At 38.9% G+C, this 288358-nt stretch overlaps 8 protein-coding genes across 18 annotated transcripts; 5 read left to right on the forward strand and 3 right to left on the reverse strand.

The window, feature by feature from the left end:
• Positions 1–11159: 11159 nt before the first annotated feature.
• cep76 (centrosomal protein 76) lies at positions 11160–22761 on the reverse strand. Its single transcript, XM_066690997.1, has 12 exons — positions 22460–22761; positions 21327–21482; positions 20720–20801; positions 20004–20228; positions 19628–19813; positions 19004–19101; positions 18458–18586; positions 17962–18150; positions 16538–16704; positions 15327–15660; positions 14463–14680; positions 11160–12766 (listed from the first exon to the last, which is right to left on the reverse strand). The coding sequence occupies exons 1-12, from the start codon at positions 22520–22522 to the stop codon at positions 12628–12630; spliced, it is 1986 nt and encodes a 661-aa protein (XP_066547094.1). The 5' UTR covers positions 22523–22761; the 3' UTR covers positions 11160–12627.
• A 177-nt stretch (positions 22762–22938) lies between these two features.
• On the forward strand, positions 22939–26666 carry psmg2 (proteasome (prosome, macropain) assembly chaperone 2). The gene is made up of 7 exons (XM_066691159.1): positions 22939–23156; positions 23293–23464; positions 23953–24011; positions 24512–24630; positions 24929–25102; positions 25594–25714; positions 26246–26666. The coding sequence occupies exons 1-7, from the start codon at positions 23100–23102 to the stop codon at positions 26324–26326; spliced, it is 783 nt and encodes a 260-aa protein (XP_066547256.1). The 5' UTR covers positions 22939–23099; the 3' UTR covers positions 26327–26666.
• Positions 26667–28337: 1671 nt separating this feature from the next.
• Positions 28338–56002, reverse strand: LOC136713909 (tyrosine-protein phosphatase non-receptor type 2). Of its 2 annotated transcripts, XM_066691158.1 has the most exons (10): positions 55704–55998; positions 52689–52779; positions 48048–48148; positions 45442–45540; positions 44149–44286; positions 43602–43811; positions 42916–43077; positions 42438–42634; positions 41823–41921; positions 28338–31584 (listed from the first exon to the last, which is right to left on the reverse strand). In XM_066691158.1, exons 1-10 carry the CDS (start codon positions 55758–55760, stop codon positions 31563–31565), a joined length of 1176 nt encoding a protein of 391 aa, XP_066547255.1. In that variant the 5' UTR covers positions 55761–55998; the 3' UTR covers positions 28338–31562. The 2 variants fall into 2 exon arrangements, with proteins under 2 accessions (XP_066547255.1, XP_066547254.1); XM_066691157.1 differs by lacking the exon at positions 28338–31584 and having other exon boundaries at positions 41155–41921; positions 55704–56002.
• Positions 56003–57879: 1877 nt separating this feature from the next.
• seh1l (SEH1-like (S. cerevisiae)) lies at positions 57880–70506 on the forward strand. Of its 3 annotated transcripts, none has more exons than XM_066690707.1 (9): positions 57880–58143; positions 59072–59122; positions 59782–59928; positions 60210–60421; positions 61864–61962; positions 62531–62671; positions 63043–63200; positions 63812–63965; positions 69753–70506. In XM_066690707.1, the coding sequence occupies exons 1-9, from the start codon at positions 58033–58035 to the stop codon at positions 69940–69942; spliced, it is 1263 nt and encodes a 420-aa protein (XP_066546804.1). In that variant the 5' UTR covers positions 57880–58032; the 3' UTR covers positions 69943–70506. The 3 variants fall into 3 exon arrangements, with proteins under 3 accessions (XP_066546804.1, XP_066546805.1, XP_066546806.1); XM_066690708.1 differs by lacking the exon at positions 69753–70506 and adding an exon at positions 64980–68692 and having other exon boundaries at positions 57881–58143; XM_066690709.1 differs by lacking the exon at positions 69753–70506 and adding an exon at positions 67405–68692 and having other exon boundaries at positions 57881–58143.
• A 4603-nt stretch (positions 70507–75109) lies between these two features.
• cep192 (centrosomal protein 192) lies at positions 75110–109305 on the forward strand. 3 transcript variants are annotated; one of them, XM_066690704.1, is made up of 48 exons: positions 75112–75551; positions 76693–76887; positions 77102–77212; positions 77871–78034; positions 78635–78693; positions 79052–79196; positions 79451–79566; positions 79853–79942; positions 80779–80934; positions 82346–82499; positions 82589–82806; positions 85513–85632; positions 85877–86267; positions 86424–86576; positions 87157–87221; positions 87396–87614; positions 87796–87937; positions 88083–88168; positions 88596–89715; positions 89828–89957; positions 90494–90656; positions 90828–91686; positions 92061–92197; positions 92528–92758; positions 93074–93199; positions 93626–93766; positions 94383–94446; positions 94841–94980; positions 95285–95377; positions 95520–95638; positions 95839–96039; positions 96222–96312; positions 96680–96859; positions 97000–97260; positions 97348–97469; positions 97808–97917; positions 98189–98351; positions 98560–98741; positions 98968–99091; positions 99377–99482; positions 99578–99782; positions 100053–100132; positions 100446–100541; positions 101811–101930; positions 102157–102272; positions 102627–102753; positions 104149–104207; positions 105201–109305. In XM_066690704.1, exons 2-48 carry the CDS (start codon positions 76721–76723, stop codon positions 105331–105333), a joined length of 8355 nt encoding a protein of 2784 aa, XP_066546801.1. In that variant the 5' UTR covers positions 75112–75551; positions 76693–76720; the 3' UTR covers positions 105334–109305. The 3 variants fall into 3 exon arrangements, with proteins under 3 accessions (XP_066546802.1, XP_066546803.1, XP_066546801.1); XM_066690705.1 differs by lacking the exon at positions 104149–104207 and having other exon boundaries at positions 75110–75551; XM_066690706.1 differs by lacking the exon at positions 86424–86576 and having other exon boundaries at positions 75111–75551.
• Positions 109306–112500: 3195 nt separating this feature from the next.
• Positions 112501–215898, forward strand: ldlrad4a (low density lipoprotein receptor class A domain containing 4a). 4 transcript variants are annotated; one of them, XM_066690876.1, is made up of 6 exons: positions 112503–112882; positions 155267–155805; positions 171797–171937; positions 209793–209947; positions 211527–211580; positions 214759–215898. In XM_066690876.1, the coding sequence occupies exons 2-6, from the start codon at positions 155766–155768 to the stop codon at positions 215305–215307; spliced, it is 939 nt and encodes a 312-aa protein (XP_066546973.1). In that variant the 5' UTR covers positions 112503–112882; positions 155267–155765; the 3' UTR covers positions 215308–215898. The 4 variants fall into 4 exon arrangements, with proteins under 4 accessions (XP_066546974.1, XP_066546973.1, XP_066546975.1 ...); XM_066690877.1 differs by lacking the exon at positions 211527–211580 and having other exon boundaries at positions 112501–112882; XM_066690878.1 differs by lacking the exons at positions 112503–112882; positions 155267–155805; positions 171797–171937 and adding an exon at positions 192373–192853.
• Positions 215899–225305: 9407 nt separating this feature from the next.
• fam210aa (family with sequence similarity 210 member Aa) lies at positions 225306–230291 on the reverse strand. Of its 2 annotated transcripts, none has more exons than XM_066690880.1 (5): positions 230152–230291; positions 229634–229672; positions 228421–228900; positions 226732–226843; positions 225306–226466 (listed from the first exon to the last, which is right to left on the reverse strand). In XM_066690880.1, exons 3-5 carry the CDS (start codon positions 228873–228875, stop codon positions 226179–226181), a joined length of 855 nt encoding a protein of 284 aa, XP_066546977.1. In that variant the 5' UTR covers positions 228876–228900; positions 229634–229672; positions 230152–230291; the 3' UTR covers positions 225306–226178. The 2 variants fall into 2 exon arrangements, with proteins under 2 accessions (XP_066546977.1, XP_066546978.1); XM_066690881.1 differs by lacking the exon at positions 230152–230291 and adding an exon at positions 229906–230098.
• Positions 230292–231081: 790 nt separating this feature from the next.
• rnmt (RNA (guanine-7-) methyltransferase) lies at positions 231082–240874 on the forward strand. Of its 2 annotated transcripts, none has more exons than XM_066690874.1 (11): positions 231082–231218; positions 231595–231910; positions 232459–232594; positions 234361–234483; positions 235160–235275; positions 235711–235892; positions 236211–236375; positions 237077–237194; positions 238580–238681; positions 239418–239451; positions 240581–240874. In XM_066690874.1, exons 2-11 carry the CDS (start codon positions 231695–231697, stop codon positions 240616–240618), a joined length of 1230 nt encoding a protein of 409 aa, XP_066546971.1. In that variant the 5' UTR covers positions 231082–231218; positions 231595–231694; the 3' UTR covers positions 240619–240874. The 2 variants fall into 2 exon arrangements, with proteins under 2 accessions (XP_066546971.1, XP_066546972.1); XM_066690875.1 differs by lacking the exon at positions 231082–231218 and adding an exon at positions 231284–231300.
• The last annotated feature ends 47484 nt before the right edge of the window (positions 240875–288358 follow it).

The raw sequence follows: 288358 nt of genomic DNA on the forward strand, positions 1-288358 counted from the left end.
CACAGGGGGTACTATTTCTTCCCCCTCTCCCTGGGCATCCCCTGCCCCCGGCAGCGGGGGCCACGCCACCCTGGGAGCCACCCTCATGAGAACCGGGTACCATGCCCACTTGCTGGTTGGAGTCAGAGCCTCCACTGCTGGAGCCTGGGGAACTGGAGCATGACATGTTTGAAGATGCCTGCGGTGCACGGTGCATTCCGGCCATCCCTCGAGTCTTACCCGATAAGCAGGACTCCCTTCCCCCGAGGGGCCCACCACCACATGGGGATCAGGGACCCAGTGAGGAGGTAGTTTTCCTCAGGTCTGCCTCCTAAAATTCCTCACCCACAACCGTTCACCTGGCAACATGGGGGCCTCTCTAGCCCGGGAGGACTGCCACAACTTGCTGCGCTGCTTGTTGGTGGTGGGCTTTAGCTGCTGCCTATATATAGGCCTCCCGCAGGAGTTGGTTATGACCGGCCACCAACACTTCCACGAACTGTGGAGTTGTTTTACTCTTTCTAATCCGATACATATATTACTAAGGTCTGCCATTAGCTGGGATTCAAAACTGGGTCCCCGATCACTATGGATATGCTCGGGGTACCCAAAGGGCTGTCTCCCACAAGACCCACACGGTGGTTACTGCTGTCTGATCCCGCACCAGCACCGCCCACGCATACCGTGTAAACAAATCAAGAATGACCAGAATGTATGGGTGATAATCCCCTGGCCTTCCCAGAGACAGGTGACCAATGGCAAACAACCTCTAGGGGGTAGGAAGTGACAGTTGGTTCTAAGGAGCCACTCACCTCCTGCCTTGCTTTTGCCTAGAAGCACCGGGTGCACTCGAGTATCCAGGAGTCCACCCCCATCCCATACCAGAAGTAGCTCCTCTGCAACACCGACAGGGTCCGAGAGCTACCAACGTGACCGGCTGCCTAGTGGTATTTAATCCAGAGCTCTTTCCCATGCTGCCGCAGGACCACAATCTGTACACGCCCTTCCCTCTCAGCTGCAGGCCAACGAACAAGGAGACCCTGTTGTTCCTCTAGGTCATCCCACTCTTGGAGGATGCACCGTGTCTCCAGGGGCAGGGCCTTCCTTGCCACCTCACAAGGGGGTCGCTGTGCTGCCAACCACTCGCCCACTTGGTTATTGCCTACTGTAGGTCCTCCTGTTGCCATCTCTGCCAGGGAAAATCCTCTCCTGGCTCCACCTCCTCAGGCTCCTCCGTCCTGGATGCTGCCACAGTCTGCATCCCACGTTCTTCACTGGGGACCACCTCCCCGGGCAACCTGGACAGAATGTCAGCGTTCTGATTTACATGACGGGGTGGTTCTTAATTATTAAACTCAAAGTTAGCAAGTTAGGCTGCCCATCGTTGTTCCACAGCCCCAAGTCACGCTGTACTCCGGTGCAGCAGGGGGTTATTATCAGTATAGACAATACATCAGACCCCCCACAGAAAGGCCTTAAAATGTTTCCGTCATAGCCCACTTCAATGCGAGCAGTTCAAGGATGTGGATGTTATAATGGGGGACTTCAATTTCCCAAACATAGACTGGAAAAGCCAGGTTGGGACTACAGAAGCAGAAATAGAAATGGTTGAGTTGGTAAATGACTGCTTTCTAACTCCATTTGTCAGGGAACCAACCAGGGAGAGTGCATGCATTGACTTGATCTTTTCAAATGACCAAGACAGAGTCAGAGGGACACTAGTTAGAGAACCAATGGCAAACTGTGATCACAACATGGTTAGCTTTGAGGCATTCTTTCAAAAAACAAGGTCCAAGTCTAAAACAATGTTCTACAATTTTAGAAAAGCAAACCTTGACGGTATGAGGTGGCATTTAGAAGAGGTAGACTGGAGCACACTGGATACAGTGTCAGTTGAAAATGGATGGTTATATTTTAAGAATATACTACTTGAGGGTCAGGAGCAATTTGTACCAAAACTTAGCAAATTGATGACCAAAAAACACTGGCCAAAATGGTTTAATAGAGGTATGCAAAAAAATAAAGAGAAAGAAAATGTTGTATAGCGCATACAAAAGGGATGGAGACGAAAGAAAATACAAAGAATATGTTGAGCTGCAAAGAGATCTTAAGAAAGGGATCAGGAAAGCAAAGAGGGAAATGGAAAGAAACATAGCTCTTGGAGCTGAAACTAATGCAAAGAGCTTTTTTCAATACTATAACTGCAAGAGGTCAATAAAGGAAGAAGTGAAACAGCTAAAGGGCAAAAATTGAAGTATCCTGGAAAATGAACAAGATGTGGCAAATGTTCTAAATGAGTATTTCACAGAGGTTTTTACAAAAGAAAAAACGGATAACATGCCACATGTTAACAATCAGTTCAGTCAAATCCTAAGAGAGATCAGGATAAATGAGGAGGACTAAAGGGACTAGCAGAATTAAAAACAAACAAATCACCTGGGCCAGATGGTATATTTCCAACAGTACTTAAAGAAATGAGGGAAATTATTTATAGGCCGCTAACTCAAATATTCCAAATGACACTTAGAACAGGGGATGTGCCAACTGACTGGAAGACAGCAAATATCATACCAATCCACACGAAAGGGGATAAAACTGAGCCAGGAAATTACAGACCAATCAGTCTCACCTGCATCACCTGTAAAATGTTGGAAAAAATGATTAGACAGAAAATAGAGGAACATCTTAATGAAAACCATATTCTTGGAGATAATCAACATGGGTTTAGACGAGGCAGATTATGTCTTACTAATTTATTATAATGTTTTGAACATGCAACTGCAGCTGTAGATCGCGTGAAAGCATATGATATGATATACTTAGATTTTCAAAAAGCTTTTGATAAGGTTCCACACCAAAGACTGATCCTCAAATTGGAAGCTGTATGCATTCAGGGTAATGTAAGCAGATGGATTATGAACTGGTTGATGTATAGGAAACAGAGGGTGTTGATTAGAGGAGTCGCTTCTAACTGGAGTTGAGGTTGTACAGGGATCAGTATTAGGGCCTTTGCTTTTTTCTAATTTATATTAATGATCTGGACTCTGGGATAGTTAGCAACCTTGTCAAATTTGCAGCGATACTAAAATAGGTGGCTCAGTAGATACAATCTTGGCAGCACAGGCTATTCAGAGGAACTTAGATAATATTCAGTTGTGGGCCGACACCCAACAGATGAAATTCAATGTGGACAAGTGCAAGGTATTACATGCAGGTAACAAAAACGTCCACTATAATTACACTATGGGAGGTACAGATCTAGATGAAGTATCGCATGAGAAAGACCTAGAAGTCTACGTGGACTCTTCACTTTCTCCATCCAAACAATGTGGAGAAGCAATAAAAAAGGCAAACAGAATGTTTGGGTATATTGTCAAAAGTGTAGAATTTAAAACAAGGGCAGTAATGTTAAGACTGTACAATGCACTAGTTAGAGCTCATCTGGATACTGTGTACAGTTCTGGGCTCCACACTTCAAGAAAGATATCGCTGCTCTAGAGGCAGTTCAGGAGAGCAACCAGACTTATTCCACGTCTGAAGGGAATGTACTACTGAGAGACTGAGGAACTGAACCTTTTCACCCTGGAACAGAGGAGACTACGTGGGGACTTGATCCAAGTCTTCAAAATCATGAAGGGCATCAACCACATCAAACCAGAGGAGCTTTTCCAGATCAGCAGGGACACACGCACCCGGGGACACAAATGGAAATTGAGCTTCAAGGCATTCAAAATGGAAAACAGGAGACACTTCTTTACACAGAGAGTCGTCACAATCTGGAACAAACAAATGATTTTGGTAGATGCTGAAAGTTTGGGAACATTTAAAAATAGACTTGATAGGATCCTTGGATCACTTGGATCCTTGGATAAAGTTATTAATGGACACCAAATGAGAACGATTGGTCGAATGGCCTCCTTATGTTCTTATGTTCTAATTTGAAGGATGTATAATTCTGGTGATTTCTTTCAAGGGGGTGTAGGCTGCAGCTAGCATACGCAATTATGAGCTCCTTCCCCTCTTGGACCTGGGACAATATGGCCCACAATCCATCCAGGCTGGCATCGGTATAGAGCAAAAAAACTGAATGTGGGCACTCACCAGTTGACCCTTTAAGGTCCTCAAAGGCCCGTTGTCAATCTGCTGTCCAGTGTATAGGGGCATTTGTTCTCATCTGCTGGGCTCCGATGAAGGCCGGGATGAACCTTCGATAATAGCCCACGAACCCAAGAAAAGACCTAACCTGTTTCACAGTGGCCAGCACCATCCAGTCCCTCGCAGCCACTACCTTCTCGGTGACGGGGGCTACCCCATCCCGGCTTACACATTGCCCAAAATAGCTGACCCCTTTCCACACAAGTAGGCATTTCTTTGGCTGCAATTTCAATCCGTATTTGGTCAGGGTACGGAAGACCTCCTCCAGATGGTGCAGGTGTGCCTGGAAAGATGAATAAACAATATCGTCCAGATAGATTAATAAGGAGTGGCTCACCTATTCTCCAAGGCAACGCTGCATCAACCTCTGGAAGGTTGCTGGAGCATTGCACAGCCCAAAGGGCATCCGTTCAAACTCGAACAATCCTAGGGGGGTGGTGAATGCAGTCTTCTCGTGGTCCACTGGCCAGGTCCAAAGTGGGCTACCACTGAGCACCAGTCAAGGTGGTCAGTGATTCTTTGATATGGGGGAGGGGGTAGGCGTCTTTATGGGTGACAGAGTTCAGACGCCGATAGTCTGCACAGAACCTCCACATGCCGTCCTTTTTCATCACCAGGACGACCGGTTCAGCCATGGACTACTGCTCCCCTGGATCACCCCCTGTTCATCCATCTGTTTCAGGAGCACCCGCAGTACTTGATACAAGGAGGGGGGAACCGTATGATAGCATTCCCGTGAGGGTGGGGCCGTGCCTGTAGGGATGTTTTGATAGACTGCGTTGGTGCAACCAAAGTCCTCCTTGTGTTCAGCAAATGCGTATCACCACCTATGCAACAGGGCTTCCAGCTGGTTCTTCTGGTCCGGCTCCAACTCCTCATTCTCGGGCATCCACCCTCCTTTCAGCTCCGCCGGCTGTGCCTGTACTGGACCCACACACACTTCGATAACTCCGGGTTGGAGTAGAGCGAAACCTCCTGTTCGGTCCATATGTCTCCATCTTTAACCCGCGTCACCATTGCAATGGGTTATCTCTGTGGGACCTCTATCGGTTAAAGATGAAGATTAATCAGGTTTACCGGGACCTTACCCTGCCTGACACGAGCAATTTGCCAATCAGTCTGTTGTTCCTTGGGCTCAATCAGGACATAGTGGTTGCACCGCTGTAGAAACTCCATCACTTGTATCCACAACACCATCTCACTCTGTGGGGGAGTCAAGATTGGCAGCTGTTGTGCCAGGTGAGCCATCCCTTTCTCCAAAATCCAGTTGGCCTTATGCTCCAGCTTCCTGCAGACAGCAAAGACCTGTTCCCATGCGTTGGGCCCCCCGGCCGCCCCGGAATTTTGCCCAGTCCGTGTCCTGACCTTCAAACAATGGTTTCCAGATCAGTCCCATGATATTCATCCCCAAAATCCACGATTTGTCACTCATTTTTAACCACACCCTTCTGGGGAATCCTCACCCTACTTATTTTGAAATCTAAAAGGGCATACCCGATGTAGGGCAACTGCAACCCATTTGCTGCTCTGAGTTTTAACCACAGGGTCTCCTCCCTCCCTGCTATGGTATGGGCACCCAGATATTTACAAAACAGGGATTCACTCAATAATGTGACCTGTGAGCCTGTATCTAGGACACAGGGGATTTTAACACCTCAATGCCAGGGCATTCCCCCACTAAATTGGGCTTCGTTGCTACCGTGGCGACCTCCTCTCTGCCCCTGCCCACGAGCCCTACCGTGGTCAGAGGTAGGAGTTTAAAGCCAGCTCCCCATCAGGCTTCTGTGGACAGAACCTCTGCACATGTCCCCCTCGCCCGCACAGGGCACAGATTGGACTCCCTTGCTCATCCCACCGCAGATGGAGGGAGGGACTCACTAAACCCCTCTCAGTCCCCCCCCCCCCCAGATACACAAAGCACGAACATCAGTAACAGTTTAGTAAAACAGTTTATTACACACTGTCAACATTCCAAGAGGGATGGGGCACGCATACACCCCCCCCACGTAGTTACAGGTTTAAACCCCCCTTTAAAACTGCTTTTAATACTTGGGCAATCTGTACACAAATTTAAAAAAGGGGAAAAGAAAAACTGTAGGTTTACCCAACCTCTAATCTGAAACTAATAAAACCTAATTAAAGCCGAACTTACTAAAACCTAAATTGATAATATCCCCACAGGTGGTTTCTTATCTAAATACAGGGGTCTAATATACACCAAGTCCAGGAAGAGAATAAAACTTATACTGTCTGGTCTCCCGTGCTCAGGCCGACAAAAATTCTGCGGGTTCTGCTGTCTGTGTCCAAGAGTCCAGAGTCCCTCCACTGGTGGAGGTCTCCAAAATACTAACTCTCCTGTGGTGAAGTTATTTTTGCAGGTGAACATTGCAAGACTCTGACCCAGCAGCCTACAGAAGCCACTCAATGCGTTCCTACTAAGTTTGAGATCAGTCCAAATACTTATATACACTCCATCCATGTCAGTCCAATCCTGCGGATCACTTCAGTCACGCACTGATCCTACACGCTCAGGTTTTGCTGCCGGGCCTCATCATCCTGCTTGCTCCCTTTGATAATGAGGACTGGCTGCTTTTAAAGCCAAGTTCATGATCCGGAGTAGGGAGATGATTGGTTGAAGTGTGTTTGTCTGATTGCTCAGGAGGATATCGTGCAATGAGGAGAGGTGTGCTGGAATGTGTGAATACCACAGTGTGGACTGTGCACAGTGAATACAAACACGCTCAATAAAAGTAGAAGTAGTAACATACAAAAAATATAAAGTTACAATCAAAGTGAAAACAAGACAACTAGTAAGTGAAGAAAAAACAAACCAATAAATTAATCAATATAAAAGGAAACCCACACACACACCTCATATTACACACACCCACATTGCCCCGCACTCCCTGCAACATTATTATCCTTATACATATTTTAAAGCCCAGTGGAGGAGCGTGAGGACCATAAAATAATAATATACTGGAATAGAGTGAGCAGGAAATTAAGGATTCTTCATAGCTCAATTAAAAAGCGCAGCCCCTGCTAACAAACTATTTACCATTTCATTTGCATTATGTCATGCCCTGGAGGGTGTTTTATTGTTTAGCATGATGTGGAATTCAATGAGTTCACTGCTGTTTAAAGGTCAGACATGGAGTTTCACATTGTGCAGTTCACTCGACTTATGTTATTTCACAGTTCGTTTTTCACAACTGGTAAGTTGTTTTTTGTATTGTTTGTTTTCTTTTATTGTTTTTCTTTTTTTTGGTCACAACTTGAAAAATGTCCCATGGCGGCCGTTCCCCGACACTGCTTTCCTTTCAACGTTTCAGATATTTTAGAATACAGACTCCCCCATTTCATGAATTCCATAAATGCAGAATTTAAATAGCAATGTGGAATGATGCAATAACCCCTACAATATGTAATGTTGCAATCCTGAAATCCAGCTGAAACAGCTCATCTCATTCAGTTGTGATCTGATTATCATATTGTGCTTGGTTTACTATCATTAAAGGTACCAAAAAAGGGAGAATAAGTGATAGGCTTTGGTGCAAAACAGCAAAACAGTACATTTGATTGAATCTCTGTGTAGGGGGTCCCATGGGCAATGGCAGTAGAAAAATGAAACAAAGGTTCTTGTAATCTGATCTTCAAAACTGGGCATTGTATTGGCGATAACATTGAATGAATTGAATACACAATACACTTAATTCACGACATCATTAAAAGAACGCTGCTTCAGAACATTTGGGTTGTCAGTAGATAGTCCTTCAGTGTTTTCAATGTGCTGGTAAAGAATTCTAACATTGGGGCATTTGGTGAGCAAAAACCTTTTTACCTTAGCCTGGAAATCACAAATATGCCATTCGATCGAGATCTTGTGTATGAGCTTGTGTATCCTAGCATTAACCCAGTTGCAGGTTTGGACAGAACATAAGCCAGTGAGATTCAGGACCAATCAAGAGGCAATCTGACCTGCAGAGGGAGTGAACTCCTCCCAGTTGTTCAAACGAGCCTCCACAGCTTTCTGCAGAGCTGAGTGGATTTCAGATGACACACAAAGTATTTGGTGCAGATTGTGAGGAGGATAAAAGGGAAGCAGGAGATTGAATCAGCCCTCCTGCCAGACATTGACAGTGACTAGAGTTGGAAATCATATATAGGGAGGATTCATTTTAAGCAGTAAAATATAAGTGAATAAAGGTGGATTTTAAATTACATAAGGGCACTTACTGCATACACACTAATGGAGATTTTTGTCTTTAACGGTATCAGTAATGTTGCGTGTCCACCTCCACAATGTAAGGTTGACAGTCAATGTCTTGATAGGGGACTGAGGAACAGGCAGATCAAAGATTCATTATTTGCTAATTGCAAATAAAGCATTTCAGTTTCACCTTATAATCTCCTCTGACATGCTCTTCCTTTGCATGTAAACATAGGGGTTGAGATTTCAACTGGAACATTTTTGTTTTTGACTTTCAAAACGCAGTTCGACATTTTTATTATGTCAGAGGGTCTTTCCACTTTTAGATTATTAAATAAGTATTATTTGGTTTGCTCTTTTGTGCAAGTCAAATCACATTGAAAGAAAGAACTTTAAAACCTGACATAGTACAAAGGTTACATATTGTAAAGTACCAAAATAAGAATACAACACAATGCTAACATAATTCAGATGTTAGTCTCAGAATCCTACAACAAAGCAAATAAGGACTGTAGTGTGCTTAAATTCCGAGCATGTATAATAAAAAAAAATTACAATTATAAAAGTTACCTTTTTTGTTGTTATTTCACTTCAACACATGAATGATTTATGTGAAGGATCCATTGCTTATCTGCTTAGACTTGTTTGCTAGGTTGGTCTTCCAGGAAAATAATATTTTGCTAGACTAGTATTATGAACAGTAACTATCCAAGAAAAACAAACTACCAAAAAACCCCCCCAAAAAATAAATACCATTTAAACATAAACCCTTTACATTGTAAAATGTAAATCATAATAATGTTATTTAATTTAGCTATTTTATTTATTTTCCATTGATTCTTGATCAAAGGAGGCATAAAAGGAAAATAAAACACTGAGGTAGTGAAAACACCTAGTAAATTGAAGTTGGGCTTCTTACTAAGCATTTAACAAACATGAATATATACACCGATCAGCCATAACATTATGACCACCTGCCTAATATTGTGTAGGTCACCCTTTTGCTGCCAAAACAGTCCTGACCCATCATGGCATGGACTCCACTAGAACTCTGAAGGTGTGCTGTGGTAACTGGCACCAAGACGTTAGCAGCAGATCCTTTAAGTCCTGTAAGTTGCGAGGTGGGGCCTCCATGGATCGGACTTGTTTGTCCAGCACATCCCACAGATGCTTGATTGGATTGAGATCTGGGGAATTTGGAGGCCAAGTCAACACCTTGAACTCGTGATTCATCAGATCAGGCCACCTTCTTCCATTGCTCCGTGGTCCAGTTCTGATGCTCACGTACCGATTGTAGGCGCTTTCGGCAGTGGACAGGGGTCAGCATGGGCACCCTGACTGGTCTGCGGCTACGCAGCTCCATACGCAACAAATTGCAATGCACTGTGTGTTCTGACACCTTTTTCAGCAATTTGAGCTACAGTAGCTCATCTGTTGGATCGGACCACATGGGTCAGCCTTCGCTCCCCACGTGCATCAATGAGCCTTGGCTGCCCATGACCCTGTTGCTGGTTCACCGCTTTTCATTCCTTGGAACACTTTTGATAGGTACTGACCACTGCAGACCAGGAACACCCCACAAGAGCTGACAATTTGTCCCTTGTCAAAGTCGCTCAGATCCTTACGCTTGCCCATTTTTTATATATATACATATATTCGGCTTGTGTGGCTATTGTGTGAAATTGTAATTTCAATTGGTATCACATCATTGATTCTCATTAATGTAAGTTTTTGCCCATAATGGCTTGCAATTGGGGATGTTGTTTTGCTAAAGCATATTGCATGTACTTATCTGCCACCTAGTGTAAACTAAGGGAATTGCATGCTTTTTAAAAATGTGGGATCAATACTGAGAAAAGTGTCGTAACATATAATCAATACTTAGGTGAATACAGCAGCCTGCTTTGAAACTCAACTGGGTTTCCTTTTTTCCTGTGTCCAGAAATCTGTATAATAGAATCGACATCTTTTATGTCAAATTAAACCATTTTAACATTTACTAAATCTGGGTGGGGAAATCCTCCTGTCCTACTCTTTCCCCACCTCATCTTTCAGGCCACTGCATAATTGCAATAGCTCCACACGGCACATGTGTACCTCAGAGCATTCTGGGATATGTATTCACATCAGTAAAGAATTGGACACAACTCTTAAGGTGATGTATACATTTATGCTACAATAATGAGTAGTTCATCTGGATTATATTCTAGTCAATTGGGTTATGACACCTAGTTGAATTTAGATATGGGCAATTACATAATCAGGCTCACTTACACGCTTCAAGTTTTCCTCTTATACCAGGTCTTCACATGCGCTGCAGAAACGTATTCTTACTCCCCACTTATCTAAGTACTGTATGATCAACCCATTTTAAAGCACATTTTCGATGTCTGACTGTGTTCAACTCAGATTGTGTTCTTTGAGTTTATGATTGTTAATGATTGAGGTTCTCTCAATAGGTCATTCACATGGCTCACACTCTCTGTAGTAATAGTTATAGGAAGTTAAATGCAGAGCACTGATTGCTGAGCAGCCGTCACACACATAAGCAGAACCGAGCTTTAAAAAGGACAAACCTGGAAACATTCCCCACATCAAAAATGGCATTAACTCACATCACATGTAACACAAGACCAGCCATTTTTTTGTGAATTGTGTTTTATTGAGATACCATATAAAAATATAAAAAATAATAATCTGCTGTAACCAAATGTACAATTTAAAAAACACTTTACAAGGTAGTGACAGTAGTGTGTAAAATCTATTCTAATGGATGAAAGGAATAAGAGAAAATGAGTGAAAACAGAAAATCAAATTGACAGTAAAATAATATGCATTTAATCTGGGCCAGGGGGAAATGAGGAGAACGGACAGGTCAATAAACTGAAATAAAAGATTACAAGGAAATAACCTTTGGCCCACCAGGGCAGCGCAACACAGCCAGATCTACCGCTGAAACAACTGTTCTACAGCAGCAGGTTACCAGACTGAAAACATATGCCATTAGTATATATACCCCCACGACTCCCCACACAAAACAATAACAGAAACCATGGGAGCTGATTTTCCATGCCATTAGCATAATCCTCTGCAATAATCATATGTTACTGTAACTGTTTCTAATGTACTGATGAAAATGCTACTGATAGACCATGAACAATGAGAAAAACAAAAACTCGGTGCAGCAAACGCTGGAGTCACCTTCCATAAAATGCAAAATGCAAATCTAAGGCATGAAATCTGAACAGTTGGGGACATGTACCCAAAAGATTTCAGGTTTCTTGTTTCCATTCCATTTCTTATTTATTTATGCGCTGCATGAAAATGGCAATAAAACATGAATAAATAGTTTTGTCTGAATACATTTACACTTAATTTGTCTTGTTATTGAGATTCAATTTTAGTTCATTTATTATCAAATGACGTTTCCCCTTCTGTCCAACCATCCAAATTCAATCACAGCATACCAGAAATATATCTCTGATAAGTCTCCACCCTCCTGTGCTATGCTTTTCTAAAATCCCCAAACAAATTTGGTTAAAGAGGTAGTTAAAATGAAACACTTTCTCAGTTGAAACACTGACATTATGGACTTGTGCGTTCAAAGGAAGCTCATCTGTTTACTGTTTCAATGGTCACCAGCTCTTCTGCTGTATTCTTGTCGAATCCTTTTTTTCAGCCAAATGCTTTAATGCCTCCGTTTTCACATAAAACACATTTTGTTGTGAAAATGCTGCGGTACCAATAAAGATGTTATAGATCAAGTAAAATCAAGTAAATTTTGAGCGAAACTCATTTTGCTTAATGTCTGTAATTCAGGCTATCTGAGTAATCAACATTTGGACTTGAAACTACAACACACACAAAATACTGGCATAAATATACTTAACTTGAATGGACCAGTAATTTACAGAAGCCCTGGAAACCAAAACAATGACTCATTTCTTTAATCGTGTAAACATGATTTATGAACCTCGCTGTGAAGCTGTCAGGGTAATAAAGCTCTGGCTGTGTTAACTGCTTTAGTAAACACTTTACCGAATGATCAAACGCAATCCTATCTAATCCTATGTATTGTAGCTCATCTGGCAAACCACTCTCAGAATCATATATTAACCAAAAAATATATATATTTTACAATAGATATACACATACTAGTAAATTACAATCTATCATACAAAGGGGTTGTAAAAAGAGCCAACTGGAAGACTGGCTATGATTTATTTCCCCAGGTCTGTAATTTTCAATTCGCAGCAGACTGAAGTGGAATCCTTCCAGCAGTATTACAGTACCGAGCGATACTTGCAGGCGAACATGACCCAGACGGCACACGCAGACTCTGGGTACGAAAAGACCCGCACTCGGACAGCGATCCTCACGTGATCGCCACGACAGCACACGATCTCATCACAGAATGGAGACCTAGAATGAAAATTACAACAGCAACATCAGAGCCTCGAGCCACAGGGTTCATAGGACACATGGGGTGTTCATGTCTAGCAGGTATCATTAACACAGCATCTGTTGAAGATATCACAAACATTGACATTTCACAAATAGCCTGAGATCTGTCTGCGTGATTTTCAAAAGGAGTAGGTCCCTACGTAAGGATCTGGACCAGCTCTAGGCCCTGTCTTTCTTTCATTTCCAGCTGTCACTTATACCCTGTTTCCACTAGCCACGTTCAGGTGTACTTCCGCGTGGCCGTGCTGTAACTGTACACCTAAACTTTGCTGGCAGCATTTCCACTACATTGTTTTGAGGTACAGCAGCCCTAGGAAGTAAATGTGAGACACGATAGGTCAAAATGCATCCTGGGACACTCGGCATTCTGGGATTTAGTGTTTAAAACTGGAGGCTGAAATACCTCTAACATAAGTGCAATAAACTTTGGGCTGAAATGTTTTTACGATATCTAACACAGTCTTATAGTGTAAGTTATACCAGATATTCAAAAGTAGAAACTGGGACACATTGAAACAATATATAAAACAAATTACATCACTTAAAATGTCATCTAGTTTATTTTGTTTACCAGCGCATCGTCAATAACCGTGTTACTTCTCCCCGTATCATGATCCGATTAACATTGACAATATAGCTTAATTTCACTATGCTAGATTTTCTCCTTTATTATTTATCTGTGGGAGACTGAACTGCGTTGCATTATTAAATACTGTGCGCCTGGATTTAAATCTCTCCCATGTAGCCACTACACATCTACATCATGAAATATACAGTATGAAAGTCACAGCCAGTTTCTTAAGCAAAACAAATACGTCTATATAAATACGACTACGACACTCTGGGATCCATAACTTACTCAAACAGTTTTTCAACAAATTCAGTGTTAGCATGTTTTCTCTGTATAACTACAGCTTTATCAACGTGCAAAATAAAAGAATCACACATCAATAACATCCCAGGTGGCATCAGCTTTTATTGTGAATGGGATTCCTTTAAAAAATACCTTTGACACCGTAATGAATGGATCAGTTGTATTAATCGCTAAGTTTTGTATGGTTTGTATTTCTGCAGTTGGAAAAGCGTCTATACTTGGATTACTATTAACATATAGTTATAGTGATAATGAGGGATTACAAATATAATTAAAATTAATTAATTAATTAAAATCCAGGACGAATATTTCATATTTGCGTCTATTGATAACCAAAAAAAGCAATGTATTTCGTCACGGCACATTGTATTGCAGCCCGATGCAGTCCTTTCTCCAGCAAGATTTTCGTGATCTTTTCAAACACTTTTAAATGTCTTTCTGCTCCAAGCAATTAATCCTGTGTGGCACTTTTCCACCGTACATTAATAAGTGCTACAGAGGAATCGTTTTCCCAAGGTAAACACACATATTCTCTCTCTACCACATCTCTCGCATCGAGAGCGGCTGCCATTACTGTAGTTGCAATTTCCAAATGCAGAGGCGTTGCGTCAGGGACTCAAACTGTGCCTCCTGAAACTAGTTCGGGCACAGGCGGAGGTGCAGCTGAGCCCTATTGGAAACGCCCTGGACCGGCACGGCAACGCTGAGGTGCAGCTAAATGTGGCTAGTAGAAACGGGGTATTATACTTGAAAGACTGCTTGAACTTGTGCACAACTTACCTTAGACAGGTAGCGAATGCTCTTCTTGCATTCCTGTGCAGGAAGTGGATAGGAAAGCCCTTAAAAGTGTGCCCATCAGGAACGGCCCTCCTCACTGCGTCCTGGAACTCTTCGTTGCCACAGGACACCCCTGTAGAACGTTCCAGCTCGTAAGCGGACAACGCCGGCGACAGCAAGTAAGAGAGGTGGTCGTCCCAAACTGTCGCGAGACCCAGGTCCTGCAGAGCAAGGAACACAGGACATCGATTCTCAGTCTGCTCTCGGACTATCTCTGCCTCGTTGCAATTTTGATCCTTTTTGTGTTACAGGATTAGACACATATTTAATTCCCTCTGAAGTATTGGAAGAACTAATTTGTATTCCAGCAAAAAAGATAGCTTTACCAGATGTAAAATATTCTTAAGCAAGTTTTAAAATGCTGTAAGTCCTGTAAGTCAGTTTAACCAAAAATGATGGTTTTATGTGTCTTTACCACTCTTCCAGCTCGAGTCTATCATATAAGCAACTTTTAAAATTGTAAAATCTAAAACTTATAGTGCTAGAACAGTGATTAGCTTAAATCACCCTTGTTATTGCAAAGGACAAAACTAAATAATTTGTCTAGACTGTACTGTAATGGGAGTCACTATTTCTCTTGCTAACACATGCACTGGGTTGACTATATAATAGTTGCCATGGAGAAGACAAATCTGGTGATTCTATAGGTTCTATATAGTGTACATGCTGAAAAAACAGCAGCCTAGGTATAGTAAACCAATCTGTGGGCAATCTAAAAAGGAGCTTGTAACTGGCACCCAAAAGGAAAAAAACTACACTCCTGTCAGTGACAGAAACAGAGGCAGCCCAGCGCTCATTCGCAGTTACCTTCCTGTGCTCAGACACCAGGTATCTCATCTCCAGCTCCAGAGCGTTGCTCGACGATGCCGCGTCAACGATGGGCGCACAGAGGGGAGGGAATGGTGGGAGGGAGGTGGTGGAGCCAGGGGCGCACACGGAACGCACTGCCTCCTCACTCATGGCCTTCCATCTGGACTGGTCTCTCAGGTCAAAGACGCACAGCTCCACTGCGTCCGAGGGCTGGCAGTTGGCCAGGAAAGCCTTGTCATTGAACAGGCACCCAATGGTTCGGTAGGGGTAGGAGGGCTTCGGCTGCGGCACAAGGGGAGGGTCATCCGGATTGATGGGCTGGTGAATGTACCTGGGGATGAGACACAGACTCTCAATTTAATTTTTTCACTTACTGTTCCCAAATATATACATTAAAGGAAAAGCATTAATTATCATGTACTGTATCAGATTAACAGAGGGAGAAAAAAATATTCATTCGAGGAGAGTAGAGGTGAATTGCACTTGTCCTGGCAGATGCTGAAATATGAAGACAAACACGCCTTGCTTGTTTAACAAACCCTGGAGAAGAGGTTTCAACTTCTTAGCTTTACCAAGTGCCCACACTGATTGGTTTGCTATTGTAGTAAGTGGCCAATAACTTCTGATTGCAGGAAGGTCACAGCTCTGCATTAGCCCTGTCAAAAGTGCGGCAGCAATGCACACTCAGATGTCAAGATATCCCAATAATACAACTGGCTATTTCTGGAAGATGGTCTTAATTTTGATCTGACTCAGATTGCAGCCTTATACTTAGAATACCCCTACATTAAAGATGTTGCTCTCCTCTTAAGAAAACATATTTTGACACAGATTTCAAAATAAATGTTGTACATATTGTAACATAGTGCCGGCAGGCCAGCAATACATCTCCAAGAAGCCCTGAAAGGATGAATCATGAGATGAAAGCACCTGACCTGCAGGACTTCCCTGATTGGCCGGCTTCCAACATAAAAGCAGGAAATCAGCATCCTTTGTTGTGGAGTGTAAGAAAGAACAGAGCTAAATAACTTTTTGACTTTGACTATTCTTTAGGTTTTTGATTTGGACTGTTTGCCTATCAATCCTGTTTAATTGCAATGGCTTGGTAATGCTGAAAGATGCTCTTTTATTGGTGGAAAACCTGGAACAGAAGATTAGTGCAGACCGGATATTCCTCTTTAATATTTGTGTGAAGCTTGTTTCCCTACCTGTGTCCAGTTAGACTCTCCCAGAAGGTAATAGTTCCATCAGTGCCAGTGGTCATGACCCAGGTGTGGGGCACCCCTTTGGCCTTGGTACCCACACACACATAGGCATCCAGGCCAAAGCCCAGAAGCAGACCACACAAGAGATTGGCATGATCTTCACAGTCCCCCTTGACACAGAGAAGAGAGGAAAAAATAAACTAGATTTTGGCTTTCCAAGGTTAATTATGCAGTCTGTTCTGGGCTCAACTGCAGATACTGAGTTTCACTAACTACTACCATCCTTTGAATGCTAACATCTTAAATGGAAATATTGCATTTCTCAGAGTTGATCATTCCTAATCCTGGGAGTCCATCCAAGAATCCACTCCGGTCCAAGAACATCGGAGTGTTTTCAATTTAATGTAAATGCAAAGAAAGTATTTTAATTTTCAGGGTGAATCTGAGTTTGGGGATTTTAAAAATACGTATTTTTGACTAGCAGTGTTATGATCTCTAATCGTGGATGAGTTGATTTGACAAAAGACTAAAAGACAAGGCTAAATCTTGGCTGTGAGCCTTTATACAAAGCAGGATTTATTTCTCGGCTGTGTAAAGCAGGGTTATATTGACTAAGTGGATAAAAGCACATTGGAAGGCGTATTTGTTTTGTGTGCCAAATTAAACAAATTCCAGACATGTAATCTCTTCCACTTTCTCTGAAGTGGAAATAGCTAATTTAAAGTAAATGGGAGTGGCTGATCCAGTCACAATGACAGATTGTTCCCAGAAGCATTAATACAGACTAGTAATTAGTAATTAGGGCTCTGGACTTATGACTGGAAGGTTGTGGGTTCAAATCCAGGGTGGGGCAGTGCTGTTGTACCCTTGAGCAAGGTACTTCACTTCAGTAAAATGCCCAGCTGTATAAATGGGTACAAATGTAAGTCGCCCTGGAAAAGAGTGTCAGCTAAATGACAAAAAAAAAAATAATAATAATAATATGAAAACAAATCTACATTTCTATGCTGCATGTGATTTATGTTCGACAAATGAAAAGAGGCCAGTGTTTTTTGAAAAGGAAGTGTGAGAAACAGACACATGTAAGAGATAGTTGTGTACAAAAAAATAAACAACAGCAATTATTAACAGTGCTGTAGTTATCTTGAGTTCAATAGATTAAATGTCCTTTTTTGGAAAATGCTGGCAAAGCTTTATTTCTCACGGTCAGGCCAATGAGAGAATGCGGATCTGGCAAAGAGGGCTTGAAGCTCTGGGACAGTGTAAATACAGTTAACCCTAAACCAAACAATGCCCATAGAAACCTACACACTACTTGAGTGCTCTCTTCAAATCCAGTCCAGCATAGAAGCTGCAACCAGTTAATCAAGCAACCAGATAGAAACTCAGGTAAAAGACAGAGACCCCATCAAAGAGAGAGCCAGTACCTTGTTCCGGCAGAGGAAAGCCAACAGAGTGCACCACTGCTCCTGCCTGGGCCCTCCTCCGATGACAGGGGCCCTCTCTTGGGCCAGCAGGCTGACAAAACGTGCTGCCTGCCGCGGGGAGTCCAGGAGACGCCCAGCTCGCAGTGCTCGGACGTAGGAGCACACAGGCCGGTTCACCCCATTCTCATCCTGCACACAGCAACACAACCCAACGGGCACAAGAAAATATTCATGTTATATAAACCGGCTGCCATAGAGATGTGATTCAAGAGTTACAACTTCTGAAGATAGGTAACGAGCGTCCTGTAGCATAGAACATTTTTTCCTAACTATTTTAAAAGAGCCAATTTCACCCCTCGATCAAATTCTGAAATTCTCACTTCAAGCAATTTACAAGAGTTGTGAGATTCTTTATTTTTGCCTAGATGTTTGCCTAGACCCTTGAGGACTGGCTTCTGGATATGGACTGGTATAGTCCTACCAGCATCCGACCAACCTGTGCAAAGATCTTGACCAGCTTTGTGTTGTGTGAAGGCCGGATCTGGAGAAACTCTCTCCACCACTGCTTGGCATAGACAAGGAACAAGCGCTCTTTCTCTGCAGTTTTCTGTCGCTCCAGTGCTTGCTGGGAAAAGAAAGCCAAGTTCAGTAACGTGTTTTAATCCATTGACCTGCTTTCCCACCCTGTTGCTGGTATTCACAATCCAATCACATATTTCCTACCTTCAAAACAATACATACTGGGAACAAAATTATATTTAATTGTAAAGAAATCTCTATAGCAGACAAGAGTTCAAATACAATTATACTTACAGTACTATTAAGATTAACTATTATTGCTCAATCTCTGTATCTCAAGACTACCAAGACACTATATATTTATAATCTGACTCTGTGCTGGCTACACACAAATGATAAGAAAGCACTTCTAAGTCTACAAACTAAAATTAAGTTGATACATGACTAAATACAAAATAATCTCAAATATAACAAAAGGGGATGATCTAGAATGCAGTGAAAGGAATGATGCTGAGAGTCTGACCTGAGTGTTGATAATGTCCTGGGTCAGTGTCTCAGTAAGCTGAGGATAGAGCTGGAGCTGAATGTTCAGCACACCAACAGGAACCTTGGACTCACTACCTGGTGTGAATAATAGAAAAGCTTCCCAATTTGGCCAACAGCCACTAGAATCGACATATCACCCAAAAGAGACCACTGTGAGTGAGAGTGAGACTAAATTGGGCCATTGCACAGCATCAGCCACACCTGACTTCATTATGACTGCAATAGAGTTTAAGATAATGGTCATTTAGATGCCCATAATTGCTTTATTGAACAAGAGACTTATACAGCGGGCTTCACAGACCTTGATTAGTACTAGTCTAGGACTACTCCACCTAAAATAACATTAGATATCGCAATGGGCAACGTATATGCATTACAACCTCTAGTTTCTAATCAGGCGGCAATCCTAAACCCCAAATTATACTCAGTGATATGCAATGTCTATCACTGCCTTCTCTTGAACAAATGGAGAAACCTACAGACGAAAACTGATATATACATTAAATGCTACAATACTGTGAGTTAGCCATAAAAACAACATGAAGCTTCTGGATATTATTAAAATAATTGTCTATGATATAACAACAATTCACTGTCTTACCCACGCCTAGGAGCTCCGCAGCTAAACTAGTTTTCCCGCTGGGGGAGCTCAGGACTGATCGCCAGTCCAGGAAATGGGAAGAAACCAGGACTGTTTCACTGGATGTGTCTGTCTTGATCAGAACCATGTGAACCCGATCACTTATGGACAACATTGTGGTGGCATCTGCCATCTTACTGCCGTCACCTAGACACAATCATAAAACAGGTTGAGACTACTGAAAAGCACCATGATTTTCCTGGACACCATCATTGAGTCCTTATATATCCCAATAATAAAAACAATCAAAACCCTGGAAGGTGTTAAAAAAATTATAAAATGATTCTGAGTGCAGAGTACAGCCTGTCAGTGCAGAAAGCAATATGGCAGGGTTTACCTAGGCTGTCTCTATGGACCTCCAGAAGGAAGCCCTCTCGCAAGTCGGGATCACAGGCACAGGGAACAGGTTTGGACCGGAAACGCTGGTTCCTGAAGTGCAGGTACAGGGTGAAGGTGGAGCACACTTGGCCAGGCAGGGGCTCGGGTTCTTGCAGATGCTCCAGGAAAGCTTTCCCACACAAAACTTGCAAGTAAAGGTACCGCCTTGTGGGGTCAATATTTGCTGTGAAGGAAATCAGAAAACAGGTCTACTTTTCATGGCTTAATGAGATATTCCACACTATTCCAGGAATGCAAGTAATTTTTCTGCACCACATACTAAAACATTGTAGCAGATTGTATATTAAGTGTCTGTGTATCCATGTAAGTTGCTTGTATATAGGTATTTGATAAATAATAATAACAATAATGGAAAAACAGCAGCACATTAGTTAACCGCTAACACTCTTAGGGTCAGTGTAAAATGTCAGAGAGTCAAAAATGCAATCGTCCTGCTTGTATGTAAGGAATGGAAAATTCATATCGATTAATGTCTAGGAACTAGTGAATATTCAGATGGTCTTTTAAAAGAACCTTGTGACATAACATAACATTATAATAAAGTTTTTTTTTTTTTATGTAACCATTTTCCTGCTGCATGTCTGCATATTTTATGGAAAACGCAAAGAGTGTGTCACTGTGTCATGTGTCAATGTGATAAATCGTCCTTCTCACTTTTCTTCATTTCAGTCGGCTCCTTGTCAACGAAATGAGTCGAGGGTTTTGGAGTCGATGCATGTTCTCTGTTGGGCAGCTCCTGAGAATGGAGACATAGAGAGAGACAAGAACAAACCCATATCATTTCACTACTGAAATATATCTTAAACTGCAGCCTTTCACTACTCCAGCAATAGAAATGCAATCATAACTACTTTATTATATGTAAATGGACAAATTGGGAGAGCAAAATATGATGTAGGTTAGGGTAGTAGTACCAATCATATCCCTGGGCAGCCCCAGTTACTTTTATCACCCTAAAATAGCAATTTCTAAAAACTAGGAACACTTGTTAGTTATTGATTAATTAAGCATGTCACGTTTTCCAATGAAGGTTCTTAAAGTGTCTGATACTCATTTTAACTACTTCCTAGATCTAACAAACCTCAGCCTATTAAGAATATTGTCATCCCTGAATAAATCAAGTGTATAAAGGGAAGACATTCAAGTATTGTCTGAACATAATGGGGATGGTGTTCTACTCAGCATACAGAATGCATTAACCTAATGTACACAGAGTAATTTTGCATTGTATTGCTATACAAATACTGACTGAGGCTCTCACCTGCACAAAGCTTAGTTCTCTCATGACATCGTCAACGATCCCCCTGCGTTGTAAAGCCCGTATGAAGTGCTCCTCAGAGAGATCGTGGTGACCAGGGCCCAGCTCCTCTCGCACGGTCTCTGCCAATACATCCCTGATCCTCCCGTGGATATCCATCTGTCCAGTATTGATTATTATTATTATATTACTTATTTATTTCTTAGCAGATTTCCACATCCAGGGCGACGTATAGTGGAATAGAAGAGCAAGTTAAAGTACTATATTACCAAAGAGCTGGTGGGCACAGGTATAAGTATAGTCTGAACAAGTGTGTCATGAGCAGATGCCTAGACAATCATAGTCCAATTTCACAATTTCTGTTCACAAGTGATAGTTCTTTATCTGCCTTATTCCAGTCGTTGACAAAAAATTCCAATATCAAATATATCAGCTCCCCGAGATGAGTGTCAGAAATAAGAAACACATGGAATGGTAAAGACAAGTTTACACATCTCGCGTCTTCTCATTCCAGTCAACTGGAATCTGTAAAGCTTTCTCTAATTATCAAACTGACTCAATCGACAAATAAGTACTACACATTAAGGGTGTGAAAAATATACCAAGTGTTGCGTTTCAATCAGAGTATAACATTTCATACTGAAAGTATATCCGGCTATGACAATGCTGTCCATTACTACGGTACAGTATATAATACCAATTCCACAAGACAAAACATTTAAGAACCCTGGACAGCGCACGACTGGACCAGCGGAAAATGTTAAACTGGTTTAACTCCAGTATGACGCTAATTTCTTCAAATAGTGGTCATGCTTAATATTATCTAGAAATGTACTGAACAACCTGGAAAAACCATGTTTTAAGAGAGAAAAACAATACATTTCATTTAAATATCGCCCTAGCAGTTTATTTGGATTTGTTTGTTTGATTCGTGTCTTTTGTAGAACCTTTTGTCAAATTATGGATGCAAGCATTGCAGACGTGTCTTATATACACCAGTATAATTCTTAAATCCGCATTATGTCTAGTGTTTGACTGATATGGTTGTCATGAATGTAAGTGTAAATATTGTTATTACACATTTTTACAAAATTTCAGCACACAACTACCTTGTATCTGGACAGTTTACTACTCACCTTTGTCAGGTGATTGTGAATAATCTGCTTCAATTCAGAAGCCTTCTCAGGGGGAAGGGACATGTTGACAGCAGACGTGCACTATCGTTATGTCTCAACGTAATCTTAATTTAAATGTAATTTACCCCTTTACCTTTTCTGATTATATAAAAACCTGTGAATGTTACCAGGTCTGTGAAAACTATTACAATTCAACGAGCTAAACTGCTCCCACCAACAACCAACGAGCAGCAGTTTCAAACTGTGGCGGAAAAGACCGCGGGAAGCCTTCTTGTGTCTGGCCTGATTTAATGTCATATTTACTGATGAGATTACAGGCTACACTATTCGGTATATTATTAATTAAATCCATAGATTGAAACGGAACTTAGAATTTGAGTAGGTCTGTAAGGTATTTTAAATGTGTATTACATTGTATTTGCTTTTTCATCAGGCAATATGCAGGTGCTGCCTAAAAGATTATCAAAGACGCTTTGAAAGCGACGATGTGGAGAAAGGACCCAAAAACTAAGCATGAAGTTGTACTGAAACTGAAAGCTGTCATTGTACTGGAATAAGATACGCACACACAAAAGAGTTTATTAGACTTTTAAAGTATTTTTTCACGGTTTGTGTTTGTCTTTCTTTATAACTTCCCAACATGTTTGTTCCAGTTGAATGCTCGCCGCCGTCATTCAAAGACTTTACTCTTATTATGGTAAGACTCAAAGTTCAGTTTATTTATTGTCTCTGTCATTTCTTCTTTAACGTTTTTTGATAAAGATAGATTTCTGATTTATCTTTAAACCTTGCTCTTTCACATTGTCTAATTTCATATTATTGTTTTATTTTAGCCCGCAATATCTGTGGGAAATGTGGGACAGCTTGCGACAGACCTGATTATTTCTACGCTCAACATGCCTGCAGTGGGCTATATCCACACTGACTGTCTGATACCCATGGTAGGAAATAATCCGTATGCATCATCACCAGAGAATTCAGATGAACTGAGCACAAATGCAGAAGGTTGGTTTTTAAGAGGATTTATTTTTTATGAGATGCCTGAAAGTTTTACCATCAGCACAGAAAACCGCTGCCCTGAATTATACAATGGGGTTTGTGAGTGGAGTATATTCTCATTAGAACTTTTTTTTTTAATAGTGTTAATCGCACTTATCGAGCCTCTGAAAATAGCATTAAAGAGCCACAATTATAATCTGACGATTTTAACGTGAAACAAACAAAAATACACGAAAGGTTAGTTTTTTTAAGCACCCATTCCACACTTGTTATTATTTAATTGTTTTATATTCTAGTTTCCTAAATGCTGTGGGATAAAGGCTCGATGCATACATAGTACATACCTCTAAGCATGTATATTGAACACTAAAGGTATTACACTATGTAATATTAAAAAAAAAAACACTTTAATACTTTATGAGGAAACCTTTAGTTGTATAGATAAAATAACATTACCAATATTATTCTAATTATTTGTATTTCTGTTTCCACAGTGTATTCTTTAGCTGACATGAAGCTGGCTGTTCTCCAGATCAGGGCACCCATCATACAGGTAAGTGTGTGCAGAACGCTCTGCAGATTGAAGGCATTCATGTTTATGGGTATGTAGCAGGAAAACCACTTATTTTCCACCCAATAGTTACACAGTTAGACAACCTATTCACAATGCAGCACCTTTTCGTCCCATTAGGATGGCAAATGGGAGAGGATGAGATGAGTGTAGTTGCAGTTTTATGATTATATGTAATGGTGTGAAAAGGTGTGTGATGACTTATGGCTGTGATAAAAAAGAAAATGTCCTTGTGTTCCAGTAATTTGAATAGTTTGGTATTACTGGTATTTAGAGAAGATAATGCATCACCAACCAGGGATGGGGCACTTGGTGCTCTATTGAAATCTTGCATTGGCTAAGTGGTCTGTGGGCAAAAAAAGTTTGAGAAACACTGCATTAGGCAATGTTACCTTTAAAAACCCTGGAATTTAAAGCAATCGCACACCACCCTACCTACAATTATCTTTTAGTCATATAACGTACATTTAATCCCTCTTTAGACAAAATACAAGCAGTTTCGTAAACTTATCTTCTCATGGATCAAGGCGAGTGAATTCTCCAGAGTCGTTCTCCTGTCCAGCAGTTATGCTTACCAGAGAGATGACCGTCAGATTCATGGGTAAGAGAGAACGCTCAGGCTTCACCCACCTTCCAAAAGCAATTTGCAATTCAAGTTTTGTTTTAAGATGGGCCTACTTCAGTATCAGTGTGTTTTCTTTTCCCTTTAGTTTTTTTCTTGCTGTCAAATATGTTTTTTATATCAGATGCCTAATTGGTGAGCTGATACTGCTGAATATCGGAGGAGAGAGAGATGCACAGAGAGAGACTCAGACACCTCATCGGTTTGAGGAGAATGAAGAACCCAGTTGGGCATTTTCAGATGGGCATAATTCATGTATTCTCTCCTGCCTCCCCAGCACTCCTCTGCGTTATTTATTCACACCTGCCATGCAGACCATTATCGGGGACAGACTTCAGGATCTGCAGTGGAAAGAGATGGAGAGGATAGCTGCCTTCCCAGGGATCAGTAACTCTGAACAGCGGCTATATATCCCTGGAGGGGGAGTTACTAAAGCCTTGTACACTGACAGGTACACTTGGGGGCACTGCTGTCTCTTTCCTTACAATACATTACTGTTTATTCACGTAAGAACATTTACAAACGAGAGGAGGCCATTCGCCCCATCATGCTTGTTTGGTGTCCATTATTAACTAAGTGATCCAAGGATCCTATCCAGTCTATTTTTGAATGTTCCCAAATTGTCTCCTGTTTTCTGTCTTGCATTGTTTTTTATAAACAATCTTTTGTAAATGAACTGCCCAACAAATTGTTAACATGAGAACCAAGTGATCATATAATACCTGTGTTTGAAGAGATGTTCTCCTCTTTATGTAAAATGTACAGTATTCAGTTTCATGTCCGTGTGTTTGTATCAAGCTGTGGGTCCTATAAGAATCTAATACTAAATATCATTTATATATAAGAAAATCAGCAAATTCATACAAATATCAATTTCCTTTACATTATTGTTTCATAATGGTGTGCAATGTGAGTGATCTTTATTTTTCTCCCTGTCCCCAGCTGTTCTGAAGGGATCCCTTTGGCAGTCTTGCTGACATTCTGCTCTGAAGGTGACAACATCCCAGATGCATTTGCACTCGTCAACTACCTGAACGAATGGCTCCATCTAGTGGAGAAGCCAGTAAGTGTTTTCAAAAGGGTGGGCAGGGTGTGCTTGCTTCAGATTCATGGAGCAGAAAGTGTAATTGATGATGGATATACTCTCTAAAATGGAAGTCTTTTACTTCATAGTGATACTTGGTAACTTCCGTACAGCTTAGGTATCAAGTTGAAGTCATTAATATAATTGTGAAAGTACTTGAATGAGATGTTGCCTTAAAATGTTCCTGGGTGTGACACATTTGTAAACGTCAATAAATGAGGTTACTGTAGGCCAGATTTGTTGTCTATAGGTACCATATGAGCTTATTAGCCCAATATGAAACCTGAAACCACATTCACTGTCATTTTAGACCATTCTACATCCATGGTGAATGATAGTCACATTTTGAAATGTCTGACACAATGTTTATTCATCTAGATGTTCATGATTTAAATGTCTCTGAGGTTATATCTAACATGGGATCTGAAAATGAAGTTGAAATGACTTGCCAATGACTCGGTGTGTTATCTAAAGTAGAGAGGTAACAAATATTATAATTTTTCCCCCCAGTGCAATGTGGCTTTGCTGTGGAAGATTCCTTGTTCATGGAAACTTCTGTTTGGCAGTGGCATCCCCCCAGCTCTCTTCTAATTTGCGCAGCTACTCGACCACTGTGACCTTTAAAACAGTCAACACATCTTCTGCAGTACTGAGATATGCTTTGACAAATCCCACAGAGACATTTATGGTCGAAGCAGCCTCGATACAGTGTGTCATTGGACAACACACTGTAACCAATGAAAGTGGGAAATCTTGATGCACCCACAAAACAACCAGCTTAACTGTCAACTGTCCCGACTTCCCTGCAAATATTGATACTCTTCACCAGCTCTATTTTCCCTCTTTTTCCGATTTCAAATTGAGGTTGGTTTGTGCTCTGCAAAATCAGCCATTGATTTATGTGTCCCACAATAAAGATGCTGGAAATGGATGTGGTTCTTGTTTGTATCTGAGAAAACCTTTATTAATGGAGGGCAGCAACCATCACTACTCTATTTTATTTTGTATTGTTTACCTGTACATAGGGACATTAGTCAGCTAGAGAATAAGTAAATATTCAAAGCTTTTTTTATTTTATGTATCAATTGGAATAGATTTGAATCCTGCAACCTTAGTATCCTATCAGTTTTTCCAAAATATTTATAAAAATATGTAATGTCTTTTATTCCCCCACATACATTTCACCAGAGCAGACTACTAGTCTCTTCAAATTAATTTACATTACAAAATAATAAAGGAATTAAGGAGAAATATGGCTTATTGAAAAAGACAATGTATGCAGTTTATTTGAACAGAAGTCACGAGACATTTTAATCTTTAACAGTACAATAAAATGTTTGTCTTGTCTTGATCAACAGGAAGGATAAACTCCATCACTCATTACTGGTATACAATTTCTTGAAAAGATGAATGACTAAAAATATTGTCCTGATCGAGGCTAGGTTTAATCTGGCCTGGCACTTTATTACAAAAAAGATAAAACCCACAAAAAAAAACATATATACAATGTACTGTACATAAAATATTGCTTTTTAAAAATAAGAAAACATTGTTTGGTCTTATTGATTACTTACAAAATTAAAAAAGTAATATATTTTAAGCTGTATTTAATTACATTCTACATAAGAGGTTGAAACATTTTTGATGTTATACATTATACATTTCTTCATTTATACTCAAACTACAGAACAGCTGCTGTTTAACTTTATCTGTTCCTTTTTTTTTTTGTCAAGTATATTGTCACTCCTTAGCAACCTCAAAGTGTTGCTGGAAAACATTACATGAATGTGCCTGAACATCCTGAAAGACAACATGCACTGTTCATCTCAGACACAAATGCTCACAATTTTGCATAGTATCTCTGGAAAATGGTACAACAGACCCCAATACTGAGGGTGTGTCTCACAGTGAGATTAAACCTTTAACATGGCCTCTGGGAGGGTTAGGATCCCAATCAGATGTAGGGAAAAGTATTAAAGACATCCCTTTAATTACTTGGTCCTGTTCACACAAATTCATAGGCTCTGTGAAAATACATGACAATCACTTTGCTTTCCCTGATAACAACGCCAACTGAAAGAGCTGCTCTCAACGTGCCTTTCTGAGGAATGAGGTATTCTAAGTGGTGCACAGTGATACACAGAAATGTCAAGTTAGGACAGCATTAAATGTGTTTGCCCCTTTACAAATGAGCCTTCGTGGAAAGTATTAATATAGAATTATACAGCAATTAATTGCAGCTGATTATGTAGTTCAGAAGCAAACAAGTATAAGTGGCACATGATTTTTTGGAGAATACAAGAATGGCTCAATTAATGACACTAGTGATTCCTGGAAAACAATGCATTTAGTCATGCCCAGAATAATATATATTAAAAGAAAAAAGCCCCCACTCCAGCATAGCCTAATTTAGTATATTCCGATGAATGAAGCTGAAAAGTTACTGCACAAAAGAATAAACAATTCTAATAATTCAATAAACAAAGACAAAATTGGATATATCTGGTGTGATTTGGAAAAGGGTTTAACGTTGGTAAAAAATAAATAAACACAGGAATTTAGATCCATCAGTCCTTGCTAAATGATGTACTGAATTTCCCCCTTCATTTTCACAATTTTATTTTCATATATATAAAAAAAGATCGACCATATTTCAAAAATCAGCCAAGATAACATGAAATCACCCCGAGTTATTTCTAAAACCGTTTTTTCATAACATAATGGAACATTTACTGAGAAAAAAAAAGGTCTGTCAGAAGTGTAGTTTTAAGTTTTTAAAATACATGGTGAGTAATTTATATCTAACCCATTTTCTTTTGAGTTTCAAGAACAGCCGCATTTAAAATAGACCTCCATGGTTTTAACATGCGTCAGCACAGTGGATTGTTACATCATTCAAATTTCCAAGGATTCACCTGGAACAGAAAAAAAAATGTGCAGCTTTTTCTCAGAAATTTATAAAAATATATCAGATATAGATGTCTCACCCTGTATCAACCCTTGAATTCAAAAAGCATTGGCACACTGGATCATTTAAACACATATACATGTTTCCATTATTGCTGGAGTGCAAAAACATTTTTTTTTTCCAGAAATACAGCCATCAAAACATTTATTACTTACAGTACATATTTACAAAATATGTCTGCTTGCCTAGAACTGGTTTTGTCGACTTCAGAAATCTATATTCACTAAAGCACCAGCCAATTACAGAAGTTCCTGGAGACAATCAGATAGTCTAGGAAGAAGGGGTGGCTTTTGAATACTAGTACTGTTTGGTTAATGTTATTGGGCTGATAGCATTACCACACATCTGCCTTTTTGTCTGGAAACATGAAAACAATTCCTGGAAGGCAATAGAAAAAGAGTTTGATCTAATTTTACCTGAAATAATTCTTCCAGTTACAAGGATGATTAAATCACAAGTCGCCGCAATCAGCAGAAAGCACCGAGCGTTGCATGTCATTTTACATAAAAGGGTTGGGAGGGAATGTGAAGAAAGGACTGTTGGACTTTTTATATCTCAATTCTAAATTACATCCTGATTCGGAAGCTAAGAAACCAGCATCTCTCTTGATTTTTACAGGAAAGGAATACCCCTTTGTAAGCAAACCCATTTCAAAAGAACAGTTACCGTATTCAATAAGCACCCTTTCTTTGTGCTCCGTGGAATTATTTTGAACTTTCTTAAAAGCACTGCAATCGTGGCCTACTGAACCAAAGGCACGCTAATGTACGGAAAACTCAATAGTGCTTTTAATCGGCGTTGATGTTGTGCACGCAGAAGCTGGTTCTATTGTGGCGTTTGTTTATACGTCTGCAGATAAACGGGCTGCTTCAGGGCTGGAGTCAGGACAACGTGCTTAAGAATAATAATTGGGCCCTGTGAGACTGTGAGATTATGGATACAATTTGACAGAGCTGTTTGGCCGCAGCCTGACTTTTTACACTATTGAAGATCACATTTGAAAACGCTTATATTGTGCCATTATATTATGAGTGCATGTCTATTTTCTTATAGAACCATTTTAGTTTTAGGAGAAACCTTTACATTTGCAGTATGGGCTCAATTCTTCACAATGGAGCCTGAATCTGTACCCTATATGGAAAATGGTTCCTTTCTCCATTTACTTTATCTCAAAACCCTTTGCTTGTCATATCATGGTGTCCTTTTACTTATATAAGCATATTCTATGTGTATTATTGAACACCTAACAGCTTTTACCAGTATTTCCAAATCTCCCCACAGACTCTTACTGGCAGTTTTTCAGTGGGTTTGTTTTTGCCTCTTGGGGCTACAGAAACCCACTTCTGATTTTGATCTGTAGATAATACGTGACAATTTCAAATACAATACATCTTTTGTGGAAATGTGTTTTTATTGTAATATATAAGCACAGTACATACTTTAGACAAGAGGCAATCATTCAAGCATCAGTTGAATGGGTTTATGTAGCCCCCAAAAGTGCTTGAGAGGTTAACGACAGCTCACACCCAGCGTGTCAACATTGTAACACTGGTAAAAGGGGAGATGTAGAAATAACTATGTAGCCAAGCTTTGTCAGAGAGCTACTCAGATGCTTCATCTCATGAAGACCTCAAATGGCAGAACTGGTACAACGGATCGATCATGTAATTCAAGTATCAGACAGCGACACACGGCTTTTAAATCTGAAGTATGTCACGTGGGGTTCTGATCATCTCTCCTGCAAGTCAAGATGCCCAACTGCAGACATTGTTTTGAATGCAAACCCAGCCAGGGTTTGATTATGACATTTTGAATACAATGTCATGCACCTGCTTCACTGTGTTCACAATTGCATGGGTGGAGACATGGCTGAACAGTGAAGCATCGGTAGGGTAGAAAATGGATTTCAGTACCAATTTGTTTAATCAAAGATAATCATCAAGCATGTTATAAAAGCTTTTTTCTTAGAAATGCCCATGTCATAATGTGCCTAGTCTTTAAGCTTGCCAATACTAGACTAATTCCTGTTTAGAACAAAACAGCACTGCTTATGTAAAGCAAAGCATTACTTAAAAGAAAAGGCCAACGGGATTTCTATAGTTTCATTCATTTCATAGAAAGTAGTCAAGTGTTTCGCGCAACAGACAAATGAGATTTGCCAAGGGTGATCTCTCGCTTTGAAGTTTCCGAAATTTGATCTAAAATTTAATTAAGTTGCCTTCTTATTGTGGATTTTAATTTCCAAATTAGATAACTTTGCTTTTTTACTTCTTACACAAATAAGAATATTCTCACACTTCAGAAAGAGCTGACTGTATTATGTAATATTGCTTTTTATACATTAAAGGTTTCTCAATTTTTTTTCTTTTTTCTTTAACATTTTATAAGTACAGTCTGGCTGGCAGGCATGCCAAATAAATGTCATGTAATTCCTTAAAAAAATAGATAACATTTAATGCTGCCTCAAACAAACAAAAACAAACACAAAAGGGATACAAAAACTAAACAAAAAATAAAAAATCGCATTACAAATTGGTGATGCTAACAGCCACATATCAATTACCATGTTTTAAATCATTGCAAGCCAAAAAAAGAGAAAAGAAAACGTGACAATACATGAAAACTACTCCGTAAGTGGAAAGTCCCATGCTGGTGTTTTGTAAAGTTTTTCTTTTTGTTTTCATTTGCTTTCGTTCATTTTTCTTCATCCAAAGAATGTAGAAGTTTACGTTGTAAACAGTTAAAGGATGCGAGGCTTTTCTAAGCAGTATGGCCTCTCTCTCGTGTTGATGAAGATCCCTGCAGGTTGTTGCTTTTGCAGCCCAGTCGGAGCTACAGTGACTCACAGGGGCTGCCGTGTTAGGCGTCACTCACTCTCGGCCTGCGACATACAACGCAAAACATAAAAGAACACTGTTTCAGTACACGCCCCCTTCTTCCTGGAAAGAAAAAGCTAACAACACCCCAGACAATTGTTCCAACACTCCCTCACTGCTGTCAGACACATTCCTGCTTGAAGGTCCCACCCGAGACCACCCAGTCAGCTTCACTCCCCCACTTCCCCCTGCCCCACACACGTCAAGCTCCAATTCTGTTCTTTCAGAATAATGCACAATACAGCCACAACAACAAATAGAGAACAGCATATATATCATTTCTCCATTTCCTTTCCAGCTTTCCAGTTACTTCCTTCAGCACAGGTGTAGCCAAGCATTTTGCACTTTTAATTGCGGGAACTCGGCAAGAAAGACAACAGGCAAAACAGTTCTTTCTAAGACATTTATTAAATACAAATAAAAAATAATACTAATAATAAAAGGAGCTTACAAAACTGAAAATTAAGGAGTTACAGCTATAAGGTATAAACACAGTTAAGACTAGCAACTTCACTAGTTCATGCTTTTTGTCCTGTACAAATCCAGATAAGAGAACAAGCCTCTGTTATAGGCTGTATCTGGGCAGTCATACAGGAGCCAATCGAAGCACCAAACAGTTTATTGCAGTCACCGCTGAACCTTTGCTGTAAAACCATTTTGGCAAACAAAAAACAAATGAATTCCAATTGCTATAATTCTTTCGTTTCTTTTTGGTGCACAAATTCCCAGCAATTGGGGTTACCACACAGCACAGTCATGTGAATAAAGACATTGGTAAGCTTGTTTAGGGGTACTAACAACAAGGAAATAACCAAGAATGTGGCCTTAAGGAAATCCTTGATTTTTGTGGCCCACTTGTTACATATCAGATCCTTAGCCTTTGGCTCCTTTTAAAATTCACCAGGAAACAAAAAGGACCATCAAAATATGGGTTTGCTACCGTTGCCAAACCGGTTTCACAGCAATGTAAAGCAGATCCAGTAAGAGATTTATAGCACAGCCTCAGACACCTACAAATTGCTGCACGCATTATGCATAAGTATATTGAAAGCAAAAACTCTTGTCGTCATCTTCGCTTTAGTGAGGCTCACCCACTTTGTTGTTATGCATTCAAAAACATTAGCAGAGAACTCAAATGGTAAAAAGATGCATGAATCCACTTCAACAGCCAACCATTACAAGTGTGTCAATGCAGGCCTTCAACTTCCAGGTAGCACTCAGTGAAAAGTATTTTTCTATGGCGTCTACATTAGAATCAAACGCAGTATTGTAAGGCAGCTGTTTTCATACTACAGCAGTTAAAGAAAAGGCTCTTGCACGCACAGTTACTTTTATCGATTACAGCAACATTTCCATAACATGATAATTTGTCAAAGGCGTATGTGTGGGAGCCTTCTCTATCTGCTGAACTGTGGGCTGCAGCCTAGACACGTGTGTTGAGATCTCGGCTCCTCTGGTCTACATGAGAACCATGAAACAGTTAGAAGGGCAACTGCATAACAAAGCACGAAGATAAAAATGAAAGGATTATACAGTGTTAAAAACCAAAAAGAGCAATTTGTAGACCTGTAAAACAGAGGAGAGGGAGTGCAACATTTCTAAAAATGTATGAAAATGGACTGTGGAGAAACAGTCTTTAATATCTGCAAAGCAACATCTTTCTCTGTGGTTTGTTTGCTGATGCAGGCTGGATTGGTGGTCTGTTTCTGCCCTATGTATTAATATTGTTTTGCTGTTTGCTGTAATATAACGAATAATTTGGTGATAACTTGTGGAGCCACCCTGATTTATTGCATATCTTTGATATAGAGTGGCTATAATGAAAACTTCTTAGCTTGAACTGCATAACTTTCATGGTAATTTTGGTATAGAGGGTCTGTAAACTTATAAACACAAGCGAGAGAAATCCATGTGTTTACGGAGGCCACTGGCACAATATTTCCTCTGGAGACTGAAGAAAGATATAATGTCAGTTTATTTTGAGCATCACATTTGCTATATTCACCCTGTGGCAACACCAGGAGCCCTTGTATTTAGTCACCAATTTCAGCAGGACTTTTATTTGCAATCCAGCTCTACAGTACAATGGGTGTAAATGCACTAAACATATTCTGCTGTTGTTAAATAAGCCTGTCTCAAAGTTCAAATTTTCTCTGAACTACATTTCACAACCTCTCTAAATGTACAACCAAAATTATTAAAGTCAGTTAACATGGGAGTACCAAATGATCACAAACCAGTTTGAAATCTGCAACTTCACAGAGTTGTTGATCGCATAACTAAAAGGCAGGCATACACATGCACCCAAATATTAATATACTGAGAAGTGTTGCCTAACATTGTAATCTATTGTATAAAACGTGGATTTTTGTTAACAGTGCTTGCATGAATGAAAAATCCTCTCCCTCAGAGAATATCCCAAAGATGGAATTTAATTCCCACAGTTTATAATCCCTATAATGCCAAGGCAATCACTCTAGACCCTATTTGTCACATTCTCAGAATTAATTTCACAGTAACCACAAACACATGCTTAGTGGATTCCAGGAAGATGCCTGAGCACAGATCAAATTCATCTCAAGTGTATTCCTGCCCTTGTAGGCTAATCAAATCTATGCTTGTTCCTGTAACCAAAGGGGACACCAAAATAGAAACGGTTTGTTTTTGTGCCGCTTGTGATTTGTACCCTGTGATTTGCTGTGCATCAGTCTCAGATGAAAACCATAAATCACAATAAAAATATATAGATCTGCAGAACCTTCCATCTTTTTGAAAAGGTCTGTATACATCTAAAAAGTATCCTCTGCTGTGACACTGGCATGGGCTTTGGCCACATTAATCTTGGCTGGTATCAAACCTGGGATTAAAGGCTGGTGATTTTAGGCAGCAAATCCCTGAAGTACCAGTTCCACAGGGTATTTCATTCTGAAACAATCTGCACTGCAAAACAACCCCTAAAACTGTTGGTTCAGTTTTTCCACATTCTATGCAAAACATGAGACAAAGTAATTTTTATAATGGCAGGATCTGATGTAGGCGGTTTTCAGATTGTGAGTGTCTACAAACGTTGCTTACCAGCTTAAAATGCATAAATACAACAGAATGATGATTCAGCCGGGCTTTGTACATATTACAATCAAATAAGCAATCAAACAACATAAAAAGGATAATCTGAAAAACATGGGACAGTCTCATTCATTTTATTGCATGCATCACTCATCAGGCTAAAGATGTTGTGCGCACTATGAACAAATCTGAGGGTAACTGGCAGCTATAAAATGTGTACATGTTCACAGTATGCCTCCTAAAGTTCTACTAAAGAGCTAGCCTAACTATTATATACAACCTGAGGTAGATAAATGTAACATTTACATCCGATGCATCGTTAACCTCAGACACCATGCCAGTCTTAATACACAAAGTTACAAATTACCTATTCACATCATCCAGACCTTTGCAGGGTTTATCCAAGGCATTTGCCCAAGAGCAGGAAAAGCTACAAAAATGGCAGATTCATGATAAACAAGAGCACAAAACAGACAATTGCATACAGTAACACTGCTGAAGGGTCAGCCAACTGATTTGCTAGTGCCAAGAATGATCTAAAATAAAGCACCAAAAGCTAAAATGAATGTAAACTTCCCCAGTAGTAGTAGTAGGTCCATTGTCAGCTTACATGAAAGCCTGTCAAGTTTTAGTAAAATGAGTGAAAAAGATAGATACAATGTTTAATTCTTTATTAATCTTTTTTTGCTATATAGTTTAGTTTTGTGTGTGTAAATTAAGTGTAAAAGGAATAAGCAAGTGAATTATCCAGTAAACCTCCAGCCACGGTTCAAGATTACAAACAAAAATGGGAGGAGTGTTGCTTCAATTCCACACAGAAAACAGAAGACAACGACGTAAGCAAGATAACCAACTAACAGCTCACTTTGATCATTTGAGGTAAAACCAGGGGAGTGGTTTCTAGCCAGTTTCAGTTTCAATTCAGTGAACAGGACTACAGGCTAATCACTAGACCTTCCTACATGGAAAGTAGATTTAAAACCTTGTCACACATCTTAACATTCATAATGAAATTTGAGATCTTAAATGTGAGATTTCCTAGGCGGGTTTTCAATGTTATTTAAATGTCATTGTTTGTAATGGAATATTACTCAATTAAAAAAACACTACATTGGAATAAAAGATGCCTGCAGAGTTTATGCTTTATGGAACTTTTCCATGTGACAAAAGCAACATGGAATAATGGCAGTATGATAGAATGTAGTGTAGGCTAAACTGACACTAATAGAAGTAAAATGCAAAATTGTGCCTGGTCCCTGCTTTATGTCAGTCAATTATCTTACTATGAATGCTGTTGTAATTGGCCTAATGGTTATTCCAATTATTTATTTGAAAAGATTAAAATAAATCAGAAGTTTTCAACCTTTTTTTTGGCACTAAAGGTAAAACTCATTTTATTATTTAAATTGAGGTTGGGATTAAAATCAAATGTGTGACCCACCTGCTATTTTAAAAAGCAAGAATGTGGGACAAGCTTGTGCCTTGATCCAAAGTGTGAGGCTCAGATACAAAGTGTAACAGAACAGATTGCTAAGACTTGTCGAACAATTAATTAATTTCCTTCAGCACAAAAAAGGTGTGCATGGCAACTATAATTATATTGTAAGATAGTAAGTGCTGATCAATGTAGGGCTAATACATAGAGCCAATTTTCATGTCATAGTTCACACGCGGGCCGGGCATCGGGCCTGTTTTAGGCTCCTCCTCCTTTTTATATTTTAGACATTAATTAATTAAAAGAAACTATGAGAAGTTGATGATGGTAAAACAAACATAGAAAGACGTTTTATAACCTATCACACTGACACGCATGACGCGAGAGCATGCTACCGCGCCTGTGCAGACTGGCTCGCACGGTGTTAGTGTCCCCGCCGACGGCGGCAGCAGCAGCAGCAGCAGCGTGTCTTCAGCGCAGCTGGAAGATACAGAAGAAGCAGGACTGACTGAAACCTCCACTGTGGATGCTGTGCTTGTTCTCCACGATGCTCTGTAAGAGACTGTTCTTCTGGCTGTAGCCATGTTAAGACTAGGAGGCTGTCTTGTTTTTCGTTTGATTGGACTTTATTTTCATTAGTCTAACTGTTGAAAACTATTGGAAATCAGAATGGCCATGTTCTGTGTGACGCCTTGTTTTTGAGGTAAGATAACCTGCGTGTTTTTATTTTTTATTTTATTTATGTTTAGATCGTACAGCCCATTCGTTCATTTTCCCACACGCCGTTGCGAGCAGCAGAGCAGCCTGGTCAGCTTGTCAAAAATGCCTTTTTACTGTGGTGGTGATAATAAACATTTAAACTAACATTGTGTGATATGCTTGAAGTGTTTTATATCTATGGATTTTATTGTAGGCAAATCAAGTGTTGATTTGAGAGGCTAAATTGATCAAACGTGATCAACTCACTGTCGGCCGCTGGCCGCTTGGTCGTCACTTTAAAAAACAAAAACTTTAATTTAACAAACAAAAAATGCTCCAAACATTTTTCTAAATTAACTTAATAAAGAAACTAAAATAAATAACTACATTGCCATTAAAAACAAAACTGAATTATTTTAATGGCTGCAACAGTAGTATAGGCTGTGTAATGGGAAAAAAAAACTCCAGCCGAGATTGTGATCAGCTGTTGGTCAAGGGCTGGGCTGGGGCCTGAGCGTCTCGGGCCAGGGCCGGGCTAGGGCCTAGATTTGAGGCCCATGCAGGGCTTTACTAATACACATGTATAACTGCAGAAAACATTGCACAGTCTTTACAGGAGATCTGGGATGAACATTTTATTAAAAGGAAGTAATTAAGTGGAATTCTCTGAGTCATTTAATTTGTTTTGTGTTTGATCCTGACAAATGGCCAGAAATATTTTATATTAAAGCATTATGTGCAAAGATTGTGCAAACATTCCTCCTTATTTTAACAAATGTACTACACTAGCACCAGGATAAGGGCACGGTCATCCCAAAACAATATATTTTAAAGCTATACTGAGTAAAAATGAATGTCATAACAGCCATTGCAAAACTAACACATTGACACTGCACAGCACACAACAAAGCCTGTGTCAATATCCACTGATAAACTGACTGCAATCTCTGTGGTCTGCTGTTGCTATCTCCCCAATCCAAACTCTCCAAATGCATTTTAACCATTAAGTTTGCAAATACACATGCAGAGAATACAGTAAAAACAGAAACATCCTTCTCTCGACTAAGTTAACTGGAATGTTGGAACTGGAACAAGAACAGCTTCAAACCTTTGTTCGATTCAAATGCAGAACACGCACTTCTCATTTAAAAAGAGTTAATTCAGGAAATAAGTATAAGCATTTCTGTATGCACGTACCTAGTGAAAATGTAACTATAAGGAATCAGTATGCATACAAAAAATGAATTATTTCAAAAAGCTTATAAAAGTATGCTGAAATGATATCAGACACAAACATGAAACATTTACTGTGTATATACACTCACCTAAAGGATTATTAGGAACACCATACTAATACTGTGTTTGACCCCCTTTTGCCTTCAGAACTGCCTTAATTCTACGTGGCATTGATTCAACAAGGTGCTGAAAGCATTCTTTAGAAATGTTGGCCCATATTGATAGCATAGCATCTTGCAGTTGATGGAGATTTGTGGGATGCACATCCAGGGCACAAAGCTCCCGTTCCACCACATCCCAAAGATGCTCTATTGGGTTGAGATCTGGTGACTGTGGGGGCCAGTTTAGTACAGTGAACTCATTGTCATGTTCAAGAAACCAATTTGAAATGATTCGACCTTTGTGACATGGTGCATTATCCTGCTGGAAGTAGCCATCAGAGGATGGGTACATGGTGGTCATAAAGGGATGGACATGGTCAGAAACAATGCTCAGGTAGGCCGTGGCATTTAAACGATGCCCAATTGGCACTAAGGGGCCTAAAGTGTGCCAAGAAAACATCCCCCACACCATTACACCACCACCACCAGCCTGCACAGTGGTAACAAGCCATGATGGATCCATGTTCTCATTCTGTTTACGCCAAATTCTGACTCTACCATCTGAATGTCTCAACAGAAATCGAGACTCATCAGACCAGGCAACATTTTTCCAGTCTTCAACTGTCCAATTTTGGTGAGCTTGTGCAAATTGTAGCCTCTTTTTCCTATTTGTAGTGGAGATGAGTGGTACCCGGTGGGGTCTTCTGCTGTTGTAGCCCATCCGCCTCAAGGTTGTACGTGTTGTGGCTTCACAAATGCTTTGCTGCATACCTCGGTTGTAATGAGTGGTTATTTCAGTCAAAGTTGCTCTTCTATCAGCTTGAATCAGTCGGCCCATTCTCCTCTGACCTCTAGAATCAACAAGGCATTTTCGCCCACAGGACTGCCGCATACTGGATGTTTTTCCCTTTTCACACCATTCTTTGTAAACCCTAGAAATGGTTGTGCGTGAAAATCCCAGTAACTGAGCAGATTGTGAAATACTCAGACCGGCCCGTCTGGCACCAACAACCATGCCACGCTCAAAATTGCTTAAATCACCTTTCTTTCCCATTCAGACATTCAGTTTGGAGTTCAGGAGATTGTCCTGACCAGGACCACACCCCTAAATGCAATGAAGCAACTGCCATGTGATTGGTTGGTTAGATAATTGCATTAATGAGAAATTGAACAGGTGTTCCTAATAATCCTTTAGGTGAGTGTATATACAGTGAGGGAAAAAAGTATTTGATCCCCTGCTGATTTTGTACGTTTGCCCACTGACAAAGAAATGATCAGTCTATAATTTTAATGGTAGGTGTATTTTAACAGTGAGAGACAGAATAACAACAAAAAAATCCAGAAAAAAACACATTTCAAAAAAGTTATAAATTGATTTGCATGTTAATGAGGGAAATAAGTATTTGATCCCCTATCAATCAGCAAGATTTCTGGCTCCCAGGTGTCTTTTATACAGGTAACGAGCTGAGATTAGGAGCACTCTCTTAAAGGGAGTGCTCCTAATCTCAACTCGTTGTCTGTATAAAAGACACCTGTCCACAGAAGCAATCAATCAATCAGATTCCAAACTCTCCACCATGGCCAAGACCAAAGAGCTGTCCAAGGATGTCAGGGACAAGATTGTAGACCTACACAAGGCTGGAATGGGCTACAAGACCATCGCCAAGCAGCTTGGTGAGAAGGTGACAACAGTTGGTGCGATTATTCGCAAATTGAAGAAACACAAAATAACTGTCAGTCTCCCTCGCTCTGGGGCTCCATGCAAGATCTCACCTCGTGGAGTTTCAATGATCATGAGAACGGTGAGGAATCAGCCCAGAACTACACGGGAGGATCTTGTTAATGATCTCAAGGCAGCTGGGACCATAGTCACCAAGAAAACAATTGGTAACACACTATGCCGTGAAGGACTGAAATCCTGCAGTGCCCGCAAGGTCCCCCTGCTCAAGAAAGCACATGTACAGGCCCGTCTGAAGTTTGCCAATAAACATCTGAATGATTCAGAGGAGAACTGGGTGAAAGTGTTGTGGTCAGATGAGACCAAAATCGAGCTCTTTGGCATCAACTCAACTCGCCGTGTTTGGAGGAGGAGGAATGCTGTCTATGACCCCAAGAACACCATCAAATGGGAGGTGGAAACATTATGCTTTGGGGGTGTTTTTCTGCTAAGGGGACAGGACAACTGCACCGCATCAAAGGGACGATGGACGGGGCCCATGTACCATCAAATCTTGGGTGAGAACCTCCTTCCCTCAGCTAGGGCATTGAAAATGGGTCGTGGATAGGTATTCCAGCATGACAATGACCCAAAACACACAGCCAAGGCAACAAAGGAGTGGCTCAAGAAGAAGCACATTAAGGTCCTGGAGTGACCTAGCCAGTCTCCAGACCTTAATCCCATAGAAAATCTGTGGAGGTAGCTGAAGGTTCGAGTTGCCAAACGTCAGCCTCGAAACCTTAATGACTTGGAGAGGATCTGCAAAGAGGAGTGGGACAAAATCCCTCCTGAGATGTGTGCAAACCTGGTGGCCAACTACAAGAAACGTCTGACCTCTGTGATTGCCAACAAGGGTTTTGCCACCAAGTACTAAGTCGAAGGGGTCAAATACTTATTTCCATCATTAACATGCAAATCAATATATAACTTTTTTGAAATGCGTTTTTCTGGATTTTTTTGTTGTTATTCTGTCTCTCACTGTTAAAATACACCTACCATTAAAATTATAGACTGATAATTTATTTGTGAGTGGGCAAACATACAAAATCAGCAGGGGATCAAATACTTTTTTCCCCTCACTGTATGCGTGTGTGTATCTACACATACATACACACACTGTATATATGCATATACACAGACACACATATCAGAGAGAAAGAGAGAGAGAGAGAGACACACACACACACACACACACACACACACACATATATATATATATATACATATATACATATACATATATATATATACATATACATATATATACACACACACACATACATACATATACATACATACATATATTATACATACAGACGTGTGTGTATGTATGTAAAACACTTGTTTTGTTTCCTGAAAAAACTTTCTTGATCTTGGTTAAACACATTTAAATAAAAACTAGAATAAAAGTCTCACACCTGGGTTTTAAACTTAAATTGGTAGAAATTCAATATAAGGAACACCAAAATTTGAAAAAAAACAAGACTGAATGGAAATGACTGAAGATGAGGAAAAAGATAAGGAAATAAAAGGAATATTTTAAAAGGGACAAGAACAAACAAGTTAACAGAATGTACAGGCTTGAGCTTTTTACCTTTGTACAATCATTCCAAAGTGTATAATACAATTGCTATATTTGGTACTTATTGTGCCTGCAGCCAAAAAGACCCTGAGATGTTACACTGTGATCTTATATGATCTCACTCTGAATTTTACACAGATGTTATTTAGTGCACTGTTTGTTCTCAAGAAATGTGCCACAATTCAGATTACGCAAGTACAATCAGCACCAAATAAAAATTTACCTTTTCTATCGGGTACTGGTGTAGTAAAACATATCTTGCTGTGCAATCTAAGTGCAAGCTTTACCCCCCCCCCCCCCACCCCGCCGTCAGTTACTGGAAAAAGATTCTCCAACATATATACAGTCCAACAGAAATTGCAGCCCCAGCCCCAGCATTAATGAGAATAGGTTTCCAATATAACCACCTTTTTCTTTTTCTTTCTGTTTCACTTAACTTCTGTTTCATCTTTTGCACCTTCTGAGTAGTGCCTGCTCTCCTTTCTTCTCTATGTCTTTTGCGGACACTGTGAAATACAAAGAATGTCTGCTGTCAGTATACACACCCTTACAAAGGCTAGATTTTAAAATATACCTAGTTTTAGATGTAGATAAACATTTTGTGTAGCATGTAGATAAAACAATTATATACATGGCCATTTTCATCAAACCATTTCACTTGCCCCTGCAGTCTTAGTACACATTTTTGGGAACATATGTGGAATTTAGGTTGGCAAAATTAGATTGTTATTGACAATACCGCACATGCTCAGGAGTTAGTGTGGCGTGCCCTTCCCAACATTGGCATAGCGGCACCTGTTCTTACTGAAGTCAATTCTGAAGTTTACCTTCAAGTTTTGCAGAATCATTTCACTGATTTTCTCATGGGCTATAGTGTGGATATTGCTGAAATTGAGGTGTGCTTAATCTTGACAGAAACGTGAATACTATACAACGTTTATACTGAGCTGTACTCTCTGATTACATAAAGACCATCTTCTTCGGCCTTCACTTCAATAAGGAAACCATTCCAGTCTACCCACCTGACTATGTTCCCATCAATACCATCTTTCTCCTTGCTGGACAAGTCTGTGACTGTGATTCTCTCAACCTCTGGCTCGTCCAAGCGAGATATCTTGTTCCCATTAAAGTTCTCCGTGGTGCGTTTGGGAGGCTGGGGTGGAGGAGAATATTCTGTGGCTGGTTCTTGGTCTTCTTTGGATAGCTCCTTCCACTGTTTCTACAAAGAAACAGACAGATACAGGAGCATCAAATGCCATAATATAATTTGTCCGCTTATAAAAAAAGGAATCCAGTACTTTGTAATTATGTTACACAGTCTAAAGAACATGTAACACCGAATTCCTGGTATTCTATTCAAAGTGATGTTAACCAAGAACAGTCCTATTTTTAAATGCAGAATGACTGGAGGCTTACCACATAATTATTTCATTAGCAACACACTTTCTTAAACCCACCTCGTCATCATATGAACTGTACCAGTGTCTCAGTGTCTCGTACCTGAACAGAAGAGTCTCCCATGATGTACTTGGCACCCTCTATTACTGCCATATAGGAGAACCTCAGCTGGTCGGGAGTCTGGATGAGACCCATTCTGTACTTTCTCATGTCAAGTAAAATCTTCTTGATGTCCACAGAGGTCGGGTCTTTCCTCTTATCCATCTGCAAAATGGCAAGAGTCGAAATGTTTTCACCGTGGCTTTTCTCCCAAAATACTTGTAAACAAATTCTATAGCATTATTCACAAGAATACAATCAATAGCTCACATAAACATTGCATGATTCACACTTCCCAACATCTGTCAGAGGCAAGAATATGCATGTGCAAATTGTGCAAATGAATGAAACTACATGCATGCCTCTGTATAAATGTCTTAGTCAGTTTAAGATTAATGGATGTTTTTCCATGGTGATGATGGAGTTGATGGTGTACAGAATATACACCTATGCCTCTATTTTAGATAATTATGAATGATGATGTTTAAAATACGAGGTATTAAGGAGCCTTTACAACCTATTACATCTCTGGAGAGAACATTTCTTATCATAGAGCAAATATTTATACAACAAATCGAAAGCAACTCAATTTCCAGGAATTATTTTAAATTAATCATGAAAACGATTTTACCGGACTTGATGCAAAAAGTCTACTTCACGTAACTGTAACAGCATGAGTCAGTTCTTACCAAGAGAAGACATGTGTCCACCAGGGAAAATGTCCCAGACCTTCCAATCCCAGCACTGCAGTGGACCACCGCCGGCCCGTGCTCTGCATTGAGAGAGCCAGACTCACGGACTTTCAACAGGAAATTGAGAAAGGACGCCGGTGACTCTGGTACCCCAAAATCTGGCCATGTGGTGTAATGAAAGTGATATATCTCTCTGGTCTCGCCTGTCTGGAAGCCAAAATGACAGCAGATAGGGAATAGCATTAGGGAACATTCACATTTACTTGTAAAAAAGATCCATAGACATGGTAGCATGACACTCAATGAAAAATCTGTACACTGTGCTCAATGTTATACTTTATCAGTTGAAAATAAGAAAAAATCGATTTGGCACTGCCTGAAGGAATACTTCCTGTTTAACATTTAGGTATGAAACACTCTCATTTCAGTAAACATACATTTTCTGAAATTTTATATACAATATACATACACATATCACTGTTATCTCTATACAAGGGATTACACACTGTATTGTAAGTAAAGAAAATAACATTATACAACATACATTTGTGTTTTCAAGCCCCAGAACTCGTACTGTATAGTAAGATTTTATGTCTTCAGAAATTAGCGTTAAATGAAATCCTGCATCTGTAAAGTACATTTCTTGTTCATCATTTGTCGGCCAGTATTGTGCACATTTTTCCTGTGACAGGACAAGAAAGAAAAATGAAATTACAGTATGGAACACAAACATTTTAAAACATAAAAAAAAAAACTGCTCATTACTATAAATATACAACACTAATCAACCAGGCATTATAATACATCCAATACTTGAGTCACAGCAATAACTATTTTGTAAGGGATCTTGTATGACTGCACCCATTAGACATATTCAACTGCATTTGTGCTTCACCGTGAGACAGCCCGAGTGTTTTGTTGACATTCCTTTTTGGTGTATTTTCATAGTTTGTAAATCTTTGTTTTCCTGTTATAAGTATTTCTTACTTAATCCATGGCCTACTTTATATATATATATAAAAAACAGATTAACCATTCCAAATATATTAAATGATATCAAGTGTGCACTGTTACTCATCAAAACCCTATTCATTGTGAAACCAGTTACCTTTTTCTCTCCAAATGATTTTTTCCTGTGTTTTTATCTCTGTATATAATTCCTACATTAAACCATTTAAATCTCCCTCTCATATTACAAAAAAAAATTATACACTGAACTGTACCAGCATGTAAACCCCTCCAAAAAACTGAGAAAAGTACTTTGAGAGACAAAGAGGGGGAAAAGAAAGTATAATTTAGAACATGTTTGGATATGTCTTTCTGTTTCTCTTTAGACTATTATAATCCATGCTAATTTACTTTTCAGAATGTAAAAAGATGTCTCAAAACTATTTGAGAGGGAGTGTTGTGGGACAAAAGTTAGTGTCACACAATGCTGTGAGCACAAACAATCATTCCAATGACCAATATATTCTGAAGAAATCTGCATCCCTTTAAACTTTAGAAAATTATGTTTGGTAGTTTGCATTAATATTGAAATCCATGTGGACACAACAAAGTACAATAATTAGAGTTCATATTCGGCTTTGTATTTGTTGAGGTTTGTGTTCTTCTGACTAAAACTGCCAGAAAAAACAAATTTTCAACTGATTAATGTAAACATTCAAAGCAGATGTTGGGCCCAGAAAAGGTTTTCAACATAAGGAAAAAATAAAATAAGTGAAAGTCTAATGACAGAAAACACAATGTCTCTGGGTTCACCGACAGGACATGGATATACGGTAGCAAGTCTCCTTGTATTTCAACCTGAAGAAAAGGAAAGAGAAGTATGACTTACTGATCCTTTCTCAATGACTCTGTTAAGCATTATGACAGCTCTGCTCTTCTGATCCCATATCATCAACCAGAAGTGACCGCAAGTGTTACGAAGTGGTCCCTGTGGAAACATAAGTGGAGTCAGCATTTTATAGAAAATGGAAATTGAAAAGAAAAAAAAAAAAAGGTTTAGGAAACTATAGAAGTGTGTTCAGATATTAGTTAGTATTAAACGGTATGAAAATTAGAAGAGACCAGCTTTACTAGTCATATCATCATATGCTTTTTACTAGTCATATCATCATATGCTTTAATCAGTCAATTCTATACCGGAGAGAAAAAACTATTAACCATAACATTTAATTCTGTCCTTCAGATATTAGGAATGGTAGCATTTGGATGAGTGTGGAATTTTTTTTTTTTTAAACTAAATATGTACGTTTATTATTCTGTGTTCTGCAGAGTTGTGACAGAAAAAAAAGGACTTCAGGAAATGAAACAGAAATGTTGCCTAGATTTAAAATCATGAAAAAAAGAAATTAAAAAAAAAAAAAAAAAAAAAAAAAAAAAACCACAGACCATTTTAAAATTGTAAATGGGCTACAGAAGAAAAACAAAAACATTGGGGTTGAGAATAGATAAGTCATCTGCAAACAAATATTAAATGCCACAGATACAAATAATATGGCCTAAAATATGTATAAAAAACACTTTTTGATGCTCTGTCAGGCTACTTGCAAAACAATGTGGTTTTCTATTCCCCATCCCCCCCCCCCCCCCAACACACACACACACACACACACACAAAAGAACTCCTCTCAAATTAACTTTCTTCCTGTAAAAAGGTCGTCTTTCAAGTCAAGTTGAGCACTGAGGCTGCTGACTGCATGGCACGATAATTCAAGCAATACATACAGAAACAAACAGGGGCCTTTTCAGGGAACGAGCAAATAACTTATTTCCAATTCATTTTAACTCAATTAAGAATGCTAAAAAGTGTTGACCAGTATAATGAACATTATCAACAAGCATTTTTACAATCACCATTTTAGAGAGATGTACAAGTAATCTAATAACTTGGGGACAAATTCACTAGAAAAATCTAGTTCAGAACATAGTAACCTACATTACCAAAGCAGAAAATAGGAGCTGAAATATGGCTATATTCGCAGGTCTTCCAGGCCTGGTCAAATAAAAGCACTTTTCTCCACCTATCAATTTTTAGATAGTATGACCCAAAGGGGATTGGTAGTATTTAGAACAAATGGAATTGCTATAGAATATTAAACTGAAAAAGAAATCCCTACACATATTTCCACAAATTTTACATATTAATTAATGCTACGCAAGGAGTCTTCTGCCCCAGGCTACATACATACATAAATATTATGTATACCAGATTCTGCTGAGTCAACGCCCACAGGTCTGAGCAATCGCCCATCCCCAACTTTGATCTGAAATTCAAATTTGTTTTCTGTTAATGCTCTGAGGAAAATAACCTTGGTCAAATAATGCCTGGGGAGAAGGCACAGTCAGAGTGTGGCTTATTATTAAGCAAAAAAATAACCAAACTTTTAACAGTACCTACAAAATTCTAAATATATTATGGAGCTTATATTTAAATCATAAAGATTTGGTCAATGGTTGCACACATCCTTTCACTCTGTTAATTTCCTATTTTTAATATTCACAAAATAATAACCATGTATTGTAAGGTGTTGCAATTACTTTGATCCATAGAATCCTGCACTGGTTATTCATGAAGATGAATGAAGTAAAATGTTTTGACAAATTCAACCATTTCATATCCAATTAAATCACTATGGCAAGTCTTATTTTATCATGCCTTAAAATAAGTTAACCATTTGGATTGCTTTACTGATTGACTGTACTCTGATATACCTTTGAATTATAAGCATGCAAAACATTTACATCATTCATCTATCTCCTGTTAAAATGGGACAGTATTCACCCCTAGGAAATCAAATGGCTCAGCAGAATCTGGGATCTATAGCCATCTAACTATCTATGTGTCTCAATGCACAAACAAACAAAATCCACACAGACTAGAGAGTAGTGAACAGATACCCTAGCCCAAATTTGACAACATCTTTTAGGTATGGGCCCACACTGCGATGGCAAAATTAGACAATGCTTATTCATTGTGTCGACGAGATCAGCAATCAAGGGGAAAACGATTCTTCCAAGAACTGTCCATTTACCACAGATTACCTGAACTGCACTGTTCCCATGTAGGATATTCCCAACCACATCCTCAGAGGCCATCCTAGAAAAAACACTTGCAAGGACTCTATGCCAAAAATGGACTGCAATCCCACAGGACATGATTGCTAATCTTGTCCTCACGTGATTTTAAGAATTGATTTAAAAAATAAAAAATAAATTATTCATAAGTATTAAAATTTGTTTTGATTGTTTTTATTATTGAAATGTAAAATACTTACACCAATAAAACAGTATTCACTATGAGCATGTCATCACCTTCCATTAAGTCTGATGTGGACAACAAAGAATAAACTCCATTGCATTCTGAGATACTACCAAGTACCAGAACCCAGAGTGAATTTAATTTAGAACATATTCATGCTCGTGCATTGAGGAACCTACCTGTGTTAATATGTAGTTTCTTTGGGCTTCTTCCATTACCACCAAGCTTGCATTGATGTAATCATTATCAGAATTTTCTAGTTTAACACGACTGTGGTCAACTGAAACAATAAACAGAGAAGTATGTTACAGAGAGAAGAGTAATATACTCTGTAAGCAAAACAAAATTGCAGCAGCGAAACAGGAATACTGTTAATGAAATTAAAACCAAACACATTATGACGGTAAGCCTTTGTGCCAACACCTATCACAGAACAGAAGTACATTTTGAAATTAAATGTATTCATAGTGTTACATATGATATGAATAGACACTTCGCTTTCTCACACACTCATAGTAAATGTAAACTGTAATAAGCTAAATCAATCACACACTGAATGTATTCTAACCTTTGTTGTGCATTTTCATTCAGAATTCATACATTTATTAAATTAATTATTCACAAAAACTCTCCTTTCTGTGCTTCCCAAACATATTTGTAACATAATTCTGCAGGGCTACAGATTGCCTTGAAAAGCCTTTGCTGTAAATCAGTCTCTGCTGACAGAAACAATAAGGGCCCGTTTTATGGTAACCCACAGCAGCATTATTCTCGGAAAGCATTACATCACCCTTCAGCGAGGGCAAGCGAGAAAGATCTTTGATACAACAGAGACCTTAACAGCACAGACCTCAGCAAAATGAGGCTCCAGAACCACCGTGTAATATGTGGGGGGGAGCTTTCTTCTAATCTGGGTTCATTTTGGGTTCACACGCATTAATCTCCACTCTAAAAGGCATGTGAATTTAGGCAATGTTCCATGATTCTTATATAAACTATAGCCTAATGTGTGAAGGTTTGACGTAGAAAGATTAACCTTAAATGTGGCATTAACTACTGTAAGTGTGACATTAGCCAATAAAAAGCTGTATAATCAATTATGCTTAAATAATCATCATCATCATAATCATAGTTATTTTAAATTGAACATTTCATGACAAGAAATCCCTAAGAAATGCAAGGAGAATGGAAAGAGGAAAAAATAAAGATGAAATCTAAGATTAGAACAAACGCATGAGAAATAATACATTCAGGCTACCTTATCACAGTAAATTAATGTATAAATAATAAGTCAAATTAAGCACAGAACGACAGAAATATATCCTAGGAGAAAAAAGCCTGATCACCCATACCTCATAAATAGGGCACTTTCATACCTTGACCTAGTTCACTTGCATGCAATTCGGTTAACGGTTATGCGGACCAGAATTCTATTGGTTTCATGTTGCACTTTTCCAATTATGCTCGGTTCTCATTCAATATATTTGAGAAGACGTTGTGTACAGATTTTACTTTTTAATTAATTGAATTTAATTGATTTAATGAATTGGGTGTTTTTATTGTATAACTGCAGAAAAAAAAAACTGAACATTAAGAAGTAACTTCAACTGAAAACACTTTCTTTTGAGAAGATTTGTCAGTGACATCTAAAGAATATTACAAGGATCGAACTATGGCATCTACTACAGAGGCCTGCCTTTTACCATACCTTAAGCTAGCATTTCAACCACATTTCAACCACAGATAGTCAATCAGGTGATTATGAAGATATTAATTTCTGTAATAGTTCACACAACAAAGTGACACAACTGTGCAGTTTATATGCGCTTGAATATGTCACTTCCACAGTTTGGTTCTCTGTTTGGAGTGGTTAGTTTGCAAGGGCCTGTCTACACTACATAATCGATCTTCAGAACCATACTGATGATCTAATTGTCCAGTTCAAAGTGCCCACACAGAAGAACGATTGCAATGCTTCATGATACAGTATCCCAGCATGCACTGATGTTTACAAAAAACATGGGTGCAGGATAATAAACAACAACAGAGAAAAACAGAGACAGCGGCACATGCAGGTTTTGCTCCACAAATTTGCAATGAACATCACTTGGATGCTTTCCTGTTGTGCAGCATTGCAGTGCCGATGCGCCAAACATAACCAAACATTTTGGGAGTGTGGAGGACACACACCAAAATTAGATCGGTTATACGCCATCTACACTCCCTAATAACTGTACTACCTTATACGATCTAATTTAGAACCAGACTGTAGACCCCTGAGGTAGTCTGGAGTACAGTATTAAATTCTCTGTAATGTAGATGCAACCGTATTTAGCACATTTAATAGGTTAAAAGCCAACTAATACTGTTGAAATGCATAGTGTAGACTGGGTCTAACTGAATCAGAATGGGGTTGCTTTCACATTGCTAAAACATTGGCGCTGCAATGTTGCTCACAAACATACTGTGCTCGCTTTCAGAAGAAACAAGACTAAACCGTTATGTTTAGTATGATCTGCATCCTGGTGCCATCTGTCACTCACAGATTTCACATATCTCTCAAAACAAACTGAACCACACTTCAATCCGCATCAAACCGTAGATGTGAAAGGCATGGAGGCATGGAGAACAGATCATTAGCACTTGAGCACGGATTGCCTTGGGAAGTGTAGTAACAAACAAAGGTAAAATGGACCTAGGACATTCAAGGGTCTGGTTCAGTAGGGTCTTGAAGTCAAGAGGAGTGGAGAGAAGCTAAAACATTCAAGAGGTGTGGAGAGAAGCTAAAACATTGTTATTTAAAAAGAAGCAGAATTTTGGATGTACTGGACTCTGAAATGTGTGCTATGAAATAGATTTTAACATCCATTTCTAACAAAGATTGTGACTGGCTCAGCACGTTCACACTAACAGCCTGGACAAATAGTAATATTATTATAATACTAATATTCAGGAGGAATAAATAAACACACACATAAACTGCATAAACAAATTGCCCTATATACAGCATGTAATTCAACTTTACATAGACTGATTAACACAACCACATAGGGTTATGTTTGGGGACCTTACTGACAATGACTATTAACTGACAAAAAAAAGAAAAGGAAGCTTTAATTCTAGCTTTACAATTAATATACAGTGAGGGAAAAAAGTATTTGATCCCCTGCTGATTTTGTATGTTTGCCCACTGACAAAAAAATGATCAGTCTATAATTTTAATGGTAGGTGTATTTTAACAGTGAGAGACAGAATAACAACAAAAAAATCCAGAAAAACGCATTTCAAAAAAGTTATATATTGATTTGCATGTTAATGAGGGAAATAAGTATTTGACCCCTTCGACTTAGTACTTGGTGGCAAAACCCTTGTTGGCAATCACAGAGGTCAGACATTTCTTGTAGTTGGCCACCAGGTTTGCACACATCTCAGGAGGGATTTTGTCCCACTCCTCTTTGCAGATCCTCTCCAAGTCATTAAGGTTTCGAGGCTGACGTTTGGCAACTCAAACCTTCAGCTCTCTCCACAGATTTTCTATGGGATTAAGGTCTGGAGACTGGCTAGGTCACTCCAGGACCTTAATGTGCTTCTTCTTGAGCCACTCCTTTGTTGCCTTGGCTGTGTGTTTTGGGTCATTGTCATGCTGGAATACCTATCCACGACCCATTTTCAATGCCCTAGCTGAGGGAAGGAGGTTCTCACCCAAGATTTGACGGTACATGGCCCCGTCCATCGTCCCTTTGATGCGGTGCAGTTGTCCTGTCCCCTTAGCAGAAAAACACCCCCAAACCATAATGTTTCCACCTCCATGTTTGACAGTGGGGATGGTGTTCTTGGGGTCATAGGCAGCATTCCTCCTCCTCCAAACACGGCGAGTTGTGTTGATGCCAAAGAGCTCGATTTTGGTCTCATCTGACCACAACACTTTCACCCAGTTCTCCTCTGAATCATTCAGATGTTCATTGGCAAACTTCAGACGGGCCTGTACATGTGCTTGCTTGAGTAGGGGGACCTTGTGGGCGGTGCAGGATTTCAGTCCTTCACGGCGTAGTGTGTTACCAATTGTTTTCTTGGTGACTATGGTCCCAGCTGCCTTGAGATCATTAACAAGATCCTCCCGTGTAGTTCTGGGCTGATTCCTCACCGTTCTCATGATCATTGAAACTCCATGAGGTGAGATCTTGCATGGAGCCCCAGACCGAGGGAGACTGACAGTTATTTTGTGTTTCTTCCATTTGTGAATAATCGCACCAACTGTTGTCACCTTCTTACCAAGCTGCTTGGCGATGGTCTTGTAGCCCATTCCAGCCTTATGTAGGTCTACAATCTTGTCCCTGACATCCTTGGACAGCTCTTTGGTCTTGGCCATGGTGGAGTTTGTAATCTGATTGATTGATTGCTTCTGTGGACAGGTGTCTTTTAACGAGCTCAGCTCGTTACCTGTATAAAAGACACCTGGGAGCCAGAAATCTTGCTGATTGATAGGGGATCAAATACTTATTTCCCTCATTAACATGCAAATCAATTTATAACTTTTCTGAAATGTATTTTTCTGGATTTTGTTGTTGTTATTCTGTCTCTCACTGTTAAAATACACCTACCATTAAAATTATAGACTGATCATTTCGTTGTCAGTGGGCAAACATACAAAATCAGTAGGGGATCAAATATTTTTTTCCCCTCACTGTATATATATATTTATTTCTGTATTTAAGCACATTTAATTCATTCAACCTTGTTTCCTAGTGTAATTCTCCAGTGGTTTGGTCTGACAAATTAGCATTTGCATACTTTTCAAGGTTCTGTTATGCAATACTTACATGGGCTGACATCTCTGTATCTATTTCGATTTCTGTTCTCTGGATACTTTGCCACTCTGTATGGATATTCATGTGACTGGTTACGAATTTCCTGAAAACAAAAACAGAAAAAAAAAATCAATATAAATTACAGATTGCATTACTTTTCTTCATTTTCTTTTTTTATAAAAAACATTTTGCTAAAAAAAAAAAAGTTCTTAAGATTTCACTGTGCATTGGAATCCACTGGTTCCAATTTAAAGTACTGATAGTAGGTAATTTTGTCTTTCCATTTATTCCAATGTGAATATGAATATGAACTAGAATCACATTCCTTATTTGCAGGAAAAACAACTAAAAAAAACACTCTTCAAAAGGTGCAAAACCCATTTCTGATGAAGGTCAATAACAGATTGATGTCACAATATACTTGTTCGTGCAAAAATATCTTCTCTCAGTGCTGCTTCTTTAATAATTTACAGTAAAAGTGTGTTTTAGAGTAACAGATAGCTAAAAAAAAACAAGGAAATAATTAAAAAAAACATTAGAGTAACCCTTGTCCTTCCCAGACATGTGTTGTTAGCTAACATCAAATCCTTCAAGCAAGTCACCTAGCTGCAGCTTCAACTTCTCAAACAGTAGAAATACAGGTCCCTATAATTGAATTTGTGTAATGACCAAGAACACACATAAAACATGACTGAAGTATAAGCAAAATTCCACTTCATCCCAAATAATTCATCCAGTCTCTTACTGAAAAATCAAAAGTCATATCTAGGTTTCTGATCAGCAGGCTATATTGACAACATCGCTTATCAAATTACCACAATACTTTAAAACAGGAACTCCGATACAAGATTAAATACACACAACACACAAGTTTTATTAATGAGTTTTCCACATGAAAAAAGCATTCATCTTCCATAACAAACAAAACAAACTGTAAACTCATCTTAGAACAAAGCAAAACTTGTTACTGACTTCCTGGAAAACATTTTTTTTATCCCGTCAGCTTCATCAAAATGGAACAGCATGACTAAAACCTGAGTTACTGAGGCTGATCCATGAGCCCACCTATTTTGTGAAGATAACCAAGACCAAGATATAAGTACCTATAACATATAATCATTGCATTATTGTTATATATCTTACCACACAAGAAACACCAGTATAAAAGAGTAGGCCTAAGTGTATGTAAAAATAATGTTATATATTGTATTCATTTAGATCGCCCGGAATAAGGGTGTATTTTTTAATTGAAGCATTCTAGATAAAGTACCTAGAGCCCTAACCACTATTCCACACAGCTGCCCTATATATTTGTTTGTACAAAAATAGCCTCTCTCAGTGATTCTGCATATATGGCATCTTAAAATAGTCATACAAATGTATTTTCAATTGTTGCTGACCCCAAAGCACTTAATGACAGATAGTTTGAATAAAACACCAGTTAATATTAAGTGATAACCAATAAGGTAGTTGTTATCCTCAAGCTTAACTGTATTGTAAGATTATGTATGGCTAAATACCCTATTACTTAAGACTATTGTTGTGGTAGTCTCAACACAAAGGTACGAAATATATTAACCCTAAAGAAACAATTATGTCCTGCCCTTTGTAATACTATTTAAAGGATGTGTTTTTCTTTGATGAACTGAAACTTATGCCATTGATTTTCTCAATAAAAATACTCCTTTTCCCCAATGTATTTATTTAAACAAAGGCATCAGCTTAACTATATATTAAAATCCTTCGGAAAGTAATCTAAAACCTCCAGGAAAACATTTAGTGAAGCACATTATTACAAATGTAAAATCGTTTTCATTAAAATGTGTAATTTGTATTATCATTCCTCAAATATGAGATACTAGAAACGACTGAGCCTGATTAAGGGCCTGCATCAAAATTGAAATGCCTACATGTGTTGCAAGACTTGACACAGGTGGGAATGATCATAGATAACAAATGCAGGGTTATAATAATAAAAAAAAGGTTAAAATGACTCTAAAATTTATCATGATCCAATTACATATCTCTAATACACAAACAGTTACCAAGGGCTACCCAGGAGCTCATTGTACATCTACCAATGGAAGAATAAAAAAAAAACTAAAAAAAAAAAAACTTTGTGAGTTAGTTGAATTGACACTAGCATTGTTGAATCAGAAATATATAGATTGTTTACAGGATTCTTGTATCGTTCCTTTCTTTTAAGAACAGGAGCAAGTTCCAACAGCACTGCCGAAGACAGACGCATTTGTTTTTAGAAACTAGTTTTGCAGCTGTTATCTCCATACAATGATTTCCTCCATCCCTAGATGCCTACACCATATTTCGTCAAAAGATGCAGGCGAGATTATCCCGTCGCTGCGCATTCACAGCACTGAAGTAATGACTTAATTGATGGCATCCTAATGAAGTGCGGCACTCGAGGCTGCTCTTCCGAAGCCCCACTTCTCAGAAACGGATCAGCGCACGTTTCCGGAAGCGATCTTTGTAGTTTAAGTTAGTTCATCAAACTAATGGTGATACAACTACTGTTGGCGAATGGTTATATGTAATATATTATATATATATATATATATATATATATATATATATATATATATATACACACACACACTAATTATATACATTATGTTGTGCTTTTTCTTACACATGGTAAACATCAGGGAGTTGGAGACAGTCTTACAAGTTACCAGCAGTAACATTACACATTTTAGAAGTTGCCAATACTTAGGAAGACATTACTATGTATTTTATTCGTCTTGTTTTTGCATAATTGACGCTTTAAACAAATGACTGCATTTCTCTTAAACCGAGGCGCGCGCCCGCAATTCCTGGTAAAGCCGAGACTGTGCGCATGCGTTCGGCTTTACCAGGCATCGCCAGGGTAGCAAGCGCGCAGGCGCTCTCCGCTCACGGCTTCAGTGCGCGCCGCCGAGCTAGGCTGCGGCCCAGGAACTTCCTAGAGGAAAGTCGCGACACATTCAAACGTAACAGAAACACGCAAGAGAGAAACCACTCGACACTTACAAGGTACAGATTGTGCCATCGGTCCGCTGAATCCATGTCTCGAAACTCCCGGTCCATTGTTAGGCCTCGATATCCTGAAATATACGTTAGGTTTTAATTCGTGTTATGTACGTCTTCAATCACTACACATCCTCCAATGCAGCCATTCGTCGGAGCAGAGCGAAACAAACTGCGTATCCGTGTAACTGACATCAACACGTCTCCCTTGCGCCTGCGCGGTGCGAGGGTCCTTCTCGGCTCAACCTCTACTGTACCGGTGGAGACGTGTTTGAATGGGGATTGTTCCGACGAAATGAATATTATTAGCAAGACAGGTGTATTTTTAGCTGGACGTGTAAGGCTTTCGGTTAATCATTCCCGCCCACAGTTACTCCCTTTGTTCCGACTTGCCAAGAATTTGTAACCGCATGCAAGAAACATATTCAAATTGTGGATCGTGTTCGCTCAATTTAAATGATATCACATTAAATACATATATAGATGAGCGAGAAGTCGAGCCGGATCCGGATTTAAATGTCAAAGCGTCTCTTCGGTCTTCCTTTTTGGAGTCACTCATGATGAAAACATCCGCATTATCTATGAAGGCAGCTTTATTAAACATATGAATGGCTGTGTGTGTGTATCTGTAAACGTATTTTTCCAGTTCTCAATCCTGGTCCTGGAGGAACACCAACCCTGCTGGTTAATTGGTTAATTAAACCCTTAATTGAAGTAATAATTTCCTAAATCGGAGCCTTTTTATTATTTTAAACAGTAGGGCGTTTAAATTAAGTATGGAATTGTATAAATAACTTGTTAAATAGCCAACTCTTTTATTGCACAATTTAAAAAGTAAACTCTAAGCAGATTTTTACTGCAATTAAGGGTTCAATTAAGTAACTGAAAGCTCAGTTGGAATAAAAACCAGCAGGTTAGGTGTTCCTCTAGGACCAGGATTGAGAAGCACCGTATTATACAAACTGTTTATCAGAGTTGAGAGTTGAATGAATCCTGACGTTTACAGGGGGTGTGTGTAATTTTGGATTGCCTCCTATAATAAAATAGTGTAAACTTAACCTAACCTATGTGGAGTGGATATTTATCCTGCCAAGACTCCTGAAAACATTTCTAATAAATCTGATGTAATATTGGCTGTTGTTATCATTACTGGTTTTGGCCTTATAAACTGCATGTGAACCAAGGATCCTTGCCCCTTATATAACATTATTTATTATTTTAAATTCTATCAAATTGACCATTATGACACTTCAGTATTCTCTGAAGTGAAAAGAAAACCATCTGTTCAAGGATGGAGCGTGTTCTGTCACTCGTGTATAATTCAATTAACCATGGAGATTGGACAGATGTCTTAGCTGTCTTATAATCTTAAACACATAATATCTTCAGATATGTAACGCCATAAGGTAGCACGTGTTATGAAATCCATTTAACATGGAAGAAAACTGGAGGGATTTAAATCTTACATTCAGAAAATCTCTTTATTATTTATATATTTATTTATTTTATTTCTTAGCAGACACCCTTGTCCAGGGCGATTTACAAACCACAAGAGCAATACAAAGTGCAATATGTCTTATGTCATGGTATTCTTTTTCAGGCCATTTCCCTGACCTATATAACACTGATGGTGTGCCAGGAAAGGGCCGAAATCCCATAAACCAGAAATGCTGATTTATTTATTGATTAACTGATTGATTGATTTACATTGTGCAAGTGTGTTGCTGCTGTTTGAACTGTAAAAGTAAGCCTGGAACCAAAATGTATGAATCCCACTGCTATTTTGTAAATGCTGTGAACATTTTTGCATTTAATACGTTTTCTTTCAGACTTGGGTATCCATGTGCTTTTATTGCATCTCTCATACTCTCTGTCATATATACATATATACATACATGCACAGTTGATTTTAAAAGTGTTGTAGATTTGTTATACGTTCAAAGCAGAGCATTATTAAAGGAAATAGTTAATAATTTAATAATCACCTACATTAATGACATGTGTTTATGTGTACAATTCCTCTTTATTTCTCTCTACGATTAGCTGCATTAAAAAAACAAAAAAACGAATACTAACCGTGCCAGTGTGAAAGTTTTAAAACGATTCAGATTCAAATAAAACAGCCTCACTGTAAAGTAATGCGTTTCTGGTGCCCTCTTGCGGCGAACTGCTGCAATAACCTGTGCAAACCGGGCGCCAAAGGAAGGATGCAGCGGTGAAAGCAGACACGCCGCTCCAACACGTAATGAAAGTTGGTTGTAAGCAACACATCGGCAGGTTATTTAAACCACCTAAAATACATCTTATGCAATTTTAAGGAATTGGATTGAAGATGTTTGTAGCACGGAGCATCGCGGCGGATCACAAAGATCTCATTCATGATGTTTCATACGACTTCCACGGCAGGAGAATGGCGACTTGCTCCAGTGATCAGAGTGTCAAGGTAATAAAGTGGACATTAATGTGTGTATACTGAGTAATACGCCACGGCATCCTGAGGTGCTACTTAGTTCGAAACCTCCATTTTACCCAGACATTACCTTGATGTCTGCATAGAGAGTAGAAGTCTGTGTCCTACCTTGTCAACAGAAAGGCTGCATGGGCCTAGAGAAGTGGCTTGACCTGGAAATTCGTGTAGCGCAGATTTCTGCAGGTCTGCGCGGCTCCACCAATGGGATCGCCGGGATTCTGCAAACTTGCGCATAATTGCGGAAATCTGCGCTGCACGAGCACGGCCATGCACAATGCAGGACCTAAGAGAATGCCTTTTGTGACCTAGACGACTGAATATTTGTAGGTATGCTTTTGCAGAATAGTGAAGAATTTCGTATGCATTTGTTAATATTTCCAGATTTCATCGCCTACTTTATTGTTCAAGACTTGCGTGTGTTTGACGTATTTTCTATACATTGTTGTTGAATGTTTCTAAATCAAAACCAACCAGTAATCTGTATATGCCATGCTGGGATCTGTAATGAATGAGCTACATCGATTAAATACCCCTTTCGTATTGAAGTCAGTGTCACACACTGTTCCAATGCTAATACTTGTGATTTTTTTTTATCAGATCTCTGAGATTTAAATGGGAATTGGATTAACAATGCTATTTGAAGCTTTAAAGGCAGGTGGGAACAGCAAAAATAACTTTAGTGTAAATAAAGTGTAACTTTTATGCGTTACATCAAATACAAACAAATAATATACCTATACCATACTACTACACACTGAAGTGATGGACATGCAAGCCATTGAATTAGTATGGTCCCTGCCAAGATGTTTTGAGAACCTGGGTATACATTTAATTTGTCTAACAAATAGGGTGTGGGCGGTGTATCTAACTGCTATAAACTGTGTTGTGTTGTTATTTTCAGGTGTGGGACAAAAGTGAAAATGGAGAATGGAACTGCACAGCTAGCTGGAAGGTACATTTTATTTTCTGCCCCAAAAGAGTTGAAAAGAGAGTTTTTATGCAGTCACCTGTTTATTAATGATTCATGGCATGCTCAATAGACATTTCCTCACATTGCTTTAATATTTAGGGTGGTTGAAATACATTATTTGTCTGTTTGGTTACCATTAAAAGATGACTGCCACCAATATGGGCCACTATTGTTGATGAAAGCCCATCATATCAATGAAAGCATATCTTATTTGTGATCTGTTAAAGCTTGTCTGTTTGTGATAGGAGTGTATTCAGCACAAGAGTTACTGGGAAAACTATCGTAATTTCATAAATAGGTTTTCATTGTCTATTCCCATTAATCATTTATATCTGTTTATTGATCACTGACTCATCTTTGCTGGTAATAGGCTATATTCTAGTTGACTGAACTTGAGTTAATGCAGGACCTGCCAAGAGTTAGATTTGCATCTCCACCTACTGTATGTGATTAGCAATTTTCACTTCTGCCCACTAGGGTCAGATGGCATTCAATAAACTTCAAAAATACATCTTTCATGAATAGACCCTATTTAAGTAAATTAATGAGTAAATCGTATTGATTCCAATGAAGGATGCCAATGCTTTGATCTACAACAATAAACAGGTAATCTGTATAGTTACTGTGTTGCCTCCTTTAAGACTCACAGTGGTTCGGTGTGGCGAGTGACATGGGCCCACCCAGAGTTTGGCCAAGTGTTGGCCTCCTGCTCCTTTGACAGAACAGCTGCTGTGTGGGAGGAAATTGTGGGCGAGTCCAACGACAAGCAGCGCGGACAGAGTCACTGGGTGAGTCATGGGACATGGGATCAACATTATTCTGTTCAGCGAATTATCAGATTTTAACATCATTTTGGTGTGGGAAACCTTCAGCATTTGTTCTTCATTAAAAAAGAAAAAAAAAAGAGAAAAGGTGGTGGTAAACTTTTTAGTGAAAACAGTTATTGCAGATTTAAGGTGACCTGTATAACCTACGGGGCTATAGCCAACCAGGACTAGATTTGGGCAAGTCTGGTGCAGAAACCTTGGCCTAGCCTGCTGGTCCCTGACTCTGGGCTCTTCCTTTCTAGATTAAGAGGACAACGCTCGTGGACAGCAGGACGTCAGTGACAGATGTCAAGTTTGCCCCGAAACACATGGGCCTGATGCTGACCACGTGCTCGGCGGACGGTGTTGTACGGATCTACGAAGCCCCAGATGTGATGAACCTCAGTCAGTGGTCGCTTCAGCACGAGATCTCCTGCAAACTGAGCTGCAGCTGTATTTCCTGGAACCCCTCCAGGTGAGAGTCAGACACACTGATGTTTCTCCTCCTCGGGCACCCGTCCCCCCTTCTGTTTTTATGAGAGCTTGATCAGACTAGAGCTCCAACCTAATAGGATAGATCTCATTCCAAAGAAAAACTGAAAAGTACCACACTAAAGGTCTGATAAGGACCAAATCACTCATCTTCCTGGCACTGAAGTAGGCTATGGACTAGTACTGAGACCCCCCAAAGCAGAGTCCTGTGCCCACTATTATTGTCCGTGTGGAATCTGTACAGTTTCTGGATTTCCCAAGGCCTTCTCCATTATTACAGTGGTGTATGCGTCTAAATTGGATGATTCATTACTGCAATTAAAGTAAAGTGAAAAGTACTTAGTATTTCCATTTGTGGTTTTGGCAACCCAGTTCAAATGGTCATGTTTGTTATAATTTATGTAGCTAAAACTGGATAACACAAAGGAGGTATAGCACATAAAAACATAAATGAGTTTAACATTCAAAAAGAGGTTTGTATTTCTTCATGTATAAATATATATATTTAATGCTGACAGCAATGATAACGGCTCTTATTATATATGTATATGCAACATAACTGAAGATACACTAACGCTTTGCCAACCAATTGTTCCTGATGGGAAATCTATACTCTCACAATAAATAAATAAATAAATAAATAAATATTGACATTATTAACTGCACTTTTAAAATGTAAACTCCAGCACTGTGAGGAGTGGATAGTGAAGTGAACTTCTTCACTTGGAAAAATGGACATGGAAAAATGTTCCCTGTGGTTCCCATTTGTAGCTACTGTTCTTGAACAAATCTGTACATAAATACATCCACTTACATTCATGTATTATGGTTATTTATGATATTACTATGTTTTAAATGTAGTACTAAAATGACATATGCTCCGTGTTCAACGAGACACTTTGATTCAGGAGGGGATTTTAAAGTTGACTTTAAACGGAAAGACATGAACATCTTAATCGTAAATAATATTATTTACATCACTGTTAAATTGAGTGCTGTTGCACTGCAATAAATGCAACAAATAAAGACTCTTTAACACATTTGTATCACTAAGTATGTGTTGTCTTGTTTTTTGCCTGCAATTACTTACAATTATTAAAGCTAATAGGAGAGTTATGGTAGCGTTGCTCAGCTGTTTGATCTGCAGCAGGGTAGCGGCCACATGCATTAACAGCTTATAGGCATATACTTTGTTTATGCATGAGGTATGTGATGTGAAGTTTATTACTGTAAGACAATAAAAGCTGTGTCTGATTGTTAGTCTCCCAGTGACCCTGCCGCCCCCACACCGCCCAGGTCAGCTGTACCTTGGCAAGGAGGAGTGGAGGGTGATTATTTGATATTAAGCTGAACTGGCAGTGGTTAATGGAGTCATATGCAGCCTTCTAAAACTAACCCTTTTCTGCTTTCTGGGATTTTTACCAGCTCCCGGGCTCATTCTCCTATGATTGCAGTGGGAAGCGATGACAGTAATGTTGGCTATGGTGGCAAAGTCCAGATATACGAGTACAATGAAAACACAAGGTTGGTACTGTTTTTTTTTTTCCTCAAGCTTCTTACCTTCCATTTACACATTTTTGTTTTGTTTATTCTGACATTCCTGTTTTCTGAAGGTTGTTAATTTAGCACATGCCTTTGAGTAAGATCAGGAAATGCTTTGTTTTTTCCCCCCTTAATTCCCCTAGTGCCTGCGGTTAAATTATGAAAAAGGCAGCATCAGCAATGCCCTATTGAGATACGTCTGCTGAATAAGCATACAGACTGGTGTGACAGTGTCAGACTGGATTGTCTTTCATTCGAGAAGTATTTACTTCTGCATGTCTGTGTTCAATTCTGTTAAAATCTTCTTTTATGGGAAGTCTAAGGGCTAGGTTTTCTCTGCTGGATTTGTAAAAGTGGCCTTACTGGGTCTGTCAGTGTGTCTGTGCTAAGAGTTGCACTGGTCCTGCCTACATTGCCATTGGTCTACCATGTCTGTGAGTGGGAGGAAAAATATTGCTGCATTTTTCAGAGGACACTACACCCAGTGTAAGATAGGAGAGAGAATCTTCCCATTCCCCAAATCAAAGCCTGTGTTCAAACCCATCTGCAGGAAGTACGCCAAGGCGGAGACGTTGATGACCGTCACGGATCCAGTCCACGACATCGCCTTCGCGCCGAACCTGGGGAGGTCATTCCACGTGCTGGCAATTGCGACCAAAGATGTCCGCATTTTCAAGTTAATACCTCTCCGGTGAGTGGATTGAGGAGTTTGTCCACTGCCAACAGTAATTTAAGACTCTGCTGAAATGCATCTCAAATGTGTGGTTGTCAGAGGTGGGGAAGAGAACTGCATGAGAGGAGGGAACAGATAATATTTCAGTTCCCCCATGACATTAATGGGAACCGATGACACAGCTGGTCAACATCAGAACTCCGTAGAAGTTCATGAGGCGTTCGTATGTTATTCCGGTGAGATTTATCCATGCATTAAGAATTGGTGCCCATTTTTTGTCAAGTGTTACCATATAACAGAGATCTGTTGTGCTAAATGTAATTCATTTAAATTACGATTAATCTTACTACCTAATAATGTTTCTTTATGAAAATGATTGTTTTGCACAGGAGGGAAACCAGCACTCCGACGGGACCAACTAAGTTTGAGGTGCAGATTGTGGCCCAGTTTGAGAACCACAACTCCCAGGTGTGGCGAGTGAGCTGGAACATCACCAGTACCTTGCTGGCCTCCTCGGGCGATGATGGCTGCGTGAGGCTGTGGAAAGGTGAGGCCTTTACTCCAGCGGTCGACGACCTGCTCCACACGAAGAGAGAATGGCATGAGTGGCCATTTTCTTCAGTTGAACTAGCAGTGTTTGTAATGGGTAGACGAACTCTGCTGAAATTGAAGCTTTTTAAAGTCTGTGTGTGGGCTAAAGTTGAGAATACAGGCACAGCTTTGCTTGTGTGTATAACACCATAAGTCTTCAGCAACTGATCGCATAATCATTTTCTTAATGTGACATTCTCTTATTATAGACCGATGTGGATATCGGCCAATGCTATTTCACCAAAATGGCTGTTGTATTTTAGCACTAATTTTGGGGAATCGATTGACAATAAGCTGGAAAAGAATCAGTGGCTTTTAACTGCTAATTAAGGGAAGCAACTCCAACTCACAGGATCTTCTGTGTGAGCTGGCCGTGGGAATGTCATGTGACTCTTAATCAACATTTCCACTGTATCTAGGCAGCACACCATTTTGTTTTATTCCCACCAAACATGCACTTCTGCCTGAACCCAATGAGTGCAACATTTTCCTTGGTATTACTCTTGGCCTGTTTGTTTATGTTGTTTTTCTTCCCACTCCTAATCTGTATATATTATGCCTTTCCAGCGAACTACATGGATAACTGGAAGTGCACCGGGATCCTGAAGGGGGATGGCAGTCCTGTGAATGGCTCCTCCAGTCAGCAAGGCATCTTGAACTCGGCAGTGGGCTCTGCTGGCCAGACCTCCCAGAATTCCCTGAACGGCTCGTCAGCAGGAAGGTAGGTCTGCAGAGCTGCGGTGAGGAGACTGCTTCACTTGGGGATCTCCGCTCGGCACTCTGGGGCCACCCTTCACTGACAGCTTGAGAAACTTGCAAAGAGCTTGGCATCCTTTGATAAGAGGGGTGCCAGGGTACGGTCTACTTGCTATACAGGTGTTTTAATGTTGGTTTTACTTGAAGACTATAAAGACAATGCATGATTCAAAGGAAAACCAGAACCTTTTTGTAAAAAAATCAATACATTAAATGCATTGTTACATTTATAGTGTACGTGATATGTAGGATTTTGTAGGATGTGCATTCACTCTCTAACTCTTAAGGGCTTCGTCGTGTTCACTTTTAGTTTTATCTTCTGAACATGTCATATAGCACATGTGAGAGCTAATAAGTCTGCTGTTTAGATACGTTTTGTCAACATCCATCTCCAGAAACACTTTAGGCCAATGTCAGGATCCATTAGAAGAACTGAATTCTGGAAGTGAAGGGATTTCTTGAGCTGGGAAAGACAAAAGCTCTCTGTTTAGTGAAGCTTTTTTTCCTTTTCTTTTTTTTAAATAAGCTTGCCAAACTCTTTGTACAGTTTCAACAGTTGTTCACCTGTGTCCACACAATGTGTTTTTGGCTTCAGTGCTGTAACAGGACTGTGCAGTCGCAACTTACGAGTTGGAAGTCAGTGGCTAGTATTTCTGATGCATGAAGTGGATGCTATTGTACTCTAATCCTTACCTGGTGAAACTGATGTGTGGGCAGTGTATGAATCTGAGGGGCCTTTGACAATGCTGGTGACTGCTAGATCCCTTTGTTTTAAAAAAGTGGGGGAGATGACTGTCCTCTCTGTCCTAACCTCTGACAAACTGTTTTTCATTTATCTTTACTTGGTAGTAACCCTGTTTAAAAACGAAAGTAGCAGATCATATTATCTTTAGCTTCCTCACCTTCACGTTCCAGGAAGGTAAAGGGTTGTTTTTAAACCTATCAATGGAATAATGAATTCCTTTTGCTTACTTTTCAGGATCCACAAACTTTCCCCAACTTTGCTTCCACGAGGGCAGTTTTAAAAGGCATTTTATTTAAATGCTAGCCTGTCATTTTTTAGGCTGTCTGAATTTGCTCTTCCTGAGAGTATGAAGAATATGACCTTGGCATCTCGAGTGCAGGCGCTACCAGTCTAATTATACAGCCCTTCAGCAAGATCTACATTCCTCTGTTGTTGTCGTTGTTGTTGTTATTACTATTACTACTACTACTACTACTATCTTTGTTAAAGTTGAAATAAATATGAATGACCAGCACACTTTACACTTTAGTTTTATCAATATTTTAAAATTGCCCTGCCAAACGTTTGAGGAAAAACTATTATATATATTTCACTCCGCTAAGGATCCTGATAAGCAAAGGTATAATTTATTATATTGATGGCTTCATATGCACCCTTCAAGCATACAGAAATTGAGTAGGTGGAATTAAGTCACATGTACAGCTCTGGAAAAAATTAAGAGACCACTTAACATTGATTTCTGAACTTGGAGTGGTCTCTTAATTTTTTCCAGAGCTGTAAGTGGCCTTAAGAGCAGTACTGAACATCAGGTCTCTGCTAATTTTGCAGAACACACACTGTAGTTGACAAGTTTGAAATTCAATAGCCAGAAGTTGAGATAATATGAAATGCTCCTTTTAAGAAACACGGTGTTGTATAATTAGCATCCCACAACATTCCACCGATATATATCAGAGGGGTCAAAACTTTTTGTCTGAAGGGTCTTGATGTCTTCTGGTTTTTTGTTCTACCCAAAGTTTCAGTTGCTGATTAATTTGAACTTAACATTTAAGATGTTTTGACCTGACATCTTTTAAACCACCAGCATTAGAGGTCAATTTGCATTACATTGTTTACGAACCGAACAACACTACCAATTTAGTGAAAATCAAGAATTTGCTCGTTCATGTCGTCAACGTCATAACAATTTTCCCCCTTGGACTTGCAACAAAGGAGATGCTACAGCAGGACGTACAACTGCAGAAATCTTAGCCCTGTACAAAGAAAGTGTTTCCTGAAAAGTGCAGTAGATGGCAGCAGAACGGTTTATACTGTTTGTACAAGACCATGGAAACCAGGATAACTGACCTGTAGAGCCTGCCATAAATATTGACATTAAGAGAAACATTATTAGATATGATTGATGTTATTGAATGACAGTGGAGAAAGTTAATTGACAATAGTTAATTGTAATTTTACAGTTTTTAAACAAACTTTTTTTTTTATATATGTAATTGATGTAAAAACGCCTAATTTAAGACTTACTATAATTGAAGTGGACTATGCATTATTTGAACAATCTGAAACGTCACACCACACGGTTACTTTCATGGCTCACATGAAACAACCTTTCACATTCTCATTTTGAATGCAGTGATAATTTCTAAAATAAATGGGTTATCATTGCCTGTGTGATATGATATATAAGCCAAATTACATACACCCAGTAGTTTGTAAATAAAATAACTTCTGAACTGTTTGTTTCGGTGTGGATTAGCATAGTAAACACACTTGCAAATGCACGGTACACGATTCCATAGATATCAGTACATAGTGGTTCCCTGTATTTTGTAATTTGTATCTTTCTGATTTGCTGAGGATTTCACATTAAACTTGAAGCATGGAATGGACATGTATCACTTATTTCTAAGAAGGCAATTTAATTAGACCTTTGAATCTCCATTCCAATTGAGCATCTCGTTTCCAATTGAGCTGTTCATTAGATCAGCTGAGTTTTGACCTGTTGTTGGAACGTAAAGCCAGAAGACCCATGGCCCCATGGGATGGGAGTTTGACCCCTCTCCCCCAAACAAAATCTAACAATCTTGAATACATACAGCCTTTCCTTCAGTTGGCTATGGTGAACAATTTGAACACATCATGTTTGATAGGTGGTCTTTGTTTGGGGGTCGGTTGTAAAGATAGTGTACATAACTGTTGAATATTGAGCAACACTGAGCATTGAACGTCTCTGATGAATATACAATATATAAGTATACAAAATATTATTGTACTTGAATTCCTTTAAATTATCATATTTGATCTGCCCGCCCCCTCTAATAACTCTTAAAACTAATAATAACTCTTCTGTGAGTGTCTGAGCTCTTCTAAAATGTAACCTCTGTCAAACACTGAAAGATTCTCTTACATTTGAAGGCATCACAATGGGGCTATTTCTGTTAAGCTTTATAGTTCTGGTAAGTCTTGTTCCTTTTCTGTTTGTACTTGGGTGAGAAATCCTTGAAATTATATTACTGTTCTTTTGTTATTCTCAATATTATTATTCCTCAGTGTGTAAATGTTTGTCTAAATTAAAATGCTTAAATGTAAGAAACAACTTTTTGTTTTCAGAACTGTGATACAAACTGTTTTCTCCACTTGTATTATATCCTTTTAACAGAAAGAAAGCTCAACTGATACCAGGCTAATTGGAGTATTTTGCTGTTTTGCTGCTTGTTGCATGCACACAGGAATGGAAAGAGAACTCCTTTTTCCCCTCCTCTGCGCCGACTGACTTCTCCCAAGACACACCTGCAGCCTGCATACTACTAATCGCAACCCCCAAAAAGGCTGTTTACTTATTTATGTCCCCACTTCTGTAGATCCTGGAATCCTCACATGGTCAATTTGTAAAGGCAGTATATCATGTGTGGCATTTACCTCAAAACATAATCTGAATCTTTGGATATTTTTTTAATTTTATCTTCAGGTGATTTCCATGAGGTATGGGACAATTAGCTCAGTTATTTTGCTGTTTTGTTTTTGTCTCAGGGCAACAACTTCCAGAAAGTTTCCTCTGGACCCCTTCCTGATTTCTGTTCAAAGCTTAGTTTGCCATGTTATTTTTAGCACCACACCAGTAATGTCACATCAGGTCATATGAATACAAATATATATTTTCTTTCATTGGTTTGACTCAATTACGGTTAGTCAGTCCTTTTTAAAGGCTTGTACTAATACCACAAATGTCATATGATCCTGAGTGTTTGCAGAAAGGCTAGCTTATTCTTTTGTTTTTTTTCTTTGATGTTAAAAGAATGCTAGACTTCTGCTCCACAGTATATTAAATGTCTTACATTCCAAATATTGCTTGTGAGAACAAAAGAAAAATGCATCTTTTTTAAGTTTTAGGCTTTTTGTGGACAATCAAGAAGGTACATTTAAAAAATCTACAGTATGTACCATCATAATAATCTGAAAAAACTGATACTGTACAACCCAAAGCCCCACATGTGGTTTCCTTTGGGCTTTTGTTAGTTTTATTTTTTCATTTTACAAATTTAGTTCTACATGCCATTATTCCTTCCAGTTTTATTGTTTTCAGTTACTTTTCTGCACCCTTGTTATTTGGCAGTAATAGGGGAAGTTCTGTAGAGGAAATCTTTTGGGAACCACTGGTTGTGCTGTGCTATCTGAGGCAAGATGTGCCATATCCTCTGCACCCTCCCTGTCTGTTGAAAATAGTTTTGTAGTTTTCAAAAATAAAATGCAAACTTCACAAGTAAATAAATTCTATTTATACAAGAGTTTTTTTTTTTTTTTTTTTTTTTTTGTCCCCCCCCCCCCCCCCCATTACTTGCCACATTTGGTTTGGATCTGGTGTTTGTGTATCGACTGTTATCTCACTTTCCATCATAAAGTTTTATCTAGAGCAGAATGTTAAATAAACTTTTTACAATGTTTTCGTACTTCCGTAATTTTGTCCCTTTCTTTACATACTTCCATGTATTTTTGATATTTCAAGCTAACCTGACCGGTTTGATTTATTCCATTCTTTCAACGTATTTGTTTTTACTGACTTTGTGTCAATATTGCAGGTGTATTACATTTTTTAATACATAGTGACTTACATGCATCATGTAGGTTTTGCTAGTTTGACATTTTGGATACAGGGGTATATTAACATGTATTATATGATGAAGCCTATATATTTATTTTGGCTTTTTATCTGGCTGTGTGTCAACCAACCAAAAAACTGTCAACCCATCACCAGTAATGAATGTGTTACAGTGACGCAATTGAAAAATAATCGGGTGTTTTTGAAATAAAGAAATCCTCCAAAACAGGTCAACCTTCTTCACTGACAAAAGACCCAAGGAAAAATTAAAGAAGAAATTTATTAATTTCATGAATGTCAATTAATCCATTTCATGCATCTAAAATTTATATGTGGTTGGACAGGTATTCTGCCAAGAAAACACTGAATTATGCAACTTGATATAGATTATGTGAGATTTGGGTTATAAACATAAATCTTTATTTTTTTCAGAATTAATAGTGAGGTTTTTTTATTTTATTTCCTATAATAATTAGATATAACCTAGGGCCCTGTATCTAATATGTAATATGTTTAAGGTGATTTAACTCAAAATATACTTTGTTGATTACAAATAAAAAACATTAATTCATGCTAATTCCAGCTGATGGGCTAACAATTATACAAATTTATAGTTGATTTTTGGTTTAAGTACAAAACCTGGACAAATAATTTTCCTTCCTGGTGTCGAGGTGTGCGATTGTGCCGTTTGTTCCGTTTCTGTTTTTCAGCATGGCACTACTTCTTGACTTTTTTTTCTTTCCTCGTTTGGTTTTGGTTTTGGTTTATTTTTTTAAAGCATGGAGTCTATTCTCCCCTTTATTTCTCCTCATATTTACTACCTTTCTCTTCTTTCTGTTTTTTTCTTTGTTTTTTTCTTTTTGTTTTTTGTGTGTGTGGCTTTTGTTTCGTTTCTGTCTCCATTGTTTCAGGTATTTCTTTCCCCCTCTGGACCCCCCATGGGCTGGTTCGAGATGGTCCAGTTATGCCCAACTACTGCCTCCTCCTACACTGATAGAGCAAACTTGTGATGCTGATTCTGCCAACCTGCAGCTTCCTCATCCTCGCAGACGATATACCACACGACCCCTAAACCCCTTGCCAGAAAACGAAGGGGTCTAAAAGGGTTTAATAAAAATAAACTAAAAAGTAACAAAAAAAACACTCTAGGCCTTGCTTACTCAAACATGTTATTTTGTTTCTGCTTTCCTTTCAGTCCCTTTACTTATCTTTTTTTATTTTATTTTTCCTCCCTGCTTTTTCCTGGAAGGCTTTGTGGATTTGTTTTTGATGTTCCTTTGTTTAGTGTTCCTTTCTCACACCCCCTACCTGAATGCCTGCAGATAAATCGCTGCATTCTTTGCAACGATTTCTTTGGATTCTTTTACGAAAGGAAAAAAATCGAAACACAAAACTGTGGAAGGAAACCAACTCTGAAATATTGTATATTTAAGGTTGCTTCCCAAGTGCCTGTACTTCCAGTATGCATTGTTTCTTTGCACTGATAAGTTTAATATCATAAACTGCTGTTTTGCTAATGTTGGAAATGTCTGTTCTTTCAAACTTGTCCGAAGTGCCATTCCTGCTACACCATATCTAAATCCCGATTTAAATAAAAAGGTGGGTAATTGTCAGAATCGTTGTTGATGTCAATGATACACTTTGAAATCAAACAATAAAATTTTTGGTGAAAGATTGAAAAAATTGTTTTAATTTGCTTTGGTATGTTTGTCTCCTGTGGAAGTATTGACCATAATTGAGGAAGTGAAGAAGTGTCATGTGTTTTTCATTGTGGCTGCCTGTAAAAACACCTTAAATCAGGGTCAGGGTCTATGTATTTACCTTGAGTCAACTAATATTATATATATACACTCACCTAAAGGATTATTAGGAACACCTGTTCAATTTCTCATTAATGCAATTATCTAACCAACCAATCACATGGCAGTTGCTTCAATGCATTTAGGGGTGTGGTCCTGGTCAAGACAATCTCCTGAACTCCAAACTGAATGTCTGAATGGGAAAGAAAGGTGATTTAAGCAATTTTGAGCGTGGCATGGTTGTTGGTGCCAGACGGGCCGGTCTGAGTATTTCACAATCTGCTCAGTTACTGGGATTTTCACGCACAACCATTTCTAGGGTTTACAAAGAATGGTGTGAAAAGGGAAAAACATCCAGTATGCGGCAGTCCTGTGGGCGAAAATGCCTTGTTGATGCTAGAGGTCAGAGGAGAATGGGCCGACTGATTCAAGCTGATAGAAGAGCAACTTTGACTGAAATAACCACTCGTTACAACCGAGGTATGCAGCAAAGCATTTGTGAAGCCACAACACGTACAACCTTGAGGCGGATGGGCTACAACAGCAGAAGACCCCACCGGGTCATCTCACCTCCACTACAAATAGGAAAAAGAGGCTACAATTTGCACAAGCTCACCAAAATTGGACAGTTGAAGACTGGAAAAATGTTGCCTGGTCTGATGAGTCTCGATTTCTGTTGAGACATTCAGATGGTAGAGTCAGAATTTGGCGTAAACAGAATGAGAACATGGATCCATCATGCCTTGTTACCACTGTGCAGGCTGGTGGTGGTGGTGTAATGGTGTGGGGGATGTTTTCTTGGCACACTTTAGGCCCCTTAGTGCCAATTGGGCATCGTTTAAATGCCACGGCCTACCTGAGCATTGTTTCTGACCATGTCCATCCCTTTATGACCACCATGTACCCATTCTCTGATGGCTACTTCCAGCAGGATAATGCACCATGTCACAAAGGTCGAATTATTTCAAATTGGTTTCTTGAACATGACAATGAGTTCACTGTACTAAACTGGCCCCCACAGTCACCAGATCTCAACCCAATAGAGCATCTTTGGGATGTGGTGGAACGGGAGCTTCGTGCCCTGGATGTGCATCCCACAAATCTCCATCAACTGCAAGATGCTATCCTATCAATATGGGCCAACATTTCTAAAGAATGCTTTCAGCACCTTGTTGAATCAATGCCACGTAGAATTAAGGCAGTTCTGAAGGCGAAAGGGGGTCAAACACAGTATTAGTATGGTGTTCCTAATAATCCTTTAGGTGAGTGTATATATATAATATATCTGCTGTACGTGATGTGTGAATACAGTTGATTTAATCCCTCTGCTGAATTCTTGGACAGAAGCGCAGTAAAATAAAATTGATGGTTAGAGTTTATACTTGTAGGAAGAAAAAGGCAAGTAATGGTTGGTGTTTTGCCTTCAGCATGTGATGTAAAACTATTTTCCCTGCTTTTGTTCTTAGAAACTCAGGTATTTGAAACTCATTTGAAATAGCACTGAGGAGGAGTTTCCCATGATGTATCTGAACTGACCCCGTTCACACTTATTAGGCCGGCCCTGGGCCGCCTCAAATTTAGGCCATATTTGCGGTTTTAGGAGGCCTAAGTGCCTCACATATGCGGGCGAAAAGCCGGCCTAAACTAAATGCATGCCGGGAATAAACACATCAGCTCAAACAAACCAGTGACGCAGGACATTAGCTCTGCTTACAGGTGTGTGCGATGTATTTATAATCACAACTTATTAATATCGATTGGCTATTGTTCGGTTCTATATTTTATTTGAAAGTAATCTTACCCTTTGCAGCCGAAGCTTTCTAAAATAATTAAAAATGTGCTGGTTCAATGGGGAATCTAATTCATATATTTCCCTTTTCAAATGTCTATCTTCGGTTCTGCAAGTTTAAAAGTGCTGTTATACAATTCACCCGAAAGCGAAGCACATTTATTAGGACATCCACATTAAATCACAAGAAATCGTGTGCATTAGTATGCAATCGTCTGCATGGAAAGCAGCCTCTGTGATGCGTCTATAGTTATAATATCCTCAGACAGCAGCGCTGTGCACTTCCTGCGGTTTCTATTTTAACTGTATCTTCATCCACATTGTAAACAGCGCTTTCATTTCTGCATCGTCCCAGTTGTCACCTCTAACGCTGGCATTTGTGATTGTACTGCTCAGCTCAATATAACTGCATTTCGGATTGGATATTAAATAGCTGGTCTCGTATTAAAATGCACTGATTTGAATGGAAACCTGCTTCGGTTAAATTTATATCGTTTTAATGCAAAAATGCGGATAATTAATAAAGTTACGGTCCCGTTCACAATTTCATAATGCAATTTCCACGTGTAAAATGCATACTGTTAAATTTCCCGGCGCGTTTACAGTTACATTTAGGCCGGCATAAAGCGGGACTAGTTTTGACCCCGCCCAGGGCCGGCCTAAATCTTGACCCCGTTCACATATGAGTTAGGCCGAGTGTGAACAGTTTGCTAACAAAGTAGGCTGTAGCAGTAGGTATTAATCCCACAAGAACATTAAGCACTCCTGAACTATTTTTAACTGTAAAAAAATGGCCACCAGTTAGTAGAGCACAATTTTCTTTAACTAGGACTTCAATGTAAATATATTACTTAAAACATTAAGATGTTTGGGGATTTATCATGATGATTTCAGCAAACTCATCTTACATGGAGATAAGGTATTTTGGTGTTAAAGGTGTTGCATCTCAAATCAGTTTTAGAAATCTCTAACTAAGAACTATGATTTTAAGATTTTATAGCCATACCATTACTACTTAGTTTACCCTCTGTTGTCACATGCCTGCTATTTCTGCATGTATTGGTATTAAGGTTCAGTTTTAAATGATTTATAAAAGCACACATATCTGTGTTTCATTCTCTACATTTTGTGTATTGCATCACTATTGAGACAAGTCAGTATGACTCTTAAGGTCTTAAGTTGGCAGCTTTAGGCCATCAGATAAAACTTTCTGTTCTGAAATTGCAATTCAGGGTATTTAGATTTTTCTGATTCTGCAAGCGTAGCTTTCTTGTATTGCAATTATGTGAGATCAAACTAAAACAAAATTATGTGTAGGATGATCTTAATGATTTTAAGCAATGATTTCATATCATGTTGTATGTGTTCTTTGTGATTTTTGTCTACTTAGGCTCCAGTAAAAACAGATGCATCAAGCCTGAAGACTATTTGAGTCTTCAGTGCACAATTCTTAATCAATGGTGTCAGAAATGTCCATTCTTCATTAAACTAAATTCATTTGTCATGCTTAAAATGTGCTGTTTTTTTACTAGTATAGATAACATGGGAGGTATAAATATAAGATGATAAAAAACAAATACCTATAATCAGTCAGAAAACACACAATTGGGTGTACAACTGGAAACAAATCTAACAAAGTGCAAATGATAAAAAGACTACTTCATGTAGTTTCCATTTGTTTTGTCCCAATTCTTCCTCCCTCCCAAATTAGCAGACTCATGATTACAGCACTGGTTGGGTATGAGTCCTCAAATCCATGTGGTGTCAGTGAGGATTCAAGAGCTGCAGACAAGCCCATACTTTTGAGTGGGTTGGCAATTGGTATATTCTGTTTTCTTGGCTGAAGTAAAAACATCCTGGCCACCAGAGCGATACTGGTTTTAGGTGGAATGGTCCAAGGAGCAGCTGCAAGAGTGGTGACTGAGGAGGAGGGAGGAATGCTGGGAAGAGGAGGTTGATCACAGTATTTATTAGGTGGGTATGCAGATGGGTATGCAGTTCAGAGTAAAATGTTATGTTTTCCTCTATCTCAAACTTCCTCTGAAAATGGTGAACTCTTCTGTCTTCCGCAAAGCCAGTGGTAGTGGTTGTCTGTTGAGCAAGTGAAGGTGCACAAGGATGGATGCAACACGTGCTCTGCTGGTGTTCCTGAACTGCACAGAGGGTAATGTGTTTTAATAGTAGGACTCAGTCAGATCATCAATGCTCAGCAGACTTGGCAATGCTATACTCAACATATAGAACAGAACATTTCAGACAACTATACATACCATATAAGGTTTTTTGATTGATTGCTACAATATTACTCAATATCTATGAGTTCTACTCACCTGTGAGTGTGCTTGTTTATGTTCATTCTTAAAAGTCATCTATTCACACTGCAAAAACTTTACTAGCAGTGCTTTTTGTCACTGCCCACTACAGAACAGATAAGTCATTTTTTGCTTGATTATTGGATATTTGTAATTTGTTTGCAGTTACTGTAATGCATAATGTTTTTATGTTCCACCGTGTAGTTGTGTCTTTGAATGTTAGCCATATAAACATGTTTAGTCTTGACACATGATATGCATAAGCACAATTATAACTAGTGTATGTACGTATGACTCAACGCAGTTACTGCCGTTGTCTCCGTTGTAAAGCAGAGCGTACAATTTGTGATTGACAGCAAAGGTGTCCACTCAGGTCTCGAAGTTTCTCGCAGTTGAAACTCTACTCCAATGAAATTGCGACTCTTGGGCTGCGTCCGCCCACAAGAGGTGGCGTCAGCGCGCGGTTTCCTGTGTATAAATCCTACCGGATGGTAGACGTACTTGCGTGGACAGTAGTTTGTTTAGGTCTAACTCTGAGCCGAAAAAAAAAAAAAAAAAACCCGCTACAGTTTAAAGTTTTGGCGGCTGCAGTCGCGACCTACCCGTCAATGCACCTTCAATCGGACGCGCTTGGGACCCGCTCGCGCCTCGCGCATGTGTGATTGTGATGTGCCAGCCCGAGTCCGGAGCGAGGTCTTCTGTGAGGCGGACGCCAGTGTCGGGGGGTTGAGATTGTTTTCAGCTGTTGCAGAGGAGTAGGTGCTCGGGGGGATCTGCAGTCCCTTCTGGTGTAAAGGGCGAGGTTTCAAAGTAAGTAGCGACTGCTGTATTACGGGTGCACATTGTAGATGCTTTCTTGGCAAGTCCCTAAACAACTTTTTCCGGGAGCGGTATCTCGTGTTTTCTCTGCCGAGTGCGATCGGACTCGGCTCTGGCCTGGGGGGCTGCAGGATCCTGTCGTCTGTATTGTTTACGTCCTAGGGAAATCCGTTTTATTCAGAACTGCATGCACTACTGTGTCAAATACTGTTTGTTTTGCCCTGCTATACTGGCAGAAACTTAGTATCTTACAATGCAACTTAATTTTAGACAATGTAAACTTAAGTTACTTTAAATTGTGTGTGTGCCATGGCATCTGTTTTCAACTGGTTCTGTAATACTGTGCGGTTAACGTATTTATTACGTGAATTCAGTCAGTCTTCTCGGATAGATTTAATTTGATTTTAGCTTTTCAAAGCATTTGTTTTTGATGCTTTTGCAAAACTCAAAACTTGCTGTCACCTTCTGGTCACAGTTGTCACCAATGAGTTTGTTGCCCCTTTTATTTGTATTCAGCAACTGCGTGTATTTATGATCGGGCACAAGTCTCTTAAAAATAATAATAATAATAAAATAAATGTAACTTATTTTAAAATTTGAATCCATCCTTTTCCCCTCTGATGAGAGGTTTTAACCACACTTTCATGATGTCACCTTGCACATACACTTGATATTAGCTGTCAGTGTATTTTGACCAATAGATTTCCACTTTATCCAGCCATATGCTTTTGTTTTAATCCTAAAAGCATAAGTTTATACTTCAAGTCACATTACGTTATTGTGGTTGTCATGGTGTGACAAAATACAAAAGTGTTAATGTATTTAAAAAGGTGTAGGCCCCTGATTGAATTATTTAATGACTGCTGCAGTGCAATTGATCGTTTTCTAAGGGTTTCTATTGTGATCTGTGTTCTGTGTGATTTCCCATTCCAGTTCATCCCACACCAAAAATGTATGTGTGGCAATACGCTTTGGGCAAAAGTATCCCAGTCCGTAGTGGTAGTCCTAGTGCTCTTTACTAAAACCAACCTAGTGATCCATTACTAGCTCTTTTTTTTATAACTACTTTTTACCAAATATTGTGTTGTCTGTGTGTATGTATGCACCTGCATAATTTTGCCTTTCCTTCCAGCAGGTGAACTGGGGCCTGTTTGCACAATATGACCGAGAGCTTCGGCAACATCGAAGATGAGCCATTTCCCAGTTTCCTGTCCAACTCCCTGGGCAGCAGCTCAGCTGCTTTGGGGAATGTGACGCTGGGCTCCACTCTGGGGCTGCCTGTGGCTGCTTCCACTGTGGCTAAAATTAGATCAGGAGCTGACAACAGGTGGGGCTGCATTGCCTGTGAGCTTCACTTATATCCAGGCCCACGTTACAAAATATGTTTCCCGTCTAGGTATATTTACACAACTTCAAAAAGATTCCTGTTATGCGTTTTAGTTTTCCCCCCCCCATTAATTTGTGATGAAAGCAGCTATAGAGCTATTCTTGCATCATGCATTTTCGTTTCTGATCTCGAATGCCTGGCCTTCTTTTTGCAGAGTTCCTGATACCCAGGCGTCCTACTTGGAAGATGGACAGCTTTCTCTTGCGAACTCCCAGTCTTTAAACGGGGAGAATGGAAAATTTGCCCTCAGTTTTAAAGATGATTTGTAAGTCTTGTGAAAGGGGCTTTCATCAATGTCTTGGAAGTTTATGTAAATTTTTACATAAACTTTAAATCAGTTGTATTTTAGGTTAGCTTTATTATTTGCATCATCATATATGGAACAAGTAATTTAAATATAAGAATAATAAATTGTTTCATGGGTTGAAACATTAGTGTTTTTCCCCTAAACACCCATTCATGGGCCTGTGTGCAGATGTTGTACTTGTTTTGATGTTAGCATAGTCCAAATAAATGCATTCACCAATGCTGTAACAAGTGAAGGACTCAACCTTTCATGACTGTGGTTTGTGAATCCATTTCCCATACAGTGATATATGTGTAGTAAGGACACTGATAAGCTTGTGAGACAATTTTAAGTTGAGTAGTTTTAAATAACCAATTATTCTGATGCTTCTTCTTTAATTCGTTGTGAAAAGAGAGGTATATGGTTTATTTATTTAAATGGACTTATCTTAGAACATTGTATCCAATTATCTTAAGTTTTTGCTATATATCTCAATGATTTCCTAGTTTTCTGTTTTCGAAGGGGCTTGATTCACTTCCATGAGGGGGTGGTTAACTCTTTATACTCCAGTAGGAAAATGGCAAATTTAGTTTTATGATGCCATGTGATTTTTATATATTCTCTCCTTTCCTTACAGAGAAGATGCAGATCAGTTCATTGCTGCCCATCGAATCTCAGATCTCCTAGTTAAAGTCCAGCTTGATGACACTGGGCCTAGCTGTAAACGTGACCCCTTTTCACGGGGGTCTCTACAGAGGCCGTCTGCCCACTTTGCAGGACGGCCCTCTGGATACGGGGATGGTAAGCATACTTCTCTAATTTTCTTTGAGCCGAAGTCTCACAGTAGACAAGTGCAGTACTGCCGCTGCTGTGTTTCATTCCTGTCCTTTTGCAGTCTTGTGGGGTGCCTGCTTCGTTTGGTTTTTATCATACATAGCAATGGTTCTGCAATTCTTCCATTAATATTCCAACTATTCCATTAAAAATTAGTGCTACAGAATTGATGCCCTAAGCATAAACTCAGATCTGTTGTGGTATTTTTTGACAGGAAATGTTTAAATTTCTGAAGAAGGAAATAATTGCAAAAAACAGCCTAATTATGTACACAACTGTTATCATGACATTACTGCCCTAGAATTTGAGAGGATAAACTGGCCCACCGTGTCAGGGGACTGGTCTTTTGGTGGAACAGATTGTTGTAATCGTTTAGCATCTGTGCAGATCAGGTGCTCTGAGGAGAAAGCAGTTCAAATCCAAGGATTAACTATGTACACCAAGAGATTTATATTTACTTTTATATTCTATATAAAGATTTGTTATAAGAAAGTACTATGAGTGTACTTGTGTTGAATATCATAATCGACACCCATACCTAACGAGTAATTTTGTTCTTGTCTGCAGATCTTTCGACAGGGCTGATTACATTGTCTCACTTGGGAACCAAAGTGGCAGCACCAAAGGTAATCAAATTCGTTTAAACCCTTCCAGGAACTGTATTTTATTTCTTTAATGGAATGAAACATCTCCCCACAGGTGTATAGCATATGTTATGGGTCTTTGTTCTCTTGTAATTATATCTCCATTGCTATATATTGCATAATTTAGCAAATTAAGCGTTCAGATTTGTTTTTCATGCTACTTTTGTTATCCAAGTATATTTTGGTCTGTTAACCACAACAGAAGACGGTATTGCCCACTTCTATTTTTGGATATGATAACTAAAGTACAGCTTGTTCAAACAGTTGGAGAATGGCCAAGGCCATTTACAGATCCTGGTGATGGTACCATTTATTATATCTATTTTTTGTTTGTCCTCAGCACACATCGTTACTCCCAGAGACCATAGAGGAAGAAAACGCAGCCAGTGAGGGAGTGGACAGTGACAATTTCAGCGCCAGCATCTCCAGCTTTTTAGCAAATGAGAAACTTGTATCTCTGGACAGTATGAACAGTGACAGTACAGGTAATGTATGGAGTGTTTCTGTTATACATTTTTAAAGAATGCATGTCATCCTAACTGTCTTTGTGTAAGTGCTTTATTTATTAGCAATGTTGAAAGCTCACACTTAAAACTTCCCATGTATGAACAGAATGAGGAATAAAGAGGAAGGGAGGGCGGACTTGGCTCACGGCCTTTTAGTTTCTTTAGCTATTGGGTTTGGGGAGTCTGTGATGTTGGATGTGCATCTGAGGTTTATTGCGGCACTTGTGTGGCAGATGATGACTTTGATGTGGATGAACTGCATGATGATGAATTGGAGCTGTACTTCAAGAAGATGGTTCCTCCAGCCATGCAGAGGGGAAGAGTGGAAGGCCAGGAGCTCCCAGCAGCAGTGAGTAAAGTTCAGCTCCCGCTAGCTGTCCCTCTGTCCCTTACACACCGAGAAAAGGAATTTCATTGGTCTGATTCATGCTCTGGTATGGTTCCAAATTTAATATTTCTTATAACAGCATGAGACTCCTTTCTAGACTTCTGCCCTATTTCTCCTGTTCCATTGATCCTCATTGTATTCATACTTTTAGAAAATGGGAGAAATATATATATATCTTTTTTTTCGGTTTGTTTTTTCAGTTAATATTGACTCTTAATTGCCAACATATTGTCTCATTCTATATTAGGAGCACAATAGAAATCAGGAAAATGCAGCTGTCCCGAGTTCAGCGGATCAAGAAAATGATCGTTTTCAGTTCCTGGATGATTGTGACCTGGTATGTGCGCTGAAGATATAGGGCTGGGCGATATGGCCAAAATACAATATCGTGGTATTTTTCACATTCTTGACGGTATTTTTAAATGAATGTAAATCTGTGATGCACAATAATTAAGTAGTTACTTAAATGATTGGCAATTCTATTTATAAAAATAATACATCATCCAATTACATTGATTTCTGCAGGGTTTGTGAAGAAATGTGGTTGCGTTCTTGTAGCACAGATTTGCGCAGATCTGCACGATCCAACCTATACCATTGGTGGAGCTATGCAGATCTGTGCAGATCTGTGGAAATTTGCGTTACACGAACACTATCGGCGTTTTTTGATCAGATGTGTCTCGTGTCAGACAGCGCAGTCTCAAGCAGCCGCGCAGCGAGTTGTGGGATACGTGAACAGGATCCAGTTTATTGGTAGCTGAATTCTATGACTCAATGACACAGTAAATAGTAAATTATTCAAAACTTTAAAATACCGATATTGAAGGTATAGTAAAATTCCAAACCGGTCCGTAAATTAATATATATCGTATATCGTTTTTTTACGGTATACCGCCCAGCCCTATGAAGATATGATGTTATTCAGGCAAAAAAAAAAAAAAAAAAGAATTTATTCGATGGATTATCTCTTCGTAGATGTCCTTGTAAGGTCCTCTTAGCAAATTAAATGAAAATGCTGAATTCAGAAAGTTGCCACCTCAGTTTCTACAGTTATTTGACCGTATTTGAGAAAAGAGTTTATCACTTTAAAACTGTAAACTATTAACATCCCTACTGACTTGTATTTTACCTCTTGACATAGTGAATTTAGTTACTGATTGTTTGGTGTCACAGGATGACTTCCAAATGCCACATATCCGTCTGGCGGCCACAGGGATGGACTCGTGCCCTGCCAGTGATGAGGAGGACACAGAGGATGAGCTGGAGGCAGCCAGGCGCCACAGTGATCCAAGACCGAGGTTCCTGTTGCCCAGCACCACTAGACAGCTGGTACGTAACGGGAGCACAGCATGTGTACCAGCCTGCAAGCTACAGGAAAATCATGGTTTTCTTTTGTAAACTTTGGCGTGAAGCTAAATAGGATGAGGCAAAGCAGATCTGTCTCTTTAAAAAATATTATTTTATGTTATTCCGGCAGTGTCTGTTTCTGACTGATTTAAAAAAAAATCGAAACAAATATTGATTTAGTTTTGTTGATAACTCCTGATACTAGGGATTCACCTCTTATGGTTTAATTTAGTCTCCATTAAAAGGAAGGAGTCCACTTACTAATTCAATATCTGTTCTGAATCCTTGCATTGGATTTCTTTTAGAATTTTCTCCTGGGCTTGAGGGAGAAAAAAAATAATTGGTTCAAATCTGCTGAAAATATACACTCAACATGCAACAATTTCAAAAATTTTACGGAGGTATAGTTAATATAAGGAAATCGGTTCAATTAAATACTTTAATTAGGCCCTAATATATGGATTTTAAGTCTCTTTTGAGGGAGTGTGCAGTCAGCCTGCTGACTGCAGGGATGTCCTCCAGAGCTGCAGTCAGGTCAAGACCCTGGGGAGGACGACGAGCCGCAGATGAGCTTCCCCGAGACAGTTTCTGACAGTTTGTGCAGACGTTCTTTGGTTGTGCAAACCCACAGTGTCATCAGCTGTCCGGGCGGCTGTTCTCAGTCAATCCCGTAGGTGAAGAAGCCAGATGTGGAGTCCTGGGCTGGTGTGGTTACAAGTGGTCTGTGGTTGTGAGGCCGGTTGGACATACTGCCAAATTCTCAAACAGTGCTGGAGATGGTTTATAGCCTAGAAATGAACATTAAATTCTCTGGCAACAGCTCTGGTGGACATTCCTACATACAGCACGGCATTTGCACACTCTCTCAAAACTTGAGACATCTGTGGCATTGTGTTGTGTGACAAAACTGCACATTTTAGAGAGGCCTTTTATTGCCCCCAGCACAAGGTGCACCTGTGTAATGATCGTGCTGTTTAATCAGCTTCTTGATCTGCCACACTTGTCAGGTGGATGGATTATCTTGGCAAAGGAGAAATGCTCACTAACAGGGATTTAAACAAATTTGTGCATATAATTTGGGAGAAGTAAGCTTTTTGTGTGTATGGAAAATGTCTGGTATCTTTAATTTTAGCTCATGAAACATTGGACCAAAAGTTTTCATGTTGCGTTTATATTTTTGTTCAGTGTAGATTAGTCCCATTCTGATAAGATGTTCCACTGTTTTAATTGCTCAGCTTGTCAGGTTATGGGAGGATTTTCCTGAAATAGAACCTACTTCTCTGTTGATTTCAGGTGGTAAACTTCAGTTTCATCTTTCAGATTAACTGAGTGGAGACTATTGAATTGCTTAAAACTGTAGGCCCGAAAGAATAGCAATTGCATTTTGTTGCAGGTTGGAGAAAGCAATCGTCCAAGCTTCAGGCCTGGATTGGAGGGAGGCAGCTCTGATGAAGAGACTCCTGCTCGAGCTCGAAACGTGGCCACCCACTCTGGTATCGAGTTTAGGCGTTCAGCTGAGGGACAGGTCATCAATTCACCAGTCACAGGTATTAGATCATGAAAGTGGAATGACAGAACAAATTATGTAATTTTAATCTTAACCTGACTTTAACCGTTTTGCCTGACTTTCTGACAGGTGATGGGGGTGGAGGAGGCGATGGCAGCAGCGGCAGTGATGAGGAGGGGAATGATGGTGGCGTCTCCACCATCCCCTTGTTCTCCAGTAATACCCAAGCCAACTATGATGGGCTGCGAGGCCTCGGCATCGTGGGGGGGAACGTTGCTGAAGATGATGCAGAAGAGCCGCACTCTGTGCAGGGAGCGAGCAGAGAGTGTGTTCCAGGGCATAGTGAGGTACGATATTTCCCCTCCCCCTATGCCCTCTGACCCTCCGATCCTGATGAGCACTGGGCTTGGTTTACCCTACTTGAAATAACTTTTGGTAGTCTCGGACTAGTACTAATCTTAGTCTGTGAATCCAGATTGGAAGTTCTGAGTGATGGCCCTACAGGGGCAAAAATAAACCACTTTCACCCAGCTCTCATTCTATGTTTAGTACTCAGTATAAAGGTACTGATAGTTTACAGTGAGGGGAAAAAAGTATTTGATCCCCTGCTGATTTTGTATGTTTGCCCACTGACAAATAAATGATCAGTCTATAATTTTAATGGTAGGTGTATTTTAACAGTGAGAGACAGAATAACAACAAAAAAAATCCAGAAAAACATATTTCAAAAAAGTTATACATTGATTTGCATGTTAATGAGGGAAATAAGTATTTGATCCCCTATCAATCAGCAAGATTTCTGGCTCCCAGGTGTCTTTTATACAGGTAACGAGCCGAGATTAGGAGCACTCTCTTAAAGGGAGTGCTCCTAATCTCGGCTCGTTACCTGTATAAAAGACACTTGTCCACAGAAGCAATCAATCAATCGCATTCCAAACTCTCCACCATGGCCAAGACCAAAGAGCTGTCCAAGGATGTCAGGGACAAGATTGTAGACCTACACAAGGCTGGAATGGGCTACAAGACCATCGCCAAACAGCTTGGTGAGAAGGTGACAACAGTTGGTGTGATTATTCGCAAATGGAAGAAACACAAAATAACTGTCAGTCTCCCTCAGTCTGGGGCTCCATGCAAGATCTCGCCTCGTGGAGTTTCAATGATCATGAGAACGGTGAGGAATCAGCCCAGAACTACACGGGAAGATCTTGTTAATGATCTCAAGGCAGCTGGGACCATAGTCACCAAGAAAACAATTGGTAACACACTACGCCGTGAAGGACTGAAATTCTGCACCGCCCGCAAGGTCCCCCTGCTCAAGAAAGCACATGTACAGGCCCGTATGAAGTTTGCCCATGAACATCTGAATGATTCAGAGGAGAACTGGGTGAAAGTGTTGTGGTCAGATGAGACCAAAATTGAGCTCTTTGGCATCAACTCAACTCGCCGTGTTTGGAGGAGGAGGAATGCTGCCTATGACCCCAAGAACACCATACCCACCGTCAAACATGGAGGTGGAAACATTATGCTTTGGGGGTGTTTTTCTGCTAAGGGGACAGGACAACTGCACCGCATCAAAGGGACAATGGACGGGGCCATGTACTGTCAAATCTTGTGTGAGAACCTCCTTCCCTCAGCCAGGGCATTGAAAATGGGTCATGGATGGGTATTCCAGCATGACAATGACCCAAAACACACAGCCAAGGCAACAAAGGAGTGGCTCAAGAAGAAGCACATTAAGGTCCTGGAGTGGCCTAGCCAGTCTCCAGACCTTAATCCCATAGAAAATCTGTGGAGGGAGCTGAAGGTTCGAGTTGCCAAACGTCAGCCTCGAAACCTTAATGACTTTGAGAGGATCTGCATAGAGGAGTGGGACAAAATCCCTCCTGAGATGTGTGCAAACCTGGTGGCCAACTACAAGAAACGTCTGACCTCTGTGATTGCCAACAAGGATTTTGCCACCAAGTACTAAGTCGAAGGGGTCAAATACTTATTTCCCTCATTAACATGCAAATCAATATATAACTTTTTTGAAATACGTTTTTTCTGAATTGTTTTGTTGTTGTTCTGTCTCTCACTGTTAAAATACACCTACCATTAAAATTATAGACTGATCATTTCTTTGTCAGTGGGCAAATGTACAAAATCAGCAGGGGATCAAATACTTTTTGCCCTCGCTGGAGCTTGTATACAATACTTGAACAAGTATGCTTTGGATGTTTTAGGTGGACACAGAGGTGAAGCGTGGACAAGATAAGAATTCAGTTACAATGGGATTTTTAAAGCTTGATTTATGTAACACATTTAGGTGCTGTGGGTACATGATACATTTTATATAACCTCTTTAAAATATTTATTGGGTCACCCATTAGAGGATTTTGAAATGGCTTTGCCACAATTAAATTTTGTCCCCTTTCTTAAATCCTGCTGCATAGTGGCTTATCCTTCCAAAGAGGGAGAGGTGCAGGAGAATGCCCATTACTGTTCTCTCCAGTTTTATGAATGGATCGAGATTTTCACTTTCCAGTCCATCCTTTGAGGCTTCCATTTGGCATTCATATGGTTCGGCTATCTAGTATGCTTCAGAAACCGCTCTGTCACTGTCCTTAAGTGCTCTCTGCTCGCAGTTTGGTCTATCGCTGATGCATAGGGCTTGAACTTTTATGATTTTTTTTAAGTTTCCTTATCACTTCTTGCCTTTAAATCTTAATCGGTTGTCGTTAAGATAACTGACACATTGGAAGCTTAATCGGGCAACGTGTGAGAATGAAATGTCAGTTAAAGTAGCATTGGAGGGGGGGAGTTGAATGATTAATGTCATTGGTTAATATTGTATTTAAGTTACAAAGTGGGTAATCTAGAATCATTGGTTCTATTCAGACATGAAGGTAAAAAGAAGCAATTTTATCCATTTATTGGTGTTTTAATTAAGAAAACAAATCTCAAAATATGGTTAAAGGAATAAAATAAAGGACACTTCTGAGCGCTACAGATACTTTTGAGGAGTAGCGTACATAAAGGCAGTGTTTTTTCTAGGCTTTTCCTATGTGTTTCAGATGGAAGATCGCGTTGGTCCAGTTGGGACAGGAGAAGCTGGTTCTGATGGCAGTGGGGTGCTGCTGCCCAGAGCATCTACATTTCAAAGGAGCTTGACTCTAGGACGACAGGAAGCCTTGGTAAATGTGCTGCATGAGACGGTTGTTACAATTCCTATTATAACATGTTATCATTAACCATTCAATTAAAATATACATTCAAATGAAAAATTAAAACAGAAAAAGCAATTAGGTTAGTTTCACACTGTAGAATTTTCCTTGCTCATAAATGAGTTAAGTTATTGAATACCATTAGGTTAAGTTGTAGTGCTTTTAATTTGTGGTGTAACCTCATAAGTAAAATAGCAAAATCTATGATTTGTAGGATGCCATGGACAACACTGCGTCGGCTTCACCCACCGAAGGGCACCTGGATTCCTTATATCTACGGAATTTCTCAAGACAATGGAAGCCGCCTGACCATTCAACTTCCAGTTTCCTTCAGGGAACACAAAGCAGTTTCCATCTCTCCCAGGTGGTGCCCTCACACTGCCCCGATAAAGAGGCCGAGACCCTGGGGCTCAGAGGAGGCCCCTGTGGGTACTCGATGGCCCCTGAGCCCCAAACGGACAGTAATAGCGAAGAGGAGCTTCACACTGCAGCCAAGTCACACCCTTCTCTGGAGGCCAAGTATTTGTCCCAGACCTTCCCGGCTGAAGATTCTGACGATGGGTGGCACAACTGTCCAGAAAACCTAGGGCTTAAACTGAATGCAGGTGAGAATGGAATAATTTTGATTTTAAATCAAACTTTATTCTTGCTTTCCTACACTTTTCTTTATATGGAAATGAATAATTATCATTGCTATTTACAATTGACACAACTGTCAAATGCTCCATATCGGAAATTTCAGTTTAGTTGCATTCTTTCAGGGGGAAATGCAATGCAAGATGTGGTTTACCAGAATGAGGAAGGGAAGTGGGTGACAGACCTTGCATATTATAACTCATTTGAAAAGGAGCTGGAGACAAATCTGCCTGAAAATGTCCCTGAACACTTGGAGACAGAAGATTTTGTTTCCGGCAGTAAGTAGAACTTGGATCTTTTGAAAATATTATCCAAAAGAGCACCAGCATTCAGCTAAAATTACAGATGAACAAAATGACAAGTGCACACTTTCACTGCTCTCAGGTTTTCAGTGGGAAGCAAGCAAACTTCATTGCATGGACTGATTATTCCTTATAAACGCATAATATTGAGAATTTCCATGCATGTAAACCAAGTATTCAGAATATATATTCCAAGCTCCTTCTATTCCAAATACTACAAATTCTGAATACTTGTACCATGTAAACATACTGACCATTCAGTAAATATATATTATATATATATTTTTATTGCTTGATTTATTATACAGTTGCATGCAAGGTAGGCAAGCTTTTCCAACATGTTGGAAAGGGGATACTGAAGTTCTGCTCTTCTTTCTGTAATATATGTCAGGGGTTTATGATTATTTTGTTTTATTTATTTTTTGTTAGCCTGCACTTTAAATCTTAATCTGCTTTATTAATGTCCTAACTATTTCCATTGTTGTAAGAGATAATGTATCATAAGTGTCAAATGTCATGTTTCACAACTTTTGAAAACCCTTTGTGTGTGTTCTAGGTGATGCAATGAACATGATTGAGGAAGATCAAGAAGAATTTGAAAAAGAGCACCGCTTTATACAGGTAAACAATTTTGCCTTGGTTAATCGACATACTGGAGTTCACCCTCTAACTTATCTGATGTGCCAGGAATCTACTGCATATTAATGTGAATGATGTCCTGTGCATTCTCAAGAAGTGTTTTTCATGAAGTGAAGGAGTCGTCCATTTTTCTAACCTTGTACATTTTCTTTAAAGGAAGAGGAGATGGTTGCCCAGAATACAAGCCTTGGGATTGGAGATACATCTTGGAGGCTTCCTAGTAGTAACTACATCCTCATGAGAGCCTCTCAAGCCCCAACAGAGTTTGAAAAGGGCAGTCAGAGTTACCTGCGCCTGTCCTTAGGCCAGTTCTTTGAGCAGAGGTCTGAGGCCCTGGGCTGTCTGGGAGATGATGCCGAGGATAATGTGAAACGGGTCAGTGGCTTTTAGACTCCTGTCATTCATGGAGACATTCAAATCTTTTTTGCAATTGTTGGTGACCACTATATATACATGCTATAGTTTGCATAAGTTGTGGATTTACCCTTCAATTCAACGAGTAGCCAGTTGTCTTTATGTACAAATTTTGTATATAACATGATTTTCATTTTCTCAGCCTTCCTTCGGATATGTCATTGCCTCTCCAGAGAAGAGAGAGCCCTTTGCTCTGATCAGACCCTCCGATTTCTCTTCCTGGGGCAGCTTGGACCATGACGAGGCTGTTAACGTCAGCGATGCTGATGAAACCATGAATCCAGGTACAGACCTGTTATGTTTGTCCTGGTATTATCATGAATGTGTATTTTTGTAGATTCTCAGTTTTTATTAATATGTAGATTGTGTGTGTGTGTGTGTGTGTGTGTGTGTATATATATAATATATATATTTTTTAATCAAATGCAGAAGATTTGGACAAGACGTTAGAGGCAAAAGGAGAAGGGAAAGCACCCGAAGCAGATCACACGGAAGCAGCTCCAAAAGAAAATAAGGTCCGATTCAGCAGACTACTTTTTTAAAGGCTTCTTAATAATAAACATAAGAAATCCACACACTAGCAACTGGCACATGATTTGACTTTTATATTAAAACTTAATAGAATATTTTTATTATTTTTCCAATCTGAACTAGTATTGATCATAACTTCTGTAGCAATAAACAGATCTTGACATAATTTACAAGTAACTGAGAAACCAGTCTACTTTTTATGTATTGCTTATTTTTTATTTTCCTCATTCTTTGTTTTCTGCCAAATATTTAGTTGAACTTATCTGCAGATCAGCACTTAATTCTGTTTTAGTTACATCTACTGTATGAGCTCCACTGCTTTTACCATTCAAGCACTGATTATGTAATTAAATTGTTCCAGTTAATTATGCTTTTTAATTTATTAATTTGTATCGGTTTTGTTTTTTCTAGCACACGCAGCCTAATGTACCCAGTAATCAACACGTTAATGATGGTAATACAGACTCTCCTAGTAATAATAGTGACTTTATGCTAAGCATTAGCACCATTGCGTCTGCCATAGCAGATGCCTCTGTTAGCTCTGATCCCGCACAGCTTGCTGCCATGATAATGGAACTATCAAAGAAAAACCGCTGTAAGAAGTCATCGGCATCCGTGCAGAAACCTATCCCTCTGGATCCAGATCAGACCAGCCTGCTTGAAGCCCTACAGAAGAGTACATCAGCTGGGGAGTTGAGCCTGCTGGACATTGAGAAGTACCTGAAGAAAACTGAGGCAGCTGCCAGTGACAGTGAAGCAGAGACCTACTCTATGTCCCCATACAGCTTTGACTCTGTAGACTGGGCAGACCGCTCCGGCGCTCCACAGAGGCACTCTGATCCCAGTCCCCCTGCAGACCACAGAACTTCTGTCCGACAAGAGGAAAGGGTCTCCAGAAAGGATAGCCCAGCTGAACCAGGCAGTAGTGCCGAGGTTACCAAAATGTCCCCTGATGCACCCCAAAATACACACCCTAACAAAGATAATCTGCGTAGAAGTGCTCTACCCAGACCAAAGGCGGGCAGTAACCCTGTTAAGCACCCTGGAAGCACAGAGCAATCATTTGTAGCAGCAAAACCTGTAACTGAATTGAAGCCCTCTTTGAACAGAAGTGGCTTTCAAGGAGCGCTAAATAGCACAACCGCATGGAACAGGAATGAAATGGAGCCGTTCTCAGAACAACGAGAAGCAGGTGCTAAATTTGGACCAGTCAGACCAAATGTGTCCAGTGTGGAAACTGCCCCACGTCCTACTATCAGTTCGAGCACTCTGAAGCCCACTGAAGCCCATTCCTCGCTTTCTAAATCCCCGCAAAGTCAACAGAGTGCTCCTTCGGGGCTGCCATCAAATCGGAACCTGCCTGCCAATCCCGAGGTGCAAAACACCACTGGTAAAGGTTATGAAAAGGCACCCATATTGCAGAAAAGCCCAGCAAGGAAAGTGTCTCGATCTCCTTCAAAAGGACCAGAAAAGCGGGTCAGTTTTGTTGGGCCTAATTCTTTACCTTCTGCACAGAGGCAAAATGGAATTGGTAAGTATCCCTTTTTATCTGATTCATCTTATTTTGATGCAGGAGGTTGTTCCTGTGTTTACCTAAGATGAAGGAAAGTATTTTGGTACGATGGAATATATTTTGGTTACAGATCCACTTGGCGCTGGGTCTCCTGAACGGACTTCCAAGTATCCTGAAGAGAGCCAGTTTACCTTCAGACCCTCAACCTCCCCTCTCACTCACTCCTCCCCAAGCCAGGTTTCATCGCAGACCACCAATGGGTAAGCCTTTGTTAGTCCTTTTATTCTCGCAGCACTTGCTCATGGAACCAATGTAAATGCACATCTCAATTCATATATTCGACAGAAGAAGCTTTACCTATTTAAGTTTTATATGTCTTTTAATGTGTTGAATAATAAGAAATAGCCCCATGCAGTTTAACTGTCCGCAACTCGATGTTTTAGAAAATTGCAACATAGGAGAATCATGAGAGAATTTATTAGACTACATAAAGCGATTTTAAAATGACTTTGAACGAAGACTCCTGCTCTCTTTGGTTGGGGTTGTAGCAATACTGTCCATTTAAATGGTCTACATTAGCAGTATTAAATCGTTTATCCATATAAGTTTACTTGGATGGGTGTCTGTGTTGAAAATGGTCTGAAAGTAGCACAATTAAATGGTCAGTTCTTACTTATTCATTTGATGTTTTCCCTTCAGTGGGTTTATAGTTATCTGCCCTGGTTTGAGAGAGTTTGGCACATCTATACTCCTAATGCTAATTTTTAATCTGTTGTGACAATTCTGTTTCATTCAGCTCTTCCCCCTCCTGTGACGGTGTGGTGGAGCAGCAGGCCTGTGGTCAGCCATCTCCCCAGTCCAGCTGTGACAGCCCCAGTCTGAGCCGACTCACCTATATCTCGGTCTGCGACAGCACTCTGCACAACAGCACTGCCATCCCCAGCCCCGAGACGAGCAATGTGAGCAACTGGGCTCTCCACACAACTTCTAATGTTTAAAAACGAATGTGTTTTTTTTTATTTTTTTTTTTATATTAGTTTTGTTTCTGCTTCTGCCACCTAGGGAAATGAGGCGGCACCAGCACTGTAAAAGCCTGATAAATTGGTATTCATCTACTTTCTCGTTTGCAGAGCAAAAGCAGTTTTTCACTGAGCACCACCATTGTTCGATCAAGTCCCACTCCACCAGGTGACCAGGATGGTCCCAGCAATTCCCAGCATGCGGCGCCACTCCACAAGCGTTCGCCCGGATCTCCCGCCCAGAAAGCAAGGAGCTCTGACGACGACCGATGCAACGCCCAGCAAGACCGGGCCGCCCGCTGCCGGAGTGAATGCAATGGGCATCCAGCAAGCAAAGCACTACCGTCCAACGGAGGAAGCCACAAGCGCCACTCTGAGCCTGTCCCTAGCCACCTCACACAGGGGGAATCGGGTTACTCCACTGCCATTAGCGCCCACCAGTCGGCTTCCGCCGAGCAGAGTTCCCAGCAGTGGCGTAACATGCACACTAGGGACATGGCTTCCTTGAATGCCTTTTCTGCCACTGGTCTTGGACTCCAGCCTTCTCTGACTTCTGAGGACATGAGGTACATTCCCATCTCCAGCTTCAAACCTCAGGGAGCCGTACTGGACCTCCCCCCGTCTGTGCCCACCCTCCTCACTGGACGCTCTCTCTTCAGCTCTCAGATTGCCCAGCAGTACCTAGGTGGCAATGTGCCAATGTACCCATACCACATGGGACCAGCCTCTGGAATGTACAGTGTTCCCACCGGGCTGCCCTGCACCAACCCCACGATGACACATGCAGGGTCCCTTGGTGTTCCCACCTCCGGCCATCTGCCTGCAGGTTTCATGAGTCAAGGCCAGCACTACAGGGCTCCTCCTTCTTCCCTAGACCCTGGCCTGCTGAGTGTGTCCAAACCCTACTGCCAGCATGATGAGATGGAAGGGCTAGGCATGTGGGGCTCAGGAGGTCTCTCCTCCGTCAGGGGTAAGCGGTCAGGGGCTTCTGTTTTTTACATAACAAGGATGGTTAGTTTCTATTGTATGGTGTTGAAACCTTGCCAGAGAAATGTCCATCCAGGTGGATTAAACAGTCCAATAGTAAAAATGGCATTTCTAAATGCCTTGCTAGAATGCCGGATTTGGACCAGTCTGCCCAGTAGGTATGAATTCAGTATTGTTTCTAGCATTTCATACTTAAATTATGAATTTTACAATTTATGCGGTTTGCTGCTTTGTAGCTTTAGAGACGCACAAAAAGCAGTGGCATTACACCTTTACGATACAGGATTTTCAATCACTTGTTTTTGGTCAAAAAAAAAAAAAACTTATTACGTCTCTTCCCCTGTCTGTGTGTTGTAGTGCCAGAGGAGCTCAAATTTCCCAATGCCTGCTGTGTAGGAATTGCGTCCCAGACCTCACTCAGTATCTTCAATCCAACTGACCGCTGGCTTCAGGTCGGCATAGCTGTAAGCAGCCTGTCCATTGATGGTGAAAAGGTATGAGCGGTTCATAGGCATAGTTAATATTTCGTCTCGTTAATATTTTCAACTTACAAATTGCAGCGAGAGGAATCCTTAATCATAAAATGACATTTTTAATCTTTCAGCATGTTTTGTATGTCTGACATCTTGTCAGTCTTTGTACTGAAACGATGGAGAACCTTTATTAAGAGTTTGCTTTTCGACTTGCTAAGCAGCCTATGAAAAGAAACAAACTATAATGTAAAGAACCGGATAATAGCAGAAACACATGTGGGTTTATCAGGTCAGAAAAATGTTTTCTTGATCTCTATTTCCTAAGGTCTTCACTGTTAATGTCCTCTGTAGGTGGAGTCTTTGCCTTATCAGTGGCTAATCGTGAAAAATAAAACCATCATTGGCCCTAAAACCACAGAGGAGCAGAAAGTGCTGTTCATCCCCCTTCAAGCTGGCGTCTATCAGTGCGTCCTCAGTGTGTCCTCTTGGCCAGTGTCTTCCCAAACTGAAACTGTGGCACAGGCTGAGGCCTTTGCACAAAAAGTGGTCCTGATGGCCATGGCAGCAAACCCATCATTGGAGGCAAGTCGGAAACCTTTTGCATTTGTTTACAAGTGATTTGCATCCATATAATTTCTTTACAACTGCGTGTGTTTGTTTTGGATGAGTGTTAGTGTTACATGTTAATAGATGTCTCAGTGTGTGGATTCTGTAATCTGAATTAGTGTCATTAAGTTGTATTGGCATGGTTACTTCATTAACATCAGGTATTTTGCCAAATGTACCCTTTACCATTTTCCTTTTGTGTTCAGTTCAAGCTCAATTCCATGTTCATTGTTTCAAATTATGTATATACTAGTTAGTCTTAATCTGATTTTTATTTGTGTTCATTATTAGGTGGACATTGGGCCGTCGGGATGTCTGAACTTTGGTGACTTAACAGTTGGCAGTATCAAAGCCCTCCCCCTGAAGCTCATCAACAATAGCCACGCCACAGTGCCTGTCCGACTAGTCATCAGCGCGGTGAGCAAGGACTCCTTCATCCCCTTAGCGTTGCAGTTTTTATGAAGAGCATAAATGCACTCGCAGCAGGAAGAAAATATACTTTTTTTTTTAATCCTGTTATTCTTAATAAAACTAGTATCATATTATGCTTTGGAGACCAGTATCATTTGTATGCTTTGCAGACAGACTGAGTGAAAATGGCATACTGGCATAAAGGTTTTTACAGAGCATAGGAGTGTATAGAAATGAAAAATCTGCAACGTGAACTTAATTTGTTTGGTTTGGTTTTGTTTTCCCTCCCACTGCTGCAGAAGTACTTTCCTCTTTATTTCACGTTGCACTTAAATTGCATTTGGGGCAGCTGAATCTCTCAAAGCATCAACTCCTTTTAAACAAGTTGAAATCGGCTGATATTTTCATTTATTTTTCTGTCTTTGACTCTAGAATGCCATGGCTTGGCGCTGCTTCACATTCTCCAAAAGCCCAGTTGCTGTGCCAGCGGAAGGGGTGATGCAGGCTTGTACAGTGTCCCCACTGGCAGCCCCGTCTGTCATGAACCATGTGATGCATGCCAACTATGGGGATGTGAGTGTGTCTAGCAGTATCCCTACCATTCTGATGCATTTAAAATAATGGTTTAGGTTTTGTTAATCTGAAATTCATTATGGCCAGAAGTCCATGTCTATAAATGATCTCATTGATTTTGTACTTTGTGGTTAGATGGGTAATGCCAATCGGTTGTGGCCTGTTGAGATATCCAGTTCACTTTTAGTGCTGCTTATTTATTGTTGAAAGCACTGCCTGTTGTATTTATTCATGTTTTCAATTTGACCTTTTAAACAGGCTAGCGTCTGACAGCGCTGATTTGCTTTCTATGAATAGCTATAACAAGTAGTAATGTTTACAAACTCTATGGTAAGGCTGTCATACATTATATAATCAGCTCCCTTATTTCCATGTACCACTTCTGCTGTTATTTATACTGTGACTGAGGGCTAATTTATGGAAATTCATTACATACATTTATTTTGACCTCTTTTGAGCATCAAACACTAACAAGTGTTATGTTTGAGTTTAGCTTAGTTCTTGTTAGAGAATCTTACCACAAACCTAACAAAAGGCAAAAAAGAACCAGAACAGAACAAACTTATCAGAAATTGAAAGTGCATTGTCTTTGTTTTTTTTTTTTTTTTTTTTTTAGAATCCGGAAACTTTCTTGGTCTGGGTTCATTTCCGTGCTCCCCAGAAATATATATCCAGTTCAGGTATGGTAACAGAAAGAATACATTGTGTGCTTGGAAAAACTTGACTATTTACTTTTAAAAGAAATGGACAATTGAGAACAAAATTCTGCTACACCTCTGGAAAATGATGCAAAAATAGGAACGTTTGATTGCAGAGAGGGTGTCAAGACTGTGTAGTGCACTAACCGTAATAAGTAAGGATTTTGCATAAATAGGAAACGCACTACTTGCTGTTTGTAACTCTGAAATTTTCATGATACAGCCTGTGGGAACGTTTTACGTAAAGTCAAATTTATGTTTCTCAGGTGTTGTGTAACTAGGAGAGTGCCTTGATTACTTGTTTATCTGCATTGTTTTTCAGTTATTTGTTTTAATCGCTTAAAGCATAGTGTTGACCTTTAACTATCCTATGCAGGGGAGCTTGGTCCTGCAGATGAGTACACTGCCAGAGTTGACATTGAGGTGGACAGTCCAGGTCCCAGTCATGTCATCAAGAGCATTCCTCTGCATGCACGGGCTGGGATAGCAAGAGTGCACGCTCCCAAAGACCTGCAGGTAGGAAGTTCAGCTCCCTTATCGATTTAATGGTGTTGAAGCTCAGTTGGAAGATATGAAAATGATCTGCAGTGTCTCTTAATATTGCTGTAGAATATTGTTAGATCTTGAACACTCTGTCCTTCATATTCTGTCACGTGAGTTGAGTAAGAGCTCTGATTTCTCTCCTTTGTTGCACTTCATGGGATGCAAATGAATAAAAATGTCCTTGCAGTGTTTTTCTCTAGGAAAAAAAAAAAAAAAAAGATTTGAGCTCCTTTTCAAATTGCAGCCTTTTTAAAATATTTTCGTCACTCTCTCGCAGACTGTGCATCTCACAGCTCCATTTGGTAAAATCACGAAGCAGACCTTGCCCCTTAAGAATGCAGGCAACATTGACGTTCAGCTGAAGTTAAAGGTATTTTATACTTTAGTAATGCTGTTCAGAGCATTCAGTAAATTTGACTTTCAGCTTTCCTTTCACTTTTCAATATGCCTTTGGATTTATTGTTACCCTATGAATATATGTGATGCTTTAAAATGACTTGTTCTGAATTTAGAGTACAGATGCTGAAGACTGCTTTTCTGTCAAACCAGAGGACCTTCACCTACAGGCTGGGGACGAACATGGGGTCGTGGTCTCTTTTACAGCACAGGGTAGCAAAAAGTACAGGGAGAGGTAAGGCATGATTGATGAAGTCCATGTTCAGGAAATATTAATAAATCCAAGTCTGTATGGGTATCCAGCAACTGTAGAAATGTCATTGAACAGAGTAGAACGATTTTGTACAGCGCTTTCCTTCGCCAATCCACATCTTGGATGGTTTAGGCAAGGTGATTGCTAATGAGTGTAAATGCAGTCAGTCTCCTCTCTTTTAGTGTGTTGACCATCCTGGTCCTGCCGACTGGGCCTCAGTATGAAGTTGTACTGAAAGGGGAGATGACTGTGGAGGAAGTGGGGAGGTCAGTGTCATCTGGCAAACCACTATCCTCGGACTCTGTGACCGCCAGTGAGGTGCCTCCCATTCTTTCAAACAAGCAGTTCATGGCGTGGGGAGGGGTCACCCTGGGCAGAGCTGTGTAAGTACTATATACGTCGGGTCCTTTCCATTCTCAATTTGGTCAAAAGGTAATGATTTGAAATGTAGAATAAATCTTAATGGAGGTTAATCTTGCAAGAGACTTTGTGATAGTTAGTGTGTACTAGGAGTCCTGTTTTCTGTGTCCGTCTGAGAGTTTTTCTCATGTTTTTTCGGTCTCAGGCAGCAGAAGCTTGTCCTGAGGAACAACTCTCCTAGCTCTGTGCAACAGCTCAGACTCTTGATAAGAGGCCAGGACCAAGACTGCTTTCAGGTGGGCTCCCTTTATCTTGTGACACAGCCTGTAAAAACCAACAGTCTCCGTTTTGTAAACGTGGTCAATAATCATCTGAACAAGAGCATGGTACAAATTGGTTCCTCCGGTTTTCAGGTGTAGTATCAAACTAAGTGGTTTGAATTGTTTTTGTTTTAATTTCTTTAAGGGCTCCAAAGTTGCAGCATTACTTTAGTCAAAATGGTTGACTAAAAGGTTGTATATCCTTTGGTTTATGCGCCTATGTAACTCAGTAAATGTTGAAGTATATACGAGCCCTTTTTGCAATTACACAGAATTAGTAGTGTAATTCACAGATGTTCCTTGCTATATTTTGTGACTTGATGTTTTGCTTCTCTCTGAGCAGCTTCAAAGTACTTTTGGTCCAGAAGAGAGGCTGAGCAGTCACCGTGAGCTGACTATACGCCCCAAAGAGGATGTCTCCGTCCATTTGCTGTTTGCCCCAACCCGTGTGGCATGTATGATTGCTAAACTAGAGATCAAGCAATCCGGAATACGTTCCTCTCAGCCAGGAATAAAATTCACTGTAAGTTTAACTTAAAATCGAAAAGAAATCTGTATTTACACATTGTTACACAGGTCTGTTCAGATGAGTCTCGCTCTATGCTCATACTATCCTGATTTTGGAGTTCAGAATCTTCATTTTTCTGTCCTCCCTCCTCTTAGATTCCTCTCTCTGGCTATGGAGGAACCAGCAACATCATTCTGGAGGATGTGAAGAAGTTGTCCGACCGCTATGTGGTAACCCTGAACGGTGTTGCTTCCGGCAGAGTCGGCAAGGTGTGTTTCGCCATGAGGAACACGGGCTCACGCGCTGCCTTCATCAAAGCCCTTCCCTTCGCAGACCTGCAGACCCGAACGCTGATGGACTCTGCCATCATCAGCGTGTCCCCCTCTCAGTTCGTTTTAAAAGAGAGGACTCAGGAGGTAAGAAGCAGTGACAATCTGGAGGCCACTGTTGGTTTATGCATGATAGCCTGTATCTCCAGTAACCATTGCCTTGTCTGCCTGCAGGTGATAACTTTGCTGTGTAAGCCAACAAGGAGGGAACAGGTTTTAAGCCAATCTAGCAGTTCTGTCTTGTCTACGGTCTGTTTCTTCTGTGGAGATGAAATTTCTAGACAGCAGTTCAGAAGGTGAGTTTATTCAGGGAAAATATAAACTTAAAAGAGCTAACAAATATGATTTCTGTAAGTGGGAAGTATTTCTTTAGAAGGTAAGAATTTAAATGAACAGCTTACTGGAAAGATGATAGAATTCTGTGAAAAATTGACATTTGACCTTGAATTAAAGAAAGCGAGTCATTTGCACATTCCAGTAAAGGTAGTCTTGTCCAGGGGCTAATTTTCAATCTGATCATTCTCTGATTGCTAATCCTGTTAAATATGAAGTAACTGAGTTTAAGTTACAATTCAGAAGATGTTTATGGATTTGATCTAGCAGAATGGTTGAAGCTTGGTAATCTATTTTTCAGGTTATTGGGCAACAAACCAGGGATTGGGAAGCAAGTGCTCTCTGAAAACAGTCTCCTGAAAAATATAAATTTCAATGAAAAGTTCTTTGGAGAAGAGCAAGTGACGGAAGGTAAGGCTGACCTTTGTCATGGTTCAGTGTTAGTCGAGAGGTGGTGGGCCAGTGCAAGTGCTACATTATGAATCTCCTGTTTTTGAGGAAATGAAATGCATCAATAGCTTTTCTCCTTGGGTGAATTTTCAAAGTCTGCTAAAGCATCAAGGTAACCCCTGTTTCTCCAGTGCAGATGGTTTATCTATAGACTTTCACAACAGTAACTCCTTTAAGTACCTTTAACAAGACTGATGTTAATTGGGTGTCATGTCAACCTTCTGTTTTTTAGTTTACGACCTACCTCAGAGGCCAAATGATGCTCAGCTTTTCTATGGCAACATGAATAAAGTTATCCTGTCTGTACTGGGCAGTTCAGAACCACTGGTAACGGGCGAAAATGATTATATGGAATCGCTTCAGCCCTCTCCGAGGCACAGTTCAGAATCCGACAGGTTGGTGCTCTAGATGAGATTGGGGCAAATCTGTCAAGGTGTCAGTACTTGGTTTTGTTTTTGTATTTTTCCAGTTTTAAGTTGTTCCAAGGTCACCATATTCAAGAAAATCCTTGTACTCTATCTAATGCATAGTGACAATAATATAAAGCTCATGTGGGGGAAAACGTGTGGTTTTAAAGGTTTTAAGCTCGAACTTCTCTTGCAGTGGTTTTGGGAACTCAGACCGTCACGTCAGCAACGTGTCTCTTGATGTGCTCCCAGTTAAAGGCCCACAGGGGCCCACTCTGCCATTGAACGTCCCAGACCCAGTCCTCAACCCAGCCTCCGAGCCACAGAAATCCTGGAGCGTGCAGCCCGAGCAGATTGTTCTAGCCGCCCCCACTATCAGTGAGTTTGTCTGTGCTGTCCTGTCTGTCTAGTTTTGTCACGTGGTCATATTTTTATTGTTTTGTTTTTCTCCATTAACTTTCTTCTGATTTCTCTTCAGCAATGCCTTAAATTATAACCCAGTTGCTCTCCGTTCCATTTTGAAATTAGATTTTGGTTATGAGCTTTAAGTATGATGCTTTTTTTTTATGCAGTTTTAATCGGTTTTTGTTCACTCCTATTGCAGGTGGTGTTGCCAACACTGGGCATGTGAAGATTATGAATCAATCCTCCAAAGCTCTCAACTTTGAGCTGTCCTGGCCTGCACACTGCTTGACGATTACCCCTCAACATGGACTCATCGAACCCGAGTATGTACAGAATTGATGCATTGAGATCTAAACAAAAGTACCTCAGTGTAAACGCAGACTCTGAAAATGCTTCTTAAAACTTGTGCCTAAAAGGACTGTATTTTATAGTATCTGTAGCTTAAATTTGAATGTACCGCTTTAAGGCCTTAATTTATAAAACAACAACAAACAGATGAAGATGCAAGACTGATCTTGTACAAGTCAGTTGTTTTGCTTGAGGCTTAATTAATTTTTGGCTTGTACCTTCAATTTACAATTTCAAATACTTTGTATTTTCTTAATCAGGAGTCACTTGCAGATTTTGATCAGTCCCAACCCATCTCTTGCCTCTAAATCTTCAATTCTACCCTGGAGCGGACAGATTTACATCCAATGTGACAATCAGCAGAAGGTTAGTAAGATAAATGCGTGGTTTGTGAAAGGCATCTATGCCTGTGTCTGATGGACAACTTCCATGACAACATGTCCTGCACTCTCTGGATGCAGTTCATTAGAGTGCAGATCCGTGAAGACCTCACCCTGGATGTGTCTGCTACAGCCTGCACGGCGAAGCAGCTCGGTGTCCTCCCTGCACAACCAGAGACCCCAGTGCTTCAAATGGCCAAACCACTGCCGAAGCCTGGCTCCTCTAAGGTGGAGATCAAGAACAGGACTCTGGTGTTCCCTGCCACAGGGTCTGGAGAGATCTCAGGTAACACTATTGCTTTAAAAACAAATGAACGGGTGTTTCTCGTAAGGTCTCATGGTCTACCACATTATTGGTAATGTAAAGCATGACTTCCGTTCCGGTTCCTCTTCCCCTTTTAAAGCGATCATCAATATAATACAGGTTTAACGTGTTTGCAAGTTAGAAATGCAGTTGTCAATTGAAGGACAGTAGTTGTACCAAATTATCTATTTTGTGTTGGATCCATGATGGACAATGCAGCCTCATGTTCTGATCAGGGCTGTTTCTCTACAGAGGCATACCTGGAAGTGGAGAACAGCGGTGAAGAGGAGGTCCGCTGGTATCTGTCATCGTTCGCACCTCCTTATGTTAAGGTGAGAATAACGGGCTTGCATTTGTAAGCTACCTATTTAAAAGCCAAAGAGAATAGAATTGTTTGGCTTGTGGATGTAAGAATCTAAAATATATTTTGTGTGTTCCTTCATAGACGCAGAGAAGTGAAAGGTGATGCCTAAAATGTAGATATACCCACACCAGATATCAGTGTACAATAGACAATCTCTGTGCTGGCTCTATGCAACAAGTTTTAGCCATCTGCCATCAATGTGTTGTGGTGGGACAGATCTCAAAACCAAGCAGCAGTATTCTGCATCCTAAATGATTAGGTAGCACGTGTTTCTCTCTTAGGGCGTAGACAGCAGCGGAGATGTTTACCGCGCTACCTATACCGCATTCAGATGCTCGCGAGTGTCCGGTACCATTGGAATGGAGGAGAAAATCAAGGTAAGAAAGTATATTTAATCTGTTCACATAAACATGACGCCACAATTTTGCCACAGCAGTCTGATCTGAAAAGCGTCTTGTGAGCCGCTTGCTGACAATACAGTGCATAGTGTGTTTTAACTTTGCTGGACTTAATGTACTTTGCAAGTTTTTGAATGTCACAGACTGGTGGCTTTTGGTTGTAAGGGTCCAAGTAAAGCATGCATTTCACCACCTCCTTCTTAGGAAGCCTGGCCTTGAATGCCTGTTCAAGTTTCTGCGCTTAGAAAATGAACATTCTTTACCTCGACAATCTTTACTTTGGGCACGGTTCAACCATGGCACGGTTTGAATGGCTTTAAAATGACCTGTACCTTTTTGTATGGTTGTAATACATGCTTTTTGAATGTTAAAACAGAATTCAGCAATACCATACATTTAGTTAATTTCATCTCTGAATAAATGTCCCTTGTAATGGGCATCAATTTCTAGAGAAATCATGTGTAATAAAATGTATTTTGGAACTTGGCATATAATGCTTAAATTAGCAAATGTAATGTTTAATCAACCAAATGAGCCTATAAATGTTAATGTTAAAAATGTTCCTAAATGGTTGACTACGGTGCAGCACTGCCATGCTGAAGCTCAGTGTGGTATTACTTGTTCAAATGTCAACTACTAAGGCCTTCAGATTGCTATTAGAGTCCTTCAAAGTCCAATATCCACCAATCACAAGCCAATGATATGCTATGAAAAAACTTTAAACGAAAACATGTGATGACAATGTACTGATCGTTGTTCCCTCTCCACTGGGCCAAAGTCATTAATGCGAGAAGTGGCAAAACCCAGTTCAAGAAATTAGAATCCTTTTGTGGATATTCTAGCCGCTAGTTCTGTAATTTGACGACACTTGTGTTGCTTTAATTGTCTCCCACAAAGTCTGGTATGCCCACTTTTTCAACATCTTTAGCCATTTAGAGTCATGCAATGCTTGCCCAAATGAAATCACTGCAGCAATCGTTCAGTTGCCTTGAAATGCTTTCACGTTGGGCTAGCATTACAGATGTCCCGTCCGTGATAAATCACACTATTTTCTCAATAGGGTACATGTTATCGTTTTCTTGGCACATTAACAAAACATTTTAAAATCTCCACGGACACAGGTGTCTGTGTACGGACACCTTGCCAACCCTTCACCATCAAATTATGCAAACCTTTTTTTATTTTAGATTTGTATCACCGTAACATTTTAATTACTTGTAGTGACTTCATTTTAATGCTCACCCACAGGTGCCAATCACCTTTTTGCCACGGGACAGAGGAGACTATGCCCAGTTCTGGGATCTTGAGTGCCACCCAGTAGCAGAACCACACATGAAGTACAGGATTCGCTTCCAGCTTTGTGGGACAGTGAGTGGTTTTTGCTTGGTATGACATTTAAAAGCTCCCGAGATGATAAAACCCATATGTGGTGTTCAGTATGTGACCAATCTGGGTCCACTTTTTCTTCTCACCCCATGCACTGCATTGACTCCATTTTGGCTTCTGAATGGGTCTGAAAACCTATATCTGTGGCCTCCTCTCTTTCTGGTTGAGTAGGTTAAGTTCTGGTTGTTTTTAATTCCATCCGCTTTAGGGAATAAAGGCAGGTGGTGCTCAAGAGCTGAACAAAGACGACTCTCTGGTGCGCACAGAGGCGACGGTGAAAGCGAGAAAGCGATCTGGCTCCGACGCTTCAGCGGTGAAGGCAAGGTAAGACGAGGCATCGAATGGGGTGAGCCGGTGCACATTAGAGTGTGACAATAAGAATTGATCAAATGGGATTATTATTGAATGTGGTGGGATTTGGCTTTCATTGCAGATGTTCTTGCCAGTTGTTTGTGACCAGCTGCAAATTAAAAAAACATTTTAACATTTCTTGAATATAAATCTAAATCATTTTTATTTTAGCTGGTCTCTGCTAATAAGCTCAGTACATAGTGTCTGCACTGCAGGGCTGAATGTTATTTTTTATTTTTTGCTGATTTTAATGTTTGAATCAAAGTTTTATAAGTGCCAGGTGTAATTGCCAGGGTGGTGTTGCAAAATTCTGCTGCTGTTTTTCAGCCAGGAGGAGGGGACTCCGAGGGGAGTGTATGCACCCCAGGACCTCTACACCTTTCCATCGACCCGAGTGGGGGAGAGCAGCACCTTAAAAGTAAACGTGCGCAACAACTCCTTTGCAACTCATATGGTAAGTGAGGCATCCTTGATAGAGACCTGAATCTCTTTTATATAGAAATGTGCTCTGTATGGTATAGAATTCACTAAGAAACCTTCACCTCAAATTACTTTGAAAGTTTGCCAAGAGGTTTTGAATCGCTGAATTGAATTAAATTGTGAAAGTGTTTACTGTATAACCTAATTCACATTCTGGCTCATAGCAGCATTTCTTCAGTTTGTTTATTTTTTTATTTTTTTTGGTGTGGTTGCCATGTTTTTCCCCCAAAGTCATTTTGTGTCCCAGAACTAGAATTTGTGGAAAAAAAAAAAAAAATTACTTAAATTCTCTAAATCCTGTCTGAGGACCTTGCTTCATCTAAAGGAGACTGACTTGACCCAGTATTTAATAGAAGTCATAAAACTGAAGAACAGAACTTTGCTTAAGGATAGTGAATGAATGATTTATTTTTAATGTTTCAATTCTATGCTGTGTGTAATGATCAGTTGTAAGAGTGTTTAACATGCATACATAGAGCATTAGTATGTAGCATATAGTGTCTGAGAGCAATCCACATCCACTGGAAGCTTTCTTTTCCAGCCTGAATCGGTTATCATTCCTTCAGAATTGTCAGGCAGGCTTCTTGTGTACTTTGTTGCAGTGTTATTGGCACCATCTGCCATTTGTGGTCAATTGTGCTTACAGTTTCCAAGAAATTTCAAACCTTTTGCTAGATGCATTTCAAAAGATATGCTTGTAAGTGTTGGTTTGGGAAATTGACGCACACAGCAACTTCTATTCAATTTACTGTCCAGTGAAAAAACATCCTTTTCAGATTGAATCCAACCTATTTTTATCTGAAATGTTAAATGCATTCTTTTGAAAATACGCTGCACTAATCTTAAAGCAGATTCTAGCAGATTTTATATTTTTATTGAATGAAAGCACATTCATGCACAACTTTGTCTAGATACTGAAGATACACCTTTTGTGTATTTCCCTTGTGGAAAAACAAGGAATTTGTTAATCACATTTTTACCCACTGTGTGCTTTAAAGTTGAACGTGGTACATTTTAGGTTTTAATTCCTGGCTTTTATAAATGTATTTTTTTAAGTTAATTACAATCCATTCCAGTGATAGCTGTTAATTAGCTCAACGCATTGGCTTATCAATGCATTTCATCCCCAAAAGTGAATTTTGAAGTAGGCATGGTGTCATTTAAAGAGGTGAATTCCAAGTTTTAAACCATTTTATTTCAAAGCAGCAGATTTGGCTTCTTTTGACGACCTTGTGATTTGGTTTTGCTAGTTTGTACTCCATTTTAAAGCATGTCTTTCAACCCACTGTGTGCTGGTTGTAATAACTGCTCAGAATGCCTTAATATCCCTGCATGGACTTGATGTTGAGCTTCTCTAATTGAATTGCAGCTGAAATTCGTAAGCCCTAGGGAGCCCTTCTACATCAAGCATTCCAAATATTCCTTAAGGTGAGTGCTCTGTTCTTCCACACATTCAAGAGTCACAGAAAAGCTTGTGAAGGTGCTTTTGCAAGAATGCACTGTTTTAATCAATCCAGTATGTTTAAACCCCACTTCCCACTGGGACAATCGGGATGAGAGTGGATTGCTTCATTATGGATGGACCAGACTGCTGCTCTTTGTCACATTACTGAGGTGCCTCCACAGCTGAGTATGGTGTGAGCACTGACATTTAAACTGAAAGCTCCTGCATGCTTCAGAAGAATGCATTTTTTTCCCCATATACCTTCATCTAGAAGGGCAGAAAAAGGACTGATCCTAGAATCCATCTCTTATTTTGTATTACGTTGGCTTGGCATCATGAGTGAATATGTGCATATTTCATCATTGCCCTTTGGTTATATTCCTTTTTCTTCTAAAGGCATTTACTTGCTTATTACTCCAAGCAAGTAGGGTTTGAGGACATCACTTTCATTTTGTGTAGTGAAAGAATTAAGCTTATTTTGCTTAATGTCCACTGTCATTTATTTCAAGATATAGTGATCAGACATTTTTCTAAAGGCAAAATCCAGAGCAAAAGTGTTTAAACGGAAGTGGAAAAGGAATAGAAAACATTTGTCATATTTGTTTTGGGGGGGCATTGTCATTTCCATATAATTGCAGTAATACCTAATCCATGTTTATTGTACATCCAGTATGATTTGGCTATATTGATTGACTTAAATAGATACATTTTTGCCTTATTTGTTGTCCAAAATCACTGTTACTTTGTAAAATTCTCTGTTGGGTATTACTGCTGAATTTCTTTCATATTGGGCTTTCAAATAAGTAACATTTGAAAGTACGGGGTTCTTGCTTTGTTAGCCCCCTGCATTTCTTCATAACTGATTTTGCATTTGTGAGAGAGTAACTTGGGTTTGTTGTTGAGACAGTTGGAGAAGATTGCCATCCATGTAGGCCCATGTTCTCTAAAATGTATCTATCTGCTGTTCTACCCTACAGATCTCAACACTACATCAACCTGCCCGTCCAGTTCAAACCAGTGGCAGCAGGGAAGTTCGCCACCCTGCTGCTCATACAGACCGACGCCTGCGGAAGTCTCGCTATTCAGCTTATTGGTGAAGCTGTAGAATAAGACTATGGGCCATAAGCGACACTAATTTGGAATAGCGCATGCTTTTGCTGATGAAGGTTGGCATTTATACAGGTTCATGATCAAAATTTGAAGACTGCTGTTAAAGTCAGAATAGAACTTTTATTTTTACACCTAACCAGGTGAGTGCTGAAGATGGTCCCCTTATTGTCCCTGTTCCTGAAATGTTTGGGTATCCCAAGGCTCCTGCTATATAGGGCAGAACAAGGTCCTGACTGGGTAGATCTTAAAAGGGACCAAGTTTAAGAAGTGTGCACTAATTACGTTTGAGAATTCATCCTGGTGATGGAATGCTGACTCCTTTTAGAGACCAGAAATGGGGCCCTTGCAAGCACAGATATGAATAACTTATTTTGTGTATATTGTATCCCTATGCCTAGATGACAGAATTTTAGGGACTCTTCTGTACCAGTTGATTAGAGGAAGTACCAGTTATTTTGGTTATTGAACCCAAGTGCCTTTTTAGATTGTACTTGAAACTAGTCCTGTACCCCAAAATCCTCTGTTCAGGAACAGTGTTTGTATCCTTCCCATTGTCACCTGTAATCCCCAATTCAGCATATTTGTCACCATCCCATGAACATTCTGTACCCCTGTAATCAAACTGCTTTGTCCATTTGGCATTCAAACTCTTTCTAGGTTTATTTGTGCATTGTGCAGGAAACACTGGAGACCAGGTGGTAACGTGAACCTTATAAAGAAGAAAAATCCAGACTTTACCAATAGCTGGAGAACCAAAGTTAAACCAGCAGTAGTTAAATACTTAACCTTGCACAACCCTATTGCTAATGAGCTCATTACCTCTATTGATTTGGTTATGCAGAAATTGTTCCAAATGCCTGCAGTAGAAATCCTAGAAGGATTGACACCATGAGTAACACCATGTAAAGCCTAGTCAAGATATACAAGTTTCATTTTAAGCACATTCCTTTCGTTAGTAGTGATTGGTTTCTGTCCATTTCCAACACTTCTGTTTAAACAATGGTGCTGCAATTCAGTTGGCTGACTATTCATGGTACCCTGCAGGTGTCCTCTGTCCAGATGGATGTAGTTGGGTTAAGATTTGAATAGCAAAGCAATCAATTAGGATGTTGCGGTATGACGGCTTACCTTCCTAAAACTGTACACTTTGGTTTCAGTATTATTTGGGATAGTTGGAACCTGTAATTTCACATTTCTGCAGGCCTGGGGTTGATTTTGATTTAAGATGGGATTCCACACACAACTATGAGACGGAGCCAGCATCACAACCATAACTGCATGATTGTGAGTGACTTTTAGTGGAACATTAATAGGCTGGCACCCCCCTGCCCATTTCTTGTTGTATTTATTTAATGCATGTTCATCTCATGATTTAATTAGCTTAAAATCAACCATTATTGATGGCTCTTACCTTTTGGTTTGGCCATTTAAGGCAGTTAGAACTTTTATTTTACATGTATGTATAAATGTAACTGGATTATTATTATTTTTTTTAAACCTTCAGAATTAGATTACATAAAACAGAAAGTATGTTTGGCCGAAGTGTTGTGAAGGTCATGACATTCATTTGAACTGAAGGGAGTATATTGGAACCCTCTGGCTATTACAGTAAGCTAAAACTTGTTGCACTGCCCTGTTGAAGGGGAGAAGAAAGGTATTTTGCACATGCTTTGTATTTTTGTGATGCATCAAATTGTAGATTTTGTATTTATTTTTAAATAACAAATTTGGTAAATAAAGTTTTTTTTTTTTTTTTTTTTTTGTGATTTTGTCTTTCCGATTTGTGTGCTTACTATTTTTTTTTTTTTTTTTCGATCTGCAAAGCCCGGTCAATGCAGTTTGTGTTCTGGTTTGCTATTCCCTGTACAGTTCTTCTCCTTGAAACATCTCAAATGGCTAACCTGTCTCCTCTCCAGTTACAAATCACCCTCCATTTATCATGTTTCTGCCAGTTACTGTCACTACAGGTGTCGTTTAACACAATGTATCGTTAATATATTACGGGGTGTCTGTCTCTGATTTAAAGAAAAGTCCCATGTATACACTGGTTGGCTTTAGTGGAACTATTCCAATTCAGAAATACTTTTATTTAAATCAGAGCAAAGGTTTGGTAAGTCAGCTTGCCCTTTTGTCAGGCTATTGTTATTTGATTGTCAGCAGCTAAAAATAACCTTGTTCAACAGTTTTTGGTTTTCTCGGGCAGTCGTACTATTGATGCATTTTAAGAGGGCATGCAAAATCCTTTTACCCTAAAACTTAAGTCCTAGGCCTTATCCGATACGAGTGCCTGGAGGCTTTTATTGCATATTTCTTTAACACGGCTGTATATGTTCAGTCAACTTGTACTGTTTTGGTTGTGAATTATTTAGTGTTTTGATCTGAACTCAAGTAACAACTGATCCCCCGTTTTTCTGATTTTTCCTGTTTCAAGGCCGTGGATATCCTTTCTGGGCTGCAATCTACTCCTGAAAGACTTGACACTAAATGTTATGATTCTGTTATAGACTTTATTCTACAGCCTCTCAAATCCTGAGGATTGTAGTGTCTGAAGTAATATTAATTTACAAAGGAATTCCTCACCTTTTCTCTAATGTGCACATGATTTGATATTTAGCCAAATTTGATTTACCTCTTGTCTGATCTTTGCTTTAAAGGAAGAAATTGGTTACATGATAAATATATACGATTTTATTTTTTAAAGACCAAAGTATACTCTAGCTTTTTTGATCAGCCTATCTAGCTGGTAGGGGCTGTAGCCTTCAGGACACAAAACCAGAGCCCAGAGAACATATGGTGTCCCAATTGGGCACCTGACAAGCCTCCAGTCCTATCTGAAATGGACACCATTGAACATTTTGCCAGATCACTCAAAGACCTTAATAAAATTCCAGCAAGTGCGTTTTTTTTTTTTTTTCCCTCCCCCTTTGTTGTCCCTGATCTGTAATGCAGAAATGATCCAAGATGTTGAACAAAGCAACTTTTATTCCGGTTTATTTTATATATGAACAGCTTTACCTCTTCTAATGAAAATGGTTTAGAAATCATATATTTAATCACACTGGGATCTACTTCAGTCTTTACTCTATAATAATTAATAAGGATATTAACTTTTGTTATGTTACTTTAAACAGCTGTAATCAAACTTCAGTTTGTGGAAACCTGGACGTCATGGTATCAAGTTCTGATATTCCTATCAAAGATCTAATGTATGTTAATTTGTTTTTTAATGTATCGCACCACTGGTATTTTAATGTTTTCATGATTTTTGTTTCACACATTTTAAAGAAAAAGGATATGAATATAGATCCGTTGCAAGGGGCAGATGTTAATGTCATGTTTTACAATTTCATTAACGGCCAGTATATCAAGAATAAAAAATAAGACCAAGTGATTTTCTTATTGCAGGGCTTTAACACTAGGGGGCCGACTCACTCCCTGCAGGGACCTCCTATCGAGGAAATCACTTGCTCACTGAGTGGCCTGGTTTTTAAAAGCAGAACCATCAAAGCAAAAGAAAATACTATTTTGTATAGAAATCCATTAAACTGAATAACGAGTCAAAGTTGTTCAGAGGAATAAATACATTCCCATAAAAGTTTACTGTGAGGTTTCTCCAAATCTGCAGAGGCCCAACACAATCCCCCATTCAGCTGGTTTTCAATTAAATTCTTTCACGATGTACAAAAGCGTGATCGCCCAAAAATGCTCAACCCGATTCTAAAATAAAATGCTGCTTTCTTTCTCTCCTGCTTTAGTTCTCAGCCTCAAGTCGTAATCGGCAAAGAATGTATTTTTAGTGTTTCCAATGGGAGATTTATGTACTGTGCACTATGTCATACCCACTCTAATAAGTACAGTAAATGTTCAGCCTTTATTATTGTAGACTTGTGAGTTAGATATTACTGAACCATTTTGTTACTGAACGGGCAAAAGGATGTTTTGTAAATAAAAATGAAATGTGCAAGACGTAAATGAATGGGTGTTCTTTATTTTCATCTGAGAATAAATCTACAAGTTGCACAGTGTTCATTATGAAAGGATGCAAAATAAAGAGTAATATAGGCTATATAACCCCTATAATTAGCTTTGATGCAAATTATAAATAAACAGATTTATTAACGGGCCAAGAAATTATTGATTTTTAAAAACATTTTTATGTACACAACAGCTTTTGTTTTAGTATTGAATATCAATTAGCAAAACCAAGATTGTCACTTTTATAAATGGGTTGTTCCTTTTTACAGAAAACGATCAAAAAGGCTGACGCATAACTGCAGGGATAAATTACAGCCTATTGCAGAGCGCTAACGTTCATTGTGACATTACGGTCGCATTGCGTGTGATTTGCAGCCTAATTAAAAGTATTGAGTTGCTCAGCTTGAACATTCACTTACATTTGAAATATTATAAAAACATGTTTTAGATTTTGTAGTGAGAGAAGGTGAATGTCCTATGAAAATGTATCCTCAATCAGTGCATGTGACATGGGATATTATAGCTGTAATCTGCATGGTATCTGTAGCTACAAAATGCAGTTACCTTTACAGGTGTAGAGATGGCAAGATGTCGGACTACAGGTCATTCTATATAAGAGGGTTCTCACAGGCAGGTTTTCTGGATTTTGTTGTCAACATCACATCTAGTGTTGCAAATTAATCACCGGCTTTCAGTTTCTTTTAGAATTGGGTAAAATATACTATTCAAATTAATAATAATATTTCTGGCTTTTCAAAATTCACTGTGCTACAGCACCATCAACTGCTATCTGAATACATCCGTGCACTGCCTCTGTTCTTCTGAAGCAGTACTCTTTTTATCTGCCTGAGATTAGTCTGAAAACAGTAGGGGGTAAAGCCTTTACACGCCGAGCTCGCGATTTTTGGAACTCCTTTCTGAAGCCCTTGAGAACCATTACCATTTGAATCTTTTTATAATCTCACTTAAAATGGTATCTTTTGTCCATAGCTTTTAATTAATAGATATGTGGATACGGATTGTTTTAGTCAAAGTGCTTTGAGGTGGTCTCCGTGTAAATCACTTTAGAAGATAGATCTTGTATCGCATTGTCGTGATTTAAGATGCATGATATCCTGAAAAACTGGACTTTCAACCGCTGCTCTACTGTAGCACTTTTAGTTGTGTAATACATTCATACTTGTGGCTTTAGCTGATAATTTGATACCATTTGATGTGGTAGAGTGACTGCCATATTCTGTTAAGGTATGGTAGGGCACAGGTTTCCAACTGTGGGCCTCAACCCCCAATCCATTAGGTTTCATAGGTATTTTCAAACAGTGGCAAAATAATACATACATTTTGACGAGATAAACAACTCTTTTGCTGAGTTTAGTGACTAAGTGCGTCACTAGGACAATAACCAGAAGTCTGTCAGAGGCCATGCAGCTACACTTCTCATCTACAATTGCTCAAGGACCATCAGTACTGTGGCCAGCTGACGTTTGGAGCATTTCTGTTGTCTAACAGTTGTGACCATAGGTTTTTTACCAAAACTAGGGAAACTATTAAAAACAACCTGTGGCACATTGGACTGCAGCTGGGAAAACAGCCCTAACTGCTGTAATTTAGGGCACTTAGTTGTTCTGACCATTTATCACATTACTTAGCTGCAGCTCGGGGCTCTTGACTGTTGTTAATTTAGCCTGATTTATTAAACCCTCCAAAATGGTATTTCCCCCCCCACCCCCCTAAAGTCAGCTGTGGTTTTAATATATTAGACATTCAATTCCCTCACCCCCACCACTCCTATAGAATGACACCTAAACTAGGAGGCAAGTTGGCAACAACAATCATCAAAACAAATCACTCTCTCATTAGATTTAACAAATACTTTGTTTATCTGTTTTTGGTAACTAAATAGTTTTGCCTTGAACAAAGGTAGGTATGAAGATTTCAACTTGCATATTGATGAAATTGATATTCAGCTAAGCCCTGTAATAGGTAGGTATTCTGTGACCTGAAATAGGTGTGAACATTGTGTATTCATCCATTTTTTTTTTATAGTTGTATATAATGTATGATGTATTTTTGTAATATTGTCACGTAGGTGTTTTTAAATTTTGAAAGTGTCTATACTTTTGTCGGATGAGTTTATAAACAAAAAAGCAATGCAGCGTTTTGCTGGTTGAGACTAGTAATTACTCTGGAGGATTGAGATGTAATCCTGGAGAGAGAAATCACTTGTAAAAGCTTTATGTTCAGCACAGGTTACTAGTGCAGCCCATGAAGGCCTCTTTGGTGTTGCCCAAGATATTTTTCCTCCAACTCATTTGACAGATTCCCATTTCAAGGTGTTCCCTTTATCTAGTATCTTTAAGAACTATCGTTCCTAGGCAATGAATCTTGATAGCTCAACAATTTACTCTAGTGAAAAGACTATTATTATCTGCTATCATGGTTTTCTTTTATATAAAATATATAGTACTATGTAAAAGTGGTTTTGAATATAGCAAGCCTTTTTTCAGAGTAGAATTAAATGTCAATATCCTTTTTTTTTCCTCACTCTCAAATGGCTTATTTATAAGTACTCTGTCAGCAATGCTGTTGTCGAGTTAGCTACCCACTTTTTGAAAGTAACTTCCCTAGCAGTGGTTTACAATATAACAAATAGCTTACCATAAAAGATATTCAGGTAACCTACTTTTCAATTTCCAAACGGAAAACACTGGTACAAATATCAAGTGTGACACAATTTTCCAGTCCAAATTCAAACATAATTAAGTCTACTCAGGCTTGTAACAGGAAGTACAAATGTTTCAAAACACTATGTAAATAAAATTTTGCCCATAATAAAAAGTACACAAACACCAGCATTCAGTAATAGTATTTAGAAAAGTGGTTCCCTGCTGGTTTTTGTTCCAAGCCTAATTGAACCAAATTAATTGAACTTAATTTAAGTAATTAATTCCAAAATCAGGACTTTTTATTTTAAACAGTAGTTTTATGTTAAGTATAACATTTTATAAGGAACTTATTATCTTATTAAGGAACCAACTTTATTTCAGTTTGTCAGCAAATTACATAAATTAAGGGTTCAATTAAGTAATTGAGAGCTCGGTTGGAACAAAAACTAGCAGGGTAGGGGCTCCTCCTGGACTGGGATTTAGAAACATTGGTTTAGATCACTTCAACCCAGTGGTTTTCAAACCGGTCCTGGAGTACCCCTTGCCCTGCTGGGTTTTGTTCCAACTGAGGTTGCTTAATTGAATCCTTAATTGCCCTAACAAAGCAATATACCATTCAATTAAGTAGTTTTTTTTTTTTTTTTTTTTAAGAAGTTCCCCCTCTAGTCAGTCTATATAGGCTTGGTACTCCTGATCTGCAGATGTCGCTACAGCTTTTTTGCAAATGACTCGCATGCAGGAGGAAGGCGCCCCCCATGCCGAGCAGCGCAGCTCTTGTACGTTTGCTTGCGAGTCTTTGGCAGTGAGGTTGAGCCCAGCCGCACTAGACAGCCGGAGGGAGGGAAGAGAGTCGGGCAGATACGTACGCACTCGCACTCAGTGGGAGGACGGAGGACAGGATTAAAGAGGTACGGCTTTTTTTTTTCCCCTCCCTCTCCCTCTCCTTTTCTGCAAAGTTTATGCGGCTGCACCTGGTGTTTTGCGCCGTGTGCGCCGCGCCGCGCAGTTTCCCCTTTGCAGGCGTATTTTTAGCGGGCGCCGAGGGAGCGAAAGTTGCGAGAGTGAGCGGAGTTGTTGCGGACAGCGACCGCTCAGCCAGCCTGCAAACGGGCTCAAGTTTAAGGTCTCCGCTTCTTAAAGGGGTCGCTTTTCATTTTTGCACACAATCAGATGAAATCCGAATGGGCAAGCAGGTGGCTCGACATTGACAACCAAGGCAGGCTGCCTCTGTGCATGGTGCATTAGTTACAGCTGACATGTAAGCAAAGTTCTTTTCCCGTTACATTGCATCGGACTTTTCTTCAATTAAAAAACATAATCCCGTAGGCTATGTCCGTCCATTATTTATCCAGGCCAGAAGAAGCAGTGCAGTCCTCGCTGTTCTAGAGGATGCATATTGGCGCTTGCGATTTGCTGGAATCACTCCCCTTGCTTGCCTTTTAAAACCGTATAACGCCTCTTATATAGGCGTGTTCGGCTGCAGACATCATGTGTTGAGCCTGATTGAATTCTGGGCATAAACCACCATCGGATCAGTGTGCAGTTTGCAGGTATCTGCTTTCAGTCGTGCCCGCAGAAGTTGCATGGCAACCTACCCATCCCAATCCACCCAGGCAAAGTTGAGAAAACAGACCAGAAAAATACGCAGGAGACTGAGTAATGTACTGTGTGTGTGTGTGTGTGTGTGTGTGTGTGGCTGTGCAACTCCACGGAAGGGTTTGCATTGCACATACATTAGTCTACAGTGATTTGATGACATGTACGGATTACATGCTTATTGATGATCAGAGCAATTCGATTTCGGACAGAAGCTCTACTGCCAAGCTATTCCTCAGATTAACATACAGTGCAAATGTGTTCCTCTAAAGTGCAAATGTGTAGATCAAAGGGAGTCCAGATCTAGAATGATTTAGGATATTTGAATACCTGCTCTTTGGAAGCTACATCAATACAGATTTTGTGTTTTAATGAGGTATTAGGTAATGTTGGCTGTAAGGGAGGTGCAGGTGTCTAGACTCCTGTGAATAAGTGGATGATCAATGCAGAGTATTTTTAGGATTGAATGATGTGCTGCTAAATAACTTTTCACTTCATGTTTAATTACCCGTGGGGGCTGGATCACAATATGATTAACATGGCAGAAAAGAGATTATGCAAGTGTGTTTGGTGTGTATTCACAAATACTGTGTTTTGTATTGAATAATAATTTCTCGGTAAGAAAACCATTGGCCATTCAGGTTTTTTTTTAAGAAATGTTTTCTACTGTAGTTATACGAGCTAGTCGACATGGTAGTCTGATGTCATGAAATCAGGGGTGTAGGACTTAGAGTAGCTTTGTTTACGCATCATATATATGTAAATGGGTTTCCAGATGATGTGTATATATATTTTTTTTCAGATACAATAATTGCAGCGACCGCAATGTATTGGAGAGAGGACTAGACATTTTAGGATTAAATCTGTGTGGTTTTTGTCCCCATGGGCAGCCCACACCCTACTGAGAGGTAGTGAGATTGCAGAGGAAACTATTTGCAGGCAGAGAGAAAAGTATGTTCGTCAGCCTGAGAAAGATGTACTTAATTGTGCACTACACTTGACCTGTCCTAAAGTATATTACAGTTTAAAAAAACAAACAAAAAAAGAAAGTCATCTTGAAGGAATGCATCAGAAGTAGCAATGAAGCTGTGACTATGAGAAATGCGGAAATCTTTAAATAGTGTTTGGAGTGTCAGCTTCAATTGTTCCTTGATCCAATGTACCACTTGTGATCCTGTGTACTAAAGTAGTAAACTAAGGAAAATGAGATTTGACCCAGCCTGTCTCTGCCTGGGTTACCCTGGAGTTTGCTCAGTAGTGCAAACTGCATTGCAGAGAAACCTATAATCTACAACCACACATGATTACACTGTTCGGATAAATATATCTGTCGCTCGAGAGGAAAAAATACCAACAGAAAGTCTTGACTAGCGTCTATGCAAATATTGGTGTCTGAAGACTCTTCTTATCCAAAATATATGCACTGTTGTGCAGTAGTAAACCTCAGTGCACCCAGGAAGAGTTTAAACCCATTATTTGCAGCCAGGTTACATGCCAGTTTTTTTTTTTTTTTTTTCTTCAAATGTTGATTTTTGTAAATTCAAATATTTAATAAAAAAACCAAATTCCATGTTAACCAATGCTGTAAATTCTTAGGTTATCATAAGAGTGGCACAGTACCTTTTAGATGTGCTGTTTTATGGCGATTCTTTGCATATGGGGCTATAGAAAAAAAAATGGACAGATCTCTGACAGGTGGCCACCCATTTGTGTATTCGCCATGCTCCTATACATCCATAATTGAAGTGATATCTGTGACAATTAGAGCATTCCAGTCTTTCAAGCCTGCTACTCCCTGGCTTCTCATATTTAATGTATTTTAGACTTTGGGCAGCACTGCAAGCACAGAGGGGTCTATGGGACTTCACTCCAGTCTTTCATCCTTGGACAGACAGAATGCATCGCTCAAAGCCATTGTGACCATCGGTGGCCTCCATCGGTGGCCTCTATCGTTTGGAATACACTGCAGTACTCTCCAAAGCCTTTGGCGCTGGCCTGTAGATAGGATATGGAGATGGAGAAATGGGGTTTCAGTGGGCACCTGCCTGGCAATTAGTCCCTCTTGAATTGCTGTGGCTTAAATATGCTCTGAGCATCAGAAAAAGGCGATTTGGTTGCTCTGGTAATAAAGCACTCACTATGTAATGTGGCCATATGGCTCCACTGTCACTAGAACAACCAGTTCTGTTAAAGTAGTATTATTGAATTCTGGAAGTTGTGCTGCTTTTTTAAATTTTTTTCTCCAAATGAGTGAATGAATTACATTTTATTTTTCTGCACTTTGCAGATGAAGTACACCGTTCCTTGCTTTAATTATAAAACCCTTCTCTGTTTCCTGCTGTGATAATCTAAATATAAGCTCAGTTCAGCCTTAAATATTTAACTCTGAAGTTTCCCATAGAATCTGAAACCAGATGATTGTAATGAGAATGTGTCATTCAGTTAAAATGCATGTTTATTTACCCAAAAGGGAGACTATTTGGAACACAGGAAAATAAAAACAGCTGTAAACCAGAGGATGCCATTTAGACCATCTTGTCAGTTGGGTTGCTAGTAGCCTAATGGATCTCAATAAACTCTTGGTGGACTGGCTTCCACAGCATGGTTAGGTAGCTTGTTCCAAAGAGTCATAGTGCTTTGAATTAAAAAGGGGCTTGTACATCTAATTTAATTTCTAAATTGGTATGCTTTGGTTCTATGTTCCTTGTTCATTGCTTTCTGGACTTATAATTGCTGATTTGAATACCTACAAGGACTTCTCACTTCAAGGCTGAAGGGATTGAGCTTGATCCTTTTTTTGGCTTGTTTTTGAGTTCTTCTCAAAGCTTCATTTGTCATGCATGCGTCTGCTTACCTATGCAACCTTTTGAATTTCTTTCTCTACTCTAGTGTAGTGTTTTTCACCCCTCTGAAGTCTGTATCATTCTTAAATATAACCAGTTTAAAAGGTTAAAAATACAGAGGGTCTAGGTCTCTGCCTTATCTATTTAGCATCACTCACTTTGATTCTTCCCTTACGGTTTTATTGTCCATTAAATAATTACTTGTATAAATTCCCATTCTTATGGATTTTCTCAGCTTGCCGTGCAAGTGTATCTTTCGTCTGCAAGTTTCTGAAAAGCCTTCTAGAAGTCATAGCAGGTTTAATTCTTAATATTATGTCACTTGCTTTGTCAAAGAAATCTAACCAGTATGTTGTATAAGACATGTGCTTTACTAATACCATGATGATCTTGTTAGTAGGCAGGTAATCTTCCCATTTAGCTTGTTCACCTCATTTACCTAGAATCAAATTGATTGATTGGACTGTAATTATCTGGTTCAATTTTATCCTCCTTCCTGTGAATTTTAACTGTAATCTTGCAATCAGCTGGTAAAAGCTATTCACATTGGAAACCTATAGCTAGGAGAAGGGATGGGAATTTTGAGTACAGTAATTTAATGATGGAGCACTCGAACTGACCGCCACACAACACTGTACTGCATTTGATTCACAAATATTACTGACATGGTGATGTTAATGCTTTAATGCCCCTAGGGCAATTAAATCTTACACATTACACTTTTACTTATTCCATTGCTTAAGTGCCATGCAAAGTAACTGCACATTGCACTTCAGTTGTTAACTATTGCCCCCACCGATTACAAGTGAATGAATTATATTATTAATAATATAATATAATAATATAATATATTATAATAATATAATTGTCAACTTATTTTAAATGTAAGTAATGCAGCAAACTGCAATATAGACATTGTTATAATGTTGCATTCCTGTTTAAATGGATCTTAAATGTCCTTGTGGAACATTAGAACAAAAACTCTTAAATGTCCATGTTGTACGATGCTTTAATCCAATGGAAAACAAACAAAAAAAGAGGGCAGAACTGCACGTTTCAAAATTTGTTAGGCTAAACAATGGTCCATATTTCTGAATCTACTATTCAAAAATTACAATCAACCATGTCCAACTTAAAGGAAAAATGGATGTTCTGGCTTGTCTCCTTTCACATGGCTTAAATAATAATTGCATCATATTCTTATGAAAATGTTTCATTAAAATTTGAAACATGTAACTAGTAATTATTTTTGATAGTCTTGCATTACTTAACTTACACAACACCATTGTTTCGCCTGTTAACTCAAAATATTTCTAGATGTTACTTCACTTGGCTTCTTTGTGAGATGCCATTGCATTTTAGTTAATTTCAGTTTTATTAAAGCAACATGCTCACTGGCATAAAACCCGCTCTCATGTATTTGAATTAAAAACGCTATGCACGTTAAGGTTGTAAACGCATTGATTAGAGTAATAATAATTTGAAATTGTATTGACCCGTCCTTTCACATGGTAAAAAAGTGGTTTCATGTGGTAGCAGCCATTGTTCCCTCACCTGTACCCAGCAGACCACAGACTTTCACTATTAAACGCATGGAGTGTCGGTCTTAAAGTGGCTTTATACCTCATTACATTGCAATCTGTGTTACCTGTCAGCAAAAACAAAGCTATGGTTTTATGACAGTAAAACTTTTTGGACCTTTTTTTGTAATTGCTATCAGCAGAATAATTTTTTTCTTCAGATGTATTGAGTGGTGTTTCAAATTTTTTGGGGGATTGCAGGCAATTTAAGATCTCTTTAAGATTTAAGATTTCTCTGATTTGACAAAAGGCAGGCATGTTTTTACTTCCTAACACATTGTCATTAAAGGTTTCCCATGTTGATGTGCATGCATTGTATTAAACGTCCTTAAGCTGAACCACCACTTTTAGAAATGTATATTTCCAACCAGGGGTGCTAGATTCCATGTTATTGTCACTAACACAAATATTTAAGTTGAGAGACTATTATATATTTATAGACACACAGTGCTAAAACCACTGTTGTATTAATCACCCACCATTAATTTTAATTTAAAACGGTTTAATATTTGATTTGCATATTTATCCCCATTTAATGGATTTGCAAAAGTCAAAAAGGTTAGACACTGTGTCTGTGTGCAAATGTTTAAACAAACATCCCTATTCCAAACCTTAAAGAAAAGACCCCAATGCTTAATGGGTATATTAAAGGACTGATTTCATGTCTCCACATTTAATTGAAACACTCAGAACTGCTCGGTCATCTTAAAACGAAGACCAGCAGCCAGCACAAACTAACCATTACATGCAGCATTTTACGAGTCTGAGCAAGGTGCTTTCTCCAGATTGCAAGGCCGGCGTCATTTTGATAGCAGAAAATATCATGGGCACAAGACTTGCTCTTTTAAAAATGAGCCACGGCACTGTTCTGTGCTTGAAAACAAATTATAATGCGGATGCTGAGAGTCTGAGCTGAAGGCCGTTATGACAATCTGGGGTCTGTGCTGATATTACAGAAACTGAGCATCTAAAACCTTCTTTGAAACATTGTAGTGTTTTTTTTTGTTTGTTTTTTTCTTTCTTTCGCCCAACAAATAACCACATTATAGAAGCTAATACAATTCAAATACATGTTAAATCATGTGTGTAATCAGAGTCCTGCTTATTTTATTCACTTGCCAAAAAAAAAAAGACTTTCTTGTTGTTGCTAGTAAATCATTGCAGGCAAATCTGGTTTGCTGCTTTATTCCACTTAACAGACTATCAGACACCTCCAGCTGTGAAAGGTGTCCCCTGGTTCTCACCACTTCAGCTGCAAAATAAACATCAATTATTTTTTTCATTGTATTTTGTATGTTACCAGAGGAGTGAAAATCTGTATTTTTATTATTAATAATAATGATGGTAAGAATGCTTTGTATTGCAGCTTCATCAAACAAAAGTACACTAATCAGATTTATTGGTATATTGCAGACTGTGTTTTCAGCAAAATGTTTGAATAAATCCTACAATTTTGAGCTCACTTTAGTCTATTTTGTCTCCCTTTTTGACATGTTAGGCTTTATTCTGTTACTGCAAGAGGCAAGATAAAAAAAATGCTATAAATCTGTCCTAAGCCAGTGAAGGACTGAGCAATGCTACCAAACGCACTGCGCCGAAACAATGGTTACAAACATCTACACATTTTTTTAATGTTTTTTTTTTTTTTTTTAGAGTACGTCTCCTGATTTGGGGGTTAGTTACCGTGATTGTGTTAGAAATAGATTGAAAAATGCTGTAAGCAGGTGCAGCAGCACGAATATGTCGATTATACTCATCTTAAGGTAATGTCGGTAAATCAATATACACATTTTTCTATATCCGTATGCATGCTTTTATTACATTTGCTGACGGAGACTTCAAATGTGAGTCGAGATATGTGTGTTATCTAGATAGATGTACAGACTATACATACAGATATCTCATCACCCTCTCCCCCTCTTCCTCCATCAAAACCTTTGGTGTCACCCATCCATACGTTCTCCCTGTTCTCTCAAGCTACTCTTCTGTTGCATACTTTACAATGGCTTCCTAATGTTGCCCATATACGATTCAAGACCCTGGTTCTTGGGCCCCTTTCGCTTCTCCAATCTGCTGCATCCTACTTCCAGTCTCTTGTTTCTCGCCGTGTCCCATCTTGCCCTCTCGGTTCCTCTCCCACAGGTCCATAAGTCCTGCCTTCTCTCAGCCAAGTGACTGCCTGGGCTCGTGATTTCTATTAGAGCCACACAGTGCCGTGCCATCTTTTCATACCAGGCGTGTGTTTTAGATTAGAACTGTAAACCATTCTGATCTTCTCTTACACCTGGGCTGTAGTGTAAAGTGTAGATTAACTCTTAGGGATGTGTTAAGCTTTTGTAATATTGTGTTAATGTAGAACGCTTGCACGTTGAGATTGTTAAACCATAAAGGCATTTGGTAAATATCGTAATGGTAATATTCTTTCTGATATCTGGATTCTCACTGTACTTTAACTAGCTGTCAAGGCCAGCGATATCTGTATCTTTGTTTATGTGCTTTCATTTCTCAGAATGATGCTTTAATGCTTGTCAAATTGTAAGCTTGCTCTTCCACTATGGCTCACAAAGCATGTGGCATGAAATATGACTGAAAAGATTGAACAGATTAAATACATTATATTGGACCAAATGTAGCCTACAAGAAGTCCATTTTAGGCAGTTTCATCATGCATCTTTTATCATAATGTAACATTGTGTAGAATAGAAAAACATTGCTGTTGGTATAGTTAAACTAAAATAGCACTGAATTATTAATACAGCTGACCCGTTGTTTGAATTAGAATATACAATTTTCATTAGAATGAATTAGTCCACTTACACTTTAAATTTAACAATTACACAGTGATGCAAAGAGGAATGATATTTACTCCTGTTTAAGCTTTATAAGGTGCATCTCTTACACTCCTGTTGGAATTGTGGAGTGTAGAACTGAACTTGCATCTTTGGCCTCTGATCAAGTTATAGTTCTTCCCTTGTTGTTCGCTAAATGCCATCAGATTTGATTTGTGACGATGCTTCTATAGCCACACTTACAATGCTGATGCGATTTGTTACTCCAGAAGGTTTTTAGATTCATGAAATTCAAAAAATCTGCCAATATCCAGGGTTAGTTTCAAATTTCATGGGAATAAATAAACACTGTAAACTATTGTCCTAATTGAGGTAAATGTAAACTACAATCATACAATAACAGCATGCGAGTCTGTTAAGGGGTAGATCCAGTAAAACGTAAATGTGGTAATAGGTGCATCAGTGAAATGTGCAATAGGGTCAAATCAGGCATAATTACCCACAGTAGGTAAGCAGTTACAACTAAGACGATTTAAAATGCATGAGTTCAGATAAATTGGGAGCAAGACTTGGAAGCGTAAAGTTTGGGGCATTAGATAAGTTGAAGTTAGAAAGTGCATTAAAGTGCCAAGTTGTCCAGAAGGAAAGGGGCTTAGCTATCACCGGTGCAGTCAGGACAGTTGTCTTGAGCAGGCACTGGAAAGTGTTCAGGGATTGGGTGGTCCTGACGTCAGTGGGTAAGCCATTCTATGAGGTTTGGGCAGGGGAGTGAAACCGGGGCACAGTACAGAAAGATTGGATTTATTACCACATGGTTGTAGGAGCAGTTTTTACTTGTAGTGACCATGATATCTGTGTAGTTAACCCCAAAGGATGTTGCTCCTGATGTAGCCTTCAGTGATCCTCATTAGCTTAGGAAAAGGTGAGAAACATCACCCCACACATCAAAGGACCCTGCTGGGCTAGAAAATGTGCACGTGCTGATTTTCAACACAGCTACTGCACAGCCTGCTCTGAGCGTGGCTGAAAGCTTTGGTCTGCTAAGATAGGATGGGTGAGGACCTCTTGAGATAAAAAAAACGTCACCATGTGAAACTATACAGCATGAATATAAAATGCTTTGCACTGCAATGCTGGACTGTCTTAATCTCCGTGGTTTGAATGATAACATTCCGAGTCACATTCTTGCGTGCCTGAGGATGTGGGCTACCAGCAGTAAACACACTCTCTATTGTGACATTCTCCAGAAATCCATACATACAACGACTAATTAGTCATGGTTACGGTCCGACGCTGTACTGGACACGACGCACGAGCTGCGGTTCAGTGAAGGCAGGCGTTTGTGGGATTTGTTGGGATTTGTATTGGTTAAACAAATTCCTTCCGACGAAGGGTAGCCCCCAGTTCTCGGGTGAAGTCGGTCAGAGATGTGCTGCGAATGGAAATGTTGACTTTGGAATGCTCTTCCGCTGCACTGTATTGATGCACTGTCGACGTATGCCATACATTATCATCTCCCAGTGTGTCTTGGGGGGGCGGCAGGCACTTGTCAAACTGCAGGTGCAGGAGTGGCTGTCCGGCGTGCGACACTGCTTCAATTTAATTAGTCTTCTCTCGCCTCGGGAGGCATACGTCTCCCTTGTTTAAGAAGGCACACGCTTCGGTCGCTTGTGAACCTGAAGCCACACCAGGTGTTGAAGGTGCTTTGTGAACACAGTTGGGGGGGGAATAAAGCCTGACTGAATTGCGGTGATATTCAACCATTGAGGTGCACTGACGCTGTGCCCTCATCTTTTTTTTTTTTTTTTCTTGTTTTGTTTGTTTCACGACACAGTGCCCGATCCCCTTGTCTAGCTGCTTAATGTGCCTAAGATTTTGTGAGGCAGATTGAGACGCTCCAGATTGTGCTTTGAGATTATTGTGCAGATGAATAGGTCAGCCTAATGAAAAGAGGCTCAGTCGAGTTAAGTTCACAGCAAAGCCTGCAAGTCTTATTTCATTCTCTGAGGACCCTCTTGTTTGTTTCCTTCCTTTTTTATGTCCAGTGCATGCTGGGATTTGTTCCCTCTACCTTAAAGGACTGTGACGTCTTTGTGCCAGATACTAAATTTAAGCACTTTGTTCTATTGAGAATGACCCATTTTGTTTTGTTTTTTCTTCAGTAAAAAGAAATGTAATGCACTGGTTGAAAAATACGTTTTATGGCAACAGAATAAATGCAAACCCAGCTTTTTGAAGTTGGTCCTTTTTCTTTTCCTCATAATTTGATCACCATTCATAAGACCACTTTCATCACATTCATGAGGAATCCCAGTATATTACAAGCGGTAACAGGGATTTTATATATATTTTTTTAAGTAATGAGTCAATCTGTGGGTAAAAAAACAAATGGCATAAAAGCACGTTTGTTTCCTTCCTTGAGCCCATTCCTGCATTCTGTTGGATAGTTTGAAATGTCAATCAGTCTGCTGTGTATTCATGTTAAGATTGTCGAAGACCTCAGTGTAGTCTCCCATGAGCCATAATGTACTGAAGCTTAAAAGACTAGGCCGTAATCTGTTTCTGTTCATGTACCTCATACCTTTCGGTTTGGGAATATATCAATGTCTCCTGCAATGTACTTCCTGTAAGGCATTCATGTCCTTTTCATGACATGTGACCCCTAATTGAATATTCTATGTCTAACGCATCTCCATCATATGCGTTTGGGTTGCTGGCCTTCATGTACAATAGCATCCTGTGTGTAATTCTCCACATTTCCTAGAAGTTGACTAATGAAAAAGATACCTTGGTAATTTTCCCATTAGGAGATATCCAGTTCTGTGTTGCAGATTTTTATACTTTTTCTTTTTAACTACATATATGTGTGCTAATGTATATCAAAATATATATGTCCACTTCTGCAAAGCACTGAACCCTGTGAGACCCAGCTACTCGGGTGACTGAGGTCAGATGTTCCTCTTGAGATTACATTGTGCTTCCTCTTATTTATCCAGCTTGTTTCATTATTAATCTTTTCATATGTGGATGTCTCTTAAATACAAATTGAGCAATATATGTCCATCCCTTGTCCTTGTTTTTCCTACATAAACAATACCTAGCAATATAACTGGCTTAAAACGTACGTGAAACTGTAAAATAAGGGAAGTAAACAAAGTTTTACACTGAAAGGTACACGAGAACTCCGGTAAAGACCCAGTGGAAATTAGCCTGTATTGTACCACCTTATATGTAATGCCATTTCTTGAGTTCCTCTCTAGCAGATACAGGCAGGATACAGACTTATTTTGTGCTTGTGAAAGGGATTTTGTATGTTAAAAACAAACATGCAAAAAAAGACGCATAAAATGCTACCTTTTGAATGTCCTCCTCTAATATCTTTCCTGTTTCTTCATCATAACACTTTACTTTGTAAGTAGCACATCTAACACTTTGAATGCTTCTTAAAAATTTTATATATATATATATATATATATATATATATATATATATATATATATATATATAAAAATATATTTTGTGCGTGTGTGTTATCGGGTTCATGAGAATGGATAAACTGAACTGAATGTTCCTGTTACAGTACAAATCTGTCTATAAAAGTGGAAGCTCTAGTACATTTATTTTTGTAGCAGACGCTTTTCAATCCGATGAGTCTCTGAACCACAAAACTGATATTTCAAGTTTACACCGTTGACTTGTCTATAGGGGATCACAGTTTTACCAAAATATTTGAATTCGCTTATATGGGAGAGCTGCTATTTTTCCAGATTCGAGGAGGGAACCATTCAACTCCATCTTATACGGTGATTAGCGCACTTTAACATTTTAGATGAACATTGTTTACCAAAGTAGTGGCCCCATGTAGGCCAATTTGAAATGCAGGATTTTATGTCTTCTGTCCTTGTTTTGTAATTTAATAGACCAGCTGTAAAAGCACTTAACATTTATCAAAAAGGGGGGCTTTTAAGAGATGCAGAGTTTCACACTCACAGGCAGGGGAGCTTTCCATTCTACCATTTCAATTGGTATTGTGGGATATTTTATTGAGTCTCTTAAATAAATCAGTGCTTGAGTTTCTATTAGCAGAGTAAGCCCAACAATCTGGAGGGTCCCGGCTGATGAGTTTATTAAAATCCTTTTTCTTCCCATTCATTTGAACTTCTTTTGAAGGTTTCTCTTGATCATCCTATAAATATAGATCAGACTCCTTGCTGAACTCATCTGCTACTCAAAAGGACTTTAGTTGTGGAGATGGATTAGATTTTCCTGGCCCTGCAAAACTACAAGTCTAATTCATTCTGAGGAAGGTCAGTAGCTGTAGGGATTTTATAGTCAAGGCAACAAATCTTTGGCTTTAAAGGAAATAGTGGATAGGTTGTGTAAGGGGTTAAGGCAGACGGCATGGAAGTGAAAGTGCTTAATGTTCTCTTCAAATCTAGCTTTGCCAACAAATGTCTACAGCATTTTGTTTCGGTTACTGTCTACTTCAAAGCCACCAAACACTTTTCTCCAAGTTTTTCACACTTTTTTTTTCTCCAATCACTTAGAATATCTATGAATTTTGACTTGTGTCAAGGAGCACTCCTCATGAATTTAGTTGGAACCCATCTACCTTGTTAGTGCATTTGTTTTCCCTCCAGTGCCATGTGGAGGGAGTTTGGCGAAGGCACTGTACAAAAGATCTGCTGGGTGCCCGAAGGAAATATCCCTAGAGATTATTTGGAAAGCCTTCAAGGTAGCCGACTTGGCCTATGGGTGTATGGATTCAGTCTAAATTGGATAGGGGCTCGTGGAATACTACAATAACTCTCACAGTGGCTCTTCAAGGAACCTTTGCTTTTATTTTTAACTGAATGATATAACTGGGCAAAGGTTTTTCAGGTCCCCACTAAATTAAGTTGGAAGTTGCATATAAAACCTGCAGCATTGTGGGTCTTTTGAACCGGGGTTGGAGACCCCTAGATTTGTCGGTGAAATCAGGGTGATGCCTTCCCATCTTTGTCTTTTGAAGATGGCCTCGGGGGTCTTAAAAACCTCATTAAGAATTAAGGGTTGAGCTGTATAAATAATTATAATCCTGCCTTTTAAATAATTTAGGTGAATAATTTGACATTATTTATCATCTGTGGGCTGTGATTACTAACCATGGAATTATTTATCTGACCAAATCTGTGATCCAAGTTTTATGCTCCTGTGCCGGTGCTAGCCTATTTTTGGACTTGGGCTTTCGTTTTTCCTTTTTCTTGCCTTACATAATTGAAATCCATCATCATTTAGTCAGCTCCTGACTCAGTATGACAAGGCAATATTATTTTTTTTCTTTCAGTTCACTTGAAGCTCTGAAGACATTTTTATGTAGCCTCTTATGAAGAGACCTTTTCAAAGCACAACATGAAGTTTTGGCAGCGTTGCTTCCTGCCGTTGTATGGGATTGTGGTGTCCAGAGCAGTGTGGAAAAAGCATTTCAAACATGTAATTCGCTGTCCATTGTCCTTTTGAAAACTGGGCTAAATTACACACGATTTGAAAATTTCAAGTTAATGACTAAAAATAAACTATTTACCTCCGCCTATACCGAATATCACTCTACTGTTTCTATTCAGGATGCATTGTTAGTTGCTGCTGTCTCTTAAGTAATGCTCTCCTCTGCTGAGCAGAATTAATGGAGACCCAAGTCACCAATTTGAAAATGCCAGCCTTCACTGTCCAATCCCATTCCGATTCTCTTTTGTACACTGTGTTTTCTAGTTGTTACTATGTCTTACATCTGTATAGTAACTATATCTATATCCTCATTCTACTGCAGTTACTTCCTTTGTTTGTGAAAATTGTAGCTAGTTGAGCAATACACTGTTCTTGAAAATGTCAAAAATGTATCCATATTCATCAGTCTTGCAAAAAAACTGAATATATAGCTATTGACATTATATCACACAGACTCTCGAGTAAATAGAGCAGGTAGAAAGCTTGGAAAATATTATGGTTTCTTACTATGCTTTGGAATTCAAATAGAGTAACACTTTTATTGATTTATCTGCTATTTGTAACCCAGTATACATTTCAGGAGGGTGTTTATTTATTTTTTTTGACCGAGGCTGCATACATCAGTTTGGACATTTTCAGAAATGTTTATGCTACACATTTTTTTTCAGTTAATCTCTTGATCAGGTACATCTGGAGTAACCTGTAGCAGGGGTTTCAATCAAGGGATACAGTGTTTGGCCTTATTTCCAGCCAAACTCCCAGTCTCTTAATTTCTCCGATTGACTGGATGAATTAGATTCTTATACAGGTTGAAAATTGTCAACAGGTAGTGCATCCTCGAAGGCATCCTTTAAGCCATGAACTGTACAACACCTTTCAATAATGTGATACGTCTAATTGATCAAATAAGTAAGAAATAAAGAGCTTTAATTGGAGAAAATTAACAGAAGACACTGCTGCACTCTGGGAATTGGGATTGAGACCCCTCACCTAGATAATATAACACTCTTTGCATTAACTTTTTGGTTCTTTTACACATTTCCAACTACTATCACTAAAAGGCGAACTTTAAATGAATTTGAATATGAATAGCTGCTTATACTAAGTGCTTATATATATACACACACTCACCTAAAGGATTATTAGGAACACCTGTTCAATTTCTCATTAATGCAATTATCTAACCAACCAATCACATGGCAGTTGCTTCAATGCATTTAGGGGTGTGGTCCTGGTCAAGACAATCTCCTGAACTCCAAACTGAATGTCTGAATGGGAAAGAAAGGTGATTTAAGCAATTTTGAGCGTGGCATGGATGTTGGTGCCAGACGGGCCGGTCTGAGTATTTCACAATCTGCTCAGTTACTGGGATTTTCACGCACAACCATTTCTAGGGTTTACAAAGAATGGTGTGAAAAGGGAAAAACATCCAGTATGCGGCAGTCCTGTGGGCGAAAATGCCTTGTTGATGCTAGAGGTCAGAGGAGAATGGGCCGACTGATTCAAGCTGATAGAAGAGCAACTTTGACTGAAATAACCACTCGTTACAACCGAGGTATGCAGCAAAGCATTTGTGAAGCCACAACACGTACAACCTTGAGGCGGATGGGCTACAACAGCAGAAGACCCCACCGGGTACCACTCATCTCCACTACAAATAGGAAAAAGAGGCTACAATTTGCACAAGCTCACCAAAATTGGACAGTTGAAGACTGGAAAAATGTTGCCTGGTCTGATGAGTCTCGATTTCTGTTGAGACATTCAGATGGTAGAGTCAGAATTTGGCGTAAACAGAATGAGAACAAGGATCCATCATGCCTTGTTACCACTGTGCAGGCTGGTGGTGGTGGTGTAATGGTGTGGGGGATGTTTTCTTGGCACACTTTAGGCCCCTTAGTGCCAATTGGGCATCGTTTAAATGCCACGGCCTACCTGAGCATTGTTTCTGACCATGTCCATCCCTTTATGACCACCATGTACCCATCCTCTGATGGCTACTTCCAGCAGGATAATGCACCATGTCACAAAGGTCGAATCATTTCAAATTGGTTTCTTGAACATGACAATGAGTTCACTGTACTAAACTGGCCCCCACAGTCACCAGATCTCAACCCAATAGAGCATCTTTGGGATGTGGTGGAACGGGAGCTTCGTGTCCTGGATGTGCATCCCATAAATCTCCATCAACTGCAAGATGCTATCCTATCAATATGGGCCAACATTTCTAAAGAATGCTTTCAGCACCTTGTTGAATCAATGCCACGTAGAATTAAGGCAGTTCTGAAGGCGAAAGGGGGTCAAACACAGTATTAGTATGGTGTTCCTAATAATCCTTTAGGTGAGTGTATATATATGTGTGTGTGTATATGTGTATGTATGTATGTATGTATGTGTATATATATATATATATATATATATGTATGTATATATATATGTGTGTGTATATATATATATATGTGTGTGTGTGTATATATATATATGTGTATATATACATATACATACATATATATACATATATATATATATACACACATATACACATATATATATATACACACACACATATATATACATGTGTGTATATATATATATATATATACACACACACACACACACATATATATATGTGTGTGTATATATATATATATATATATATATATATATACACACACACACACATATATATATATATATATATATATATATATATATATATATATATATATATATATATATATATATATATATATATATATATATATATATATAGTACATCAGCATGAGTAGGAAACTGTTGTTATAGCCTTGTAGACTAGTGTTGAAGGTTCCAGGTCAGATATCAATCAATGGGACACACTTTGTAAGGTGAAACAACATCATAAATGCTTTTAGTCATAAAGTGTCTTGTCTTTTTTTATTTAGATTGGACTTTGTGATTAAGATGCATGTCAAGGTTGAATGTATTGTGTAGTTTAATTAACTTTAAGACTAAAATCTCTGATCGTGTGAAGTGTCTGTTTTAAAGGGAAAACCATAAGAAGTAACCTGATACCGAGTCAGTTCAGCCAGGGAGCACTTGTTTGTCGGATGTTCAGGGGGTGTTAATCCTTTGCACTGTGAGTTGGCGAGAAAAGCGAGCGATTGCTGTGCGAAAGGGCTGATTCTCGGCAACAAGAGGGTTTTATCAGGCATGGGTGGAAAACTTCATGCATCACAGAGTGGCATCTGACGTGTGGGGGGGAAAAAAGCAGAAGCCAGGCTGCTACAATCCCAGGTCAGCTGTTCTTCTCAGTTAAAATGAGCTAGCCACGGAAATGTCAGAAGGTTACTGGGGACTTGCTGGTATGCGTTAAAACCACTAGCACAGTCCAGCAACCCCCCACCCCCCACCTCTGCCCGGGTGCAGACGCATGCATGCCGATTCAATCCCAGCCAATGAAGTCATTAAGGGAAAAGGTTAATTACATGCAGTTACTTGTGCGTTTTGAAGGCCTCTCCTGGAATCCCCAGTGCTTCCTGGCCAGAAGTCTTCACTGGGCCTGGCTTGACATGGATGCCCAGCTACTTGTGACATATGGCACAAACACGCTCCCAGGGACAGCTCTCCTGGATGGCACACAGCTCCTCAAAGGACAGACAGATGGAGGCTCATTCAGCCTTGAAAAGAACTGTAATCCTAGATACTGGCAGGGCTGGAGATGGATGGTTTTGCCTCAATCCAATTGGAAGCTCTTCCTTGAGGCCCAAATACCCTTAGGTGGGGGTGGCTGTGCTGTGTAGGAGGCTTGTTGGTTAGGGAGCTGGTCACTGACATTCGTTGATCCCATCCACTGGCTTGTGCGTTGGATCAGGTAGTTTTCAACCGAACAGATGGGTCCTATTCCTGACATTCATGCTGGTTACATAGACTACATGTTCAGAGCACCCCACTTGTGGATAGAAGGGCATAAAATGAATGGTCATAAAACAGTCGGATAATACATTCCTTTACATTTTCACTTTGGGGGAGTAAGACCGGCGACAATGGTAATATAACACTTTTCATTAATAATTTTTCAGTTGCATATCACAAAACTTTGATCTAGGAAAGTGCAGATATACATTTCCTTGCAATTTAGGAGTGCTGTTGGCACCTTTTGTATTTGTTCTGCCCCTTTATTCAAGCAGCGTTTCTTACAGGGTCACTTAACACTGGTACTATGACCTACATATGATATACACCATATGGTCAACCATTGGGGAAAGTTCATTTTCCAAACATAATAATCATGCACCAACATAACGTGTTATATGTAGAGTAGATGAGTCTAGAACCAGATCCTCCTTGTGGAAAAACAACAACAGGAAAATGAATTTCAATAGATCAGCTTTAATGTGTTTGATTTGTCTTTTTAAAATGAAGTTGTTTACATTATTGTGGTGTTATTCCTGGTGGAATGTGCTGTGTGTTGAATAAGTGAAAGGGTTCACCTTGTTATTCTACCACTACATTCAAAGGATTTCAGATCTGTAATTGAGAAAGAAATGCCTCATAATCATTATTCATCAGGTGCGCTAATGTGGGATGTATTTACCCAGGGCTATTGTTTTGCCTTCATATCACAAAAGTTAAAGCACAGTGCTTTTGATAACCACCAAAATATAAAAAAAGATAAATATGTGAATAAAGATGCTTACAAACGAATTGCCTGGTGTATTAAAGCAATTGTATTTGAAAGACAGAAAAGACAATGGTTCATTCTTTGCACAGTGAAAACATGCAGGGTTTTGATTTAGACTTTTTTGGAATTCCATTTTCAAGTTTCATAGTCTAAGTACAAAAAAAGTGACCCAGGCAAAGCAAAATGCAAATAAGCTTGTAGCCGTGGCCTGCTGTTTCAAGTCTGCCGGCAAAAAAAAAACTGTCACCCTGCCAAAGAGAAAAAAAAAAAAAATCAATACGTTTAGACGGAGGTGCTTTATTTAGCTGTGTTCCTGAACTTTAAAATCCATTTGTTCCCTTTTTAAAAAATGGAAGGAAACGAAGCCAACCAAACTAGCAACTTTGCGAACAAACCGTGAAAAACAAAACTCGCCCACTTTCACAGCTGTACCGCAGGAGTGCTCAGTGCAGATGAAGCAGTTTTCCAGAGCAAGGCTGGGAGCTGTGGCGAAGTGGCGGGCAGCTCATATTTGCGGCAGTGCACAGGTGGGGCTTGGCGAATGTCATTCTGTTCTGCTGCGCACCGCCTCTCATCTGTGAAATGTGCTGCGGCTGATCTCTGGCCTGCCTCTTTTCTTGCCCGTTTTTTTTTTTTTTTTTTTTCTTTTCCCCCCTCTGACATGCTGCTGCTGCTGCCAGCCATAGCTGAGCCAGTGTATAGCATTGCGCAGTGCCTTTGTGCCGCCAATCTTAACAGGGCGCAGCGTCCCCGTGTGCCTGCCTGCCTCCGGTGCTGTGCCGGTTCAGTGCTGTGCCAGCAGGTTCACGCTGAGGGGCTGCTGTTGCACATGTAGCAGAGCTCGGGGTGACTCTGGTGCCAATCCTAGCAATGTGTAGAGTCAGTGTAGTGAAATAAATGGTGGAGAAAATAAATAGCTGTTAATAATAATATAATCATCATGACGGCACAGGGCGCAAAGGCAGGTACGCTGCACGGAATGCCAGTATGATTATCATTATTGCATTTGTGTTCATTTGGCAGCCACCTTTTTGAAAGGTTTATAAGAGTGCATACAATACAGTATTTACATTATTACATTAATGCTGTAAGGGTAATAAGGTATACACTGATCAGTCATAACATTATGACCACCTGCCTAATATTGTGTAGGTCCCCCTTTTGCCGCCAAAACGGCCCTGACCCGTCGTGGCCACCTTCTTCCATTGCTCCGTGGTCCAGTTCTGATACTCACGTGCCCATTGTAGGCGCTTTTGGCAGTGGACAGGGGTCAGCATGGGCACCCTGACTGATCTTGGCTCAGTTCCTTACACTTGCCCATTTTTCCTGCTTCTAACACATCAACTTTGAGGACAAAATGTTCACTTGCTGCCTAATATATCCCACCCACTGACAGGTGCCATGATAACGAGATTATCAGTGTTATTCACTTCACCTGTCAGTGGTCATAATGTTATGGCTGATCGGTGTATAATATAGTGGCTTTAACTCTTTGAGGGTTTCCCTGAATATCTTCAATTTTTCAAAATGGTCTAAGCAGTTACCACATAACGGGGGCGTGGAATCTTAAGAACTAGCGAATGACAAGTGTAGATTATGTGCTTTTTGCTTCATTTTCGATCAGTTTGTTGTCTTGCATGTTACTCTATACAGCGATGTCCGCTGAAATGGAATAAACAACTTTAATGGCATGATATAATCATGGTGGTTTAATGTGATCCGGAAAATAATCGGATTGAAATGTCCCTCATTATAAGCACATAGCTAGATCCATATCAGCCTATACAACAAATTAACCGCCGCCGTGATTAACAATTAGCCTGGTTAACACAGAGAGGTTAGTATTCAAAATTCTCGCCACAGTCTGATCAAGTATTGGTAAGGGAAACGATGCCTCAACTGAAAATGGCAACGGATTTCATGCATTAACAACATTTATTAATGGGTTTCTCCTTGTTTTAGTGTTATGCCTTACAATATTAAACTTGTTTTAAAGGGGTTATGTTTGTGATTGCTGTTGTGCAACCCCATTATATCCATGAGAACAATGCTTCTGCAGTTCTACACCACAATTTGTTAGATTGGCCTGGCAATGCAGCAGAGATAGTTGTCCCCTCACAATATAAACCTTTCCCAGATACAAAGAGAAGCTTTCCTTTGAGTGAAATGATAAAAAAGATTAATGAAAGGCTGCACAAATATATTCTTTGAGATCTATCTTCCATAATACGCTGCAATTAAATGACAGGTCCCGTCCCTTCCCTCCCCCACCCACCTCCTCGTGTGCCGGTTAATATTTAGAGTGGACTGCAGGCCTTCGTTCTATCTTGGCTGTGTGAATACTGTCTGACCTCTGGAGTGAACTCTAGCACAGTGTAGGGCAGGATTACTGACAAGCAATAAATGTCTCCCAGTCTAGACAGTGTGAATGGCATTCTGAGAGGCCGGCCATTGATTGGGTGGAAGGTGAGCTCCAGCAGGCAGTCTGACACACCGCAGTGCCAGACTCGCTGCTTCTGCATCGCCATGGGAAACCACGGCTGCCGGGGAAAGCAGCGCAGAGCAGGAATTTATAAACAGCTGACTGAGGATGCACTTTTAAACTCCCTCTTGAAAGATCATTTCAGTGTCCTTAATCACCTTGACTAAAAAGCAACTTGAATATATGTATTCTATATATTTCAAAATATATATATTTTTTTTCCTCCTTAAAACTCACATTTCTAAAAAAAAAAAAAAAAAGAGCCTGTAGAATTACCAGGGATTATGATGTTCAAATGTAGGGCTTGTGAATTCAGTGGTGATAAAAGGTGTGTGTGTGTGTGTGTGTGTGTGTGTGGTTGGTGAGGTGGGGGGTGGTGGGGTGGTGGGGTGGTGGGGCGGTGGAGCGATGGAGTCAGTGGACACAGGCCCATTTCAACTGCCTTTCACCTGTCTAAGAATCAATCAAGTTTGTGTTAAGCAAGCCCGGTGGTCTCGGTTTACAGTTTTCCAGCAGATTTTTTTCTTTCTTTTCTTTTAAATGCGTTTTTCAGTCTTTCATATGTTGATTGCCTGTCCGGCATTGTAATTAGCTTGGGTATCTAAAAGGAATCTTTTTTTTTTTTTTTTTTTTTTTTTGGAATCCATCACCAATTTAAAGCAGTCATGCTGAGAGAGGGTGAAAAAAAAAAAAATGAAGAAAATGCAGGTCATTTACAGAGTCTTATTATATCTGGATTTTGTTTCAGCAAGCTGTGCCCACCATGTTGGACAGTCCAAGCCTTGAAGTAAGTTTAATTCTTGTGGATGAGGTATCGAGATATTCAGGAGTCCTGGCTGAGAAACTGGAAAGGCGCTGTAGGGGTGTTCATTTTGACATCGGCAAGACAAGAACTGTAACGTTTCCAGGCTTCGGCTTGTGGTTAAAAGCTGCTGTGTTTGTAATCTGAGCAACAGCGGTGTTTGTCATTGCTAGTGTGGGGGGGTACAAATGTCTCTTCCTTCCAATAAACTTGTAGTACATTTAATCAGTCTTTAGCTGTAATCAGCACCAGCGCTGAGGTAAACTGAGGTTTATGTGGTTTTGAGACTCGGGCTGAAGGCCTTTTCCCTATTCGTCGCTGTCCAAATAGTCCTATCTGTGTTTGTTTGCTCTAGCTTGTTTTCGATTGCTTTTCCATACTATTAGTTCAATTGAGTTTTTCAGAAAAATCTTGGATCCTGCTATTGAATTGCATTCCAAGTATTCCACAAAAACAAAACAGAAATTGCACTTTCACATCATTTCACAGACGATAACAGGTGTCCTGTACTTTCCCCCACTATCCGGATTTCATAAATTCACTCCATCCTCTACTATTGTATCTCAATACATCTCAATTGTATCTTTATAGTAGTCTCACATACTGGTATTATACCATATTCACCAGGGGAGAGATTGTAGCAAGTGACAATTACTGGCGAAGTACCTGAGGGTAGTGTTACAGCCAGTTTTAGCCCTGTATCATATAATTCCTGACCGGCAGTCACGAGACTGGAATCGAACTGGCAATCTCGAATTTGTATTCTTTATTTGGCAGAAGCTTTTAATGAATTAGCCACTAGGCAAACCACCGCATAATAATGTGCCGGATATTGCACTTACATTGGCATGGAATGGGGTATTTTTATAGCTTCCAAGTCCTTGTTTTTTTTCACCCTGCCGTTCTATGTTGGGACGTGTTCCATGCCTGTTTTGTAAAGAAACAAGATCTTTGGAGAACGTTTAACAGTTTGCAGTACTGTTGGTATGCACAATGCCTCGGAATTATGAGCTTTTGAACTAAATCCATTAGAGGTTTAATAAGTGTCAAATTGTGAAAGGGACTAGATTAACAGGGAATCACTAATGGTACTGTTAAATCCCCCTGCTTTAAATTAATGTGCGGAATGAACTTGAATCTCTCGGCTCTCTAATTACGTCAAGCTAAGAAGCAGATGTTTCCTGTTAACAGCTCTGTTCTTGATTTAGGCACATAGTTCTGGAAAATGAAAGGACCGCTCTTATCTGGGCACGAATTGTGGCTGCCCTCAAAGCAGTTGAGGTTTGAACATTTCAAAACAAAACGGAACAAACAAACCAACAACAAAAAGCTATTTGGCTGAGAGTTGTACAAATGTAAAGTTTGCAGAAGTACAAACTGTCCATCAGTCAGATGCTGTCCCCCCCGGCCCTTATTTAAGGATGATTAAATGCATTGGCAACAGTTGCAGATTACCATATCCATACAAGCCTTGTAAATTGATTTGTACTGTTGTCAGTGTATTTCATTGCTGTCAGGCCTGAAAACCTGTGCTTTATGCATACTCTTGGGATGTTACTTTATCAATCATATTCTTGACCCGAAATCTTATGCTAATGAATGAGCTGTTTCAGTATTGCTTTTCCTACCAGGTTCAGACGTACAGCATAGATGGATGCAGTGGGTCAGTACAATAACCTCTGTCCTGTGGGGGCAGTGCCATCGTTGTCTCCTGCTCGTTTTGCCCATGCATGTCGCTGCATCCTGCTCCTGGAAAGTTAAGCGGATTACAAGTCCCATTATGCGACTGCATCAAACAGCTGTAGACTTTATTTTTTATTTAGATTTCTTATGGTTATGGTTTCTGATACATACACATGTTCAGCTTAATGTAGGGAAGGATTATTTTGAAGCTGAATTGGAAAATAAAATCAAAAAATCAGGCAGTGGGGGGTGGGGGGGGGCGATATGCAGGAACGGCTTCTCCTGTTTTTAACTGGCATTCGACCAGACTCGGCTTTGGAAAGGCTAGGGAAAGAGGCAGTGATATGAAGCATGAATAATACAGGAACAGTTGAACAAGGAGAGGACCTGCCAGGTCACGGAACATCCCACCCTTATTTTTTGTTTTATTATCTTTTTTTCCTCTCATCTCCTTTCTTGGCATCGTCTTTCCTCCTCTGTTTCTTGCCACTCTCCTTTGTTCTTTCTCCAGTCTGGCAGCCAGAGCCTCCCCTATATAACAGGGCTCCTTAAAGACGGATACACTAGTCTACTCCCTGCTTTGCTTCCATCCCACCTGCTCTTTGGAGGAGTGTTGTTGTTTCTCCGTCTGTATAATAAGTTGAACCCATAAAGATTGTAGTGGGATCCACTGTTTGGTTTTAAAGCTTTCCTGCTTCAACTGTATACATCTTTGAAGGACACACACAGTGTTTCAGCAATGAATAAAAGCTTCTCAAATCTGATGGGGAGGCCACAGATCCTAGACTGCGGCTTTCATTTCACTGGGAGAATACACAATAATGCAAAATCAGCAGGTGTAAATACTGTCATTTCCTCCCCAGTCTTAAGAACCCATTTTGTTAACTGGTAAGTGTAGCAAATATGAGCGAGATCAGAAGACCAGAATAATACACAACCCCTGCAATACAACAAGCAAATAAATGCATTTTAAACATAATACACATTTTTACCACTAGAGTTGCCCTGACATTTGTGTGGTCAATGCAAATTTAAAGGTTATATTTAAGCCAAGATATGCCACCACTGAACATTAATATTATGGGGGGGAAGAAAAAAAGAGTAGAGAGAAATTTGTATACCTGCTTGGAATAATGGTATCAAATCTTAAACTATTAAATTTAACGGCACATTTAAACACGTCTACTAGAATCATGATAACGCCATTATTTGTTTGCTTCAATGTCCAAAGCCTGGAGTTACATGAACTGCTTTCCAAAGCAACCGTGCTTAATTAATTTAACAAAGTAAGAAAACGCAAAGTGGCCTTGAAATGCAAGGTGAAGGTGGGATTTTATTGACTGTTTTGTTGCTGCAGAGCAAATCACACACACGGAAGAGAACTTGTCTGTGGGTTCTCAAGTGAAAATGTCAGCTAGCGCCCCTGTTCACGGAGGGGCTGTGTGACCGTTTTTGTTTGTCGATCGTCTGTGTAGGGCAAGTGAATAATTCATCATTCCCTTGAGGTGACTGTTTTACTGCTATGGCAGCTGTACCTGAAGTATTCTGTATCAGGTGCGTGTCTTTAGTTATAGTACAGTGTATATATAGTAGTACCTACTGGGTTACAGCTTTGGCACGGTCATTGAGCTTCACTGCACTAATTATATGATGTGACATTGGTTTGGAATTACACTGCAGTAGTAACCTAGTGTCTTATGTTGTGCAAGGGTGTGCGTCTCACTGGGATTTTTTATTTTATTTTATTCTTTTTACAACACTGAAAATGATTTAGACAGTCTAATGCAGCCTGTGCCCTGAAGATAAAGCCAAGCGAGGGTAAAAGCATTTTTAATCACAAAGCTGTCATCCCCGTCTCGGAGAAAGTATGTTTTTTTTTTTTTGCAGAGAATATCCCTCGGATTAAAGCAAGACACAGAGGCATGTTCCCCTTGCTTTATGTGCGTGATCGGATACCATAAGAGTTCTTATCAGTCTGAACTACAGGGGGGGTGTGGAGGGAATCAAAACAAAAGATAATTATTAGATGAGGCTGAGATTGAATGCGCTGACAAGAAGTATTATATATGAATAAATATCTCCTGTTTTACTGTCTGGAAAAAAATGACAGTCCCTGAGAAGTGCTTCAGTGCGTCTATCAAATGTAATGATTGTAATAAATTCCTCAGAAATCCCCCCTGAGTGTTTTTTTTTTTTTTTTTTTGGTCTGTGCTGTCTGAGTGGAGATGTGCTCACAGTAGGGGGACAGTTGTGCTCCCTGCAGTTTGTTAAATCATCTCTAAGCTGGCTCTGGCAACCAGCTACCTCAATGTATCACTCAGTTAGCCCCTTCAATCAATTCAAGACCTCGATTAGGCTAGGCTAGCAGAGAAGGGTGCAATTAGCCCACTGTAAAGCTGTCAATGGCCTAAGATAGATTTTGTTGACTATATGATTCATAATGTAGAAGGGTTTGTTTCCTTCTCTAAAGGGATTTTCTATCCAAGATGGACAGCCCCGTTTTGATCCCACTCCTATTTCAGTGATATCCAGCCCAGTTTCTAGTTAACCCCAAACCACTTAGTATTAGGCCTACATGTCACCCAAATTCAGCCATTCATAAAGAATGGTGGAATCACTTTAATTATTGATTCATCTAGTGTCTTGTTCAATTATGAGATGTCTGGTCTTTAAATGAGAAGCTTATTGGGACTGAAAGGATCTCTACGTTTTCAGACTGACCAAAACACCTGCTTCATTGATCAGAATTGTTATTAATTATTAATTAATTATTTAAGAGGGACAAAAAAAAGTAGAGTGGGACTCGCTAGGACCTCTCAAAATGTGGATGACATCGGCCAAGGTTGACATTTCGTCTTGCATTTTCTTTAACCATCTTGAACTCTGTTAGTAGATTGGGACTAAATTTTGGGCACAAGAATATGGCACTTTGTCTAGGTAGTCTTGGCTAGACTCAAAATCCTCTGCTAGCCTCATTTCTGTGAGGTGCAGTGACCACTGTTGGTTTACATTGGTAGTGGAAATGTTGGAATTGCTTTAGTCAGTGACTGTGTGTCCATAGTCAAGTTTAGTTTACAGAGCTGTAATTCATCCACTTCTAAACGGGGGGGATGGGGACTTTGGCCTGGGGAGTGGGATGAAAAAGCAGTGGCTTCATGGAGCCCAGAGATGCCAAAGAAATGTAATGGAGAGGTAAAGGTAAGAAAAAACTGTTTAAATGTTATTGTGGTCGGTAGCCAGGCAAAATTAAACTCCAGAAGCCTAAAGGCAACTAAGGACAGGAAAGGGATGATCTTGATGGCTTGATTGGTTGTGGACGAGCTTGCTATGTTGAGGTCATCCCTCTCTGAACTTGGTAGAGCTTTCTAACCTCCCCCACACAGGGGACTGGTCATTTGGCGTAGGGGGTTTGTCACTATGCCAGTGTCTTGGGTGCTTGGAGGCATGCCTGTGATGGCGGTTCAAATCCAAGTGGGACTTCTGACCGATTTAGGAATGCAGTATTTGCACATGGAAGTCCAGCTGTAGTATGTAGTATCGTAGTATGTCTTAAGCCGTTAGCTTATTGTACTAGGATGTATGCTTATTGTATTTTGTAGGGATTGCATTACTGTACTTTTGTAATACTTTGTTTCTTGTGTAAACTGTCACCCTGGATAAGGGTGTGTGCTAAGAAATAAATAGTTTATTATAATAATGAGTTTTTTTCAATCCAGTTCTGTGGCTTTTATTTTTGTCCTGTTTCTGGTCTTAGAAATGAATCTAAAGAAAAGTCTTTGTGAATTATTGTGCTGAATTGTATTTTTATTTTTCATGTAGGGAATGATTATAGTATATGTATGACTTGTGTTGTAGGCAGCCTCTTGCATTGTTATGCATAAAGTAGAAAAGTCGTTAGTTCATTAATCAATGTCAGAATTACAACATACCCTCTAGGTTTTAGTCTTTGGAAACGCATCGTTGTAGGTACCTAATTAAAAACATTGCTGTTTAGATCAGGTTTGCCCACAAGAGTATTTGGCCAAGTTTTATATATTTCTTTTGACTGTAATTTAAAAGCCTGGGAAAGAAATGTACTGCCTGACTCATCAGCAATTCTTAATGAGATAAGCAAGATAATTTAGATACATTATTTTACATTTATTCAGACTCTCCACTTTCCCTTTCATTCTCATGTTCAGAATCCTCAACAAGAACACCATAAAAGCTAGAAAACAGATAGTGTGCAATGATGCCTGCAAATCTTTCGTCAGATAACTTCTATAAAATCTGTTAATTTGGAAAGCTGGATTATTGTGCATTTCAGAAGTATATCAGAGGTCAGAAATATCGCAACAATTAACAGCAAGAAATTTAGGTTTGAGGAAAAACGTTTGATAAACCAAAATTGCTGAACCGAATGCATGTGCTTCCACATTTACTTCAATCCAGGTGGTATTGATAAGCTGTGGAGTGTCCATTTTGTGATTTGAGAATCACATGCTGCTCTGAATCTATAAAGTCCATGAGAAACTAAATCCTAGACATCAGTGTCTTCACCTACATTTCTGTATTAAAATTGAAGCTGACAAATAGTCGACATCAGCACATATTGCCGTGTAAAAACAAACATAACTTTATGCTTTAGGAACTACCCTGTTGGTGGTATTGCTCTGTGAGGAGTATGGGATAACTAAAGTGAAATGTTAGTAGTAATTGAAAGTCAAACTAACATGTTTGGAAGAAAGTCATAATATAGGTAATTAGCCCCATTTGACCGATCCTTCCTAAACTGGAGGCAAATTAAGCATCTCTTTGACACTCATTCTAGTACAGTCACAGCATCTTTTCTACAGGATTCCAGCACACACTGTGTACAGATTCAACCTCAGCTTTACTATTTCTGCCAGTTTCCACAGCTACAGGTTTTTTTTTTTTTTTCTAAATATTATATAAAGACTTGTTTACACAAAGGCATATTTTGCCATTATTAATAATCTACCCAGCACCTGCACTATTTCACAAAGGCTGCTATGCGTCATGCACAACAGATCCGAGAACCATGGGTATCCAGTCTGGTAGAAGGGATGTGCTTATCTTGCTATAGATAAGGTTTGACTTTGCATGCTTGGAGTGCATTCCCACAGTTTTATACAGACTCCCTAAATTATTTCTCACAAAGGCCAATAAGAGGGCAACATAGGTCAGTAGCGAACACAACAATACACACGCAGAGCAAAATGCAGAAAAACAAACTCGTACCGGTTGAAGAAGCAGATGGGATGGGGCGGTGTGAGTGTGGTGCTGATAATACTGTGATCCAGGGTTCGATCCCTATCTGTTCCTGTCTGGCCAGTGTTCTGAATCCTGATAAATTCTCCTGGGGGGAGGGGGAGGGGGGGGTGGATAGTGGGTATTGGATCAGTTGTGGCTGCAAGCTGACAATGACTGGCTCAAGTGCATTCTTCCATAGGTGTTGAAAAGGTTTTTGACCCCAGCAATATAAAAACAAGCATCGGTGAGCTGATCTCTTGAGTAAGAAAAAGAGGACTCTAATTACTGTCACATTGCTCTCAAAACACAGTACAGTGAGTGAGACTAGGAGAGCGTACACTAGCTATGCAATAAAGCTAAACTAAAGACTAGTTACTATACTGCAATATATATATAATTTATTAAGCATGCCTTTTTTTATTATTTGGCATGAGAAGGGCACGCACAAGTAAAATCATTATGTAATGCACTTGAAGGGTATTAAAAAGATCATTATGGAAAATGATATACCTGAGTGACTGTAAATACAATTTAACTGTAATTAAAAAGGAGAAAATGTTGTATTTAGCCTTTGGGGTTCTACTGTTGTTAAGTAAATGAGCAAATATAACTGGAAATCACTCTAAAAAAATATGCAACATTAGGAGGGTTTTTTTCCAAATGGTTCGGATTCTAATAAAGAAGTAAGTTGCATGTTTTACCAATGTGTGTCTATGTATTTCTTTTACCCAAAAATCATTTCTTAACTGTGGCCTCTTCATTGTGTATTTTTCTAAGGCTATGTAAATGTAAAGGAAATAGTGTCCATGGGAACTTAAGAATTATAGATACTGTGATAATCAGTTTTGGGTTCAGGAGAACAAATGCAGAGTAAATGGTGAGCCATTTTCCCAGTTAATTTCACATTTTTAAGAAATGCAGGTCGACATGTCTATATTTGTGTTAGTTACTGAGGTAATTGTGATTCATAGCTGTATGAAAGAATGATGCATTCCTTTTTGGAGGTTTTGGAGACCAAGGCTATGCTTTCATTATTAGGCTTTCAAACTTTGTTGAAATGACCGTTTCAGAGGAATAGCTAGCTAAATTAAGATCCATTAAAAGGTTTAGTTTTCTGGTAACATGTATTTGCTGTATAAGACACAGCTAAGGACTTTTATCAGTATTGATGGGAATTGTTGTACACTCAAGCTGCCAGTAAATGTCTTTTAAATGGGATGGATTTTATTTGTCCTAATAACATGCATTAAAAAGGCTGCTTGTATAAACTAAGCATCTATGAGAGATTCAATTTTTGTGGGGAAGGGGAAGAATTGAGGTTTTGGGATAAGTGTTAAAACATGTATCGTTTATTTGTTATTTGTTAAAATATATTTTTATATATAGTTTTTTGCTTATCACCCCCTTTTGTATGTTGGACCTCAGTGTTTTGCTTAGTACCAGGCAGATGTGATTGTGAAGAAAATTCCATACATTTTTCAGGTGGGGGGAAAAAAAAAAAAAGCATTCTGCACATCACATAGGGCCGTCTCCTGAATTATGATGGTTAGCTTATTAGAATCAAGATAGCACTTTTGAAAATACTTTCTTGGTTCAATTCAGATTCTACAGTGTCAGCTTAAAAAAAAAAAAAAAAAAAAAAAAAAAATTGTCATTCTACAGTGCCGGTTAAGATGAGAGATTTCTCTGGTCTGGACTGCGCATTACTCATCATGGTCTAAGCTAAAACAGCCTAATCACATCTGTTGCTTTCGTACCTCTCTTTTTGGCTGGCTTCCAGAGAAATGTAGAGTGATTTAGGATTTTAAAACTGGGAAATTGGGCTGCTGACTCGAGAGAGAAGATGACTGAGATTATTCCCATCTCACTGTGAAATAGTGATAACCGAACATCCGAAGCTATATAGTTATAGTGTGGGAGTGATTTTGCTTGGGCAACTTTCTCACTCTCTATGCTTCTTGCAGTTTGATCACAATCCTATACTATCCTGGACATTGTACAGAACTGTGTTAAGGGCCTGTATACTAAATTAAGTCCTACTAGAAAAAGCATAGTGTGCCCTGGCAGGTGCCCATGAAGACAATACAGCTCTGACTGACTGACTGACTGAATGAGTCCTACAGTTAGGGGGTCCAGAGGCTCTTATGCTGTGGGGGCCATTTTCTTTGCATGGTTTGGTTCCACGTGTCCCCTTAGAGGGATGGGTCACTGCAAATCATTACAAAGTTACTGAGTGATCCCTTTTATCCTATGGTGAAACATTTCTATCCTGATGGGAGTGGTCTCTTCCAGGATGACAATGCCCCCATCCATAGGGCACGAGGGCTCACTGAATGGTGTGATGAGTATGAAAATGATGTGAATCATATGCTTTGGCCTTCGCAGTCACCAGATCTCAACCCAATTGAATACCTATGGGAGATCTTGGAATGCTGTGTTAGACAGCGCTCTCCACCACCATCATCAAAACACCAAATGAGGGAATATCTTTTGGAAGAATGGTGTTCATCCCTCCAGTAGAGTTCCAGAGACTCGTAGAATCTGTGCCAAGAGCATTGAAGCTGTTCTGGCGGCTCATGGTGCCCAACACCTTACTGAGACACTTTATGTTGGTTTTTCATGTAATATGTCACCCATCTGTATATACACTTCTAAAATCTGTATTAACTGAAACAATCACTTTAATTTGTATCATAAATATTTTGAAAGCATGCTTACAATAATACACTGATATATTCATGGCCCTGTTTGGTATAGTACAGTGAAGTCCTGCTTAACCAAAACCAATTGAGGAGGGTTTATGTAAACTCACATAAAATACATGTTTAAAGATTTTAATGTCATCCGAAGTGCATTTCCAGGGTTGATAGTCATGTATATTATTTTTTCATTTTCCAATCTGAATTCAGTGCTCTGCTCTGGTAAGGAGAAAATCTTGCCACGAAAGTGCCACGTCATATGGTTCAGGACACGATTACCCTAAGACATCATCTTGTAATTGGATTTGCATAGAATACCTTGACGGAACATTTCTAATCCACTCATAACTGTTTTATGCACCCTCCCATTCTCGGTGACAAGCATTCGGGCTAGAAAATGCTCAGGGAATAATAAAGGACTTCTGCATTAATGGTTATGTAAGCCGCAGAGAAAAGCAGCAGCAAAAATAGGAGGAGGAATACAAAGAATGTACAGATTATAATTAAGAGCACAGCGATTGCTAAAACACGGAGATCAGAATTACATGACACTCAAGCTTAAGCTTCCCATGCCATCGACTGAAAAATGGGTGTACATCTCAAAAAGAGGACCGCGCTTTAAAACCTTGGAGAATGTGCACTTGAATCCCTGAACCAAAGGATTCCCATGTTTAGCCATTCTATACAAAAACACAATTTTCCAGGCATTGTGAGGTAGACCTAAATATCTGACTACTCCTGTAAACCAGCTATTCTAGAGGGTACCTGTTAAATTTCTTGTTGTTTTATAGTATACTTTATAATGAGATCCACTATATATGTCAGACTTTGTAGCAATTATAAACTTCAAAAACCCTTCCAGAGAATATGGTGCTAAAGATGGTGGTATAGTCTGGAACTAAATGTGAAATAGTTTTCGGTTTGCCCTTAACTTTGGACAGAAACCTAGATTCTCATACCACAGTACACAAGAAATACTTTTGAGGGCAATAGGGATACATAAGGTGCCCTCCTGTGTAATACTCTCTTTGGGAGGCAATAAATAAGAAGGATTTCTGGAAGACATTTCATTTGGCCTCAGTCTTCTGTTGACCTGCTCAGAAAATACAACCACAGACGCACATACACAGGCCTATACCAAATCAAAACATTGCCCTGCCCATTAATCAAAAATTACACACACTTGTACCCTATCACTGTGTTTGCTGTCAGAAGCCACTATCTACTACTTCCAAATAAAAACCTGATAAGGTACAGGTTTGTAATTTGTGATATGCAGGTAGGTCAATGTTTTGATTGGGCCTAGGCCCCAGTCACGATCGGCAATCTTATTGGAAATGCCCAGCAGAAGTTACTTTGTAGAAGATGCTTTTATTATTATTAGTTTGTGTAAACTTTTGTACCTTGAATTATAGAGCTTTCACATTTAATACATTGCATGAAGAAATATTTGTACATCAAAACCGAAATCGACTGACAACCTGTACAATATGCACTTGATTAATTGTAAATGGGGAAAGTGAAAAGCATTAAAAGAAATCTGCTGGTTTCAGCTGTTCCCTAACCCAGATCTGACATTTTGACAATAAACGTGATGCATAGCCAGATTACAGTTGTCAGCTTTTTCACACTTCGTTGCAAGCCGCCTTGACACAAAGTAGATCAAGAATATTACAAATGATACCTCCACTTTTTACCTTTTGTGTGCTTTGTCAATTATTTTGTGCTTCATTAAACCCTGCATGAGAAATTGGCTCCCTCTTTTGTGCGCCTAAGCAATACGTGTTAGAAGAAAAACTTTGAATCCTCCAAAAGAAGAAAGTTTAACTTGGGTAAATCAGGCCACGGTTTCAATATAGAAGGTACCTAACTTAAATACTCTCTCCTTATCATTGAGTCTTGTGGTGTATTCAATACAAAAAAAAAAAGTTTGACTAAGCCAAAATCAATGATGAAAGAATTTTCTTAGAAACGAAGAGCTTTCAGGTTTAAATGATCGTGCTGTCTCTTGCTCCCCTTAGTACTTCATAGCTGCCCATAAATTTACAGAATCTGTAGAGCAGTGCATTTAGGGCCGTGATTGAGCAACAGGGGGGAATTGCTAAGGAACAGATGTATTCTGTCGTTCTGACAGTTGTCCTGCCCCTGTGGTCGTGCAGAGCTTCTGTAGAATGGATGAAGCAAGCTCCTCACAGCAGTTCTTGCAACATTTTCCTGCTCTTTATTCTAAAAAATGTTAATATATTTGAAAAATGGTCCAGACGAAGTAAAGATCAACGAAAAGTGAATAAATGTAAGACTCTGGGGGGAGGGGGGGAATCTTTCTCAAGCAGCTATTATTTCTGTGGCTTTTAAATGTGTCGCAAGGTCATTTTTGTCTGAAAAATGTATTCACTACACCTGACACTTCACACTACAGCTGTAATGTTATGAACGTTAGACTGTGATCAAATGTCAAGAATATTTCTGCCTCATTAAAATTAAATATTTAAGGTGATATTTCTCTAAAACAAAGCATAGCATGGAATTTGACAGTGAAATATTTAGAGGAAAAAGTTACATTTATGAAGCAAATGGCCTATCAGTAGCCATATGCTTTTCCGTGATATGGGAAGTTCAAGTAAATCTGTATGTGCGATAGTAAGTCGCTGTTCTGTGTTAGGGGCTGTGGCTATGATGCATGTTTTGTTCATTTTGTTTTTAAAGAGAAACCAAATGTAGAATAATGGATTGTACGATCTTTTTGTGTACCATAGATCTCTCTTTTCCCCTGATACTTTAATTTGCTAGTCATTTTTGCTGGACCTATGAGTACAGTGCATCCGGAAAGTATTCACAGCGCTTCACTTTTTCCACATTTTGTTATGTTACAGCCTTATTCCAAAATAGATTAAATTCATGATTTTCCTCAAAATTCTACTAACAATACCCCATAATGACAATGTGAAAGAAGTTGGTTTGAAATCTTTGAAAATGTATTAAAAATAAAAAACAAAAAAACCACATGTACATAAGTATTCACAGCCTTTGCCATGACACTCAAAATTGAGCTCCGGTGCATCCGGTTTCCACTGATCATCCTTGAGATGTTTCTACAACTTGATTGGAGTCCACCTGTGGTAAATTCAGTTGATTGGACATGAGTTGGAAGGGCACACACCTGTCTATATAAGGTCCCACAGTTAACAGTGCATGTCAGAGCACAAACCAAGCCATGAAGTCCAAGGAATTGTCTGTAGACCTCCGAGACAGGATTGTATCGAGGAACAGATCTGGGAAAGGGTACAGAAAAATTTGTGCAGCATTGAAGGTCCCAATGAGCACAGTGGCCTCCATCATCCGTAAATGGAAGACGTTTGGAACCACCAGGACTCTTCCTAGAGCTGGCCGCCCGCCCAAACTGAGTGATCGGGGGAGAAGGGCCTTAGTTAGGGAGGTGACCAAGAACCCGATGGTCACTGTGACAGGGCTCCAGCGTGTCTCTGTGGAGAGAGGAGAACCTTCCAGAAGAACAACCATCTCTGCAGCACTCCACCAATCAGGCCTGTATGGTAGAGTGGCCAGACCGAAGCCACTCCTCAGTAAAAGGCACATGACAGCCCGCCTGGAGTTTGCCAAAAGGCACCTGAAGGACTCTCGGACCATGAGAAACAAAAGATTGAACTCTTTGGCCTGAATGGCAAGCGTCATGTCTGGAGGAAACCAGGCACCGCTCATCACCTGGCCAATACCATCCCTACAGTGAAGCATGGTGGTGGCAGCATCATGCTGTGGGGACTGGGAGACTAGTCAGGATCGAGGGAAAGATTAATGCAGCAATGTATAGAGACATCCTTGATGAAAACCTGCTCCAGAGCGCTCTGGACCTCGGACTGGGGCGAAGGTTCATCTTCCAACGGGACAATGAGCCTAAGCACACAGCCAAGATAACAAAGAAGTGGCTATAGGACAACTCTGTGAATGTCCTTGAGTGGCCCAGCCAGAGCCCAGACTTGAACCCGATTGAACATCTCTGGAGAGATCTTAAAATGGCTGTGCACCGACGCTCCCTATCCAACCTGATGGAGCTTGAGGGGTCCTGCAAAGAAGAATGGGAGAAACTGCCCAAAAATAGGTGTGCCAATCTTGTAGCATCATACTCCAAAAGACTTGAGGCTGTAATTGGTGCCAAAGGTGCTTCAACAAAGTATTGAGCAAAGGCTTTGAATACTTGTGTACATGTGCTTTTTTTGTTTTTTATTTTTAATAAATTTGCAAAGATTTCAAACAAACTTCTTTCACGTTGTCATTATGGGGTATTGTTTGTAGAATTTTGAGGAAAATGTATGTGCAATATTATAAAATAATTTTTAAATTACGGAGAACTCGCTCTTCTGACTGCAGCTACATTGGTCATGTTATAGCCATCCCTTAACAGGATTAAGGTCTTCCACAGAATAAGCCGTTTCCTTTGCCTTGTGTTTGAATGTTCTCTCATGTGGCTTTTATCAGTATCTTTTTAAAGGATCTCAAAATTCAAGACAAATAAACTTAACACATAAAATACTTAAATTTTAATTTGTAGTATCTAGCAATGCCTATTATTTATACCCTCCCAAGTGAAATTATTCAATTGTTACTCAGCTCTTTCAACATTGTGACTCCTGTGCTTAATGCAGGAGAGCTGTAGTCCACAAATAGGGTGTTGTATAAAGCACTGTTGCTTTTGGTCACACTGCAGTACTTGGAGCTAAAGCATTGTGGGAAGGAATAGCAGCTCTCCCCAATAACACTTTGCCCTCACGGGTCCCCAGTAAGTTACAGGGGCTAGTGTAGTTTGATCAATTGGGCACATACTGGCCAATTTAAGCCCAAACAATCCTGGCAATGCTCTCTATTTTATAAGTAGTGGGAAGATCTATAATTTTGAAATGGGGTTGTAGTAAAAGATACTTAAATACTTTTTCAAGGAGTAGCCTAGTTCAATATTCAGGCTTAATTGAGACAAAGTTAGCATGGCATCTTGAGGTACTGATCCAGACGGATTACAGAAGTATCTGTGATGTCATGTTTAGTGTTCTCAGACAACTACTGTAATTGCTTAAGTTTTTTTTTTTTAGTTGGCAGAATTCTATGCGAAAATCTGAACTTGGTATAAAGTACTTGGAAAGTTAGCAACTTTACTGTGAAATCCCTAAAATGATCTAATTATTGTAATTCTGAAACTCGCTCTTGGCTCATTTCTGTTTAGGTTGGACACAGTCCTGCTTGTTCTTGGAAAAAATGATTTGCAACATGTTAGACTAGTACCAATAAGTTAACTGATAGCATTCTGGCTAATATGTTTTAAAACCACACTGCTGCTTTAAAACTCGGGTCAGCTAGGGTAATGCAACACACTTTGTCAAATTCCCAAAAATTTCAGCTGTATCCTGGAAATGGATAGCATTGCAAGCGGAGTGCTATTAAGATGTAGGTTTGCAGCTGCCGCCTGCCTGCAGAGACGTTAAAGAGAGAAAAGCAAATCACGTGAATCTAGGAAAAATACTGTGGTACCTCACAAGATGTCAAATAGTTTTGCATTTAGACTGTCGGTTTTTAAAGATTTATGTTGTTGATTATTAGACGCTTGTCTTCCTTTGCTCCAGAACGTGATCATTAAGAGCGGAAAACTGCCAAATAATTCCAAAAAGAATGAACACAAACTTAGCCTCTGTTATTTCACAGCTGTGACCTTTTCAATATGACCATCCACAGTGTGACCTCATGTTGTTTTAATTAATGTGCAGTGGAGTTATTTGAATAAATGCAAAGTAAATTAGACTACAAAATCAAGCAAAATGTAAGTTTATTTTCTTAATTGGTTATGTTTTTTTTTTTGGCAGTGTGATTCAGCCTCATTGACTATTTGCTTTGAGATTGTACAATACTAAAAGTTAGTTTTATTTCTCTATTTCAGAAAGCACAGCACAACATATCTTATCTTATTTATAGTTTAAAGTTGTTTTCAGGGTGCTTTAAAACTGACCATTACAAGTTTAACTTAAGAACTTTCTCTTGAAGTGATGGTGCTACCAATAAGTAACTAATTGAACTAACTGAATGCCTCCTGGGACCTATCTTATCAGATACATTTTGCTATGAAATTTAATATTTCATAACAGTGTATATAAGTGGGTGGTATAAGGCTGTTAACAAAGAAAACTGCATAGAAATTCCGACAACAAAACATTATATTTTCTCCTACAAAGGCTGCCTCCCCAGCTAGCTTCTGCCCCAGAGAGATCCGACACTTCCCTGCTGTCAAGCGCCTGCCTTGGGAACAATACCTGAAAAGTTATTTTCTCCAAGGAACGGTTACAGGATGAAGTCATTGTATCCGTAGAAGCTGTTAGTTGATAGTGCTTTCTCTTAACGGTGGAAAACACTGCTTTACTGCCTGACAAATAAGATCTGCACGTTTGGGTAACACTTTAGTTTAGGCTTCAACAATTACATTACTGCGGTATTAACAGAGTCTCAATAAACTGATAGTAATTGTCCTCTACTAATGACTATGGGCCCAATTTTTTTTCAAAGTTTGTAAGGGATTTTGCTGACAAGTAAGGGGCAATATACATGTTTTATTAGTTACCATACTTGAACATACTTATAGCTCATCTTCTCACTCAAAAGGATTGCAAAATGCCTACATAAATGGCCTTAATCGGGGAAATCCTGCAAAATGTAGGAAAGTTTTATTTTTTACTCATGAGTAAATGAATTATCAATGTCAGAAAATCAAGCCCATAGAGTATGTGATTAACTCGTTAATAAAGCCATTCTAATGCAGTGTTAATAGCTTGGTTATTATACATTGATAATGTGAATAGATTTCATTATAGCAGTGTAGCTTAAATTGAATGTACCTGAAACTTTAAGTACCTTAATCTGAGATGGCTACCCTTCATACAAGGTTAGAGATGCTGTCTCACCTAGGTATCTTCTTTAGCTGTTCTCATGTGGAGCCCACTTGTGTGTGATGCATCTTACAGGGACTTGTCCCTCCTGTTCAAATTCAACATGGTTTACAAACGTCTTCATCCAGGCAGAACTGTGCCCTTTTGGGATTAATAGCCATTTCTGGTCTGTGTGAGCTATGGTCCTGTCGGTTAAATCCTATCACCTGAATTGGTGAAGGTTATTTCTTGATGGCCTTTTTAGGTAGGACAGCTCAGCTGGCTTTGTAAGGGCCATGTGCAGTTGTTGCTGGGAATCTTGAAGCTCTAGTAGTAGGTGGCTCTGCGCATGTTATGATAAGGAGCACGGCCAAGTTAAAATTAGAAATAAATGTGTGTGGAGTGGAGATAAATATAGCTCGGCTGTCACATGCCATGTATCCTTCACTTTATTTGATTGAGATCACAGAGTGAATGAGTCATTGGAAGGATTGTAACAAAACGCGAAAAAATTAAATGTGTGTGTATAAATGTATACTTTCTCACATTAAAGGATCAATCAAAATACATTTGAAGGGGTCATAACCTCCGTGATTTTAAATGTACTTGTCAGTTAACCGCAACACTATAGCTTTCTGTTTTTCTACTAATAACTACTGTATAACTAAATCACATAATAAAGGGCAGATAACGCAGTTCCTAAAATGATTGGTTTAGATGTACACATGTTAGTAGGAGTGTATAAGTAAAGGATTTGTGATTTCTCTTCTATCGTTTTACTAACTTTTCTAACTTTGAAAGTACAATTTTAATCACAATCATGAATACTGTAAATACCCCAAAGGAGAGCTCTTTTGTGTTGCAAGATATAGCCTAACATTTTAACGGATACTCTTTAGATGTAGTTTTTTCTGGTATGGGATTTGTCTTCCCCACAGCAGCTAGGTACAGTGGTATGGCCTCATTTTCACTGGGACACTTTGAGATGGAATGGGGTTTTAAAGACATTTTAATCAGGCATTATTTACACCCTTGCCAAATTGAGTCCCTTTGCACTGCAATAACTACATCAAATAGAGGCTCATCACAAATTCGTATTCATTTTCTGTATTTGTTTGCCGTTTTTAAAACCATAAAATCCCTGTGTATCTCGCGTCAATTATTAATAAATTACAATTATAAAAGCTAGATGTAATATTGATAATTATGCCTAATTATTATACTGAATGTACCTGCTGCAGGGAATACAAATACCATGCTCTTTAGATTTAGTCTTTTCTGTTATGCGAAAAGTGTTGAAACGTCAAACCTGAAGAACAGACTCCTTTGGAGTATTTACAGTAGCCATGATTGTGATTTAAAGTTGTACTTGTAACCTTTAGAAGTTACTTAAATAGAGTGGAAGAGAGAAATTACACATCCTGTATATATACATTATTCTCCTGTGCAAAGCCATTGCCAATGAATATATATTTTATAAATTACTTGTTTTTTGTTATTCCAATAAACATGACATTCATTTTGTTTTTCTTAGCAGACTTATCCACTACGATTTAGTTGTTTCAATAAATTCCCTTATTTTTACATACAATTACCCATTTATACAGCTGGGTTTTTGCTGGAGCAATCTAGGTAAAGTACTTTGCTCAAGGGTACAAAGCAGTGTCCCCCCACCTTGGATTGAACCCATGACTCAGGAGTCCAGAGCCTTAACCTCCACTCCACACTGCTGCCCAGGACTGCAGTTAATAAAGGAACATTTGTAGTGTTGAAACAAAGTAAATGGTCATCAGATTGTGACGCACTCTGTGTGCGTGTGGACGGGCATAGGGAGTATTTGGAAATGGGTGAGACAGTGTCTCCATTTTAGCAACTGTTAAATTGCAAACTACCCATGAACTTGTCTGACCTTTTAGTACCTTTGTTGCTTCTGCTGTTTCTGAAAGTTTCCATAAGTAAATTACCATACGATTACCATATAAGGAATTTGGCTGAATCAAGCTTGTTTAAGATCCAATCTATATAAGATGACTAATTCTTTATGTGTTTAGATAAACTGTCAGGCTGTTTATTTCTCTCCCTGCAATGGCTGTAATAAACTACTTTGACTGATTCTGCAAACCAACCTCAAAGTGCAGACTCGTTTCCTTCCTAAGTAGTATTTGAAAACCAAAAAGTTGGCGGTTACAGCAACAGGTGTGAATCCTTCCATTTATGAATAAAGGAAACTGAGAATTGCAGATTTAAACTTTAGAAATCAACCACGTCTTTAGTTTCCCCACCGGTTTTGAGATCTAGTGAAGTTATGATTAGCTTCTGTTGAAAGTTGAAATGTCTATTTTTAAATGCGGGGGTATATGAAGAACTAGCCTATATACAGCACTACAGTCTTATATTGTATCTTCAGTAGTTTTGTTCCAAGTGTTGTCGGCATTAAGGAGAATATTTTCCTAAGACGCATCTGACGTCAATTACGGGTAATATTTTGTATGCTGAAATGCCTGAAATAAGAGTTAGTCTGGTAGTTCCACCCTTGCTGGGTTGATACAGAGAAGTACAAAGAGTGGAAGAACCTTTGATTTTAATGTACATGTACTTTTAACTGGCAACATTAATTCCTTTTGCCTTGTTCCTTATTGTGTATCACGGGTGTTGTATTCTCAGATGTGAAAGACTCCCATTCAAATGGTTTAATTTATTTTACTACTCAAATTCCTATGCAAAATATACTCTGAGCAATATAGTCAGGATTAGTTTCCGAGTAGCATGTGAGGACAGTGATATTCCTTGCCTTGTCTTTTTGGGAGTTGACTCCCTGGTAAACCAAAGCTTTATTTCAGGTTTATTTCATTATGCGTGGTTCACTGTATCACTGTGCCCAATGTTGGCATCAAATGGTTTGCAGCCAGTGTATTGAATGATCAAAAATGGTAATTCAAATGTATAAATCAACATTGTTATAACATGGTTTCAGAGTTAGATGTATGCTGCATGGTGGCCTAGCATCTCGGAACTAAATGGAAAAGGGGGAAAGTAGGAGAAAGTAGGACTGCGATGACTGATAAAATAACAGCCACTTAATTAACTCACTCATAGTCTTGTCAGCATTATATTGAATGCTGCGCACAATTACATAAACGAGGGGAGGTCATTATTGATTTCTGTGACCTCGTCAAACAATGTCTACAGTTTGCTTTCTGAATATAACATTCAGGCCAGTCTTCCCTCTTTTTCTCTCCCAAGCATGGTGTGTTAGAATGAGATTGATCACATATCTACAGTGCACCAGAGGCAGACATGAAACCCAAATAATTGCTACACTTTGTTGTTGCCAATGTGAGGATACAATAAAGTTGTTGTGATGCTTGCTTCAGTCTGATGTTAAATAACAGAGGGTACAATGTTTGATTTAGTTTTTGTTTATCCCATTAGGCTGTTCTGATTTCTAAACTGCTATCCTGGTTTCTTCTCGTCTTAATATACCTCCTGAAACACTGATAGTAAAGGCCCCTGAGAATCTGAGTGTTTATATGTGGGTGGTGGTGGTGGGGACAAATGTGCTTGTACTATTGATAGTCTGATATTCTTGGAGATTCAGCCGTGCAACAAGCTAATGGAATTCCAAAATCGTATCTCACTTGGCTTATTTATGTGGACCAAAGTGATTACTCAGCCCATTACATTCTCATTAATTCCAATAATGTTTTTTGTGGGGATGCCCTTTTTAACCATGTCTTAAATCCACTTGAGTGGGAATGACATTGTTATAGATCATTTTACTTGGAATAAATAAGACCACCTCCATAATTCCATTGACGCTTTTAGATTTGGTACATGAAACCGTATAGATGCCAACATGTGGAATTAGCAGAGACTTACTATCACTTCCCAGTATATCAACAACCCCCAAATATGTGGTAATTCTGTGACAGTGTCACTGATCGTGCCGTTGCTTGAAATATTCTCGGAAAGGCGCTGCATTTTTATTTATGACTAAAGGCAATGGAAGAATTGCAAATAAAATCTGTCATATCATTAGAATCTCTGCCAGGGACTTGGAGCGTTTACTTTGTCTGCATTCTTGCCAAATATTTCCTCCTGTGTTCTGCTTTTGGTAGTATTTTTAACTAGCACAGTGTAATGTATTCCTTTGCTGACTTTACTTTTTTTTTTATTTTTTTATTAAAGACAAATATTGCTTTTGAAATGTAAATGGTTTCATGTTCAGAGCTACATGCCACCTTCAGCCCGGTTTATCTTTAGACTTCAAAGTGCTACCCTGTCACGTTTTGCATCTTGTCAAAAAGAAAGTACAATAAAAAAAGTCAGTGTTTCCCATTTGAAAACTTCCCTTTAATGTGAACTGTCAGGCCTAGGAACTGGGGATTCTACCCACCCCTCCCAAGTCATATTTGCTAATTTTCTTATGAATGTAAGGGCTATGGGTTATCAAGTAACATCATCTGTTCATTTATGAGCTTTTTCTTTTTCTCTTTTTTTCAGCTCCTCTGCCCAAGATTTAAAAAAACAGAAAAAAAAATTGTACCATATAAGACGGATCCAAGCAGTCTGATGCCACAAGGGGACTGCACCCCGGGGATGAGACAGCATGTTGATTAGAACTGCATTCAACGCTGCAAACACATAAGCCAAGGGACACCTGGAGGGAGAATTCCAGCCGCTGTGACTTTCAAGTTGGCCATGGCGAAGCCCATGTGGCTGGGAGGATAATCGGAGCCCCTGGAGTGCAAACGATCTCGAGAGAGAGGAGCCCACCTCTGCCCTGCACTTGGTGTCTGGGGGGAAAAAAAAAAAAAAAAAAAAAAAAAAACACACAAAAAAGCTCGGGGGAGGCAGCTGGCTGTTGAACAGACTCGAAGAAAAACCGCCATGTACTCTTGAGGAGCTAAAAGATGGAAGTGAGGCAGCGGCTTCCCACAGAGCAGCTGACACCCACGCGGACCGGTTAAAGTTGGGATCGCAGCCGTTCCTGGGAAGCAGTATGCAGGAAGCTGATTTTCAGGCCACGAATGCTTTCACAGGTACCCGCTTAGTTTCTTGAGGGAGTAGAGAATTGCTTCACTTCTTTTAGTAAGACTGCCAGAGAGCGGGGGGTGGACAGCAGAAGCCTTGCTGGCACAGAGTGGGCCACTGGGAGGAATCAAAAGTGGTTGTATTATTCCAGGCAAAGGCTGTCTTTCTTAAAGGAAAGTTTATGCTATGCGGAGATGTGCGATTTACAGTCTAGTCTACAGTTATAGTAGCACCCAAAACTAACCACCGTGATACAGAGCACTAAAGTTCTTCAGTAAAGTTCCCCCCCCCCTCATCTCTAGCTCTTACATGCACCAATTTAGGTTAGAGGACAAGTACAAGGGTTGCAGTGATGCCTCAGAGGGTGGCGATTTGTGTTTTTCCGAGAGAGAAACCGCCCAGCTGATGTACAGCTGGGCATCTTGAAGACCCTGTATTTAGGAACCCTTCAGGCAGCAGAACGTTTTAGTCTACACAGTGGGGAATACAATTATTAACTTCAAATTAAAAGTCTGTTACAGAAGTAGACCTGTGAATTGGCTTGTTTTTCTAATTTAAGCAGCATGGTTTTGTTCTCCTCTTCTGTATAGTGCCATGGAGGCAGATGAGAGAGAACACAGAAATACACCCTTTCTTACAAGTGTTTTTAGTGATTTGAAGATTACCATCGTTAAATATGGAGGCACGGTCTAATAATTTAGCTTTACTTTGAGGTTTTTGTTGCAGGGTTTTACTGTAAGAGAGGAGCTGATGTTGCACAAGGTGTAGCCTACATGCGGTCTGTCCTTGGAAGATCTTCACTTACAGGAAGTGCTGGTTTAGGCCTTAGTCCTGGGCATTGACAGACTGAATGAACTCTGCTGGTTCAGTAGTGGTTGGAGTCCTGTTATGGGGTTTCATCGGGGGAAGTTGAAGTTGTATTGTTTGGGAGGAAAACGCAAACAAGGAACTCGATCAATAACACCAAGGTTAAATACTGTGGCGGGTTTGTAAGCTGCTCAGGTTCCAGGGAGAGGGTAAACACTCACTGGCATTACCTTCACATTTTGTAGACCTGTTCCAGATCACAGTTTACATTTTTTAGAAGAGATTATTTAAGGTGAAAACTATTTACAGAAACATCCACCCACACACACATTGTTATTCGGTACATTTTATGATTTTTTTTTTTTGCAGAAAGTCATTTGAAGTAGAACTCTAACTCTGCAAGTAAGCAGAGAAGGAAAAAAAAAATGGGTTATTAAATTTTTATACATTTACAAATTCAAATGATTAAATACTATTTTTTATAGATTTGTTTTTTCTTATTTTTTTTAAACTACTGTAAACTGTCATGACAGTAATTACATGTGTTTTGCATTATTTGTTTTTGTGGCTCTTTTGACTTAAATGTTTTTCCATGCCACGTAATGTAGTAAAAAAAAAAAAAAAAAAAAAAAGCTTCCGAGAAGACTTCACAAACTCTGTTTAGGAAGAACAGGGTGGGGTAATGTGACAGACAGTTTATTGGACAGCCATTGGGAGGAGGGTAGCTCTCCGAGTGCTAATCTGCTTCTCAGTCTTTGCAGTTATTTTCTGTAATATTTCAGAAGAATAGCAAATTATCTTGCGAGAATGACCGACACGTAGAGCAGAAAGTACAAATAGTCATAGGCTTAAGTGTATTCTTTTGCACAGTTTAAACCAATGCTGTATGTTCTGGTTTTCATTACAACCAAACTCTTAATGGCTTGCAATTATTGAGCCCTTAATTAACTAAATTAACTTTTTTTTTTCTGTCCTCTCTCTCTCTCTGCTCAGAGCTTGGTTTCAGAATTACTGCATTGATTGTAAATTGTTTGCCAAGGCTTTGAGCACACTAAATGCTGTTCAACTTGCTTAATAAACATTTCTAGTGAAACCTAGATTGAAATGTCTCCGAAGTTATCCAGGGTCTCTAACAAGTCTGATGCATCCGTACAGCTCGGCTCCATTTATGGCTCAGTTGTGTGCCAGGACAAACCACAAAATGGAGAAGTTCCTGGTTCAAGCACTGTGGTCAGTGTCCACATCCTGCCAGCGGGAGAGCAGCGAAGCTGTGTGCTGGCCTGTGTGGCTCCTGTCAAGTGGAGAATGGAAACCGGAAGGATGTTAAGCCTGCTGTACTGGGCCCTTCCCTTTGTGATGCAGCTGCTTCATTAGTTCATTAGTCCTAGTATTCGCTTGGATGTAAATGGTAATAGGTTGCTGGTTTGATGACTGCTAAAGGCACGTATAAGTGGTTTTCACACTACACCATCTAATTCCGGGGTTGAGTGGATCTGGGTGGCCTCGGGGTGACTCACCCCCGAGTTCATCCCTCTTTGCATTCATTTGCCCATGCGCTACATGACCATTTTACACTAAATATTATCAATCCTGGTCAAACACAGTGGCTGGGAGAAAATTGACAGGTTTTTCACTGCCTGATTTAATTACGACTAATCTTTTATCTTTTTAATATCTTTTTAGGGATTTTACATTTTCTTCCGGTACTGAGACGCACTTCTGTCTTACTCTTTTAAACTCTTTAAAAAGGCCTTTTTGTTCTATCTGCTGGATATTTTAATTTGTCCACAACATGACCAACTCCCAGACTTCATTCTCACACCCCAGGACTGAAAATGACACTGAAAGCTCTTGATTTGAACTGTCTAGTGTGAAAGCAGCTATAGAGATAATCAGTAGCTCTATTAAATTATGTAAGTATTATAATATAACTATTTACCAAAATTCTGTATTTAAACTGTTATGACTGAACTCTGTAGACAATGTAGATTCAGTTTGTTCTTTATTTTTATAAGATGATGAGAGGAGGGCATGCATTCCACCTTGCTTGTACAATTATTTGTTCAACAGCTGCTCAATTCCTGAATTTTACCTGGACAGGTCTTCACCGATCCCAATTAATGACTTAAACAGTTTGTATTGGGGTAGTTTGAACCAAACATCCACCACTCTTTGTGTAAAGAAGTGCTGTCTGTTTTCAAATCCTTAGAACATCGGTCTGAATTTATCTTAATTGCCAAACGGGCCAGCACAACCGCAAGAATGACCTTTCAGTATTAGCACTGCACTCTGTCAGGTTGGGCGGCTAATTGAAAAGACTGCTGATCAGGGCGCTTTCTACAGTAGGCGATGGAATCCATTGATCAGCTCGATTATTGTAGACAGAATGATCCTTCAACATGTTTTTTGTCCTTAATAGAATTATAGATTTGTTAATTGTTATCGAAATTGAAGACGTACAGTATAATGTGAACTGTTCAGATTGTGTTCCTTTTGTTCATAGGTGTTCTCTTGCAATACAATAGTCTCTTTTCTTGTTGAGAGATTAATTACAAGGTTAGACACCAGTGTCCTGCTAGGGAAGAATCATTTGTACCATAAATCAAGAAAATATTGATATTATTCTGTGTCTTTAACAAATTTTCAAAGTGGAAAATGTAAAAGTAATAGACGGGTGTATTAATATGTTGGTAGATAATGTTGGCCAGTGCAATTCCCATTTGATGTAATGAAACCAATGTATTCTGGGTAATTATCTGAAATGTCACACATTTGACTTATCTTTTGATTGCTGTATACATCACATCACATCACAAGCTTTTTACAAGGACAGTGCCATGGCTTATTGGAGAAAGTCAGGAGGGTGGGGGTTCTTGTTTCCAAAACAGATTTAACAAAAGAGATGACAAAGGAATATAGTCTCTCAAAAACACTGATTGGAGTTCTGGAGTAGCACTGAATTGTTACATTGTTCTATGATCCTGTAACATTCATGTGCATGAATGCCAACATTCCTTTGAAGGCATTCTTTGTATATAAATAAGATATATTAGAACTTTTTTTTTTTTTTCCTCTTACTCAAATGCACCAACCTTTCGAAAACATCCTTAAGAAGACCTCCCATTTTATTTTGGGTCTCCTAAGTGCTTAAATTACCGTTTCCACAATCTTCCCTAAGAATCGGCCCGTGACTCACTCTGCGGTGGAGACAGATTGGGAGCAGCTAAGGCTGCCCCCTCAGTCTGGGCTCATCAGTGTAGGTGCTGGCTGGGATATCGCTCATTGGAGGAAGATGGAGGTTTTTGCCTGTAGGAGAGAAGAGGCCCAAAAATCTGAGTTGTTCAGCCCTGGCAGCCTCCTCTCTTCCCCCCCACCCCCTTCCTTTCTTGGTTTTGTTTTTCTCTTTCTTGCTCTCCTACTCTCCTCTCCCTCCTCTGCGTCTTTCTCCCCCTCTTTCCTCTCCTCCTCCTCTTTAGTCTCTCTCTATCTCCCTCCCTCTGTCTCTCTCCCTCCCTGTGCTTTGCTCCCCTGCCTGGAATGGAATGCACTGCAACGAAGAGAGCGAGAGGAAGGACTGCATACTAAATTGTATCCCTGCATGTGTTTATCTCATAAAGACACTGGGGAAGCCTTTTCCTGCGTTCGTTTTCAAACTTCATTCCACCACACAACTCTGCACAGCTCCAAGCCTGAAGGTCCGCAGGCTCCTCTGGTTTTCACTGCACCTGAGCTGTTAATGGGGTAATTGAGCTCATTATTCACTCCAATGGTCCAGTTTAAAAGACGGTCCTTACTCTTAAGATATTGATGTGTCAAATAATGCTGTGAATCCCCAAATGAAAGCAACATGGCTCAAGTCAACGAGAGCAGAAAGATGAAAGGACAGTGTGTTGGCATGAATTACCAGGTGGTCACTTGTCCACCACTACATCACAGTTTTTAGGGAGGTGATTTGACGGATTACAATCTCTTCCGTTGTTGATTCTCTGGAATTCAGTCCTGGCTTCAAGTTATATGTGCTGTAAGTTACAAGGAAGGCATGATTTCAGCGTTTACTTTTTGATCATGCGATATCCCTTTTAAATGGATTTTCAGACAACTGGCTTTCTTAATTATACTGGGAAAGAGCTACTAATGACCAAACCAAGTTGATTCTTTTTACCGTATGTGTTGATTGTGCAGCTGATTTTGTTTCACCCTCTTTGTCATTCGAACACAAGAGTTAACCAATCACATTAATCACTCAGCCTCCCCTCTCCCGATCCTATTTCAACTGGCATTTAATTTTCGCTCTTGGCCCGATTTTAGCTTTCAGTGTCTCCGTTCTCTCATTGTGTGTTAAACACAGTTCCCCCATAATTAGGATGCAGATACATTGCAACCACAACCGATTGAGATATAAAGGCAAGTAGTAATAAGGAAAATAAATCCTGAAACCAAAAACTCTGATCATAATTGTACTCGAGGAAAAAGCAATCCTTCCCTTTACAGGTTTAACTACTGTTATAACAGTTTTTTTATACATTCATATTTGAAAGTCTTGTGTGGCTGGGATTATTTAAAATATATTATCAAAATGGGAATAATAAACTGTTAAATTTCTACAGTTACCAAGATCTTGAGAAAAGCTGTCTACTTGAAATGTGCTCTAAGATTGGTTTAAAAAATAAATAAACCCATCCTTTTTTAAATTAAATTTAAATTTAAAACCTGGGCAAAAATGTCAGCAGTTAGAATCATTTTGATCTGGCACACATCTGAATCATTCAATTTATTAAAGGGATTGTTAAAACGACAGCAAAGGGGGAGAGAAATTGGGGGGGGGGGGAATCTCTCCAGGATCAGGGTTAGCCACCTCTTGCTATAAATGAAAACTGAAATGCAAATCAGATGCTGTTTTGGTTGTTGAGAGGCTCTTTGATGCTTTGACATAAAGAGCTCTACAGAATCTATATTCTCGGGTTAGTTCTGTAATAACCGTCTAAATGATACAGAGTTCAATGTTTTTATCCATCGCCTTCCGTTGTGCAGAGTAGGACCGCCTAGGCTCCAGATGCAAGGGCAAGATGCTTTCATCGGCAAGACACAGCCAATATCAAAGGAATACCATCAGAAAAAAAGTCCTCGTCCTCATTTAAATTCGGCACTGCCTTTTTTTTAAAACAAATACGTAACTTGCATGGGTTTTGAACTGAAAATAATTTGTCACGCCGTATGAAAGTGTGAGGCTCACAATAAACTCGAGAGAGGTGCGGTATGAGACTTCTGTGTTGGCTTGGACCGTGTGCCTAAATATGCGTGGGGAACAGAGCACCTGAGCAAATTACAGGGATGAACATCCACATGTGCCCTTCTTAAACCAATGCTAGAAATTAAACTGCAGCTAATTTGTTTGAGAATCTTTCTTTTGTTGAATCGTGGCATGTTAGTGTTCATCTTTTTCTAATCATGTGTGAAAAACACAAGTTGCATGCCACGGTTTTGTACTCGAAAGAGGCGAAAGCTGATTTTCACCAAACATGGCCAAGTAAACCATGACCTTTTAACGGTCTCTTACAAAGGGAGAGATGAAAAATACACCAAAAACCTACAGAAACCGCCGAAAACATTTCCAATACTAACTAAACCAGAGTTTGTTTTACCTGTGGTATAACCCATGGCAGAAATGACTCGTGTTCCAAGGTTAAGCAAATGACTAAAGGCTTCACATCCAACCAGATTGGTTTCCTTATTAAATTAATCATTTTTGCAGCAAGTTCTAAGAGGTGTGCTCCTGTTGTATGATCATTATATTTCCCGTATTGTGTTTCGGTCTTGTATTTCTGAAAAAAAAAAAAATATAGCAGGAGGTATTCCTGCCATTTGACCTATTGTATCCGAACCCTGTAGGATGAGTCACATTTCCTGCTTTTCCTGAGCCTGATTGTATTTGATTTGTTTACTTATTCTTGTAAATTTACAAGGAAGGCATTCAACCATACAACTTTGCTATGACCTAAATAACTAGCAAATCATAATTTAAACCCAGTGCAGTGGGCATTAATTCTGGTAGTATAAATATAAGTGTGGGTGTGATGTTAAAATCATGATTTTCCTTACATGGTATGTTTTTCCACCTGTTTTGTAATTAATACTTCCTAGGTATATCGCTTACAGTCTTATTGATTTGGATATGCATGCAACTTTACGTGTATGGTATGGCCCACAGGTGGCTTAGGAACGATTTTTTTTTTTTTTTTTTCTTTTCCTTCGTGGTTTCACAAATCCACAGTTCTGTTGGTCTGATATATGCTATGAGCAGAATTGTTTCTTTGTTGTCCTGAAGCCAGTGAGTTGGTGTGCAATGTGGAGTACCCTGTTCTATACTACACATGATTGGTTGATGCAAAGTTTTCCGTGTGAGTCACCTCTAGAAATGGAACAGAAGTTTCCAGCTTTGTAAGTAGGTGGTAGAACTTGAGTGAACTTTTGTGTCATTGGTATTCGACAAGGGTGAATACACTTGAGTCTTCTGCTACTAAGGTAGGGCTCAGCTTTTCAATATTACAGTACTTTTAGGTTATAATGTGAGCTCCTTTTTGTTAAACTCTTGGTTGATATAGTAGAATGCAGTAAAATACACATACACAGGGTTCAGGGTGTCTGGAACATGCTCTCTAGCTACAGTTAGGTCCATAAATATTTGGACAGTGACACAATTTTCAAAATTTTGGCTCTGTATGCCACCACAATGGATTTGAAAGGAAACAAATCAAGATGTCTGTTAAGTGTAGACTTTCATCTTTAATTTGAGGGTAGTTGCATCAAAATTAGGTGAACATTGTAGGAATTACAACCATTTTTATATTTTGTCCCCCCAATTTTAGGGACTCAAAAGTATTTGGACAAACTAACATAATCATGAATTAAATTGTGAGTTTCAATACTTGGTTGCAAATCCTTTGCAGTCAATGACTGCCTGAAGTCTGAAACCCATAGACGTCACCTGATACTAGGTTTCTTCACTGGTGAAGGCCTGCACTACAGCTTTGATTTTATTTGCATAATTTGGTACAAGTTGATCTTTGTCTCATCTGTCCATAGGATGTTGTTCCAGAACTGTAAAGGGGTCTTTAGATGTTTTTTGGCAAACTCTAATCTGGTCTTCCTGATTCCTATTTACATCTTGTGGTAAACCCTCTGTATTTACTCTGGTGAAGTCTTCTCTTGATTTGTTGACTTATACGCCTACCTCCTGGAGGATGTTCTTGATCTGGCCAACTGTTGTGAAGGGGTTTTTCTTCACCAGGGAAAGAATTATTCTGTCATCCACCACAGTTGTTTTCCGTGGTCTTCCGGGCCTTTTGGTGTTCAAGAGCTCACCAGTGTGTTCTTTCTTTTTAAGAATGTACCAAATTGTTGATTTGGCCACACCTAATGTTTTTGCCATCTCTCTGATTTGGTTTGTTTTGATTTCCTAAGGCAAAACGCCCCAAGAACAAGCAGGAACTAAAGACCGCTGCAGTACAGACCTGGCAGAGCATCACCAGGGAAGAAACCTAGTATCTGGTGATGTCTATGGGTTCCAGACTTCAGGCAGTCATTGACTGCAAAGGATTTGCAACCAAGTATTGAAACTCACAATTTAATTCATGATTGTATTAGTTTGTCCAAATACTTTTGGGCTCCTAAAATTGTCGGGGACCACATATACAAATGGGTGTAATTCCTACACCGTTCACCCAATTTTGATGTAACTATCCTCAAATTAATGATGAAAGTCTACACTTAACAGACATCTTGATTGTTTCCTTTCAAATCCATTGTGGTGGCATACAGAGCCAAAATGATGACAATTGTGTCACTGACCAAATATTTATGGATCTAACTGTATATTGTTGCAACTGATGTCTTATTCCTTAAACAAATTATTGAATCATTAAGCTATCAACCTGATGAGGAAGATGGGCTTGGAAGGTCTTTTCTCATTTGTAACTTTGTGCCAAGACTACAGGTGAACTTAATATCCCATACTGCCGTGCTCAAATGTAAGAGTTTAAAGATCCATTGAGATTTGAAGCTACATTCTATATTACTGTGCATACTTGAGGAAATTCTGAATGTTTTACGAAAGACAATACCCAAACCGTGTCAGTGGGTTACCTTGACATGAAGATAAGTCAAATATTTATGAAAATGTATAATTGCCAGCTTCAGAATTGAATTCAAGTGCAAACACAGAAACTATGCGATAACCTCATAGTAGCATCACAAAGAGAACTGATCAGATGAATCACCATCACTTTATAATACACCGGCATATGACTGTATAAACCGTTATTAACTAGACTATTATATAGTCATCACAATTTCTATTTGATTTATTGACTTTGGCAATTCCATGCGATTTTCAATTTATTCCATGTGACAATTGTCTGAACTGCAACAGACCACAGCAGTCATCTCGTATGACTAAATCTATGTTTTTACTGTGTAGCAGCCATTAAGGTAGATTTCTGCCATACAAATGTTTCAGATTTTAAAAGATTCAATAGAATTGCCTTCTCTTGATTTAGGTACAGTACAAGATATATTCTTGCACACCACTTGAATGCAGTTGGCCAATTAAAGGAGTATTTCATATCTGGCTACTTTAGTGGTTTTCTTGGTTGCCTAACTGATTGTAGGCTGCTTGGATAATTTTCCTCATTTGTTTTTAAAATGTCCGTTACAATTCTGACTAGAAAGTGGTCTCCATTTGTTATTGGGGACTATTGCCTCCACCCAATATCACTAATGCTACTGAACTTCCAATTCCCTGTGAAAATGCTCCGGATTGTGGGAATTAGAAAATTGCTACCTGTCTGCACTCTGTGTTTCACTGGTGCCTATAATTAGTGATCCATTAGAATGCAATGCACATATGATCACAAATAATTAACCTGTTCCAGACAAAGAAACAGGTGGAAACATTAATCCTCTTGAGTAACTGACTAGACATCCATGAGCTGGGTTGTCAGAAATTATGTATCGATTTATTATGCTTCAAGTTGGCAGTTATGTGTCCCGCCCTTCCGTACCCTATTGGGATTTTATTTATTGATTTTGTCTTGTACTTCTGAGCTGACCTGCAGATGTAGAAGGCCCGTGCTTGTCCTTGGAGACGGGCTTTCTAGGTGGCTGACCTCTTTTCACTCTACAGTCTGGAACACAAACAATGGATCTCAGGTTTCAGCCTGAGGAAAGACAGACGCACATAGCACTGAATGAGTGCCACACACACCCCAGCAGGCCCCCTCTGGAGTCACTGCTGTGTGGTCGTCTCCAAATTTCCTTCACTGGCTCTGCTGCACCTGATCCAAGAGACCCTCTGCCAATTTAGTGGTGCTATAAGAAACTCGCTGTGGATTAGAAGTAGTGATTGGCAAGACATGGTTATGAAGACTGACTGTACCGTGTGCTTCAGAATGTCCAAAAGGAGATAGATATAGGAAAAAAAAATATATATATATATATATATTTTTTTTTCTTTCTATAGGTAACATGATCTACCAGCATAGAACATCTAATAAAACCATCAAATATGTCCTTCCATCCACCTCTGCATTACAAAGTTAGATTCTGTTAACTGTTGAACTGTGAGGCCTAGACCACATCACTCCAGCTAATTTTGTCCTATAATTTAAATAGTTTCAAAAGCTTTGATTTCTTCCCTTTGGTCTCTGGCTTAGGCTACACAAATTATACAGGACTGGAAAAGGGAAAGTTCATAATGTGTGCACTCATTCACGACCGGCTTTCGTGTGCCGTTCAGCATGGAGACGATAAAGAGAATATGCTGAACCGCTCAGGGAGAACCTTGGTATCCTACTGAAGCCTTCAATTGTTTCTACTGGTATTCGCTTGATACATTTTGCCTGCTGTAGTGCTGTGGGTTTTTAAACCCAGCAGACTAAGCTCAGAATATAGTTAAGAATATGCTGTTGAAAATCAGACCCACAATAGGCAGCAATATTGGAGTGTTCTTCCTCAGGCTTAAATGTTTGCCTCAGCCGCATATATCATGCATTAATATCATGAAATATCAGTGATTTTAGGAAATGTGCGAGACTTGTGCTTTGTCTGCTAGCATTTTACAATCATCATGAGGCCGACTTTACTGGAGCATAAAGTCGCCCAGGCGTTTCCTTCAAATCATGAGTAATGGCTGTATCCTATTTTTATTCTAAAGACCAGGAAGCTGCAATTTGGATGCTAAGGGGATCTTGTGATATCCCCAGTAGCTCAGCTGTTAGTTCCCTTAGTAACAGTTAAAAGTTTCCTGTTCTGACAAGAAAAAAAAGTGAGTGTTACCCAGACCCACTCCCTTTGGTTACTGCGGCAGGGTGAGGGCCGGCTGTGCTGGCTGAGCGGATAGTGGCACACACTGATACAATTTTGTCGTCGTTATCTCTTCTGGAGATGGAGCCTGAAGGATCTTTCTCTCACTGGAGGAGGACGTTCTCCTTTTTCTGTGTTGAATCTGCCACCTCAGCGAATCTCAGACATGCTTAATTATCCTGGTTAAGCCTCGAGAGTATGGGAGCCAGGAAAGATGCTCGAATCCTTCATGCTCCACAAATGCATCTGCAGCAAATTTATTACAGAGCTCTGCAAAGCTGCAGCCTTTTTATCAGCACCAGGAGCCTGGGGCTCAGACAGAAAGGAGGGGGTGATAATCATCCACAGCCGGGAAGGTTGTCATTGCAGGTTTACTGATGTATAACTCAAACCCTTAGCCCTTCTGCACCACATCAGGAATAGGTAGGCTTCAGCTTGTGCTGCTTTCCTCCCGCGTTCTTGTCTGCCATTTATACAGATGAAGAACTCCTTGGGCTTCTTATCAATGAGTACATCCGTAGCAAAAAAATATAATTGCTGTTGACTGGTTTACTAATAAAAAATATAATCAACCAATGCAACCTGCCTACTTTGAGCTGGCAAAACTCTCTGCAGTTATTGAGTTCAATGGATGTTGCAAACATGGTTGGTGCTAGAGCAGACTATTGCAGCACCGTGGATTTTGCATTCTCCCAGTTGTTTTATACATTCACACTGTTCTCTTGATCTCCTGAGCACATCTATCACACGTAGGATAAATCTGCAGAGTGATACGGGCAGGGCAGCATTGATCTTGGGTGGCTGTAAAACCTATTGTGCGACCAAGTGTGTTTTCCAGACTACACAGCATGTCTGCCCTTTGTGACGGCAGTCCAACAATATGACTGAAATGTTTTTGGGCTGTGTACTCCTTGTGTTCTGCATTGGTTTTGCTGTCCAAGTCATTCATATTATCTCTATTCCTTTACGTTATTGATGTACATAAATGTAGCTTTTGAATCCAAGGCAATTCAAAACCTGCTGAATTAACAAGAAGACATATGGGGTGTAAGCAAATCGACAAGGAGGATGGAAATTGATCTGAGTGGGCAAGATGATTGTTTCACTGCATTCTTTATTACAGTGTAAAATAAGTTGTCATTCTTAATGATGCCCATTGTAAAATGGCATCAGATTTTTACAACTAGCTCTCAACTGTGGTTTTACTTTATAGATGTTGGCATTTATCAAAAACCAAAGCAGACCACATTACTTTTATTGTTGTCAGATTTCAATTAAATCTATAAGGAACTATAGATTATTTTTAACCAAGACTTATAGTTGAAATATATTTAAATTGAAGTTGAATGTCTCCCCATCATCAGATCATCTCAGTCATCTTGTTCCTGTTCTTGGTTAAGGTGTGACTGAATTAAAATGAATACTGGTTCAGTTCATGAGCTTGCCTTTCCTTCGAGTGGTTTTCTTAAACACGCTTTTGTTTGCATATCTACCAGTTTTCTGTACTTACTGATTGGGGTCATTAAGTAAAATTGCCTTTCCTTGCAGTTTCCTTGTCAAAAGACCCTGACTTATAGGGTAACTACCTATACATTTTATATTCTGTTCCATCTCCTTTTCTAGAAATCTGGTAATTCGCCCTGTAATCCTGTAAGGAATAACAGTTGTCATTAAAACATAACCACTGTTATTTCCTTCTATTGAAATGGAAAATGTACATTTTTGTAGAAGGCAATGATTTATATAGAATCATATATAAAGCAATGGTATCTAGAATTTAGGATACATTTCTGACAATGACTACTATTAAGTGTTAGTGTTTTACATACTCCATTCACTGTTATACCATATCTGAAGAATGCAAGCAGTTTCAGATAAATGCTTCAGTTTAGGCAGGAATACTAGACTTTTCAAAAGCATCTTTAAGAAACCTTCCTTTTGGTTGCGAAATGAACATAGCCAGGCACGTGCATCACAACCCCCTGGTCTACAAATCATCAGCAGTGCCCCCTGTTTTGGGGCTTTTGCCCCTGCCCTCCCAGAACTCTATGCACAGGCCTGAATGTTTCCATCACACCACTGCTCACTCCTGTTTATTGCCTTTGCAGTTCTTCACAATTCACTTGTCCTTTGTCGGCTAATTCTACTCCATGAACAGACTGTCTTTCCCCCCCCCCCCCCTTTACTTCGAAGCCGTTACTCTGTGTGTGCCCGTGCCCGTGCCCGTGTGTTTGTTTATTGAAAGGTGTGCTGTACCCCTCAGGAGCAGCAGCGGTACTGTAACTGGAGCAGACGGCTGCTCCTGCTGTCTAACTTGTCTGCCCCTCCTCAGCCATTACCGCTTCCTCCTCTGCCTCAGATTAACAAGCAATAGAGAGACGCTAGACTCCATAAAGGAGATAGTCTTTTGTTACTCGGCACTTTGCAGCTCCGGGGTGAGCAATAGTCTGCTAGTCTGTCCGAACAACTGAGGCTGCACTAATTGCCACTCAGAAATGGGAGAGCGGGGTGGTTTTGAAAGAATGGTCATGCTGGTTTTTCCTTTGAATTGGATCTCTGTTTCTCCCCCCCCCCCCCCTCCCCCCCCACACACACTCTGTCTAGACAAGTGAAGTACAAGCTGTTCTTGTTGGAGGAGGAAAAATAAAAAAGGAAAGTCTGCTGTGTCATTAGGTGCATTTGACTGCTAGGACTCAGACTGATAGTGACAGATAGTATATAGATCACCAGTATTACATTCTCTAATAGGAAGACTCCTTTCTGTATCTTAAAATACATTTACATGCAAAATAATACGAGAATAGTAGTGCAATTACCACTTCTGATAGAAAGGAATTGTTTAAATGCCTGCATGCTCATTTATTATACCACAATGTATATTAGATCGGTGCGGTCATTTTCTGCTTGCACATTTCTCCCTTATGTCAAGTGCCCTCCAACTTTGTTTAGGTGCCTGTCCTGAGGGAGGTCACTGTACTGTAATCCCCCCTCCCCCCCCACCAGCCAAATTTGCATTCCCTAGCCAAGACTGACAGGTGGATTTGGCTACGACTTGTTGGCGAGATAGCGTGGCTCTCCTGAAACCAGGCACGATGTGCTCTTAAGAAGAAAACCTTTCAAGCATTCAATACGGCTAATTTTAGCGAGACTGAAAACCGAGGGAGGCATCAATCTTGTCCACGTTTTGGCACTGCCATCGTCGGTACAAACAATTCAAACTGTATTAAGATGAAATTGGTTTCTTACTGTTCCTTTCATTTGGGTTTTCGGTTAAATCATGTAATCCATTTAAATGTATATTATTTTTGTAGCCATATTTTAAATTCATTCAGCGTAGCAGTTCCAATTTAAAATGGAGGCCTATTTCTTTGCTCTTTTCACACCACTAAACTGTGCTGTTTGTTATTTATATGGTATGGCTAAACAGAAGCCCATTCCCTATTCAGTTTTTAATTGAGTTCGACATTGGTTGATACAGCCCAGCTTTTGTGCTACAACCCTGGTGTCCCACCTGTGAAGTAAATTGCTCTTAAACATATATGCTTGTACAGTGGCCTCCCACAATAACACCCTGTGGCCAAGTCTGAACAAGACCCCCATCCGTTAAAGCTAATGAGCTGTGTGTTCTCATCTTCTGCAGCTTCCGTTAAGGTGAAGGTTAAACTTTGTCTGCAGCCAAGCTGAATGGTCTAAACTGCGGTGGTTACTTAACTGGTGTTTTAGGAGCCACTGGGGACTGAAACAGTGCAGCAGGGGGTTCTGAAGTTTTATGCCTGAACCAGGGGTGAAGACAAGCTGCCCATTCTCTGTGCGTTTTCATTTCCCTTTGAGAGTGGGCAGCTACATTGCTTTATCGCTAGTGTGTCCTTAAAGGGACACAAGCCGACAATAAAAAGAGTTGCCTAGCTTGGATACATGAAATAAAACTGTAACAATTGTTCAGCTTAAATGTATAGCTTTAATAATAAACTGCATAGTGTGCATGATCCCAAGGTTAGAACCTGGAATTTTGTTTCAATTGTCAGGCTGGTCAAGTTTTGTTTTAATCTGACCCAGGGTAGGGATTGCTGTTCACATGTCATCAAAAGATGTAGACCTAGTTGCTTGTCCCTTCAGGGAGGGACACTTGTAACTCTGTGTAATGAGTGTAATCTTTTGAAAAAAAAAAGGCATTTTAAAATAGAACTTTATAACACTTTTTTTTCCTTTCATATTCAAGAAATCTCTATAGGAACTGACATCAAAATGTGGTGTCTTTTGGAAACTACTTGAAATGTAACGTATATCATGACTTCATAAAATGCTTTAATAAGGTTGTCACAAACTGTGATCACATTGAAACAATTCAGATGTGGATGTTGTGTAATAGCTTTTGTAAAGTAAAGACCTCAACTTCTAATAATTTATTGTTGATCATAGTCCTATGTACAATTAAAATGAGTTCCATGTTGGAGAGGGGTGTGCAGTTAATAAAGTTAAAAAAGGAAATCTGGTGATTTGGAAAATGAATCCCTATTAATATAGACATCCTGGAAGACAAAGGATACGTTTACAAGGTTTCAGTTGAGTTTCTGTGGTCTGCTCTTATACAGGCACTGTTCAAACATAATTTGAAATATTAGATCTGTTCTATTGGACAGGAAGCACAATGGGCACATAAGGAGTTATTCTAGGTCTGCCAGTGGTGGCATGTGTGGTTAAGATATATTAATTCAAATGATTTTTCAGCCCTATTCAAATAAATCATGATGTGCATTATGCTTCTTGAAAATGACTATTATGGAATAACTGTTCTCATTGATAAAGATTTTTGGTATGTTTTTTCTTTTCCAGAGTGCAAATTCCACTGCACCAATGGCAAGTGCTTGCATCTAGGCTCATTAATCTGCAATCAGCTGAATGACTGTGGGGATAACAGCGATGAGGAAAACTGCTCAATGGTAACGCAGCACCCGCCTCCTGGCATCTTCAACTGTAAGTACACACGGCAAGTCTCATGCTCTGCCCTGTCAGCTGCTTTGTTCAGTTTGCATCTGTTCCTTTAATTTGCAGTTGGGAGTCTCACTGTATTGGTCTCTAGCATTTCCCCTCACATTTGTGAACATGTTTTAAGGTGCTTGGCGTAGAATATTCCAAGATCTGATCGCCAGACATGTCCGTTTCATTGTATGCTGTCGGAAAGACGTTGACATCTCTTTCGGAATGGTTTTGGGGTTAGACTTGGAGAAAATATTGTAAAAGTTTCTTTGTCTTTCCTCGATTGTTGGGGAAGACCAATGGATGTAAATGGCACAAACTTGTTACTTCAGTTTGTGGTCAAGCTTGGGGTTGTATATTAAATGCATGCAATCTCCTTGCTACCGTCTTGTCCAAGTGTGGTTCCATTTTAAGCATTGAGAGAAGGGTGGGAGGGAAGTTCTGTTTAACTGGTCCATGGGACTCTACGAGTCTGGATTTTACAGCTCGATATCCCTCTCTTGAAGTGTATATTTATCCTTTTGTATTATCGACAAGCCATTGATTGAAAACCAAACCCCTGTCATGTAAAATCAAAGTCTGAGACCCTGTCTGCAGTGTAAAACCCAGTCTGGCTTCGCTGTATTGAAGTACCAATCACAGGGAGTAACTCTGTCCCAAACGTTTAGGATGCTAAGTCAGTGCTCCCCCAATATCTGTTTTCTTGGATGTAGAGGTGCAGTTTTTTAAACTATCACTTGTCATTGTCCTTATGGAAGCTTATTTGCTGTGCTCTATCCTTTTTTCCAGTCATGTTTTAAAATGGTGTATTGGTTGCTTGTTTTAAGAATTGAAAACCAGTGTCCATTTATTATTTGTCTGTCTTGGCAGATGCCCTTTCCCAGAAACCTTTTCAAGACATTAAAAAGTGCATTTCATTTGCTATCAGTATCCAGTGATGTTCTGACGCATTGGCCAAAGGCAAATGCCAACTTAATGTTTTGTGTTTTTTGTACGATTAGGCCTATATAAGATTAATTAACCGGGTTCTTGTTCTTTGATACTCCACAATCTAACTGCAGCACTGCAAGGTTCTGTATTCAATAGATACCAAAACTATTTGTAGAGAAAATATAAAAATACATACAAATTCCAAACTACCTTGAGTTACTTCCTAACACTCTTAGATTGTATTTTTCTGGTTTCTGTAAACGTTACAAATATTATAGAAACTACTTTCATGCTTCCATTTAAACATATACTTAGCTCCTTCAAGGGCTTACTTACACAAAGTGTACACCACAAATCTCAGATGTATATTGGGGGCACAAAAGCACATTTCTGTGTTTTTCCAGCTAAACAGGATCAATGGGAATCTGAAGGACGGTAGAAAGATGTAGAGTCTGAATGGCAGAAAGCTTTGATGTGCAGAGGCTTTTGTTTCAAGAAGTTTGAGGACTTCTGAGAGGAACTTTACAGTGGCAAATTAATTTCCATCTCTTTCAGCTAGACGCTTCCCTCTTAATTCTTTATTGACAATTAGATTTTTTTTTTTTCTTCATTTTTTTCCTATTCTTTTTGTATTATTATTATTTGCCACTGCAAATGTGCTGTGGGACACTTGTTTCAGATGGAATATATCCAACACAGTACTTAAAATATTTAGCAGTCTAGTGCGAATGTTAATGAAAGTCTGGCACTGCTATTTTGAGAAACCTGTACAATGATTATAATTTTCAGAGTCGCAATACTGATTCGCTGGTGGAGGGAGACTGAGAGAGCGAGAGAGAGAGGGAGAGAAAATGTTTCAATTCTAATCGAGTTTGCCATCTTCCCGGCTGTGCTAGACAGATGGATCATGAATACTGTCTAGACACTGTGCGCCTGAGTGAAGCCGCGGTCTCTGAGGACAAACAATGAGACGCTGGCTTAAGTAACAAGGAAGTCAGACTGCACTCTCATCTGATCAAATAGCAATCAATGGTTCAGAGCGGACCTCCAGAAAAGTCCCTTTATTACAGATAAGAGGTGAATCACAGCTGTAGCCCAACTTGTGTGCATTATTAGGCTTTTGGGAAAAGCTCTGTGAAGTGATATCTCAATCGATCGTCCCCCTGCTTTTGATGAATTTCATGTACCTCTGAATTTGATCTACATTATGTAGATGTGTTTAGAATTAATTTGGGTGCCGGCCTAGCTGGTGTCATTTCATTCCCGTCTGACACGTTTGTGTTTATGGATGCTCTGTCCCCACTTGGAACCACTACGTTATTCACGAGTGTCAAACGAGAAAAATTAAAGAGCAAAAGCTGTTTCCTGGTTTGTGTATGTAACATGTACAAAACTTTTTAGCAAAATGTGCTGAGTCATTCCTTATGGGGGATGGAGTATCTATTTTTCATATATAAAATGAGAATCTGGCTTTACTAAGCAAAAATATATGTATCTCCTTATTTATGTATTTGTTAATTTGTTTAGCTGTTCAATATGTTGAATCAATTGCCTTTAAACCCTTTACCTACAGGTCAAAGTTTAAAGCTAATAAAGTACTTTCTGGCCCCTTCACAAGTGTGGCACGTGGTTACTGTAGGTACAATTACCATCATGCAAAGTTGAAATGTCATGAAAGGGTACATACATAAGATTGATGGGCTGGGAAAGTGACACTCCATTCTCCCTCCCCCAAGAATGGGTATTAGCAATTTCATTTTTTTTCTTCTCTTTTCAGACAGTTGACAAGAGAATGTGGTCAGCTTTAGTTTGTTTGTTGGAAAGACTAGAATAGGAAGTGAGTCGATCAGGTAGCCAAGGAATTTTAATGAATGTTTGACTTCGTCTGCCTCTCTGTACAGCTGCAAAAAATCGGTAACCTCCCCAGCCTTAATTTCTCCCTGTGCCGGCCAACTTCAACCCTTGTTCCCCATTTACAATTGGAAACGGTTATCAACTGGTTTCTGTGTTTTTATGGCTTCTGAATTACATGTTTGATAGATGGTGAACCATTTCCAAAATGTGAACGATCTGCCCTCCCCATGGTGTGCAAAATAATCAGCCTCTAATACTAAGCACTTAGAGAATATGCTAATTTGTTTTTTATGAAGTTTTAACTACAAAGATTGAGTGATTCTGCTATTACTGTTTGGCTATAACTTCCATAATAAAATGTAATAAAAAAGAAAATGGAAAACATTAAGAGCAATTTGAAAAATGCCAAGAATCAAAGTTGTGTAGGACAGATTTGGAGAATTCATTTTCTTCCGCCTCGAACAAAGATGACTTCTGAAAGACGTTAACGGAGGTTTTCAAGATCCCGATTGGGATTGTCACCATAAACCACTGCATGACCATCAGTGCGCAGTGGATTCTCGTTACAGTGATACAAAGGCTCTGGACAGAAGGCATGTCTTTACACAAAGAGCTGTGGATGTTTGAAACTAATTTGCGAGGGACATCTTTGATCTTTACAACATGGGGATAAAGTTCGTTGATAAATAACCCATCAGCAAACTGGCCCAAATAGCCTGCTGTAGTTTTTTTGTCTGCAAGATTCATATGCATCAACAACACAATTTCCTTGATTTTGTCCTTTATATGTCCTGTGGCATTTTCATAGGTGATTTATAACTGTAAAAGCAAAATGGCAACAATAAGTCTGAAAGTTCACCTTATTGATGGTGCTGCAGAAAGCCCAGTACGGCGTTCATTTACAAAACACAGCAAAGCGCATTTTCTGGGTCCTTGTCTTTTTATTGAAAATCTCATTGAATAATTTTATCCACTTCAAGGCTAGATTAACTATTTTACTTTTGATTTAAATTGGTATTTGGCCATTGAGAGGGTAATTAGCTTGAAATCTCGAAGCATGCTAAGATCAAACATAGCTGCTTGCAGCTGTTAAAAGCATTTTGCAATGTGACTTTGGGGTCCATTAAGCAGAAAATGAGTTCACTGGACACTGCCTCTCTGTATGGCAGCCCTGTATAATTGAATAGTGCTATTGCAGTGAGACATCAGCTCTGTTGGCTAAATCCCCAGTGTCTTTAGAAGCTGCTGACCCCTACACCCGAGGTCTCCCCTTCAAATGGTGGACTGTTTTACACGTCCTGTGCCCGAGCTAGTTAGAGGGGCTCCCCTGGCCTGGCCCAGCATCGACCGCACTCTCTATGGCAGTCCTGGAGCTCGCATTGATATGCAGATCTTGGTGTCTGCCGTCCGGTTTCACACTGCATTTAGGAGCGTCTCATTTCCATGTGTTTAAGGGATTATAATAAGTAGAAATTCTGAAAGAGATTGAATAAACATGATTTTTTTTTTTTCTCCTCCTTCAAGCTTTTAGATCCCGTTATGAAGTAGAACTAAAGGCGGCGGCACACTTTAAAGCACTTTTAATAGTTTTCTATTAGCGACCAGGTCAAAGCCGGCACATTTCGTCCTAATAAAACGCACAAGGCAATTAAAGCTCGAGGCAGCTGGGCCTATTTTGCATTTGGCATCTCAATTTGTAGCACAGGTTTGTCATTTAACAATTATCCTTTTGTGGCGTCCTTTTCTGAAGTTCAAAACTGCATTGTCGTTTAACACCTGTAGCTCTGATCATGTTTTTGCACGCTGACCTGCTGAAGGGAACTGAAGGGCATGCCGGTCATGTGTTGTAAAGCCCAGAGGTAAAAAAAAATAATCATGCAGCCCATTGAAAACCCTCCTAATCAGTGGTGATGGATCTTGGACATATGCTAATATGTCCAAGATCCATATATATGTTTGATTGTATGATTTGTAAATTTATTTAAGTACTAAATGATTACAGTGATGATTGATGATGACGGACAGTTTGTCTTTACCAGTACTGAACAGTAGGCTTTATTTTGTTCCAATTCAAGTAATCTGTGGGCCAATATGAGTATTTCCACAATTATGGCTTTATTTCGAAGTTATAAATAAAGAGTGCTTATAACATTTCTAATTGCGTCTCTTAAGTGTCATGTAGAAAATAAGTTTATTGCAGAGTTTCCCTGTTGCTAAAAGTATTAAGTTCTACCAGATCCTTTTTGAGGATGGCAAAATATGACGTGCTTGAGTATTGTCTTAGCCAAAGCCATAAAAAGATAAAATATTTAGTCGAGGGGGGAAGATAAAATCACATTGAGCAAAAACCTTCAGCATGAATAAAAATCATATGCAGTTTGTACGAGATACCGATTTGTAAATCAAAGGATCAGGTAACCATTTAACTTTTACATTTTGTTCTGTGCATAAATATGTATTTTCTTGCATTGACAATCCAAAATATCATAAGGGAACATCCATTTAACAAAAACAAACTGCATATTTACGCCAATTCACAACATAACAGGAAACCAGACATCTCCAGGAAGAGTTATGGAGGAAATTGTTAGTTTAAAAAAGAAGGGGGAAAAAATAACTTAATTCTCCACACCCTCAGTTTGTTCTGTAATCTGTCTCCCACACACATTGTCCTATCTGGCATCTCAGGCAGGGAACAGATAATTGAAAGAATCTTGCATTATAGAAAATTGGCTTTCTGTCAGTAAAACATTACTAATGTGTCCATGGGGTGGTACCCTGACAGAGGTAAAGAGAAGCAAAGAGTTCTATGAAGATTGTTGATTTTGGAAGCTGTGCTCAGCTTGAAGGGAGAAAACAGCCTGCAGATCTCATCTTTTTTGCTTTGAGACACCCTGTCTGCTTAGATTCCCTCCTTTTTCTTTTTCACTCAAATCAATTCACTCCTGTGTGCTGACGGTAATGATGCTGCAGAGTCCATTAAAAGCCAGGAATTGACAGCTTTCTCCTTTCTTGCTTTCATTTAGCACCTGACAGGATACCCCCCCCCTCTGTCCCCACCGCCCCCCAAAAAGCTATGAGAATAAAGGAAGTCTTTTAGACCCCAGTTCCAGAAGACAGGCACACAAAAAAACGTCCTAACACAAGAAAGAACAAAACTAAACATGCAAACAAACAAAAGAGAACAACCTGGCCTATTATCCAATCTTGGATTAGTTGTCATAATAAATCGAGGGTGACGTCTGTTTGAGCCATGGTCTGTCTGACGGCATTTTCAAGATTTTCAAAAGCTGCTTGCCTGTAGAAAACTAAACGACAAAAATCTGTAAATGTTTAATGGGTTGAACTTACACCTGAGTGTAACAAACTGGGGTATTTATCACATTTCTTTTAGTTTTGTGACTAGCCCATATCTGTTCAATAAATGCTTTATTGGTATTGGTATGTCAATATATTTTCAGGTTGTTGGGATTAATACCGAAGGGTCTTGGGTGAACTGTGCTCAGAAATGCTAAATTTATTAAGTAAAATTTATCAAAAAATAAAGGGGGATGTATATTTATGAAAGCTATGTTCTCTTGGCTTCCATTAGGTTTACATGAGAAATGCAAAGATGGAAATAAGTATCTATTATTTAGCCCCTATGTCCGATGTCTCAGCTTCTTTTAAATGGGGACATGACATCAAAAGCTGTGTTTATCTGTGTTCGGAAGGAGTGTGAAGGGTGTGATGTAGCACACAGGAATTTATGTTGATCAAGCTATGAATGAATGTGTTCCAGATGAAGCCCCTTGAATGACCCATGCAGCCTTTTCAATATTTATGGGTGGTGGCGAATTGTGGCAGTCAATTGCACACAGTCGTTCGTGTGTGCAGTACTGTGCCACCCATTGCCGCATACGGGAAGCAATTTCTGTGGAAAGACTGATAATTATAAAAGACTGACACATCGCCATTTCCCAAACACTCGGGAGAGGAAGCTGCTTGGGTATTTTGTGATCTGCGTTGCCTCTGGTCACATTTATCATAGAGCCGGCTTCAGCAGAGGGATCCGGTGTCAGAGTACAGGGCGAGAAAAGTTAACACTTGTGTTTCTTGAAATGTGTATGATCCATGCGAATGAAAGTCTACCCTTCTTACCTATATGGATCCTGAATGGCTGCTTTCCTGGACTTTGGACTGTTGATTTTATCACCTTTTTAAATGCGTCTCTAAATGTACATACTTAGTGCTGTGGCCTAGTGGTGGTTTTCTGCTTCTCATAACAATAGTATTATTATTATCATCATAGCACTGATTTGGAGACTATCAGGGGCTTCAAGCTTAAATTGTGAAGTTTATACATCTGCCTTTTAAAATTTAAAAGAGGATTGCTCAATCAGTTCTTATTATTTTAAACTCTAGCCGATTTTTGTTTTAGTTGCCTTAAAGCAAGACATTTCTTTCATTGACATGTTGGCTTTAACAAATTAATTTACACTGACATCTTTTAAGCCACTCAGTTTTGCTTTTATTAGAGCAATATATTGAATCCACTCTATGCAATGCTACATTAAAATTACAGACAGAGGTTAAAATGTTGCAGGGGTATTTTCTTTCTTGTCCTGTTCTTCACTGTCTGTGTGAAGTTGAAGTCTTGTTAGAATGGTTACACAAAGGTGTTGTGGGTGAGGTTAGTGTCCTACTGATCTGAGGTCCAGTTAAAAAGTACTGTTTGTAAGCATATGACTAGACCAGTCCTTCCCCTGCTTTCAAGAATATTCTCAAAAGTGGAATTTTTGAGCTAGTAATTTCTCTAAAAGGGCTATAATTCTAGCACAAAATTTAAACCCACATTGATTCATTCTGCATACAAACTAGAATAAAGTACTTAAAAAAATAGAATAAGATTTATATTGTACTTTGCCCTTTTCAGCTAAAAACTGCTCCATTCTGAAAGTATTTGATAAATATGGGAAGCCAGATGCAAGTGAGTGCTGATGCAAGTATTGTACACTTGTCCTGTGATGAACAGAAAAATAACTGTACGTTTCTCAATGGGTTTATAGTGCTGTTAAGGAAAAATGTGCCTCCTTTTTTGATGCAAATTTGAGGTGAGGCAGGTTTTTTTTATTTTTATTTTATTTTATAAGGAACACTGTGATTATGCTCCCTGCTGTCTTTTCTTTTGGACTGCTTTCTCTTCCCCTCTCAAAAAAGTACAAGTTTAGCCTTGGCTGGCTCTTTTGTCAATTGACATGTCCAAAATTTGCTTTCAGCCCTAAGCTGGAATCTGTAATTTGATTTTGATCAGGCTGGCGATTGACTTGTTTGCAGTTGCGCCGCTGTTGGGCATTTCTATCTGTTTTGCATTAGAATGTGGTGGCGCTGGGGTTTATTGTTCCCAGAAAACATTTGCCAGTGGAAATCCTGCGATTGAGGTGCAGAGGTGCGGGTGGGAGAATTCTGTTGTACAGAATTCATACCTGTCCCTGGGAATGTGCTACCATGCATCTTAATAAGCACAAGACCGCACCAAACTGCAGCCGACTCTAGACGGTGAAATTGTTGTTCATCTTATTTTTTTGGTTGTTTTTCATGTTCAAATGAAGAAAGGAAACCAGGCAAGGCAACAGAACAAATTCACCATCTCTAAACATGTGCAAGCAGGTCATTTGAAAACTATACAATTTGCTTGGAAACTCCTACAGTGCATCAGAAATTTATCTAAGTTCTATCTGTAATCTATACCAAACACTCCCCTACATGTACAAAAACTTTATTGCTTCTAACATCAGAAAATTGGTCCTTAAAGTTTTTCTAATAATTGACAAAGATTACATGCACCAAATCCAAATTAAATTGTTAAAAAGATTCAGGGTAATCTTTAATAGAGTGATTTTCTTTTTCCATGATACTGTAAATGAAGGTAGGACAGAAGAATGACCCCAGACTGAACTTCTAAACTTCACTTGTATTATGAATTGCATCTAAACATATTGTAGAAATGGGTGATGCAGCCACATTCCTGTTCTTTTCTACACCTCTCGTACATTTGGGACTCCTGTATCAGGTGTGCTTTTGTAAAGTCTGACCAGTTAATTGAATCCTTGGTGAGGAAGAAAGATCCTGTTGACCTTTTTTTGAGTGATAACTGTGCCAGTTCGGTGGCAACAAGACACCAGCATCCAAACACACTGGCTTGCACAGTGTAAGATTTCCTTTTTAGTAACATTAAATTAAGCCTTTCGAGGAAATGCCAAATGAGCATGATGAGTCGAATGGCCTCCTTTTAGTTTGTAAACTTATGTTTCTTATTAAACATATTTTGAGGAACGGAAAATATTACGAAAATAATACTATGGCTACACAGTCATTTTTGTAGATGCGGAGGTGCCTATAGTCATCATTTATTCATTTTCATCATTTGTGACTATGAAGTTACTAATCAATTTGGGATTGATTTCATAAACCGTAGTAATAAACCCCTTTTAGCCATGTGATCTTTCTGAATGACTTTTGAAACTTTTTGAAACTTGACTTTTTGACTTTTGCTTTTATGCATCTGCCTGAACTAACTAGATGTTCTATGTTTTCCTAGCACAAACAAGACCTACAAATAACTCCACAGTCAATTAGATTTGTCATTCCTTTTTATTTATTTATTCAATGAAAAATGTACAACATACAAGACGATCAGAAAAGTGGCAACCCCATTACCCCAACCCACCCCATATTTTTTAATTCCTAATCTACCTACAGGCTATATACCGATAGCTTCGTCTTACGGTTGGTTGTCTGTTGTGCATTGTTCTCCGGAATGGTTTATAAGGGGACTTAAGGTTTCTTCTCAGCTTGTCAAGGTGTCTCCTTGCTGACAGGAGGACATCCCTCCTGTAAAGCAGTTTTTTCTTCCAGATATTAATTTGTTTTCTCTTCATTGTCCAGATGCTGGATTGAAGAGGAATATGACTACAATAGCAGCTGTAGGGGGAGACTGCCAAGCAGAGATAAATTCTTTAAAATCTGCTGAGACCGAGGTTTGGAGAATTGTGTACAACAGCTGTAGGGCAAAGAAAGTCTACTGGCATGCCAAGGAGATTGGTGAGGGCATGAGAGGGAGAGGGAGAGGGAGAGGGAGAGAGACTGACTACAGGAGAAAAAAAAAAAGCTGTCAGCCTTACACTGATCTCACAATCCCTAATTATCTAGACAGTTAAATTAAGACAATCTGAGGATGGCGTTTTAAGATGTTCATTAAATTATCGGTTTTAAATCATTGATATAATTTCAGTTTGTCGAATATTGGTTCTGTCTAGAGGAAACTGTTGAGATTCAAGTTGATTGAATAGAGTACAGGGATGTGTATATAAAATGAACTAAATAATCTAAATAGAGTTGATGAACTGACGCATGGACCGGTTGACCGGTAGATAAGAATAATACATTCTCAGCAGAGGCTCATATCAGACATTTTGAAAACCATTAAAATAGTCAACAACTTATTTTGTTCTGTTGCTTGTTTCTGTGCCGAACAAATTACAGTGGCAGTGCAAGAGGAGGTGTTCAAAGAACGTTTTTTGTTGCTGTAGCCAAAATACAAAAGGATGAGCTGACAGTCTCTATGGGAACATTGCAAAGGGCTGGGAGGTTATACAAGGTCTTGTACCCGGACGTATTGTAGCTTTCCAATATGTAAAAGATGGAGGTTTGGAGAATTTCCAAGTCTGTGCTGAAACAGAAGTTAGAAAAGTGCATAAATTGTAAGGCAGCATGTTTGGCCAGACTGAAGGTGCTTTGGCCCATACCAGAATGGAAGTTTTTGTCTTCATAATTATATCAGCAGCTGTAAATTGCCAACTTTGGTCACTTGTTAGAGGTTGAATTTCACTCATAAATACCCAAGCTGAGACAGGATTTAGGCCTATTCTAAATAAGTTGCACTCACACACAAATGTCATCCTAACTGTTCAGTTATGTATTAATGTACAAGTATACCTCAGCTATAGTCACCTTGACTTATCTATGGAAAGAACTGGAATGTTGTAATCCTTTCAGTTTCCCTTATTGCCTTCACAATGTAGCCTTTGATTACCAGACATCTGACGGCTTGTTCCAATAGTTCTTCTGCATAGAAATATTAAGCGTGTATAACACCAGAGCATCAGAAGTGTGCTTCATAAGTGTACTGCTGCCTTTGAAACCGCAGCCCCGAGAGCGGGCGGCCCCCGAGTCCAGCTGTGCCTGTAACTGAACAAAGTTCTGTAAGTCCCAGTGGTCATGCCAGGAGCAGTGAATCAACAATGCCTTCTAGGAGCTAATATAGAAAAAAAAAAACAGCACAACACACAATGCGTCTTCAGAGTTCTCTTTTTTTTGGTTGTGGTTTTGTTTGTGTAATACTGATAAAGATGAACAACTGCAATAATGAACATTAATCCAAATATGCTTTTCCAGATTGGCCCTGAAGTTGCATGGGTAATGTTGAAATATTGTTATGAATATTTCTCCGTAATGTAGCCATCTGTTTTGAAGGTCTCTCTGATTTAAATGTTTGTTTTGTTGCCTTGTTTCTGGAATTCCAGCTGATGGTTTTCGGTGGAATGCAGTTTGAGGAGAACGTTTTGAAATGTTCAGCTTTGCAATCGAACTTTTCTGCATCAGTTAGTTCCCTGGCTAGTTATTGTATTTGATAAAATTGTAGGTCTGTAATGTATGAGCTCATGATAGCTCCAGTTTGGGGTAAAATGCATAACCCCCAACCCACCCCCTCTGCATATAGAGCTCATTGTGTTGCTTTGAGGATGCTTTAAAGGCACATTTCTTTTCATAGCCAAAAAAGACAGCAATATACCTGAATGTTTTATATTTCTACATGCTGGTGATAAATTTTAAAGCAAAACAAGACAAATCAATCGAATTGCTTATAGTGTGGGTGGGTTGTCGATGTCTTGTCTGGTTTATAAAAGCAGAACAAGTCATTGACCTCTTGACATTTACTGACTGTGGTCTTGTTAAGCTCACTGGTGTTTTCAGTGACTGGCAGAAAAAGAGGAGGCCTAAGTTTTTTTTTTTTTGTTATTGTTTTATATGCACTAATCATGACTAATCACAGCCAGACACAGTGTTGAAGGGGGGGGGGGGGGAGCATGACTCAGTAATTCTGGCAGTGAATCAACTGGGCTGTGTCATCGGCTGAGCTATTGACAGCCACTAAGGTCATCGCCAGGGAATAGCCCAGCGTCAAGCCAGTATGATATTCTCCTCCTGGTGATGAACCACTTACATGATACAATCTTCCTAAGGGGCAGTATTAATTAGCCCAGGATCCAGACTGCAGCTATTGACTTCCTTCTCTCCCTAGTGTTGGTTGCAGTGGAGAGGAAGAAAAAAGAAAAAAAAAAAGTCCATTGCCTCCACAGGGGATTGCAAAGATAAATCACAGACGCTGTTAATCTGTCTGTACAGCACAAGGGGTAAGCCCTAGTATTTGCATGACAAACTGGCAGAGCTGAAGGTGATTGAAGAGAAAACTATTTAAAGAGACATTATCGCTGCTTTAAAGCAGGTTTCTCTTGCCTTCTTGAGTTCAGGGCTTCTTTTTATGAATCTCGACATACAGCTGGATGGAACTGCTGATTTACAATATTTGTATTTAATGTATTTATTTATTATAACCAAGTACAGTGAAGATAACCTAATCCCTGTCATAGTCCGATAGAAAGACTTCTATTCATTTTGAAATGGCTAGGAAACAGTTTACTCATTCCATTGTAGGTATTTCATAAAACCACAAAAAAATTAACACACAACAAAAAAAAGCTTTGTTATCCATTTTGATTTGTTAATTTCATAATCCACTGAACATTTAATATGCTACCCTGCATTTGCTATTCTCAATGCAAATGACAGAGCTTGTAACTTTGACCTCTGTTTGGGTTGATGTGTGTATATTCCTGATATATACACATTTTCATTTGTTATTAAATGCATGTCAGCCCCAACCTTTTTAAACAGAGTAGCAGTGTTTGGCAAACTAAAACAATTTCTCTGATGCAGCTCCTGAAATATGTACTTCATGTTTGCTGTGATAATGTTCGAAAGCGATGTGTATTTACTAAGGCACAGCCTTGGGTTTTGTAGACAAACGGGGAAATAAACCAGTATTACAAATCGCAGCAGCTCGCACCTGCAAACACCGTCGTGTATCGGAAGAATATTAAGATGTCTGACTTGCACACAGCAGTGCTATGTCAGTTTGATCTAATAGCATGTTTTATATCTGCAAAAGCAGCAAGCACGCAAAGGAAAAATCCTGGCAGGAGCACTTTGTGGCTTTTGAAGGCTTGGATTTTGAAAACCCTGCAAACGGAACATTACGAACAGCCTCGCTGGTAAGATAAAATAGAAGCGAATGAAGTCTTTCTGTATCAAGGTCTAGAAGATGAGGAGGCCAGCGACCAGACTTGTATTCTGCAAATGCTGTTAATTCGGTTGACAGTACTACCGGTTAAACCTCGAGTGCTTCTCAATATCATGTTCTTGTGCAATCTGTTTTTTTTTCTTTTTTAGTTTTGTTATATATACATATATATAAATCATTTTTTGTATTAAACCGAGGAAGGGCTGTCTGCTGTCCTGAATGTTCTCTGCATTTTCTCCTGGTGGTGTGCTGGGGTGCTACTGACAGGTTTATTAAATATTGCGGAGTCGGTGCTGCATATCACAGGAGTTGGCTATACTGTTGGCCCCCGTTGCCTTTCTAATTAGTGTAGAGAGAACATTCACAATGCACTTTATTTATTTTTAAATAGCTAAATAAGGACATTATGTACAATTTGTATCCCCCACCCTCTTATTTAGAAATTTAACGAAACTGTGCCTGGTAGAATGAGCTTTACAACTGAAGTTATCCCTATAGTGAAACACAATATTTCACTAATCGTATTTATTTAGTTAAGTTAGTTATTTCAGTCCTTTATCCGAGAAGACCCATGGTGGAATATGGCCATCATGGTTCACAATTGATATCATAGGCAGACCTGTGCGTCACAGTTTGTAATATGAAGAGGTGATTGTTCATTGGAAGCTGTGAGCAAAATTGAAAATACTACATATGTATTATCGTCTGAGATTTTTATATTTTAAATGTATTGGAAACAGGTGCCTGGCTCCATCCTCTCAAGGCAAAAGGGTTGAGTCTAATTAGTTTAATATTAAGCGATACATCAGATGCTGGCCAACTTGCTAGGAGTAACAACCTTCCTGGTCCCCATTAACTCATAATCAGCTGTCCGTCTCCTACCACACTGAGTCTCGGGCCCCCTCATTCATGGGAACACTCCTCTCGCAGACGAACAAACCTCTGTTGACGATGCGTTTTTCTCTGAGGTGCGGTATCGAGATTGGTTAGAGAATCAAGTCTCCTACCATCATAGAAACAGGAATCCCACATAATATATTTATCTATTTGCTGTCAACATAACGGAACATAGCTGCTTTGACAGGTTCCGTATTGGAAGAATTGCAGTATTCTGTATCTTGGCATTGTATATAAAGTAAACTGGGGTGTTTAGATTGGCCCAGGTCCTTAAATGACATTTTAGTCAACGTGTCAATTACCTGCAAAGCAGATTCCCTATCCATATACCAGAGCGAAGTGTGTGTGTGTGTGTGTGTGTGTGTGTGTGTGTGTGTGTGTGTGTGTGTGTGTGTGTGTGTGTGTGTGTGTCAGGCCCGAAATGAACTTCTTGTTGAATTATTTCTCGTACTTTTCTAATTACTGGTTTTTTGCTCTTAAGCTAATCTGTCCAGTGCCGCTACATGAAAACTTCTACTCGGTATTGATTTACATCAAATCTATGAAGCACGTCTCTTATGCAGTAAAAGGGTTAGTAAAATAGAATTCAGTCAATATTTAATTTACATTTTTTTGTGTGGTAATTATTATAATTATCATTCTTATTACTATTATTATGATGATGATGATTATCTGGCTTCCTTATTCACGCAGTTATTTGACTGTGAGGTTTTTGTATGGTGGGTAGCAATAGGATCTTGTAACTTTTTTTACCATTAAGGCCACTATGGAGATCAACACGCAGATATTGCCATAAACTAACCCTTGATGCTTCCGTCTTTCTGTTCAGTAGCTTATTAGCAAAGGACACAGTAGCAACAAGTGTGTTTAGCTACATTATTGCACGTTGTCCTAGGCCATGCAGCCGTTTCAAGCAGTAGCCGGTTTGGTTGGTCAGGCCTGTGACTGATTGGGCTCTCAGCCTTGGCAGTCGGCTCCTCGCTGCGCAGTGAGAATCGTTCGTCTGACTATCTCCCAGGAATGATTGCAGGGCTCCTGCCCTCCCTTGCTCTGCCAGATAACTTATAATCATTAATGTGTTAGCTAAAAGGACAGCTCGGCGTGGACATAAAGAAGAAAGAGAAAATAGCACGAGGCAGGGGAAACCGACAGTCATAGCTCATTCTGCCGTCTCGCATTTCACACTAGTGGTACTGGGGAAAATCGGCATCCGTAAGGCCAACCGGGAGCCCGTATGCAACTGCGTTCTGCTGTGCTGCATTATTCAGTCTGTGCATGCCTTTTCACCACCTGCCTCTTAATTTCCCACGTCTGATAAATGCCTATTTGTTTATTGAAACAGATTCCCCAGGAGAAGTGATGAATGAGAACGATCCTTTGATTGCAACTAGCCCCAGCTCCTTTTCACTTGTACAGTGCAATTTACTAATCTGCTGAACACTGGAGAGTTAGGATTGGGTTTGAGGGGCTTCCTCTTTGCCTGATCGGGGCGGTCAAACAACATCTTCATCTTAATCTTAATCATCTTCATCTTAAGGCAAATTTAATTCCAGGATCCATCTACCCCTAGCCTTACGAGACCACCACAGCCAATGGTATCTCCGTATGTCCAAGACCAGCAAATTACAATGGCTACCAGTGATATGACAATTGTATAGTATAATAGTATATTATAAATGTATATAATTATATAAGCAGCAAGAATACAATATACAAAATAATGCTACTGATTATAATTAAAAAAAATAAAATAAATCATAATAATGATGCTAATGATTGTGAACATAAACAATTTGTCCTTTAGCTGGAGCACTTCCTGTCTTCCTGAGAGCGTGTTTACCCGTAGCGTCTTGCCAGTTCAGGAGATTGGCATTAAACCTAGACATTACCTCATCATCCTGGGCAGACAGCCCATTTCAATGCTAAACAAGACTGCAGGAGTGAAGAACCCAATACCTGGTGATTAGCTGCTCAGCCGCAGAGCCTGGCTAGATGTGCTCTCCCCCCCGGCGCTCTCCGTCTCTGCCTCTCTGCAAGGTGTGTCGCTCTGCAGCAGCAGCAGCGTGTCGGAGCCTTCAAGGGCACAGTAGTGCAGGGGGAGAGAGGAGCACACTCGCACACAGGTGGACTGCAAGTGAACACCTGTTTGATGGGGGAAAAACTCGGGACAAAAGGACACCAACATCCAGATAGGTGAAACCTGAGGGCAATATTTTGGGGGGTTGGAGGCAGTCACTCCCTTTTGAGAGGGGGGACCTCTAGGTGAAGCCCTCACACCATTTGTTGCAGAGAGTGGTTTGCTTTAAAATACTCAAACAGCAGCAAAATATGCACAGCCACTAATTTCAGTCCATTTCCCAATCTCCAGTGATTTTTCTTTCTGGATGGATGGAGTGAATTCACGTGTGGAAACCCTAAATGTAAATGTGGAATATGCTTTTGAAACTGAAAATGCCCTTTCTCTTTGTTATGATGGAAAAAGAGCTGAGAAACGTTTCTGGTAAGAATTGGTAATTAAGTGCTGCTGCCGAGAACCCCAGACAGCACCTCAAAATCCCCATCATGTCAGTCGGTTAAATGAATGTGATGAGCAAAGTAACTGACAAGTGGCAAGTTATTACTGTTTGCACAAACAAAAATGGAGAAGTAAACTAGAGATTCAGCGTCTAAACAATAAAAATGATCGCAGAATGTTTTGAAGCAGAAATACCCATGGCTGAAGCTGCATTAAGTGATAATTTGATTATATGGATTGTGTTTTCTCAGAGTAGGTTAGAATGACACTGCCTGGAGTGCTTAACACTTAAAATTGAAGAACAGCTGCAATTTGTATCGATTAATCAGCACTGTGGGAAGAAAGGCAACCAACGAATAACACCTGGCAAGAGAATGAATTCTTTGAAGAATCATGTTTTCAGGTTTTATTGATTGGTACCAATCAAATGTGGAACCGCTTTAATGAAAATAGTAATTTGAACTTGATTGTGTAAGTGGAATAACTTGACAACTAATGCACACAACTATCTATTCCTAAACTTAAAAAACTTTCTGTATAGATTGTATTTGTTCTATATATGATCATGAAAGTTAGAGAGGTTTTTATAGTGTATTAATAAATAAAGCTCTAATGCTCTAAGTCAATTAGTTAAACTGCATATATTAAAGAAGACTGCAATATGTTAATCATCATTATCAATAAGTAAATCAAGTCTGGAAAAAGGTAAGTTATTTGTATGTAGTTCCCATCATCTTCCTATATTCTCATATTATATCCGTTCTTTTCCTTTTTTTTTTTTTTTAAATAAACCATTAAAGCATATCCGAGATTCATTTCTGTCACTGTCACGGAGAGTCCCAGTGCACACAAGCTTCACCATACCCAATTTAGTTGCTTCTGTCATTGCTTTGTTGATGATTTAACAGATTTTATTGAACTGCTAAGATTATCAGATTGTGGGATATATGAACAGAGATGGCAGCAGACGTTTCTAGAAAAGCGCTTCCAGTGCTGTCTGTGCAAAGTGTCACAGGAGCGCCCTAGCCGGATTCCTCTTTAAAATGTACATCTATCTAAGAAGAACCGATTAGCAGTGTGCTTAATGCATAATGCAGGCTTAGGAAATAAGTAAATCTGACTGCCTCACATATTCATATCTACTAAACCTCAGTGATTTGTAGATTTTGGTGACTTGAAATTATCACTTCTAATTCAGTCTAAACAGAATGGTGTACTGCATGAGATCACAATAATCATTTTCATGATCTGAGGGTTTCTTCAGCACTTATCTCAGCCAGATGTGGGTTTAATATTGAACCAAGACAGCTGAAGGTCCATCATTTTTGTTGGTAGGAAATGGGAAGGAGAAGGCGTGTACAATGCAAACCGGGGAAAAGCTGGCATTTTCTCTGAGGAGTTGTTTGGATTTGCGCGCTGAATTCTTCTATATTCAAAAGGACTACTTTTAAACCCAGTGTTTCTTGTGCCAGGGCTGCGATGCCCTTAAATTATACTTTATCAACATTGTACCTCAGTGCGGCACAGAAACCAAATGTGTTTTTTTTTCTCTCTTTTTAAGCTCTTGCATGAGCGAGGCAACCTTTAACCAAGAGACAACTCAAACACAAACCAGGCAACGCATCTTTATGTAATTACTTGGGGCCTCTTGGGACTTCTGAAATCAGTCGCACTATACAGAGGAGAGTGAAGTCAGTGCCTAAAAGAAAATTAAATCAAATTGTTTCCCCTGTGAGCAGAATAAAATGAGGCATGATTATGCACTTGTTAATTGTTTAATTAATAATGCCCGATGACAGAGATTCTTGGGTAATAAGCTTGCTGTTATAGGGCCTTACTGCAACATGAACAAATAAACCAGTGGTGTACATTGAATAAGATGTTCTATACAAGATATATGGTCTTAGCACCAGTAGTAATCTTGGAAGAGCACCTAGTGGGCAGCATCCCACATTGCTGAGCTGCCACAGAGGTTAAGGAAGGGCAGCTACGGGCTGATGGGAATGGAAATGGAAATGAATCCGTCTCACTTCCTACATGGCTGGTTCTCTCCAGTTCAGGTTGTGCCAGGATGACTGGGAGGTGCTGGGATGACTGCTTGGACACGGTTTGCACGACACCAGCTATGTGTCATTTACACAAACAGACCAGAAATAAACAATGCATTTTCATCTACAAAACCATAGAAGTGCCTGCAGATCAGATGAGGCTTTTGCTAAGTTCACATTCTTACTATTGTAGGGTCTTTTTATTATAGAAGGTGTGCTTTGTGATGTCATGGAATAGCAATATTAAGCTTGAATTTATTTTTTTAGGTATATTTATTTGTTACTGATTTGTACGCATACAGATTGTTATAAGCCATACATTTTGTGTTCATGGTACACTACAGTTTGCTTTGTGGCTATAATAGGCAGTTGGGATGCTTCCAATTAAATGTTTCGGACCTGCCACTGCCAATTTGCCCACTAAACAATTTAATCACTAAAACAAATTATGTATTATTAAAATATTTTAATTGTCATTTTAAATAGGACATTTTACCTAAATAATTTAAAAAAAATGGGAATGTTAGTGTAGTAATGGTAGTGGCACCGGTATTTTCCATTGTGTTAACTGCAGACCAAAATGCTGGCCTTTTCCTGGTACATGCACTAATGTATGGTCAAAGGTAGGTGGCACTAATGGACAGGAAGGCATCGCGATATTCTCACGGATTCAGGCATACAGACTGCTAGGAAATCATGGGAAGGATTTCACCCAGAATTTAAGATTTATTAGGAAATAAATGCTGACGTGCGAAATCGGAGTCTGCCACTATGTAATAATGTACAGATTTCTTTAATCGGGAAGTCTAGGTTGTGATGCATGACGAGCAGCAAAAATACAAGATTTAAAATGCTTCTGAATTTAATCAAAAAGGAAATACTTTCATGGTTTAGCGGGTAGTACTATTATACCATTTAATGCTGAATTTGTGAATAAACTATAAAACCATTAAATAGTGGAAATCAATTGGGTAGCTGAATAACTTGGCTTTTGTGCGACGTGAGATTTATAATACAGATATCAGACGAATATGACAAGGTAATTATATAAAAGGTAAATTATAGTAATTTGGATTGACCACAATGTGCGTTTACACATTGGTTTGATGTCGTTTTATACCAATATAAATTGTACATGTAGATGTATCGGAGTGTGTCAAATAGCCAAATAAGAAATACAAATGTCCAATCATTCAGTTGACATGTTTTAAAAACGTATTAAAAAGTCATCGTAGATTATGTATTTTTATATCCGAAATCTAGAAAAGCCGAGGATAACAGTGCTTCGCATAGAGAAAACTTGAAGATCCAAGTTGATTGAATCCATTTTTGACTCTCCATGCAATTAATTGGGAGTGCAATGTTACAATTAGGCAATTAAACAACCCCACGATCCAGGTAGATGGGAAACATTGTACATTTAGCGTCCGCATAATTACTACCATAATCGATAATAAGCAGAAGCAAAATCCAAATTTAAACCCCGATTGCCGAATTGAGACGTGGTTCATTAGCAGGGCCCCTAGTAGTAGTAACTTTCTTGTGAGTGCTAGTGTAGGTTTTTAATTTTTTATTGTGCTGCCTCAGTTATTTATAGACTGTAGACGGCTTGGGTAGGAGGGGGTCCGACACATCTGCTGAAGATCAGCTAGACTGCGGGGTCACCCCAAGGTTAGCCTCTTCAATGGCTGCCTTGATTGGTCGTGGCTGGCACTAATGCGAATGTAATTCTAGCCGCCCCCCCCCCCCCACCCACTGGCTAGACCATCCCCTCTATCACCGCCATTGTCACCAGCAGGCTCTCCTTCGAGTCTGCCTCCGACACCCCCCGGCCCCCCTCATGTCTGGCTGGCTGTTTTTTTTTTTTTTTTTATTGGGGGGGGGGGTAGTAGGGGTGTAAGCCTGCCCACATGATCACGTAACAGCCGGGCAGGATTCTTTTGAATGAAGGGGAGACGGAAAGTGAAAGAGAAGCGAGACGACAAGATGTGGGGAGCTGCTGCATCACCATAGCTACACCCGGAGGGAGCGGGCATGGCGTGAAGTATGCGGGGCCGCCGCGGCAGACTCTGACAGCGGGCTGCGATTACTGCTCTTCCCCCTCCCCCCCGGGCCGCTCCCGGCTGCTCTTCCCCCCGGTCTCCCCTCTCTCTCTCCCCCGATCCTCATGCAAAACCTAACGGTCCTGGGCAGCCCCGTAAACTCCAACTCCAATGTCATTTGCTCCTGCAATTGCACCGGTTCCCAACACCAGGGGATGGAGATATGTAAGTAGAGACGGGGGTGGGCGGAAATGCGAACGTGTTTTATGTACGGCTGTACTAGTTGTAGTGCTGAGATGTATTTAAAGGAAACTCGCAACATTATATGTGCAGTTGCTACTCGTCCTTGCTGGCCCGGTAATTTGAATACGGTAATGTGTTTGGCAAATGGGGGTTGACTTATTTGTAGGCTGTGTTGGGGGACAACCCCTGCGTAATTGTAGTTCTAAATCGATAAAGGTGTTGCAAAGTTAGATAACCATTTACGGGTTTAAATTGTGTCACGTGTGGGGCGTCTTAATTGCAATCGATCCCGTTAATTGTGCTCGGTGTGAGCTTGAAGTTGGTTGGAAAGAAAAGTAGCAGGACTGGGTTGTGTGCGCTTTGCGTTGCCGTCTCAGCTGTTGTTACCGGATAGAAACTGCGAATGCTTCGGCTCTTCCTGGTCAAAGCTCAATTTCGAATGTTAATTGAACTAATTAAGTTCCAGAATGTCTTCGTTAGTCGCGCGATGCTTTGCTTGCCCGATGTGTTCCATTTCTGCTCTAGTAAAGTTGGTAATTTAAAACCCATTTATAGCCTCAAGATATGCCATGTACACCTACACCTACACCCTGCTGCTTAACAGAAACGTTCACAACCAGTCCTGCAGAGGCATACCGTGTTATTATAGATATTTGCTCACTTTTTATGTAACTATGCTCCTATTTAACACACTGAGTTGAGTACAGTGGAGGATACTTTGCAAACTCAATAGTGAACACTTTAACAAAAAAAAAAAAGGTCCATAAGTTATGGACTGGCAAGGATGATATTGGGGAACCGACTTTATTAGCTAGGATGGGCGACTTGCACCCTCCCCCACTCTCACCCTGACTGTGGCTTGGTGAAGCATTGAGACTGAGAGCTAGGCTGTCTGAGCCAGAAAGGACAAAGGGCCAGTAAGAATGAGTTAGTGGGAGGTAAAGAGACTCTGACAGGGACTGTGCTGTCTGTAGCCAGTAGTTATGATAAATGGCCAAAGATGTTTGCTAATAGGAATTGAAATTAAAAAAGAGAGACTTTTGTTCTAGCGCACAAAGAAGTGCCTGAAGGATTCAGACACTGGTCTAGTTATGAGAGCATTGGGGTTTGCACATTTTTGAAATGGCTTATGTATTTGTTAAAGGGAACTGTTTTAGAATTGGAAATTATTATTGGATTTTAAACTAGGTAATGTAATGTGTTCTTAAAAAAACAAACACATTCTACATCTACACTGTTAAGAGAAATGCCGGATGTGATTAACCATTAATTTATTTTATTTGTAAACCATTTACAATTGTTAAGTTGTCCACACCAATATGTAGTGTTCCATATCATTGTCATGTAATATAATGTACGGTTTAAATGAAGACATCTGAAAACTGACTTTCTGAAGACTAGGGCATTAAAATACATTCGACAGCTACAACCAAAAATTAAAGCCTCAAGAAGGACATTTAATTTCCCACTTCCTCTTGTTGTTCTTGTGTATAAGTTCCCAAAGCTTGTAGTGGAGCCCTGGTTGTGCAAGTGTATAGGTCTATGGATGTGATGAGAATAAATTATTGTATTGGTAAGAACATTTGTTTTTGATGTCTTTACAATTTTCTTCAGTGTACAAAGTTAATCAACAACAACTTTGTATACAGTACAGCATTGCTACTGTCCAACCCCATAAAAGTCGGCCGAAAACAAAACCCAACCACCATTTTAACATTTAAATAATAAGGCATTTAAAAATCTACACTGCTTTACAACTCTGAGAAAGTGTGAATATTTTGCACAGTTAAGTTAAAATGCCTCAATAGGAACATGGAGAAGAGGAACCATTGCAAAACTGTAGGAAGTTAGTGATGCCTCTGAGGATTTGATTGTCCTTGGGAGTGGTTGCCACCCAAATACAGATTCCAGTGATTTAAAAAAATAAAAAAATAATAATAAAAGGCATGACTTGTGGATTGTCACAAAGGTTTAAGATGGCCAATGACTTTAGGGTCTTAACAAGCAAATAGACAATTAGAAATACTCCCTAATTCTGTTTTGTTCAGATTTTCAGCTCTGCAGGTGTCCGTGTGTCTGGCAAATTGAGAGTTCTGCTTCAGTCCAATTTAGCACGCAAACAGTGGTGCAAACGTTGCCAGTTAACTGCGCCACTAACCACCTGGAGTCGGTCCAATATAGGGTCTAACCTGCACTTCCAAAGCTTCCCATGTAATCTACGAGTAGAGAGGCTTATTCTTTTGTTAACTATGACAAATTTGAGACTGCAGTCATTCTCTGGTCTTGGATGAGGCAATAAATAATAAAAAAAAGTAATTCCATGTGAGCACATAAATATGAATGAACAAAATTATGGGATGAAACTATAAAAACAACCAAACCGCTTATATAATGAAAAGGCCTAAATGACTATCGGAAAGCCTTTAGGTAAGCAAGTAATTTCACTGTGAAAGTTAGAAAAAACAATGTTTGATTTACAGATATCCAATATGTGTATATTTCATAATGGGTGTATGGTGATGTGCTTGCACATTGTGAAAAATATGCCTCATGGAATATGTGATTTACATTGTAAAAATTATCAAATGAAATCTATTAACCAATTTTAATATGAACACAGGAATTATACTGAAATCATACTGCATATTTACCATCATGTCTTTTTCACTATTGGACTGATGAAAATGAAATCCTGTTTTTTTTACTTCTCCAAATTGTTTGATTTCTGTGTTTTGTGGGCATGAAAACTGAATTGTCTTCCCCTGAAGGGGCACTGCACTCAAACATTCATGAGGGGTGTTTGAGGAATGTCTGCTGTTTGCAATTCTCGAGAGAGACAGGTTATTTGAGGCTATTCCAACACCAGTTTTTTTTCTTCAATGAAACCTACTGCACATTCAGTATTTCCAGTGCAGAACAAACCTCAGTACTGTGGTGGCAGGCAAGATATTCAGAGCTCGCATTGTCAAGGTGTACATTTGGATGAAAAAATGAACTTGCCTATGAGGTGTTGTGCCATTTTCTTTACAAAAAAATGGAAAAAAGGGCAAAGGGTTTGTTTTTAAATTCTAGTCGGTGCTCATCACAGAAGGATTTGGACTTGTGCCAGTATGTGTATAGATTGCCCTAATTTTCTTTTTGGTATTTAATTGTACCAATACACATGTGGTCCCTATGTGTGTGCTACATACAGATTTTGTTTTCATAGACGAAATAATAAATAGGTTATGTTTATTTTTGTTCCCTTTTACATAATCTTTCACATTGTAACATGAAAGTTATGACATCAATACCCTACGCTACTCTATTTTGTCTTAAATAATAACAATTAGGTAATAATAACAGCCAAAGGACCCTTGTTAGGACCAAGTGGAAGTGTCTAGAAAAGTAAAACTAATGACTCGTAGGCATTTAGGTAATGCACCGATTTTCAGTTGTTTAGAAATCAGAGGCCAATATAAAATAATGAAGGTAGGATCTGCCAAAGATACTTAAAACCCTAAAAGCTCAAATCCAGTTAGGGTTGGGTTTCAGCTGACTAACTTTGACTGTGTTGTGGGAGATCCAGTTTTTCGGAGGGCTATACAGTTTAATTCAGTCTTCTGTTTTTGCACTGTGTATGTAGGTGTGTTTGTATACATTTTTTTATATATATATTTAAATAATACCAGTGTGAGACATGTTTTTTTACTGTTGTGTAGATTGGTTTATAGTGATATGTAGATTGTACCTTGTATGTCAGTGATTGTTAAACAGTGTAAATGATCTTGGATAAAGGTATCTGCTAAATAACAATAATAGTAATTTTTAAAAATTGCAATTTCCATCCTGGAAATCTTTCATTCTAAACTGTATACCAGGGGGTATCCAATCCTAGAGCCTAGGGCAGTTTTATTGGTCATCCTAAATTTAAGACTGAACACGTTAGTTTTTGATTTAACCAAGTTCATTCAAAATTTTCCTTCAGAGCTAAGGGATATTTGGGTGTTTGTTCCAACAAAGCCCTTCCTTAACCCATCTGAATGAAACGTTATTTGTATAACTTGAGTATAACGTGTGACCTATAAAAGACCCTAGCTTGGGGCTCTCCAGGACCAGGGCTGGACACCCCTGTGTTTTGTAATATGTGATTGGAAAGGCATTTGCTATCAAACAACCCTTGTTAAGGTACCGTCTTATGAGTTCCTCAAATGTTTAGTGCAGCGTTGAGAAAAGTGCATGGAAAGATAGTCCCCCCCCTTCTCAATGAGTCGTAGTGCCTGAAGAGAGGTCAGCGCTCCTGTGTGTCAGCGTGGCCTCTATCAGCCCAGCTGAGCTCAGTGGCAGTGCTGTAAATCAAGGGAGTCGCAGGCAGCCTTGACATTGACCATGGGACTCTTTGTGTCTGACTCTCAGAATGTAATCCTAGCCAGTGATCAACAAGGAATTTCATTCAAAAAGTACAGGTTTACACCCCACCTCCCCCATTAATCCCAGTCCATGCAAAAACCTTTCCTGTATTAATTAACATGCACACAAGCTCAAGAACCTTGGAAATGGAATCTATTTATCTAATGTATATTTCAATTGGTCTTTTTAAGGGGGTTTATCTTAATGAACCCCAATGATGAAGAAAATATTTAAGAGTGGGGTAAAGGGTTTGAAAAATCAAATGCACTGTTTCAGTTTAAGCATTTGTCTGAGAGCAGCAGTCACCTATAGCAACCTGGGTTGTTGGTAAGATTGTTGCTTGGAGAAATTAATAAATCCACAAATCAAAAAAGGCAGATTTTTGAGAATATTTTCTAAGCTTACTGAGCAATGTCTGGTTAGTTGTACTTCTCGGTTTTCTCTCAGATCGACACAGGCATAATGTTGATCATGTTTTGCCTGCATTCAGTTGGCTTCAAGCTGGTTTCAAATGTAATTACCTAAAATTGTGTGAGCTTAGAAGCTGCCTTTTTCATCCCTTCCCTGAAGAAGCTCCTGAGGTTTGGTTTCTTATCCCAGGAACTTGAATTTCATTTAGTGTCACCTCCTAACCTTATTTGTTTCCATTTGTTTAGATTTTGTAGTGCACACATTATCAGGGGACTGTTTACTTGCTTTGTGTCATCAATAAAAAAAAAGAAAACCTTAATAAGATGGATAAGAAACTCTGAAAATGCAGCTTTTTTTTTTAAATCATTTTGTGACCAATATTGAAGCGCAAGGTCCTATAAAACACACACTCAGACACCACAAGCACAATAGAGTCAGGTCTGCATATCATTAGATGTCATATGCCCTCTCCTTTACTTAGAAATGTACTCATGCATGCAGCATCCGTCATCATTAGCAGTGGCAGAGCAGGGCCAGGCAGACAGATAAAGTTGGTAGACGAGGGGTTTGTGAATTAGATATTGGCTTCCCCTTTGTCTTGCTTAGGCTCGTGGTGACTCTGAATGTTTATGGAACTGTAAATTATTAAATGAGGAAAAACAAGACAAGAACACGGATGCATAGCAGGGCAATTTGTTATTGTGTTCAGTAATCAAGCATTACTGGAGCTACATCGGGGGAATTGTTTTTGCTGCTTTTTATTTTTGATACCCGAACAAAACCAGTATTTCTCTCCTCACCTTTTTTCCCATAATACTATATTCCCAAATATAGGTTTTTAATTCCATTATTATCAGTGGGATTTTAAGGCATACTTAAAATAATCATTACAAGTAGACATATAGTCTTCTGGGCTGGCTGTATTTTAGCGTTCAGTAATCTTCTAGACTTGTCTTCATACCTCAAGTGATTTTATTTGGCCCCAGTTTTTTCAAATTCAGACGTTCAGATAGATCCCCAGTTAGCATAATCTGAGTTGTGAGTACCCTCTGTTCTCTCTGGTGGTGGTTGTGCCTCAAGTATTGCCAGACAGGGTTAGGCTACTCTGATCTTTGCCTGGCCTTGCCGTAGTCCTGAAAGGTAGACTTAGTGTTATAGGGCAAGACAAAAACAAACATACTCCCCTGCACCCCATATAGCAGCAACACTGACCTCTGACCACAAATGTTATTCTTATTCCTTCCATAAAATACTTCGAGTTACTAGATTGTAAATATTGCCCAAGTAAGCTTTCTGACTTTGGAAAGCTATTATTAAATGAGGAAACGTTTTAATTTACGTTATGATTCATCACAGATTCAGCTCTGTCTGGTAGGACTTTTGTTGTGCTTCATGAGTACCTTGCCAGAGCTTTCTATCTTTGGGCCTACTCCCTGGTTGTGAGAACTTTTGGTGGGGGTGTTGACAGAGTCATAATGAAACAAAGGTGGGTTTCACAGGATGGATAACATCTCTTCTGGAAGGAGTCCATGGTTTGATGAGAATGCAAATCCCACTTGGAAAGTGATTTACGTTCTGCTGTGATGGTGAGGATTAAGCGCAACACGTGTTCGGCGAGATGAATGCTGTTAAACTGCTTCAAGATCTTCCGCTGTGAATAATTAATATAGGTCAGTGTTACAGTACAAGTTAGGTTTCAGACGTTAACCCCTGCATTTCCCAGCTCTGTAAAGGAAAGTGAATCGTATAAAAACCGCCACAGCAATGATGCCTGGTACAGAGCAGTGTAATCTGAATGTGGCTGTAATGTTTAATGGAGAATAGATTTTAGTTTTAAATCATTGCTCAGCTATCAATGTGATTTTAAAGTCACAGCATTTTGAAAACACAAAGGGACAATTTAGCTAAAGAGTTAGTTCTTTTCAGCATTATACAATATGATTTTAAGACATTTTCTCAATATTCATGTGCAAAGAAGCTCACTCACTCAGAGCCAAACTTTTTGATGCAGTCATGTGAAATAAAAAACCTGTACATTACGTGTTGATGCAAACGTATTGGTTTGATTTTAAATTTTTGAGGGTTTGATTGACTTAAAATGGCAGAACTCAATTTTTTGTTCTGCTGCTGCTCACTGCATCATAAATTGTGTTGTAGCAAAAGCAGCATTTCCGTTTTGTGAATCACCTACCAGAAATTGAACAGGTTCAGCAAAACCTTCCCTTTATATTTCCCCCTGGATTAGCACAGAGCTATGAGAGTAAAGCTCTTCAGTGTGCAGTTTGTATTTCGATTGTTTGCTCATTTTGAAAATTACAGGCAGTATAAAGTGAGGGTAGGCCCGTCTCCTTCACACTGTAGTCCCCAGAGTCTGAAACCTTATAGCTGGCTCACAGGTTTGAGTCAGAGCACATAAGGGCCAAGAGGGATTTGTCAGTGGCAATGTGGACTAAGATAACATTTGAGGGCAGCATTTCTTGCATATACCATTTCTTATGTAATAGTTTTTTTTACATAATAAGTCCCGTTTGAAGAAGGGTGGTAGGAGTTGTACTGAATGTTATCAGGAAAATAAATCTGTCTGAAATGAATTTCCCCACCCATTTCCTCCACCCAACCTGAACTTTTGAGCTTTCGGGAGCTTCGTTGTGGGTTTATTTTTTAATTTATTTTTTCTCCTCCATAGTTTTAGACTACGTTTCTCAAAAGTCACTATTATTTATTTATTAGCAGACGCCCTTGTCCAGGGCAACTTACAAAATATAAGAGCAATACAAGGTGCTATAATACAGTTCAAGGCATAATACATTTTAAAAATTCCAATTTACACGAGTATGAGATGTACAGTAAACAATATATAAAGTCTTGCATCCTAGATTGTAAAAGCTGGTAAGTGCAGACAAGATGTTATGTCACAGTTAAGAGTAAGGGAAAGGGGCCATAGGGGAAATCAAAATAAATACAAGTACTAGTTAAGCAAAGCAAGAATTATTACAAAACATTGTATTCGTGCTATCTTACAGGAGAGAAAATGACTAAATTACAAATACTGTATGAAAAGATGTGTTTTGAGTAAGCGCTGAAAGGAGGTCAGAGACTGCTGTTTTGACTTCAGTGGGAAGGTCGTTCCATCACTTAGGGGCCAGGGATTGACCCAAACTGAAGCCAATGCCAAAAAGTATTGGTTAGCAGTGTTTTGAGCAAACTTCGGTGAAGACATTCTCTCTAGATCAGTCCATAGGGGAAACCCCATACTGTGAATTTCCAGTAGGTTAAAAGCCAGGAGTAATTTATTTCCCAGGTAGATTTGAGGGTCTGTATCTCATTCCATATTCTGCTTCAAGAAATGAACTAGTGTATCGTTATGTCGTCACTAAAAGTCACTAAAAAGAGAACAGTCATCTTTTTTTACAAGGGTAAACCTTATTTTCCTGTCGGAGTCAGATGTAGTAAGATATAGGGGGGAGGGGAATGTCTAAATGTCCAGCTAGCTTTACATAAAAAGCCATGTGCTGTTTATCTGGGTTTAAATGGGCTAACTTTCTAATTAGTGACATCTTTTGGTCTCTAATTTTCTTTTCTGATGTTCTGGCCTTGCATTTATCCTGTATGTGCTGCTTTTCAACGTAGATGTATTAGTCCGTTTTCATACCAGCCTGTGACTGTCAGTTCTACCATTCCAATTGTGTGTTTCATGCTGACACCTCGTCTCAGCGGGAAACATTTTTTGTTACCATGTAAAGCTGCATTTTTCTTTTGATTCCACAAAATTATTATGTAAGGAACCTGCTCCACAGTCAACTGTATGTGAATTATTTGATGTACAAAACAAAATTAAATGACAAACATTTAACTTATCTGAATTTGATTTGGTTTTTAAAGTATTTATTGAATGAGATCTTGGTTATTACATTTGCATATTGTAATGTATAGTTTGTATTGTCATGAATGAGGACAGACCAAACAAACATGTTTTTAGTTGTTTGATATTTAAGTAAAATGCACTTGGAAAAAAAATACTTTTGAATAATGTATGCATCCAAATAAGATGTTCTTTTTACTTTCGTCTGAGATTATGAAGTGAGCTCATAGGAGTTGCTGAATAGTTTTGTCCTTGGTCATTTTAAATGTGAACACTGGAGGTCCTTAATATTTGACTGCCTAGTGTCTCATACTGCAGGAAAATGCAGCTGCCACCATGTAGAAATGAGACTCGGGAGGTAATTTCTCTGGGTGCAGCAGTTCCATGTGTGATGTCTGCCGCTTAATGAATAGTTCTGGTGTGAAAAGGGTTTCTCTGATTTACTGTTTACTCCAAATGTGCATGAGGCAATGTCTCCCGTAATGAGATTTCGTCCCGTCTCTGTTGCAAGGTGTTGGGAGGCTTTAGCAGGTGGTGGTTTGGCTCAAGCAGTCTGAGCGGTCTCTCAGTCTCGCTGTGAGGTTAAATAATTTAAGGAAAGACTGTGTTATGACACAAGACGTCTAGACATGTCTGGAGCTGGTATCTTGAGGTCTTTAATACTGGTGCTTTATCTGAGATTAGAAACAGAGGTCAGGAGTAAGGGCTCTGCTAAGGTGACAGAGCTGCATTCAGAACAAAACAAGAATGAATTGCCTCCAAAGCAAACGTGATTAACCATGGGATGTTTCCTTTTTTTTTTTCCTTCCTTTTTTCTCCCCACCTTTCCTCTTGTGCTGACACAATCTGACCAGACATGTCTAAATGTTTATTGAATTATTCTACCTAACGTCTATCGGGAGAGACAGTATTTTATCAGTTAGTCCTGTTGTGTAGCTTCTCTTATCTGAGGAGTGTGTGTGTGTGTGTCTGAGCTTTTGTACAGGGTGCCGTTTTCTCATTACATGGTGTGTACAGCTGTCACGTTAAGGTTAAGAAAGGCAGAAGAACAGAGAATGCTTTTTAAAAGTTTATCCCAGGCAAAATGGATATGCTTATATATGGATAAATACCATGCTTTAAAAAGCCATTGTCTACAATACATGGCAAACTGACCTCCCTCAGATTGGGGACTGGTCACCATTTTGGTCTTCCACAGATCTGGTCTGGAGGGGACCATTTCTCTTTCTAGACTTCAATATGTGCTCAGTAAATTCATGTGTGGAAAATGAAATCTTCCTGGACTATGTTATGACCTGAAAGGGTTCTTTTAGACCTCAAAAAAATACACAATTCAGATGATGCAATGAGAGGAAATTGGAATGGGAAAAACTGGACGGGCACCATAGCTTACCCTGTAATTGCCAGGTCAAGGGTAGAAGAGTGATTCTTGCATTCTACATTTGAGACTTTTGTTGAAAAGCAAACCCCTGTACTGGAAAGATATGATTTAAAAATATAATTTTGCCATATGGATAAATTTAATCTTACGGTAGCAAAGCTGCTCTTTTGGGTTAGTGAGCTAAGGACAGTGCAAGAGGTGTTTGACTTCCTTTGTATTCTTATTTTACCCTGCTACACACCGGAGAATATGATCACTTCTGTTGGGACCATTAGTCATGCTTGTTGGGGGTGTTTCAGAACAGCCGGATTAGTGTTTCTCTGAGCTGTGACTCGCTCTTGTCTGGCACATTCTCCTCGATGAGAAACCTGGCAGAGCTGTGGGTTTCCTGCCCACATAGCCTATTAGGTTGTGCCCATCCTATTGTTTGCCTGCCTTATGAAATGGTGGAGATAACAGGAGGATAGGAAATGTGTGGCTGCCTTTCTTGCAGCTTCCCCCCCCCCCACACACCCACAATGGCTTTGTTCTAAGATCAGCAAGCCAGAGCAATGTCTTTGCCCAGAGTTGATAACATGATTTAAGTTTCTCATAACCATAACTTCAGGAAATTCCCTGCCTGGTACTATTGCCCATCAACCTGGTGCAACTGAAAGAGGGAAAGCAAGAGAGAGGACAAACCAACAAAGCTTCAGTCTGTCTGTGTGGTTCAAGTTCATTGTGCCTGTGGAGAGCCTAAGTATGTCATACTTGCTCACTTAGCCTTCAGTGCTAAGAAAAGTCTGCTTAACTCCTTCTGGTCTGTTTAGTCTGCAGGACTTCCTGAGCTGTGGTGAGACTTGACTTTGTGAGTGATGGATGCACTTCCTTTCCCCTTTTTATTTGGACAGCTGAGCTAGGCAAGGACATTGAGCCTTTATTCATACCATTTGGTAAATGCGACTGCAACGACATGTATATGTGAAGCAGTTTGGTCTTTCTACTCGTGATGGTATAAGTGTCCTAGACTTTTGAATATTGCTTCATCATGAGTATAAAAAAAGCATACATTTGAATAGTTTTTTTCGAACGGAAATACTTTGTATGGCTATTTGGAAAGTTATAAGAGCAGAACTTGATTTAAACGGAACCAAAATATGCCCCTTTTTGCTTTTTTAATCGGTATACTTGTTTCCCCTTATAACTGTTCTCTTGCTTGAGGAAAAAAAAGGGCTCCAAAATAAAGAACACTTTCTGCCAGCACTAGTTCCTAGATTGTAAAGTAGTCAGCTGGGTTTTGCACAGGGAACAGGCCTTAGGACTTGTTGCGTTTCCGCCACTCGTCTTGTTTCCTGGCTTCGAGCCTCTTCGCTGTCTGCCTTTGGCCCTATGGTGAGGTCACAACACTGGAGTCTTGCACCCTGGGCCTGTTGATAGAGCCGCAGAGCCGGCAGTTGCTATAGCGACAGCAGCAGCTCTGCCTCTCCGCTGTGAGCTCAGCAGGCCGGGGAGGGGCCTGCCTGTAAGTGGGACAGCGCCGGGGCCCCGTGCAGCTGTTCAGAGCTGTGCTGGGCTGAGTATGTCGGTGAGAGACCAAGGGAATGTTACTGCCAGGAAGGTTGCCCAGCTCAGTCCCCCACTGCTGGAGAAAGGTACCAGTTTTAACTGCTCATTACCGCTCACTGTTGTAGCTCTGACTTGGGCTTTTGCTAGGCCTTACTGTCGTTTTATGGTTTGTTTAGTTTTCTTTTTGTTAGTTTTTTCTCTCCTGGGGAGAAGGTGTCTCAAAGGTGTTTTTTTTTTTTTTTTTTTTTCCAATGCTGAATTGAAGGTTGATTTTTTTTTTTTTTTTTTTCTTATTACTACAAGGTCTCTCTGAGTTGTTTTATTAATTTTAGTGGTATAATTGGCGGTTTTGTATATTTATTTTGTGTAGTGGTACTTGGATTGGATTTGTATTACTCCAGAATGAAGGTTACCATTGTTTGGTTTTGTATAGCAGTTCTTTTGTCAGGAAATTCAATTGGATGAGGTTGTTATAAAACGTTATCCTTCATGTCTCCAGATTATGACTAAAGTGCTATTTATGTGTCTGTGTGCTACAGTGCTGTGGAGATGAGAGGAAAGAAGTAGTAGCAACTAGATTTTTGCAGTAGCTGGCTTCAGCTGGTGTTCTGTTGTAAGTGCATAGTGGGTTGCCATTATTAAAGTTGAACTTCTGTAATTGAACTTCAATTACCCATTTTATTTTTCCCCATTTGTGCTGCTTTTTCTGTAGTTACCGTCATTTCAAAGCAAACATTGTACAATAAGACCGTAGTTTAAGTGAAAAGCAGCTCCCAAGTGGTCTTTCAGTTTAGACAACAGTCTGTTCCTTATCCAGGTCAACAAGTTTACATTATAGAATAAACTATACTGGCTGATCTAGCCATTCAATCAAGTGCATTGACCTGAGTGATCCTTATGGGACTGAGGTGGAAGGCTGCTTGAATTAGTGCTGATTGGGGAGAAGGTCCTTTAATCGTCACCTTTCATCGGCTTTGTTTGCCGCTAAACAAGAACAAAAACAACCCTTAGCCATACACTGGTTCCATCTGTAGGGAGAAGTTGGGAATATAAGAAAACAAACACACTGGCATTTGTGAGAGGTTAACCTTAACAAGAACACCTTTGACGAGGAAAAGGTGAAAGACTACATTTTAGCAACTATTGAAAAATGTAACCTGAGAATCAGAAAAGTTTACAGGGTTATTTGGTTATGCTATCCTTTTGGCTTTCTCCTGTATCACATGCCTTGTAGGAAATCAGAAATGCTTCCATTATTGTTGGTGTAAATATTGGAAAAGACAGTTGAGTGTTAATTACCCTCTTTTATGATTATTGACTGAAACAAAAAGGCAACCAAATCCTTCAAATAAAAAATAAAATCTGTATGCAAATATTGAGGAGAAAAGTCAGAAAATAAATAGGTCTGCACAAATCTCTAAAAAAGCAACTAAGACCAGGAAAAAGAAAAAACCTAGTAAGTAAACTGGTTCCACATTAGTGATATGTTGGCCTATATACTCCAAACATGTGCCAGGAGAATGAGATGAAAAGAAAAATTAAGCTGCTTCAGCTTTGTTAAAGTGCCTTCAGTCTTTGTTCTAAAAATGAACAGGTGCCGTTGCCAAATCTACAATATTCAAACATAATTTGAGTTTACTTAGTTTAGCATATCGGCTACTATCAAAAGTAAATGCATTTTATTTTGTTAAATTGGCTTAATGATTGGTCACTTTTAAGGGGACTGAAATAAGAGTGTAAATGACATGGAATCAAAGATCTGGAGTATGGCTGTTATTTTAACATTACATGTGGAAAGTGTTCCTCAGCTATCTGCTTCCACATTTTCACATCCCTCTTGTCTCAATTACTTCAGGTTGTGAAAGCTGCCTGCAGTCTTCGGTGTGAAATGTACCAGGCTTAACAGTGTAAGGAGAGTAAAGGATTTAAAATACCAGTAAAATGGTTGTTACATTTCCTTCTGAATAATCTTCATTAGTGAATAGTTTTATTTTCCTCATTCAGAGAACTTTTCCTTTATCCTAGGTGTCCTCAGGACATTGACCATCACTGCACATGTAGCTTCTACACGTGACAAAGGTTCATGTGAAAGACTTTTTGTACAAAATCACAGGGCCATCCAAACTTGGCCGTGCCAAACGCAATTTCTGGGATCTCAAAGTCTGAGCCTTATACCTCAAGAATGCTCTTAATCGGTACACGAGCACAAATGTCCTTTAGGTTGAAAAACAATGTTTAAAAAAAAAACTAAATATTGGCTTCCATGTTTGTGAAAAAAATTAAATAAACATGCATTACAAAATGACATTACCGGTGCTATGCTCAGCAACAGTAGCTAGTATTAAATAGTGCTATACCCATTCTGGTATTAAAGTTTGAATGTATTTTCTGCCATCAGCCTTTCCACAGTCTGAAAATGTGAACTTTATGCAGTCAACTTTTAATTAAGGTGAATTCAATTGGTGTAATAAAGATCTAATGCTTTTATTTATTCTTCACAAGACAGAAGCTGAATGGCCGTGCTGTGTTTAGAGCTGAAGTGAATTAGTGAGTGGTGTTTGTTGGCGTTCTCAGGGGAGGAATGATGTAATGTTACTCCTCTCCACCATGTTTTGAGTTTGTGGGCCGTATTCAAAATCATTTTTTAACTGCCCCTTTGCGAAATGAAAGATTTTGAATAATTTATAAATATGTATTTTTAAAATGCACATTTACCTAAGCTGGCATCATTCTATTAATTTAGGATCAGTTTTATTTAGAAGGCCTTTCTCTGGTTTTATGGATGGTGAAGTCTGGACAATACAAGCTAGAGGACAGTGTCTTCGGCCCTGTCATTCCACGTTTTGTATTTGGTTTCCAAATATGCATGGGCATGGCAGTGTCCTTGGCAAAAACTTACACAGGAGACATTGAAGCTCAGTAGAAACGTACTAGGATGGAGGTTTCAAGGCACTTGTGTAATTTAGACTTTTATTAAAATAAAATGTAAATGAGATCAGTGGGATCTTAATATTGAGTGTGCTATTTACATAAGTGGAAGGTTTTGAGATATGACTCCATTTTAATTTTGTATGGGCCTGGTTAAAACGACTTTGACAAAGCGCCCATTCACTCAGTGTAATTATTACATGGATTTGGATGAGAATATCTACATTCCTTCAATAATTTTCATCATTGCCAAATTCATCATTCAAAAATATATGTAAGTTATATCCATCTTAGAATTAAATGGTGGAAAATTCTGTTTTTACCAATACACAATTTAGTTATAAATGTATTTCATTAGGCAGTGCTATAAAAACTGTTTTTGAGGATCTCTCTTTGTATTGCAGACACATTATCAAGTGAAAAATAATGTTTATTGCAGAACTGAAGTTACAGTCCCAATGAATGTGGGCCACCTTCCACTTTTCAATATGTGCCAGACAGTCTAGATTCAAATCTCTGCAGGGAAAACCCCATTTCATATCTTGTTCAAACAACTGGCCCATCATTACAATATCTTATCTCAGGCTTTTCTAACCAGAGGTGATAAGGTCCTTTTCACACCCAATGTTAATTCAAATGAAATGCTCCAACACATGAATTTACCTCAACAAACATGAGTGCTAGGTCCAAGAATTGGTTTTCCATTTCAGATATTGGTTATTACCCAGATTATTTAATCCCAAACACTCATCTCCTCCTGTTAGTCTGCATGAGTTTTTTTCCATGGCCAAAGAACTTGGGTCAAATGTCCCCATCTCCTCCCCTCTCTCTGATTGGCACCTGATTGAGCTAAATGAACATTTTGTACAAATTAGGCATATAACTGGTTTTCTGTTTTGCCAGCCAGGATCTAGGCCTATCCCAACACTTGTTAATCTGTATAAGACCTGCAGCCAGAAGGCTTGCTCTTTGGTGGGCTAAGTCCTGTAATATGTCTGGCCACTTCACCGCAGATGGTCGTCCCTGTCCCTGTTACTAGCTACCGTGCTATTTATTATTTTTTAATCTCAACAGAAGTTCCTTGAAATGGTAAGTGTTGTAACAGAGGTTTTTACTTTGGTGATGGTTTTTACTTTCGGTATTGTTGCTACACATCGTATTTTTCTTTTTTTGATTAAGTGCAAATAAGTTCCAATTTAGTATTGTTTAATATAAACCTAGCTTTGCTTCTGCATTCACAGGCCATCACTCATTTTCAAGGTGACATTTTTTCGGGAAACTTTGCAGGGGGAGTTATTAAAGATACGTACATGTTTTATTTTGGTTTTTGGCTTTTTGTTCGTTCCTGTGTTCATTGGGATATTATGCTCGTAATAGAAGCCAATGACAAATGTTTTGACATCCGTCTACAGTGATTCAACACATTTTCTGCAGTGGAAGACAAGGGCTCTTCTTACTGTTACCGTACCATTACAGGGGTTTGTGTCATTGGTGCAGTTGGCAGCAGGCAGAAACAAGGCCTCTCTGTATGAACTGTAATGGCAAGACATTTTTCATTTATGTGCCAAGCAGTACCAACACGAACGCAGTTTCTCGGCAAGTCAGCATGCTTCCGAGTGGCATGAAGAGGGTTGACCGATGGCAAGATCCAGCTCGGCCGTGGTGCACATTCTTGTCATTCGTAATGCAGGCTGAACGGTGGGATAACAACCACTTGTTATGGGAAAGAGAAGTAAATGAAAAGCAAGTAAATCTAATGCATGTGATCCCACATTAGCCTTGTCCTTCAATAGGCAGGTCAAGTTAGTACCGCTGACGATTCCCCATGTGCTGAGCCAGCAGGTACAAAAGGAAATATTTGAACTGTCTGGGATTCGAGTCGGGTTCAGCTGCAAATGTAGATGAGGTGTAATATTAACCAGTGTTGTTCAGCCTTCATGGTGGTAATTGGAAGGGTATAGTCTATACAGTATAGAGCAGGAATGAAACTGCACTCTGTTGACCAACTGCCTCCATGTCTGTGTGGTTGTTCAAGAATATGTGAGTGTTTTACAGTAATAAGTGATTGGCCCCTAAAGACCAAGGGATGGGCCACAGTTTGTCTGCAGTAGAGTTTGCAGTGATTTCGTCTGAACTTCAAAAGTACGTCAAATTCTTTAAAGGGGTGAAGAACCTCCATCGTTAGGAATAACTTTTTCTGCTTGGTTACAAAACGTTTATCCTGACTAAATGATATGACATATGACATAAGCTGTCCTCTGGTGCCCCCTTGTGATGAGGAAAGGTTCAGCACTGTAGCAGTTCTTCCATGTTTTTGTTTTTTTTTCCAAATAAACAAATGTGAATGAGATGAATAGATTACCTATTTCTTTATCTTGCTCTCCCTTTTTCTTTTTTTCCCCCAGCTGAACTGGAGTTTGTTCAGATAATCATTATAATTGTGGTTATGACCGTGATGGTGGTTGTGATCATCTGCTTACTAAACCACTATAAACTCTCCACGTGGTCCTTCATCAACCGACAGAGTCAAGGCAGAAGACCGGAGGAAGCACTGCAGCCGGTAAGTGCCGTTAACCCTCTGCAGGTGTGCTCTGGCTTCCCCCAGCAAAGGTTTCAAACATGCAGTCTGCTGTACATGTAAAGTCTGAAATCCTAGATTATTCCCAGAGTCATGGATTGAATGTGTTTGGACAGCATGGATGGCTGGAAAAGCCCCAACACTTCCACATCCATGTACAGTGCAGTAAGTAGCGCCAGAAAAATAACCTTATTCAATACCAAGCAGTACAGTACAGTCTCTTAATCTTCTCGGGAACATTACTCTCCAAAACTGTCTGAAATTGCAAGTAATGTAGTCTCTGCAGGGTATTGGTACCTACGTGCCTAAAATGATGCATTTTCTTTGTTGGTGTTTTTTGGTATTTGATGTATTCGCTGTTGCTATAGTGTAGCGATGCGGACATGTTGAGTTTTGTACGCCAAACACCACATTTCCTTCTGTTAAAGTTTAATCGCAACTCCTTGAGCATGCTTTTTTTTTTTTTTTTTTTTAACTGGTCCTGCATGGCTCCCACGTTTTTTAAATCTGTTAAGTTTTCTTTTATTTATTCTAGAAGGATTTGCTGACATTTCCTGTTCAAATAAATTCCAGTAGCCAAGTTTTGAGGTTTTGTAAGTTGACCTTAAGCTGGGCCTACCTGTGTGTCCTGGAACTAAGTTCCACAGGCTACTAAAACAACTGTCAAGTTTATTATTTTACTAACCATATGCACAGATGTGACAAGAGTACTGTTTTGAGTGCCTTTATCTGACATGCTTCATAGGCTTGAAGTCCAGGGGTTATAAATTACTTGGGCTCTGCTTAGTTTAAGAGCTGGCTTTCAGAAAACTAATCCAAATCCGGGAGCATACTAGTCTTCTACTAAATAAATCCATTTGGACTGGGATACATTGGTGTATTCCAATGGTTAGAACGAAAGCAGTAGTATAGTCTGGTATAGTCTGCAATGCCTCCTCTCTACACACTTCTCCTACCCAGAACACTGAGTAACAGGTGCTGCACCAAGTCTTTCATACCGAAAGCAGGCTTCAGAGGCTGGTACTGAACAGTTCTCGTTTGAAGATGGTATAGATAATGGGAGTTTGAAGACCTCCTCATTTGCTTTATATTCTGGAGGAAATGGATGGACTGTGTGCAGCCTTTTAAGGCTTGAACAACTGCAGAAGAACACCCAACCCATTATGTTGTTTGTAGATTCTTAGAGCCTATAAGAGTGATTCTCTGGGCCTGATTATGAGTTTTGTTTGAACCATTTTATGTCAGGAGCCTGTCCTTGTGATGGAGACGCATCGTTCGTGGAGGAAGTCTGTTGCTTTCTTTGTTCAAATCGGACATTTTTCACAGTACCTCAAAAGTCATCATTATTGGGCTAAAAACATTGAGCATTTATACTGACACTGCTGACATAACCCTGAATGTTTTAGGGTTTGAGCATAACCCTAGTCCTGATATCTAGGCCAGAACAGTTTGTGCATTCCCAATGCAAGGTAATTCATCCCATCAGTAAAGCAACTGCATCCTCAAACCTGGGGATCCAGCCGCTGTGCCCTCACCAGTCATTCTGATTTCTCTCTCCCAGGAGGGGTGCCTGTGGCCAACTGACAATTCAGTATCACGACAAGGAGCTTCAGAGGTAAGACTGGAATTGCATGGATCGCCTGAGTTTAAACGACTGCTCCGTGACAGCCAGCACTCTGACACCAAGCTGCTGTTCTTTACAGCATCAATAAACCCATTTTGCAATATTGTTCAACATGCATGGCTAATATAGAAAGCAGTAAAGACTTGTGTGTGGTGCTTTTGATGTGCTGGTAGTCCTTAAGACCTCTTTGTCTCCATTTACACTGAGAACAGATCATTTTAGAAAGTAACGAGGCAAAACCCATTCCAGTTTTAACTTAAATATATATATAATGACATTTGAAAATGCCTTGTGATAGGACTAATTATGGAATGGACTTTAATCTATGCAGTTGCCAGAATCAATTATTTGCATTGGATAATTTGAACCATCTCTGACTCCAACTGAGACAAAAATCTGATGACCCAGTTTGTGTTTTCTTTGATGACATAAAAGTTTACCTTACAGTTAATATTGGGAAAGAAGCATAAAATCTAAAGCATCTGTTATTCCACCTCAGTGAAGAAGGATCCCAATCCATAATGATGACTTTTGGGGAACAAGAAAGCAAATGGTCGTTTTTGTGACTGCTGCAGATGTTCATTTTTTTTTTATTTTGAGAAAAAACAATAGGGTGTGTGTCTGTTGGGGTAGGGGCGGCAGGTTGCCTGTGTGTGTGTGTGTGTATCGCAAACAATTTCATTTACAATTAAATGTACCTACAGACAGGTACTGTTTGGCTGTTTTGAGTTCCAAGCCAGAACTAAATGAATGGTTTCAGCTGGAGATAATGAAATTGCTTTCAAAATATATTGTCTGAATGGTTTAAGTACTAAATATGTTGTCCTAAATTTAAAAATAAATTAATATAATGAGTCTTGAAAGCTTTAAACTGAAGGAAGTAGCTTTGTAAACTGGATATACGATTTTATAAAATCAAACTAAAAGCCTAAGCCTCACATTATGGCACTTTCAAGTATGATATATTTCAATCATGCATTTTAAGTGTTCCCTATTGCTTAACATACAGTGAGGGGAAAAAAGTATTTGATCCCCTGCTGATTTTGTATGTTTGCCCACTGACAAAGAAATGATCAGTCTATAATTTTAATGGTAGGTGTATTTTAACAGTGAGAGACAGAATAACAACCAAAAAATCCAGAAAAACGCATTTCAAAAAACGTATACATTGATTTGCATGTTAATGAGGGAAATAAGTATTTGATCCCCTATCAATCAGGAAGATTTCTGGCTCCCAGGTGTCTTTTATACAGGTAACGAGCTGAGATTAGGAGCACTGCCTTTAAGAGAGTGCCCCTAATCTCAGCTTGTTGCCTGTATAAAAGACACCTGTCCACAGAAGCAATCAATCAATCAGATTCCAAACCTCTCCACCATGGCCAAGACCAAAGAGCTGTCCAAGGAAGTCAGGGACAAGATTGTAGACCTACACAAGGCTGGAATGGGCTACAAGACCATTGCCAAGCAGCTTGGTGAGAAGGTGACAACATCTGGTGCGATTATTCGCAAATGGAAGAAACACAAAATAACTGTCAGTCTCCCTCGGTCTGGGGCTCCATGCAAGATCTCACCTCGTGGAGTTTCAATGATCATGAGAACGGTGAGGAATCAGCCCAGAACTACATGGGAGGATCTTGTTAATGTTCTCAAGGCAGCTGGGACCATAGTCACCAAGAAAACAATTGGTAACACACTACGCCGTGAAGGACTGAAATCCTGCAGCGCCCGCAAGGTCCCCCTGCTCAAGAAAGCACATGTACAGGCCCGTCTGAAGTTTGCCAATGAACATCTGAATGATTCAGAGGAGAACTGGGTGAAAGTGTTGTGGTCAGATGAGACCAAAATCGAGCTCTTTGGCATCAACTCAACTCGCCGTGTTTGGAGGAGGAGGAGGAATGACCCCAAAAACACCATCCCCACCATCAAACATGGAGGTGGAAACATTATGCTTTGGGGGTGTTTTTCTGCTAAGGGGACAGGACAACTGCACCGCATCAAAGGGACGATGGACGGGGCCATGTACCGTCAAATCTTGGGTGAGAACCTCCTTCCCTCAGCCAGGGCATTGAAAATGGGTCGTGGATGGGTATTCCAGCATGACAATGACCCAAAACACACAGCCAAGGCAACAAAGGAGTGGCTCAAGAAGAAGCACATTAAGGTCCTGGAGTGGCCTAGCCAGTCTCCAGACCTTAATCCCATAGAAAATCTGTGGAGGGAGCTGAAGGTTAGAGTTGCCAAACGTCAGCCTCGAAACCTGACTTGGAGAGGATCTGCAAAGAGGAGAGGGACAAAATCCCTCCTGAGATGTGTGCAAACCTGGTGGCCAACTACAAGAAACGTCTGACCTCTGTGATTGCTAACAAGGGTTTTGCCACCAAGTACTAAGTCGAAGAGGTCAAATACTTATTTCCCTCATTAACATGCAAATCAATTTATAACTTTTTTGAAATGCGTTTTTCTGGATTTTTTTTGTTGTTGTTCTGTCTCTCACTGTTAAAATACACCTACCATTAAAATATAGACTGATCATTTCTTTGTCAGTGGGCAAACGTACAAAATCAGCAGGGGATCAAATACTTTTTTCCCCTCACTGTAACCTGTGTTTATATACATTTGTTTCTCTTTAAAGTGTTCCTGTCTACAGTGCTCTGACATCCGGCTTTAAAAAATTCCTGTGGAGAACCCTCAAATCATGGTCACAAGCCAAATTTTGATTACATAAGATCCATCTGCCTGGGGATTGTAAAAGACTGTACTTTAAGCCAGAAAGCTTTTGTTTCAGTCGAACACTGTGTATCATTCACAACTTCAGAGACCTGGCCATGAGATTGTACTAAACGAGCACTGAAGTAGTCTCCTTCAGCATTGTTTCTGAAAATGTACAACTGTGTAGTATTTATTTTAACTTTCTTTGTGACTGGAGAAAAGCCATTTAAAAAAAAAAAAAAAGACACTGGCTGCCTTAGCTTTCAGGAAGGTCCAATTAGTTTCATAATCTGGAAGAAAGTGTGCACAATATAGTCAGAGAAAGGATTGAGACAAAAAAAAAAAAAATCCTGTTACTTTGGTGTAATTGGTATTTGAAAGGCAATTTTGATTTGTAGTAGTATATTGAACATTGAATATATCTAGAGTTAAAACCAAAATCCTCTTCTTCCCTCGACAGATCATGTACGCCCCGCGGTCCAGAGAGAGATTCCCAGCCCCGGCGTTTATGCAAAGGGATCGATTCAGCCGCTTCCAGCCCACCTACCCTTACCTGCAGCACGAGATCGACCTGCCGCCAACCATCTCGCTGTCGGATGGGGAGGAGCCGCCGCCCTACCAGGGCCCCTGCACGCTCCAGCTGAGGGACCCCGAGCAGCAGATGGAGTTGAACAGGGAGTCGGTCCGGGCGCCCCCCAACCGAACCATCTTCGACAGTGACTTGATCAACGTGGGCGTGCACAGCGGGGGGCCCCGGCCGCCCAGCAGCAACTCGGGCATCAGTGCCACTAACTCCAGCAGCCACGGCCGCATGGAGGGCCCCCCGCCCACCTACAGTGAAGTCATGGGCCACTACCCAGGCTACTCGTTCTTTCTTCACCAGCACAGCAATAGCCCTCCTCCGACGCAGAGGGCAGGAAGCAGAACAGTCCAGCAGAGCAATCCCGAGAGCACAACAATCGTTCCCGTCAAGGCCAACAAGGAAAGCCAGGGGGAGAACCTGGTGTGAAACTGGCAGGGGGGGGTGGTGGGCATCAGTCCTTCTCTCCTCCCTCAGGGGAGTGTGGCCTCTTCACTCGACACTCCCGCGCACAATTTAATATCAGCCTTTCAGTACAAAAACGAGAACGACAATGTTTCAAAAAAGAAAGGAACCAAGCTTACAAACGATCATGTTGCTTTATTCTTTCTTTGGTGGATTACGGGGGGTGCGTGCACTGTGTGGATTTTTGTTTTCTGCTTCATAGCTGTTTTATTGTTCTGTTTTGTGTTTTTCTCCCCCCCCCCCCCCCCCCATAAACTTTTCCCTTCAAATAACACAAAAATGATAATTAGCACAGATTCTTACTCCACCCCACCCCCCTCCTACCTGAGCATAAAAGGACTGTATTGGCCCTGGGAGAGAGGGGAGGGCAGTTTAGGAGAATTTTAAAGACCGAGACCTGTACACAATCAAGATTTGAAAACAATTGATACAAATCTGAGTGCCAAGATATATGTGGAAATAATTGTGAGGATTGGACTTAACATTCAAAATAAAAAGTCCTCTGAAGTTGCACTATCTTATTGTTAAAAAAAGAAGAAGAAGAGGGAACTGCTATATGTGATTACTGTGTGTGTTCTTTCATCTGTGGAACGTATAACCGCTCCAAAGGTATTTTTCAGTGGGAGCAATAGGGGTTGCCCCTTTTTTTCGCAAACACACAAAAAAAAAAAAAAGGGATACTTGGATCCAGCCTAAATCCTCAGCTCAGATTTGAGAAGCACGAGGACACACTCAATGCTGATACACATTTTTCATTTGAAAATGTCTGTATAGAGTCTGTTGGATGGAAACATTCTATAATAATTCACAAACGCAATGCCTCATCTCTGAAACTCTTGAGGTGCGTACGAGAGTTCACTTTCAAACAATCTGTAGTTAATTTTGTTCAAGCTATCTGGCTATGTGGAATTGAGCAGTCTAAAAGTGAATGCCACATTAGTGGTCAATGGACAACATTAGATGGCCTTGTATAATCAATTAAATATAAGCACTTTTGTTCGATTTATGATCTTAGATGGCACTACTGCTAATGCTTTTCTGAAAATTGCCAACAGTTTGGCACCTGGTTAAAATCATTTCTCTGAGCATTTTAGGCTGTAAAATGTTAAGTTTAAGTTCAGAACGTTATCTGATTATAGAATAAGAGCAAGTAAAAACCTGCATCTTCCGATTTGAGATCCTCTTTATCATGGAGTTACTTGACTGAAGGCATTTTGATTATTCTGAAAACAAATGCCACCACCTTCATGATATGTAGTGGTTTCTGAAATTGAAGAGTTTTAAAACATGCAGGATTGAAACTCCCACAGTCCCCTGCTAATGATACTGTAGTTTAAATGTCCAAATATGAGCAGGAAGCTGTGTAACTTCCGGTCTCATCTATTGATGAATATTTCTGACTTGATGCTGCCAATGGTCTCTGGTTCATGCATCTAGAGCAGGATTCTCATTTCCAAAATAATGCTTTCTCATTTAAATAGTTTCCACCTCTTGCAAAACCTTGTCGCTCATCTTGGATAAAGGCATCTGCCAAAGGAATAAATAGTGGTCTAGCTCAGAGAAGGACTGCTGCATTAAATCAAAGTGGACTCATTGATCAGGGGGGACCAGTTTTCAGACATCTGTCCAGTGCTGAATCTCACACTGAGCGCAAAATATATAGGCTATACTGGAGAATGAAATCTCTAGTGACAGTGGAGAAATTCTTACATGAGTTTAAATGGCTTGGCTTTAACTGGATATTTGACCAGATTCCAGCACCTTGTGTTAAACAAATTATGGTTTCCCCTCTCCATGAAGTTGGTCTTCTGTTTTTTTTTGGCTAACCATGTTGCCCTCAGATAAACGAGGGATGTAAGAATCTGATTTAGGTTTAAAACTTATGTTTTGCAAATTTCAATATTAGTTTATTCAGTACTTTTGGTCTTGTTTTACTAAGCAGGAGACCATAACTACCGATCAAAACTTATTTATCCATCTGTGGTGGTGGTGGTGGTGGTGATGATGAATATTATGTAATTTAGTAGATGCCTTCATCCAAAGTGACCTGAAACACTAACATCAATGTTATATAGGCAACAATGTATAGTATTACTATCAAAATCTATTTAGCTGCACATGAAGCGATTTATCATAGCCTGTTAATTTGGAGATGTGATAACTTCTTCTTTCAAACAGGGACATTATTGCCAACAATAGGGCATATCATTGCACATCAATTACCTTTACAATATAAATTGTGTGCAGCTTCCATGCTTCATCGTATCGATTATCTTTAGGAATATTTTGAATACAGGTCTTAAAGTAATAGGGAAAGTAATTGTCACACTTACAGGGGTTGGGAAAACCAAGGAAATGTACGATTTGATTTGATTCGCACCAGACCTACAATTTCTTTAACTTCTGTTTCTTGAACTTCGTATACATCTGGAAACAAAAATGAAATGATTTCCACCCATTAGACTCCATCCAACAGCACTCCACCAAGCAGACTGTCCCAGAGTTTCTTCCACGCTCTTTTGCCGGGTTTTCTCTGCGCAGAAGACCGCAACTAAGACAATAATGGAAGAAAAGCAAAATCCTACTTCAGTCATTTCTTAATCTGTATATGAAGATTCAAGTGGGTGTCAGTGTAATCAGGTTTGGGACTGTCAATAAGTTTAAGGGCTATGCGAGGGGTCCTTCTAATAACCTTCTTACTTAGCCTTTTCTCTGCGCTTGTTGCCTTGTTTCTTTGTTCTTGCTATCACACAGCAGTATCAGTCAGACCCTGGCTTCTTATGTAATGTACTACCTGCGTGACCGAGAGCAAACCTCATGTATCGCCATTCCCACACAAATGCTTTACAGATCCCTTTCAATGTATCAAAATAGCCCTTGATTTTCTACTGCCCCAGCTAGCTTTGTGGATTTGTGGGTTTGGGAGCCTAGCCAGATTATTTAAGTTACTTCCTGGCTGTTGCATTAGTTTACGTTGTGAGGAGGGTCTTGGAACAATCTCCAAGTACACACCCAGGTACCCTCAGTATAGTCCTTTACCAGTCAAAAAAAAATCTGCTGAGGAGCATTTTTATACAGTGTGATTTAAACACTTCTGTGGTTAAGAGTGAGTTGTTTGGGGAGATGAGATTGTACATCAGGTCATGTTGACAATTTCAGAGCTTTGGTTAAAGATATTTGATCTCCACTCTCCAATTATATTAGTCATTATCGTTTTTCGGTGATTTTTGAAATCACCGAAAGCATTTTGATAATCGAACTGTAAAACGAGATCTCGAAACGTGTGCTTGTTTACAGGGTACCAACCCTGAGCAGACTTCGACTTCTGAGGGTGACTTTAACTGATCTGATGACTTGATGGTTCATGTGTATGCTTTGGAGAACCATTTTGCAACTCCTCTGAGACCTGAAAGGATAAAAAAAAAAAAAAAAATGATCAGGGTATCTGTGTTTTGAAAAGGATCTGATTTTTTTAATTTGGTATTTTAGCAAATTCTGAAAAGGGCAGTCACATTTTGTGTTCAAGCTGGGACAAAACAGGAAAATAAAATCCCCTGCCTAAACCCTTTTATTACTTCAGTGTTTTAGGAACAATGAAGAAATGCTTATCCCCCCCTCCACATTTTTTAGAACTACTTGGATTTCAGATTATACTAAGAAGAAAACCTTCAGTTGCTTTTATACTGATGTATACCCTGTCATATGTTATGAACTCTGCAGTTCTGAGCTAGAGACCAGAGTTTGTTTGTTGTTTCTATATTGCTGCTGCTATCGCTACTGCTGCTATTGCTGCTGCTACTGCTGTTGTCAATTGTTTTGTATGTCAGCTTCCTATAGAACTCAGTACGTGATAGGACCTTTTTTGGTGTGAGAAGCGGCTGTTTTGTTTGTGCTTTTTCTTGTTTTGCTTGTTTTGTCTGCTGTTGTAGTTAAAAAGGATGAAAAAGAAAAGTTTTGTTTTGTTTTCTATGAGGAGGTTTGCATGTTACTATTATGTGAGCAAATAAGGTGCCTAATGTTCAGGTTTGAGCAGATATAGGAACCCACTTGCACTCAAAAGCTCCCACCTTCGTTGTGCCTCACTTTCCAATGGTGCTTTTTTCAGTTGTCTGTCTCTTTATGTTTATTTGTAAGGTGCTGTATATAACTTGAATATATATTATGCACATATCCTACCCAATGGGTAGAAACAACAGAAAAAGACATTGTTAATAATGTAAGATAATGTATAGATATAAAAATTTTAACACAACGGCATCAAATTTGTGAATGCCTACAATGTGCTTTGTCTTTTTGTAAACCGGAAAAAGTTTGCAAAGTAATGCATAAAAATGATAAAAAAAAAAAAAAAAAAAAGAGATACTACTTATATTATTTTCCTATAAATAATCTATGTTATGGTGAGGAAGAAAAAATGTTTTGAATTTAGGCAGTTGTTGAACAAGATAATTAGTTGTTTGGTATCTTTTTAAAAAGTACAGAATACCCTGCACCAGAGCGCTTGCCATTTGTGTGACACTGTTATTTGGTTGGACCAGTATTAGTTTAATAAACACATTTGACCAGAGCAGTGTCAAAAAGTAGTTTTCGAATGTTTCCTCTTTGTTTTGTTTCCCAAAATGAAACTAGGAATTCTATAACGCAAAGCTTTTTAACAAACTGGTAAGAAATGGCCCGCTTTCGAAACTCCCTGATGTTCTTTTCCAATTATGTGAAAGGCCTCTTATGATGTACTTCTCTGCTGAAACAGACTGTATCTTTGCTAGCTATTGAACGATTTTGTGGTCAAAGTTATGAAACAAGCTATGAAAACAAATAAAAATGTAGCTTTTAACAGTGTTTGCAATACAAAAACATTGTGTATAACAATATTTACAACAAACTTCCATTAACTGCAAACATGTTAAACAATGAGTGTTTAGCTTCTTTACTTAAGTGTGACCGTATTGTATTACACTTTTTAATTGCCATTTCTTGTCTTAATTCTCTTCGAATGTGACTTCATTGAAAGATAAATGGTTATTTTTCTTTCTCTGTGAAAAGCTACACACTTAGCACTCAACAGTGGGCAAAAAAGTTTAAGGGGCAAAAACAACTCCCACTGTTTCTAGGATTGAGGATGAACATACAAACCTAACATTTTCATAAAGTGCAGCTTCAACTACTTTTCTCACACAATGTTTCTGCTTGCACAGTTTCATTTAGTGTAAATAAGTACTTCATATTTTAATTCCATTTGAATAACTGAGTATACAGTTGTGGGCAAAAGTATTTACACACTTCATTTGAAACGGTTCTATTCTGGGATTAGTTTAATGAATGTTGCTTAAGTACCGATTCAGTCTGGAGAAAACTGTAAATGTATATATGACTGAACCGAGTTAAACTTCATACCGTACACCTAGTTTCTGAACTTGGTTCAGTTTTTTCCATTATAAATTGGTTTGACAACTTTGAAAAGGTAATAGACTTAATGAAACTATACTTATTAAATCAATTATATTTAAATTAACCACCGAACATTATTTCAAATGAAGGATGTGCATACTTTACACTACAGGTGTGTGTTTTGTGTGCTTTTTTTGTTTGTTACATTTGTATAATAGAATGTCTTAATATCAACTAACAATTAAAGAAATTCAAGCTTCGGTAACTTATGAAAATGTACTAAATTTGGAAACATAATTTTGCACTCTTTTGGAACGAAATGGATTTAAATGTATTAGTAAGTGGATTGAATACAATCAAATCGGCTGTGCCCTGTTCAGAAAGGGATCTTTGACATCATTCATTGTTTTCATTAAATAAACAAGAAAAGCAGTAATTTTCTTTCAGTGAGAAGTACATCTGAGCCGTTTTACCTCTTGACTGAATTTGTTTTATTTTTATATATTCCAACATGTCTGTGATGCTCTGAACTACAGTAGGAAATGTATTAATCTACCAGGAAAGTTAAAGGAGGAGAATGCAGTTTTAGAAGTTTTCATATTTTCTTTCTCTCTATCTACATTTTATAATCAGTGTATGTGGTATATAGAACACACTTTAATTGCAGTCTCATTTATTTATATACTAAGAATCTACTGTACAATAACAGTTGAGCATGTTCATTGTTATCTCAAGGTAATCTACATAGCAATGCCATTTTTAAAGCACCAAACAAGTGGCAATTGTGTAGTTTTGAGAGATCTGTTGTAATCCTTGTTAAAGCCACAGGCTGTAGATTTTTGTTTTGTTTTTTTGTTTTGTTTTTTTTCCTCCGCACTAGCTTAAAGAACTAACTTGGGCTTCTGCTGAATTCTTCAGTGCGTTCCTGTCCAGTGATCAGGAGTATGTACACAACTATCGACAGTAGCTGTTTTAACGTTCGGTTTTTAAAAATGTCACAACAGTTATGTATCTTTGGTCTTGATAATTATTCATGTGAGTTATTGCAGGACTTCCTTCATTTGTTTGCTTTATTTTCAATCCCAGTTATATATATGTGTGTGTATGTATATATGTGGTTATACAAGATGTATATACATACACACACACCCCTACAAATTACAACTGTTGTGTATTTTTGCCTTTTTTTATTTAAGCAATTGTGATGTCATAGGTTTTAGGCCTAAGGTCTGTTATTGCAATACTTTTACAGAAAAGAAAGAAAAAGAAAAAACAAAAAAAATGTTGCTCTAAGTGCTGTTGTAGTCATAAATAAAAATTTTATGCTTGTACTTATGATGCTGTGGTCAAACCATGGCAGAATTATTAAAACTTTAAAAAGAAAGAAATAATGCTTGGTGTGTTTTTGTTGTCCACATTTCTGGCCTTGTGTCCAAGTAGGCAGGTGACTTCTGAGCCTAGCAGCCATGACCTTTTGTTTCCCCCCCCATTGCAAATGCAAATTGATCATTCTACAGGAGAGATGAGTATTTTTCTGAGAAATCGTTATATAAGGTATTACCTGTTTCAACATCAATGTAAAACCAGCTATTCAGTTGTAAAGTTTTTTCCTTCAAGTCCCCTACATACATATATATACACTCACCTAAAGGATTATTAGGAACACCATACTAATACTGTGTTTGACCCCCTTTCGCCTTCAGAACTGCCTTAATTCTACGTGGCATTGATTCAACAAGGTGCTGAAAGCATTCTTTAGAAATGTTGGCCCATATTGATAGGATAGCATCTTGCAGTTGATGGAGATTGGTGGGATGCACATCCAGGGCACGAAGCTCCCGTTCCACCACATCCCAAAGATGCTCTATTGGGTTGAGATCTGGTGACTGTGGGGGCCAGTTTAGTACAGTGAACTCATTGTCATGTTCAAGAAACCAATTTGAAATGATTTGACCTTTGTGACATGGTGCATTATCCTGCTGGAAGTAGCCATCAGAGGATGGGTACATGGTGGTCATAAAGGGATGGACAGGGTCAGAAACAATGCTCAGGTAGGCCGTGGCATTTAAACGATGCCCAATTGGCACTAAGGGGCCTAAAGTGTGCCAAGAAAACATCCCCCACACCATTACACCACCACCACCAGCCTGCACAGTGGTAACAAGGCATGATGGATCCATGTTCTCATTCTGTTTACGCCAAATTCTGACTCTACCATCTGAATGTCTCAACAGAAATTGAGACTCATCAGACCAGGCAACATTTTTCCAGTCTTCAACTGTCCAATTTTGGTGAGCTTGTGCAAATTGTAGCCTCTTTTTCCTATTTGTAGTGGAGATGAGTGGTACCCGGTGGGGTCTTCTGCTGTTGTAGCCCATCCGCCTCAAGGTTGTACGTGTTGTGGCTTCACAAATGCTTTGCTGCATACCTCGGTTGTAACGAGTGGTTATTTCAGTCAAAGTTGCTCTTCTATCAGCTTGAATCAGTCGGCCCATTCTCCTCTGACCTCTAGCATCAACAAGGCATTTTCGCCCACAGGACTGCCGCATACTGGATGTTTTTCCCTTTTCACACCATTCTTTGTAAACCCTAGAAATGGTTGTGCGTGAAAATCCTAGTAACTGAGCAGAGTGTGAAATACTCAGACCGGCCCGTCTGGCATCAACAACCATGCCACGCTCAAAATTGCTTAAATCACCTTTCTTTCCCATTCAGACATTCAGTTTGGAGTTCAGGAGATTGTCTTGACCAGGACCACACCCCTAAATGCATTGAAGCAACTGCCATGTGATTGGTTGGTTAGATAATTGCATTAATGAGAAATTGAACAGGTGTTCCTAATAATCCTTTAGGTGAGTGTATATATATATAAAGAAAAAGTTGTTGTCCCATAAAACACACCCCAATGCCCCCGTATGCTACAAACAACCTCAGGGCTGGATTTAATCATGTATTTTAAAACGCACTTTACTGGTTCACAGTTCATTAGAAAGCAGGGACCCAGAGCGTTCAGCTGTTGCATCACAGTCTCCCTTTCATGTTTCACCTCAATATTCTAATCATGCATCCTGTCACTACTATAGCATTATTTTAAAACAAACATGTCACATGGTGATGGTGGCTAACTGGGTAATTGACAGTTTTATTATTAGGTTTTGTATTTTTTGTAATATACTTAATGTTCATTGTATTGGATATCTTTTCTATTCTGTGTGAACATGAAGGGTAATAAAGATACTAGATCATTAATGAGAAATTGAACAGGTGTTCCTAATAATCCTTTAGGTGAGTGTATATAGAACACTGCTTTGAAGAATGAAATATCAGAATATTAAATGTTTAACCGCACCACCAGTATTACTTTCAAAATTATAAATTACTATTGCTTCATATAAACGGTTTCTCCTTGGAGCTGAAAATTCATACATTTTCCATGTATTCATAACACCCTTATGCAAAGCGTTTTACCAATCCTCATGATTTAGTGCCAATTCAATGCATCTCTTATCGTTAGGAAAGGAAAACCTTGAACCTTTAAGAAAATGTCTATATACTCTTTCCAGAGGTTTGTATTCTTTCATCCCTAGCCACTCTGTTTTCAGTATGGAGGAGTAAGCTACAGTAAAACACTGAAATAATACAAATGCATTGTTGCTAGAGCTGATCGTTTAGCAGGATTTCTGTAAAATATAAATTTAAATATACTCAGAAGATTGGAAAGATATCTGATTGGAAAGAAACAATCAATCTAGGTTAAACTACTTGCAAAGTTGATATATTTCACAAATACTTTGTTTTGCAAATTGTTGCTAAAAATAGCATTTAATTAAAAAAATGTGATGCATAGGTAATATCTTGCCGTTTGACAGGGATACGAGGTCAAACATCCCTCTATCTGTGACTAAGGACACTGATAGACATAACCTAGACCTACTTTCACAAGACCCATCCTAGATTAATTTACACTTAAATACAAAAAATTACATGCATGGACTTTAGTGTAATGCAATCTAGAATAACAACCCACTGAGATGCAGCTGTTGAGCATACGGTCTCTTTGGTCAGCCTGCTTTGAATTTATTCTCACCTTAAAGATTAAAATATTTTCCTTTCACCCACGGACCCACATGATTTGACAGGACAGGTCAGCATTTTGTATTTATTCTACAGAAAGTACAATGATTCTCCTCCACCCATAAAGGTCCTTTTAAAATGTTTTGTTACTTTCGGTCGGTCTCTAATTTTTACTTCAGGTGTACACCTTCAATCCGACATTCAACTGTGTGGTTTAGTTCTAAATTTAGTTTCAGGGCCGTAAAACATTGGCAACCACTATATCAATGAGACCAAACTACTATTGAGTAACTGTTCAGTTTACCCTTGGGCTGTGACTTTAACCACTTTGCTATTATTTATTTCTGTTGGCTGTTTATAAAGGTCAGAGCTAATCTAACACCCAATGACTCCCTCTTGTAATAGATCTTTCCTACAAGTTTGTCCTTGTTTTTAGTTCTCAGTGAATGCAGAGCTATTCAAATCCAAAAATACCCTAAGGAAATCCAGAAAAAAAAAAAAGCATTATACTTAAATTTATTCATGATGACAATCTTATAAGCAGGCTCACTGCAGATGAAAGTACAATTGACAGTATATTAAAATAGGCCCCATTCGCAAGTGCACTACATAAGGTGACAGGTTGAAGTTTGTCGCAAATTTATTTAGTAACTTTCCTTTGCACCCCTCCCATTTATTAAATCAATTGATGTTCCCTGTCTTGCAGATTTGGAAATATCGAAGGTGAAGTACAATCATATCATTTGATAGACAGTTACAAATGCAAAAACATTCTCCAACCTTTGAAGCAATGGGAAATTATCATATATAAGCCCTATGATCACCTCGGCTCAGTCTCATTATCAATCATCATAAGTGATGCTAAAAGGATTAATCAGCCAAAATTATTCACTTGGAGACAAAGGAATCACCGAAAAGAATCCTCTGTAACTGTAGGTATAATAAAACTGTAAATATGTAAAAATATCTTTAAAACACTTACATTGTAAATAGTGTTGTTCCACATTTTATTGGATGTTTTTAAATGGATTTCATTAATCCTATTTTTAGCACATTTGTAGAAACGTTTGTAACTGCTAATTAAAGCATCCAAACGTCTTACAAAAGTAGTGACCATTCAACCTTGAGAAATACAAATATATGGCTATCATAACACAGTGGGCTACAGTTCATCACCAATCCATCATAGTAGCTCAAACGTACCATTTCAGTGCACTAAACAAAATGACCATACAAGGACAGTTTTTCAGCCTGAAATTATTTGCTAAGAACACAGACCTGTGTGCATTTACAAATCACCTCAAATACTACTCTCTCCTGCTCACAAAACCCATCAGACTTACACGAGTTTCGCAACACAGGGTGACACGGATCTATTCTTTTTTTCTGCGGAAAGCCACTTTGTCTTTGGTCTCTTGCAGTTTTCCTGACAGCTTGTCCTTGGTTTCAGTAATTCTGTCTTTTGTTTCTTCCATCCTCTCGGAGAACCTTTCTTTCGTTTCCTCCATTTTCTCGGAAAACCGTTCCCTTGTTTCATCCATTTTGTCCTGTATATAGTCCCTGACTGGGGGTGGTGTGGACATATAGCCATGTTTGCGGAGGTATTTCACTGAGACGGATGTTCCCCCCAAAGTCACAGTGTATCTGGCTGGTGTGGCGATCTGCAATGAACAGACAAGAATGAATATCTAAACTAAATCTGCTATCAGAATCAGATTTAAAATGTCTGACTAATCCAAGACAAAAATTATGAATATGAGTCTCAACATAAATTATCAGCATTTTAAAAAAGATTTTTGAGGAACATCTTTATAATATTTAAATTATCTAGGGAAAGTTAGCAGCCATGAACATTTGTACTTTTTTCCCCCTAGTCTTAATACTTTGCGTCACATTTCATACTTTAAAGCATTTAAAGTCACTAACCTTGTACATGGCGTAAGCAGTGAGTGCGTAGCCGCTCTGAGAGTTTTTCAGCATGTTCACTAGGGTCTCAGGAAATCCAATAAACTCCAGGAAAGGAACTACGTTGACACCCCTGAGGAACACATTCAACAAACTGTCATGTCTTCCACTCAATTCCACAGAAAATTGTAAAATAGTAAATCTGTCATTTCTAACCCTGCTGTATTTTGTATATACATTTTATATACATACATTTTTACCCAAGGGGATCATGATGATGTAGGCTAATCATTAGTACATTTTGACCCAATCACATCCAGAGGAAGACCCTGTCATACCATCCATTCAGTAAACCACAGTAGCCCCAAGCATTCATAAGCTTTGAGTGGAAAAGCAGCCTGGCCTCCTCATTCCAGGTACTCTAAATCAGCAGATTCCCAGCAATCCCATGCAGAAAATGAAAATTGCTTGCTTTAAAGGTAAACACATAATTTTAGAAGATGAAAACCATGCCTGGCAGAAGAGTGAAAGCCTACAAACCATGCACAGAAACACATTAGTGGGTGCCTCCAGGAAGAGTCCCTGACTGATCACATGTACAGTACTGTGCAAAAGTTTTAGGCAGGTGTAAAAAAAAAATGCTGTAAAATAAGAATGCTTTCAAAAATAGACATGTTAATAGATTATGTTTATCAATTAACAAAATGCAAAGTGAGTGAACAGAAGACAAATCTACATGAAATCCATATTTGGTGTGACCACCCTTTGCCTTCAAAACAGCATCAATTCTTCTAGGTACACTTGCACAGTTTTTGAAGGAAATCGGCAGGTAGGTTGGCCCAAACATCTTGGAGAACTAACCACAGTTCATCTGTGGATTTAGGCAGCCTCAGTTGCTTCTCTCTCTCAGACAGACTAGATGATGTTGAGATCAAGGCTCTGTGGGGGCCATACCATCACTTCCAGGACTCCTTGTTCTTCTTTCTGTTCTTGTGAGCTGATGGCACTGCTGGACATCTTCCGATTTGCGAAGGGAAGTAAGCATGATGTGTCTGTCATCTGCTGCAGTAAGTTTCTTTGGCCGACTGCATCCACGGTCTTCAACGTTGCCCGTTTCTTTGTGCTTCTTCAAAGGAGCTTGGACAGCACATCTGGCAACCCCTGTCTGCCTTGAAATGTCTGCCTGGGAGACCTTGCTGATGCAGTATAACTACCTTGTGTCTTGTTGCTGTGCTCAGTCTTGCCATGGTGTATGACTTCAGCAACCTCACCTTGTTAGCTGAGTTTGGCTGTTCCTCACCCAGTTTTATTCCTCCTACACCGCTGTTTCTGTTTCAAGCTAAATATTGAATTGATGATTAGCACCCATTTGGTATAATTGTTTAATCATACACCTGACTATATGCCTACAAAATCCCTGACTTTGTGGAAGTGTACCTAGAATAATTGATGCTGTCTTGAAGGCAAAGGGTGGTCACACCAAATATGGATTTGATGTAGATTTTTCTTCTGTTCACTCACTTTGCATTTAGTCAACTGATAACTATAATCTATTAACATGTCTATTTTTGAAAGCATTCTTACTTTACAGCATTTTTTCACACCTGCCTAAAACAAATGCACAGTACTGTATACAAACTGGGTGAACAAAACATAAAAACTATTGGCTGACATGCACCATTTACCTAAAACAGAAAACACTGCACTCACTTCATGGCAGCATAGTAAAATGAGCCGAACCACATGGTGGATGTTATGAGGTGCACTGGAATCATCACTTTCCCATACTGCTTAAAGGTCTTCTTGAATCTCATGAAGAGGCCGCTAGACTTGTCCTGGAGAGGGTCAATCTCTAGAAAGTCCTCCTGGACTGGAGCTTTGGCTGGGGTCTCGATCTGGGTTGTGCTGTGACCCGGATCGCTGACTGCTGTCCCCAGGGGCCTTTCTGGGGGGGGTGGCCTTGGGTCTTCCTCCATATTAGGCTTCCTCTGCTCAGCAGCTCTCCCAGCTGATGACATGCTCACCCATCGCGGGGGTAGAAACGACCACCTTGTGCATGGGACTACAGCTGGAGCTCTATTCACCTGCTGTAGTGCTGGTCTCAGGAGCACTGAGCGTGTAGCACCTATGTGCTGAAGCGCCCCCCTGAACAGAAACTGCTGCATCTCCAAAGCCCACTGATTTCAGTCACTGAAAACACAATATACAGATAGAGAGATTTGATTGGAAACCACTGATTCATATATAGGTAAACCATGTGTTCAGCCCAACTAATTAGCGAGTTGTTTGGTATTATGAGCTATGTGGTTTGCTTCTTATCTTTAATGAGACTAAAAAAAAATTTTTTTAACCACAATCAATGGTATCCACGTTATCCTTCAAAATAACAATCTTTCATCCTGGAGGTAGATTTACGACATGGAAAATTGTGGGATGTGAAATACTTTATTGTGAAACTCCATGATGTAGCCTACTTGAAGGTGTTATTTCCCAGGCAAACATGATTCTGCCCAGACAAATCCTGGTTAAATTATAAAGTTTATCAAATTTAATATGAAACAAATATCCACCATAATCGAGTTGTAAATGTGCTGGTCTTGTTCCAGTTGCTAATGCATTAAAATGCAGATGCTAATGTATTACAGTAAAGTAAAATATATTTGAAGATTGCATGTCTGTAGCACAACTATAGCACAAATATCCAACGTTGAGACTATATCAGTGGCTGCAAATGGGCAGGTGTACAATGCCCTATAAATTTGCATTCAAATAAGAATAATCATTATTCAACAGTTTGATGATTCCCCTTAACTTTTGAAAAGCTGTTGATGTTAAACATTTGGGAAACAATATAGCAATAACATACACACTAATCACGACTTAATCCATACAGTTCAAATTAATAAATGTTGAGCTATATTACCTTGACTGAAATGGTGACTCAATATAGTTAATCCCAGAGCTGAAAAACAAAGTATTTCGATTATTTTGAAAACTAAACGGAAATGAGCATTAAATATTGCAGCAAAAAATAAAGGGATGTAGTTAGTGTTGAAGAAAACAAATTAGACGAGACCCAATTATGCTCCTAACCCTGCATGACCAATTTATCAAAATTTTCAGGCGCAAAATGTAGACATATTTCCCACAAGGTATATGCTTAGCTTGGTTTATATAAAAACAAAGAAGAAAAACCTGATCTGGAGAGAAGGCACACTGATGCTTGCTTGCTTTCTTTCTTCAGCTTGGTATAGTCCTTACACCAGTTAATGCACTGGTCGAAAGCAATGTCCAGTTTTAGAAATACTTAAGGCCTAGTTCTGAACACCAGCCAAACAACTTTAGCAAGACATGGACACTCCCGCTAATTCTCAAATGTAATATAGCGCACCTTAAATCAAACAAAATAAAAAAGCATTGCATGATACTCAGATTACTCACATTTTGAGCTGGCTGTAGCATACTGTAGTGAATTCCCAGCTAAAGTTTTAGAAGAAATACAGACATGCCCCTTCTGTCATTCAGAACACACACGCTATATGGCGATCCGCATGTTGACTGAAAGCGCAAAGGAATATGGGAAATGTTGTGAATAGCGTAACCTTCCCTCTGCGGGGTTCGTTATTTAAACTACATGTCCCAGCGACCATGGTGACACAGTGACGGTTTCCCAATCGAGGAAGAGGGAATGAAATCCTTTACTGATCCTGCGTAAATGAAGTGCAGACGATGCGCAGAAAGCATTCAGATTTGGATTACGTGATCTGCAGTTGCAATCACGTAGACTGTGTTATCTTTCCCCGAATGACATCAGGGCAGAAATTTGGTACAGACAGGTATGAGCAGACAGCGCCAATCGATTAAACAGAAATTGTGCTTATACGATATTATTCAATCCCCTTTTATTACAAAAACAAGAAGTATATTCAATATGTAGACTTTTTTTTTTTTTTTTTTTTTTACAAATGAAAATTACATTTAAAATAAGGCATAACTTTGTATCTTTGCAATGTTAAGTGGTAATTATACAACCGACCCATTATTATCGCAAACATCAGCTTTATTACACACCCCTTTCATCAATGCGAAACTTGGATAACCAAATTATTAATTTATCGAATATATATACACTTTGTTTCATGGTGGCTTTTCAGATGTCATTCGCTTCCATTTACGAGGAGGCAGCAGGATTGTTTTACTGGTCATTTCCACTATGGTTAGTAAGTTGCATCTGCATTGTCATTCCTCCGCAGCCGCAGCAACCTTCCAGAGCTGATCAGAATCTGCATAGAGTGACGTCACGAACGAAAAAACGCTTATCTGTAATTCTGTAGACCTTGGAAAATCTGCGCTAAAACGTGACCAAAATATTGGTACGAACCATAGATATTGTATACTTATTTCTATATCTATGGTGCGAAGTTTCATTGTTTTCCCAGCATGCTTAGGGCTCATGTATTATTTCCTGTACCGGAAGTTGCGTCTTTGTGGCATGGCGGAACTCTTCTGTAAGTATTGTTCGCTGTGAATGTTTAGTGCATGTATAATTGTTTAAATTGTCACAGTTGGCCTGTCCGTTTCGATTATTAAGTATGGGTTTATAAAATGTGTATTTGAATGCATTGTATTTATGACTGGATTTAGACAGACGATGTGTTGTTTAGTCGTAGAAGACTCTTGATGTAATGCACTTAAATCCCTAGGAAGTTGGATTTCAATTGTGCTGCGATGCTGCAGCACTGCATAAGGTTTGCTAACGAGTATCCACGGTGCAAATATATGCACTTGTTTTAAAAACATCGGTGCCAAATATACATATTTATGATGCAAACGAAATCGAATCGCGATGTGCAATTGCATATAATGTTTTATCTTCTTTTGCAGAAGCAATAGCAAAGGTTTGGATTGAGCCATCTAGACAACCGTGTAAGAAACATTTACTTTAAAAGGAAAGGCTACACCTTTCTTTCACCCAAGATTGAGAATGGAAAGATTGGCTAAGAACGAAGAATGCTGTCTCGATGCAGACTTGTCCAAGTCGGTACACGACACAGAGGATGGCGTGGAAGGAGATGGTAATGGACTTCCCTCCTTTAAAGACTCGATCAGCACTGAGAAACAGGAGAAGGCCATGGTGAGCCTGACGTCCCCAGTTAAGAGGAAACTGGAGACAGAAGATGATCATCCAGCCAAGAGAGCGGTAAGAAACCCTGAACCCAATGGTTTATAGACTGTGGTTCCAACATGGCCAAAATATATAGTGGTCGAAATATTTGCTTGCATTTTTATTAGAGAAGGATGGGAAAATTTGCTTTTGACAATCATCCCTTGCATTCTCTGCTAGTCAAATCTTAAATATGTGTTGCATGATTGGTAAACCTATGCTAATTGTTTATGCCCTTTTGCACACTTATATAAATTGCATTTACATTTTTGTGATGTTTAATATAATTGATCAAGTAAAGTTCACTTGTGCTTTTGGCATTGTTTTTTTATTATGTCAAGTACCATAATTTTATTAATTATGTCTGAATGTAACTATTGTGCTGTGACTGCAGAAGTCAGTTATACTGGTCTCAAAGGAACAGTCAAGTTAAAGTGCATGCTGCCATCACAGTTTTTTCCAAGCTCAATGGAAACCGAAGATACGTAATGGACAATTAATTTCCCAAATAGGGAACGGGATTAAGTTATTTTACATATAATTGCAGACCTGACACCTTATTCTTTCTTTCTGCTGTTTTTCAGCACTCTGAGCAGGGCCATGGTCAGATGGTAGCTGTGCATTATAATACACTGCAGGAAGTTGGCTTAGCAGCTCGCAGCCAGAGCAGGATCTTTTACCTCCGCAACTTCAACAACTGGCTCAAGAGCGTTCTTATTGGTGAGTTTCATTATCCTCCTTTGATTGTTCTTCGCTGTCCTGCTTTTTTGAAAACACAGAATGGAAAGTTGTCAATTGCAGATACACGGTCCAGTAATTAAAATGTACCAACATACAGAAAATTCAAATAGTCTGGTAAAATACATCCCTAACCTATTTAAGGATTACTTTTCCTCTGAGCATCAGAATGTTCAGACTGTAAGCATTACAAACCCCTTTAATGGTCATCATGATTTCATTACAATAAAATTAAAAACTGCTACCTGAAGTTCTTCATTCAAAAATATTGGATCAGTATTACCAATAATGTCAGCATTTGACCAAAACACCCAAACTGTAAACTGAACTCAAACTGTAATTCCACATATGTTGGAGAATTTAAAGACCACTCAAGTGAATTTGGAGTTCTTCCACATATTAATTTTTCACTTAAGTCATAGGAAGCTGTGGTAGTTGATGCAAGGAAATCAGTTCATACAGAATTGTAAAATAATTAATTGACTCAGAAAACACTATTTAAAAATCAATTTTAAAATCACTTCATAACATTTGCAATACCAAATACAATATTACTGAAATGATTACATAGCCTCTTACTGGAATATATACCTTGGCTTTCACATTCAATACAACCAGTCTAGCTGTAAACATTATGAGAAACGCAGCAGAAACTCTCTTTGTGAGGCCTAGTGCAGAGTGCAGGAGTTAAAAGGAAACTAGTCTTGTGAAGCCTACTTAAAAAAAAATATATATATATATATATATATATATATATATAAAAAAATTGTCCACATCTCTCCTTCCATTTCTGTGCCTTTTGCATGAAACTGATCTACAATTGCTGGAGCATCACTGGATCACTGCAAGTTCTGGTTTCACAATAAGAGTGTGGTTTTATATATCATATTTGACTGTTTACCACAGGCTCACATCAGCAGTAAGGATTGACTGCAGTTTGAATTGAAATGATTTTAAGTTTAAAATAATATTTACTGCAGATCACCTTGATTGATTACAGCTTCTTAGTGACTCTAAACTTTAGCTGACTTTTAGATATTTTGTAAACTTTGAAAATGTGATAGTTTCCTCAAAACTGATACGGCAATTGAATAAAGTACTACATCAGTGTATTCTGAATGTTTCGCTGTACCATGCAGTCAAATCAAATGCAAGCACAGGTGAAGCTCAGTTATGACAACCTTCTGAATGTAATTGTTTTCATGGTTTGTATTTTCACATGTTTGGAACTAAATATTGATGGAATACTTTATTAGGTTTGAAAATCTTTTATACATTTGACCTCAATTCTTTTTGTGACATCTACATGTATTACAAATTTCTACAGTTTCTCCTCTGCTTCTCTTTCTTAGATGGAAACCAGTCTTTACTCCTGAGATCTTAAAAATACCCACCTATTTAAAAGTCCAAACAAAACCCATAACTGTTAAAACTTGTATAGATGTATAGTAAAACATATAGCTAGTGTGGAAACACAGGTTGATGCTTTGTTTACTTAAAAATTGTTAATTAAACAAAGTCTGAAACTGGTCACTGATTTAGCCTAGAGAAAATGGTTAAAATTCCATTTGAGTTAAGACAGGATGGTGTGTGTGTACGTTTGACTGTCACACCATTGAATTCTAGGTCTGTTCTGCATGATTGCATACTTCAGCTCCTGTGAGGGGTACAGTCGCTGAGGTTCTATACTTAGTGTGGCATCCTGGAATTGGCTAAAATATTTTTTGTTTTTTATATTCCTCAAACAGGTGAAATGCTGAACAAAGTAAGGCAAAGCCAAAGGGAGGTGTGTGTGCTCGATTTGGGCTGTGGGAAAGGAGGTGATTTGCTGAAGTGGAAAAAAGGCAGAATCAGTAAAATTGTGTGTGCAGGTAAGTGGACGGCCTGTTAGCATACAGTACAGTTACTCCAGAGATTAATTTCTGATTTGATTGGTATGGTAACCAGTGTCACATTGACCAGTGTGTAAAGTTGTACATCTCACAGCCAATGGAGGCTTCTACTCTAATGTAATCTAATCTACTCTAGTTACTGACTCTGTATATTACTGGCAAATGTGGCTCTGCAATATTAAGGGGGGTATTATAAGAAGCTTTCCAGACTTGTATTGAATGTTATTAAACAAGTTGCTGAGTCCCATTGTCACAATAGATAGCATAATTGCAAAACCTGGAACAATTTGTATCACCATGACTGTGTATATAATCTTTTTTTTAAATTTTTTATTGTGTATGCATTGTACAATTTGTATTGTTGGGTTCTATAAAATAAGCCAATAAGCAATGAGATTTGAAGTAGAGGAATGATTTTGTTTTATGTGCAAAGTTTTATTGGTTAATAATGATTCACTGTCTAAAGTCTCCCAATATTATGGTGTAAAGTCTCTTAATTATCATAAGCAAAGAACCATACCAATTTCAAAATACTCGTGTTATGGAGTATTAATGCCATAGCTTCTGTTAACGTGTTCACCTTCAGAGTCATGACTCCTCTGGCCTTGTATATTGAACCTGTTTCTCAAACCTTTGTTCTGTTGTCTCCACACAGATATAGCGTCAGTGTCAGTAGAGCAGTGTAAACAGCGCTATAGTGACATAAGGAAAAGAGGTCGCCCCAACGACCGCATCTTCTCTGCAGAGTTTGTCACAGCTGATTGCACAAAGGTGTTGATTTACTATATACATTAGTTTACCTTGTTTTTGTGTTCTGACATTCTGGTAAAATATTTTAAAATCCCTGCTGAGAGTCCCGTGTTTTCCCTCCAGAGGCTTGTGAGTTTTTGTGGTGAGAATGATGTTCCTCCACATTCATTTTGCTAAAAAACATAATGAAAAGCAACTACAGTCTTAATGTGGAATTCTGGGTCTTTGGAAGTCGGGTTCTCTGGCTTCACTCTTGTTTTTGAAACGCCAGCATTTAAATTGAGTTTATCCTGTGCCTTATACAATCCACATTATTGCTTTAAATGACCTTTGTGAATGTGAATGTAGAACTTAATAGTAGGGTTATTTTAAAATGTACTGCATACATCTTGTTTAGTAACAGAACAGGTGATCATTAACTTGATTTTATACCTTCATCACTCGTTCAATTTCCAGGAGGTCCTGGCGGAAAAACTGAAAGACCCTAAGATGACCTTTGACATCTGTAGCTGTCAGTTTGTCTATCACTATTCCTTTGAGACACGAGAGCAGGCAGATATGATGCTTAGAAATGCCTGTGAGAGACTGAGACCCGGGGGTTACTTCATTGGTACCACGCCCAATGCCTATGAACTGATGTGAGTACAGCTGAATGTCTCTCTATTACCATTTCGCACCTTTTCAGATTTTGATTTACCAACATTTTATTTCTTAACATTAAACATGCTGCTATCTATTCCACCTGTATTTTAGTGGGGCTGAGCTTTTTCTTTTTTTCCCTCAGTTTAATGAAACGTTGTAACACTTTCGTATTTTCCAAAGTCCTCATTCAAATACCTTGGAGACGAGAGCTCCCAAGTACGAAATGACAATGTATGCTACTGCATCTGCTGCTTGAACCAAGGTTCTTGGCAAGGAAACAGAATCTCAATCTTCTTTTCTAACGGCTGTTTCAGAAAGCGACTTGAAGCATCCGAGACGAATTGCTTTGGAAACGACATCTACAAAGTCACGTTTCAGAAGAAAGGAGACTACCCCCTCTTCGGCTGTCAGTACGATTTCAACCTGGAGGGAGTTGTCAACATTCCTGAGTTCCTTGTATACTTCCCGTTGTTTGAGGAGTACGTTTTTGTAAATTATATGTAGTTATTTATTAATCTATATATTCAGATTGAAAGCGCTCTTCTGTTGGATTTAAGGCACTCTTTCCTCAGAAATTAAAATGTTTCCATTCTTAAATCAAACTACATTACTTGCATATAGTCGTGTGCTTTCTATTCAAAATGAATTGCACGCTTTTTTCTGCATGATTGTACCTCTTGTACTGTATCACATGAAACTTTTAAATCACATCAGATTAGATTAGGTACAAGGCAGAACAATTTGTATGTCTTTATACGTAATAAGACACTATTCCAAATAATGTGTTAATAATGTGTATCTGCACTGGATCGCTCAAGAACGGAACTTGTTGACAGATAAAAGCAGATTTTTTTTTGCAAGCAATCAGACAAGTGCTCTTGTCACCAGCAGGTGTCACAATGTGTCTTGTATTAGATTGAATGTGCAGTGTTATAAAGCCATTAACCTACGTTGCCCACTAGGTAGCACTGTGCATGTAATTTCTGTGAGAGGGAATGCTGAATTATGCAGGCTTCCTTTTTATTTTTCCTTAATATTTTCCATTAAATTGCCCCCTACCCTTTAGACATAATGTAAATAATTATGAATTATCTCACCTACTGTTACATTCTACATCCTTTTTAAAAAATTAAAAAATAAAGATCCTGATTGACTTTTCTTTTAAATTCCCTATTTTCAGGATGGCAAAGAAGTACAACATGCGACTGGTTTTTAAAAAGACTTTCTACGAGTTCTTTCAAGAGAAGATTCAGGATGAGGAGCATAAAATGTTAATGAAGAGGATGCAGGCATTAGAAGTGAGTTTTGATTTGAAAGTCCTGTAATTCGTTGCTCCAGTAGAGGTTCTCTTGTCAGCTGAAATATTGGATTTTTGTTTTGACCACCCACAGTGTATTGTCCCCTGCCAATTCAACTTCCAATATGTCGGCTGTCTTCTGTGTTTTTAATCTTCGTTTCCTGACTATGTTTTATGCATCGCTTACTTCCATTAGTTTGACCTCTTTCCTTTTGATATGTGAAGTTTTCAAACCAATTTTGCGATCTGATTTCCTTTATTAGCTTTTTTCTCCCCCCTCATGAAATCCACATCAATAATCTTGACATGCATTAAAGGTCTTTCTCATGCAAACAGGGTATAGCAAGGGGAGATGGGGGAAGAATGAGAGAATCTTAGATCTCTGCTTTACTGCAACCGCCTCTGAAATGTCATTTTAAAACCTCTGAAAGAAGAACTCTTATGCACTTTTTGTAAGAAATAATTAAGCTGCCTTTGTGGAAGGGAAAATTTATGAACCAAGGTACAAATATAGTTCCATTATGTTTATTATCCTTTTGTCCTGCATTACAAAGTCATAGCTTTTAGATTTTAAGTACTTTTTATATATATATACTTTTCTTTGTTTCTAATTTGATATCACTGTTGTTGAATGGTTACTCACCATCTATACTAATGCATTTTATACAATAATTTATCATTGCTAATGAAACGATGAATTCAGATGCATATTTTACGTTTCATTCTATACTGCCGGTAATATCCAGATTGTTAAATTAAACATAATTAGCTCATTCCCTTGAAGTAGATTGGTCTCTTGCAGTTCTAATCTGTCTTGTTTTTGAAAAGTTTTTAATCTAAGCTCTGCCTTTTTAAAACTTTTGTAATTTTAAAATATACATTTACTTGACTTTGGAAACCGTAAAATTAATCCTAATAATAAAATACAAACATTAGTATAATGTTTTCTTGTTAGGCATTCTTGATAAGCTGTGTGTGATAGAAGTTAAACCTGTTACATAATGTGGATTATCGATCATTTGCATAATCCGGTAAAGAGATCTTGTATAAATGTTATCTAAGAGATGTTATAGAGGCATTCTGAAAATAACAAGTTTTATTTGTGTATATGTTTGAAAACATTACTGCTGTGGAATCCAATTTTGTAAGAGTTAAAGGGTTAATGTGATTTCAATTTTAAGTAACTTGTAAAAAAAATAAAAATAGAATGCAAATAAGCAAGGAAAGAAGTGAAAACCATGTACTAGAATTTGACTGGGGCTTTCAGTGAGGCTTTTTCTTGTGATTTTCTGCTGGTCCCTTGCTGTGTAATCTAGAAAAGAATTGTAGCATTCATATAAAAGATGACACTGTTGATAATGTGCATAAATATACTTTTTCTTACAGCCATACCCAGCAGATGACAGAAATAAATTGGTGTCGGACAGTCCAGAAGAATATGAACATGCTGAAAAGTTCAGAAAATCTCATGATGTAAAACTACCTTTGGTAAGTGTGACTGATTAAAAAAAAATAATCAAAACTTCACACATACATACATTTTTACTTTCAGCCTTTGGACCATAATGCAATGGCTCTGTAATTTTTTTTTTTTTTTTTTTTTTACTTAATAGATTTATACCTGAACTTTAATTTTATCCAATATAAATGAAACTTGCTCGCTAACAAGTTGTCAGTGTCTACCATTATCATTAATCATGTCTGTATATTTAATACCATTATGTCAGTGTTGCAAATGAAAGGTTCTTTATTCACATTCAGTATATGTTCTGGACAAAAAAGTGCTATAACACTTATCTTTTGCCAAAGCCAATTTAAAGAATAGGTTTTTAAGGTGTCAACACCCACAGGAAGAATAAATTAAGGGAGCTGGGATTCAATGGTCTGATTACTAAAAAGAGAACTTTCATTGCATCCCGTAAGTATAAAACATTAGGTTTATGGAAAAAACTGGCATATATTTATTAGACAATTTGTAGGGATGGTCTGAATCTACATTTTATTTTGCTTAGATGAGAGAATAATGGTGTGGATAAAGCCATCAAATGAGTCCTGTCTAGCTCACTAATTCATGGAAAGTGTTTGTTTGCAGCACCACACATCTATTACTCGTTTTATAGATTTCCTATGCGGAGTAACTGGTGTTTGTCCAGGGTTCTCACTTTACCATTGTTTCAAAATGACAATCCTTTACAATATATATTTTTTATTATCTCTTAAACAGGGAACATTAAGCAAATCGGAGTGGGATGCGACAAGTGAGTAAGAGATGTTACTTGCATGTGTAGAAAAATATATGAATGGGTTTCATCTACTTACACATTGTTGAAAGAACCTGTCTGCTAGTCTTTAACAGCCATCTTCTGTTCAGGAGGAAGTGAGATATAATAGATTGATGCGACACATGCTTGTGTGTGTGTCACTTCAAAACTTGTGAATAGCTGATTTGCCTCCATCTGCACACCATACAGCAGTCTGTTTGAATAGCCATCAGATAGCTAACAATTCTAATCCATAGCTAGGCCCTTAATGGCCTGTTTAAATTACTAAACCTTACTATTACATATGCATATCAACTTTCCTCCCATCTCCTTCAGCCAACGGAGTAGAATTCCAAGTTCCCATGTCATCTAGCAACATTCTGTTTTCTTGTATAAATATAATTTGCAGGTTCTGCCCTGCTGTTGAGCCATGTTTTTTGACTATTTAATTAATATATATTAACTGAAGGACAGTTGCAGACACTTCCATTTTATCACAAGTGAGGTCCTTTTTCACTCTAGATATACAAATGAATTTTGATGAACTGTGGGGTTTAGCATGGGTCCCATCCAGGGAGACTTGTTCTCCCTATTAAATTACTGCTACCAAAGCTGGGATAAGCTCTAGTCTTATGAGTCGCTTAGTCTTGTGAGAAACCTTAACCTTAATTGGCAGTTTGGTACGAAAGGCCCCAAATTAATCTAAGAAACTGACTGATTTGTTTGGACGGCTTATAAAACGAAACAAAACAAAAAAGAGAAGGATTTTTTAGAGTTCCCTCTCTAAACTATGCTGTTCAGCATCAGTCTGCCTTCTGTCAAAATGTCTGAGTTTACTTGTGTAATCCTGGTCTTGCTCATCCTGGAAAGTGTGTTCGTGGCAGTATCAGTACCCTGTAATGTGGGATATTGCAGGAGTGAAGAGCTTACTTGAATGTTTTTTTTCCCCTCCACCTGCTACATCCCAGTGGGGTTCAAACTAGAATGGCCAGTTTAAGCTGCTGAAATCCTCACTAAGATGCTAATTGCTGCATTGTGCAAGAGATGTAATGAAGTGTGGGTTATTCAGTGTGATTTTTGTAAACACGAGCCTGCAGTGCCTTAATTGTTTTCTTTTTTCTTACAGGCATATACCTGGTATTTGCATTTGAGAAAATGTCTTGAACTTCCTGAGGGAAAACTCTCACCTATCACAGAAACCTGCATGTGGTTAAGAAACGGATTACAGGATAATTGCCTACTTACTTTGTGCTTTCTGTTCAGTTTTTTGTTTTTGTTTACCTAGTCCAAGAGACTCATGAATTGACATTTGTGTCTGGAGAGCAGGACAATTTATTCAATCTAGATGGACAATGTCTCGAAGCATTTTACTGTAACTGATGATTTTTTTTTTTTTTTAATTAAATTTCTTTTCCAAGAAGTGTGTTTTGTTTCATCCACATCTTTTCTGATGGAATCCTATAGTTACCAGGTTACTTTCATTTTCTTGGTCTCTAGCAAGATCTTGTGTCTTGAGATCTAGTATCTTTATTACCCTTCATGTTCACACAGAATAGAAAAGATATCCAATACAATGAACATTAAGTATATTACAAAAAATACAAAACCTAATAATAAAACTGTCAATTACCCAGTTAGCCACCATCACCATGTGACATGTTTGTTTTAAAATAATGCTATAGTAGTGACAGGATGCATGATTAGAATATTGAGGGGAAACATGAAAGGGAGACTGTGATGCAACAGCTGAACGCTCTGGGTCCCTGCTTTCTAATAAACTGTGAACCAGTAAAGTGCGTTTTAAAATACATGATTAAATCCAGCCCTGAGGTTGTTTGTAGCATACGGGGGCATTGGGGTGTGTTTTATGGGACAACAACTTTTTCTTTATATATATATACACTCACCTAAAGGATTATTAGGAACACCTGTTCAATTTCTCATTAATGCAATTATCTAACCAACCAATCACATGGCAGTTGCTTCAATGCATTTAGGGGTGTGGTCCTGGTCAAGACAATCTCCTGAACTCCAAACTGAATGTCTGAATGGGAAAGAAAGGTGATTTAAGCAATTTTTAACGTGGCATGGTTGTTGGTGTCAGACGGGCCGGTCTGAGTATTTCACAATCTGCTCAGTTACTGGGATTTTCACGCACAACCATTTCTAGGGTTTACAAAGAATGGTGTGAAAAGGGAAAAACATCCAGTATGCGGCAGTCCTGTGGGCGAAAATGCCTTGTTGATGCTAGAGGTCAGAGGAGAATGGGCCGACTGATTCAAGCTGATAGAAGAGCAACTTTGACTGAAATAACCACTCGTTACAACCGAGGTATGCAGCAAAGCATTTGTGAAGCCACAACACGTACAACCTTGAGGCGGATGGGCTACAACAGCAGAAGACCCCACCGGGTACCACTCATCTCCACTACAAATAGGAAAAAGAGGCTACAATTTGCACAAGCTCACCAAAATTGGACAGTTGAAGACTGGAAAAATGTTGCCTGGTCTGATGAGTCTCGATTTCTGTTGAGACATTCAGATGGTAGAGTCAGAATTTGGCGTAAACAGAATGAGAACATGGATCCATCATGCCTTGTTACCACTGTGCAGGCTGGTGGTGGTGGTGTAATGGTGTGGGGGATGTTTTCTTGGCACACTTTAGGCCCCTTAGTGCCAATTGGGCATCGTTTAAATGCCACGGCCTACCTGAGCATTGTTTCTGACCATGTCCATCCCTTTATGACCACCATGTACCCATCCTCTGATGGCTACTTCCAGCAGGATAATGCACCATGTCACAAAGGTCGAATCATTTCAAATTGGTTTCTTGAACATGACAATGAGTTCACTGTACTAAACTGGCCCCCACAGTCACCAGATCTCAACCCAATAGAGCATCTTTGGGATGTGGTGGAACGGGAGCTTCGTGCCCTGGATGTGCATCCCACCAATCTCCATCAACTGCAAGATGCTATCCTATCAATATGGGCCAACATTTCTAAAGAATGCTTTCAGCACCTTGTTGAATCAATGCCACGTAGAATTAAGGCAGTTCTGAAGGCGAAAGGGGGTCAAACACAGTATTAGTATGGTGTTCCTAATAATCCTTTAGGTGAGTGTGTATATATATATATATATATATATATATATATATTATCAGTCTTGTCAAATTCATTTCAGGAATCTAAATACTCTATATTTTTTTTCAAAATCTGGGATATGTATTTCAACATGCATAATATTAGAATAGGTAGGTAATATATTAAGTTAAGCATCCATCACATTTTAGTGATATAACTAATAGCTATCATATTTATGTCAGCATATCATAGCCTACTTATTGCAAAATGTGTCATGTTCAGAAAGCTGTAGCTTTGATTTGAGCAAACCTCTTATATGTACCCATCTTACACTACATCTTACACCATCTGAATGTCTCAACAGAAATCGAGACTCATCAGACCAGGCAACATTTTTCCAGTCTTCAACTGTCCAATTTTGGTGAGCTTGTGCAAATTGTAGCCTCTTTTTCCTATTTGTAGTGGAGATGAGTGGTACCCGGTGGGGTCTTCTGCTGTTGTAGCCCATCCGCCTCAAGGTTGTACGTGTTGTGGCTTCACAAATGCTTTGCTGCATACCTCGGTTGTAACGAGTGGTTATTTCAGTCAAAGTTGCTCTTCTATCAGTTTGAATCAGTCGGCCCATTCTCCTCTGACCTCTAGCATCAACAAGGCATTTTCGCCCACAGGACTGCCGCATACTGGATGTTTTTCCCTTTTCACACCATTCTTTGTAAACCCTAGAAATGGTTGTGCGTGAAAATCCTAGTAACTGAGCAGAGTGTGAAATACTCAGACCGGCCCGTCTGGCACCAACAACCATGCCACGCTCAAAATTGCTTAAATCACCTTTCTTTCCCATTCAGACATTCAGTTTGGAGTTCAGGAGATTGTCTTGACCAGGACCACACCCCTAAATGCATTGAAGCAACTGCCATGTGATTGGTTGGTTAGATAATTGCATTAATGAGAAATTGAACAGGTGTTCCTAATAATCCTTTAGGTGAGTGTATATTGCAAGAAGTTTGTTGCTTATCAGAAATTGGGTATTCTTGCTCTATGCCATGTTTTAAATCAAGCCAAAATCAGATCTGATTTGAACTGAAGTTGTTTCCATTCATATAAAGTGATAACAGCCTTACCCCCCCAAAAAAATTCTAGAAATCTCCAAAACCAAATTTTCTCAGAGAGTGGAAAAAAAACAATACAAATTCTTTGTGATCTATTCAATCCAGGACTAATTTTGTGTTATTGGAGATATGTCTAATTTGACATAAATCTGGATCTCATCTATAATGGCATCTAGAACAGTCTTAATCATATTTGCCAAGATAAAGGCCAGCACTTTAACATCATTAAGTAAGCAAACTGGGCACCTGTTATAAATATGATGCAAGTCTTTTGGGGGCATTATGAGATGACCATACCCTCACCCTTTCTTTCTGCAGATACCTTAATTAATGCCAAGGCATTATGTATTTGATGCAATATGTAATTTATCGGTCCTGAAACCTCAAAGGAGATATTTTAATTTACATGTCATTATTAAATTCGCCATTTAAATACTTTAATTACCTAACAGTGTGGTTTTCTTGGAGAATTCACTGTGAGTTTACTAATTCATTCACAAAGTTTGGGATTATGTTTTTTTAGAGGGATATTAGCACAGGGCTTCTTTGTTTGTCAATGTTATGTAATTGAAAATAATCATGTGACACAGTTTCGACTATCAGACTTTGTTTCCATTGGATTTATAATATTAAAAGTTAAGCTTTATTGTTAAATATCTAATATGAAATAGCCAGAACTGTGCCTTCTACTAAACCATTAGTAGATTACTTTTGATCAGATTCATTGGAGTGACTAGGTGGATTTCTTTATATTTTTGGATGAAATAGCAAATTTGAAAGACTGTTGTAATTTACACACAAATCCAACCTCGTTACATGTGAATTTATTTTTATGTAAATTGTAGGGGCGATAATAGTCAACCAAGAAACTACATTGCACTAATATAAAGTCCCCTTTAAAGGTAATAAAACAGATCATAAGCAAATTCTACCTCTATCTACTTCATTCATTGGATTAACTGGCATTGTCGGAAGAACTGCCATGTCCACTAGGCCACCTAAAGATCCATACACCAGAAATGCATTTAGTTTATCAACAGCAAAGCAGGCTTTGTTGTTATTTTTAGCAGCTACTGCAGATGTAGTCTGTTTAAAACACCATACAGTTCAATTTCAAAAAGGGAATTATTTTCAATCCCTGATATGAATGGAGACAAGAATATCATCTCTAGTGGGGGCTTGTACCAAATTCGGAGAATTGTTTTACGTTATTTAAGTTATTAATTACACCGTGTCACGATTGTTTTGTTTTGTTTTTGTTCCTGGGTTGTAAGTGTTATTTCCTAATTGCTTATGCTTCAAAAGTATAGAAAATTGCTATTTATTCCCCACAAATTTTGCTTTTGTGACCAGGAGAGTGAAATTTTGAAATGTATCTAATTCCAATATAGAAAACGGGCAAACTTGTGCCTTTTCATTCACATAAAGTCAGAAAAAACAACATGAATCCAGATTAACATGTACTGTATTTACAGTATAATCATAAATCTTGAAAAACTACTCACTTCTAAATCATTTCTAGTCATTTTTGTATTACTTTAGTATAAATACATGTTAATTTGGATTCATGTTATCAGTTATTAATTTGTTACTGTCCACAATGCTGCACCTTTCATCATAAAGTAAATTATAGTGTCACAAAGATTTTACCATGCAAAGAGTTTATTCACAGTAAAGCATTTCCTTCTCTTTTATGTCCTTTTACATTATCAGCACTGCATTCCTAAGTGTCAGTTAACTCTTCTTCAGCATAAGACTTTAGATGTCAAGACAAATAAATCTATATAAGTATTGGTAAATATTGTTGTAGTCACTGGGGCTTTATGTTTTGGGGGAAATTAAAGTAAAAAATTCCCAGTTGGGTTGTTGAATGTAGGGATGTCAATTATTGATAGATACAGCCGAGGGGGGTGATTGTAATGTATACATCTCTCCCTTATGTCCTGTTTTGCTTCATCCATATCTATCTATCTATCTATCTATCTATATATATATATATATATATATATATATATATATATGACATTGTCAGGGGTAGTGCCCACACTGCCGGGGCTCTGAAGGTGGGGCACAGGTAAACAACAAGATGTATTTTGGTGCAAAAGTGTAGATTTATTGATAGATAGTGTACAGTGCTCTAAAGAGACCGACAGACAAAAAAGTAAACAAAAACTTATCTCCTCACGAGCCTAACTACAAGTATCAGGGTCCCTCTCTAAGAAGTAATATGACGACAAACACTCACAAACAACAACCAAGTCCAATCACAGTCCAATTAGTTGTTATGATGAATCCTGCACCCCCTGGATATTGTGCATCATCTATCTCTCAATCTATCTAAGTTTGCCATTTTAAAAAGCAGAAAGAACAAGGTCAACATTTTTTTAAATGTTTAATTGTTAGAATCTCTTCTTTAGTTGCTGGTTTATATGGTTTGGTGTATACATTTATAATGTATTAATTGTTTTTTGGATCTCTAAAATAAAGTTAATTTTCAAACCCAATCTATCTACCCATCTGTCCATCCATTATCTATCCATCCATCTATCATCTATCCCCCCTAAAGGCTCGTCTCAATCACTGTTTTAATGAGGAGGGGAAGGACAGTGAGTCAACTGTTTACCTGGTAATTTTCCATTGCTGAAATTCAATTAGAATTTGGGTAAAACAAATAACAAATACACTATGGCATCCAATCCCTTCAGCTAAAATAAATATAAATGGTCTTGTAAAATGTTGTAAATGTTTTTAATTTAGTTTTTAATTATATTGTACTTCTGTAAACCTGTAAGATGCTTTGGATAATGGGGTATACCAAATACACAGTTTTATGTTAAGATTAATATATATATAAATTGTATATTAAACAGTTAGATTTATTGAATGAGTAATGAGAGTATTTATAAGACTGCATTGTCTCTGCACACTTGGAGGCAGTACTTGATTTGAAAGTTGCTCGTAAATGTAAAGAAACGAATGTCTAAATTAAGAATCGCATCATTGCAGAGGTGAATTAATTACTGTGCAAGACAAACCGGTAATACTGATCATCTGTTTATTAATCCTGCCAATGATCAGACCACTGCAAACAGCTGTGTTGATCAGAAGGGAAATTGCATAAATAGCTTTAATATGCCATTTCCTATTCATTAACACAAGGCAGCTTTCTTTAACGTATTAATAAATACAAGCAATAACAAACAAATGAATACAAATTAATGCTTAAGAATACTAATATAGGCTTTAGAGTTTTTTGTTGCATGTGAAGTAATAAAGCAACAGTAAAGTACTTGATTTAAATATTCATTGTCTTCTGTTTTTCCAAGGCAATTTTTAACATTCAGTCTCACCTCCAAGTGTCTCTATGACTTTGGAACCACATGGTCATGCAATCAGTAGGAAAACATTGTCTTTCTTTCTTTCTTTCTTTTTAATGTCATTTTTATACACCGGAGAGGAATCTTTAAATGCTGAAAACATGATAGTGATCAGTATTTGCAGATTTTTCTAATGGGCTAAGCTGCAGTAAGCCAGCATAAAAATAGAATTGCCCTAGAAGTGCTCAATTGGTAGTAAAGCTTTAGGAAGAATTCAGGACAGAAATCAAATGGTATGCTCACAGAGTGTGTTTGTGTGTAAACATTGGACTGACACTAATCTTAAATCAGCTGCACTCTTTACACAAAACTAGAACCGAAACAAAAAAGTATGAAATGATACGTGCATGGCTTTGAGAGTTCATTAATATTGCAATTATTGGTCACTGTAGCAAAAAATAGCCAAGAACTAATTTAACAGGCAGGTGACTACAATTTGAAATTACACATGCAGAAAATTGATGTCAACAATGAAAAGACCAGCACATAGAAACCCATGCCATACATCAAATTCTATTTCAGCAGAAAACGATGTGTAATGCGTATACATGAATGATGTTGTAAAGTGCTTATAATGTTGCCACTGTTAACCTTCTATATAAATCATGATAAATAAATGTTCTTCCCCTTCTTATATAATAGAAGGGAAGAATTAGAGTAGGTCATAGTACAACATTTTTATTTATCCATTTATTTTACTGATGATGATGATTATTAAGCACTTTATTAGACATTAGGCACTGAATAACAAACTTTGAGTCAAGCTTACTAGATGCATGTTACTTAGGAAAAAAAAGCCAATTACTGGTGTGCAAGTTAACAACTTGTCTGGAGACTCTGAGTGGCGAGAAAACTAGTTCTTACTGTAAACAATACATGTAAAAGTATCAAGCAATCAGCTGGGGGGATGTTTGATTTTGGGAGGTTAGCTCCTGTACTCTTTTGCAGACCTGATGAAAGCTAAAGAACCTTATAACAGCAGAGCTCATCTGTAATTTCCCAACCCCAAAGCGAAATGCAATTTTTTAATAGAAAAAATGACAGGTGAGCTTTTGCTCTTGTTGCAATTGCTCCAGATGTAAAAAGAAGTATGTAAGAAGTAACACACTATAATAAGGATGCTAAACCTGGGAGTTTTCTCAGGCAGACAACTGAAAAGCGTGACCAGGACTTTTCCCCTAGGACCATAATTACTAAGAAGAAAGAGGAACTGACTTCTCCCTCTGTAATTTAGTTTAATGCTCACCATTCAAAAAGTGTGTTATAGAGTTAAGTGCATGAACAGGTCATTTTGAATTAAAGATCACTTTGTTCAACCTGCTGATTGTTTTGCTTTTTCTCTGTATATTTTATACTGCTAGACTGATTTTTCATCCCAGAGTCTACCTGACGTTTGTCTATGTACACTCAGTCAAGGTACCAGCCACCCTTTCCAAATTAGGATGATCTTCAGCTCTAACAGCAACAGACAGAGGGTCTCTCTTTAATTAGATCGAATAGTTTGACCACAGTTCTTGGTGGGTGTTTTTTTCTCCGTTTTCAGGGGTTCAGTTTTTGCTTTATCAGCCAAACCAAAATGTTGTCATTTAACAGGGTTATTTAGTTTCTTTCCACATAAAAACTGCAATTAAATTCATTCCCCGCTCCCTTGAGTTGTGTCTGCATGTGAATGATGAATTCATTTTCATTGTGGAAATGTCGCTTTTGTTTAACATACCTGAATGACAAGGTTGCGGCATGTCTACGTCAAATATTTTCATTTACTCCGTGGACTTGACCTTGAAGGTCAAGTACCTTGAGATACAGTTCTTTCTCGCAACCATGACAAACAGAAAAAAACACACTGGGTAGTCCACTGCAGAAACACCTCTAAATAACAGATATGTGCTTCACAGTGTGCCTTATTGACCACAGCAGATTGTGGAGCTCACATAGCCTAGTCATAGAGTGGACTAGAGCTAAGTGGACCTCTGGGACTCAGTTCTGTTTTGAGAAAAAGCCACAAACTGCTAAATGACTGGGGAAAAAATGAAACTGCATTCAAATTGGAATGGATTCTGTGCAGGAATTGCATGACCTGCTGAATATAGATTGAAATGGTAAAGCTGCTCTGACTGAACCACACTCAGATTATTTAAAATCGACAGAATCTGTGAATCTCGATTTCTTTACAAGAATCTGAACAAGTACAAGATGTTTAATTACCCACATTATTTGTTCTGTACCCATTTCACTTTTAATCAAATGTGCCTAAAAATACACAAAGTCTACAGATCAGATAATTTCTACTATTAAAATAATGTTTTGTTCCCCCTTCACACAAAAGAAGAACCCTATTCAATATCAAATTAATTTAGAAACCAGATTTATTTTAACACATATGTGCTCATGACATTATTGCTGCATAGTGTGAGATGGGTACATATAAGAGGTTTGCTCAAATCAAAGCTACAGCTTTCTGAACATGACACATTTTGCAATAAGTAGGCTATGATATGCTGACATGAATATGATAGCTATTAGTTATATCACTGAAATGTGATGGATGCTTAACTTAATATATTACCTACCTATTCTAATATTATGCATGTTGAAATACATATCCCAGATTTTGAAAAAAAATATAGAGTATTTAGATTCCTGAAATGAATTTGACAAGACTGATAATATATATATATATATATATATATATATATATATATATATATATATATATATATACACTCACCTAAAGGATTATTAGGAACACCATACTAATACTGTGTTTGACCCCCTTTGGCCTTCAGAACTGCCTTAATTCTATGTGGCATTGATTCAACAAGGTGTTGAAAGCCTTCTTTAGAAATGTTGGCCCATATTGATAGGATAGCATCTTGCAGTTGATGGAGATTTGTGGGATGCACATCCAGGGCACGAAGCTCCCGTTCCACCACATCCCAAAGATGCTCTATTGGGTTGAGATCTGGTGACTGTGGGGGCCAGTTTAGTACAATGAACTCATTGTCATGTTCAAGAAACCAATTTGAAATGACTCGACCTTTGTGACATGGTGCATTATCCTGCTGGAAGTAGCCATCAGAGGATGGGTACATGGTGGTCATAAAGGGATGGACATGGTCAGAAACAATGCTCAGGTAGGCCGTGGCATTTAAACGATGCCCAATTGGCACTAAGGGGCCTAAAGTGTGCCAAGAAAACATCCCCCACACCATTACACCACCACCACCAGCCTGCACAGTGTTAACAAGGCATGATGGATCCATGTTCTCATTCTGTTTACGCCAAATTCTGACTCTACCATCTGAATGTCTCAACAGAAATCGAGACTCATCAGACCAGGCAACATTTTTCCAGTCTTCAACTGTCCAATTTTGGTGAGCTTGTGCAAATTGTAGCCTCTTTTTCCTATTTGTAGTGGAGATGAGTGGTACCCGGTGGGGTCTTCTGCTGTTGTAGCCCATCCACCTCAAAGTTGTACGTGTTGTGGCTTCACAAATGCTTTGCTGCATACCTTGGTTGTAACAAGTGGTTATTTCAGTCAAAGTTGCTCTTCTATCAGCTTGAATCAGTCGGCCCATTCTCCTCTGACCTCTAGCATCAACAAGGCATTTTCGCCCACAGGACTGCCGCATACTGGATGTTTTTCCCTTTTCACACCATTCTTTGTAAACCCTAGAAATGGTTGTGCATGAAAATCCCAGTAACTGAACAGATTGTGAAATACTCAGACCGGCCCGTCTGGCACCAACAACCATGCCACGCTCAAAATTGCTTAAATCACCTTTCTTTCCCATTCAGACATTCAGTTTGGAGTTCAGGAGATTGTCTTGACCAGGACCACACCCCTAAATGCATTGAAGCAACTGCCATGTGATTGGTTGATTAGATAATTGCATTAATGAGAAATTGAACAGGTGTTCCTAATAATCCTTTAGGTGAGTGTATATATATATATATATATATATATATATATATATATATATATATATATTTTCATTTATGATACTAATATAATCTATATGACGATGTATGATCATTCGGTATGTTACGTAGGCTAAGGTGGTTTACAATGCATCTAGGGATACATTTTCACCCTTTAAATATTGTTGCCTTTTAAAATGTGCCTATAATTAAAATGTTGTAAAACATGTTTTTATAATACTTTTGTCATTTTGTCATGTGTTATAGTCTGTTCTTCCAATAATAAACATTTAAAAAAATATATAGTAAAATTGTTTTTTTTTTGTTTTTTTTTTACATCAGATGTAAGCAAACACTAATGACTATTTCAGTGATCGAGTATTCTGACGATTATTCTTTGATTGAGTTAATCGGATAAGACATTTTCATAAACACAGCTTTTTAAAATTGCAACATTCTTCTTGTTTTTCAATGTAAATTGTCAATGTGTGTTAAGCACACATTTTTGTGCTTTACTGTTTCTTAACAAATATCAGAGAGGTTTGTTGTGAGTGTTAACCAATCAAAAAGCTTTTAAAACAGATTTTTTTTGTATTGGTAAAAACATAAATAACCCGTCAGTCTTAGGAGATGGCATGCTAAAAGTGCTCACTAAATGAGAGTGCTTTTAATTGAGTCAAATGAGGTATGTTTTGAACATTTTACTGCTGATTAAATATTACTGGTAGTAATAATGACAACAACAACAATAATATTAAGTACATTTGAAGATGCTTTGATATTTATTTAACACAGCAACCCGATCGGCCGATTTGTTTTGTTTTGTTTTTGTTCTTTTGCCGTGTTCTGTTCTGAGGAGCTTCCAGGTGCGCTTCTTGCAAAACTGATGATATCTCTTGAACAGCTATTTGTATACATCTGTGTTTTATACTGGGTTAATTTTGGAACGCTGTTTTGAGTATACAAATGGTGTCTGTATAACATAGGTTTCTTAGCTAATGCTGTATTAATTCCAAAAATAAACAAATTATAGAAAGAACAAAAACTTAAAATGTCTGGCGTTTCTTGAGATGTATAGGTATCATATGATCATTATAATTATTTATGTAAAAGTAAGTAATTTGCTGCACTATACCAAGCACTGTGGCGTATGAGAGAGTAGTTCTGAGGTGTAGAGCATTCACTGTCAGTTTAGTACTCTGAGGGTTAATAGAACGAAGCCTCGAGGCAGTAAATTCTAATTGAGGATTTTTTGTAATCAAATTACTCTAGTTACTCGATGAATTGTGACAGCCCTAGCAATCACCTTTAAAATCACACACCAAATTAAGTGGCCTCCACCTGTGTTAAATTGTAGTGAATTACATGAGGTTTCAGAAGAACTCCAAAGTTGTTGAAAGCCATAGACCAGGGGATGGGTATAAAATAAATATTGAAGGCCCTGAACATCTCTTGGAGTACGGTCAAAATGATAATTAAGATGTGGAAGGTGTATGGCACAACAAAGACAATGCCTAGATCAGGCCATCCCTCCAAACTGGATGAACGCTGATCTGATTGTAACAAAGTGTATCCAACAAAACTCTATTCCGGAGTCATTAGACTTTGCCCAGAGAGTTGGCTACCTCAAAATACAGGTAATGATGAACTCCTCTCTCTTTTCAGTTTCATATTTCTCATGCTCTGAATTCTGTAATTTCAACCCAAGGTCAAGGAAATGTCAGTATATGATAGAATTCAATGGAACTAATTAATGTAAGAGACTAAACTGTCACAGTTACAATCATATAGTTATATAGAACACCAAAGAGATGTTAAGAAAGGGTTCAGGTATGCAAAGAGGGAAATAGAAAGAAACATAGCTATTGGAGCTAAAACTAACGCAAAGGGCTTTTTTCAATACTATAACAGAAAGAGGTCAATAAAGGTGGAAATGAAACAGACAAAGGGCAAAAATGGAAGTATATTACAACTAATAAGAAGTGGCAAATGTTCTAAATGAAAAAAAACAGATAACATGTCACAGGTTAACAACCAGTCCAGTCAAACCCTAAGAGAAATCAGGATAAATGAGGAGGGGGTACGAAAGGGACTAGCAGAAATAAAAACAAACAAATCTCCTGGGCCAGATGATATATTTCCAACAGTATTTAAAGAAATGAGGGACATTATTTATAGGCTGCTAACTCAAATATTCCAAATGACACTTAGAACATGTGATGTGCCAACTGACTGGAAGACAGCAAATGTCATACCTACCCACAAGAAAGGGGACAAACTGAGTCAGGAAATTACAGACCAATCAGTCTCACCTGCATTACTTAATAAAATAATAAAAATATTGGAAAGAAAATAGAGGAGCATCTTAGAGCATAGAGCATCTTAATGAAAACCATATTCTCGGAGATAGTCAACGTGGGTTTAGACGAGACAGATCATGTCTCTCTAATATATTAGAGTTTCTTGAACATGCAACTGCAACTGTAGATCATTTTAAAGCATATTATATGATATACTTAGATTTTCTGAAAGCTTTTGATAAGGTTCCACACCAAAGACTGATCATGAAATTAGAAGCTGTAGGCATACAGGGTAATGTAAGTAGATGATTATGAACTGGTTGATGTATAGGAAACAGAGGGTGGCAATAAGAGGAGTTGCTTCTAACTGGAGTGAGGTTGTAAGTGGAGTTCCACAGGGATCAGCACTAGGGCTTTTTCTAATATATATTAATGATCTGGACTTTGGGATAGTCAAATTTGCAGATGATACTAAAATAGGTGTCTCAGGAGATACAATCTCCGCAGCACAGGTTATTCAAAGGGACTTAGATAACATTCAGGTGTGGGCTGATGAAAATTCAGTGTAGACAAGTGCAAGGTATTACATGCAGCTAACAAAAATGTCCACTACAATTACACTATGGGAGGAATAGAACTAGATGAAGTAATGCATGAGAAAGACCTAGGAGTCCATGTGGACTCCTCACTTTCTCCATCCAAACAATGCGGGGAAGCAATAAAAAAGGCAAATAAAATGCTAGAGTATATTGTCAAAAGTTTTAATCTTTCTATTTTGTGTGCCATGACTCTGGAGTTCGTGTTAGTAACTTTAATGGCCTGCATTCTTGTCTTAACTTTTCTATCACTCCCTTCTTCTGTAATCAGCAACTTACATTCATTTCTTGCAACGTATTATCTGCAAATTACCTTCCAATGCAATTGGCAACGTAGAGGTTAATGATTATTATTCATGAGTATTGATTATAATATTGATAAGATGGGAAGGCTTAGTTTAGAACGCCAATAAAATCACTGCTAGTTATTAGAAACGACCATTCAGACACTGTTTGTAAAATGTCGAACCCCTTGGGGGTATGTCCCAGAGGGGATATAAAAGCTTTGTATTACCTCAAAACTTTTGAAGAACAGTGTTATGCTAGCCTTAAATCTTTTGAGTTGTGTGTCTACTGTTCTTCCCGTGCACATAATAAATTCTGATTAGAACTCCCGACTCCAAAACGTTCTTCCACCACAATCAGAAGTAATGTTAAGACAGTACAATGCGCTACTTAGACCTCATGGAATACTGTGTACAGTTCTGGGCTCCACACTTCAAGAAAGATATCGCTGCTCTAGAGGCAGTTCAGAGGAGAGCAACCAGACTTATTCCAGGTCTGAAGGGAATGTCCTACTGAGACACTGAGGGAACTGAACCTTTTCACCCTGGAACAGAGGAGACTACGTGGGGACTTGATTCAAGTCTTCAAAATCATCGACCACATCAAACCAGAGGAGCTTTTCCAGATCTGCAGGGACACATGAACCCAGGGACACAAATGGAAATTGGGCTTCAAGGTATTCGAGACGGAAAACATGAAACACTTCTTCACACAGAGATTGTTACAATCTGGAACAAACTCCCCAGCAATGTGGCAGAAGCTGAAAGTTTGGGAGCATTTAAAAATAGACTGGATAGGTTCCTTGGATCACTTAATTACTAATGGACACCAAACGAGCACAATGGGTCAATTGGCCTCTTCTTGTTTGTCAACTTTCTTATGTTCTTATGTGAGAAACTGCAGAAACATTTAAATCATATTTTTCATTCAGTTAATGTATCATTTCATGGAACAGAAATGTGTTGGGAATGGTGTACTGAATTCCAGCAGGACTAAATATGGTAGCCTACTGAACCCTCTGTAATCCTTATATCTGATCTTGTGAATCTTTGCGATCAAGGCAGCTGGTTTTTGTTGGTTGAAACTTCCTGTTTTTTGCTGGGTTACTGTGTATGAATACAGAACCAGCAACTTCCACGTATTAAGCCATTGTTCTTGTTTTGAACTCCACTTTGACTGAGATGCTCTCAAAATGTCAGCTGCTTTCATCTCTTTTCAACTTTCAAGTCAGAAGCATTATGTCTGTACATCTTCAGAAATCACTAAAGGTGCTTTGTGGAAAGATTCCTGCAAAAACAAAAGTCTATGTAATTGAAGCCCACAGACAGCATATAAATGGGGAATTTTCTAACCCTTTAATTATGTAATAGTGATAGGTTCTCAAACTGTATTGTGGCATTGGTCAGAAAATTGAAAAATTAAAGGCTCAGCTCAGCTGAATTACAGTTCACAGTTTCTCTGTCACATAGCAATCAAAGTTAAAAAAACTAAAAAAATGCATTATAGTGGGTGTCAATATGACCTCTTTTATTTAATATTTAAATACGAATACAATGTTAAAAGTATATCTTAATGCAAGTAGGTTTTAATATAAATGGATAAACAAAGTTGAATAAAGAAACAGAAATTGGTGACATCCTTAAACAATCAATTAAGGCATCCTGTACATTTTTGTGGCTGACCAAACAATGTGTCGATCAGCTGACATTCAGGAGCTACGCCATTCAATCACAACTATCTACAGTTCAAACACAGATGCATTTAAATTACATCTTAATAGTTATGTGGCAGAGCACAATCCATAAACTAATATTTTGATAATTGTTTCTGGATGTAATTGGATGAAATCCCAAGTGCATTGAAAAATGTAAATGTCAAACCTCTTCTTGCAATGAAATGGGGAGCTATATAATCAGTGTTTTTCCACTTTAAACACTCACTCATCAGAGTTCCCAGAAATGAACAGTTTTTGTTGAATCAAAGAACCACAGGGGGCAAGTGCCTGTTCCGATTGATGCTATTTGTGTATGTTGTGCTCCCCACAAACTAGAAGACCAATACATTAATAACATATACTACTGGTCAAACGTTTTACAACACCCCCATTTTTCCAGTTTTTATTTAAATTTAAGCAGTTCACATTTCAGAGTTATATACTGTGTTACTACACCCTCTTATGCATTATTTGGCAGTGTTACGTGCAGCTCCTGTGCATAGAAGTTAAACTGTATTCCTACAATGCGCACATCATTTGAAAGCTTATTCTCTTGGCTATCAGCATCTGATTTAGTTTCCGTGTTGCCTGCCACCATTCAGAGCGGGGGATGGTAAACGCGCAGTCTGCTCCGGGAGGGTGGGGGGTCTCATTCAGACGGTGTGTCACAGATCACTCAGTTTCTTTGCAAATAGGCTTGTTTTGTTCAGAACAACCTAATGATTAATCCAGTATATATTGTTTGATGTTCTATCAAACACAGAGAAGTTCAGATCCAATTATGTAAAATCTGTAAACAGTGTTTTCCATCTTGACATTCTGAACTCTCTACGGGTGTGTGTTGCTTCTACCAAAACGTGGATGGTCTTATTTTGATCAGTAGACTGTCTGGTTCCAGAATATGTCATAATTGTCAACATTTTCTGAGATTTTGTATTCCAACTCAGACCAAGTATCCCCCCACCCCCCTATTTCAGAATGCATAAATGCAGAGGGGTTATAAAAAACTATTATTTCACATCAGAGAATGCTTCACATCGTTAGAAAACTGAGTTAGTATCTGCTTTCATGGGATACCAAACACTTTGCAAACAACACAACAGTGGAGAGTACACATGGGATTAAAGAGAAGCACATGGATTTGGTGCCCTTTTAAGGGTACCAAGGGGTTTGTCAGCTTAAGGGGTTAAATTGTGTTAAACAAAACGATTCCATTATTTATTTTTTATCTCCAATTGTTTATTTGTTCTATGCTTAAATTTCAGAGTACATTGAGACATTAAACTGCATACATTTCAATAAAAACTGGAAAGACTGAGGTGTTCTAAAACATTTGACCGGTAGTGTAAAAATAATCCCTTATCAGGATTGATGCACATTGTAGAACAGCAGTCAACAACCCATAAATATGGTGTCCATAGGACATCCTCATTCCTCAGCATCAGTTGTCATGCATCACTTTTTTGTGATCAACCCCCTTAGCGTCCAGCCCTCCGTTTTCACTCATATTTGATATCAACCATCAGGTGAACTTAATTTCAGGTATCACTTGAGTTTTGTGTCAGGTATCAGGTGTCACTCATTTTCTTGTATCAGGGATCACTCGAATTTATTATCAGGTATCACACAGTTTTTGTATCAAGGATCACTCAAAATCGGTGTCAAGTAAGAGAGTCTGTTTTTTCTTGGACTTAATTTAATAGACAATCAAATGGCTGAACTGTCTTTACTATTACTTCATTGGTTACAGGAAATGTCAATCATTTGTATTACTTTATTCACTCTGTGCTGATTTTATGGTCAATATTTGTGTTATAATACAAATATTTTTGGTAATACCACATGTTAAAATTATCCACAGATGTCTTTTTTGTTATGTTTGCTTTTTATTATCAATTTAGACTACTGAGAAATGATTGCCTGCCTTGGTTCCACTGTCTGGTTCTTTGACCTGTCTCGACTTGATTGACATTCCCTGTAACAAATTAAATAACAGTAAAGATGGTTCAGCCATTTGATTGGCTATTAAACTAAGTCCTAGAAAATTCCTGATACAAAACCTGAGTAACTCCTGATACCTGACACCTAACACAAAAAATGAATGATAACTGATATTAAATTTGAGTGAATCCTGATACCTGAAGCAAAAAATGAATGACACCTGATACTGAATTCAAGTGATCCCTCATATTAAATTCGAGTGATGGGTGATATCAAATATGAGTGATAACTGAGGGCTGAAGGTGGTAGAAACATATCATGGCAGACTATGGCATATTTTTAGGAATGGTGCATGTTGATACTGGTCTTGCTGACTGGCATTGTAGTAATTTTATCATGACTAGAGTATACTTGCCTAAATCAAAGAAAACTTTGTAGCCAAATCTACTGATGGAAGCTTTGGTGGCCATTGTGGGATTTGTTCAAACTTGTGTAATGGTATAAGATTTTTACTTTTCAGCTGCAGTTGATTTCTAATGTGGAAGATGTGGAAGATTGTAGGTTTGAATATCAAAAAGCTGTTAAAATGGCAAGAGCTGAATATTTCTCTGATATAATTGCACAGAACATTCACAGCTCAAGTATTATTCAAGACTATAAATACTATTTTAAAACCAGAAGACAATGTTTACTCATATCTATCAACAAATACCTGTGAAATGTTTTTAAAGTTTTTTATTGAAAAGATTGAGAATATAAGAACTTCCATTATACTCGATCCATCTGGTTAATTTGATATAATCCCTTGTACTAGTAAGTTTAGTCAATTTGAGACAGTGTCACTTTCACATATTAAGGACATTGCTTCACACTTAAAATTAACTTCCTCACCCTGTGATGTTGTCCCTTCTAAATTGTTTGTTCAGCTTCTTGACACAATTGGTCCTAGCATTCTCTCAATTATAAACAGCAGTTTAACCAGTGGTTTAATTCCATCCAGCCTTAAACATGCGGTTGTCCAGCCACTTATCGAGAAAACAAATTTAGATCGATCAGATCCCAAAAAATGTCGTCCTAACTCTAAGTTGCCATTTATAGCCAAATTATTAGAAAATATTATTTTTATACAGCTTTCCTCTTACTTAATAGAATATGAGGTTTTTGATAAATATCAATCCGGTTTTAGGTCTGGACATAGCACTGAATCAGCTCTTCTTAGGGTAACAAATTATATATTATTGAAGTTGGATACTAATAGCTGTGTTGCTTTAGTGCTGTTGGATCCTAGTGCAGCATTTGTTACAATAGATCATAACATCCATATTGAACGGTTAAGGTTGCATGTTGGAATCCAGGGAAATGCTTTAAGTTGGTTCTCCTCATACTTGAATAATAGGTATTTTTCTGTGAAAATGGGCAATTTCGTGTCATCATCAGCTCTGATCACCTGTAGGGTTTCGCAAAGATCTATTTCAGGACCAGTTTTATTCTCATTATATATGCTTCCTATTGGTGCTATCTTTAAGAAATATGGTATTTCTTATCATTTTTATGCGGACGACACGCAAATTAACCTCCCTTTGAAGCCAGGTGATGATGTATCTCAGGGGTCTTCAACTAGGGTTGGCCTCGGACCAATTTTGATCTCAGGTAATAGTTGGTGGGCTGACGGTGTTTTTGTCGGTTAAGGGGGGTGGGGGGGTTGCTGACGTTGTTTTCATAGGAAAGAGCAGGTGGGTGTTGACTCTCAAAATTACAATAATAAATATTACATCCATAATAATTGGCCGGCAGGCCAAAGATTTTTGCTGTTGCCGAACCCTGATGTATCTGTTCAAACTCTCTGTGAATGTATGAAAGATGTAAAAAGCTGGATGGATAACAACTTCCTCCAATTAAGTGATAATAAGACAATAACAAGATAATAAGATAATAATATTATTTTTGGCCCTAGTAGCTGTGTAAATAATTATACAGAAGGTCTAGGCCCTTTGTCCATTTCCCATGGTCTAATCTGTGTGCCTATGTCAAATATCTGAGTTTTATCTTTGATAAGCAGATACATTTTGTTGTAAAGAACAGCTTCTTTCAATTGAGAAATATTGCCAGAAAGTGGTTCATGCTTTTATTTCATCACATCTCAATTATTGTAATGCACTATATCTGGGTATAAATCAACAATCATTATCAAGAACACTGCAGCAAGACTGCTGACAAACACAAGGAAGAGGGATCATATATTCCCTATTTTGGCATCGCTGCACTGGTTACCTGTCCAATTTAGAGTGCAATACAAGGTGGTGTTGTATATTTTTAAAGCCTTACACAATCTGGCTCCTGATTATATCTCTGAACTTACTGTTATTCGTAACTCCCATAGATTTCTTTGATCGAATAACCAGTTGCTTCTTGATGTTCCCCGATCACGGTTCAAGGGTAAAGGAGATTGTGCATTCTCTGTTGCTGCACCAAAGTTGTGGAATGGTTTACCTTTCTGTCAGAGCTTCAGCATCTGTCAATATGTTTAAAACCAGTCTCAAGACGTATTTGTTTAGTGAAGCATTTGGAACATTATAAAGGTTCTTATTAATTTTTAATCTTCAGGATGTAATTTCTTAGTCACTGGCACTAAATTGATTGCCTTATAGATGAATCAGACACCTTCTCATTTTATTTCTCCTTGCTTGTTTTTAATGTTTCTCTTCTGGTACAATTAACAGGTGTTTGTGCAAGCAGTCCATAGCAAAGTCATCCAGAATATGTTTCCGAAGTTAACAAGTAGCTGTTCAACAGATGTTCTATGTCAGTTGACCACTATACAGTGTCCTTCTGTACCAACCACTTGGACAGTATGCTATCCAGAAGATAAGTTCAATGTATTGATTCCTGTAAAGGCTTTCTGGGCTCTCAAATGTGATTTGCTGAGTTGAGGTTTACCGGTTCAAATGGCATTAGCCGATTGTGAGCAGGAGAGCTCAGCGACAGTGAACAATTGGCTCAGCACTGCCCTGATTGGGGTGAGTTAAATCAGTAGGGCTTTTCTCAGCTCGTCACTATTGAGATTCTCCTTTGGGCTTTCTGGGCATCTGCAGGCTTACATTATCGCTGGGAGGAACGTGCCTCTACTCCAAATCTAAGGAGTAGAAATAACACAAAAAGTAATTGGCGATTCCAATTTTTGCTACACCTTAATCTATTCTTCTTGAGGGTCTCCTGTGTCTTGGACAAGCAATTGCTATTATGATTTTTGCTTATTTGAAAATTGCGGTCAAAAAGGGTGAACCATTATTCCAGATAATATATTTGAGAATCAAAAAAGCACCCTAGCAGTTAATTTGGGAGTGGGCAACACCAGTATCTAGAGCAAAAGGTGTCCTGCTTTGTCTGTGGGATCCTTATAAGGCTGTTTTTACATTATTCACCCTCCTCGCCTTTGTCACAACCATTCAGGTTTAGATGCAGATGTGTTCACAGTCCTATTTTGTTCGGTTTCTTTTCATTCAAATTCATAATTTTATCCTTTCTCCTCTTACCATGAGAGTCTACAAAGTAAAAAAAAAAAAAAGTAATTAAGGAACAAGAAATGGAATAATTGCGTTTGTATAAGCTCACCAAATCCTCCAACTACTGAGACAAAACCAAAACAGAAAAACAAAAGAAACAAAGCAGGAAGCTCTATAATAGAAGAGAAAGGGGCTTCTTCGTTAATATAAACAATAGCAGCTATCAAACGTGTCTGTTAAGTAAAATCCATAGGGAACCAGCTTGTGCTTTACACTGTTAAAGACAAAACTGTTATTGGAAAGAATAAGCGATAAAGTGTGGAAGAGAATTGACACAGCTGGGAAGAAAATCACATCTTGTCAATTAAGTTAAAGTGTAGGTCAGGGTGAAATGGAAGGCTGAGCTACTTCAAGAGGACTAAAAAAAATGGTTGCCAGGTGAAATAATTTACTTCAAATGAATGCTTACGTTCTTTCATAAAGTCTGAGTGAAATATGGCACAGCTTGTTTACAGGTAAGAGGAATCGGACATCAAGGTAGCAGACTGGTCTATTCCCTATTCATATACAGTGAGGGAAAAAAGTATTTGATCCTCTGCTGATTTTGTACGTTTGCCCACTGACAAAGAAATGATCAGTCTATAATTTTAATGGTAGGTGTATTTTAACAGTGAAAGACAGAATAACAACAAAAAAATCCAGAAAAACGCATTTCAAAAAAGTTAAAAATTGATGTGCATGTTAATGAGGGAAATAAGTATTTGATCCCCTATCAATCAGCAAGATTTCTGGCTCCCAGGTGACTTTTATACAGGTAACGATGTGATAATAGGAGCACTCTCTTAAAGGGAGTGCTCCTAATCTCAGCTCGTTACCTGTATAAAAGACACCTGTCCACAGAAGCAATCAATCAATCAGATTCCGAACTCTCCACCATGGCCAAGACCAAAGAGCTGTCCAAGGATGTCAGGGACAAGATTGTAGACCTACACAAGGCTGGAATGGGCGACAAGACCATCGCCAAGCAGCTTGGTGAGAAGGTGACAACAGTTGGTGCGATTATTCGCAAATGGAAGAAACACAAAATAACAGTCAGTCTCCCTCGGTCTGGGGCTCCATGCAAGATCTCACCTCGTGGAGTTTCAATGATCATGAGAATGGTGAGGAATCAGCCTAGAACTACACGGGAGGATCTTGTTAATGATCTCAAGGCTGCTGGGACCATAGTCGCCAAGAAAACAATTGGTAACACACTACGCCGTGAAGGACTGAAATCCTGCAGCACCCGCAAGGTCCCCCTGCTCAAGAAAGCACATGTACAGGCCCGTCTTAAGTTTCCCAATGAACATCTGAATGATTCAGAGGAGAACTGGGTGAAAGTGTTGTGGTCAGATGAGACCAAAATCGAGCTCTTTGGCATCAACTCAACCGTGTTTGGAGGAGGAGGAATGACCCCAAGAACACCATCCCCACCATCAAACATGGAGGTGGAAACATTATGCTTTGGGGGTGTTTTTCTGCTAAGGGGACAGGACAACTGCACTGCATCAAAGGGACGATGGACGAGGCCATGTACCGTCAAATCTTGGGTGAGAACCTCCTTCCCTCAGCCAGGGTATTGAAAATGGGTCGTGGATGGGTATTCCAGCATGACAATGACCCAAAATACAGCCAAGGCAACAAAGGAGTGGCTCAAGAAGAAGCACATTAAGGTCCTGGAGTGGCCTAGCCAGTCTCCAGACCTTAATCCCATAGAAAATCTGTGGAGGGAGTTGAAGGTTCGAGTTGCCAAACGTCAGCCTCGAGACCTTAATGACTTGGAGAGGATCTGCAAAGAGGAGTGGGACAAAATCCCTCCTGAGATGTGTGCAAACCTGGTGGCCAACTACAAGAAACGTCTGACCTCTGTGATTGCCAACAAGGGTTTTGCCACCAAGTACTAAGTCGAAGGGGTCAAATACTTATTTCCCTCATTAACATGCAAATCAATTTATTACTTTTTTGAAATGCGTTTTTCTGGATTTTTTTGTTGTTATTCTGTCTCTCACTGTTAAAATACACCTACCATTAAAATTATAGACTGATAATTTCTTTGTCAGTGGACAAACGTACAAAATCAGCAGGGGATCAAATACTTTTTTCCCTCACTGTAGCTCTGATTTTCCTAGAAATATTGATGTGGTCAACTTTACATGTTATCAATCATAGTACATTTTCAATTTCAAACATCAACTTCTTGTCCATAGTCTTGCAAATCTCTCCTTTGTACATCTGAACCACACTAAAGTCAAATGGACTAACTGGTGTACAAAGCAGCCTTACAGCTTTCCAATGTGAGGCAGAGTGAATGTGTGCATTGTTTGGTCTAATGGGTAATTAAACCAAAATAATTTGTTGTCAGGTTAAGTAGATTAAATAATACACTTTCAAGCATGTTTTTTTTTTTTTAAGAAATAAATCCAAAGAATACCAACAAAAAATGTTTATGAATCAAGTGTCATCAAATGACCCTGAAATCTATTGCTCTCACAGCTGTCATTATTGTTATATTGTGCACACATTTGTGAATCTCAGTGCTGTCATGGTAACCATAAAAGCATACAGCAGGGTTCATGCTTTTATACACACCTGCCATGCATTGCTATGAAATGTCTTGTCAATGCCCATAAAGAGCATTATTTACCTTTTTGATTTTAAGTGTAATTGTTGAATAATTAATAGAAATTACCATACTATTTTACACAGACATACTGTATGTCTCTCTCTCAATCTCTCTCTCTCTCTCTATGTATCTATCTATATTACATCATAATAAAGCAGATATTAAAAAGTATAGAAATGGTCTTTGAAAGTATGCAACTACCAAGTCTCCTATAATCTCACTTGAAATGAATTATTCTGTGGGGGCAGATCAAGCAGCTGAAACCTGATTAATGTAAAAATACAGGGTGAACTACTGAAATTGTGACCAAAGCTGTTTCAGCAAAAATATGCATTAACTTGAATCAGATGCAGCCCAAAAGAGATGAGAAGGCAGTTTTGTCCTTAAATGAGTGTATCAATGTCCAATTGGTATCAGTCTCCATTTGAAGGAATCCTTTTACTGTGTGTAACCTCTCGGCCCCTATAATTTCTCTGTGTTTCATATGCATGCTGTATGTTCTTTACAATTTTGTATTCTGCTGAAATTGTCACTCTCTCTTAGCTTCTTTAGGCTATTTCAATTAAATTCAAATAAATACACAACACAAACAATAAATTCAACAGGCTGTGAAAGAGACAATGGGAACTACTTGAAATACAACTGGTTTCACTGAGGATGTTTACCTGACAAATAACATGCACATTGAAAACAGGCATCCGAACATGTTAACATAATTTCTCATGGTACAATCATATTGATTAAAATCTTGTTTCTATCTATAGCCCATCTGTTGGCTGTTGCTCTGAGCAACAGCACAACTTCCATTTTCTCAGTTTCCTGCATTGCTTCGTAGCCTCTTACTATTAAAGCATGTGACCCTGTCCTGTTTGCTATCTCGCATTGCTAATTAACATACACATTAATGCACATTATACTTAACGCTGCTAAATTATTAAAATGTGAATACTATCTGCAAAAAACTGATGTTCTTTTTCCAACTCATCTGAAAGCATTTGTATACAGTTGAAAGTATCCATACCCTTTCTTTGAATGAAAGTCTGCAATTAAATTAGTTTCAGACATATTGTTAACTTCACTTGTTAACTATGAGGGGCCATTTATGAAATAATTTAAACTTTTTGTGCACACACACATACATATGAAACGCTCACACACACACATATGAAGTGCATGCGAGAAATTCTCACATAGATGAGTGGGAGGTTTGTCATATGTGCTTGCGTGCATGCGAGACAATAAAGCTTGTGTCTCCGCTAGTGTAGTAGTTATGAAACATCGCTCCAATCTGTGCATTTTGGGTTCAATTCCTGATGTACAGGATGTTATTTCTTATGTAGGTATAGACTTTTTTTTAATTATATATATATATATATATATATATATATATATATATTTACACTATTATTTCCCAGATAAGAAAAGTTAATGGTATCAGAGTAGAATGAACAGTTATAAGGCTTTTACACAGCTTCATATTTGTCAACTGTGTGCGTCTTTGTGAGAGAGCATTTCATATAATTTTAATTTATATAATTATTTTATTTATGTATTTATTAGCAGACGTCCTTATCCATGGCGACTTACAAAATATAAGACCATTACAAAAGTTAAATAATACAGTATAAAATTATAGATCAAAACAATACAATTAAAAGTTCAAAATTACACAAGTGTACAGGAAAAGTATACAGTTAATACAAAATGCCAAAAGTCCTACATGTGCGAGCATTTCATGTGTGTGTGTGTTTCATGTGTGTGAGTGTTCAATTTCATGTGTGTGTGAGTTGCATATGTGTGTGCAAAAAAAGTCTGAATTATTTCCTAAACGGCCCCTCATAGTTAACCCGTGCTATCTTCCATATTAGTACGCTACTAATAGCATACTATTTTTGTACTACTTTTCATTGATCCAATCTAGAGAAATCTGCTAAACTTCCAACTGATTGAACTGACTGCCAGTCCATTGATTTCTCTCTGCAAAATGAACAAACTTTCCTTTTCTCCAGACGCCTCTGAACCATTTGTCAGCTGAAAACATCTGACCTGTCATATACACATCTATATCATCAGACAGGATGACATTCATTGAGACTGATTTGATGACAATGGTCTTCCCTTCAGAGAGCATTTCAAAAGAATAAAGCTTTTAAAGAATTAACTTTCTTCATGACTGGGACTGTTTAGTGCAAGTATGAGCAGTTCCTTCAGTTGATTGTATGGTTGACCATATCCCTTCAGTTATTTAATTTAATTTGATTTCCTTTGGTGTATTGCACTTTCATTATTTATTTTGTTGAACACATTTGTTCGTTTGACCCACGGGCTCGTGGGTGAGTGTGAGGTTGGGCAGGTGACCGAGCAAATGGACAGAACAAAGGTGGTGGGTGGGGCATAAATGGGGAAACAGACCCACCTGGGCACCCCATGCCACCAAGCTATTCCTTAAACCAGTACAAAAATACACTGCATAGCGATGTATACACTTACCTGCTATCAGCACTGAACTTGAAGTGGATTCTGGGAGGGAACAGCCCAGAGACGAATAATGATGGGACTTGTTTCTGTTCTTTTCTATTCCGTGTGTCTGTATTGCTCATTGTTGCTGCTATTTGGTATATGGGAGAAAATTAAGATAAGATATTACATTACAAGAGCTACAGTACAGTACAGCTACAGTGCACACAACCTGGAGGGTTACAAGCTGCTAATGGCAAAACTACAGTCTAGCTTTGGATTCAAACTGGATTTGGAAGGAAACATTGAAGACTAAGGAAAGGTTTACTGTTTCATTTGCAAGCAATGTTTTTTTAAAAAGGCAATCTGAATAGTATACAGCATAATTTTTGAGCAAAACATCCATTCGCTGTAGTGATTATAATTTTGTTTGCTGATTATAATTATTTTGTGTTTTTAGTAGTGTTCCACTTCTTTTTACCATTCCCATTCAGCAATGTTATACTGTAATATCAATGCCTAGTACTTATTAAAGTATTATTAATCAACTCATTTTAATTGACTGACAGCCTTAAATAAGTGAGGGAAAAAAGTATTTGATCCCCTGCTGATTTTGTACGTTTGTCCACTGACAAAGAAATGATCAGTCTATAATTTTAATGGTAGGTGTATTTTAACAGTGAGAGACAGAATAACAACAAAAAAATCCAGAAAAACGCATTTCAAAAAAGTTATAAATTGATTTGCATGTTAATGAGGGAAATAAGTATTTGACCCCTTCGACTTGGTACTTGGTGGCAAAACCCTTGTTGGCAATCACAGAGGTCAGACGTTTCTTGTAGTTGGCCACCAGGTTTGCACACATCTCAGGAGGGATTTTGTCCCACTCCTCTTTGCAGATCCTCTCCAAGTCATTATGGTTTCGAGGCTGACGTTTGGCAACTTGAACCTTCAGCTCCCTCCACAGATTTTCTATGGGATTAAGGTCTGGAGACTGGCTAGGCCACTCCAGGACCTTAATGTGCTTCTTCTTGAGCCACTCCTTTGTTGCCTTGGCTGTGTGTTTTGGGTCATTGTCATGCTGGAATACCCATCCACGACCCATTTTCAATGCCCTGGCTGAGGGAAGGAGGTTCTCACCCAAGATTTGACGGTACATGGCCCCGTCCATCTTCCTTTTGATGCGGTGCAGTTGTCCTGTCCCCTTAGCAGAAAAACACCCCCAAAGCATAATGTTTCCACCTCCATGTTTGACGGTGGGGATGGTGTTCTTGGGGTCATTCCTCCTCCTCCAAACACAGCGAGTTGAGTTGCCAAAGAGCTCGATTTTGGTCTCATCTGACCACAACACTTTCACCCAGTTCTCCTCTGAATCATTCAGATGTTCATTGGGAAACTTAAGACGGGCCTGTACATGTGCTTTCTTGAGCAGGGGGACCTTGCGGGCGCTGCAGGATTTCAGTCCTTCACGGCGTAGTGTGTTACCAATTGTTTTCTTGGCGACTATGGTCCCAGCTGCCTTGAGATCATTAACAAGATCCTCCCGTGTAGTTCTGGGCTGATTCCTCACCGTTCTCATGATCATTGAAACTCCACGAGGTGAGATCTTGCATGGAGCCCCAGACCGAGGGAGACTGACCGTTATTTTGTGTTTCTTCCATTTGTGAATAATCGCACCAACTGTTGTCACCTTCTCACCAAGCTGCTTGGCGATGGTCTTGTAGCCCATTCCAGCCTTGTGTAGGTCTACAATCTTGTCCCTGACATCCTTGGACAGCTCTTTGGTCTTGGCCATGGTGGAGAGTTCAGAATCTGATTGATTGATTGTTCTGTGGACAGGTGTCTTTTATACAGGTAACAAGCTGAGATTAGGAGCACTCCCTTTAAGAGAGTGCTCCTAATCTCAGCTCGTTACCGGTATAAAAGACTCGTGGGAGCCAGAAATCTTGCTGATTGATAGGGGATCAAATACTTATTTCCCTCATTAACATGCAAATCAATTTATAACTTTTTTGAAATGCGTTTTTCTGGATTTTTCTGTTGTTATTCTGCCTCTCACTGTTAAAATACACCTACCATTAAAATTATACACTGATCATTTCTTTGTCAGTTGGCAAACGTACAAAATCAGCAGGGGATCAAATACTTTTTCCCCTCACTGTATATATATATATATATATATATATATATATATATTGTTACATTTCACTCTGCAAGCACAGCTCCCTAGACAGGGCACAGTGGAGGTAGACACCAGAGCGAAGGCAACAGAGGCTGGGCTAATTTTTTTAATCGTCTGTTTTTAATGACAAATGCTGAGGAGGGTTTACACACAAAAAAAAGAAAAATATAATAAAATAAAACAACTGGTCCCAAGTTATATCCAGTCTCTCAAAACAAAACAAAAGGAAACAAACACTGTTCCAAAATATAAGTCTGCAGCCCTGGTTGCTTCTCCTCTCTGTCACTCTCTAAAGAGCTCTCTCTCTGATGACCCACACCTGTAGCCAATCTCCTAGTTCTGAGGATTCCAGGGTGAGTGCTTGCTCTGGTCTCGTCCAGCCCTCCCCATAAGCTCCCCCTAGTGGTTGATATGTGAGCTGGCTCACTATATATATATATATATATATATATATATATATATATATATATATATATATATATAAATAACGTATACAAATAAATGTATTATAAATAAACAATTGTGTGACTACATTGAGTAATTTTAGGTTATTGTGCCAGAGATTATGATAGTGGTATTGGAGGAGGTGGGGTTTAAAAATATTTATGTAGGTCTGTGTATTTATTTAGTGTAAAATAAGTTTAGTTTATTTTAGTTTAATAAGCTCTTCTCCCTTTCCGATGTAATGTTATGCTAATTGGTTGGCAATCAAAAGTCATGTGACGGCATTCTTATTCCTGCTCAACTCACACAGACGCATTGCCGCAAATTTGCTAGCATTTTGACTGGTTCCCGAGGTGGACATTTCCTGGTGTCGATATGCAGGCTTAGACCCTTTCATACAGACCTGAACAAAAAAGGCTGCATAAGTTTCTGTGTGAATGGGTAATCGTGGTATGTAAACTTAACATGCAGGAACCGTATCCAACAGATCCCTACTTTGTTAAAGATCAGCCTCTTACGTGTGCTATTATTGAATTTTGCCCATGCCAACCTGGCCTTAAAGACAGCTATTCAGAGTTGCTTCATGACAGTTATCATTGACGATTTAATGTTTTTTGGTACAAGCGTCAGGTGAATGGCACTTGCTACGTAGACAGGCACTGTCTCTGTGACTTGCCAAAGTCAGGCCGCCTACATTACTTCTGTTGCTGTCTTTTTGCCGACAGAAAATGTGTCCATTATTCTGATAATTGGGCAGATCCTTATATTGGATTTTCTAAATTTCAAAAGTATACAGAAAAGATTAACTATCTTCAATCTATCGCAAAGCTGAAAAAACATTTCTCAAGACCAAATATCCGATTAAAAATGACAACACAGTAATTGCAGGACTGGTGAAAGCCTAAAGAGAACATGTATCGGAGACTCCTCAGATACTAAAAAGGCTTCTTGATGCTATGCTATTCTCAGTCAAGCAGGATTTGGCATTTAAAGAGAATATGCTTGATTTGGGACCCGGGCACTAATGAGGGCAATTTTTTTGAACTTTTAAAACTGCTTTCAAAATACCACTCTGTCTTGGACCAGCATTTAAAGTTTTCCAACTGAAACCTAACTTATCTAAGCCACCACACACAAAATTAGTTAATATTGTGTCGTTGAAAGGAAGGAAACTTTAAAGTAATACTGAAGAGTTCAAACTTGCATATTTTTTCCAGTTATTGTGGATTCTACTATTGCTTTGCAAGAGTGGACCAATTCTCTTTATCTTAGAAGTTTGTTACTAACACTGTACACTGAACATCACACACTCCATTAAATGCAACAAGCTGACCATCAGCTGTGCTGAGTCTTTTCATGACTTATTTACACTCATTTACGAACTTGACCTTAATGTTAACTTCAAGCGTGGTTAAGCTTAAGATGGAGCCAACACAATGTCTGGCCACATTTCAGGCCTCAAACATGAATAAAGGTAAATAGCAGCTCAAAGGCAATGTCCAGTTGTGTGCACAGCAGTGATCGTAATTTGATTTTCATTGATGCAAGCCTCCATTTCCACCAGTGCTAAGCTTTTTTTTCTAGCATCAAGAAAACATGCTACTGAGGCAGTGCTGCAAAGTATGCACGCAATTACTGAAGCTCTTCACAGAATTGTAAATGGAGAGCTCAAAGGGACCATAGCAAAAGTAGGTGTTGAAACTCAGGGTTTATTGACAACACTGGATACATTTGAATTCAATTTTATGTTCTCTTTTTGGAACAATATCTTAAAAAAACATTTGCCCTATCAAATTATCTTCAACATGAATCAATTGATGTAAATATAGTCCTTGAGCTCATTAATACCTGTGCTACAGAGATAAAACAACATACCAAGAAAAAGCCGTAGATGAATTTGAGATATCTGCGATAGACTTAGCTACAGAGTGTACAAAACCAAAACCACACAGTACAAAGACCACATAAAAAGAGAAAACATTTTGATGAACTAGCTTCAGGAGAATCTATTATGGACAACAGACAATGCTTCAAAGTCAATACATCTTACTGTGTGCTAGACATAATTTCAAATCAGTTTGAAGAATGGTTTTCAGACTTCAGAGCAACCACAAAGGAATTCCTGGTGCTCAATCCAAAGCATGTGTTTGACATCAACTCGGTAGAAAGGGTGAATAAGGTGAGGATTTAAGAGCAAACATACTCATCTTTTGAGGTTCCCTTTGCAGGTCAAAGTGATGATATGAGCCTTTCAACTAATGAGATTCTTCCTTTCCTACATGCTAATGACATGCAACATTTTGTTTTACGATACATATACATTAATATACTTTCTGAAAAATCTCCCCAAATGAGGTGTCCCCTTCTAGTTAGGTGGGCATATGGTGTATATCTGCATATGCCCTCAACTACACCACTGAATGGGCCCCCCAGAGTAAGATTTCCACCCCATGAAAAGTTAGCACCACCCCTGTAGGGTTGGACCTGTAGAGCAAAATTATTTCTCATTTCGTTTAATGCATCATGATTCAACACTTATGAAGGATTCCAGTCTTTTGAAAAAAAAAAAAAAGTAATCTGTAAAATGTTATCAAACAGACAGACAGGGCTGCTATTCATACCTGACGGATCACTCGACATTGCTAGTATTATATTGTTTGCACCTATGTCTTTCCCCTGAGCTATTAACTATGACTTCACAATCTTGTCTGCAATTAGTAGCTCACAAATCTATATGTATATTTTCTTATGCACTTAGGTAATTTTGAACTTGTAATCTATACTATGTTTTGATCTGTATTTCTAGACTGTATTGCACTTTTATAATGCTATTATGTTTATGTTTGTAGTAATATCAGAAGCATATTTGAACAGCAATATATTCTCCTTTAGTATTTATCTGAATTCAGGGGACTAAGGCTGGGATTGAATCACACCTTTGACCCACCTTCTAATCTACAAACATTAACTCAGTAGTGGCTTGGCTCACAGGTTGATTTAACCCAGCCCTAAGTCAAGCTCTGTAGAATGATCAAGAAATAAAAACTTACATCAAAGAGAAACAAATCCATCAAAACAAGGTTTGTTAATCGCATTAGAATTGACATGCCTGGCACAGCATTTATAATCTACCCAGGAATCTCTGAGATAAACCCAACAGACTAGGAGAATTTTAAAACCAGTTAAACAAAACAAGTCAGTACAGATGCATTTCCATAAATTATAGATGCTTTTAGATAATAAATCCCTCAAGGGAACCCAGTGTCACTGAATACATCATGTGGACTGTTGTTTCCTTCTTGGTGTACATCCAATTATGTGTGTTTTTGCAAAGATTCTCTGCTGCTGTTTGGACTTCTAATGCTGTTTGCCATGCTTCAGTGCTAAAGCTGCCTGCAAGTGACACAGTTAGAAAAGCCAAGCTCTGGCCTGCTCTGAGGGAAATGATCAGAGCACGGTGTCCTGAACCCCATGCAAAACTAACATATTTACCCTACCACATTCACTCAAAGTTTGCCTTTTGAACATCTATTTTATTTTTAATTTCATAATCTCATGTAACCTGTAAATTGCCCTGGATGAATATGTCACCCTCGATCCTGCGCTCTCCTACACTCAGCACATCACCATGCTGACAAGCACCTGCAGATTCTTCCTGAGCAAAATATGCCGCATTATTATTATTATTAATTATTTCTTGGCAGACGCCCTTATCCTGGGCGACGAATCTGACCCTTCCTCACCAACTACTCGACCCAGCTGCTCGTCTCGTCCCTGGTCCTCTCCCGCCTGAACTACTGCAACTCCCTCCTGGCTGGCCAGATCCCTCCCAATCATAGCCAGAGTGTACAGATATGTAACAATAAAGTAACGGATCTATGGATTTAAAAGTCTGTATTATTATTATTATTATTATTATTATTATTATTATTATTATTATTATTATTTCTAAATGGCTGTTGCCGTCATGTAAATAAATACAAATAAAATCACAATGCCAACTTACCTAGAACACTAACAAATGTTGATATAACTTTATCGTTAGTTTATTGTGGGAGACATCACTGGTCAGGACAGGAGGCTGTATTTTACAGAAACATCTCTTTCCAAAACGGGTTTGTAATTTGTGATAGTCTGATATTTCGTCAACATTGCTGAATAATGTATTCATTGTGATCTTGTGAATATTCACTGTTTCATCGATCAGTGCTATTTTGAAAGTGATGCTGACTGGCTAAAACTGATATATTGTTTTTTGATATAAATCAGGAATGTCAAATGTCGCGTTTTGAAAAATAAAAATAAAAGCAGTTTTTAGCATTGGGATTTCAAGACATATAACACGTTTTAGATTAAACTGTGTACACTACATAAAAAGATATACATATCCTCTAGGAGTATATCCATAGCAATATCTTGAATTATGTGTGGAATTGGCTTTAATCCAATGTTTTGCCATGACGCTCTTAAAATGTTTGCTCACTAATAGGGGTGTAACAATTCCACACATTTTCGATTCGGTTCAATTTTCAATTTTATTTGTTATTTTTCTTCACACACTTGACTGCAAATTAATAAATCAATCAATTATGTTAACACTGCCAGCCAGGAAATCAACAATAAATTAACAGTAAGGGCTTATGAAACACACTTTAAAGGACTTTAAGTAGTTTTAGATTTGCATGAACAGTTGTCATGATTGAATTCCAAGGAACATTAGAAATTTGCTGAGCCTATCAGAGGACAGGCAGACAAGCTATATCACCTGTGTTTCAATTGTGTATCAAAACGTGGGCATATACATAACAAGAATAATAATAATAAAATAAATTCTACACAATAAATTGTGTAAACAGGTGTATAAATCGGTATGCACATATCTTATACAATTATAAAACAAAGCACTTTGAAAAGGCTCAGTCTTACAGCTGCGTACATCGATGCAGTAAACGTGCTTTTCAACACTGCAGTGCCCTAAAATAGAAAATACTTAGCATTCATGATCAAACAGGAGACTGATCAAGGCATTGATACAGAGACCTGGGTTTGCAACATGATCAAGATTGAATTCCACAGGATAGTTAGAAACTTGCTGAGCCAATCAGGACAGGAGAGCTATATCAGGTGCAAATCTGCTGAAAAGAAAAAAAAATGACAATAATATATGAATACATGATGCCACAATGGCACATGATCAGTTTCCCAAAGAATTTGTTGTATCTACACCCAACATTTGTAAACTGCTCTGATACTATTAGATAAAACTGTATCAAAATGTTCAACAGGTAATACTAGAGAGTTACTAGCAGCTTTGATAACAACAGAACTTTTAAAACAAGTAGAAGACCATCGTTGTGATTTAAATATCGCCACATGGTTTGAAGATATCACCTTAGCAACACTAATCAAATTCTGTCCCTAAACCAAGAATAATTCTTTGCTAGATCCCTACATCTTGACAGCACTTAGCTTTTACCATCCAGGTACTTGGCTGTGTAAATTGTACATTAGAATTTGTAAAATGTACTATTTTGAATTGCTATGTTTTAGTTTAATTTAATTTGTAATGATTGATGCCTTTTACTTATCTGTATTTTTGCACTTTGTTTTACACTTATGTTGAAGGTCGCCCTGGATAAGGCTGTCTGCCAAGACATAATAATAATAATAATAATAATAATAATAATAATAATAATAATAATAATAATAATAATAGATATGTTTCTGCCTAATTGGGCTTCTTCTTGTTTTAGCTCCTGTAAACTATGAGGGCTGTCCAACTCTCTCCTAATGTTAGATCCTCCATCCATCCCTTATCAATAACCACTTCACCAAGTACCAAGGTCACAGTGAGCAAAAGCAGGGTACATCTTGGTCAGTCCATTGCAGGGCAGCTCCCACACACATGCACACCACACTTACACAACTGCAGGGCGTATTTAGAGTAGCCAATCAACCTAAGCAGCATGTCTTTTGGATGCCTGAAGAAACTGAAGCACCTAGCACGTAACCACTAACTCACGAATCCACAGGGACAACAGGCACACTCCACAGCCCGAATCCCAGGTGCTAACTACTGTGCCCCCATTCTTAATTGGACCAACAGGAGGAAATTATAAACCAAAGCAAACGTGCAAATCCTGATGTTTTTCACATTTAGAATAATTAATTATAATGGGATGGTCTACCATCTTATTTCTTAATGAAGTGTGAAAGGGAAAACACGTGTGCATCCATTAAATAATCGGAGTAATAAGAGCCAATTTCAATTTCTCAGCTGCACACCCTTTATGTAAATGACGTTGTGTTGAAATGACAAACCACATTCCAGGCATTGAACCTCTGAGACCTGTAACCAGCCTTTGAGTTGATTTAAGCATCCTTTCCCAGGAGAAAGAGCTGTTCATATTACCTTAATGATGACATGACATAGTTAGCTCTGTCTGTCTTCCCATGTCTGAGCTGCTGAGAGGAGAACGCCTTTGTTTTGCAAGGCATCTCAAAGGCAGGTTTCTTTTAGATTTGATCACATCCGTAGCCTGATGTTTTTCCCCCCAATTAGGGTGCTTCTACTCTGACACATCTCAAATCTCTGCAGGAAGATACTAAAGGGTTGTAGAGAAAACCCTTGTTTCTTAGTTACTGTTTCCAATAATTCAGCTTTTGAATCCATGAAATGGAGAACCATATAGTGTATGTGCTGTTTGAGTACAATGGACAGATTAAATCTTTTTACATCGCATTTCCATCACACAATCTCCAAAGTTACTGGACACTATGAAATATTATGGGGGAGAAAAAAATGAATGCTTAACTGAAAAACGAATAATGTTCAAAGCTACAATGTGACAAATCCATTTGGAACAATGTGGTACTTTGTTTCAGGGATTCATATAAATAATACTATTTGAAAGGTCCACATATTACTGTGGGACTAGTGCATAGCTTGTATTCCTTCACTTCCTTCACCTAAATATTTAAGTAACGACACTTTGAAGTAGGAATTCATGTTATATACACAACCTACTCCACACATTAAAAACAAAAACAAATACATATACATAAACAGAGTAGTAAATAATAAATAGAGAATTTATATAAAATTAAAAAATGGAAAAGTCATGATTGCATAAGTATTCAAACCCTTTGGTGTGGCAAACCTAAATTAACTCAGGTCCAGAAAATGACCTTATCAAGCCACACAATTAGTTGAATGGTCTCTGTCTGTGTGCAATCATAGTGGTTCTCATAATTTCAGAAAAAAGTACCCTCCTCTGTGAGGTCAGGTAGTGAATATCAAGCAAAGACTCAACCATGAGCTTTCAAATCAAGTCAGGGATAATGTCATTGAAAAGCAAAGGTCATGGGCAGGGTACAAACAAATATCCAAATCTCTGAATATCCCTATAAGCATAGTGTACTCACAGTGTACATTAAGAAATGGGAGGTGCATTGTACCACCCAAACACTGTCTAGATCAGGCCATACCTTCAATCAACATGTGTTTAATCCAGATATAAACAAAATAATGAACTACCATGAACTATAACAAAATTTTACACATATTAAAATGAAAACCAAAAAACACTACACGTGAAACACAGATACAAATGAATAAATAAAGCAATTATTAACAATTAGCCCCCAGTCACCCCCTGTGACATATACTCTCTTGCCTAATATACCTTTTTTGATTGTTGGCAGACGTTTGTGGAATCATTTTGTTTAATGCAATAATTACTGCATTATGTGCTGCTAGTAAAATACTCCTAGTAAAATAATATTCAGCTGACTGCAATGCTTAATGATGGTTGTTTGCACTAACCAAAGCATACTAAACAAAGGACTGCAACACCTAGTACATTTTGAGGCATCAGAGAATATTAGTATAATATTTATAATCCAATTGCTCTTTGTATCTTTACCTGTGTTATACAATATATTGGTGTACACATACCATGGCTAATTGATTATACTGTATACTGTCATATGATGAAACCTTCTTGAAAGAAATAAGAAATTCTTAAGTACTTACGCAAAGATTAAGATACGGGTTTAGTGACCTCCTGAACCTACATGGATCCTAAGAAAAGGACTGTGTAAAGTGGTCACTTGTGGCACCGGCACAGCGGACCTGAATATCTGAAAGGAAAAGATGAAGAGGGGATTATCATTAGTATTAATTTGCTATTCATTTAATTTGCATTGGTTAGCGATCGCAGTCTTAACCTTTGTCTTTTATGGAATTAAAAGCACAGCCTGTGGATATATAAGCCAGGGAAATGAATACTATTTCCACGCAACAAGTATTTCAAAGTTCTTTATCTCTTGTACTCTCTTTTTCATAATCAATCTTTATACCTCAGCTTGGAATATGGAGTCTTTATGCAGGATTGCACCTGTGCTCAGATTAGTTACTTATTATTACTAAATTACTAAGAAACACTAATGGTGCATTTCAGCCATGCTTTTAAATTCAGTCTTGGGCTGGTTGCTCCATGGTGGTATGATTGTGATAGATGTGTCCCTGGGAACAAACATCCTCGTGATGATAGATTGACAGAAACGGAAAAGCTTAAACAGTCGGAGACATCACTCGAACAGTTTCAAATTTCCCAGCATGATATGTCATTAAATGAGTTAATGATAATACCCAGGGCAATTTGTTTGGCAATTAAATTGACTGAGCTTCCCATATCGAAAAATAACTATATTATTATTAGTAGTAGTATTATTATTAGTATAGCTATGCCAACAATAGCATTGCCATGCATGACTTTTTGTCTTATATAAATAAAGTTGAAATATAATAAATACAAAATAATGTAAGCATATTTTGTGAATTTATGGTAATCATATACAAATTGCAATTATCTGTGGATTTTCAGAAGTATGTTAGTACATTATATTGTACAGAGAAAGAAAGGAAATCTATAGAAATGCCTAAGAGAAGATGCAATATTGGAAGTTTGTATTTTAAGGCCATATCCAAAATGCTTCTCTTCTTGAAAGTAGAAACTTATTGTTTTTCTATTTATCAATTTAATATTAGTATAATGACATGAAATAGTTAAATGTATGCTAATATATAGTTTAGCATCTGGCCTCTAAGCAAAGCAAAAAGCAAAAAGCAAAAAAAAAAAGCACTCAAAGCAAAAATACTATCATGAATACTAAGGAGCTTTCAAAACAACTCTTGGGTAAACTTGTGGAAAGACACAGATCAGGGGAGGTGTATAAAAATATTTCAAATGCACTGAATATCCCGTGGAGCACAATCAAGTCAATCATTAAGAAGTGGAAGATAAATGGCACCACCCAGAATCCAGAGTAGGCTGTCTTCCCAAACTGAGAGGCCAGGAAAAAAGGGGCCTTGGCCAGAGAAGCCCCCCATAGTCCAATGCCAATTCTGAAAGACGTACAGCAGGGGTAGTCAATTATTTTTTGTCAGGGTCCACATGTCTTGGTCAAGGTATAGTCAAGGTCCAGACTCCAGGGGGGGATCACACCTCCAAATGCCTCTTTCCAACACACACACACACACACACACACACACACACACAATTCAATGAATTCGTAATATACCCCGTTGATTATATTTAGTACATTAATTTGACAAAGAACAAAACTAAAACGTTTTAAAAACTTGGGGGTCCTCCCCCAGAAGATATTGAAAATTGGAGACGTGAAATGCGCGATTCGGAGTCATTTCGAAAAACTTAGCTCAAAATCTCCATTAAATCCATGAAATCAGGCAGATTTGGACTCAAACATAACTTTGCTTCACAACCACACATCACCAGTGAAAAATCTCACATCAACCGAGATTATACATGCAACTAGACGCGGTTTCTGGTGCTTGTCAATCACAGATCTATTTCGGTGGAGCTCTGTAATAACGGGTGAGGATGCCCAATTTTCTATTTGTGCATCTGCTAGAAATACGCGTCTTTATTGGAAATTAGCTGTTTTCACCACTGATGTAAGGGTTTTTTGGTGAATACAAGCTGGCACCGTGAGCCCCCCCTCCCTGGTCGTGTGTATGCACTTTTATATTTTGGAGGTGAGGTTGAAATATGTCCATACATCAAACGATCTGCAGTTTAGCTGTGTATTTGTAGAAATCAGGAAAACAAACCGAATACCTGTGCTTTGACGAGTACAAAGTGACGCTCTTGCCCCAGTCCAGAGCGTGTATAGAGACACCTGAACCAGGAAACTGCGAACTAACTAACACGGGCTCTATAGCACTCCCGTATGAATACGTCACATCCTATTGGCTAATAACCAGGAAGGGTTGTTACTAGGTTCCACACAATAACAAGCACTGAGTGCAACAAACCTCCGTAACAATACATAAAATAATAATAATAATAATAATAATAATAATAATAATAATAATAATAATAATAATAATAATAATAATAATAATAATTAATCACGATTATAAGTTAATTCAATTTATTCTCGCGGTCCATTGAAAAACGACTGGCGGTTTGCATTTGGCACATCCTTGAGGAAAAACCTACTTCAGTCTGCAAAAGACCTAAGACTAGGATGTAGATTCACTTGTCAGCAGGACAATAACCCCAAGAACACAGCCAAAGCAACACTGGAGTGGCTTAAAAACAAGAAAGTGAAAGTCCTAGAGTTGCTCAGTCAAAGCCTGGACGTAAATCCGATTGAAAATATGTGTCAAGACTTGAAGATTGCTGTCCACCAATGATCCCCATCCAACTTGACAGAGCTTGAACAATTTTGTCAAGAATGGGTGAATCTTACATTCCTACCTACCATTGCCTCAACCAGACAGCACTGAGCTACCGTTCTGACCTCATCTCTCTATACACTCCCTCCAGACCTCTCCAGTCCTCCTGCACCAGAAGACTACATTTGCCTTCTCTCCGCTACCCTTCCTCTAGAGCCCACTCCTTTTCATCCCTGGCCCCTAAATGGTGGAACGACATTCCCACTTGGGTCAGGACAGCAGAGTCCCTGACCTCCTTCCAGCGATTACTGAAGACACATCTGTTCAGACTGTACCTATAATATAGCAGCTTATTCTCCTGTGCACTCCTGTAATGTTTGCACTCCATATAACTATGCTTCATTATGCTTGCTTATACATTGTTAGATATCCTGTTGTTTCCTGTAATTGCTACAATGCCCCCTCCCTTAGCTCTTATCTAGGACTTCACGGCATCATGTCTGCACTTGTCATCTCTTTGATCTAAGATGTTTGCCTTATATTTTTTAATACCTGTATTTCTGCATTTTTGTAATTGTTAAATTGTACTTTGTATTTATGCTTAATTAGAATTTAGTATTGAATTTTATTGCTGCACTTTTGTTATGCTTGTATAACCTGTAAGTCTCCCTGGATAATGGTGTCTGCCAATAAATAAATAAATAAATAAATAAATAATTAGACATCATACATAACCCCCCTTATATGAGGCACCATGCAGACCCCAAGATTGCTCGTGCTTGACCACATATGGGTATTCCTCCGGAGTTGTCAGACAGAAAGAAGCAGACTAACACTGATCACAGGGCAGTATGTGATTCTTATTATCTCTTGTTCTGCCAGCATAAAAATGCTTGTACATCTTATGTTAAGATTGTTCTGTTGAGACTGGCTCTTCACTTATCTAACCAATACATTTTTTGTTCGAAGTGTTGAGTATATTGTGTAAATCAAATGCAGAGAAAAACAACATTTAAACACATCAGAATTTCATGTTCTAACACAACAACATCTGTACAGGAGATTATTTTTATGGACTTTTTTTATGGACTATATGTTGTTGTGTTTTTTATCGTGTGAGATCAAAAGCAAATTTCCACCTTGTGTGGACAATAAAGTAGTATTGTATTGTATTGTATTGTATTCTTTAAGAGTGAATAAAAAGCATGATTTTCATAAAGACATTTAACACCGTCATTGTTTGAAAACAATTATTATAATACTAGCAATACATATATTTAACATGCTAGTTTTGAATTAAGCAATATTCAAACCCCTTGTCACACACTAAATTCAACAAATGTGTCAGTCATGAAATTGGCAGAAATGCAGCTTAGCAAAATTTACCTGACTGCAAGTATGATGCATGTATACATGTATTTATAATATTTGGATTCGCCTATTCATTAACTGCTTCAGAATTAATGAGACAAAGCCTGAGACATGTCCTGAGCTATACTGTCAAAGCCATGTGCTATGTTTCGCACTGGAACGCCTACAGTCCATCTGTCACACCAATGAGAGAATCTGATGCAAATGGAAAAGCGAAGACACTGAACTTGTGTCACACATCAATAAAAAGTAAAGCTGCTCGTTATTTTGTTTCCATGGTGAATGTTTGTATTCTAAGGAAATGCCCACATTTAACTTAATGGAATTTAAGGGAAAGGTGTGGCTTCATATTTTAAATTAGCGATGCTAATACTAATACCAGTTATCATCATTCATTTTGAAGAACATGTGTTTTTTATGCAGAGAACACATCTGCAATTGAAAATATCAACAGGAATTCCACCATGGCAAAGCATACAGCTGTGCTGTGACCATTAACTTGGCATGCACTCAAGGGATCATCACATTGCCACTCTTTAAAACTTTTATATAGATGTGACTGATATCTCACAAAAAACATTATATTTAATAGTTTTGCACTTGGTTTACTTCAAGATGTTGTGTTTTCCATACCTGGTGAATTTAAAATAGTGACTATTTGTCATGAGTAGAAAAAACAAATAGTGAAGTGGATTTAAAGTTTAATGTTACTTGATCCAAAGCCAAAAATGAAGTCTTAATAAGCAGAAATGTAATACCTAAGAAGTCAATACCTAAGATTGAAGGAAAATATATTTCACAATATCATTATTAGCCTGAAGTCAGAGTGTGCATTAAAATAATGGGATGCTATTCATTTTGCTGGTCAATAAACACATCAGTCTTATCTCTTTTTAAGTGATATCTGTAGGTTTACTTTTTAAAAGAGATTAGAGAAAATGACCTCCTGAATGCATGCTTTTTTAACCATCATGGCACCCCATTGATATACAATGAAGTGTTTTAGTGCTGTTGAACATATTCTTTGGTCATGTGGGCAGGAAGTCGAATATTTTTTTTGGTAATGCTTGTGATCAACAAGATAAAAAACTTTTTTGCCAGACACACGTTTGCTCACCAAAGCTGTCTGGATTGAGAGCAAGGCTATGATGCTTTTGCTTTGGGAATCTGATTGTCTAAATATCCTCTATCTTGCCTCCAGAAGACTTTGCAGACTTCATTCAGCCTAGGCACTCACTGTTGGCAAGATGGCCTTTCAACACTTCATCCTTTAGCGCTATTGTGGCTTTTTAAAATCTCATTTCAGCTGACTGGAACGCGCTCCAGTGCACCTAAGGCAGAGCCACTGTTGGCCCTTTGTACCCCCACTCAAGCTCCAGTAGCTCCTCCTTCTCGAGCTCTGAGGATGTCAGCAGCTCCTCCTCTTCCCTCTGCCTCTTGATAGGGCAGGTCCCTCCTCTTTACGTGTTGCAGCCCTTTCCTTGCAGTTGACACTGCCCAGGAAAAATGAGAACATGTAATTGGGGAAAATATCAATTTGGGGCTTTACCTAAATTCAGGTGTTTGACCTGTGTAGATGCCTCTCATGACCAATATTATTATTATTATTATTTATTTATTAGCAGACACCCTTGTCCAGGCCGACTTACAAAATATAAGAGCAATACAAAGTGCAATAATACAGTGCAGTTCAAGGCAAAAATACATTTTACAAATTTAGAATTTACAGAAGTGTATATGAGATATACAGTAAACAATATATAAGGTCTTACATCCTAGATTTTCAGACAGTACTTGTAATATTAGTCCTTTTAATCCCCTGTAAGACAGCACTCACAACATTTTATCATTCTTCTTGCATTACTAATACTCGTATTATTGATTTTCCCCCTTGCTCCCTTTCCCATAGTTCTTGACTGTGACCTAACATCTTGACAGCACTTAGCTTTTACTTTCCAGGATGTATGACCTCACTTATTGTACTTACCTGTGTAAATTGGAAGTTGTAAAATGTATTATACTTTGAATTGCTTTGTATAATGTAAATTTGAATTTGTAATGTTTGATACCTTGTACTTAACTGTATTCATGCACTTTGTATTGCACTTATGTTGCAAGTTGCCCTAGATAAGGGCGTCTGCCAAGAAATAAAAATAATAAAAATAATAATAATAGATTGTAAAAGCTGATAGGTGCAGAGAAGATGTTAAGTCAATGTTAAGAGCTAAGGTAGAGGGAGCATAGTGGACATCAAAATAAACAATACAAGTGCTAGTAATGCAAAGGCAAGAGTATGACTAAACATTGTATAAGTGTAATCTTAGAGGAGAATGAATGACTAAATTAAAAGTAGAGTCTGAAAAGATGCATCTTGAGTAATCGCCGGAAGGAGGTCAGGGACTGCTGTTTTGACTTCAGTGGGCAGGTCGTTCCACCACTTAGGGGCCAGGGATTAGAAGGACTGGCTCTGGAGGAAGGGGAGTGGAGAGGAGGCAGGGTCAGTCTTCTGGCACTGGAGGACCGCAGCGGTCTGGAGGGGATGTATGGAGAGACGAGAGTCTGCAGGTAACTCGGTGCAGTCTGGTTGAGACAGCAATAGGTGAGGGTCAGTGTCTTGAACTGAATGCGTGCCGGTATCGGGAGCCAGTAGAGGGAGTGGAGTAGTGGAGTAGCGTGTGCGCATCGGGGCAGAGAGAATACCAGACGAGCCGCAGAGTTCTGAATGAGCTGGAGCTTGTGGGTAGTAGTTGCAGGCAGACCAGGCGGGAGAGGACCAAGGACTGGATGAGCAGCTGGGTCAAGTAGTTGGTGAGGAAGGGTCGGATTCGGCGTATATGGCTCAGGAAGAATCTGCAGGTGCGTGTCAGTATGGTGATGTGCTGAGTTTAGGAGAGCGTAGGATCGAGGGTGACTCCTAGGTTCTTAGCAGAAGAAGAGGGAGAGAGTGTCAATGTTTCCAAGGGGATTGTGATTGAGAGGTCACTAGAAGGTGAGGAAGAGTGGGGGAAAAATAGGAGGTCAAATTTGGAGAGGTTGAGCTTGAGGTGGTGTGGGTGCATCCAGGCGGAGATAGCAGACAAGCAGGAAGAGATGCAAGAGGGGATGAGAGGGTCAGAGGAGGGAAAAGACAGGAAGATCTGAGCATCATCTGTGTAAAAATGGTAAGAGAAACCATGGGATGCGATAAGGGGGACCAGGGACCAAGTGTTGAGAAAGAACAGGAGGGGGCCCAGGATGGAGCCTTGGGGTACACCTGTGAAGAGAGGTTGAGGAGTGGAATTGGCAATGAAAACCAGATAAGCAGTTAAATGCAAAATAAAAAGTCTTATTTATGTAGTCATTCAATAATAAATTATATATATATTGTATATTAGATTAATACAGTATTATACTAATCAAGGCATTTGAAAAAGGGGACATAAAATGCTTTTATTTGAATATCCAAAATGGTGTGTGCAACACAATGCAGAAATAAGACCTAAGGTTTATCAGCTATCATTTAAATTTTTGTCTTGGTAAAAGTTTGTTAACTTTAAATTATATGCTGGCACACACCACTTGCACTTTCATGATTATCAATGGTTTTCCATTGAAATGAGGAATGAAATTGGAGAAAATGTTTTTTTTTTTTTAATGTTAATAAGCTCTCCCTAACATTTGCTGTCCGGGAGGAAGAAATTATAACTGTAATCACATTCATAATCACCTGACAATCACATAATCACAAGTGCATGCTTTCCCCCACTGATAGAGACATTTCATATGTGGGTGGAGATCATTTTTTCAGAATCTATTATACATATTTCTTACTTTTAATTATGTTTTATGAAGAATGAAAGTTGAAGGCCTTGCAATATGCCTAAAGGCAGAAATAATTCAATCAAACAAATAATTAAAAGTATTAATCATTACTTTTGTAAAGCGGAACATTTTTAATTGTGCATGTGTCACTGAGATCATTTTAATGAATGGAGACAGTGTGGGTATATTTGTTATATTGTCTGTGTTAATTAAAGATCTGTATTATTATATGTGTATATTATTTCAATCTTTGTTGTATAATGTAAAGCCTAGTTTTCAAATCAATGGCAGGTTGAATACTGAATCTATTATTTTTAATCAGTTGCTATAATGCAGTATAGCTAATCCTCCCAGTATATTTTTATGTGTCTCATTATAAAAGCAAAGCAATAGCATGAGAATACACTCTCCGTGCTCTCATTTAGCACTGCTGTTTGGTAATTTTTGAATGCATCATGTCATAATACATACATGTTTATAAATACCACGCAGAGAACATTTATTGCAGAACAGAAGGTTGGTGAATTAACTGGTTTATTTCCATGCATGCATGTCTTGCTGCCATTTAATAATATATACTCTATTGGACAAAAAAAACAGGATTGCAACATCAAAGTGATGACGTGCAAGAGATACGAAACCTGGTCTCATCTCCGAGCTGTCTTCATTTGGTCTGCTGAGACCTATGCTATTGACCTGTATATGATGTGAATATTAGGCTTTGCGGATTAACAATATATATTTTTCTTGTTCAATATTAGCTCTTCCAGTCAGCCCTCTTCCCCTACCCAAGGTTTTAAGACCAATATGCCAACAGGATCTAAGTACAATTGTTAATATATCAGCTATCTTAGAAGATTTAAGCTCCATGGTTGTTGTTTACTTCATCATGGGATAAAGCTCAGTGTAATTTGATTAATCAATGAGCAAACATTTGTCTCTACTTTGTTACACCAGGTTGATTATACCACTATCACTGACTTCCAGCATTATGATTTAATGATATAGTTCTTAGTTACTGGATGTGGCCCAAAAGATGGTCCTCTATAGAGTGGCCTCCAGATTTATTTATACCCTTGAATTTATATATATATATATGTTTAACAGATGAAATGCAAGTGTGCAATCCATTTACTCAAATAAATGAAATATCTTTTTTATATATAATAAAAGCACTGTACTGACAAGATAATATGTTTAACAGATGGTCCATGCAAGAAGCTCACTTAAATACACAGCAAGACCGAGCCTATTGGCTACCACAGAAAGAGAAAATTCAATGAACATCTCCTGTTTATTTGAATTAATCTCCCCCTCCCCAGCCTCCACCTGCATCCTGGCTCTCTTGTCAAATGCAGAGTGGCAGTTGTGCTTCCCCCTCCTTGTGTCTTGCTGCTGGTCAGACACGTGAATGAGTAATCATTAGTTTTTCACATCCTTCTTTGATGACACTCAAAGACAATTGAAAAGACTGTAGTCTTCAATAAGGCTCTGTCACTTCTCAGAATTTCTCCAGCTCCCTCATGTAGTGACCACCATACTGTGTTGGTTTAATTAATAAGAATTTATATAAAGTGGTGGTTCTTTAAATCTTCTTCCTCTTTAGATTGTGGGCCTTCAGAGATTGGTCACTGCTAGCAGGCCATAACAATGCATATAGATGTTCTGTGTCTCGACTGTGACCAGGAATGCCCAGCAGTAGCTCACAATTGGCCTAGTGCCGCCCAGGTTAGGGAGGGCTAAATTGGCTGGATCTCTCTCGGCTCGTCACTAATGAGCATCCCCTTCTCGCTGCCTGGGCGCCTGCAGGTTTGCAGTTCCGCCATTACAATCAGAACTGAATCTCTCGTGTAAATGATGGGTGGCTCGAGGGAGGCTGGGATTGGAGGATACCAGTCATACTTCCTCACCCTAACCACGTGTGGTGGCAGGGGATGCGGTGATGAGCCGAGATGCATTAGCATAATTGGCAATTAAACTGTAATAAAACTGTATAGAAAGTAAAATACATCATTAAAGATTAAGCATCGTGATGGAATTTGACAGGTCAATAATAAAGACTGGCGGCTTGTCTGAATACAAAGTTTCTGCTGTCATTGTATCTTGTTCGCTTTCTAAATGTTCCAGGATTAAATCCATCATCCATAATAATGGGAATGCCATAGATGGTGGGGCTATTGAGAATGCAGAAACTGGTCTGTGTGATAATGTATTGTAATAAGACAATGTTGATATCATAATGACTACCTCAAATAAAAAACAAAAAAATTGCATCCTATATACTTTAAACATGACGGTGTACTGGATGCTTTATTTTGTTATCATTGGCTGTGGTTTGAATACATTTTTGGAATACATAAATTGTTAGGCTACATCATGAATACATCACTTTGCATCCCTGGTCATATTTTAATCAAACACTGGTGCATGCTGTGTAATTGTTCTTTCCCATCTCAGGAACGCCTTTTGGTTTGGCTATAAGGGCATGTGAAACTATTCTGTGTAGTATTAAGTAAGCTTTAAAATACCCAATAGATGTAAAAGACTAATGTGTGTAGACAAGAAAACATTAATTCAATATTCGAGATGGCACTGAATGCCAGTGCTGGTCAAATATAAAATAAAGTAAAATCTGTAATACATTAAGAAGCATGCCGCATTTTGTAGGTGATGCATCAGTAACATTAAAATGCTTTTCTGTTATTTCTTCTTGAGTGAAAGCAGTGGAAATCTGACGTCAATCCAAGGTAAAATTATTCATAATGTGTAATTATCCTTCCAGTTTGTCTCTGCCGGCTCTGTTGTTTGGTAAAGCTTCAAGTCTCTTAAGGTGATCTGAATTATAGCTGTTTTGGCACATGCTGTTACTCTAAGTGCAGCTGCCTTCCCCAGTCCAGAGCTTTAGAATGCTAGGAATACAAACTATACCTGCAAATCAAATGACTTGTTGCCTGGAAATAAAATAAATCTGCAGTATCTAGTTAATAGTTCCAGAGAACTGAATTCATAAGTGTGATAACAGACTCCATCAAATTGTTTGTATGTATGTGTGTATGTGGAGAGAGAGAAATTGTGAGAAGTATGTTTAGTGTCACCAATTACAACTGCTGCCCCTGTAGGGAACCAAATTTGAGCTGAACTAAATCCAACTTCATTTCTCAAGTGGATGGAGTACATCAAATTAATTTTTTCTCATGATAACTTTTTTAAATGGGTCACATGCAAGCAACATATCTTTCTGTAATTTACAGCATATGTCCATCCTGTGAACACCTATGATATTCATATAATATTGTTAAAATACAATTGCTTATTGATGATATGGTATTCTTGTAAATCTTCTGGGTTATCTTGCATAAAGGGAATAAATGAATGAAAGAATGCATGAATGAGTAAAGGGATTAATAATGAATAGCAATGCAATAACATCATTAGTCACACTCATAATAAG

This window comes from Amia ocellicauda, chromosome 18, assembly GCF_036373705.1.
Source record: "Amia ocellicauda isolate fAmiCal2 chromosome 18, fAmiCal2.hap1, whole genome shotgun sequence".
Classification (NCBI taxonomy): domain Eukaryota; kingdom Metazoa; phylum Chordata; class Actinopteri; order Amiiformes; family Amiidae; genus Amia; species Amia ocellicauda.

Excerpts from the sequence above, each read along its gene's own strand:
- LOC136713909 (XM_066691157.1), bottom strand. The coding sequence starts at position 55,760 with ATGGACCGGGAGTTTCGAGACATGGATTCAGCGGACCGATGGCACAAT. Across the intron at positions 48,149-52,688 it reads ATACAGAGATGTCAGCCCAT|TTGACCACAGTCGTGTTAAA; the intron begins GTAAGTATTGCA and ends TTATTGTTTCAG. Across the intron at positions 45,541-48,047 it reads GAAACTACATATTAACACAG|GGACCACTTCGTAACACTTG; the intron begins GTAGGTTCCTCA and ends ATGTTTCCACAG.
- cep76 (XM_066690997.1), bottom strand. The coding sequence starts at position 22,522 with ATGTCCCTTCCCCCTGAGAAGGCTTCTGAATTGAAGCAGATTATTCAC. Across the intron at positions 19,102-19,627 it reads TGCGGAGCTCCTAGGCGTGG|GTAGTGAGTCCAAGGTTCCT; the intron begins GTAAGACAGTGA and ends TATTCACACCAG. Across the intron at positions 18,587-19,003 it reads AGGACATTATCAACACTCAG|CAAGCACTGGAGCGACAGAA; the intron begins GTCAGACTCTCA and ends TTCTTTTCCCAG.
- seh1l (XM_066690707.1), top strand. The coding sequence starts at position 58,033 with ATGTTTGTAGCACGGAGCATCGCGGCGGATCACAAAGATCTCATTCAT. Across the intron at positions 59,123-59,781 it reads ACTGCACAGCTAGCTGGAAG|ACTCACAGTGGTTCGGTGTG; the intron begins GTACATTTTATT and ends GCCTCCTTTAAG. Across the intron at positions 63,201-63,811 it reads CTGCGTGAGGCTGTGGAAAG|CGAACTACATGGATAACTGG; the intron begins GTGAGGCCTTTA and ends ATGCCTTTCCAG.
- psmg2 (XM_066691159.1), top strand. The coding sequence starts at position 23,100 with ATGTTTGTTCCAGTTGAATGCTCGCCGCCGTCATTCAAAGACTTTACT. Across the intron at positions 23,465-23,952 it reads ACTGAGCACAAATGCAGAAG|TGTATTCTTTAGCTGACATG; the intron begins GTTGGTTTTTAA and ends CTGTTTCCACAG. Across the intron at positions 25,103-25,593 it reads AAAGCCTTGTACACTGACAG|CTGTTCTGAAGGGATCCCTT; the intron begins GTACACTTGGGG and ends CCCTGTCCCCAG.
- cep192 (XM_066690704.1), top strand. The coding sequence starts at position 76,721 with ATGACCGAGAGCTTCGGCAACATCGAAGATGAGCCATTTCCCAGTTTC. Across the intron at positions 85,633-85,876 it reads TAGGACGACAGGAAGCCTTG|GATGCCATGGACAACACTGC; the intron begins GTAAATGTGCTG and ends TATGATTTGTAG. Across the intron at positions 101,931-102,156 it reads GCTTCCAGCTTTGTGGGACA|GGAATAAAGGCAGGTGGTGC; the intron begins GTGAGTGGTTTT and ends CATCCGCTTTAG.
- rnmt (XM_066690874.1), top strand. The coding sequence starts at position 231,695 with ATGGAAAGATTGGCTAAGAACGAAGAATGCTGTCTCGATGCAGACTTG. Across the intron at positions 234,484-235,159 it reads CAGTAAAATTGTGTGTGCAG|ATATAGCGTCAGTGTCAGTA; the intron begins GTAAGTGGACGG and ends GTCTCCACACAG. Across the intron at positions 235,276-235,710 it reads TCACAGCTGATTGCACAAAG|GAGGTCCTGGCGGAAAAACT; the intron begins GTGTTGATTTAC and ends TTCAATTTCCAG.
- ldlrad4a (XM_066690876.1), top strand. The coding sequence starts at position 155,766 with ATGCAGGAAGCTGATTTTCAGGCCACGAATGCTTTCACAG. Across the intron at positions 155,806-171,796 it reads GGCCACGAATGCTTTCACAG|AGTGCAAATTCCACTGCACC; the intron begins GTACCCGCTTAG and ends TTTCTTTTCCAG. Across the intron at positions 171,938-209,792 it reads GCCTCCTGGCATCTTCAACT|CTGAACTGGAGTTTGTTCAG; the intron begins GTAAGTACACAC and ends TTTTTCCCCCAG.
- fam210aa (XM_066690880.1), bottom strand. The coding sequence starts at position 228,875 with ATGCAGCAGTTTCTGTTCAGGGGGGCGCTTCAGCACATAGGTGCTACA. Across the intron at positions 226,844-228,420 it reads TTTTACTATGCTGCCATGAA|GGGTGTCAACGTAGTTCCTT; the intron begins GTGAGTGCAGTG and ends TGTGTTCCTCAG. Across the intron at positions 226,467-226,731 it reads CTGCTTACGCCATGTACAAG|ATCGCCACACCAGCCAGATA; the intron begins GTTAGTGACTTT and ends TGTTCATTGCAG.